At 39.8% G+C, this 233,750-nt stretch overlaps 20 protein-coding genes and 1 long non-coding RNA gene across 43 annotated transcripts; 11 read left to right on the plus strand and 10 right to left on the minus strand.

Moving 5' to 3' along the window:
* The first annotated feature begins 10,659 nt into the window (after nt 1-10,659).
* Nucleotides 10,660-41,885, plus strand: nphs1 (NPHS1 adhesion molecule, nephrin). Its single transcript, XM_068323644.1, is given in 30 exon segments — nt 10,660-10,729; nt 10,893-11,091; nt 14,740-14,858; nt 20,662-20,778; nt 21,421-21,508; nt 23,920-24,017; nt 25,900-25,986; nt 25,989-26,020; nt 26,214-26,337; nt 26,340-26,377; nt 27,513-27,668; nt 29,911-30,055; nt 30,722-30,846; nt 30,918-31,067; nt 31,568-31,638; nt 31,762-31,853; nt 32,930-33,097; nt 33,742-33,794; nt 33,796-33,865; nt 35,681-35,802; nt 36,365-36,501; nt 36,976-37,082; nt 37,085-37,139; nt 37,634-37,719; nt 39,955-39,985; nt 39,987-40,077; nt 40,147-40,338; nt 40,476-40,526; nt 41,276-41,292; nt 41,774-41,885. Coding segments are annotated over 30 exon segments (3,003 nt in total).
* Nucleotides 41,886-47,731: 5,846 nt separating this feature from the next.
* Nucleotides 47,732-57,343, plus strand: fxyd5 (FXYD domain containing ion transport regulator 5). Of its 2 annotated transcripts, none has more exons than XM_068324246.1 (9): nt 47,732-47,894; nt 49,236-49,281; nt 50,965-51,063; nt 51,442-51,492; nt 52,050-52,112; nt 52,436-52,465; nt 52,547-52,621; nt 54,318-54,363; nt 54,804-57,343. In XM_068324246.1, the coding sequence occupies exons 1-9, from the start codon at nt 47,838-47,840 to the stop codon at nt 54,826-54,828; spliced, it is 492 nt and encodes a 163-aa protein (XP_068180347.1). In that variant the 5' UTR covers nt 47,732-47,837; the 3' UTR covers nt 54,829-57,343. The 2 variants fall into 2 exon arrangements, with proteins under 2 accessions (XP_068180347.1, XP_068180346.1); XM_068324245.1 differs by lacking the exon at nt 47,732-47,894 and adding an exon at nt 47,901-48,331.
* A 36-nt stretch (nt 57,344-57,379) lies between these two features.
* si:dkey-262k9.2 (uncharacterized) lies at nt 57,380-68,927 on the minus strand. 5 transcript variants are annotated; one of them, XM_068324561.1, is made up of 8 exons: nt 68,801-68,927; nt 62,116-62,180; nt 61,634-61,669; nt 61,195-61,227; nt 59,879-59,935; nt 59,686-59,754; nt 59,439-59,481; nt 57,380-58,226 (listed from the first exon to the last, which is right to left on the minus strand). In XM_068324561.1, exons 2-8 carry the CDS (start codon nt 62,162-62,164, stop codon nt 58,184-58,186), a joined length of 330 nt encoding a protein of 109 aa, XP_068180662.1. In that variant the 5' UTR covers nt 62,165-62,180; nt 68,801-68,927; the 3' UTR covers nt 57,380-58,183. The 5 variants fall into 5 exon arrangements, with proteins under 5 accessions (XP_068180662.1, XP_068180666.1, XP_068180665.1 ...); XM_068324565.1 differs by lacking the exon at nt 68,801-68,927 and adding an exon at nt 67,559-68,392; XM_068324564.1 differs by lacking the exon at nt 68,801-68,927 and adding an exon at nt 67,642-68,391.
* A 16,396-nt stretch (nt 68,928-85,323) lies between these two features.
* Nucleotides 85,324-102,606, plus strand: LOC137601760 (IgGFc-binding protein). Its single transcript, XM_068324136.1, has 22 exons — nt 85,324-85,391; nt 85,496-85,543; nt 88,643-89,890; nt 90,015-90,367; nt 90,517-91,096; nt 91,215-91,813; nt 91,912-92,476; nt 92,618-92,883; nt 92,968-93,309; nt 93,468-94,038; nt 94,152-94,351; nt 94,603-94,744; nt 94,869-95,197; nt 95,282-95,861; nt 95,952-96,550; nt 96,927-97,494; nt 98,953-99,545; nt 99,641-100,208; nt 100,295-100,494; nt 100,653-101,033; nt 101,157-101,443; nt 102,199-102,606. Exons 2-22 carry the CDS (start codon nt 85,498-85,500, stop codon nt 102,206-102,208), a joined length of 9,027 nt encoding a protein of 3,008 aa, XP_068180237.1. The 5' UTR covers nt 85,324-85,391; nt 85,496-85,497; the 3' UTR covers nt 102,209-102,606.
* A 776-nt stretch (nt 102,607-103,382) lies between these two features.
* LOC137601304 (FXYD domain-containing ion transport regulator 6-like) lies at nt 103,383-112,963 on the plus strand. 4 transcript variants are annotated; one of them, XM_068323447.1, is made up of 10 exons: nt 103,384-103,672; nt 106,569-106,625; nt 106,768-106,794; nt 108,820-108,843; nt 109,056-109,079; nt 110,180-110,254; nt 111,849-111,885; nt 112,448-112,485; nt 112,592-112,624; nt 112,713-112,963. In XM_068323447.1, the coding sequence occupies exons 2-9, from the start codon at nt 106,574-106,576 to the stop codon at nt 112,597-112,599; spliced, it is 285 nt and encodes a 94-aa protein (XP_068179548.1). In that variant the 5' UTR covers nt 103,384-103,672; nt 106,569-106,573; the 3' UTR covers nt 112,600-112,624; nt 112,713-112,963. The 4 variants fall into 4 exon arrangements, with proteins under 4 accessions (XP_068179549.1, XP_068179548.1, XP_068179547.1 ...); XM_068323445.1 differs by lacking the exon at nt 103,384-103,672 and adding an exon at nt 105,649-106,485; XM_068323448.1 differs by lacking the exon at nt 106,768-106,794 and having other exon boundaries at nt 103,383-103,672.
* Nucleotides 112,964-117,063: 4,100 nt separating this feature from the next.
* Nucleotides 117,064-123,268, minus strand: LOC137601303 (NF-kappa-B inhibitor delta). Of its 3 annotated transcripts, none has more exons than XM_068323443.1 (12): nt 123,164-123,268; nt 120,864-121,000; nt 120,741-120,768; nt 120,338-120,528; nt 120,074-120,255; nt 119,268-119,373; nt 119,025-119,171; nt 118,877-118,928; nt 118,610-118,767; nt 118,157-118,273; nt 117,871-118,035; nt 117,064-117,768 (listed from the first exon to the last, which is right to left on the minus strand). In XM_068323443.1, the coding sequence occupies exons 1-12, from the start codon at nt 123,177-123,179 to the stop codon at nt 117,697-117,699; spliced, it is 1,371 nt and encodes a 456-aa protein (XP_068179544.1). In that variant the 5' UTR covers nt 123,180-123,268; the 3' UTR covers nt 117,064-117,696. The 3 variants fall into 3 exon arrangements, with proteins under 3 accessions (XP_068179544.1, XP_068179543.1, XP_068179545.1); XM_068323442.1 differs by having other exon boundaries at nt 120,741-120,771; XM_068323444.1 differs by lacking the exon at nt 123,164-123,268 and adding an exon at nt 121,566-121,908 and having other exon boundaries at nt 120,741-120,771.
* Nucleotides 123,269-126,851: 3,583 nt separating this feature from the next.
* On the plus strand, nt 126,852-128,466 carry hcst (hematopoietic cell signal transducer). 2 transcript variants are annotated; one of them, XM_068324383.1, is made up of 6 exons: nt 126,869-126,893; nt 126,984-127,017; nt 127,313-127,394; nt 127,606-127,626; nt 127,808-127,942; nt 128,205-128,466. In XM_068324383.1, the coding sequence occupies exons 3-6, from the start codon at nt 127,337-127,339 to the stop codon at nt 128,252-128,254; spliced, it is 264 nt and encodes an 87-aa protein (XP_068180484.1). In that variant the 5' UTR covers nt 126,869-126,893; nt 126,984-127,017; nt 127,313-127,336; the 3' UTR covers nt 128,255-128,466. The 2 variants fall into 2 exon arrangements, with proteins under 2 accessions (XP_068180483.1, XP_068180484.1); XM_068324382.1 differs by lacking the exon at nt 126,984-127,017 and having other exon boundaries at nt 126,852-126,893.
* Nucleotides 128,467-131,089: 2,623 nt separating this feature from the next.
* Nucleotides 131,090-132,377, plus strand: tyrobp (transmembrane immune signaling adaptor TYROBP). 2 transcript variants are annotated; one of them, XM_068324455.1, is made up of 5 exons: nt 131,090-131,219; nt 131,314-131,339; nt 131,433-131,576; nt 131,662-131,729; nt 131,830-132,377. In XM_068324455.1, the coding sequence occupies exons 1-5, from the start codon at nt 131,197-131,199 to the stop codon at nt 131,884-131,886; spliced, it is 318 nt and encodes a 105-aa protein (XP_068180556.1). In that variant the 5' UTR covers nt 131,090-131,196; the 3' UTR covers nt 131,887-132,377. The 2 variants fall into 2 exon arrangements, with proteins under 2 accessions (XP_068180556.1, XP_068180555.1); XM_068324454.1 differs by having other exon boundaries at nt 131,314-131,334.
* A 452-nt stretch (nt 132,378-132,829) lies between these two features.
* Nucleotides 132,830-134,741, minus strand: LOC137602100 (uncharacterized). The gene is made up of 8 exons (XM_068324686.1): nt 134,716-134,741; nt 134,448-134,489; nt 134,272-134,319; nt 134,116-134,166; nt 133,436-133,882; nt 133,316-133,354; nt 133,139-133,210; nt 132,830-132,919 (listed from the first exon to the last, which is right to left on the minus strand). Exons 1-7 carry the CDS (start codon nt 134,738-134,740, stop codon nt 133,152-133,154), a joined length of 711 nt encoding a protein of 236 aa, XP_068180787.1. The 5' UTR covers nt 134,741; the 3' UTR covers nt 132,830-132,919; nt 133,139-133,151.
* A 1,137-nt stretch (nt 134,742-135,878) lies between these two features.
* On the plus strand, nt 135,879-143,863 carry LOC137601240 (casein kinase II subunit alpha-like). Its single transcript, XM_068323328.1, has 15 exons — nt 135,879-135,934; nt 136,661-136,751; nt 137,010-137,086; nt 137,261-137,389; nt 137,471-137,582; nt 137,703-137,804; nt 137,903-137,953; nt 138,039-138,098; nt 138,232-138,315; nt 138,406-138,516; nt 140,702-140,803; nt 142,188-142,288; nt 142,381-142,529; nt 142,687-142,776; nt 143,039-143,863. The coding sequence occupies exons 4-15, from the start codon at nt 137,289-137,291 to the stop codon at nt 143,152-143,154; spliced, it is 1,179 nt and encodes a 392-aa protein (XP_068179429.1). The 5' UTR covers nt 135,879-135,934; nt 136,661-136,751; nt 137,010-137,086; nt 137,261-137,288; the 3' UTR covers nt 143,155-143,863.
* A 1,548-nt stretch (nt 143,864-145,411) lies between these two features.
* LOC137602119 (serum paraoxonase/arylesterase 2-like) lies at nt 145,412-154,503 on the plus strand. The gene is made up of 9 exons (XM_068324728.1): nt 145,412-145,616; nt 145,749-145,819; nt 145,900-145,955; nt 146,273-146,435; nt 146,544-146,670; nt 146,797-147,000; nt 147,103-147,184; nt 152,128-152,256; nt 152,395-154,503. The coding sequence occupies exons 1-9, from the start codon at nt 145,540-145,542 to the stop codon at nt 152,554-152,556; spliced, it is 1,071 nt and encodes a 356-aa protein (XP_068180829.1). The 5' UTR covers nt 145,412-145,539; the 3' UTR covers nt 152,557-154,503.
* A 2,762-nt stretch (nt 154,504-157,265) lies between these two features.
* On the plus strand, nt 157,266-162,597 carry LOC137601231 (serum paraoxonase/arylesterase 2-like). The gene is made up of 9 exons (XM_068323319.1): nt 157,266-157,399; nt 157,537-157,607; nt 157,688-157,743; nt 158,219-158,381; nt 158,952-159,078; nt 159,235-159,438; nt 159,522-159,603; nt 161,363-161,491; nt 161,677-162,597. The coding sequence occupies exons 1-9, from the start codon at nt 157,323-157,325 to the stop codon at nt 161,836-161,838; spliced, it is 1,071 nt and encodes a 356-aa protein (XP_068179420.1). The 5' UTR covers nt 157,266-157,322; the 3' UTR covers nt 161,839-162,597.
* A 383-nt stretch (nt 162,598-162,980) lies between these two features.
* Nucleotides 162,981-168,928, minus strand: LOC137601520 (potassium channel subfamily K member 5-like). Its single transcript, XM_068323724.1, has 5 exons — nt 168,674-168,928; nt 167,991-168,102; nt 165,011-165,177; nt 164,733-164,901; nt 162,981-164,537 (listed from the first exon to the last, which is right to left on the minus strand). The coding sequence occupies exons 1-5, from the start codon at nt 168,857-168,859 to the stop codon at nt 163,822-163,824; spliced, it is 1,350 nt and encodes a 449-aa protein (XP_068179825.1). The 5' UTR covers nt 168,860-168,928; the 3' UTR covers nt 162,981-163,821.
* Nucleotides 168,929-171,097: 2,169 nt separating this feature from the next.
* On the minus strand, nt 171,098-172,343 carry LOC137601743 (uncharacterized). Of its 2 annotated transcripts, none has more exons than XR_011037093.1 (3): nt 172,310-172,343; nt 171,743-171,835; nt 171,098-171,635 (listed from the first exon to the last, which is right to left on the minus strand). It is a non-coding gene; the product is annotated as an uncharacterized lncRNA (long non-coding RNA). The 2 variants fall into 2 exon arrangements; XR_011037094.1 differs by lacking the exon at nt 172,310-172,343 and adding an exon at nt 171,949-172,064.
* On the plus strand, nt 172,220-206,976 carry LOC137601741 (uncharacterized). 8 transcript variants are annotated; one of them, XM_068324109.1, is made up of 36 exons: nt 172,220-172,358; nt 184,973-186,270; nt 187,083-187,352; nt 187,462-187,566; nt 187,714-187,832; nt 187,962-188,180; nt 188,357-188,444; nt 188,833-188,985; nt 189,659-189,756; nt 190,076-190,248; nt 190,339-190,455; nt 191,072-191,326; nt 191,608-191,739; nt 191,854-192,681; nt 192,918-193,136; nt 193,290-193,505; nt 193,632-193,862; nt 193,977-194,207; nt 194,295-194,501; nt 194,588-194,821; nt 194,912-195,118; nt 195,255-195,443; nt 195,594-195,827; nt 195,955-196,125; nt 196,264-196,446; nt 196,621-196,794; nt 197,315-197,520; nt 197,813-197,881; nt 197,989-198,033; nt 198,667-198,729; nt 199,802-199,981; nt 202,587-202,973; nt 203,492-203,614; nt 203,829-203,933; nt 204,016-204,096; nt 205,309-206,976. In XM_068324109.1, exons 2-36 carry the CDS (start codon nt 184,981-184,983, stop codon nt 205,336-205,338), a joined length of 7,632 nt encoding a protein of 2,543 aa, XP_068180210.1. In that variant the 5' UTR covers nt 172,220-172,358; nt 184,973-184,980; the 3' UTR covers nt 205,339-206,976. The 8 variants fall into 8 exon arrangements, 7 of the variants coding, with proteins under 7 accessions (XP_068180210.1, XP_068180209.1, XP_068180212.1 ...); XM_068324108.1 differs by lacking the exon at nt 172,220-172,358 and adding an exon at nt 177,384-177,517; XM_068324111.1 differs by lacking the exons at nt 172,220-172,358; nt 202,587-202,973 and adding an exon at nt 177,392-177,513.
* A 216-nt stretch (nt 206,977-207,192) lies between these two features.
* On the minus strand, nt 207,193-210,552 carry LOC137601451 (casein kinase II subunit beta). The gene is made up of 7 exons (XM_068323640.1): nt 210,462-210,552; nt 210,040-210,115; nt 208,934-209,036; nt 208,736-208,851; nt 208,579-208,654; nt 208,260-208,449; nt 207,193-207,873 (listed from the first exon to the last, which is right to left on the minus strand). Exons 2-7 carry the CDS (start codon nt 210,109-210,111, stop codon nt 207,783-207,785), a joined length of 648 nt encoding a protein of 215 aa, XP_068179741.1. The 5' UTR covers nt 210,112-210,115; nt 210,462-210,552; the 3' UTR covers nt 207,193-207,782.
* A 769-nt stretch (nt 210,553-211,321) lies between these two features.
* Nucleotides 211,322-213,055, minus strand: LOC137601450 (allograft inflammatory factor 1-like). The gene is made up of 6 exons (XM_068323639.1): nt 212,746-213,055; nt 212,601-212,662; nt 212,445-212,511; nt 212,263-212,304; nt 211,949-212,114; nt 211,322-211,580 (listed from the first exon to the last, which is right to left on the minus strand). The coding sequence occupies exons 1-6, from the start codon at nt 213,053-213,055 to the stop codon at nt 211,493-211,495; spliced, it is 735 nt and encodes a 244-aa protein (XP_068179740.1). The 3' UTR covers nt 211,322-211,492.
* Nucleotides 213,056-213,603: 548 nt separating this feature from the next.
* On the plus strand, nt 213,604-215,295 carry wu:fb59e12 (uncharacterized). Its single transcript, XM_068323638.1, has 6 exons — nt 213,604-213,730; nt 214,214-214,483; nt 214,625-214,804; nt 214,879-214,929; nt 215,019-215,081; nt 215,177-215,295. Exons 1-6 carry the CDS (start codon nt 213,664-213,666, stop codon nt 215,185-215,187), a joined length of 642 nt encoding a protein of 213 aa, XP_068179739.1. The 5' UTR covers nt 213,604-213,663; the 3' UTR covers nt 215,188-215,295.
* LOC137601448 (uncharacterized) lies at nt 213,769-218,722 on the minus strand. Of its 3 annotated transcripts, none has more exons than XM_068323635.1 (8): nt 218,614-218,722; nt 217,607-217,882; nt 217,222-217,506; nt 216,869-217,144; nt 216,523-216,783; nt 216,316-216,429; nt 216,209-216,234; nt 213,769-216,118 (listed from the first exon to the last, which is right to left on the minus strand). In XM_068323635.1, the coding sequence occupies exons 1-8, from the start codon at nt 218,705-218,707 to the stop codon at nt 216,002-216,004; spliced, it is 1,449 nt and encodes a 482-aa protein (XP_068179736.1). In that variant the 5' UTR covers nt 218,708-218,722; the 3' UTR covers nt 213,769-216,001. The 3 variants fall into 3 exon arrangements, with proteins under 3 accessions (XP_068179736.1, XP_068179737.1, XP_068179738.1); XM_068323636.1 differs by having other exon boundaries at nt 213,771-216,118; nt 218,565-218,722; XM_068323637.1 differs by having other exon boundaries at nt 213,771-216,118; nt 217,607-217,878; nt 218,565-218,696.
* A 944-nt stretch (nt 218,723-219,666) lies between these two features.
* cyp21a2 (cytochrome P450, family 21, subfamily A, polypeptide 2) lies at nt 219,667-223,338 on the minus strand. The gene is made up of 12 exons (XM_068324140.1): nt 223,170-223,338; nt 222,784-222,975; nt 222,590-222,679; nt 222,357-222,511; nt 222,113-222,208; nt 221,844-221,954; nt 221,662-221,748; nt 221,389-221,472; nt 220,999-221,112; nt 220,744-220,910; nt 220,202-220,305; nt 219,667-220,112 (listed from the first exon to the last, which is right to left on the minus strand). The coding sequence occupies exons 1-12, from the start codon at nt 223,291-223,293 to the stop codon at nt 219,865-219,867; spliced, it is 1,572 nt and encodes a 523-aa protein (XP_068180241.1). The 5' UTR covers nt 223,294-223,338; the 3' UTR covers nt 219,667-219,864.
* Nucleotides 223,339-223,691: 353 nt separating this feature from the next.
* On the minus strand, nt 223,692-233,423 carry tnxba (tenascin XBa). The gene is made up of 15 exons (XM_068323758.1): nt 233,301-233,423; nt 231,054-232,225; nt 230,800-230,931; nt 229,458-230,711; nt 229,211-229,333; nt 228,977-229,120; nt 228,761-228,880; nt 228,524-228,679; nt 228,332-228,444; nt 228,101-228,233; nt 227,194-227,345; nt 227,010-227,106; nt 226,755-226,916; nt 226,106-226,269; nt 223,692-224,166 (listed from the first exon to the last, which is right to left on the minus strand). The coding sequence occupies exons 2-15, from the start codon at nt 232,102-232,104 to the stop codon at nt 224,068-224,070; spliced, it is 3,900 nt and encodes a 1,299-aa protein (XP_068179859.1). The 5' UTR covers nt 232,105-232,225; nt 233,301-233,423; the 3' UTR covers nt 223,692-224,067.
* Nucleotides 233,424-233,750: the final 327 nt, after the last annotated feature.

The raw sequence follows: 233,750 nt of genomic DNA on the forward strand, positions 1-233,750 counted from the left end.
TCAACACATCAACACACTCTCATTTGAATGATTCACAGTGTTTGCTTGCTATTAATACCAGAATCAAAGTCACAATCTCAGCGAATTAACATGGTTATGTGGAAGCTTGTTAGGCAGCTGAGGTAAATTTTGGAGATTTGTGAAATAATCCCTCCCCAATCTGGACACCACAGCTGGTTGCCTCAAGCCTCCCTATCCATCCTGAAACTAATACACACACACTCACACACAGTTGAGTCTGAACTGGATGTTGATGCCAAAATGCAATGAGTGTGTCAGTGTGTTTAATTGAGTTTTTCCAAATCTGTTCTAATCCCAATGCGTGGCCTTCTACATACTTTGCACATGCTAGACTTGGCAATTTGAGGATCCCTTCTTACAAAATTTTCAGCACTGGGACAAGGCTCATGTCCCTATTCAGAAACTATCATTATAGCAGATTAAGGAGGAATGAGACATTTAAGCATGTTTGGAGAGTGTTAAATGTTAAAGTTCCTCTTATCTCATGTTGCTAATATTAATTTAGTGATCCTTATAGCTGTGACTTTAGTTTTTTGGTGACGCTTGCTCCCTATAATGTGGATGCCTATTAAATCTGTGTCACATGTGGTCGACTGAGATCCAGATTGGCTGGGGATAAAAAAACATGTTGACCTTGTCTACAGATTTAGACCACAGAAACAGCACTGATATGGCAGCTGTAGCGTGGCCTGCTACAAAAACCAGGGCTCTAGTCAGATCATCAGGTCAGATGGCTGTAGTTAATGCTGTGGCATGGAGTGTGGATATAATATTCTTCAGCTCAATGCACAAAGGCAATTTTACTGGCCTTTGTTGGAGTCCTCAGAAGGGTTCAAGATCCCCTCTTCTCCATTAAATTAACTGCCTCTTTAGAACTGTGGGTGCTGGACTAGTTCAATCCTTTACCCCATGCGGATATCAGTCATTGAAAGTCTCTGGCTTTCTAGACTATTATCGTCTGACTCCCTTCTGTGATTGAGAATATTTCCTTTATTTTAGAAGTAATACCAAATGAGCTGTTACACTCCTCATGGCCGTCTAAACAATTTAATGCTGTCCCTGACACTGTGCACCTTCTGTGCACACACCCAAAGACATGAAAAGGAACTCAAGCAAACAAAAATATCCCATCCAGTCTCCTGCATCACCTTTCTGAATCATCTCCTGGATGTGTCTCTCCCTCTTCCACATATTGTGTTGCTTTCCATTATTAGTGCTCTACTTTCTTTGATTAATCTTCCTTCTCACATTCCTTGCTGCAGTGGTCAGTCAGTGGACTTCCTGTTGGTTTTCAAAACAGCTCCCCATGTCGGCCTTCCTTCCCCCGATCTCCCCCTCCCGTGATCCTCCCTCGTCTTCTATTCATCACTCCACAGCCCATTTTACAGTACCTCTCTGTCTCCTTCCACCATCTGTTTCTCTCGCACCATTACCTTTCTCGTTCATGTCCCCTTCATCTCAGCCTCTACCTTTCCAACCTCCTGACATGAATTCTTTTTACCCTCTTACTGTATTTCCCTCCTCTCCCCCACATTTCACCCTTTACCATTCATCTTCAGGCTCTCTGTCCATCTCCCCCCTTCCCTCCCTCTATCCCTCCCTCCCTCATCACCTCTCTGTCAGACCCGACTCTCTCCCTCCTCTTCCTTCGTCTGGCAGTGGCGCGGCTCCACTCTTGCTGACAGTGCTGTTTGTGTGAACTGAGTGCTGAGCTTCACAGCCCCCTCGCCTACCATTGCTCCCCCCCACCATCTCCCACTGCCGCCTTTCTCCCTCATCCTCCACCCTCCCTTCCTCCTTTCCTCCTAACCCCCACCTACTACATACCCCTTCAGGCAGGGGAATTAACCTTCCAGCCTTGGGCTGCTGGGCTTAATGACTGTCTGTGGGGTCGGCCCTGACTGCACAACCTGGCTGCTAACATCTGGACCACACACACCCACTCACAATACCTACTGTACACAGATTGGCAAAGGACATCCACCCACCACACACACAACTGTGCTCATGCACAACAGAAGCTTATAGTCCTTGACTTTGTGTCACCATAATGGTGAATGTCTTTATTATTCTTTGTTTATTGCCTGATGTAGAAAGGTAGGAGTTTGTTAGCCCTGTTCCCACAGACACTGACTCGTCTATCATTAGCACATGGCTGATCCATGGCAGAACAACAGATATAGCAGTATAACTGCTTTTTTATTATTCTGAGAAAATTGCCTGTGTGTAGCATATTGTGTGGAAAGTGTGAAGTATCAGCGCATCAAATGAAAAATACATACACGTGGAAAATAAACATGACCTTTGAGTTGTCTTGCTAGAGAGGTTACAGTATGTTTCAGTGAGCAAATGGTAGTATTCTCCAGCCGCCATTCAGCTGGAAGTATATAATTGACAAAAGGGAGGGGGTGGTGGTAAAGTCATATTCAGAAAAAAAATAAAAAAAAAACGTTTTGGAGCTGAAAGGGAATACTTTGCTAGTCTGTGAGTCCATCTCTGCAGCAGAGCGGATCACCCCTGGAGTATTCAGTATTGGATATACATTTATGTGGATACTCGCTACTCTATTCATTATGTATGAGCGTAAACGTTACAAACTAGGAGCTCAGAAGACATCCATGTTGAATCTCTATCTTTTAGGGCTGTGCTGTTCCTTCCACCTCAGTACTGTAAAATGCTAAATAACAGGATCCATGAGTGCTCCCCAGGAAGGAGGAATTGAAACAAACTACAGCTACTGTATGTGTCTCCAGTTTTCTTCCGCTCACTGAAAATTTATTAAGCTTTTGTAGTTAATTAATTCTGTTGAAACTGAAAGAAGAGGTCCAGTGACTTGCTAGGTGATTACTGTGAAACTGCCTGGCATTACAAATATTAAAAATTCCTTCTTGGGAAGCCATGACATTGTTATTGTTTTTGAAATGTATTTCTTTATTCTGTTGACCCCTTTGTAACCACCACCAGCACCGCTTTTCATGTGCGCACCTTCCTTCATTCTCCAGTCTCTGCTGCTGCCTCTCTCTCCATCTTTATCTGTTTTCTTCTGTCTTAGTCTAAGGAGTGAGAGAAAAGGGGGTCCCATTGGCATTCTTTGACATCTCCATTGCTCACTTGTGTTCAGAGAGCCATCTGTAGATCAGGAAGACAAAAAGACGCTCCTGAGCCTCAGTGTCACTCAACAGGTAAGCAGAGCTCTTTTTCTCTCATTCAAATCCACACTCCTATTCAAAGAGTCCTCACTTTTTTCAAGAGAGGTACCCCTTCTCTGTCTGCCTCGCCTTACTTTTATTTCTCTCTGTGCACCGTTGGCAGGCAGATGCACTTTAGTTGTTGGAGGGTGATAGAAGGTTTTGCCTTCTACAGTTGCTAACTTTTTCCTGATGAAAATAGTTGTTTGTGAAGTCAGAGTAATCAAGTAAACTTTGAGTGGAAGGGTTCAGTGTACAAGCAACCAAACAGAGATGGTGGGTCACCTGAGTGCCCCCTGGGATTTGCACTGGGCAATATCAAGATGCTGAACCAATGGAAGAAACCGTTTGGGATCTGTGCTGTCAATGTGTAGCGATCACAGTGGGGTCTTAATCAAATGGCTTATAGATTGGTGATGCTTTAATGAACAATTATTGATTCGGATGCGATTAGGTTATTGCTGATAAACTAATCTGCATGTTTTAGAAACCTGCTTTCAGCATTCTATCTTGCAGTGTTAAAGAAGTAATGGCTCACTCAGCTTCTATAAGCTACAATAATTGGCAGATGGTGAGATTGGTGAATTCAGTTGGTATTAAGATGAACAACCACATCTGAAATTAATGCCCGGACTAACGTTGAAACTTAATTTTCTGCAGATTAAATGATTCCTAGTGGTTTTACATTAAATTGGTTTAGGATTGAGTGCATTGAGTCGTTTGACAATGTTATGAAAGGTGCCATTTAAAAAAAAAATCTACCTGTCAGGGTCACACTAAATTGTTCAGCAACCTCTAATGCCCTTGAGGAGAATAGAAAACCTGGCTCTGAAAGAGAATCAAGTTTCAAATCAGACATTCTAATTTGCATTTGTAAGAAACTCATGAAGAACAAGGTCTGAAAACCATTGAAAGCTGATGTGGTACAATCTGGATCTTTCTTGTATGTGAAGACAAATTAAACTGCCTGTAGGCTTGCTATTAATTTTCAGTTTGAGAAAGTGTTTAATGACACATCATAGTTATTCTAGATATGCATCTTCAGTTTTTCATGCAAGGACAATAAGCACTTCCAAATCAACATTCTTTTGGCTGGCTGTGTTTTTCTTTAAACTAATGAAGGTTGTTGTTTTGCTATGTAACGAATGTGTGGGAAGGTCGGCTAGGTTTTTGTCTGAGTCTCAATGGTGGCTCATGAGACCAACAGCCACCTCTCTGTGTTGGTTCGACCTATTTCTGGCAGAAAACAACCCCTGTTTGAAAGACTAAACTCAATAAATCCCAGAACCTATGAGAAAAAAGTGTCAACATTACGCAGGATACAATTATTGTGTTTACCTACATGAGGCACAATTGAGATAGATCGAGAAAGCACTTTTAACCTCAGAAAAATTTCCTGGAAATAATTACCATTGTGTGTTCAAAAAGTATACAGGGGCTCTGAAATACACAAATGTTTTAGGAGTGAAAAAATAATTGAGTGTGAACTAATTCTTATCAAAGCCTGTTGGAGTGCAACTAATCGACTGAGGGAAGATGCACCAAAGGGCCGTTTCCTTCAGTTCATTTTGTCTATTCAGATGAGAAAATATTTCATTTTCAATTAAGAAAATCACTATTATTTGTTCCACTCCTGCAGCAGATAAATTGAAGTGATTACAAGCTGACTTAAAATCCACAGAGGTTCCCTCCATGGTAAAAAGACCGGTATTGGCTGCAATGATACAGACTAGCTGACAAACGTAATTTAAAATGGTCTCTAGGATCCATTTGCAATAATAGCACAGCAGGATCCTCAGATTGGGTCACCCTGATATTCTCTGGTGGCAAATTAGGATCCAAATTCAAATACACCTCTGTTAAATGGCGATGGCACTAATGTGGAAAGTTTACCATTTATCAAACAAAACATCATGAGTAAACAGCAATTTATGAGCTTGCTAAGCTGCCATTTGCAATGTGAAGCTATCCTGTATATTAGTAAGACTGTGATGATATTACAGTTCCAGGCAAATACAAGATTTGACAAATGTTAGAAAGTAGTTTTAGTTATAAAAAACTCCCAGTAACCACTGGTTCGACCATCAAGCCACCATAAAAATACAACCAGCATTAAAAGTGTAGATGAACCTTAAGGGAATAAGGCCAAATTTTGCTTTCTTGAGTGGAACCTACACATTTCATGTAAGAGATTACAGTATTATCATTTTTTTCATACCAGGTAGTTTCAACATCGTTCTGCACTTTTTAAGGCATAGGTTTGAATGTTTTTATGTGTCGTTGGTTGTCATTCATTTAATAACTATTTGAAAATCAACTTTCAGTGATTTTTTTGTTTTTTTCTTTTTAAAACCTTTTTGTTGAAGGCATTGTTTATTTGCCCTTTTCAAGGCTTCTAAGAAGTCGTGTCTGCTCTGGTCCTTGCTTTATCAGCTATCAACACAATTTTTGTGTTAAGAAAAGCTGCAGGGAATGCTGAAAGCATCCTCAGAGCCTTCATACCAAACTAATCACAAATTTCTAATTACTATTCCCTTTTGAGTAAGCATGAAAAAGATACATTTCAATTTGTTTGCTCTTTAATCTGAACTGCTGCACACGTTATAAATGCATCTCAAAGCAGCAATTGTTCACTACATATTCACCTTTCATGGGACATGGAGTTCATGCGACTGTATAGTTCATTTCGTTTCTTTTCATGGTTGTTGCAGGACTATTGAAGGTCAGGTATCAATGTTGAATTGGACTTCTTGCCAGCATGGATTGTGTTTCCTTCAGCTTTACCCTTTGTCTTTTTCACCGGGGTTAATAGAATCAAATGTCACCATGGAGCTCTCATACTGGTAACGTCAACATTGTAACTGTGGCCTTTTCAAGTCCCATCTGTGTTCAGGCCATTCTGCTGAGTAGCATGAACCTTGACTTGACTAAACCCTTGCCTCAATGAAGCCATACCTGTTCATAGTGATGTATGTACTGTAAATATAAAGCAAGTCAATATCATGCTTACCACTTAATCCTATTTTTGGAGACTGTCAGTTAGGATAACAGGATACCAGGGTTTTCTGAGTTTATGAACAAATAAAATGTTAGTCCAGATTATGGAAAAGATCAGCTAGTAATATGACCATTGACACCTTCATCAAATTTTTCTAGGGGATTAATTTTCATACCAACATGGCCACATGTAGACAGGAACGTAATTAACTGATTTAATAATGGAATTTAACTATTGCTTTTTCATGGTGATCAGTAAAGCTGAATAGTCTCCACAATGACAGAAAAAGTTATTTAATATTGAAACTATTGTAACTTTTTGAGTGGAGTTGTAGTTTAACCTGCTTTAGCTCAAAGGCATCGCTCTTATATTCATATGTGGCACTGAGTATTCCATGATAAAAAATATATAAAATATGGTATCACCATAGGTCCACTTCTGCTGCTTGATATTATGTGAACCTACGGTATCACCATAAGTCCACTTCTGCTTCTTGGTCTTGTGTGAGCAGTGTTTCCTTACCAGTTTCCATGGTGATTACCACAATGACTTCCAGTTCACCTACCTTTAAACGTAATCCAAAGTCCTCTGACAACTCTCTCTCTATTATATATATATATATATATATATATATATATATATATACATATTTGATATATGTACACACACACACACACACACACACATTTATATATATATATATATCTTCCTTATATATATATATATATATATATATATATATATATATATATATATATATATATATATATATATATATCTTCCTTATATATATAAAAACGTATTCCAAAGTCCTCTGACAACTCTCTCCCATATATATATATATATATATATATATATATATATATATATATATATAAGGAAGATATATATATATATATAAATGTGTGTGTGTGTGTGTGTGTGTGTGTACATATATCAAATATGTATATGTGTGTATCAGATATGACCTAAACATAATCACTGGCTAATATATATATATATATATATATATATATATATATATATATATATATATATATATATATATATATATATATATATATATATATATATATAAATTATATATATATATATATATATATATAAATTATATATATATATAAATGTGTGTGTGTGTGTACATATATCAAATATGTATATGTGTATATCAGATATGACCTAAACATAATCACTGGCTATACCTCAACGTTACAAAAGCACATGCCCAACCACCCTCCCTTCACTCTACATGTTTACTGTATTTTCATCATTTCCAAATGATCATTTTTCATACTGCCAGTGTGTGTGTGTGTGTATACTGCCTACGTCTGCAAGCATTTGCAGTTAAACAAAAGTAATTTCTCTACAGAAATAATGAATAGATTTGATTTTACACACACACACACACACACACACACACACACACACACACACACACACACACACACACACACACACACACACACACACACACACACACACACTCACACACACAGTTTACTGCCATCTCTAAAATATACATGTCTTGCATTCTTCCTTATTTTGCTGACATGTTCATTCACAGGCTGTCTGCAAAATGCCACACACTTCAATCTCATGCCAACTAATATTTTATCATCCAGTAGATGTCGTAGTAGAGCAAATGAAGCCTCATGAAGCTTTTGGGATGAAAAGCTTCAATGCTTCGTCTGCCCATCACGAACTATACATGGACTTCCCAGTTAACAATTCTACAGTGTCATAACTGTTCCAACAATTTTCATGTTTTTGAGCAGCAAGTCCAAACAGCAGGAACGATACAAAAACGGCAACAATTTCTGAGTGAAACTAGCTGGCTAACAGGAATAGTTCATCCAGCTACGGTTTCTGTTTGGAATGGAACAATCAATGTAGTATCCAAAATGCTCCTCGGGCATCTGACAAATCTTTTAGTAACTACATACAGTTCTGTTCATGTGGTCAGCTAACAGAACTATCACTTCTCTAAATTTCTTTTCTACTTGCTCTTTTGACAGGTGCCTTTTCCTTTAGCGTTAGCTCCTTTCCCAATCTCATGATTAATTAGCTCTCTTTCTCCAGTTAGCCTGCTAACATTCATCTACAACTTTGCAATGCTCGCCCAGCGCAATCAATGATTTACCAACACAAAGTCATTATGTCACCACGTTAATTTTTGACTACGTACCAGTACATTTGTTTTCATGTTTGGAATTAAGTCTGATATTGCTTCATCGGGGAATTTCCAGGGGTTCTCGGTATATATATATACGTACTGAGCATTTCCATGCAGTTGGCTTCTTACACCCACCTACTGGTTTACTGTAAGACCCAAACGCGAAGCATGGTAGGGGGGGAAAAAAAGAAAATTATTTAACAAGGAATACTGCAAGATGGTAGACCAGGTTACCAGGCTGAGCAGGTGAGTCAACAGGAAGTAGGTAGTAGAGGCAGACAGGTGGGCTGGAAAGTGATCAGGCAACAGGCAGCAGACCGGAACTGGTAACATGAAGAAAACAGTTAGCAAAAGTCAAGGGTTTAGTAATGACAGCCATGGTGCTGATACTGACTAGCAGTACAAATGAACTGCTGATAAATATTGGGAAGTTGGTCCTCATGAAGGTCTGCAGATTGGAAATGGAAGACAGGTGTGCTGCTTTGCTGCCAGGAGTGGCCACGCCGAGGTAGTTGCGCCCCGGGTGTAACACAGAAGAGGAGAGAGAGAAGGAGCAACTGCAAATCCTGACACCTACTGTGCTGGGTCATCTCAGGGATTTTGCTACACAGCCTGTACCCTGATTCCTGACTGGTCCTTTCTTGCCCTTGTGCTCAAAGCTTGATATTGTACTGTGTAAGTTTGTCCGTTCTTTTATGTGTGCATACGTGCAAGAATATACGTTTGTGTTTGTGTGTGTGTGTGTGTGTGTGTGTGTGTGTGTGTGTGTGTGTGTGTGTGTGTGTGTGTGTGTGTGTGTGTGTGTGTGTGTGTGTGTGTGTGTGTGTGTGTGTGTGTGTGTGTGTGTCCTGGCATATTCATCATGATTAAGGAATGGGAATCTTTTGAAACCACAGGTGTTATACACAACAAATAATGATGGATGCCAGTAACATTTTTACGTAAAGCTGGTCCAGGACCCAGGATTTGAGCATTCATTTACATTATTTGTTTACGCATATGCGATGGCAAGTCAAATCTGAATCAATTTTAAGCACCTTTGCATGGATACTTAACACTTAACGGGAACAACCAATGATACAACAGCTGGAATTAGCTTGACGACTGATATACTGTATACTGTATATTAACATATTCAAAAAGCCAGGTTTGGATTTAGAAATACAGCCAGCAGTATTTGGAGGTTGACTATATTGTGGGTTTTTTCTTTTTACAATACGACACTATAACCTATTGTCAAGAAAAGTCACAGTCTCAGTAGCTTCATGACTATCTGAGCAATATTGCTATATGTATTAGCTACATCAAGAGTCTAGTAAATAGTAGGTCACACTGGGAATAAGAAATCACCTATATTTTGAAACTTTAGGCATATTTTAGAGCAAGCTGGACACAAGAAATGTGTCTGGGTGATAAATGAAATTTAGAAATGCAAGCTATTGGTTGTACATAAAGATGAGTCAGCTGAATAAACATAAGGAAAATTGTGTAATCAAAAGCTATCACTAAGTCTAATTAGTACATTTTGACATAGTATTAGGATTTCTGATGTAATATAACTTTCTCTGCAGTTGTTGCAGATCACTTTCACGTATTCATTTATGTAAACTGTATGCTAATGTGCTGTTGGCTGTTTGTATGCATCCTCTGTAATGGCCAATTTGCCCTTCATATTTGACGTGAGGTGACTCGTTCAGCCTTGATCTGTGAGCTCTTCTTCTCACTCATGTTGTCAGATGTAACAGAGCATGCACTTCACAAACAACTTGGTCATTACTTCAATGAAGGTCAAGATTCAAACACCCGGGCAGAATCAGGATGACTTCTGCATGAGGCATTGTTTGGCAATATTTGGAGTATGCTGTCACAATCAGCTACAACCTGAACTATAATTATTCATAAAACTTAATGTGTAATAATTATAGAATCCTAGTCCAACTGTCGACAACTTGTGGATAGTCTGTAATAAGGTTACCTTCCCCACCTCGGTGCACTGCACCACAGAAAGTCAGAGCCTGGTTGAAGGATGGACAATCCCACCTATGGCAAACAAGGGGATTAAGCTGATAATCATTACTCTTCCCAGTAGGAATTAATTGGTGGGACAGTGACATTGACAAAAAACCATGGGTGAACAAAATCTCTGAGAGCCGTGCTATTTTCCTCCTCCCAATACCATATCTACATGATCAAGAGAGTATTTAATTCACTGTAATTACTTTATTGACTCATTTTCAGGACCGTATCTCTGCAGGTTCCCGTCAATAAAAAATGCCAGGATGAATAATGTAGCCAGACATAGTGGGGGGCCTACTAAGACAAAAGACCACAAGACCGCATCCCTGTGGCGTATGTTTGTGTCATGCTCCCTGTCCCCCTTTTATTTCCTCCATAACAGCCGTCAGACATACTCAGCCTTTGTTCTTCTCCACCCCTTTACATTAAACCCCATCCATTGCCTACTCTACCATACTGCTCCAACTCCTTTCCTCCTCTTCCTTTCATGTACCAGACACACATGCCCAGCAGGCCTTCAGGTCTGAGCCCAGAAACCTCACTGTGAGGGTGGGAGCCACAGCTGTTTCGAGGTGTGAGGTGCTTCGGGCCTCAGGGACTGTGTAGTGGGTAAAAAATGGCCTCCTCCTGGGACCTCAGAGAAGCCTGCCCAGCTTTCCACATTATAGCATGATTGGAAACCCCAAGAGAGGTAAACAGGGATACGCAAAAAGGGCTAAGGCCTATTGGGCTTTGAGGGACCCATCCAAAAACAGAAACAACTTGTTTGATAAAAGCTTCCCTAAAGACACCAGAATGTGACATAAAATTCATATAAATGAAGCTCATGTGTTTTTGATGAATGAAAAAAAATCTGTTGAAAATTTAAAACAGAATGAGTAAAACCGGTGCTGCACAGGAAATGATGTGTAACATTATGTAGGCTAGGAAAAGATGTGAAAGAAAAATAAAAATATGATGTATCATAAAAAATAAACACTTTCAGCGCATTTATCCAACATACATACCGAATTTCTTGTAACATACATGTCAAATGGCTTTAAAACTGGAGCTTCTGTCAGGTCAGGAAACATGAACAGTCCAGCTTTATGATGGCTACTCTTAAAGTTAATAAGATTATGTTGTTGCTATGCCTTCAAAGCGTTGTAATAAAGTAACACAGGAACCTTATGGGACACCAGCTCTCTCTCCAGAGAGCATCTGGGGCTGCAGAGGTGATGTGATTGTTAACATCCTCTCACAAATCCCCCTCACTGTCACTTACTTGTAAAGTCCAAAAAAATAGATAAATAAATAAATAAACCAACAGCGTGTCAGCAAATCAGTAAAATGTGGCAGGGAATAAAGTGTGTTGCAGAATATGCAACACAGTCTATAAAAAGTAATAGCCAATTATAAGGCAATCCCTAGCAAGAGACGAGCATCTGTTCCTGATCAGCCAGCAACTCAACAAGCCACACTTCACTGTTGCTCCGTGTGGGAGATAGCCACTGACACATAAACACTGAGAGATGCATAGATGCCGAACCACACAGTTTCCACGATTGTTAATGCTTAAAGATTGCATTACACCAAAAACATTCTCAGATAAGTGACCAAATACCAAATTGCAGATGCTACATGGAGGTACAGTGTTACAAAAAATAGTTTTTAAATTTATGTAATAAAGAAAGTGGGCTGCACATGAACATATGGAAACTGAATTAACATCCACAAGCTGCAAAACACTCATGAATAAAATACTCAGTGAGGGTACACTTTAACAAGAAAAGAAACTGCAGAGTGATGTAGGCAATCAGTTTACACTGCTGAGATAGAGCAAAATCATTCCTAATGACACTTGACTGCAGTTGATACTCCACATGTTTTCACTGATTGTCACAATCAGTGATGATTATTTATGCTAAAAACAAGGACTGAAATCACACACTCTTACTAGCAAAGAAAGCTGGCTATGACTTTAATACACACTTACTGGAGCAGTAGCACACTTGGTGTCATCAAGCTGAGGCTGACCTAAAAATGTGTGAAAATTTATCAATAATTTGGAGGATTCCACATATATTGATTTAGTAAATCCTAGTGTGAAGAAAGGCAGACAGAAAAAAAAGCTAAAACAGCTTGTATGATGCACAAAATCAGTAAGTGAGAATTTATTTGAATGACTGGCCCACATGCTGCATTCTAATTTTTGTATTTGGCATGCAGCCAGTCAGTCAGGCAAAGCACAGTACTCTCATGGTCAAATGACACCACATATGCTTCATTTATTGCATCATTTTCATAAATGCATGTGATAAGCACTTTGAATGTTTACCTTTTAATCCTTTTTCTTTCTTTCAAAAACTCAGTATCTGCAAACGTAGTTGTCCATCCATCCATCCATCCATCCAACGTCTAAACCGCTTTGTCCGCTGTCGCAGGTCACGGGGAACTGGAGCCTATCCCAGCTGGTTTAGGGCATGAAGCGGGAGAAACTCCACAACGCCAGATCACCGCGGAGCCACACAGAGACGCAGACAAACACGCACCCACACACTCATATCTACGGTAAATTTGGGATGGGCCAATTAACCTGAAGCGCATGTTTTTGGAGGTGGGAGGAAGCCGGAGAACCCGCAGACACGGGGAGAACATGCAAACTCCACACAGAGAGGGACTCGAACCCGGAACCGCCTCGCTGTGCTGTGACAGCGCTACCCACTGCACCACGGTGCTGCCCCAAATATAGTTGTTGTCAATCTAAATGAATCTTTGTAGACCTAGGAAGCATAAAAAATACTGACCAGAGCCACAGAGATTTGCAATGAAGATGCTTTCTTGTTATATTCCTTTTGATAAAAAAAGGTTTACACTGAAAATGGAGAACTTTTTTTGTTTTTAAACATTTTCAATAGATCAAACTTTGCCCTCTAAAATATTCTTGTGTAAGTGAATGGCCAAAAGGAACTAAAGTTTAAAGTGAATATAGCTGTAAATAGCCCTTTTGACTCAATGTGGAAATAATGAAGCATTTGTGCTAAAGCACATACTTGAAATTGAAACGTTCTGTACCAGATACAAAGCAGAAGCCTCACACACATTACGATGCCTTGAAACGTTTCTGAAATAGGTCTGTGAATCGTCACAAAATGAGAAATGTATTCTCTTAGATACTGCCTAATACTTTTCTAAAACAAAAACCTAATAAGCAGGACCACACTTTTCGCCAGGCTGATTAAATGATTCAAAAAGTTTTTCTGACTCATACAGACATAAACTATTACACAACAATATTTGTATCCAACTCCAGTATCTACATACAAATGAAGATTTACAGAGGGGAGAATATGCTACAATATATTATGCACTGCATGCATAATGACTATGAAGATATTCTGTATCTCAAAATTGTAAAAGCCCTTTCTAAATAAGTGCAGTGTAATGGAAAATTAGCAAATCTAGTTCCAGCCATCTGCCATCCTCCTATCATAAATACACACCCTCTGCAACTTGATTGCAGTATTTGTGAGTAATTTCAGGAAAGAGGAATATGATTAATAACTTCAATATGTCTTTCTGTCTGCATTCAATGATAACTTAGATGTGAAAATTGCTTCTGGTTGGTGTTAATTATCTTGCCAGCTTACTTGACACATGCATTTTTAGGCCTGGGTGGTTGTCAGACCAAGATACTATTTTGCACTTCTTAGTAGGCTGTGAGCCAGATATCAGGAGTTGGACAACCTACACTGAACACCATATAATCCCCACAGGTTATGGCAAAGCATCAAACAAATCAAGGCCTGTTGGCACACCAGAGTATCACAAGAGAGACAAACAGAAAAAAACACTGGCATCGATTAATAGTTTATTCAGGCAGTGTTGTGAATATGTTAAGTTTATTCTGAAACAACATGCTTTTGACTATATACAATAAATTGCATTGTCAAAGTAAATGCCTACAGCAGGAGGTTCTCAATGATGTTCAATGCTTCCCTTTTACAAAAATAAGAAAATAGTCTATTCATAATCAAATCTCTGTAGAGTATATTACTGTGTTGAATGCCAAACTGTCATAGTCCAAATTGCTTTTATTGTTAATTTCCCATTTCCCGAGTTGAAATTGCACATAATTCAGACAGTTTGAAATCAACACAGAAGAAAGAGGGCCTGCAGGAGGTACTTATCGATATACAAGCAACAGCTCTGAACAGCAAGTATTATATTCAATGGGGTGTGAACAAGGAAATTAAATGAAACTCTCTTCTTTGTAATTATTTACATGTATTTAGAGAAAACATTCTTATCAAAATATGATGTACCACAGACAGAAAGAATCTCTTTCCCTATTTTTTGGGGTTGTACCATCTTCAGATTAAAAAAATCTTAATGGAGGACAAAGCCCCCAATGAATGTCAGGCAGGTCAGCCCGAGAGCAGTCGAGCAATCATTTCCAGCGCAACATGGGTCAACATGCTAAGTGAGTAAACCCATGGTGAGTGTCAACCAGGGAGATTGGGGGCTCCAAACCATTTATTTTTTGTCAGAGTAACAAATTGATGCATGCAATAGACAGAGTGAACATCCCTATTATTCCAGTATCACAAAAAGCCTCTTCACCAGTAATCAGCATACAAGGAGCTCTTAAATATTCATTTCTATTGATAAAAAGAGCTTTAATTTGCTTAACAAATGACAGTAGCATTTGAAGATGTGCATACTTGAATTTAGGGGCTAAAATTTTCAGTAAGTGTCCTCATTATAGCAGAACCAATGAAATCCCTCAAGCTCAAATTACATTTGAAGCCTTGCACAAGCAGTTTATTATGATGCATTTTCTCTACATCTCAGACATTAATTATTCCTTCAACAAGCACGCTGTCGTCTGCAAGTTCCACATGTTCCAGTAGGTGTATGTCTTCAGTGGCACAATATAAAGCATTGGTGGAACTTGGATTTTCTGGCAGCCTCAGGGCGATCCATGTCTCTGCCTTGCACAGGAATAAATTATAACAGAAGTGATTGAAAAGTTCCTATTCAGACATGGGCTGGAATAGATGTAATTGTGTGACTATATTAGACCACCTGTTGTTGCTTTATAACAACTGATATATTTCTTCCGTTCCCTATTGCTTATGTGAACAAGCCCTTATATGGGACGGAAAAGACTCTAAAAAGACCTTTCTCCTCCAGACGGAGTTCATTTACTTGCATCCCCCCTCCCAATTCTCCCCGTTGCACATTTTCTCCTTCTCTCCTTCACTTTCAGGCTTTCTATTTGGTGACCATAAAGGGGTGGGGTGGTGGGGGGGTGGGGTTGCTAGGGTAATGTTAGCGGCCTCACTCTCCTCTGGGAAGAAAGCAGGTTTTTCTGACATCAGTGAGGCAGTGGGATAGATTACTGTTAGTATGGAATAGAAGGAGGTGCAGACGGCAGACATCTCCTTTCATTGGTTATATGCTGTTCTACACAGCAGCAGTCTCATGTCCTACAGCAGACCTGCACCTGCAGCCACAGAAGGCTTGACTCCCACATTTATTACATCTGAGAAGGCTGTTGCTCGTGCACCCACATACGCAAAGTCAACACAAGTGCCTTTCGGCTTTATAGGAAAGGTCAAAATGTGTGGGAATAATGTTGGTGTTGCATCAGGGGCTGCTGGTAGTTTTTATGTACTGTGACTGAAACCTACTGCTGACCTGTGTATCTGACGTTTGGAGATCTGAATCTTCTCCACACTTCTCAGCTGGTGCTTTCGTTCAGCATCTCGGGAACATTGTTGAGCATTCGAGGTGGACATTTACAGCTGTTGCAAAGGGCGTAGAGTGAAGGGACTGACTTGAAAAAAATTCTGCAGCCCCGATCCTAATAGGGTCATTTGTTCCACACCACCAACTGGACTGATTCAAAATTCGTGACTAATCTGGGGCTGTATAAGGACTGGATGAATTCAATCTGCTGTTAGTGCTGAACTGGGACTGGAAACTGTGCAGCCTTTTGAAGAGCGTGAGTTCCCCACAGACTTCTCCATCACTGAACTACAGCGCCCCAAGGCCCCACACCCCTGGCCAGTCAACCGTAGCCATATCCCATCCAGCCCTTGCATCAAATCAAAATGCTATAAACTCTTTACGATGAGATACAGTGGGGAAAAGAGGGGATTGTGAAAACAAAACAGAGATTGTCGGTCAAATAATTGGATTCTTGGGTCAGAGGGAGTGCTATTATGACTGGCTAATTCAAGATGGATCACCACAGGCATTGAATGGTGGCAAAAGAGGGAAAAATGTCAATAAGCCCTATCCATCGGCTTTCAAATATGTTTTTTAAGACATTTCCATCGGAGCAACATAACTCCTGCGTGTTTTTGCATTCCTGCAGAGCTTAGATATGGGATTACTGCAATAGGCAGATCAAGTGGCAGTGAGTAATCCATGACAATAACAACCTCTACCCCCTCCACTGAAACCCTGTCCTCGGCTAAATCATCCCCCTGCTCTGTGCCCGTCACATACCTGACACATCCTGTGTCTCGGTTTATACCATTAGCGTTAGTATTTAATCCTATTAATGAACAACTCTCTCCCTTGCTGTGTTGCATGCCTGTACAGATGCCTCCTGCAAATGTTCAAAACGCTTATTTGATGTGTTCCAGTTTTAGAGCGTGTTAGTCATTCATTTGCTATAGTTGGGTCTCGCTGAGATGTGTGTGTGTGTGTGTGTGTGTGTGTGTGTGTGTGTGTGTGCGTGTGTGTGCGTGTGTGTGCGTGTGTGTGTGTGTGTGTGTGTGTGTGTGTGTGTCTGTGTGTGTGTGTGTGTGTGTGTATGTGTGAAGAGCATATGTATGTTTGTCAGTGTGTGTGTAAGCTTATTATCAGTGTTGGAGGTGAGAGGACATTTTAGGAACCAGGGCTGTGGTAAGGTTTTCAGGTAGCTAATGAGGTTAGTACCTGGAGAGCATATAATGAGCCTTCATTGTATGATTCCCTGTTATGAATTATGGAAAAGCTTATTAATGGTGACACAAGCAACGTAGAACGTAAAACCTTTTTCACCTCTTTCACAAAAAGTTTATACAGTCATTCAAGATCTATCCCCTTCAGAGGACGGTATGACGGTATCACAGCACCGAACTGATGTTTGAATGTCAGGGTCTTTGCAGCAAACAAATAAGGTTCTGCCAAATCATAAAATTCCTTTTCCTACGCTAACACAGATAAAACCTGAATGATTGGAAAGTAGTTTCCAGGTTATGTCAGAACAATTTCCTGCAGCGATTTTTTTATTTTTATCAGAGGGCCTCTGGGAGAAGAACTGTGTGTGCTCATGATTGTGCACCATACGTGGAGTCCTTTTTGCACCATTCTGAGGAGACCATCAGTTGTTTTATCATTGCACTCAGAGTAGAAAACTCTGACAATGATGTCACCATAATGATGACGATGCTTCTGAATCAAATTAATTTAAAAAAACAAACATGAAAAGCCACTTTTAGCATTTAAGACCATGTGTCGATCATGAGTAGATTGAGAATCATCAACACAACTATAACCGTTTTTTTTTTTGTTTCAGTATAACTTTCTGTTTCACACAGATACATAAATTCTATTTTAATGACTAGTGCTATACATTACTGCTCACTATTAGCTCTCCATGCCGATTCATGTAGATTATATCAGCACTTTAACCTGCTAGATCTGGATTGCGAGTCAAATCTGGATCCAATGTCATCTAGTGATGCAATATCACAAATTTGTCATGTCTGCATATTTTGATTTTGAGTGGCCTATTTTTCATTGTTTATGATAAAAAATTTGACCTACTGTAGATCAAAAAAGGATCTAGACAATAATGTTGAAAAGTGAAAATAGATCCAGAATCTGCTTTCAGATCCATATCCACAACAGTTGGTTTGCACAACACTTCAGACACAACCTGTCAGAAAATGTCTCAGTTAGCCCATCTTCATTCTCTTCATCATCACCAGGGGCTTGGTCTGACTGCCAAAATCAATAATCTGATCAACTCTATTTGAGGGAAATACATTGCACTCTGTGAAGCAAACGGTGGTCAACCTGATAATTGTATCAGGTCCATTGTTTAATGCTGCGTAAATGTCTTTCTCAAGATAAAGCTGCACATTTAAAGCTGCTTTTTAGTGCATGCTCAGTAGTCATACTGCTGAATCAGCTTCTTTACATGCTCCCCCTGTCATGTGGATGGATTACCTTGGCAAAGTTACCATTCTCACTGGCAAAGGTTTTAACAAATTTGTGCTTAAAATCTGAAAGAAATATTGAGATAAAATTGGCACGCTTCATAGGTACACAACAAAATACTTTGCTTACTTGCAAACTTGTTACAAATAGGAAAAAGGAGTGGCATTGAACAAGTTGTGTATGTACAGAACATGCATGAAGTTAAATGTCAGAATCTTTCCTAAACATACCCCCACCTGTTTTTCTTGTGAAAGCAAAGAGGGGAAAAGAAAGTGTGCATCTATATGTGTATAAAGGAGAACGGTATGGGAAGAGCTGCTTGTGCATATTGATGTCTGTCTGTTAATCTGCTTCTTATCTGCCGTATCCATCCAGCTGTCTGTATTTGTCTAATGAATTGAATTTCGCAACTCACTGTTCCCCGTCTGAATGGCTGTGGTGAACCTTTGCATACCTGTCTATTTGTGTGCTCATGCACATATCTAAACAAGAGAGGTTCAGCTAGAGAGTGGAGAGATAGAGTTAGATGGGAAAAATAAAGAAAACCTCCCATGAAAATGGAAAATGAAGAGGCACAAGGAATTAATTTGTGTATTCGGTTCTGATTCCCTGCATAGTATATTGAATAGAATGTATGCTTTGTTGTCACACTTGCACTAATGCATATGTGCCTGTAAGTTCATCTTGACTTTATTTTTTTAAAAAGATGTGATAGATGGCAGACTGTAATCCCCAGTCCAAGCCGAAACACACTTTCACTTGCATTTTCGCAGTTCGACTGCAGTGGTCGGGGGGGGGGGGGGGGGTGCAAGAGAAGGATGATTAATTGAATGAGAGATAAGTGAGGCTGGCCAGCATGAGAGAGCAAGGGAAAAAAATAGATACCTTTCTGCCTGCTTCATTTGTGTATAAATAATTATTTTTATTTTAGGATTTACACCCCTGAAGCACAACAAGTGGTGCACCTACATGAATCGTGTTTGCCTGGGTAGATTGAGGGTGCATGTCCTGTCAATAGATGCATGGCCCAGTCATCTTCTCTGGGAAGGGGGGGAGGGGGCACACAAACAAATGCATCTCATTATTGCAGCAGGGGCTTCTGCAGTGCTCTAGGTAACCCATCACAGTCCGCAAAGATTCAATTGCTGCCTTTAAATCAGTTTGAAGCTGGAGCCACATCTCATCTGTCTCAATAGCCGACTAGAGCCAAGGGGTGACTCTGCATACAACAACAGCTCCTCCTAGTGGTCACAGATCGATCACAAGGTGTCATAGGGAAGGAAGAGAGCTGCATGATAGTCTGGTTCAGCTGCTTGTGGTCCAGGTCCTTTTACCCACACATTAACAGCAGATTTATCTCAGATATTCAGCAGCAGCCGTTTCCTCTGCTGCCTCACTTTTATCTACTAACAAACGTGTCTGTGTTCCTGCCAGCACTTCATGTCTCCCTCACATGCATGTATCCATCCTGTAAAACCTTTGCAAATGATTGTCTCCATCTGTCTTTGAACTCATGTCGCTTTTACACTTGATCTTTGAAAGAAAAACAACCAAGAAAGGCGACATGATTCTATGGAGTCACTCACTTGCTGAAACCTGGCACCGTAAGCATTCATGTTTTGTTGGTGTGTGCATGATTGAGTCTTGGTTGAAAATTGCAGAAATATCTTTGATGATTATTTGCAGACAGAATACTCATTTTACTGGCAAACAATTTTGATCCACTGTGCTCAATTCTATGCTTTTTTTTTTGCTCTGGAATTTCCTATTTATGGTCAGATGAAAGGATTGTGAAGTAGAACAGTGGAGAAGTGAAAGCTCCTTTGATCAGTCCAGAAAGCGCTTATTTAGCTTGGGGGGTGATCTGAGAGGAAAAATGTTTGGCGTTTGCCACTATAGATTATCACTGGATTGGTTTCATCTCTATTCTATCTCTTTCATTCACTCCTTGTCCACAAATTGTGCTCTAACTCAACAGAACAACAAAACCTTGCTGTTGGAAATTACAGACATTGAGAATGTCATATATTATCATGAAACCTAGTGTTGCTTATCTCATTCAGTTCCTCTTTCCAAGCCGTACTTCCAGATGAACATTGCGACACTTTGGGTGGCAGGGAAGAAATACACTGTCACTCGTGTCGCTGCTGATGCGACGCCTGTCGTCGAAATCCTACTTTTTTAAAGGTCAGTCTTCTTTTCAGCAGCATTTCATGTGAGAGACATGGTCAGCTTGACAGGTTAGAACAAACAACAACAGCCTTTTTAATATTCCACATTTGTGGATGCCCATAGATCGCAAGTTGAATACATAAACATCAAAAACATTGCAGGAGAGAACATACAAGTTCAATAAAGATTTCTGGTTAGAGAGCGTTCAAAATACAGAGTTTAAAGTACAAGCAGTCCAAGCATTTAAATTTCTAATTTGCACTGACTTTAAAATTGGAGATAGTGAGTGTAAGTTCATAGTTCATTAACTGAATTGTATCTATGTTTGGTTTTTGACTTTTGTTGCCTCTTCCTATCATATTGGCGAATGCTCAGAGAAGGAGTAGAAATGTTTTTTTTTCCTGAGTTTACCCAGAATATTTTTTCTGTTTGAATTTGACAAGTTTTTTGTGTTTATAATAACATGTCAACACAGATTTGATTATATTGAAAGACGTTTTGGGATATTTGGTTTGTTTGTGCACCACACACGGGTTTATAATATTCTACTATTTACCATTATGGAGCAAAATCACATTTATATGTTTGCCTCACAAGAACAAGTTCACACACAGTTCCGTCCCTTTGTGTGCGCCATCCCTCATTGTGTCTTTCAGATGGAGTTGAGCTGACAGGTGTGGAGTCTTTCACCGTGTCTGGCTAAAAGGATAAGCTTCTGAACACGCATGCTCAAGTAACGTATGTGTTCGCCCGCCTGCCAGAGTCATTCTCCTCAACAACCTGCTCTATCTCTCCAAGTCTGCCTTAGTTTCTTTTTTTCCCTTGTTTTCACACTGTTATTTTCCCCATCTGTCTAAGTGAGGACAATGACTTTCCGTGTACTGCGCCGCACTGCACGGTTACTTGGCACTGTGCAATTGAATTAGTTTCTGTCAAATGTAAGAAATTACATTCCAGCAACGTGGCAGATCCAATCCTCACCAGTTTGCCAGGTGCCTATACATTAATTCTGGGCCATGGATTGTTTTAATCCTGCTTGTCTCCTCTGTGTCAAAGATAATAACCTCATGTCATATCCTAAAATAACATTGGTGCTGAGGAGCAGCAGGCCTTAAGCACTATTCACACAGGGTGTAGTCAGCAGTGTTCCATGCATGACTGTTACAGTTGACATTGTAATGTATTGTAATTTGATATAGAGGACATAAAGTGAGATTATAGAATAGGCTTAGAATAAATGCACTGCATTGCAAGAAGTCATCCTTTCATGCACATCACAAAGCACATGTTTTAACTTTTTATCACATGGCTTTAACAAGTGACCAGATAATTATGGAGAGTCATTAATTATACAGTATTTAATCAAGTATTCCAGTTGAGTATAAATTTGAGGCTCTTGTGCTATAATTGAGTATTTTCATTTTATGCCACCCATCTCCATTCAAGAGGCAAATATTACACATTTAACTCCACTGCAGTCTTCATGCATCTTTTTTACAATGTGATCTTCAAGTTTGTAGAAAATAAAACAAATATAATAACCTGAGGGTGTGCAAAATATTGTTGAAGGCAAAAACAATGCTTCCCAACATTTTTGTTTTGTTACTAGCTATAAAGTATCTGGTTGTGACTCCTTGTCACATTTTAGGTATCGCATCGGCTTGCTCTTACAAACTGGTGGGATAATCTAGATATAACTTCATCTCATCTCATCGCCTCCTACAGTACATTAGATTGTAAGCGTCACTTCCGGACGGGTAACTACAGAGAGACAGAAACTCTCAACTATCAAATTAGCAGCTCCATCTCAGAGACTTGAACTTCTTAGGTTGAAATTTCTGTAGTCAATTGTTTACATAGGATTTAAAGAAAATTCTAGAGGACTACAATTAATTATTACTGGTCTAACTCAAGTCTCTGCAGGCTATAGACTTTGAAGGAATTCAGTAAAACAAATAAATAATAGTTTTGATGATTCCACTGAATCTTTTACAGTGAGAATATGCTGCCTTACATCAGGCAGGCTTTGCAGAAGAGTACAGAGGAATAATGGCACGATGACAATCACAGGAAGCGTAATATCATCAAAGTCATGTAATGTCTGGTAGACTGATCTTTTTCTTTTGTCTATCAGCACTTCATTCAACTAAAGAAACAAAAAGGACAGAAAAGGTTTGTATTGGTTTACAAGCTTGGCTGCTGACACTGATTCTATACATTTTAATTTATGCTCATATCCCCAACCTGGAAGCTGAAGTAACTATACAGCAATTACAGATAAGGTGGGCACCTAAGGGTAGTGTCGCTCAAAGTCAGTATGAAAAGTAAGAAAACTGTTTTAGCAGAACACGTGAGAGAAAAGCTGGCCTTCAACCTTTTCATTCAAAGTGAACTGCATCTCTTCATCCTGTTTCATATTTGTCCACTGTAATAATCAGAAGTCGAGTGGGCCAAAAACATTTTTTAACGCACAAAGACCTCGACCGTTGTCTTTTCACAACTAAACTCTGATTGTTTCATCCTTGAGTTCAAGTGGATATGTGCGCTGGATGTAATGAAATTCCTTCAAGGTCAATCACTTCTACTAAAATGAAACAGATGAACCAGCGTTCAGAGAGGCGACCCGAAGACATAATGCCTCCAGCTGCCGCAATCACAGAAGGCTAAAAAAGTCAAGCAAATCTCCACAAGCGTGTAAAACGGATGATCAGTTTTTCTTCTTTCACCACATTTATCATTACGCATCACCCTGATTCATCTTGTGACCCATTCAGGGAACCTTGGGATTAAACCATACTTATTTTTGAAAAATAAGGTCTAATAATGTAATAATGTAATACTGTATAAAATTATTGAAAAGCCAGATATTAAAATTTACTAGAAATAATAAGTGTTGCTACTTTACTAATTAGGATAATTTACTGATAATGCTTTTCTTTCTCTGTTTCACTTAAGTGTTTTATTTTCATTCTAATTAGTTTTTGTTACTATTAGTGAATTATCTGAGCATTTCTTCCATCACTGTCTGTAAACATACTAGATTTGTGTGAAGTGTTGCTTCAAGCTTCAACACTTTTAGTGCCCCAGAATAAACCTGCATATTTCAATCTGTCATTCATCTTTCTCCTTTTGTCTGTCGTCTCTCAAAGGTTCATCGCTCTGAGCTCTGACAACAGGAGGCAGCTGGGATGGAACGCCAACAGCCCCACCCTTTTCCACCCCATTGACACCACAATGAACGTATACTGTGAGTATCTCAACTCGTGTGTGACCTGACAATCTGTTTAACAAAAACACCTTTGTGTACAAAACTCGCCAACACCGGAACCCGACCCCAGGAAGGCCCAGGAGCATCCATCCTCCTGTGTTCCTCCTGTCTTAGTGTGATCCAAAGAGAAACATTCAACTTGAAGGCAGAATCACACCTAAACTTCTTCAAGACAGCATGAGTGTGACTGCCTCCAGTTCTTCATTTGTGTGGTGAACTGAGATTGATACGACCAAAGCATGAGGTCTAGACTGTTTTCTTGTTGTGAATACCACAACAATTCAGACCTGCAGCATAAAATCACACACCAGCACTAATAAAAAAGATTTTATGCAACCAAAATGTATTGTATTAGTGGGGCTTCAAGTACAAAACTTTTTGAAATGAATAACAACTAAAATTGAAATCCACCACGGTAAATAATGATCTTCTTCTCCTTTTGGCTTTTCCTTTAAGGGGTCGCCACAGCAAATCAGCTGCCTCCATCTAACCCTGTCTTCTACATCCTCTTCTCTCACACCAGCTACTGTCATGTCCTCTTTCACTACATCCATAAACCTCCTCTTTGGTCTTCCTCTAGGCCTCCTGCCTGGCAGTTCAAAACTTAGCATCCTTCTACCAATATATTCACTATTTCTCCTCTGGACATGTCAAAACCATCTCAGTCTGGCCTCTTTTATTTTATCAAACATGTGCTTGTCTCAGTAAATAACGATGAATCCTGCAAAAATGACCCAGCAATTTTTGTGCTCATCAGCTTAAATTAAATTGAGAATCCACTGAGCCACGGCGGGAGGCACATTTTGTTGCCTTTCTTTTCATGTTTTCACAAACCATGAGACATTATACGACAAACTATTACTGTGGCACACAAAGATGGCTTGGCATGCTTGCCTTGTCTATGTTTTACAAGGATACAATGAAAACCATTGTCGCAGGAAGAACAAAAGAAGTGATGTCACAGCAATTGTTTACTCTGCTAAACCGGTATTTTAAAATACATTGTTAATGAGCGAGAGTGTATCCAGCTGCTTCTTTCAGGCCTAAATCTAGGTGTTGATTAAAGGGGAGTGCAGCGCTAAGACCTTTCAGGTTTCCTGAATGGCTGACTAGACACTTTTATGTTGACTCTCACACTCTTCCACATCAGGAGCAACTGCTGCTATTTTAAAGGCTGTAAACACTCCTCTCTTCCTCTTCACCCTCATCTTATTATTAAACAATATAGACTCTGTTTTAAGTGCTAATATTGCACTGAACTTGGGACCAATGCCACAACTTTCTCAGCATGCCAGCCCATCAAAGCCAGCACGATGGCCATTTTCAGGCAGCCAGATTGTTTGCAAGGTGCTATTGTGTCATACTAGCCCAGGGTATGCAGCCTGCTCCCTGAAAGTGATTGCAGCAATTACAAAGGGCCATCCTCCTCCTATATTTTTTATATGCATATGCATATATTTTACTCAAGGAGTCTCCATAATATATTCATATTTCTCATTCCCTATTACTGCTTGAACATCTGTTGTTTTGCTTTATGTACTGGATCGGCTCACTGCTCTCTTAATACTTGATGCTTTCATCAGATGCAGACCTCTTATCATACAGTCATGTTGAATGTGACCATTTTGTTTGCCCTGTCTCAACAAAGAGGAATGCTCCCCACTTGATTGCTGAGCGTGTTCTCATCAGAGAGCAGTTTCTCTTTGTATATAATCTATTGATGGCCATTCTATCCAGCTGTTCCCTTGTGTTACAATATCGCTTCCCGTGTCTTTTCCTTTTCTCTTCGGTTTTCTCTCTCCCTCAATGCCATTCCCTTTTGTCAAGTCAATTTTTAATTTTGTCTCCTGTTTCCTGGCAGTCCCACCCCAGCCTCCAGTTATCATAGATCTGGAGAGAGAGGAAGTATAAACAGGGAAAAGGCTCGTCTTAGTATGTGTCTCTCATGGTGGAACCCCCTGGCCACTCTCCACTGGACCAAGGTAAATCTTCTGCACCATCTGTTAAGGCAGCTTCCTAACACAATTTCACAGTAAGTAAACGAGCTATTTCCACACAAAGTTGCAGTGTAAGTATCCTATTGTTTGAAGCTTGTGTACTTCATTCATGGCACCATATGTGGCTGTGTAATTCAAAGACATTCTTGATTTTACCTTTGTTTAATTTTATGGCTTTGTTGGAGAAGTTCTGTCCATGACGTGGGACGAGGACATTGTGGCGCAGAAGTCCAGCAGCGTCCTCCAGATGAAGATCACAACGATGGACAAAAAGGCTGTGCTGTCCTGTGAGAGCACCAATCTGGTTCCCCATCACCTCTGTCTGTCAGATGCAAAATTAATGTATTCTCTGAGTGGAAATAATATGTGATGTGATGCTCAAGTCTGGAACACACACATACTTGCACAAAGCTTGCCTTTACAGATTCAAAGTCTTGATAGGTCTCACGGATATGGAGGCATAAGGTTACGGACATGATGAACAAGAGAAAAATAATGAACTTCAGTCTGTCCCAGCATAACGTTGTTCTTCTAATATCATTAATGAAACAATTTACAAGTGGGGCCCATATTTCCATATGTATATTCTTTCCCCGTAGCTGCAAGAGTAACTCAGCTGTGGTGCTTCAATGAACAATCCTGGGGCTAGGAACCGTATGGTAATGCCCATGGTTATGGATTCTACCTCTGCTTATGAATATAAAATGTTTGCTTCAGCAACAGTAAAACAAATAAAGAATTTTCAAGAATGTTGGTATATTGACCTTAACCACAGCATTACTTCCACTATGGAGCTGCATGATGTAAGTCAGACCTGTAAATGGTGCAGGATTGACACACCTACTTTGTATAAATATGAATTTGGACCCATCCTTGCAGAAGTCTCTAGCTAGTACTAAGAAAAAATGGCTGAAGATAGCACTCTTCAAGCCTCACCTGGGTCTGGTGCCATACCACCCAGTCATTCATTCACAAATGCCTGAAATGAGCTGCTGACTGCCTGACTGAGCTCTAGGCACCGGTAGTGGCTGGAGGGCAAAGAATATGTCTCACTGGTGTGATGTGAATATTAGTCTTTGTGTCATGCACAAATGCATCCCATTCTGTGTCATGCTGCATAGACACAAATAGGCTGAAGATTTACATATATGATCCCTCCTTCACCGTGTCTGCCACCTGAGTCCCCAGCCTGTATTCCCCCGAAGGCTCTGTGTCGCTGCATCTCTTTGCCTGCAGCTATTCTACCTTGTCTCCACCTGTGGTTAAAACAAAGCAGACTTTAAAAACCTCTATGAAAACCTCCAGAGAAAACAAGTTGCCACTCAAAGTGAATTTCATTCTCGTCCTTGATGCGGCACTATGTTTCACATCCAAAAATAGTCATGCTGTCACTGTGATCAGAATAGGAAGCTGTTGAATGTTCTGTTCACAGGATGATATTTTTACTGAATTGTCTGTATGTGTTCTTGTACATCAGTTGCTTGCTGAGGTGACAGTCTAGGGTTCGCTCACAGCCCCTGAGGGACAAGACTTGATTCTGTGCTGCTATGCCATCTCTAGTAATCCTCCTGTCCAGATTCTCTGGTGGCTGGGCCATAAGGAGCTCAATGTGTCTACTGTAACAATGGAAATGGTGAAACAGCACAACAAGCCTGAATGTATCTATCAAAGCAAGGAGGCAAGAACAATGCTGGCAAGAGACAGAGTACACAATAAGTAATGATAGGCGATCATACTCTTCAACGTGAAGATAATAGTGAAAAGGGCATGTTTTTGTTTCTTTTTGTGAGCATAAGGTCAAACCCATAAAAATAAGCTTGCCTTCACACACCAACAAAAAACCTTTAAATTACCCTTAGTTGAATTACATAGAGTAATGAAATGTGAGTAACTGCTGCTCTATGAATATTTGCTGCTGAAATTTCACCCTATCCCCCAGTATCCCCCAAAAGATGCTGAGTACTACAAAGAGTACTACAGATGCAGAAAGAGTACTATGGATGCAGTAAGAGTACGACAGATGTAGTAAAAGTACTACGGATGCAGTAAGAGTACTACATGTGCAGTAAGAGTACTACAGATGCAGTTTTTGCTTTGAGGGTGTTGATATAGACGTACAAAGAAGGCCAGAGGAAGCTGCATTGTGTTTTTGTAGATCTGGAGAAAGCTTATGACAGGGTGCCCGGAGAGGAACTGTGGTATTGTATGAAGAAGTCTGGAGTGGCAGAGAAGTATGTTAGAGCGGTGCAGGACATGTATGAGGACTGTAAGACAGTGGTGAGGTGTGCTGTAGGTGTGACAGAGGAGTTCAAGGTGGAGGTGGGACTGCATCAGGGATCAGCTCTGAGCCCCTTCTTGTTCGCTATGGTGATGGACAGGCTGACAGACGAGGTTAGACAGGAATCTCCATGGACTATGATGTTTGCAGATGACATTTTGATCTGCAGTGAGAGCAGGGAACAGGTGGAGGAGAAGCTAGAGAGGTGGAGGTTTGTCCTGGAAAGGAGAGGAATGAAGGTTAGCCGCAGTAAGACAGAGTAAATGTGTGAATGAGAGGGACCCAAGTGGAAGAGTGAGGTTACAGGGAGGAGAGATCAAGAAGGTGGAGGATTTTAAGTACTTAGGGTCAACAGTCCCTAAGTACTTAATGGAGAGTGTGGGAAAAAGGTGAAGAAGTGTGTACAAGCAGGATGGAACGGGTGGAGAAAAGTGTCAGGTGTGATGTGTGATAGAAGAGTTTCAGCTAAAATGAAAGGAAAGGTAAACAAAACTGTGGTGAGACCAGCGATGTTGTCTGGTCTAGTGACAGTGTCACTGGGGAAAAGACAGGAGGCAGAGCTGGAGGTAGCAGAGATGAAGATGCTGAGGTTCTCTTTGGGAGTGACCAAGATGGATAGGAATGAGGGACAGAGACAGACAGAAGGACAGCACATGTTAGAGGTTTTGGAGATAAAGTCAGAGAGGCCAGACTGAGATGGTTTGGACATGTCCAGAGGAGAGATAGTGAATATATTGGTAGAAGGATGCTGAGTTTTGAACTGCCATGCAGGAGCCCTACAGGAAGACCAAAGAGGAGGTTTGTGGATGTAGTGAAAGAGGACATGAAGGTAGTTGGTCTGAGAGAAGAGGATGCTTAAGACAGGGTTAGATGGAAGTAACTGATTCGTTGTGGCGACCCCTGAAGGGAAAAGCTGAAAGAAGAATGAAATGTGACCTCATGAGAACCATCACGGATGAAAGAAAACAATATGACCATGAGCAGTCTCTGAACAGTCCTGCTGCAATGCTGCAAATGAACCAGCAGCTTATTCTAAAGAGTATTCAGCTGCTTTTCTCTTCCTTTGTGTATGTTAATAAGTTCAAAGTGAATAAAAGCTGACACAGAAGATGAGTATTATTAAACAAGCTCTTTATTCATCTGGAAAAACCGTTTCCATTTGATCTCACAAACCAGCACTCAATGCGCAGTGTGTGAGGTTTAATGCCCCTGAAACTTAGTTTAATGAAGACAGATGCTCCTGTCCAGTGCCTTTGTTAGTCTTTCTAACTGTGGCTTTTACAGTGATCACCACAATAATAGCTTTAATATCCAGATGTACTACATAGACATATCCAAGATCAAGCAGGTGCAAAATGACTCTTTGCTCAATTTACAACAGTGTGTAAAGCAGAGACAGCCCGATTAATATGCTTATTTACTGCAATCCATGCAAAACATCAGTCATTATGGCAGATAATTTGCCATCTGTATTTGACAAACTATCAAACAAACCATCTTGGGGTATTTTTCTCTGTGAGATTTTTTTCTGTCAAAAGACTGACAATTCCAGGGCTCAAATCTGTCCCCATATCTGACAACACAACTCTGTTTGAAGACAGAAAATGGGAGGATGACAACCATGTCCAACATGAGCCACAAGGTCTCCCAGAAGGAGTACGGACCTAAAATCACTTGTGAGGTTTTCAACAAGGACACACACTCCTCCAAAACCCAGATCACCCATCCAGTGCCTATTGTATGTACAGTAATCTGAGTTCAGTTCAGTCAGACAATATAAGACTGAAGTTATCATTATCCCAGAGTTTGCTCGCTAGACCCTGACTACATCACTGCCACTACTCAGATATCTCATATAAAGATGTTGGGGAATGATGAACCTTCTTATCTAGAGTCTACTGGGGGATGCTGGGGGATGGGGTGAAATTTCAGCAGTAAATATGCAGAGCAGCAGTGGCATTGACAGGCAGAAGGAGAGATGGAAATTGAAGCTTAAATAAACTGACAAATTAGGAGGGTGTGTTGATGACAATTGAGGAGAATGAGGCATGTCGTGTGTTTATATGTGTTTACAGCAGTGCAGCTAGAGTTGTCTGCCTGAACTAGCTCACAAGCTTTGCTCCATTTATTTTAAACTGTTGTATTGATGGTAAACAAAATAAAAACATCAGTTAATCAAAGACTATACACTTCTGGGTACCATCCTCTATTTCCCATCAAAAACACATCAAAGACAAGCAAAAAGTCCACATATTATGCACAAGTTTTCTGTTTTGCTTTCGGATCTATGTGCTAATGAAAATTTTCAGAAGAGATTCATTACAAAGAAAATATTTTTATTGCCTATATAAAGATGTATGGTAAAAATAATCAAGTGAAACTGTAAAATCCTGATCCTTTCAAAACAGACACCCTGAAAATGATTTGGTCTAATAAGCCTCCTGAAGATGTCCCCCTTCTGTCGGTTACTTCAGTCCACCTCATCTCACCTGCTCCTCCGCTGGATACAACCCCATAGGACCTCTGGTTTAAGGTTAGCCTGTATGTATGAATGTGCTGAAAGTACATACACTTCTCTGTGTGATACCCTTACTTTGCTCTTAGAATGGATAGCTCATGACTGATGCACTGAAGCAGACATCCTCTGATCGAGGTGTAGCTCAAGAGCTGTTTCTAGTCCTGACAGCGAGGAACAACATGGATATTTACCGCTGTGATACCAAAAACAAGGCAAAGAAGAGCATTTCTGCTCACGTTTAGCTCACAGTTCGCTGTAAGACTGAAGCTTTACTGCACAAACAGTCTGAGCCTCACGCCAGTACAGCTCAGCTGAGAGAAAAGCACATCATTAAATTAGTGGATTTGATATGATCACATTGTCAGTTAAATCATTTTATATACTTCAACTTGATATTCTCAGCAAAATATCAATCAATACCAATTTCACTTAACACATTTAGTCGTTGTTCCACGGTTCTCCAATTCCAGCTTTAAATGTGAAGATCACTACTGAGCAGGAGGAGCTGCTGCAAGTTTGTGCAGCTTGGGTGGAGCCAAGTTTGGCAATGATAATCATTGATAGTCATGGTGCACTGTGAACAAGCTCATGGCACACAATGACTTTTAAAACAAATGATGTGGTTAAATTCTTTTTGGAGTAACAAACGGATTTTTATCTGGTTTAAGTGACATTGCTTTATTGCATGTTGACATTCCTGTTGACACAAGATGCCGGGTGGGATATGTTTCCCTAGGGTGTGGATCAGCCACCAAAGAGGATTCAGTTTGGTGAATCAGTGTTCAGCAAACTATCTCTGAATCTGAAGCTGAACCAGCCAACACTAGAACTGAAGAAGCCTCTTGGATGAAGGGTGAAACGTCTTTAGTCCAGAAACTTTCTTAAAGTCCTGTGGATTGATTGAAAAAGCTTTGGCTCTCTGAATCCAAGTTCATAGTATCACAACCAGAGGGTCATTTGTCACATGTATAATCCTGTGCTTGAAGAGGGAGCCAATATGTTCATTAAAGTCAGTGTCCTTTGTAAGTAGAGGGTGAATTGTTTGCTGCTTGTTTAGTTATGTTGTCTTTTTTGGCAGCTATCCAAGAGATGTGGTTTTGCATTCCACTTAAATGATGAATAATTGTGATCTATGATGGTGTGCCAGTAAGCTGCTTCATTGTTGTGCTGTGGAAATCCACAGCATATTGTGCGTGCATATGTGTATTTTTTTTGTTTACTGGAAAACTTTGTTGTGATTTGTGAGTCTGTTGAGCTCTGTGGCAGTGTGTCCTAATTGTGCATTTGCTTTGCTGCATGGCAATGTTTGTCTTTGATGCTATTTCACAGGCAGCAGCCAGCCACTGCTTCAAAGCCTGGTACCGTGTATGAGCATGAAGGGATGTCACTGTGTGTTTGTGCAGAGCTGCAGTTGGACAACAGTACTGTCACTCGCCGTTTTAATGCTTGTCCCTCTCCTTCCTGCGTAGTTTCACTCCCCCGTTGTCTAAGATTGTGAAGTTTGTTAGATCTGGAATTATTGGTGGGCTGTCGACTTTCTACTGGTTTGACTCTCATTAGTGTCTCTTGCTGCTTTCATGCTCAACATGTTTTGTATATATTCACTTTTTTTTCATATTGGCTGTTGTCATTTTGTTGGCATGAGTTTGTATTTGTTCCTTTGCTTGTGTATTTTTTTGTATCTAACCCTGACTGTAGCTGAATTTCTGTGCTGTTTCTGCATCAGTATGAACGGCGGTGGACGGCGGTAGCTCAGCAGTAGAGCGGGTCGTCCAATGATCCAAGATCGCCAGTTTGATTCCCACTCCTGCCCAACCAACCGGAGTGTGAGCTGACAGTAGGAGGTGTCAGCTCACCTCAGGAGCACTGCCAAGGCGCCCTTTAGCAAAGTGCCTCCCCCTTTTACAAGTTGCTCACTGGGGCGCACCACGATGGAACTGCCCACCACTCTACCCGCCCACCCATTGCTTGCTTACAGGCCCCTTGTGTGTTACAGGGCCTGTACACACTATATATATGTGCATGTGAGTGACTAGAGTGTGCTTCTAATTTCCCTTCGGGGATCACAAGATTATAAATATAAAATAAATAAAATCAGACCCACCAGCGTTCACTCCCGAGCAGCCGGTGCTCATTCAGGTGATGGAAGATAACATCTTCCATCACCTGAATGAGCCCAGATCTCCTCTGGGCTCATCTCACCCAGAGGAGATCTCCTGCATTTGGTTGCACCACAGGGAGAACTGGTCAAAGGTGATCTGGGGCTGTTTGATGGCTCTATAAACCAGGCCCACTTGAGCTGAGCCAGCAAGTAAGCACTCAGCTCTGCTATTCAGGGTCTGAATAAAACATGGTGGGTTAGCCAGCATGGAACCCAGCCAAATGTGCTTCTCATTATGGCTCTAATGTATGCAGTCTAAATGAGGATTGCTGTCTCACTGAATGCAACACATTTCTAAACCTGGTTTCTCCTCCAGGCCAGTGTCATCAGGGGCCAGCATACCCAATCTCTTCTCCGTTCTTAACTCTGTTAGCTCCATCAAATGCAGCCCTCACCATAAGATTACTAGGTGGAATGTAGAAACACCTTTACTACATTTTGATTGCTCAGGTAAAGAAAGTGTTCCTCACATAGGTCATTGTTGGCTTGATATGCGAAAGCAGCCAGGCCAATCAATAATGCACAATTAGATGTCACTTAAAGACTGGTGGCCAGAAGACATGCGGTTGATGAGCGCATAATGAATGCTTAATTTTCCACCGGTTGCATTTGTGTGTAAATGTGTGTTCATGTGCTTGCATATGAGTGTGCTCATGTCTGTGTGCCTGAATGTCAGTGCATGTATGTGTGTGTATGTGTGTGTACTTCCATATTTTTGTAAAGACGGTGATCCAGCCTACCATGTCCAGATGGCTTCACACTGGAAATTGAAAATGTGAAGAGGAAAGATGCTGGAATTTTCACAATCAGTCATAGTCAGGTGTACGAATGATGAGGGTGTAAACCAAACCTCCATCAGGCTGGATGGTCAGTGTAAGAACCAGCACACAGAGAACAAATGAGCACACACATACATTAACAAACACACTCTCATTTGTCAGCTACATTCTGGTCAAGAGGTTTTGTTTTATATTGATGACAATGTTTTGTCACAGTAACATTTTTTACACTATATCCTTAGAACACATTGCAAAGATGTGGCATGACATATAACAGATACACTAGGTACAACTGTAACACCCCCCACCCCCATCTGCTTGGATCATTTTTAGAAAGGTCTTGTTTAAGTTATGTCAGGAATAAATTTATACCAGCAAAACAAGGCACAACACATAATATCAAATGGAATCATTTATCATATAATAACATTAAAAAATATGAAAATGCCCAAAAATGCTGGAACAAGATGACAAAGGACTAATGCTCATAAACAACAGATTAATCCATTCCACAGGTAAAGAGGTCAACTTTAACAGATGACTGTATTTTGATTGGCTACGAAAAAGTTCTTCTCCGAACATTTGGTGATTAAGGATTAATTTGGTGATTAATGAGCAAGGATGGATTGACGTTAACCACCGTTACACATATTGCATATCCACATGGGCTCGGCAGCAAACAAACTTTTGTCAGTAAATGTAATTGGATTTCAAATGACAGCATTCTGTTTTTAATCCACATTTCAGCCAAACCTTTTGAATTTTGGTCATAGAACACTGGTAATATGTTTCATGCTGTTATTAGATAAGAACTCAGACTTTTACAACATTCTGAAGTATATTCAAAATTAAAAGTCTCATTTTCAGGCTCTAACTCACTAGATTTGTTGTTAACCCTATGGATTACAAGTCAAACACAATTTATCACTGCTGGATTGACTTCTTCTTTTAGACATTGACTATGACCAATGTTTGTTACTTATGATTGTGTGCTTATAATCTGAATTGCTTTACTAAAGCAACAAAGTATCAGAACCACCAGTGCTTGTTGACGCACCCAGACAACATATATTTCTGATCCTGCACAGAAAACATGCTTCATTAATTAGGCCTCAATGCAAGGCCATGCACTTCCACCGCTGCCCCAGGCCCAGCCTTGAGCTCCAGGCCCACTGCCCCGATACTGATGATTTAATAATGGAACTGTTGAAAATGTAGGCCTGCCTGTTTCACCAAAGCCCATGGCACTCGCTTAATGGATTCTGTCGTTCTGATCTGACTGGGTTTGACAGTTGCAGATATTTATTATGTATGGAGGATTGTAGTAGCTTTTATGGGTGGCAGCGTAGCCCACTTAACAATGTCGGTCTTGGTTAGCAGGCTAACATGGGTGGATCCCAAAAACACCCAGAGGTCTGTGTCTCTATAGTGTTTCCCACCATTGTTCTTCAAGTGTGAGCATAGGTTTAGACAAGTAGGCACTAATGGTTCTATTGTGTGAGTACATGGCACTCACGGGGAGTATAAAAAGCTTCTAAAGTAGAGGCAAATAAAGAGAAGTGCTGTGGTCAGAAAGGAGAGATGATTTTATGAAGGAGGAATTGGTCAGTCTGTTTTGGTCCCTGTGGTGATGTGCTCACGCTGGAGGGCGGCGTTGGTCACATGTTCATTTTTTCACTCTTGTTGCCGATGCATATGTAATCCACCAACATATATGGGGGTATAATATTTTATCTATAAAAAGAGGCCAATTAAGACAGGGTTATGCACAAGTTCAAAGGCAAGCGAGTGGGAGTGTAATCATAGCAATACAGCGTTCTTGTTTAATGGTTTGAGAAATGGGTCATCCCTGGTTGGCCAGTTAACCTTTGGCTCCGCTTCAACCTCGTCATTCAATTTTCTTTCTCAGATGCTCCCAGTGTCAGAGCAGAGAAAGACCACATGTTTGTGGACCTGAGGGAAACAGCAGACCTGATATGTGTGGCAGATGCCAACCCTGTTATACTGTGCATTTTCTCTTGGAAATCTTTGGTGAGAGCAAAAAAAAAAAAAAAGAAGAAGAACGGCCATACCCTGAATCGTATTACTGTCATCTGGCTTCCTTCCTTTTTTTTTTCATCCATTTTTACCGTATATCACTGGCCTTTCCAAATCTGCAGAAGCACCATATTTCAGTGGCTGTAACTATCCTTCCACCTCACCTCTTCCTGCTCCAGCCTCAGTCCAAATCCAGAAAAATAGCTTTCATTACTGCTGCGTGACTAAAGGGCACATTTGTCAATGTGGCATGGTCTCTGTATCTACTGATGCCTTCTCTGGTCCAACCCACCCCCTGGCGATACTGTGTGTCCCGCTTTCAACCTGCACAGCCCCTCCTTTTCACTCTCCCTCTGGTTCTCCAACCCTTGGCATGATCTCAAGCCTCATCTCCATCTCAAGCCCGGATCGTTTGCTGCTCAATCTCGTCTACATGTCTTCCCACTGCACCCCCTCACCCCACCCCCAACTTCAGCCCTCACCCAGGGGGAAGAGAAAGTGTATTGAAGGATAGCTGCTGTCTGCCGTTTATTCCCAATTACTCTGTCATCCACAGGGAGAAGAGGGGGCGGAGACTGTTGGAGACACTCAGGAAGAAAAATCTGGCCTTCTAACCGTCAATGGTGTTACCCGGGCTCGTGCTAGTCAGCCAATAATGGCAACCTCTGCCATGGCAGATCTACAGCTGGAAGTGTAGTGTGAGTTTGTAGTTTCACAATGTCAGAGAGGAAAAAAACATTCATGCAAGCTCTGTCTCGATTGAAGGACCTTTGAAGGACCGGGTCTTCGAAAGATGTCCAGGTCCAGTAGTGCTGTTAAATGACATGGTGTGGTCGGCACGGAAAATTATATTCTATAATAATAACTGAAGTAATTTTAAGTAAAAATTGTCAGTACCAGTATGTAGTTCTACACTGTAGTAGTAATGGAAGGAGTGTAAAGGATGACACAATGAGGCTATATACTGTATTTTCATTAAGTTTATATTCTGTGTGCGTGTGTGTGTGTATCCAATAATTATTGTTAAATTGAGATGCTTCACTTTCACTCCTAAGCTGCTGAGGGGAATCCGTTTCCCAGCAAAGGCTGATTTAAAAAAAAGTTTACATTTATTCCACTCATGTATCTTGAATTTGAATGGATAACCTCCCCTGTTTCCTTGTTCAGTCATGACAAAGATAAAAAAGAAAAAGCTCACTGGATTCAATGGACAAAGGTGGCAACTAGAGGGGATGACACCACAACAGCTGAACTAGTGGGTCAGGCAGAGGGTATTATATTGTTCTTTCTGAGGAAAAACATGGAGCACACATGGATGTTGCAAACCCAAGGTCAGAGTTGGCATGATGATATTTAATTTTTTTTTTATTTCCCACCATTCTATTTGCACTAACTTTAGTGCTACTGACAGTCCTGGGTTACATATTGATGAATCCACAATTACATGACGTCTTACCCTACTTTAATATATTTTTTTACTATTTCCTTCTATGTCACCACTAAATCCAGATTTCATTCTTGGCTTTTCACTAAGCATATACCTGTTTAATGTGTCTGTGATGTGTGAAATTGGGTGGCGTAGTGCTATCTGCAGGACATTACAGTCAATGCTGTCGGCCTGCTCAGGATTTATCTGTGTGTGTGTGTGTGTGTGTGTGTGTGTGTGTGTGTGTGTGTGTGTGTGTGTGTGTGTGTGTGTGTGTGTGTGTGTGTGTGTGTGTGTGTGTGTGTGTGTGTGTGTGTGTGTGTGTGTGTGTGTGTGTGTGTATGTTGCAGGTATGAGTAGCAGACAGTGAGGGAGCACAGTTTGAGTAGTAAATGTGAGCACTGTTCTGCACTGTGCTGTTTTCAGCTGCCCTGCTCACAGCTCTCTAGGAGAAGGGAGGCTAGACATCCAGCTTGTCAGCACAAGTACGGTTTCTATATGCATTTGTGTCTTCTGTCTGTATGAGTTTGAATATTTGGCTAACTGAGCTTCTCTCCACAACATTCATTTTTGTTGAATGGCAAATATTTATACTGTGTTTCTGTATATCTTCCCTCCTTCTTGATTTATTTGAAACTGTTGAACTTTGATTATATGGTAACAACATTATCATCATCATTTTAAAAATCCACAGAGAATTAACACCCAATGCTGCCATTTTTAGCTCATTAGTTTGTCCTTAGGGCAAATTCTCATGGTTCTCGTCAACACACTCACTCCATCATAAAAGAAAAAACACAAATAATTACAGTACATAACTTTCACACAACTTTCCAAACATGAAATGTTAGAGTACTATGAAGAAAGTAATGTATAAAAAGTGCGAAGGGTAAACAGAGCAACAAGTCCACTGTATATGTAGTGTTCTCTGACCTTAACATCTGTATCGATGTCTTAGTTATTTCTTAAGAAAGCATAATGAATGCTCAGTATATGTCAGGTATCAGGTTGCAATTATTATTTTTAGTCTGTCTTCCCGCTAGTGGTCAAAAATCCCTCGAAGCAGCTATAATGGTAAATGCTGAAAGTCAGAGGTTAGGTACATAACATGATGGGATTATATATACACACTTGGCTGTGGAACATTTATCCCCTTGGTTTTAATTAAGCAGTATCTTTCAATAGTTGTCTGCAGTGCTTTGTCCAAGGTTTATCTCCCTTTCCAACAGCATTACAACAGTGTGGGAGGGCCATTGAACATGCAGAATCCTGTAAACTGTAGAGAGTTGTTACTCCTGAGTGTCAGCCCTGTGAGGAACTTATTCCATTGCTTTATCTCAACCTTATCATTTTGCCCACAGCTCTGCTTCACTTCTCCCTCAGATAATGCTGCAGTGATATTTTTGCTCTCCTGGCATGCTTAGAATTTCAGGCTTCAAGCTACTACTCTATCCCTGCACCAGCATCATTATCACCACAGTCCTGGTCTCGGCTAGGGCCCACAGCCATCATTGGACACATTTAATGTTTACTGTAAAGCCCATAAAATAATCCAATATTGGCTGTGTTTTTCACCAGCTGTTTTTTTTTACGTGTGCTGTGAATTTTCATAATTAATCTGGCTCAGTGATAATACATTTTATATGCTTCCTTATCATTTTAGAGCCTGAGAGGAAAAGAATGTTTTTTTTTAGTTTTTTATTTTTTATTTTGTTCTTTTAGAATTGGGCTTTTTGGATTTGAAAGAGACGAGATCGAAATAAGGCTGACCCTTGTGCCCTGACATCTTATGAGTGGAGCTGATAATGGAAATTATTTACTCTCCGAACTGCAGCCTAAAGCTAAGCACAAGAAAGAGCAGCCCCATATGTTTCTGCTCTATCTCTCTTCCGTCATTCTATAACTACAGTATTTGCCCCAAAAATCACCCTTGCTTTTTTCCATGCTTCAAATGTAAAATAATCCCATTTCCTCCACTACCCTAACTGAAGCAGTGGCTCATGTCAGACTGGAGGTCTTCTTAGCACCCTTTGATCTGTCCACAATATCATAATGATCTACAGGTTTTGTTTTCCATTGAATGACTTACTTTGGACAAATCAGCAGTTTAGTTTAGAGAGGGATCAGATATACCCCTGCCCATTTTTCCTGATCATGAAACAAAGCACCACTACAACAATGTTTAGAAATGCAAACTTTCTCAGAGAGAACAAAACCTGAAATACTCTGTAAAAAATCTTTTGAGTCTGACTAAGAAGTTTGGATCATTTTGACCATTTTAACCATTTTGATTGCGTTCCCTTCATTCATTACATTCCAGCGGATATGGCAATAATTATTATTGTATTTAAATAAATCTACCTAAGATTTGTAGTTATTGCACCCACAGACATTGTGTGATCAATATTGCTCAAAAATATGTCAAACATTATATAATCTCAATAGAAATTCTTCCCTTTCTATTTCTATGCTAATGGACATTAGCTCTGAACTCTATTTTACATATTATTGACTTTGTTAACCACTCCAAATCAGAGAGGAAAGCTAGAACGGAGGAATGAACTTAGCGGCCAGCAGACCCTCGTGTGTTATCTCTGCATATGCATCACTCGACTGTCTCCATTTCTTAACACTTGAAGCCCTTTATGAATAGACACTTAAGTAGTGAAGTTGACTCTTGCCCAATGGAGAGCATATTTCTCTTCTTCATTCACCCTCAGATCATCCAGATCCTCCTTCATCATTTCACTTTTGACAAGGACTTGGTCACTTTGGATTAGGTTCCCGGCTTCACATGTAGGTTTCCAGCAGAGGTTTTGTGTAAGATGAGGTTTCAATGGAGGGTGTTGGTTGAAGAATGACACCCTTTCATCGAGAAGTGTACAGTATTTGACAGTGCCCTTGGTTGTCAGATTATGCTGGAATCAGTCATTAGTTTCCTCTACATGGACATCTTTCCTCCAAGAGCAACATGCTTCACAGTCCCTGGTATGCAGCCTGCAACCTTCTACAACTTCTCTGTCAATGCCCACAATGCAATAGGAGAAGGTGACGATACAGACAACAATGCAGTACTGACCATCACCACCAAGGGTCAGTTTGGAGTAAACACAGCTTGATGCTAATCTCACAGGCCTGTACAACTGATTTGATGATCTCTAATTACTTAATAGAAACACATCATACATTCAATTATGGCATGTGAGTTCTGGTATTGTAATTCTCCTTTCTTTCTCTATAGAGAGACCAGAAATACAAGAAATCCCAACAGATGTTGACTCAGTCTTACAGAGTGAGTCTTTTATCACAACTGCATGCAAAAGCTCTAAAAGACTTGTGGGAAATTGCTGTTTGCAGAGTGGCTAGCTTCATTTAGTTAAATCATGTTCATGTTATGCACCTCCAAGGCTGTTAATGTTTGCTCTATGAAAACAGCAGTTGTCATAGCACCCACCCACACTTCGCCCTGTTATTCTCTGCTCATTCAATGAGAGAAAGTGATTGGGTCAGTTTTTATCTTAGCAAATTTCCATATTAAGCTCTCTTTAACATCCATTGTAATGCTATGAGATAATGCATCTAATGTTTTATGAACTAGGGTCAAGCGGACTACCAGCATATTTGACAGTAATGTTCCCTGTGGGTTTTTAAGTCATGCTGGTGTTTAATTCACTGGGATGCTTCTTTGGAGAGAAGTGGAAAAAGAGCCAAGGCCAGGAATATATCACTGTGATGATATATTTTCAACCACAGACATGTTTCATCCATCACTGTCTGTCATTATATTTCTGACTTCTCAACATAATCCAAAGGACATAATTCTAAAACATGATGCAATTGTCAACTCAGTCTCCTCTCTTCTCATCTCTCCATGTCCCTCATTCTATCCATCTATGCTCGTGTCTCATCTTCTTGTTCTAATTCTCTAAGCTTCCACCTCTTGTCATATTCATCCTTCAAAGCTGTCAGTATTTCATCCATATCTTTTCATCCCATCTGCTACCTTTTTTGTCCTTCCCCTATCTCAATGTCTCTTTTTAGTTGTCCTTCACTGTCAGGTTCTCCATTCTCTATCTTTTATTTTTCATTCCTCACCTTCCTCTGTCCTCTATTTTGCATGTATTTTCAGTTTACTTGTCTTTAATTCACTTATCCTCTCAGCATTTTTTTTGTTGTTGTGGTGGAGAGGGGGCAATCAATTTCAGTGTTTGTGAAATGATCTTCTTTTTCTGAAGTTCTAACACCACACAGTTATTTTCCTCATTCTGCTTGCCCTGTAGGTGGTACAGGGAGCACTGTATTGGATGGGAAGGAAAATGAAAACGAGGGGTAATAACAGTTAGTGAGAATATTTGTTTCATTAAAGCCATTGACACCACAATCCCACAAAAGACAGACACCATATCATACTTTTTTTTTTACTAAAACATAGTAAGAAAATAATATTTTGCATCTTTGATAGCACATACTGAGGATTAAGAGATAGGAAATTAATTTCAAAACTTAAATCTAAAGAAAGAATCACATTTGTCCATGTAGGTCCAATCAGTCAACTGTAAGAAACTCCAATAGGTATGAGAGCAGAGAAAACATAAACAACACAGCACAGCACACTTTTCACAATGTCTATGAGAGCCATGCTATGGAATGACAAAAAAGTCTTCTCTGTCTAAAAAGTTGTGAAGTCACAGCTTTTGCCCAAAATAGATACATTAATTAGCCCTTTAGCTGTGCATAGACATGGACCTCACAATTATCATTTGTTTCAGCCAAATCAGTTAAACTAATCTACTATTTTATTTTTCTGTGGTCACATCCTCTTCAAGGCAGATAGGTTCAGTTTGATTTTCATATATATATATATATATATATATATATATATATATATATATATATATATATATATATATATATATATATATATATATATATATATATATAGTATAGATGGATGGATGGATGGATGGATGGATGGATGGATGGATGGATGGATGGATAGATAGATAGACAGACAGACAGACAGACAGACAGACAGACAGACAGACAGACAGACAGACAGACAGACAGACAGACAGACAGACAGACAGACAGACAGACAGACAGACAGACAGACAGACAGACAGACAGACAGATAGATAGATAGATAGGTAGATAGATAGAGATAATATATAGAATTTCCTGCACCTAAATGCAGTGTTGGTAATAGTCACAGCATAGTAAACGGCAACAATTTGTTCTTTAAACAAAACCATAGTTACTGAGCATGCTCCTCAAGACTTTGTTCCCATCCATTTCATATTTAATCATCTCTTCTTTTTTGTTATGATTAAACCATTAAGTCTATTACCATGTATTTTATTAAACAGGAGGTAAAAATGTCTGAAACCTCAGAGGTAGATCAATGAAGGCAAACTTAACCACACCAATCTGAGTGGTTCAATTCTTCTCAAGGCCTGTAGGAAGATAAATGGGGATAGCTACCTGAATTTACTGCATCATCTTCTGCCTGAATGTAGCACATGTGGAAAAGTCATTTATCTGAAGTTACTCAGGGTCAAAGCTGATCTGATGCCATCTCTTCTGTCTCATTCATTTCAGGAAAGGTCCCATTATTATTACCCATCCTGCCTCTCAGCCTACACCCTGAGGAAATACGCAGGCTCTGTGAAAAAATATGGGTCAAATTAAAAAACAACAACAACAGTTTACACCTCACGCCCACAGACATTAGGCTGTCGAGTCAATTAAGAGTTACTGTACATTTGTCTTTATTCAAACTACTGGCAAACAACTGCAATGTGCATGTGTTATTCCTTACCTATGTTTTGTGTGTGCGTTTCTGTGTGCCCTTAAAGACGTCACCTACTGCCCCTGTGGACGCCCACAGCTATCTGAATGAAGAGACGAGGGTTCGTACCAAGACAGTCTCACTTCCTGTCCCTGTTCCCCTCTGCCCTTGCTTAACCCTGGACTGACTCATCACGGGAAGGAGTGGAAACCACCTACACTCCATCAGGTCTGTGAGGAGAACCCCAATTGATGAGACGATCAGAGCTCCTATTTGATTCATTTTTCACAAAAGTGTCAAAATACATCATTGCTTAAGGTGGATGATTTATGGAGTGAAATGTGCAAGCTGGTTCAGGCAGACAACTCGATCTTCACTGCTGTAACACACATATGCGCGACATGCCTCATCACCAAAAGACCCTCCACATTTGGCAGTTTATTGAAGGTCCACCAATTTCCAGCTACTCCTTCTGCTTGTCAATGCAGCTATTCCCTCACCATCACCCCAACATCCACCTGTAGGCTCTGTCCAGGGGGCTCAGGAAATGTTCTCATCACTCCCTAATATACCGTATTCATATGAACACGTCAGCAGGGAGTGATGCAGTTGGAGCCTAGACGCCCTGGAGCCTGAACCCAGACATATTCTGCTGCTGTTGTAATAAACCCATGAGTTCTTTTGACTGAAATTCTACATAATGCAACTGAGCTGAAATCTGACCCTCAGCAGGTCAACAAACAAGTGAGGGATTTCATGGGTGTTCCACAACCAGGGAGAGACTCTGATCTTCATTTGAATTGAGAGAATTAGTTTAGAATGAGAAGAACAGACGAAAAAGTATGTGACTCAAGAGTCACATGCTATCATTACCAGATAGTAAATACATGACTTGAGGATTTAAAGCGATATCTAAGCAATATCTTGTTTCCTCTTGAAGTTCAGCTCAAAGCATCAGTGGGTGAGAAAAACTATGCAGTGGTTTTGACTCACTGAGGGTGGGGAGTTAACAAGAAATAGGTTCAGGAAGAGAGGGTAACGCTGAGTAGCAATCCTTCTGTGGCTACTGCGAAAGAAAAAAAGTATTTTCTTTACTTTGTGACATTCAAAAAATAGTGTGAGGTGAAGACAGTGACTGCGTTTCATTTCACCAACCACATAACAGTTATAATTTTTATTTATAGAATATTCTCTAACTCAGAGTCACACAAAACTGGAAATGAAAGAAAAAATTGAGTCAAAGTTAGAACAAAGGTTATTGTAATATGAGATAAAATCAAACCAGTTAAAAACAATAAGGAGTCTTCAGACAAATTAACAGGTCTGTGAAGCTCTACTAGCGCAGGAGCAATTTGAGCTTAACATTAGTATGCCAATATGCCTGCACTGACAATACTAGCACGTTGATACTTAGCAGATGTGTTATTTATTGAGCTTGTTGTCTTAGTTTATTTAACATATTAAAAGGCCTCTTTGAAACATTTGATAATTACCGTTAAAACAAAGCACAGCTGAGACTGATGGAATGTTAACAGCTTTACAGATATGTCATGAACCAGTCAGGAGATACATCCTGAGGGGACGTGAAGGTTTTCACAAATTCACGTAGCAATCCATTAAGTTATGTCTTCACCCTGTTCCTGCTTCAAGCGTCTGCTTTTCCCTCCAGCACAATTTGTCACATCAGTCTCATGAGTGTACACGTAACCTACATCACAAATCACTGACAGCACACACAGTCCAATGAGTCAAAGAAAAACAGGTATAATCTTCAGTCGCCTCAGTAAAAATGCCCTCCTTCACTTTATTTTATTTTTCAGAAATCCTTCATAATGAATCATTTTCAAAGCATTATTAGCTGTGGAATTATTGAGTTCCATTATGTAAGAGGTGATCACTTAATCCTGATTTGGTTGTTTTTGACACATTTGTCCACAGAACAGCATTCTATTTCCTAAACAGAGCTTGCCTGACTGCCAGGAGATAAATCTCAATGTTTCACTGAGCTGCGTTTCCTCAATTAGGCTCGCTATTCTCCATCATGAGCCGTCAAGGTGTGTTTGTCTCATTACTGAACAATTGTTTAAGTTCCTGTCAAGCTGACTTGCTGTGTTTAAACCAAAGCCTGTACACGATGTATCTTTCCAGCTCAGGCAGGAATGGTAATCTGCTAAACTGAAGGCTTGACAGCTCTACTCTGTGTGTCAACTTGCATTTTTCCTCACTCGCCTCACGAACATTTTGATATACCTGTATTGTGCTCAGATGAATCTCAAGGGAGTTGCGGCATACATGCTGCATGGGTGCCTATTAAAGTCAAAAGAGGAATTAATAAGGGAATGCAATTACCTCAACTCGAGGAGTGTTTTCACATCTTTTTTTTTTTAATCTCACCTGAATGTCTTAATTTCTTTGAAAAACGCATATGAGACTAAATAAAGCTATTGTCACCTAAACAGATTGTGCTCAGTCGGTGGCAAATTTAACACAAATATCTGCAAATCATGCCATGCTGTCATTATCCCAAGTTCCCAACATGATCTAAATAATAATACCATCAAAAGAAATAACTCCTTTTACAAATTCAACAAGGCAGTCAGAGACTGCAAAATCCCGCGACTTACCCTGGCCTCCTTTCAGGGTAGATCAGGGTACCCTGAAAGTAGTACCTGACTAGTGCAAAGAATAGTGCATATGGAGAAGGCCAGTGTGAGTGAGACCATAGAACAAAGCTAGTGCATAGATCAAAACAATAGCTTTGATCTAGGGTCTTACTCACACTGGTCTTCTCCCTCGTCTTTCCGTCTTTATCCGGTTCCTGAGCGTGCAAAAGTTGAAATTTGACCCTGACCTACTTTTCTCAAGGTCAATGTCATCGTCTCAATTTAATCTTCTTTGCTGACCGAGTAATGTGTTTTTTTGTTTCATCTTTCTATCTGCAACGGTTGCGAAGATATTTGGTGGACAAACGAACGAACGAACACATAAACTCTGACAATTAGAATACATCACTGCTTTGAAGCGGGATATAATAGCAATTTACTGCCAGTTATTACATCCCGCTTCAAAGCAGTGATGTATTCTAATTATTAGAGTTTGTGTGTTCGTTCGTCCCTCCGTTCGAATGTTTGAATTGCATTAGGGAGTTTGTGATAGTTTTGTTTTTTATGACAGATCATTTGATGGCAAACATACAGCCTCAGTCATACCACAGAAAATGTCAAGACTTAAAATAATGTTGTATTTCACCACAGAGTAGACATGTATATATAGCTTGGACTGCAAGTTAAACAAGCAGATATTTAGCCTTATTTAGTCTAAAAATGCCACACATTAATGAGCCACACATTTCCCTACCTTAGATTGTAGGCTGAATCCAACACTGCTTTCCTATTTTACCCAAAGGTATACAATACATTTAAAGCAGCTTTCTCTTTTGAATTCCAGTGAAACCCACACTTTTTTCTTTTTTGTATGTAAGCACATTTGAATTCATACATCTACTTTAGCGTCTCATGCATTTAAATGCACACTTCCTCCCACTAAAAGATAGGACGAACATTTTTGCATTCATAAATCATATACAGTGATTCTTAATGAGACGGGTCACTGCTTTTTAAAGACTATATATGGGCTGTGCCTCCATGTATATACTGCATAACTGCTTACATTCATGCAAAAAAAAAAAAGCCTTATGTGGGAAGAAAAAAACATATTAAAGTCTAAAATAAAGGAATGCAAAAATAGGAAAGTAAATGTAATATAATATTGTATGATAACAGACTGTTCCTCCACCAATAAAAGAAATGTTCCTCTGCTAGTGTGCATGAATTTCAGGCTTTTGTCTACTCTAAAATTAAATAATGCTCTGGGTCACAGTGGCACACAGCAATCCTATATAACACTAATAAAAACCAAGAATTTAATAGTATGGGAATGTCCCCGTGGCTCTCGTTACTCAGTCCTTGACTTTTGATAACTCTGTTCTCTCCATGTAACCAGTTCCGGTCTGCTGCCTGGTCACCTACCAGCCCACCTGCCTGCCTCGATGACTTCCCTCCTGCCGACTCACCTACTCAGCCTGGTCATCTGGTCCACCATCTAACCATATCTTTTTGTTAAAGAAATATTTTTTCCCGTACCTAGCGTGCTTCGCATTTGGGTCCTACAGTAAACCGTGACAACAGAGAGATTATCAATCCCATGATAAACAAGCAGAATTGCATCTTTTGGATTCTTGTTGAAAAGGTTGGTCTTTAAAATAAGAATGTGTATTTTTTCATAAGCATGCCTATGTTGGAATATCTTTAATTCAGCTTGATTAAAAGAAATAATGAACCTCATCACTAATAACTGGGAAAAATACATAATTACAGCTTTCCTAAGAAATGAAGTTTAACTTCCTGCAAATACAGCAACAATTTCTTCCGCCGTGGGCATGCAATTCCTTTTTGTACACAAAGGACAGATGGCTCTATGGACAGAAAAGACAGTGAAATCAAGCTGCACAGAATGACAGACAGGCAAAAAAATACAATGGAAAGGAGTATACTGTCAGCAATAAGAAAAATAAAGGAGGAATACAAGCCACAGTGCACAGAGACAGGAAAACTGCAAACGGGGTGAGTGAGACTGAAAAGCTGGAAGCAAAAGAACAAGAAGGAGGAGGCCATGTCACGAGAACGAGTGGGTGAGCGAGAGACTCCAAGTTCAGACAGTTAGATGAGGAAGTGCAGCTCGTAGCACATGGGTGTGGTCGGTTAGCAGTTACTACATCAGTCTATCGGAAGTGACACACAGAGGAAGGCACTGCAGATGATGAGACAGTGGATAAATCCCAGGACTGCAGCACCTCACAGGATGGATAATAAGGTAAGCATAACAGCCTGGATGGATGACCACATATCAAGAGGCTGAGGGGCATTTCGGTGAAGCAGACCGAAAGGAGATTGATGAAGGATGGCAGACAAACGGATGAACAGACAGAGGAGAGTGAGTGAGAGTGCTAGATGTGACAACAGTCAGGCAGGTCAGGCTAGGGGAAGGGGGGGAGACGCCTTCGGTGCCCAGGGGAAACTGGCTCCATCTTGACATATGCTCTGGAGTGAAATGAAGATTGGCATGACCTGCTAATCTGAGCTATCACAGCTCATGATGTCCATGGACACTCACCTGTCACAATGTTCCAAGCCCGGAGGACGATCTGCCACCAGGATAGGTCAAAGATCGAGATTCATTATCTGCTGGGGGGTGGATTCAAAGCGAGCCACAGGCCTAGACGTCCATCTGTCACTCCACCTGCTTCAGCTGTACGTGCTTGATACTTGTTTTTGTTTTTTGTTTTTTTTACAGCTTTGAAAATCATGCATGTTGGACTTGTTTTTTCCTACTTCTGTTTTTCTGAGGTGTTTGGTTCCAAGCTAGGGGCAATATGTTGTGAGGGGGAGGAAAGAGCATGTTTTTCCACTGATTCAGAGAACACAACTCACCAATGCTGGATTTCCATTATGTTAAAAATGTCATTTTGACACATCCTGCAATGCCATTTTTTAATTGGTGACAGTAGCCAACTTAAAAGATTCAAAGAAGTTTGATCAACGGTGCCATGAAGTCAAGCAAAACTTGTGTGGGAAGAATACGTACACAATGCACGTCCTCTATAACTCATGTTTGACAAATGGGAACAGAACTTGTGGTTATGATGTGTGTATCCTGTAAAAATTGACATCCAAAGTAATGGTCTGTTTTCTATCATGCTGTGAGGAGTGTGGGTGCTCCTGTTTGTGTGCATTAGGAGGAAGAAGAAATGCCCATGTGGTACAAAACCTCAGCATGTACTCAGCTTCCTGTCTGGTAGAAATGCACTTGTACAAAATGTTCTCTGGCTTCAGTAATCTGAGCAGATCATTCTGTTACTATTGAGCATTTGGTTAACTTGCACTCATGAGTTGATTAAATATTTGTAACTATAAATAAAGACCATTGTATATTTGTAAGCTTAATATTTGCGCTTTGTGCTCCATTTCATATGGATGTTTTCTTTGATATATGAGGGGCTGTGAGGGTTTTTTTTTCTGATCTTAAATGAAGAAGTTGGGCTTATTTCCTTTTTTTTTGACTAGGTGTGATGAATTGTTACTTGTAAAAACGGTCGTTGGTTGTCATTGTGTGTATCATTGTTTCAACTCCTCATACCCCATTTTTCTCTTTCAGATCTCTTTGGTTTCCGTGATCTCTTTGCTGTTTTTCATATTCCAAGGTGAGGGCAAAATATTTCAGCCAACTTAAAAATGTTCAACTGTGAGTCTCTACAACCCTTGCTGAACAGCGACCTCTCAGCTAACGGTGCTCTCAGTGTTCACTCCAATCAAAAACAGCAGAATGCCATCACATATTTAAATGGACCAAACAGAACCCTGTATTTCACAAAGTGCTGAATTTTGTAAATAATATAGTGTTTTCAGGATGCTCCTTCTACACCAGTTCTTGGTGCTATCACTTGTCAGTTGACCTGTGCGCCTCTATTTACTTTGGGTTACTCTGGATATCAACCATTATGACTGTGACATCAATAAGACTGAGTGGATTGTACCCAGTCAGGGTGTGTTTTATTGTTTAATAGTTCATCATGTTTGGAGGAGGAAGAATGTTTTAGTCACCTTTACTTCCGCAACAGAGGTACTGTTTTAGCCTGAGTTCATTTGCCTTACTGTGTGCAGGCATGAATGAGAGGTATGAATGGAGATTTTATGGAGAAAACAATTCATTACAATTTAGCAATGGTCAAAATCATAATCTGGATTTATAATGTTGTTTTTATTTGATATTCATTACCATGCAAGTCAGAGGCAATGAGTGTAATAATGTATGCCATACCTTCATAATGTCTACGCAATGTTCTACTACACATCAAAGTCTTTTCAAATGAGTATGAAATCCAATGATAATGCTACAGAGACAAACAGCTCTCCATAACTTAGTTTGGTGTTGATTTGATCATAAGTAATGAAATATAGTTTTTGTTGAATAACTGTCAAACTAATAATAGTTTCTTTAACCGCTTATTCTGGAAGGTGGCAGGGAGCCTATCTTAGCTGACTTTGTGTGGGAGGCAGAATTCACCCTGAATAAGTTCATCAAGGTTCACATGGAAAGACAACCAACCATTGACAGTCATGCCTACAGCCAATTTCGAGCCACCAATTCACCTCTGCTGTAGGTTTTGGTGGGAAGAAGATGGAGAAAACAGAGGGAACTCACATAGACACAGAAATCACATATAAATCCAACACAGAAAAGTCCAAGGTCCTCAAGTGGATTTGAACTATCTAGCCCCTCTTGCTGTGATGATATGCTATACAAAATATCACCATAAATTTTAGACAAAATCTTTTTTGCAGGTGTGACCCATACACCTACAGAGACACCTATAGAGGCATGAAAAGGAAGATAAACAGTTCTATGTAAGCTTCCAGTTAAAACCCACAGATAATACATCCAACACGCTAAAACTATGACGGTTTGTTGTAGAAATAAGGACAGCAAGGGAAGCAAGGAAAGTACTGTAGTGGTTTTGTACAGCTGCAGCCCTAATTTGACGGTACTGAGCGAATAAACAGACAACAGCCTCAATGTTCCTCACACAACAGTCCGGCTCTGTTGTAGCCAGAGGTTTTGTGAGAGCTACTTCTTTGCAACTGTGTCACACTGCCCCATTCATAGAACTAATACTGAGACATGTTCTCACTGTTTATGCAGACCTCTCTCCCCTGCAAGGCTGGACGCATTCTCAAAATATGACCTCTGTCACAGCTTTGTTTTAGAGCGACAGGAATGAACAGTGTTCTTTGTTTCATGTAATCTGTATTGCATTGTGGACTCTCCATGAGTTTTCCGCTGAGTTTTGTTGTCATAAATTAAAAAATGTGTTTCCCCACTGCAGTGTCAGGAGCGCAGAGAAACACAACCACAGATCAAACAGAGTCAGAGAGCACCACTGTGGCAAACACTACCAATATGTCCACGGCCCAGAGTCACGTTGGTACCTATCTACCTACCTACGTACCTGTCTGTCTGTCTGCCTGCCTGCCTGCCTGCCTGCCTGCCTGCCTGCCTGCCTGCCTATCTATCTATCTATCTATCTATCTATCTATCTATCTATCTATCTATCTATCTATCTATCTATCTATCTATCTATCTATCTATCTATCTATCTATCTATCCATCCATCCATCCATCCATCCATCCATCCATCCATCCATCCATCCATCCATCCATCCATCCATCCATCCATCCATCCATCCATCCATCCATCCATCCATCCATCCATCCATCCATCCATATTCTTATTGTTGCCTACACTGAACGGCACTATGACTTTATTTGACTATAATAAATTGTTACCTTTCTGTTCCTGCAGCTCACAGTGTCACAACAACAAAGCCACAAACAAACCCCATGTCCTCTGCAGGTAACAATCTCCACACCTGGCCCTCACATACAGTATATGAACAGTTGGTGGAGCCGGTGAATTTGGCTGGTAGATAAAACATGAACACCCACTAGATTATGACATCCCTTCTCACAAACGGGGCTTACAGCATAAGTTCTCATCTCATATGCAGTGTGCTTTAGAATTATGTATGAGGTAATTAAGAAATGTTAAACTCCGTGTCCTCGTTGAGATATAGGAAGAGATATTTCTGCGGCACAGCAAGAGAGGGGGGATGAGAGAGGACAGGAGTGAGAGTGACAGAGACAGCTTTAAAAAAAAGTGTCAGCCTAAATTTCCTCTGAGAGTCATTCCACTGAAATACTCAGAAATTCAATTAAAAATTGAGTTAAACATAGGAATGCACCTGCAATTTTATGAAGGATAATTAAATATGGACTCATATAGCAAAGATGAAGAGTCAATATGTTCCCCTGTATAAAATTATGCCTTTGACTTCTAAAAATGCAGGAAACAGTAACTAGAAATTGAAAAATATTACAGAAACTAATGTGTCTAATGTCTCTTTTTTCCAGCATATACCATGACATCTACAACTGAGAAAACCAAACGTGGGACTTATCGAATAGTTGTGTGGGGTAACTAAAAATTCCATACTCCATAGCTTTAAATACTTTAAATGCCACAGACGTTGCAATTTTATGATTATCTCATTGCAGACAGAACGTATCTCAATTCCCTGTCTTCCGTACAAAATCCGTGGCAGAACAGAGCCCCTCTCCTCTTTTTCTAGTAGATTTCTTGCTTGTAGCGCAAGAAGAAATAAGACATTTGATTCCTCATGCTGTGTTGTCTTACCCTAGGTGTGGTTTTGATACACTGTCAGTAGCATAACAATGGGGCAGTAAATCTATCGTGCTATCTGTGACTCCTGCTCCCTCTCTTTTTTCTTCCTTTTAAGAACCTAAGTGGGATGAAGGTTTCACCTATGGTAAGAGACTGTTTTGTTTGTGTTTCTTATTATCAGCTTCTTTGTCGATAGCTGAGTTTGATTTGTATTATATGCATTCAGATTATGAGCGTCTCCGTCTAATTGGATTGCCCATTGCATCAGGCCTTTTCCTCATCGGCATCATGATCATTGGTTGTAAGTGTGATTCTGACATCCGCCTTTGTGTGATCTTCTCTGCTATTCGTCTGTAACCTTCATTTTTTAAGTGTGCATCACAACACGAAAACTTGCGTCATATTTTCCAGAAAAAAGTTCAAAAACACCTTCTCATTTAATTTTTTTTCGATGACTACATTGTACATTCTCACTGAAAGCATCAAACTGTTAAAAACACCCATGGAATCATGTAGCGAAGAAGAAAATGTGAAATACGTTATTTAAAGCATGTTTTACATTTTAAGGTTTAGCCAGTCTTTGATTTAATTATGGCCTTGCACACTCCTGGCATTCTTTCAATGAGTGTCATGCAGTAGTTACCTTGTTTTCCAAGTTTTATTCCCAGAAGTGTTGAACAGTTGTTGGCACTTATTCCTTCACCCTGAAATCCATCTCGACCCCAACCACCTTGATTGGCTTCAGGTCCGGTGACTGTGGAGGTCAGGTCATGTGATGCAGCACTCCATCACTTTCCTTCTTGGTCAAATAGCCCTTAAACAGCCTGGAGGTGTGTTTGGGGTCATTGATCTGTTGAAAAATAAATGATGGTCCAACTATGTCCAACTGGATGGGATGCCATGTTGTTGCAGGGTGCTGTGGTAGCCATGCTTTTTCCCCCAAAGCATCCCCACATCATCACACCTCCATACATGCAGAGACCATCAGTCACCTTTTCTGTGTCTCACCAAGACACTAGAGGTGAAACTAAAGAGCTCAACTTTGGACTCATCAGACCAAAGCATGGATTTCCGCTGGTCTAATGTCCATTTGTTGTGTTTCTTGGCCCAAATAAATCTGTTGTTTCTTTTCCTTAGTCGTGGTTTGTCAGCAGATATTTGACCATAAAAGCCTGAGGGCTGGTCACTCAGATGAACTTATCCTCAGCAGTAGAGGTGACCCTTGGTCTTTTGTTCCTGGGGCAGTCCTCATTTGAGCCAGTTTTGTCATAGGACTTGATTTTTCTGACTGCACTTACGTTTTTATGTAAAGTTTATACTTTTAAAGTCTTTGGACTTTTCTGGACTGACTGACCTTCAGATCTTAAAATAAAGATGCACAGTTGTTTCCCTTTTCTTTTAGGACTGGTTCTTACTATTTATGGATTCAAATAGGGCTGTCCACTGTGTAAACAACCTTATGCTCCGTAAAACTGAAGGGCCCAGCCCTGTTAAGAAGGCAAGAAAATCTACAAACTAAACTCGACAAGGCTCATCTGTTAAATAGAAATCATTTCAGGTGATGACCTCATGAAACTCACTGTCAGAAGGCCAAAGTAATAATCAGAGCAAAGGGTAGGTAAAATAAATTAAAAAAAACCTATTTAGAGTTATTTCACATTTTTTTTGTTTGCTACATAATTCCATATGTATTCAATCATAGTTTTGATGCCTTCAGTGAGAATCTGCAATGTAGAAAGTAATAAAAATAAAGAAAACCCATTGAATGAGAAGGTGTGTCCAAATATTTGAAAGGTAGTACATTCAATTTTGGTGACTTTCTGGATTTTAGGATTTTAACATTTGTTAAAAAAAAACAAAAACCTTATTCACCTTTTATTTTGACTAGGAAGTGTTGGTCTGGAGTGTGACTTTAAAACTAATTGTCTTCACAACCTTCCAGTGGCTCTTTTATTCCTAGCTGCCCTTCTCACAGCTTTACTTATCTCTGACTGTAGGTGGCAGGTTTTGCCGTCTGTGCAGGTGCTGTAAAAGGTCCTCTAAGTAAGTACTATTTGAATTTTTATTAATTAAAACTATTGAATATTTATATTGTCTTATTGTACAGTATTCCTTAGGTGCATTATTAGCACAATGATGAATGATAAAGACAATGAAAGCTGTAGTTAGGTATTACAGTCTGTGTACATGAAGGGTGGTGGTGCTCACATTGTGCTGTTGGGGAATTTCAGTTGAGTGAGAAAAGTAATTTATATCACAGGCAACTGGATGATAAACAGCAAACAGTGAATTTAGACGTACAGCTCAGCAGAATGCTGACTACAGCCACAGTGATTAATAGAAGATCAATTATGGTGAAGCCATTTGTTAGCTGCAACCACAACCGACCGACTGTAAACCACATTTTTCCTTGTGTGGTTTATTTGTATTTCAGAAATATAAATGACGGTTCAGTCTTTGAATGTCCTGTGTTTATTTTTCAGATCATATCATGTGGTCCGAGGATAAGGACAGAGAGCATGTGTGTGTTTTCAAAGAGAAAAACACTCAACCCACACTTGGCATCGCACGCGCGTGTGCATGTGTGTGTGTGTGTGTGTGTGTGTGTGTATGTGTGTGTGTGTGTGTGTGTGTGTGTGTGTGTGTGTGGACCGACTGTTTGTATGCTGCTTAGTAACAGTGTCCAAACATGTATTACAGTGACAACTGAAAAATCTGGAACCATGACCTGCTTAGTCTCTGTCAAATATTATTTCGACACTTCACTAAAAGTGTTTATTTATGTTGACACATAACGAAGCAGTGATTCATGTTTTAATTACACCTACAGCCATGAAGCAGCCTTGCTTCTAATTATCTTTGCATCTGATAATGCAGCCACCATCTCACAACCAGGATTATTATTAAAGGTTATTAAGAATAGCATCTCATATTTTATAGTCTGGCACAACACTCGTGGTCTGTCAGGAATCTAAACATGAAGCTGGGTAGCTTTTCTCTTCCTGATAAATGTGGCACACTCTTCACTCTTTCAGTCTTGACAAAATGTGATGTTTAGTAAAGGGTGTCTAAGCCTCTTAGTGGCTCTGTGCTTGTAAATGAGTAAAGCTCTAGATTAAACTAGATCCACTGACACATCATCTCTGCATCCATATAGCAGTGAAAAGATGCAGGAACAATCAACAAACTTGTAGGAACCATGCACATTTTATAACAGATTTAATATTCAGAATCAACAAAATCCAGAGTTCAGCATACCTACATAATATACAATGGTATACTGTGTTCGAGCTGCTTTCACAACAATGTGGAGGTCACAGCGCTTGTGCAGATGCCATCAATTCATGATATGCAATTCCTCACTGTAACTCTGAAATATATTATAATATAATACAATACATACAGCATGGGTTAATCTGGATACACAAGTGCAGATGAATATAAGCACTCAATATTAAAGTCCAATTGTTTTTTCTGCAATACAACACTTAAAAATATTTTTCTACAAAATGTGTTTTGACAAATAACTGACTCCCTCATTCCAAAATTGTATACAAATAATTTCCAGTTAAGCAGTGAAGAGAAAGCATCATCTCTTAAACCTCATAAAGTATATTTAAAAAAATCTAAAATTCATAACTCAGTAAATTTGTAAGTAAATACAATATAGTTTATATTAAAAAATTTAAATTCAGACAAAACCTTTAGTATGGTGGCCCCGATAGCAATACAATAAGGGACATTAAGTGAGAAAAGATGACCAAATGCAGAAAACTCTGTTCTGTTCTGTTGTTTTCTGTATTTGATTTCTTGCTTCAAACCTTTATAGTGTTCCCAAGTGGTGTCAGATGGACAATGATGTTTTCTTAACTTGCTCTGCGCTTTCTTCAGGACAAAAAAAGTTTGGCTTCAAAATGACACAACATTTAATTTTCTTTTTTTTTTACACATATAACATTTGAGGAAGAAACAAAGCTATAAGCAGCTGCATTTTATGTCATTGAGATCTTTGGTGTCACAGTAGCAATCTTTTACAGGTGGAAATAACAGGGTTCCTCACTGTTGTGGAACATTCCATGTGTACATTTTGAACAGCATTGGTGTTGTTGGGTTGTTGTTTGTCCACCCATGGTGAACATGGATATGTAGGTTATTACGATATAACAAAAAACTGAAATGTTTTGTACTGGAAGTTTGTCTAATTGTCCTCCATTTGAAATGCTGATACATATTGAACCTAATTGGGTAATGCTACATGTTTTTTTCAGAAGTAATACATAGCTTACACAAAGGTGAATGATAGAACAAATGCACAAAACAACTAAAATAGCTCAACAGAGCTCACCCATCCCTTCATAAAGTTCTCTGCAAATCAGTTCGGCTGATTTGCTTAATTAGGGAATATGTCCAAAAACAAGCCCATTAGCAATGCTGGAAAATGTAATAACTGTATCTGTCCATTAATTTGAATCTGCCCCCAAATTTAATAGGATATTTCTGGCAATATCCCAATCCTTCTATTAAGTTTAATGGAAATCTATAATAATCACATTTGCCAATTTTTTTCAGTTAAATAAATCATCATTTCAACAGACTACAGTCACTTTGCAGGCCAAACAAGATGTGACTACACATTTGTTTGTGCTGTGAAATCTGGCTACACTGGAGCAAAGGCCTTCCCCAGCATCAAGAATAACTGCAAGGGACAGTGACCCAAGTAAGATTCTGCTGTAACAAATCCAGTGTTTAACCTCTTGCAGCACTTTTGTGTTTTTTACTCTGACATATTGTCTTGTCAAACACGAACATATTCCCTCGTCCGTCAACCTCTGCTGCAGAAAGTTCTCTTCGCCATAATGGAGCAAATCAGAGCTCCAGTCCTTCTGGTTCTCTGACAGAAAGCTTTTTTGTATGAAATGAGTGATTTCCATTTAAATTAAAATGGGGAACCCATCATGGATGAAACAAAGGTGTTGTAGGCATTTCACAATCATCTCACGATTGTTTTGAAATATGAGAATGCCCCCCCCACCCACCCACACACACACACACACACACACACACACACACACAGCTTCCCCCTGCTGGTGAGTTATTAATCCAAATCTCTACTGCATTCAGAGGGTGATATACACTTGCCAGACTGAGGCATAAGACTTTAAAAATAAAAAATAAAAAAGACGGGGAAAAGTAAACACCATCACACATGGTGGTGGTTGATTAATTTGTTGCCTTCCAAAATGTTCTCACTGGCTATTTCCACTGGCTTCATTCTTACAGAGGTGAATTGGGTACAGGTTTTTATGCACCACTTTCTGTCATTCCTAATGGGCCAGAAAGAGAGGATGTCAGACAAGTGAAGAGGAGACTGGAGTGAGAACTTGGTTGGCTTAGTGTGGATTAGCTCGGTTTGTCTCGCTCATCAACAATTTCAAACTGACAGGTCTATTCCACATCACAGCAAATCAAACACAAATACAGATTTCACGGCAGAACTGCTGAGAATAATTTCTTTCAGGTAAAAAAAAAAAAGGGGGGGGGGGCTGTGGCTGTCCTAAATTACTGCTTTTAACAAAAGAAGCTTGGATCCACATTCACTGCGTTCAAATGGAATTCCTCAAATAGAATCCAATTAGATTGTCTGAAGACATTCCAACTGTCCCAGGCTAAATTACATGTATAGTAAAAAAAAACAAAAAAATAACACAAACAAAAAAATAAACTATGTGTGAACTGAATTTCGAGAAGAAAACTCTTGTGGAAACAAATGCTAAATGTCCTGAGATAAGAAGGAGATCACATAGTTCCCTGCATTGCTCCTCCTTTGTCTGCATGTTAAGAAGACTGCTTCTCCCACCAGGAACTAAACACCTTTGTGGTTCTGCTCTGTAGGAACTGAGTAGATCCTGAAGAGAGACAGGAAGGAAATAAAGGAGAGAGGAGGGTTAGGAGAGCGCAAAACTAAAAAGTATGTCATCTTTCAGATATTTTCTGGTTCTTTTCCATTTTGTTACCAGAAAGACAGAAGTAAAGCACCTCGTGTGACGGAATTGAGGAAATGGCATATCTGCCACAACGCTGCAGGGCTCTGACAGGTGCAACGGCGACTGCATCACCCCAAAACACAGCTCATCCCCAGGTGGGGCTTATAAACCTGGCAAAGCACTGTTGATTCAACAAGCCAGAGGTTGCTCTGTGATTAAGCTTCTTCAGCAGAGCGATCAATCAGCACCAAACACTGCCAGAGCTGACTACAACTTCAGGAGGCAGAAAATAATCCTGCACAGGAATTTAACCCTTGCAGATAATCCTGGGCATCTGCTCAACAATGTCAGTCCTGCTGCTTACAGATCTCCAGGGACTAATTTTAGTCACACTAACAGCCGACCCATAAATTCTGACCCGACCAGCAGGTCACATACTGTATATTACTGCAGCGCAGAACAAAAGAAACCTGATTACTCTGCAGAATGTTGTCCTACAGCCGACTGCCTTTAAATAAGTATGGAAATGAGGCAAAAAAACTAAAGTGAGAGCAGTTCTCTGTGTAACTGGTTCAGGCTGTTCTGCTGTCCGATTGCTTTTGGCAGATAGTTGTCATGGCGCCATGACTATGTTTACGATGGTTTTTTTTTTTTATTATTTCGGAGCAGTTGACTCAGGCCTCAGTTCATGAGGTAAGCTTTGCAACAGGTTAGGTCTTGTCCACACTGATCAGTCATAGGCCCAGTGGCAACGTCTTAGAGCTATTGTTTGATGGAGAAGATGGAAAAGCTGAGCAGTAGGGAGCGTTTGGCAGCAGCCTCAGACTGTGATACTAATTACTGTTCAAGTCCAGACAGGCTCAGGTGGGTGGATGCTTGTGTTGTTGTGATTCTGATGGTTGGAATGAATTGAGGGAAATTGGCAAAGCAGCAAAAAGGCTGTTATCCACCAGACTGGTTTTTTCACCTGCAGGCTGACTTAGCGAAAAATAGAACAAGTTTTTCTTAGTACAACACTAAGACAGTATAAACAGAAGCCATAGGGCCATATTGTTGAGTGTGAGAATGAAGAACACAGAATATAAGACAGCCTACTTCAAATCTGACATCAGAAGTACGAAAATTTGACCTTACCCTTGCTGCCGATTGTTCATGTGACGTCTAACCAACATTATAGCTGCGAGAAAAAGAAATGTAACAAAGATCACTACTGCACAATAGAGAAGTTCGTATTTGCTTTAGAATTAACAGCTTTACACGGTACATCGAGACTGCAGTGATTCCTGTCAAGCACTGTAAGGCTTAGAGTATTTGTTAACCATACGAATGAAAAAAATTCCGTTTTTCAACATTTTGTCTAAATTGAACACATCATACTTACTGACTATTGCTGCAACTGATAGAGTCAGAGCAGTCACAGCTACAATGATGACAATTAGAGTAAACTGATCTGTAAGAAAAAAATCGGATTTTACTTTATAATTTATTCATTTATAAAAGTTTACTGAGTTATCATTGAGAATTTTAATACATTTGTTGTATATCACTAATTCTAGCAAAAATGTTCATCCCACCTGTCTTGTCTTCTTCCCCTATTTCTGGCAGCGTGTCAGGGCCCCGTTTGCTCAGAACTACATTCAATATGAAAAAGTTGACACAAGTTATGTTGATTTCAAATGCACTTTACATTTCACCTCCCACACAACTGCTGTACATCTACAACGTACAGAAAACAAACTTACAGTCTAAAGATTCCAAAAGAATTTGCTCAGAGTTTTGTGGGCTTAATAGACGATTGGAGTCATCACCTAAAAGCATTCTATTATCAAGGAAATATGATCCTCTGCTGTTTTGCAGAGAAGATAATGAGGAGATCAAAATTACTATCTGCATAGTGCTAATAACACCACAAACAGCAGCCCACTCTGTCTTATTATAAAACCCACCAAACACCACCCCAGCTCATTAAATGCTTATTTCATTTGAGCACAAAATTAAGTTTTTTCCAAGACAAGCTAATTTTATGTATAAAACTAACAAGATGTTAGACTAAGCTAAGTGGCTTAGCAGTTTCATATTTACCATATGGGCATGAGAGTTTTATCTTGGCAATCTCCTCATCAAGCTCTCAGGAGGACATGAATAGTAATAGTTCTACTTGTGTGGTGGCAATCTTTTTGTTTATGTTTGTTATATTGTCAGAATAGTAAAAAAGGCAACCAGAGGAACTGTTGAACGATGACAATGAAAAACACTGATTATATTACTGTATAATATGTAATCACTAACATGACATTACTATTTTTTAAATATCATGGGATGTGACTGTATATAACAATGTCCACACTTAAACAACTAACAATAAATTAATAAATTCGTTTATTTAATTAATAAATAAGCGTGTGTGTGAGCATCTAGAGGGAAGGAGTGAGACTTCTGAGGAGAAATGCTGCTCTTCTGATCATTGACTGGTCACGGCCCTGCTCTATAAATCTATCAAATATCCATCAAAGTGAAGATGAGGAGTGACAGAGAGAGAATGAGAATGCCAATGCTGATTAGTTGACCGGCAGGATGGCAGAGATGTTGACATAGTCGTTGGCCTTTTGGCAGAATCCACAGGGCCTTTTCCAGGGAGCTAATTGATTTCATTTAAGGCTTAATGGTTGGGAGGAGGGAGAGCCAAGAGGAGACACAGGCCTTTACACTTCCACTCGAGCACACTACACAGAATGCTGAATTACTGGTAAATTATTATAAAAGCCATAATCATCCCATTCTCTCTGCTAAACAGATACCAATGATGCGTTTGTGTGTTAGCATTTAGAAGCTATAAAATCTTACTACTCCCTCTCAAATCTACATGTGGGAATGGATTTCATAAAGTCACCTTCAGCTTCAGTTAAATCTTCATCATCCATATCTGAGGGGAAAAAAAGGGAGAAATATATCCTTTAAAAAATAACACAGAATAAACTATTTGTGGATAACCCCTACATAGTGAGAGTAAACCCACAAATGAATACAGAATTGTTTAGCATTTGTTTAACATCAGTACAAATATAGAGACAGTTAAGAACCAAAAGTATTAACTATTGCCTTGTTCTTTATTCTACTAAACATGATATTTGCTACTTCGGGTCAACACATGTTGGGCATGATCCTTGATATTTGATTATTGATTATATCAGGAAGATCAACTAAACTTTAAATTTGCAACAAGGACAAGTATTGGCGCTGATAACAAACCAAGACTCATTGATGACTGGATCAAGTGCCAATGAGTCTTATCCAGCAGTATTTTTAACCTGTTAATTTTTCCTGCTTACCTCCATCTGCTGATCCTTCAATATCCTTTGAAACAGCTTTAAAAAAAAGAAGAAGCAAAAAACAGGATTCGAGTTAGTGCACATTCACACAGTAAAAACAATAATTGTGAAAACATCCCTAGTGAAGACCACTATAGTATTCATTGATTGTTAACTGACTGTAAAGCACAAACTTTTGAGCCATAGTAAGTGTATCACAGTTATGCATGTACTATTATACTATTATACATGTACTATTGTACAATTATTTGGTGACGTCTATAATCTTTTCCGATCCTAGATCACATAAAAGAAAAGCAGTGGATTCCTGTGAATTGGAGTACGTATTCCTTCCGTATTGACACGTGTTAACTGAAGAGGAAACTGCAAGAGAGTGCTCAAGCATAGGTCTGTGCAGAAAAAAAAAAACATGCTGGCTCTGTGATGCATAGAACATGATTAGATCCTTATCACCTGAAAGCATCACAGAGATGAGAACGTACCAGTGATGGCTGGTAGCAGCAGCAGGCACAGGAACAGCAATCGGATCATTGTAAAATGCTGTGGGCTGAAAGAAAAGTTAAAAATATCTACTATTATTAAAAAGTTAAAAATATCTGCCTGATATTCAGTGACTGGTGTTTGAGGAAAACTTGGTGTTGTGGTTAAAAATAATGCATGATCCAATTTGTCTATAATTGGGGCTGCAGTCTAATTAGAGCTTCAGGATCACATACTGCTAGTCAGTGGAAAAATTCCAAGCAAGCATGTCTTTGTGCTGTTTTGACTGGTTTAAAAGCATGCATGCAGATAGAGATTGTAATCTGTGGTAGGTGGTAGCAAAAAGGTCAGGGAATGACAACCTCTTTTCCCATAGTGCTCAGCAGAAAAGCTATACCAAGGATTCTGTCCGTGTCAGCTGGCAAACAATTATTCAGTATTTTCCCTTCCTGATGCAAAGTCTGTGTGCCATGCCAGGTGTTCAGAAAAAAAAAAGAGTGATCAGTGAACTTCCACTGGCCTAACAGAATGAAATCAAATATTTTCACACTTATTGCATCCTGCTAGAGCAGGGGTATCATAGTCAAATACATGGAGGGCCAAAAACACAAATTTTCTACAAGCCAAGGGACGGACTGGTTCAATGTTTATTAAAACATATTGAAATGAACATAGCCTATTGAACCAACACAATGTATATTATTTAATGATTAAATTAATACAGCAATATCTTGTTGTTGCTCTGTCCGTAGCTTTAAGGGGAAACCTTTTCAACAGGCAAACAGCAAAAAAGTAAATGAACTTCAAAAACAAAATGTGTTTCTTAATATCAAGAGAAATACATAAATAAAATTGCATGCATTATAAACTGAAATTACATTATTGTGCAATCATTATTGCATGAACATTAATAATATTGTGCATACACAATAATAATGCATCCTTGTGCAAAAAATATTTTTAAAAAAAAAAGATTATTGTGCTGCTCTACAATCCTATCAATCACTGCTTTCAAATCATTAAAAAAAAATCAATTAAGTTGTGTACTTCATCATGGCTATCTGCAATTTTCCCTGATTCCATTCAACTCAAATAAATATGCATAAATAAAATAAAATACAAAAATCAATGGCACACAGACAAAGCAATACTTCCTTCAGAGACATCATGTCTTGTAGAAACAAATGTAAAAATTTAACTGAATTTAAAACTGAAAATACGTTACTCCTGTGTGATGCTCACTTTTCTGAGGCTGACCCTGGTATTTGATGATGTCTCATCTTCCGTACAAGTTCATGAATGTTCAGGGTCAGGCTCTGAGCTGAGGAAACCCTCAGGATTGAGTGAAGGTGTTTATCAGTCGGACGGCTCCTCTGTGATGTTTTGTTCAGCTTCATCAGAGAACAATTGTTCACACAGGTCTGTGCTATGAAACATAGAGAGCGTTCGAGCAACTTGGATGCACAGCTGGGGCATCGTGTCAGGGATGAAACGTGCAAACTCAGCAGAAGACACACAGGTTTACCTTTTACCTCTCTGAACATAAACTCTGACTCCCACCTGGCTTGAAACCCTCTGCTCTCAGCGTCCACCTTCCCTTTAGCCATTTTTGAGAAGGGGAGTAGCTAAATTCAACCTCTGCTCTGACTGCTGATAAACATCCATCCATCCATTGTCATGATAGCTTCATCCGCTATCGTAGGTCACGGGAAGCTGGAGCCTATCCCAGCTGGCTTAGGGCGTCAGGCAGGGGAAACTCTGGGCCAGTGCACCGCAGAGCTACACAGAGACAGACAACCAAGCACACACTCATCCCTACGGTCAATTTGGGATCGGTCAATTAACCTGAATCACATGTTTTTGGAGGTGGGAGGAAGCTGGAGAACCCGGAGAGAACCCAAGCAGACACGGGGAGAACATGCAAACTCCACATGGACACGGGGAGAACATGCAAACTCCACATGGAGCGTGATGTGAGCCTGGAACCACCTTGCTGAGCGGCGATAGAGCTACCCACTGCACCACGGTGCTGACCTGCTGATAAACATTGAAACCCAAAGCCTGCTTGCTGCGCTGTACTGACTTCCGCTACTGTTGCATTGTGGGGAATGTGGTTTTAGTGGGTGCAAAACACCAACGGGCCAATGTGGCCTGCGGGCCGGTTCTAATAGTAATTAAAAATCATTCGGTGGGCCATAAATAATTCGCCACGGGTCAGATCTCACCCGTGGGCCTTGACTTTGCCATATGTGTGCTCGAATAATGAGTATAGTAAAATTTCAGTCTAGCATGGACTTTATCTTATTCCGTGTGATAGATTTAAATTGGCTGTGATTCCTTTTTGTAAGTGTGCATTGTTGATGTGAAGGAAATATCTCACAACTTCCTCAAAGCACAGAGTTCTAAACAAACCCTACCTCCGTTCCCCATTACCACAACTATGTAGATGTGAAATGCAGATGTTCTCAGTCTTCAAAACAAAGCCCCAGCTGTAGCCAACACAATATGAATGGGGATATTTTTAAGTGGGAACACATAGTGGGCTCTTTTCCAGTTTAGCTCCCAGATGAAGCCACAGATTAAGCCACTCAGATCTGTTCAAATCCGAAATAGGAAGTCATTTACGCAAGGAGTGATACTGTACACAGAGGGAACTCTCCCACTGACCTTTGTGCCAAACGTTATATTATAGAGGGCTCGTCATTGTTAGCCATGCCTATTGTGTGCATGTTTCCTATTTGGTCAGTGACTACGTGGAAAGAACTGAAATGACCTGTATTGTTAGGAATAGATTATAAAACAGGACTAAGGAATAGAAGAAAACCTTTTAGATGTGTACTCTCCATCCCCTCCTCCATACAGGAGTTACAACTCACTGTATTCTACTCATGGCTACAATATGAGGAAGTGGATCATGTCCACCATATGGCGAGTGGATTAAAATGACCATGTATAGTAAACAGAAGTGAAAAGGAGTGTATCCTGGGTATCAATAGACCAGCAAACACCAGATTATCATTTCAATTTTTTTACAGCTTTATGAAAAACCTCAGCATAGTGTCCAAATATTCTCATTGTAGTAATTAACGTCCAGAAATCATGTGAGACAAATATCTAACCAGTAGGCCTGCGAGGAACAAGTACAGCTCAGTTCACAATAACGTTATCTTCATGCATTAGCAGAACTGCATTAACAACCGCTTCAGTTGACTGTATTGGAAAAAGATATTAATCACACAACTGAGGCTGACTGGAGAAGGAGTGCAGTGTGGGCTGTTCTGGCCAGTTGAATGGCTGCAGTAAATCTCTGAGCACAAACAACCCAAGAAGCTGCAAATAAAATCTCCCTCTGTATCCAATTTACTTTTCAGAGTCACTTTGGGTGAAATAATAAGATTATCCAATTTGGAAATATTTATCAACCCAGTCCAGTGCCTTTGTGTCAAAATGGCTCCAGAAGCTTGTATTTTATTTCAAATTGGGTAATATATTCTTATACATTTGAATGCCGCTCAAATTTGCTCTTTAATACCAAATGCCATTTGTAACTTAGAATGACCAGCAGCTTGCTTAGATAGAAACACTTCTGTTTTTCGAGCTTGACATGCAAGGATCATTGAAAGTGAGTGCACTATTGTACAGACATGGAAGCTAGAATGCAGCTCTAATAGCAGGTATACTGGCCCATTGCTGAAGGGTGAATGTGTTCACTACATTCTTCCACTGACAGCATTAATGTTGACTCCCACACCTGTCTAGCCAGAGCAGTCTAAAGTATACCCAACTTTGGTTTACCAGGAGCCCTTTCCTTCCAAACATCCCACTAATATCAGCAAAACACACACATAAACACACACCTGTCTGCATGTACACAACAGACGAGGAAGAAACTACTTATCTACTTTCACTCTTTATGCATCACTAACACAACAGATAATAATCACTAATGTGCAAAGGTATTACAGACACTGTGGCTGAGAGACTTCATGGAGAGAGAAATACAAGTAAGAAAAATTAAGGGAGAAAAAGAGAGAAGGCAGTGAAGAATCGCAGATAAAATAATCCATAAAAAGAGAATGAGCACGGAAACAAAGAAAGATTAAGGCAGGGAGAAAGGCAACAAGATCATTAGTTATTCATTGCCATTCAATTTTAGAAAAGTAGTCACTTACTCTAATTCATTGGAGAAGATTTATTGAAATGTTTACTGATCTCTACATCAGCAGTTATCTTTGTAGAAGATGTTTAAGTGTGGTTGAACACACTCCCTCTCTTTTGCCGCCCTGAACTGCTGAGCTAAGAACCAATTAAGAAAAAACTTGACAGCACTCAGAGTTAAAATTCCAGGTAGCTCAGGTGATCAATTGCGTCATTATAAATACAAGTAATAGTCCCATTATAGTTTGGCCCACATAGCAGGAGTTCTTGATCATGAAGAAACTATTGGATTATCACTTACAGGTAGATCCAGATCAAAACTGGATAACTTCTAGATCTAATGTGGATGACAGTGTGCAATTTGTACCCATGCGTTACTCATGAGTTTAGAAGAAATCATTTTCAGGAATTGATTCTGGATCCAGATGATGACACAGGTCACAATCAGAATGACTTTCTTCTTGGGAAAAGACTAAATCAAATCTATTAACAACTTATTGAATGAACCAAAAGACAAAAATGTTGAGGCTGGTAAAAGCATTACCCCATTGGAAGAAGTAATATAAATAAATTAAGGCAAAATGCACAATACCTCAGTTGATGTCTGGCTAACCAGTGTGTGATGCACCATCAAATTACAGTGAGTCTAAAAAGCACACAGTTATTTCCAATAGACTTGGTGAATGAGCTCTGGGTCAACAAGGCCAACAGCAGAACAACTGAGAGGATATGAGAGTGTGTCAAACTATGACAAAATGCAGACGCATATCCTGTATTCACCTTCCTCTCTGTGTATTGGGGTGTGTGTGTGTGTGTGTGTGTGTGTGTGTGTGTGTGTGTGTGTGTGTGTGTGTGTGTGTGTGTGTGTGTGTGTGTGTGTGTGCGCGCGCGGACACATACAGATGTTACTAAGATATGATTCTACAAATAGTAGAAGTTTTAACGTCTGCAAACGAATAAGCCGACTTAGGGCCAAAAAAAATGACTCATCTCAGACTCATCTTTTATCAGATAGTGATCAAGTGTGTATCCTCAACATCACTTAGACTTACAGACCTGTGCCAGGCAGGCACAAGAGAATATACTATGTTTCATTAAAACATAGCATGTTTATTTTAAAAAACAACAACATTTTATTTGGCGCCCCTGCTTCACTTTCCAAAACTCTAGTCGATTGGCTCATCAAGAGAAGAGCAGGGAAGGCGAAATAAACGCAGAACAAACAGAGCAGGACAGAAACAGGTAGTGCAGACCGAGGACCGTCATTTTGAATAACAAATAACCTACCTATCGATGAAGCACAGTTATATTTGCAAAATATACAATAGAGTCCGTTTGAGGAAATGAAGGCTTTAAAATCATATCTTTACATTTAACGAGGCACAGCCGAGCGGCGCGTCGACAGGAGGGCGGTTTGCAGCTGTGCGGCCGCGGTCACGACGCGCTTCCCACGTGTGAGCAGGGGATCCACAGCTGTGTCATTTCTCGCCGATACTGTTCCCGTGTTCGTCATTTCATTTCGCTACTGTGGAAATGTACATGTCGTGTCAGACCTGCTCTACGGTTTCAGGATAACTAGTTTAAAATCCCACGATGTGTTTTTGAGCGTTGTTTCCAATAGAAGTAGTAAAAAGTCTATCGCTATTTAATTCCACTGTTAAAACGGGATTATTAGTGGAACTACTGTAATTGGTGGAACTATTAGTTCCAACAAATGACAGGCTCATAAAAGCATTCCATGCTAAGGTGTGCTAACAGCCCATCTTTTTATCATTTCATATTTTGTTGGTACTTCATCCATTTTTGCTTTTTCTGAAATAGCCTAGGATATTTGTTTTCAGAATCCTGATACTTCAGTTTTTCTTCTCAGTTTTCTTGTTTCACAGCTGTAATTTTCTTCTCTGCCCCTTCAACCCTGTTGACCCGTTAAATGAATTGTGTTATATTTGTAGGAAATTAAAACAATATTACAAGGTCATGTGCATAAAACTCACTGTACAACCAGAGTAGTAACGGACTTAAAATTCTAATTACTTTGTCCCATTTTGCCTTCACCCTTCCCCACCTCATTTGCAGCACAGCTTCATCAGGTCATTCCTCTTTTGCCTGCAACACTCAAGTCTCAACAGTTCTGTTGTGTACCTTGAAGGATTCTATTTGTTCAGTTTTGAGTGATGCTTTGGGTGGGGTGACCTGCCTGCCAAAGGAACCTCAGAAATCTGTCCACTGTTAGAGGGAATTATGGTCAGTAATTAGTTGGTTGGGAAATACGCTGCTGTCTTTGCTCTGAAATGTGATCAGATATTTACATTGTGTGTAGAAATAAATAACACTCATCACATGTTTGCCTTGATTCTTTGAAGAACTTTAGCTCATGATGAAAAATATCCTATTTTGTTTCATATGAACTCTTGTCATAGTGTTCATACAACTACTTCTTCTAGAAGGTAATCAATGCATTGCACATACAACAGTATTATGCAAGTAAGCTCTCATTAATTTAAGACAATGTTGAAAAGGTGAACTTACCGGTACTTTTAGATGGGCTGCTGCTCAGGGTTGCTTCGATACACTGCTGTTATACTGTTGCTTCCTCGTCAAGAACTTTGTTATCATGGAAACTAGACAGAGTGGTGAAGGTGCACGTTCATACAGGTGTACTCAGTCAGGAACTGGCAGCTATGTTCTTCATTGGCTGCTGAACTAACTGAAACCTGACACCAACAGCCATATCTCTGTTGCACAAGTGGACTTTCTGTGCACTCTGGGAACATTGCTCATTGCTCACAATAGATCTTATCATTGCAGTATAAGTGAGTTATTTGCTGTCATAAATTTATCGACTGTTGTCTGAGGAATCTATTTTACTATGGAAATTGTGCATTTGTTTAAGGTGGATGTGCATTTCCTGAAGTTGTGGTGTGGGGGGATAATGAAATATTTGAATTGAGTTAAATGTGTAACTCTATTTTATTTTCTACTCTGGAAGGCCTAGAAGGAAGCGTCTGTTGATGTTTCCCCCTCATAGTGACCCAATAGCATATGTTCACTGAAATTTGGACCTCAGTCATTGTAGAGGTTCTGGGAAGTGTCTGTATACAGCCGACCCTCTCTGCAAGCCAGTCAAAGTCTATTCACCTGGGGCAAGTGATCACTCCTCCTCCCTCCTGAGTGTGAAGTCAACAAAGGCCTATTACTGTCCTCATCTCTTTGTGTACACACACTGTTTGCAACCACAAGCTTCTCCATGATGTGTCCTCCTTCGGGTCCTGATACTATCCCTTTACTCCTTACTTCCTGAACCACCATGTCATCAGCGAGGTGATGATCAAAAGATCAAACCACATGAAATGTACTTTAAAGGCTATACCAACCCCAGGAGTAGGTAGTGCTTTTAAACTGGAGCAACTCCAGCTTGAGCTAAACACAAATGAAGCTGTTGGTGTTGAGGTCGGTTTTATGTGCTCCAAACACACCATTTGGGGATTCCTTGTTAGATTCTATATTGAAACTAGTGTCTCACAAGTTTTTGTTACATTATCCCTCCCTAGGTAAACACAGAACTGAGTTCCAGTTTCCTGTTTGCAATGGCTAAAAGCAAAACTGAGGAGATTTCCATCGGAACAAGACAAATGTGTGACAGCCTACAGCTTGTTTACTTCAAATATTACATAAGCAGCAGCCTTCAACTATAACAGTCCTGCTATCTGTGTATATCTGTTGGACTGAGCCTGTGTGGATTGGAGCGAGCAAGTTGCTCAGTGTCCTGATGAAGCAATGCCTACCTCTCCTAAACAAGACACTATCTGAGTCCCTTAAACAACTCTATCCAGCAACATATGAAATTTAATCACATCCGTCCATTTTCTGCCGCTGTATCCGCCGCAGCGGAGCTGGAGCCTATCCCGGCTGGCATAGGGTGTGAGGCGGGGGACGACTCCAGTGTGCCTTTTATTTCATGTAGGGTATTGTGATCGCCTATAGGATGTATAAATGAAGGACTAATAACAATTACCATTTCTTTCTATTTCAGTTGCTGCTTTCATCAAGGGTTGCATTGTAGTCTCAAACCAACCTGGTCTCTGACAACTTAAATACATTCTGTATAGGGGTCTTCTATTACTGGACCTTTGAAGGAAGATATTTTATTCTGTAAGGAAATTATAACTACATTTACAATACGCCAAACTGGATTAAATGCTTAATTTCTACCACATTTCATTAGAGCCAACACATATTCGAATAGTGCCACACATATTCATGGTGCAGATTTGCAGCTAGTGTTTTTATATCTTCATAATTGTAGAAGAAAAGACATGTTTGGATAAGCGTACTGAACTTATGTAAATGAAACCTGCAATATTTGTAACTGTCAAGTGATCATGCAGATTATCTGTCCTTTCATTCAAATTCATAGAACAGTAGAAGAACTGGTCCTTTACCATGTGAGGAAAGGCATAGTGCAAGAAGAAATGTCTCTACCAACCAAACACAAAGATGGTTATCAGGGCTCCTGTCTCAATTCTAGCATTATAAAGTTTTCAAGCTTCTGAATGGAGTCCTGAGGCATCACAATGAAGGGCTGGGAGTGTGCATATCTTAAAGAGATCTCATTATACCTTTGATGGGTGTAACATTGTTACATTGCATTGTTCCTGTGCCCAAGCAGAGACGCCCGATAGAGTGCAACGACTATCGACCAGTCGCACGTGACGAAGACCCTGGAGTGACTGGTCATGAAGCGCATGTCCCCAGGTGTAGGATGCGATGCACCCTCTCCAGTTTGCCTAAAGGCCTCAGGTTAGGGCTGACAACACCTTCCTGTGCCTCCTTCACCGGGCACTCTCCTACTTGGATGTGGGGGGTTGTGCAGTCAGGATGCCCTTCTTTGACTTCTCAAGTGGCCTTAACGCCATCCAGCCCCAGCTCCTGTAGGTCGAAACTGTCATCCATGGCTGTGGACCCCTAACCCATTAGCTGTATCATGGATTATCTGATGGACAGACCCCAGTACATTCGTATGGGGGACTGTTTGTCATCAATAGTGACCAGCAGCACAAGGGCTCCACAGGGAACCGTACTTTCCCCCGTTCTCTTCACCCTCTACACGATGGACTTCCAGCACAACTTGGATGCATGCTACATGCAGAAGTTCTTTGATGACACTGCGATTGTGGCATGTATTAAGGAGGGTGACGAGGGGGAGTACAGGAGAGTGGTGACGGACTTTGTGGGATGGTGTCAGCGGAAAGAGGTGACACCATCCCACAAAGGAGATGGTGCTGGATCTCTGCCCCCCCATCCCCACAGCCAGTGGTCATTGGGGGGAAAGAAGGTGGATGTTGTGAGGACTTATAAGTACCTGGTGCTGCAGCTGGACAACAAACTGGACTCGTCATACAACTTGGACTGTGTGTATAAGGGGGTCCTTGGTGTCAATCCATAGTTCTGTTCATCCACTTTTTCTGTATTTCTGCCTCTTTAATGTTCTTATGCTTATTTCTATGTTTATTTATGTAATTATGTAACGTCTTTTTGTCTGTGTCATGCTGCTGTTATGTGTATTTATCTATTTATTGTGAGCAGATGATATACTGAATCTCCTTCAGGATTAATGAAGTATATATCTATCTATCATTGATGTCTGTTGTAACCCTACTGCCCTTGTTACTTGTCATTGTCCCACCTGAGGGAGCCTGGAAGACAGAACCATGTCAGAATGATGGTTTCTGGTTATTCTATTGAAAAGCCAAATGAACAGAGTAACAGGGTTATAGTAGGGTCATTTTTTTCTATTGTATATCTACTATACTATTTTATGTCTACAATACCATGTTTTCTCCTTTTGTGGTGTTGACAAGATTCAGTCTGTTAAGCTAATGCATCTAAGCGCATCTTCATTCTGTGCTGAGCCAAGACAAAGTGAAACCTTACAAGGTTGAACTCTCCAGTGCGTGAAGACTTACTTCAGCCCTCTCTCGGTGCTCTGATGTTCAAATGCCCAGTATCTACTCTGCTAATCTCTGTATATTGTGTGGGAACTTAATGCAATGCAGAAGACGATCTGTCAAGAAACGGGAGCTATAATAAATAAATGGATGCTTTGCAAGAAGCAGTTTAAAAATAACAGGATTTATGTGTCATTACAATTGTTTTGATTGTGTTATCCGTTATACCTTTACCCTGACCACTGACAGATACATCAGGTTTGTTTCAGGCACAGCACAGTGCAGCATACTACTCACATTTGTTCAAATGAAACAAAACATCACATCCACAATATGTATTTGGCACACCATGCACTCCGACCTGTTTCATGTAACTCCATGGGTGTTTGGTACTGAAGACAATGAAAGTTATCAGAAGTTGCTTTTGTGCTTCAGAGAGATTGGTGATGAAAAAAAATGTGACCCTCAAAATTATTAATCAGTAATGTCAGCTTTATGTCATTGGTGATGAACGGAAATGAAAAATGACGGAAATTTTATTCAGATTTCCAGACACAAAATATTTGCCTTGATTGTAAGTTGGATGATCTTAACTTTCCATATGACATTGCATTGAAGGCTATTTCTATCCAGCTAGACCTCATAACAATACGTCATTCTGACTTACTTACTCACGGTATTGGAAACACGGGGATCATTATTGCTTATGGGGGTCCTAATCACTTTTGATTGCACAAACACAAACGACAGCCTCGGAAGTGTCATATTTCCATTTTCCCACTCATTGACCTTCTAGAATGAACTGTTACTGAGAATAACCATTCATTGTGTGACTATTTAATGGTAACTGAATTGACATCCCATAATAATATGCTCCTGCAGAATCATTTAATGGGTACTACAGTACTATTCTCTGAACCCATCACCCCTCTGCCTGGGGTCATTCTGTCCAAATGATGTGTGTTTTGAAAATGAAAATTTATATCTAAAGGGAGTAGAAAATTTCATGTTTGAGATGGTATTCACTGACATCAGGAGCTGGGTAAGGACAAACCACATGGGTTTATTATCTGAGTAACTTTGTTGTTCACATTTTTGGGTTTCATTAGTATTATACAGGTGTGTTGTACTGGTGCATTTATATCACACAAGTTTACACACGCATACACACACACACTTGCTAGGATTTTCTAGAGGTAGTTGGATTCTTTGCAGTTTAGGATTTTTTTTCCCTCTCCTCAGCACTCTTATGCCCTGAACACGTTCAGTACAATATATGGATCAGTGCACACCCTGAATTTTGTGGTATTTTATCAGCTATCCCTTGCCCGTGGGTCTGTTCTGAAGGAAGTGAATGGGACTCTGGATATATGCAGAGTGAAATAGCTGTGTCGAAGCTGAGAAAGGTGGGATATTTATATCAAATGTGTTGCCTCGAGTTGCGAATGAATGTGAAGTAGGATGTATATTCTCCTTTAATCATGGCAATAAATGTATGCTTTTTCTCTGTTTAGTGAGATTCAAGCATATGAATTGACATTACAATCACAGCTCAGTAGGTTTCTGATTGGTCTACAGGGTTACTCACTGTCACTCATGGCATGTGTTTCAATTACAAATTTACATCTGACCCCACTGGAGCATCAAGTCTTAAACTGTGCTGCCAAAAGTCAAGCTCAACTATTGACCTACTTTCATTACTCCATTTGCATGACTCATTAACGTCTTTCCAAACAAACATATGCCTCACCTTTGCGTACAAGGTGAGTAATCATAAAATCCTAACCCTTCAGTTTTTAATTATTGTTTGATCCTTGGGTAACAGTTGGGAAATATGCACAAATAGTGACTCAGTGTTCTCTCATACATTACGAGTTATAATGGACTGAAGAATTCTCTAAGCAGTGTCAATGCAGCTGCCACCATGTGCTGTGAGCTGGGGTCTTGCCCTGAAGGAGTGAGCTGCACCCAATAATACCTGGGGCTGTGCAAGGAAGGTAGGCCCATCTGGTTTTGCTGGTTTGGAGAACATTTTGCTTATACTGTTTTTTTCATTCAACTGCTCCATGCAACACTAAATGGTCTTGCATTGTTGAATTGAATTTTATTTGACTTTGTGGTGTACATGAATTCACAAACAACACAGAAGAGGAAGGTATCATTTTGTGAGGGTTATCTTTTGAACTCACCCGAGGTTAAACCTTGCCCCCTTTGAAAAAACTTAAATACATAACTCTCCTGTTTGCCTGGGGCTCTGACCATAATTGCACTGCCTGTCAGTTATTAACAATACAGCATTTATACTTACAATTTTCCTGATGGAGGCATGAATTATAATTAAATTGTTTCTGCTTCTGTGATCATAACATAATTATATTTGAACATAGTTTCTTTTTTCATATTTTTTTCATATTCTACCTTAACTACCTGGTAGTTAAGGTAGAATAATAACTTTACCTTTTAGTTTTTCAGCTGATAATTATTAAAAAATTAAGAGAATAGAGAGGCTTGCAGTGTCCAGAGTCAACGAGATTGTGGAGGATTTGGAGGTGCCTACTTCTACATGAGCTGTTTGAATACCAAGGAAACCACCCAGATTAAACACATAGAATGAGAATCTATATTTATAGAATGTCCTCCAACAAAACTCCCACTCTTAAAGATGTTTGGGGCAGTGATGGTTCAGATGGTCCAATATATCTTGAGAAAGTCACTTCACCTCAACTTGCTTTCTGGTCTGCCCACTGCTCCCCAGGGATTTGTTAAATGTAGAGAATACATTTCATGACATTGAATTATGTATAACTGTACTGTATGTCACAGTAAAGTCCTGTCCTTATTTTCACGGTGTGATTTAACTGTAAGCAAAATCTCTTCACAAGTGATGAGAAGGAGTTCAAATGTGTAACTCTACAGTTTGGATTTATCACAGTAGCTTGTTTATGGTTGTGGACACTCGTCTTGGTATCCAAATTAAATAGCGCTTAGTCTCATATTATCGCTAGTCTATTCCCTAATTATTAGGGCCTAATACAACAGAAGGCAATGATATGTACGGGAATAATCACAGCTTTCAAGAAGATGACCTCAGGACTCTACAGAGTGAAGCTGTTGATACCACCTCCTTCTACTGGAGAATACCTCATTAGGGAGACGCAGTGTGCAGCACATGGTTGAGATGCTTGCCCACGCTGCTCTGCTGAGCCACAGAAGAAAAGTGCAGCCAGTCAGTGGATCCCCCTGTCTAAGTGCAATATAGTCACCACAACATTATTTATGTTTATATCCACACCTTCCATTAGTTCTGCTTTTTTACATTTTTTCCGGATTTCCTCTGCCAAATTTTTAAAGGCAGGTGCCCAAATGCCGAGATCTAGATAATCTGTTACTGAAATTTTACTAACTCAATACTTTTCATTTTGAATGAAAAAAGAATTGATTGTTTGGTTGCAAACTTTGTTTTCAACGTTATGCAAAGATGTTCTTGCTCACATGACTATATCTCAAAGCATTTTAATTAGCCTATTGCTATTGTGCAGTGTATAATCTTGATCACTTTGCTTTTCAGCCATGGCCTACCCTCTAAACAGCCATTACAAGTGCTGTGGAACAGCTTGCCCCGCCACGTGTCAGGACCTATTCACATCATGATCGTGCTCACTGCCTCTATGGAAACCTGCCAGTATGACCAAGGGTTTCTCCTGTTTGTGGCACCTGTGTCCCTCTGTTCCAGTGTGGCCACACTCATAATGGCTACCGTTACCATAGAAACCACACCTTCTGTCCTGATGAGAGATTCCCTGAGCAGCATGATTGTGAACCTCACAGCCCCAGACCAGGTGTGATTTGGATTTGTATAACCCAAACTTGATGCTCATCTTCTCATTAAACAAATGAAACCAGACTTCTTTAAAAGTACTTTTAAATGTAACCTCCCATGTTCACTTTCAGATATAATTATGGCACCACCTACAGGTCGATGATGTCAGGAAGTATGCTTAAAACATACTGTACACTTACATGTGCACCCACTGGTGCATGTACTTCTTGCCACAAGAGGTAAAATTAACTTTTGACTCTCCAGTAAATATGCTAATGCTACTTATGTCTCTATGTGTTAACTTCAACTCTGATCCTGCCTATGGCCTTATTGCAAATGATAGGCAAGAGTATCTCAAACCTGAGCATTTTGGAAAGGTCTGCTGGAGGGGGTATACACTTTGGTGTATGGAGGGCTGTCTAGGACGAAAGTTGTCCAAATTGTTCATCTGAGCATCCTATTCTGTGACCCAGAGGCATGCGTGAAGATTCTGAAAGTTAATGGACCATTCAGACACTGTCATGGCAAAGTGGACCCTTCCAACTTTTACAAGTATTGCATCAGTGACCTGTGTCTTCACAGAGGTCTGCAGTCCTCACCGTGTCACTTCCTGACATAGTATACTGCAGTCTGTCTTTCCCACAAGACTGTGCTTTATGCCTGGTAGAGTCTTCTGCTCTGAGTGTTGATGTGCTCTCAGCTCTGTTGTGTGAATGAATTAAATTATCTTCCACAATCATTATTGTTCTGTTTTCAAGTTAAGCATCATTGCACAACAAATGAAATATGGAGTGTTTGCAGATGCCACTTCATGTTCAAATTGTTATTGATTGTGTAATGTGAGTAAAAGAGATTATTTGCCTAGAAATCAGATATCTGCCTGTAGGTTTGTTTTCTTGTGTATTTATTGGAAGAAAATTCAAAATTCTAACAAGTTGCATATTGCAATTCCTAACTCATGCAATAGCTACTAAAGCATCAACCTTTCAAGTGCTCTTGGACCACTAGATGGTACTAATGCATCACTAGTCAACCTTAACCTCTACAGCATTTTCCTGTCTTTATGTTCTATGAGCATGATGTCTCTCTATATCTCTGCAGACCTGTCCTGCCCCTCTTGTAACACTTGTAATATGAGCTCTAGCTGTACTCAGCTCTGCCTTGGCTGCCAGAATAACATAGTACATGTGACTCAAAAAACTGGGAGCCGCCCTTGTTCAGCAGTTTTAGTTGACAGAGGACACTTCAGTGTCTCATCGTTTAACCTAGGATCACAACAACAGACGTCAAAATGCAAACATGCAAACCCGGATCTCAAAGTGCCACACTGCTCCATTGCACATTTGATGATCATTGATGATCCCATTAACTCTTTTCATGAGATCCTACTGTTTTCACAGAAGAATGTTGATGTGTGTCAGAAAAATAAATTTCACTTTATAGATTGAAACCACAGTTGGTTGATCTTATATCAGAGCTACAAAACTACATTAAGTTCACAAACCCTGACACAAAGCTAACAACCTGTTAACTTTGTAGAGACTGTAATGATAAGTTGTCAGGTGATCTGCAACATATCACGGTGGCTTTGAACTCAACCAGTATCCTCTGACATGCACTGCAACCTCCTCACCCCTCCCATGGGATCATTTTCATGATGTCATCGTTTAATGTTCCTACCATATTTGAAGGGGCAAGAGGGGTCGTTGACCTCCGCATGATCAACATGGTCTCTCGTAAATCTGACAATTTTTTAACATCATTTAAAGTTTATGTCAGCTGAACTTCAAATGATTAAATGCTGTAAGATGTAGAGTTTAAGACAATGTCTGGTGTTATTTTAAGTGTCCTCAATTCAGCCTTAACAGTGTGCCAATGCTTGCTCCTCTTGCTGTCCTGAGATAAGCCAGATGGTGCAGTGCCCAGACTGTGAGGAAGGTTGCCAGTGTAATACTGGAAATGATTATTATGGCCATGTCTCTACCAGCAGAGCAGTGTCTATGTGTACAGCGCAGCAGGAGATTTAAGGTCAGAAATAGGCCGTTTTTTATCCAATCTGATCGGTTTCTTTTTTTTTTCAGTTGCTCTTATGTTTTTACAAACGTTGGACTATTTCTTTTTTTAAACCTTAATGGAAATTCTTAAATGTCAGAATTGTCTTCTGAAATTAATATCAATATCTAAGTAAACACAGTCGAGGATTTATACTGACTGGTTGTAATTTTCTATTTTAGATCTGTTAGAGCACAGTGCTAGAAAATTAGTGTTAAATGTACCTGCAGGCCTCTTGTCTTCTGTGAACACACATGCCCTCCACTGCACAGCAATATACAGTAGTTTCGGATGGAATAATGGGTTGCTGCAAGGACATTGAGCTTTAGAAATGATGTTTAATTCACCGATTTTCTCTCAAGAACATGCATTTAATTTTATCTTGAAAAATTTAAAATAAAATTACTCTGCATCACTTAAACCAAAGCAAAACCCACATCCGTGTGGGATAAATATGATCAAATGTAACTTGAGCTGCAGATGATGAGTGGGGGTCCTACTTGCTCAGCCAAGGCCACAGAGGAAAGAGTTGCACATACACACTAAGCATGAATGGGGATACAGTTTGTATAATCTGGAATCACAACCATTGTCAATTGTTTTTTGATTTATTTGCTGTAGATGTGTTGATTTTTCATGTGTCAAATATTTACTTTTGATTTGACATCAATACTAATTTTCTACTGGGAAAAGGGGATAAACAAATTACCCAACCACTTAATAGCTTCATGATCTTAAACACATCCAGTGGTTTATTGAGCTTAAGTAAGACTTGTTTACCCTTTCTCCTCCTAAGAATTTAATATGCTAAGAATAACCACTGTGACTAGTGTAAACCTCATTGGCCTGCTGCGTGTCAGTATTGTCTTACTTGTATCTCTGCAGTGTCAGTATTGTCTAAAGTAACAGTATTGTCTAAAGTGCACTGCTGTACTCTGCTAATTACTTATAAATAAATGGAAATGCATCTTCACAATTGGCAGTATTTTTTTTACTTCCAAAAAGTGTTTATATTTGATAAAACGTTTTTGCAGCATTAACACTTGGTTAAAGGAGCTATGTGCTTTAAGTAGAGAATACAATGCGCTTTCTGACAATAGAAAACATAGAACAAAGGTTGGCCATACATCATTTCTTGTCACATTACCCATTCTAGAGGAGTTTGATCTGTCTTCTACCTAAAAATCTCAATGAAACTGTCTGCAGCCTATATGATTGTGCAAGCTCAGGTGTGATTGAAATGATAGGATAGAGGGGACCACTACTGCCCCATAGCAAGAACGTACTCGGTTCAAATCCACCTGGACCTTTGTATTTTTTGTGTGTTCTGAGTCAGCATAGACGCTCCCCAGGTCCTCTAGCCCAAAACCATGCAATGCAATTGGAACAGTGACTCTAAATTGACTCAGAACTCATATTTACTGACTTATATCAAGATAAATACACAAACTGAGAAAACAGACATACTTTTTTTCAATGGAAGAGTAGAGCAATTATGTAAGTAAATTTGTCAGGATGTGGTCTTAAACAAAATCCGACCAATCCCGTCCTCACAATTATTCAAAATAAATAATTAAAAAATAAATGAAAGGAAATGTCTTTAACCATCACAGTCTAGAGCTGAGACCATATTTTATTATGAATATGTAGAAAAATAAATGTGATTAGTTTCATGGACCGGACAAAGGGCGCCCCTCCTTGAGTCGTCACCTTATCGTGGTGGAGGGGTCTGTGTGTCCCAATGATCCTAGGAGCTATGTCGTCTGGGGCTTTCTGCCCCTGGTAGGGTCACCCATGGCAAACAGGTCCTAGTTGAGGGACCGGACAAAGGACAGCTCATAGACCCCCTAATGATGAACAAAAACAATGGACCACATTTTCCCTTGCCTGGACGCGGGTCCCCCCTCTGGAGCCAGACCTGGAGGTGGGGCTCGAAGGTGAGCACCTGGTGGCCGGGCCTGCACCCATGGCGCAGCCCGAAAGGACAATGTGGGTCCCCCTTCCCATGGGCTCACCACCTGTGGGAGGGGCCATAGGGGTCGGGTGCACTGTGAGCTGGGCGGCGGCCGAAGGCGGGGTACCGAACCCCTTGATAAGGGCTGCTCAGTCCCTGTACAACCGATGTCAGAGTTTGGTCCGCATTGCCGCCAGTTAATTGAATTTGTTTCAAGTGAGGGTTGGACTCCGCCAAGGCTGCCCTTTGTCACCGATTCTGTTCATAACTTTTATGGACAGAATTTCTAGGCGCAGCTAAGGCGTTGAGGGTGTCCGGTTTGGTGGCCTCAGTATTGCGTCTCTGCTTTTTGCAGATGACGTGGTACTGTTGGCTTCACCAAGCCGTGATCTCCAACTCTCACTGGAGCGATTTGCAGCCGAGTGTGAAGCGGTTGGGATGAGAATCAGCACCTCCAAATCTGAGACCATGGTCCTCAGTCGAAAAAGGGTGGAGTGCCCTCTCCAGGTTGGGGATGAGATCCTACCCCAAGTGGAGGAGTTCAAGTATCTCGGGGTCTCGTTCACGAGTGAGGGTACGATGGAGCGAGAGATCGACAGGCGGATCGGTGCAGCATCTGCAGTGATGCGGACTCTGTATCGGTCCGTCGTGGTGAAGGAGGAGCTGAGCCAAAAGGCAAAGCTCTTGATTTACCGGTCAATCTACGTTCCTACTCTCACCTATGGTCACGAGCTGTGGGTCATGACCAAAAGAACGAGATCCCAGATACAAGCAGCCAAAATGAGTTTCCTTCGCAGGGTGTCTGGGCTCTCCCTTAGAGATAGGGTGGGAAGTTCGGTCAGCCGGGAGGGACTCAGAGTCGAGCCGCTGCTCCTCCGCATCAAGAGGAGCCAGATGAGGTGGCTCGGGCATCTGGTCAGGATGCCTCCTGGACGCCTCTCTGGTGAGGTGTTCCGGGCATGTCCTACCGGGAGGAGGCCCCGGGGATGACCCAGGACACGCTGGAGAGACTATGTCTCCCGGCTGGCCTAGGAACGCCTTGGGATTCTCCCTGGAGGAGCTGGACGAAGTGGCTAGGGAGAGGGAAGTCTGGGCTTCCCTGCTTGAGCTGCTGCCCCCGCGACCTGACCCCAGATAAGCGGAAGGAAAATGAAGGAAAAAAAAAAGTTTCATGTCAAGTACAAATTGATTATCAGCTTATTTTTTCAGCTATGCTTGTCAGTATATAGTTTGGCGGTGTTATAACAATTTAAAATATGAATGAAAATTCTTCACCGCTGTAAAGTACTGTATGGACATTTATTGATAGTGTACGGAAATTAATTATATAAGGTAGTGTAGTGGAGTCTCCAGTCCTTCCTGTTGAAAGGTTTTGGACATCTGATTAGAATGTCTCCCGGATGTCTCCCTTTGGAGGTTTCCTTGTTCAACTGGTAGACCCAGACCTTGCTGGAGTTCATACTTCGTCTGTTCTGGACAAAGAAATGTTGCTGGCAAGAAGACGTTTACAATACCTGTCTTCATCTGAACAAGCTGAAAATTTCCAACTAAAAACATGGACACACCTTTCATCTAAATCCATGGTATGAATAGAATAACTTCACCAGGCTTACTGTCGCCCTGCCCAGAGGCCTGTGGCCTTTGTGAAATTTACACTGATTAAATATTTGAGTATTTTTTTATTAGAAACCTGGGCCCAGTTGTATTTACTTTCTGTCACAAGTGATTTTTGCAATGCTACACTTCATGCAGTTATTCCTGGGTGTCACCCAAAGCAGCAGCAACCACCCTTTTAACCAAACAACTGCCAGTCAATATTGTTCGAATTTTATTTTATTTAGGACCTGATCAATCAGTAACATTGTCAGTATCCGCCCATTATGCAAACTTTACAAGTTTGTATATCTTTGACGCATCAATTTTACAATAATTTTACAACTTTGAAGATCAGAATTTATACACAGTAATGATTCGATATGTGCACCGAATGCAGGTCTGGGCAGGATAACTTTAAAATAAAATTTCTGATATAGTTAGTAATTACCTGTTAAACCTGAATTAATTTAATTCAGTATTGCTGTTGCCTCACAGCAAGATGGTTCCGGGTTTGAATCTTGCTCTGTGTGGAGATTGTATATTTGGGTTTTCTCCAGGCTCTCCAGTTTCCTAACACCTCTAAGAATATGCATTTTAGGTGGATTGGTCGGTTCCAAATTGGTTTGAGGGTGTGCATGAATGGTCGTTCGCCTTTAGTGTGGTGGTGCAATGCGCTGGAAATGTATCCAGACCATCACCCCGCCTCATGGCCGCAGTCTGCTGGGAGCTGGGATAGGCTCCAGCAACCCCATTATTATATTAAAGGGTCAACATATTATATTATATTGAAGTAGTGAAATGTTTACTGCTTTCTGTCATTTTTTAAAATAAGCTCAATACCAAATAAGCAAATAATTACAAGAAAAGAAATTTCCATGGCATGGCATTAGCATAAATACATCCTGCAAGACTCTTCTTCTCCTTTCTGCTTTTCCCTTCAGGGGTCACCACAGAGAATCGGTTGCGTCCATCTAACCCTGTCTTCTGCATCCTCTTCTCTCACACCAACTACCTTCATGTCCTCTTTCACTACATCCATAAACCTCCTCTTTGGTCTTCCTCTAGGCCTCCTGCCTGGCAGTTCGAAACTCAGCATCCTTCTACCAATATATTCACTATCTCTCCTCTGGACATGTCCAAACCATCTCAGTCTGGCCTCTCTGACTTTATCTCCAAACCTCTAACATGTGCTGTCCCTCTGATGTACTCATTCCTGATCTTATCCATCCTGGTCACTCCCAAAGAGAACCTCAGCATCTTCATCTCTGCTACCTCCAGCTCTGTCTCCTGTCTTTTCCTCAGTGACACTCTCGAGACCAAACAACATCACTGGTCTCACCACAGTTTTGTATACCTTTCCTTTCAGTTTAGCTGAAACTCTTCTATCACACATCACACCTGACACTTTTCTCCACCTGTACCATCCTGCCTGTACACGCTTCTTCACCTCTTTTCTACACTCTCCATTGCCCTGGACTGTTGACCCTAAGTACTTAAAATCCTCCACCTTCTTGATCTGTTCTCCCCGTAACCTCACTGTTCCACTCGGGTCCCTCTTATTTCACACACATGTAGTATGTCTTACTGCGGCTAACCTTCATTCCTCCCCTTTGCAGGACAAACCTCCACCTCTCTAGCTTCTCCTCCACCTGTTCCCTGCTCTAGCTACAGATCACAATGTCATCTGCAAACATCATAGTCCATGGAGATTCCTGTCTAACCTCGTCTGTCAGCCTGTCCATCACCATAGCAAACAAGAAGGGGCTCAGAGCTGATCCCTGATGCAGTCCCACCTCCACCTTGAACTCCTCTTTCACACCTACAGCACACCTCACCACTGTCTTACAGTCCTCATACATGTCGTGCACCGCTCTAACATACTTCTCTGCCACTCCAGACTTCCTCATACAATACCATAGTTTCTCTCTGGGCACCCTGTCATAAGCTTTTGCCAGATCTACAGGTTTTCTCTAGGCTACTGGTGTGGTGCCACTAGGTTTCTGACCGGACTGTCCAGGACGTGATGCCTTGATACTGGGAGAAAATCTCCCCAGGACACCATCCATTGACTCATCGGGAGCGTGTTCAGATAATGTTGGATCAGGATATGATTTCAAAGTATGGCCTTGATTTTGATTAATGGATTAGGGATTTTGTTTTCCACTAACTGTTGTTACCTCATTTTGTTTTCAACAAATTATGAGATGTGCAGTACATAAATAAAGATTTTCAACTTAAAAAAATTATGCACAATTGCCCGGAAGTTCTGATAAGTACTTTTGTATATCATAAAACACCAAGTGGCTGTGTGTGTGTGTGTGTGTGTGTGTGTGTGTGTGTGTGTGTGTGTGTGTGTGTGTGTGTGTGTGTGTGTGTGTGTGTGTGTGTGTGTGTCTGGGTGTGTGTGTGGCTGTGTGTGTGTGTGTGTGTGTGTGTGTGTGTGTGTGTGTGTGTGTGTGTGTGTGTGTGTGTGTGTGTGTGTGTGTGTGTGTGTGTGTGTGTGTGTGTGTGTGTGTGTGTGTGTGTGTGTGTGTGTGTGTGTGTGTGTGTGTGTGTGTGTGTGTGTGTGTGTGTGTGTGTGTGTGTGTGTGTGTTTGTATGTGTAAAGCAAAAACAATTTTCCCACCTGAGGAATTAAAATTAATAACAAACTTCCTCTTTGTATGTCAACATAAATATTATTACAATACAGTGTAGCTAATTATTTTCTTCATAGGGTAGCACAGTGGCAAAGTTGGTAGCACTGTCGACTCTCAACAAGAAGTTTCCGGGTGGCTTCCTTTCTGTGTGGAGTCAGTATGTTCTCCTCATGTCTGTGTGCATTGTCCAGCTTCCTCCCACCAGCAGAAACATGCAGGTGAACTGATCACTGGCCATAGGTGTGTGTGTGTGTGTGTGTGTGAATGGTTGTTCGTCTTTCATGTAGCCCCACAATGCCCCATGAAAGATTTTTGTCTTCAAGAAAATTGATGAACAGATTTTCCTCCTAAAAATATAAATATGTATTCTTGTCTTTTGATAGAATTTACTGTGATAATGATGATGCTGACGATGATCATGATGATGATGACGATAATGATTATGATGATAATGATGATGATAGCAATATTAATACATTTTATATACAGTATATTTTTACATTCCTCAAAATGCAGTATTATCGAATTAGACTTTCTTCTTAGCGACTCTTGGGTAACTTTCGAGATAAGTTGTGTTTGTGGTCTTATCACTTTTTTTTCCTTGCCCAATCTGAAAAAGATAATATTATTTGGTTACACCAAAATACACACGTTTCTGTTCAATGATCAAAATTAACCTAGAACTGCCCTGTACAACACATATGTATTTTGGGTTTCATTTTCCCACTAAAAGCTATTTTTTTAAACAAAACTGTCTTTAATAACTATTTTAATAAAACTCTTACCTACAAATATTTACCTTTAACACAGTTCCAAGTTATTTAGCAGTTCATGTTGGGATCCTAGGTGTGGCACCTCTAAAACTACATCAATGATTCATCATATACAGTATGTTGTTGGCATTGGTCATAGCACTACTGTCAACATACAGCAGAGAATACTATTCATTGCCAAGTTCTGCCTTAATTTGTTTTAGAGGAAGGGAATTGTTTTTTCAAAGCCATACCACATTGTGTTTAAGGTTGTGATTGGTCAGTGCTGCAGTACATCAGAGTATATTAAAGGATGGAAGTGTAAAAATAAAAGTCTTCATACTAAAGCACCATAGCAGGTAAGCATGATTCAGATATATTGTGTGTTAGGCCAAATTTATTGTTCAAATGATGTAAATTGCCAATATGTCTGTAAATAAAAAGACGGATTTGTGTCTTTCAGTCATGAGGACCCTGTTGTTGCTTTGTGCATTGGGGGCCTCATTCATCTGTAAGCATATTTTTTCATTTTATTCTGTTGTTTGTTTGTTTTGTTTTTTTCTTTAAATTGTGGCAGATCTCACCTGAATGTTTTTAATTTCTGCATGACATATATGCTCATCATCTGACTCAATTTGTCATGAAGTTTATTTAACCTGGCTAAAACATAGCAGTAGCAAAGAAACTTCATTCTTTACTAACTAAAAAGTCCTGCAAACAATTAACAGCTATTAATTGTTTGCCGCCAAGGTGGCACGGTGGCGCAGTGGTTAGCGCTGCCGCCTCACAACACGGCGGACCCGGGTTCGAGTCCCGCAGAGTTCACATGCTCTCCCCGTGTCTGTGTGGGTTCTCTCCAGTTTCTCCGGCTTCCTCCCATCTCCAAAAGCTTGATTGATTGGTTGATTGGCCATTCCAAATTGCCCGTAGGAGTGAATGTGTGTGTGAGTGGTTGTATGTCTTTGTGTGTGCCTCGCAGTGCACTGGCGTCGTGCCCGGAGTGTCCCCCGCCTCACGCCCTATGTCACTGGGATAGGCTCCAGCTCCCCCTGACCTGCTGCGGCGGATACAGCGGTGGTGATATGAAAATGACTGACTGACTAGCTTACCCCAATTAGTCTCAGCAGCATTCCTTGAAATGTTACTCAGAATTTCTCAGTGGGACATGCAGCCAAGTGACTACCAAATTTCAAACTGTCAGCATCATCACTTTAGAGAATTATGGTTCAGCCACACCACAGGTTTTTTTTTGTGTGAAGCAGAGTCTTAAACAGATGAATAATGTGAGTGTACCATGCATAAAGAAAGCCGTTTAATTTTAAATGTCTTTTCTTGGGGATAGTATTTGCTGCTTTCAACAAGGGGCAGCGTAATCTAACTTCCCCAGGTCTAGAGTGAGCCAAGACAATATTTTTTTCACAGCAGAGGCACATATTGATAGTATTAACAGATATTTATATTTTTTCAATTAAATAATTATATTGTCTGTACAAGGAACTTGCTGTCAAGAAAAGCCCAAGTGACTATAATTTTAACCTCTGATGCTAATGCTAGTTATCAAGTTTGAAAGCAATCCAACATTTGTTCCTGCTTTCTGAACATTGAAACACTCGTATATGTTTTTCTTTGGTGTCGTATTGATTCTTTGTATCATACATGAGGAAGTCTCAATGCCAAGTTCTGTGTTAGCAGTCTGAGAAGCCTTTATCTGTCTTGAACGTGTTACAGTGAATTTGGAGCGACAATAGCAGAGACTGGGTTAACGACTGCCATTAGTGTTCACCTACAGGGTGCCAGTGGAAATTGGACTACTATTGGTCGAAGAAGGAGAGGAGGAAAGTGTGTTCATAGGAAGAGAGACAAGAGGAACGCCAAAAGTATAGGGCTTAGAGTAGGGACGTTGAATTTGGAGCTATGACAGGAAAAGGTAGAGAGTTAGTTGATATGATGCAGAGGAGGAAGGTAGACATACTGTGTGTCCAGGAGACCAGGTGGAAAGGTAGCAAAGTCAGAAGTTTAGGAGCAGGGTTCAAGTTGTTCTATCATGGTGTAGATAGGAAGAGAAATGGAGTAGGAGTTATCTTGAAGGAGGAGTTTGTGAGGAATGTCCTGGAGGTAAAAAAGAGTGTCAGATAGAGTGATGAATCTGAAGCTAGAAATCTAAGGTGTGATGTCCAACATTGTTAGTGGGTATGCTCCACAGGTAAGATGTGAGCTGGAGGAGAAGGAGAAATTCTGGATGGACTTTGATGAAGTGATGCAGAGCATACCTAGAAGTTGTCATTGGTGCAGACTTCAATGGACATGTTGGTGCAGGAAACAGAGGTGATAAGGAGGTGTTGGGCAGGTTTGGTATCCAGGAGAGGAATGCAGAAGGACAGATGGTGGTTGACTTTGCAAAAAGGATGGAAATGGCTATAGTGAATACTTTCTTCCAGAAGAGACAGGAATATAGGGTGACCTATAAGGGTGTATGTAGTAGCACCCAAGTAGACTATATCTTGTGTAGACGGTGTAATCTGAAGGAGTTCAGTGACTGCAAAGTAGTGGTAGGCGAGAGTGTGGCCAAACAGCATAGGATGGTGATGTGTAGGATGAATCTGGTGGTGAAGAAGAGGAAGAGGGCAAAGGCAGAGCAGAGGATGAAATGGTGGAAGCTGAAAAAGGAAGAGTATTGCATTACTTTTAGGAAGGAGTTATGACATGCTCTGTGTGGTCAGGTGGTGCAGGATAGAACAGGTAGAGAAAAGTGTCAGGTGTGATAGAAGAGTTTCAGCTAAAATGAAAGGAAAGTTGTACAAAACTGTGGTGAGACCAGCGATGTTGTTTGGTCTCGAGACAGTGTCACTGAGGAGAAGACAGGAGACAGAGCTGGAGGTAGCAGAGATGAAGATGCTGAGGTTCCCTTCGGGAGTGACCAGGAAGGATAGGATCAGGAATGAGTACATCAGAGGGACAGCACATGTTAGAGGTTTTGGAGATGAAGTCAGAGAGGCCAGACTGAGATGGTTTGGACATGTCCAGAGGAGAGATAGTGAATATATTGGTAGAAGTAGCTGAGTTTTGAACTGTCAGTTAGGAGGCCTAGAGGAAGTCCAAAGAGGAGGTTTATGGATGGAAGTTTTCATGTTCTGCCCTTGTCTGCATAGATTTTCTGATTTTCTCCCACCAAAAACATGTGATTTATGTAATACCAAATTGTCTGTACATGTGTATGTTTGTCCTTTGTGTGGCCCAGTGATGGATAGATGGATGGATGGATGGATGGATGGATGGATGGATGGATGGATGGATGGATGGATGAATAGTCGTCATAGCAAAAACTAAGTTTGCCAAGAATACATTTTTGGAAGTTTCCAAAACACCAAAAACTCAGCAGGATAAACTATTCTTGAGGAGGCATTAAGAAAGGGCAGTTGCAAAGAATGGAACAAGGCACACGCTAGAAAAAAGTTACAATTAATGTAATACATTCACAAATTCATTTTCCTCTACATTTTTGGAGTTCCTCTGAAATATGGTTTCATAACTCACTACTTCATTTTAAGCACCATGAAGTCATCTTCATTTGACTCTTTGTTTTTCTGTTTCTCCTTTTCCCCTTCTTCAGGTCCAGCTAGTGCTGGAGTGCTAGGGAGGGAGTTTGTTGTGACATTCATGGAGAATTTTAAGTGGCACTGGCCCTATAGTGGTTCTCATCTTCAGATATACATCACTGCTGTTCAGGCTAATACAAAAGTGACTGTCCAAGTTCCTCCTTTAAAGTTTAGGAAAGAAAAAACTCTAAATGTTGGAGAAAGGGTAATCATTGACCTCCCCAAAGAAGTGGAGTTGTCTGGCAGCAAAAAGTCCCCCAACACAGTACACATTGAAGCCTCAGCAGATGTGTCTGTAAGTTCCTTGAACTTCAAAAAATTCACAGCGGACAACTCATTGGTGTATCCCACATCTGAATGGGGCACAGAATATTTCATCCTTACACCAACTTCCGGTCCTTTTTCAACTTGTGGAGAGTTTGCTGTGACAAATGGAAAAGAGCGCAATAACGTGGAGATTTTCCCTAAAGGCATAATCAAATTCCAGGGCAGTATCTATGGGAATCACAAAAAACTGGTAATAGCCCTGGAGCCATATGAGAGTGTCCAGATTCAGAGCCACTATGATCTATCTGGCACTAGAATTACCTCCCAGCTCCCTGTTGCTGTTCTAACAGGTCACAGTTGCACCTGGCGCTTCTCAAAATGTAATCACGTCTATGAACAGCTACTGCCAGTAGGCAAGTGGGGCTCCAAATTCATGGTGCCTCCCCTGAGTTTCCAGACAAAATATGACCTTGTCTTCATTATAGCCTCTCAACCCACTCAAGTGAATGTCAGAAATGGTCCCAGGAAAGAAGTTATTCATTTGTCCAGGGGAGATGTGAAGGAGTTAAGATACATCAAGCCTCATACATTATACATTGAGTCGAATCATGGCATTCAGGTTATCATGCTATTCAATGGACGTACTTATAACATATTCAGATACATTGACCCTTTCATGATGACCATTCTTCCCACGGACCGCTTCTGCACCTCCTATTCACTAGAGGCTCTGAACGACTTTGAAAACAAAGCCCTTATTGTAGCAAAGACCAACGCAATTGAAAGGTTGCTTATCGATGGTAGGGAGCTGCCCCGTGACATCCGGTGGAATGCGGTTCCTGAAACAGATTTCTCTTGGGTGGAGATATCCTACACTAAAACATCTGGCAGTAGTAGACATACAATGTCCACATCTGGTCCTCCCTTTGCTCTCTACGGTGTAGGAGTCAGCCAGATGAATGGCTATGGTTCCCCAGCACAGTGTTTACGGCCAGGTAAGTCCATAAATTCTAGATGTTTAAGAATTTGAATTATCTTATTCTTGGTGGAGTGTTCTGTTAGAGAGAGGGGAACTGTAATGATTTGTGAATAAGCTGTGTATTTTTCACTTTTTATCAGGAGCTGGTTCCCCGAACTGCAGCAGCATCACCTGTAGTCCTAATGAGGTGTGTGAGATGAAAGGTGAATACCCCTCCTGTGTCCCCAAACCAGTGGGGGAGAAGCCTGGCACTTGCTGGGCCATAGGAGATCCACATTATAGTACTTTTGATGGGCGCCGCTATAACTTTATGGGCACCTGCACATATATCATTGCTAAAAACTGCGGAAAGGATGATCATCTTCAAGATTTTGAGGTCCTTGCCCAAAATGAGAACAGAGGAAATCCCAGGGTGTCATATGTTGGCCTGGTCACCCTAAGGGTGTATGGCCTCACAATCACAATAGTTCGGTCAGAAACAGGTCGTGTGAGGGTAAGGTTTTATTTTTCTCTTTGTCAATTTTTTTTTCAAATATCCCAATTTAAAAAGTAATGTTAAGTTCAGTTGATCAGAAATATCTTTGTATCAATTCAAAAAATTATGACTGATGCACTGTAATATTTCTTTTATCTTTTGTTCAGATTGACAACAGCCTGTCAAGTTTGCCTGTGCGCTTGAACAACGAAAAACTGTTTATGTTTCATAGTGGCCGCTCTGTGGTCATTGAGACTGAATTTGGTCTGACCGTTCGTTATGACTGGGAACATTCTCTTGTGGTGACTCTGTCTGGCAGTTATGCCGGTAAGACTTGTGGGCTCTGTGGTAACTTCAATGGCAACCCCAATGATGATTTCACCACACCCTCTGGCACACTGGCCAGTGGGGTTGTAGCCTTTGGGCAGAGCTGGAAGGTACAAGGGATTGTGAAAGATGCTCTGTGCAAAGATGACTGTGTGGGTGGTTGTGATAGATGTGAACACAGCCTAATGAAGAAGTGGGAGGGTGAATTGTTTTGCGGGCTCATTACACGTATATTAGATGGACCATTCAGAAAATGTCATGCCATCATTGACCCACAAATATATCTGGAGAACTGTAAATATGATGTATGCATGGGAGGAGGTCTTACACTTTTCCTGTGCAGAGCACTGGAAGCTTACACTGACGCCTGCCAGATTGCAGGGATTGAGGTCTATGATTGGAGGAAGATTGCTCGATGCCGTAAGTAGTTATTTTATTTGTGTGCTTTAAATTTATGTTTTTTGTAAAAAACTCTATTTCTTGACAATTTGTGCTTCCAAGCATTTACAAGACATAATTCTTTCTCTTCTCTCTAAAGCTGTTAAATGTCCAGCCAACAGCCATTATGAGCATTGTGGCAGTGCCTGTCCTGCTACTTGTTCTGACCCTGATGCTCCATCCAAGTGCAAACATTCATGTGTCCAGACTTGCACTTGTGACAATGGCTTTGTTATGAGTGGAAATGAGTGTGTACCTGCCGCTCGGTGTGGTTGTACCCATGACGGTCGATACATCCCTGCTGGAGAATCATTCTGGTCTGACAAAAACTGTCAGAAATGGTGTACATGCAAAGGAGGAAACAGGGCTATAGAGTGCCAAAATAAAGGCTGTGGCAAAGGAATGAAATGCCAGGTGGTTCAGGGAATAAGAAAGTGCCAAGCAATCTCTGAAAGCACCTGCCATGCCACAGGTGACCCCCATTATAAGACCTTTGACAAAAAAAGATTTGACTTCCAAGGCACATGTGTATACCAACTGGTTGGACTGTGTTCCAAGAGAACAGATTTGGTGCCCTTTCAAGTACTGGTACAAAATGATCACCGGGGCACAAAGGCAGTTTCCTTCACCAAGTTAGTGCAGATCAAAATTCACTCCATCAATATTATCATTACAACTACTCACAAGGGCATGATCCTGGTAAGAGAAATGCATTTATTTATTTTCTTTTGGTCAATTTCATATTCATATATTGTTATATTTGGAATTTGAATATGCTGTTGTTTGCTCTTCTAAAGGTAAATGATGAGCTGGTCAACCTGCCTTCAGACCTGGATGGACAGATATTTGTACGTAATAGTGGAACATTTGCTGTTGTCACAACAACCTTTGGTCTTAAAGTAGCATTCAACTGGATCAGTGCTGTGTTTGTAACATTGCCAAGCAATTACATGGAAGCTGTTTGTGGGCTCTGTGGAAACTACAATGGCAATCCCAAGGATGATATGATTCCAAAGAATGGTGGTACACCTGTATCCGCTGCAAAATTTGGTTCCAGCTGGCAAGTGGCCAAGATCCCAGGCTGTGTTGAAGGCTGTAAAGGAAAGTGTCCAGACTGCGACATTAATCAGAAGATTCAGTATGAAAAAGGAGATTTCTGTGGGATCTTAAGTGACTCCAAAGGACCTTTCCGTGACTGCCATGCTAAGTTGGACCCAGAGGGTTACTTTCAAGACTGTGTCTTTGATGTGTGCCTGTATAAAGGCAGAAGGGATGTGCTGTGTCAGGCTATTACGTCATACACATCTGCATGCCAGGCTGTGGGGGCCAAAATATACAGCTGGAGAACCCGTGACTTCTGTGGTGAGAAATTCAATCATTCTTATGAAAATATTTACATGAATTGTAAATTGAACATAAATTATGTGATGTAGAACTGTGCTGAAGATGTATAATTTTAATCATATACAGAATAAAAAATTGACATTGTCCTCTTGTTTACAGCTCTCAAGTGTCCAGTCAACAGCCACTATGAAATTTGTCCAGCGTCCTGTCCTGCATCTTGTTCTAGTCTGATCTCTGCTCAAGACTGTCAAGATTATTGTACGGAGAGCTGCTCTTGTGACGAGGGCTACATCCTCAGTGGAACAGTCTGTGTTTCACTCTCAGAGTGTGGCTGTCTGTATGAAGGCCGTTACTACAACAGTGGCCAAGTGTTTTATCCCAATCAACAGTGTCAAGAGGAATGCCAGTGTGTCCAAAATGGAGAGGTGAACAGTAATGTTGATAATCACAAAAAACCTTAGTAGAAAAAATGTTTAAGGATTTTAAAACACTTTCCTTTTGTTTCTCAGGTTGTCTGCAAGCCATTCACATGCGGCCCCAATGAGAAATGTGAAATTCAGAATGGTTTTCAAAAATGCCAACCTGTTGGTAAGGCTGTGTGCAGGGCCTCTGGGGACCCCCATTACACCTCTTTTGATGGGAGAAAATTTGATTTCCAAGGCACCTGCACCTATACATTAACTAAGAGCTGTGGCCTGGACGGCACCCACCTCACGCCCTTTTCGGTACGGGTGGAAAATGTGAAGTGGGACAGGATGCGGGGAAAAAAAGTGGTTTCTGTCACCAAGCTGGTTGCTGTCCTGGTTTACGACTACACTCTCATCCTGACTAAAAATACGTTTGGAGTTGTGGTAAGCAATGACACTTCTTTCGAATAAAGTTTGATATTTGAAACACTTAATTCATTTAATATGTGGAGCTGAATTGTAAAACTAGCTTATGAATCATATTTTTGATGCTCTTATCATTATTTATAATTCTTAAAATAATACTTCTGACTCTTTTTCAGGTAAATGGAATATTTAACAATCTTCCTCTGAATCTTAATGATGGTGCAGTGATGGCCTTCCAAGAAGGCAGGCGTTATGTTATTTCAACAAATTTTGGACTGGTGGTTACATATGACCTGGTTTATGATGTTACAGTCACAGTTCCCGGAAATTATCGTGGTAAAGTCTGTGGCCTGTGTGGCAATTATAATGGAAACAAAAATGATGACTTCCAAATGCCCGACAAAAAACTCGCCAAAAATGTCAATACCTTTGGAAATAAATGGAAGGTCAATATTCCTGGAAGATGTGGAAATGGCTGTGCAGGGCAAAGCTGTCCCAAATGTAAACCAGCTCACACGGCTGTGTTTTCAAATTCGGATTACTGTGGCGCTGTTACAGCACCTAAAGGTCCTTTTGCAGACTGCCATAGTAAAGTGAACCCACAGCCATACTTTAATGACTGTGTGTTTGATTTGTGTGCTTCCAACGGTGATGAAAAGGTGCTATGTGATAGCTTAGCAGCCTATGCCTTCAGTTGTCACTTGGCAGGAGTAGATGTCAAAAATTGGAGGACAGCTTCATTCTGTCGTAAGTGAAATTCCACCAAATTCCACTCTCATTCTCATATTCCATACTGTTTTTATTGTACTGTATTTATTAGTGGCAATAAGACCTGTTCCTTGTCTTATAATTTATTTCAGCAATTAAATGCCCAGCCAACAGTCACTATGAGGTGTGTGCAGACATATGTTCCTCATCCTGTGAGGGCCTCATAGACATTGTCCAATGTTCCACCAGCTGTACAGAGGGCTGTGAATGTAATGAGGGCTTTGTATTCAATGGACAGTCATGTGTACAAGTGCATGAGTGTGGCTGCTATGATGGTGGAAGAACTTTTAAGGTACGGTTCAGTATCTCAGTTGATGCACAAATTCCAGCTTGTCAGAATCTCAGTAGTTCATGCAATATCCTTAACAACATTCATGCTTACATAAGATTAAGTTGCCAATGAAGGCATGAAATGTGGATATAAGCAGCTTGCTTACATTTATGTTTGTTTTTTTAATAAACTGAGATAATAGGCAGTAATTTAACTGCAATGTGCCTTGTTTATTTTTTTTCCTTATCTAATGAGCCTGATCTATGTCACAGCCTAATGAAGTGGTGTATGAGAAAGACTGTAACACCAAATGTACCTGCACTCCAGCAAAAGGTCTTGTCTGTGAAGAGCATTCCTGCCCTGGAGGCACCAAATGCTTGATCAAGAAAGGAATTAGGGCATGTTACAGCACAGGCAAGACACAAATACTGTCGATATGTATAAGCTTTAACAATAACATATAATGAATTCTCAAAAATCAAATAAATTCACAATTTATTTTTCCTACTGATGTTCCTTTTGTGTTCATTTCATCTAGATCCTTGCAAGGATGCCAATTGCAGAGTGAAAGAGAAGTGCCGTGTTGAGAAGGGTGAAGCTCTCTGTGTGCCTGAGTACACAGGGATCTGTTGGGCGTGGGGTGACCCCCACTACCACACATTTGATGGTTACAACTTTAACTTCCAAGGCACCTGCAAGTATGTCATCTCCAAGACATGTGGAAATCTGGCTGGTCTAGTGCCATTCTCAGTCACTGAAAGGAATGATAACCGGGGAAACACAGTCGTTTCGTATGTCAGAGAGGTGGATGTGGATGTTTATGGGTACACCATCACAGTCCAAAAGAGCCAAATTGGTCGAGTCATGGTAAGATGTTACTCTATTGACCAGTCTGTTTGACCTGTATTTCAATTTGCATACTGTAAACATTGTTTGATTACATTCCTTCAGGTGAATGGGGATCTGTTAAATCTTCCTGTGGAACTAGGAGAGGGTGAAGTGTCAGTGTTTCAGCATGGTCACACTGCAATGATAAAGACAGACTTTGGCCTCATTGTTTCCTATGATTGGAACTGGGAACTGGTCATTAAACTGCCGAGCAGCTACTATGGTGCTGTATGTGGTCTGTGTGGGAACTTCAATGGTAACTCTCGTGATGAGCTCCAAAATCCTGAGGGCAAAGCTGTCTCTTCAGTGATAGAGTGGGGCAAAAGCTGGCAAACACCTGAACAGAATAATGACCATCCTTGCTGGGATACTTGTGAGAAAAATTGTCCTACTTGTGATGGCATCCAGAGTAAGATCTATGAGACTGAGGCTTTTTGTGGGGCCCTCACAGCTAAGTCTGGAAACATTTTCAAGAAATGCCATGTAAAATTAGACCCCCAGGCTTTCATGAACAGTTGTGTATATGATATGTGTATGAATGGGGGAGACAAAAAGATGCTGTGCCAAGCACTGGCATCCTATGATAAGCAATGTCGTGAGCATGGAATTATCATTCGGGGCTGGAGGAAAAAGTTCAACTGCCGTGAGTGCAAGAAGCATATTTGAATAAAACAATTTTGTCAGATAGGAAAGTATTTGTTTGTTAATCCTTTTAAATCTAATTTCTATCCAGCAATGAACTGTCAGCGTAACAGCCACTATGAAGACTGTGCCAGCCCATGCCAGCCATCCTGCCCCTTCCCTCAGAAAAAGGAGATATGCATTGGTGCCTGCGTAGAGACATGTGTTTGTGATAGGGGCTATGTCCTCAGTGCAGGTGTCTGTGTGCCGGCCAAAACATGCGGTTGTTCCTATCAGGGACACTACTATAAGCCAGGCCAGCACTTCTGGGCCGATGAGGCTTGCAGTCGCCTATGTGTATGTGATACCACTTTGAAGTTGGTGACGTGCCGCATGGCCTCTTGCGCAGCTAATGAGCAGTGCACCATACTGAATGGTGAGCGAGCCTGCCGAGCAATCAGTCACGCTACATGCTCAGCCTCAGGTGACCCACACTATCGGACTTTTGATGGCCTCAGGTTTAACTTCCAGGGTACATGTGAATATCAGCTGGTGGGACTATGCTCTCAGCAACCTGGGCTAGTCCCCTTTAAGGTGACTGTGCAGAATGACAACCGGGGAAGCAAGGCCGTGTCCTACACAAAGACAGTCATCTTTTCCATATATGGCGTTACCCTCACCATCAGTAGAGAACATCCTAACAAAGTACTAGTAAGTATGCATGTGGAGGTATGGATAATGTGATTTGATTAGAGATTCAATAGGTAATATAACACCGTTTTCACATGTCATTTTGCAGAGAAAAGTAATAGGGCACTGTATGTAGCTACAGCATTAAAAATAAATACATGAAAGAAGAGCCACATTCAAATGAGTGCATGATAACACCTTCTTTCATTATGCTTAATTTGAAATTCCCCTTTCTCTTCTACATATATATTTAATTGCATATTAAAATTTTGATCCGGGAAGACATAATTAAACTAAGCTTTTACTGCACATTGGAGTGGATTAGCAAGGGCAGCAGATTTATTAAATCTATAATCTCCTAAAAATATTCTTTACTCCCTCATTTTCTGTTCATCAGGTCAACGGACAGCTTGCCTGGTTACCAATGGTTTACAGTGCAGATCTAGTAGTTTTACTCAGTGGTAGGACAGCTGTAGTGGACACTGCCGCTGGTATTAAAGTGACCTATGACTGGCGGAGTACTGTGACTGTTACTCTGCCCAGCAACTACCAGGGTGTCGTCTGCGGTCTGTGTGGCAACTACAACAGCAAAGCTCAGGATGACCTGGCCATGCCAAACGGACAGCTCGCTAAAAATGGAGACAAGCTGGGGGACAGCTGGCAGGTGGCTGTGACACCAGGCTGTTCATCAGTCTGCCAGGGGCCATGGTGCCAGATCTGTTCAGAGTCTCAGAGGAAAGAGTTTGAAGCCCAGAGGCACTGTGGTATTATTGTTAACAAGCTGGGGCCTTTCAGAGATTGTCACAAGCATGTGGACCCTGCTCCTTACATGGAAGACTGCGTGTATGACGCATGTCAGTACCTAGGCCACCAAGGTACAGTCTGTGATGCAGTGGGAGTCTATGCCCAAGCCTGTCAGAGCCGGGGTATCAAAATTTACTCGTGGAGGCGAGAAGACTTCTGTCGTGAGTTTGTTTTCTTTGAGTCACTTGTTTTGTTTTCTTCATTTTATTTTATTTATTTATTCAATTTATTTTTCTTCTTTCCAGACATTTTATTACAACATATTTCACTTTCATCAGTATTGAAACATCATCAACAACATCCGAAAAGAAAAAAAAACGGGGTTAACGGGTAGAAGCCATTGGCTTGTAAGATTCCCGTCCCCTAAATTATCAACAAAACATCTCTCTCATTAGAATATGTAATCAACAAACTCAGACATTAAAAGTCTTCAACCAGCTCATATATTGAATTTTGACAGATGTTCATACCCTTATCCACTTCCAAATATTAGCCTTTTACCCTAGAGTATAACCATGTTTACATTCTTCATAGGAACACAAGGTTTGTGAACATCATGGATAGTCAAAACAAGAAGTTGACCTTGCCAGTGTTCTCCATAAGAATATAATGATCATATTGACCTCTTTCAGCAGACATTGTTTATACAAGAATTAACCAGTTTGTTGCAGACACTTTAACAGTTTCACATGGTATTATATTGTCAAAAGACATCAACATGCTCTTTAAAGTCTCAAAGTTAATGTTATCCCATGTTATCACAAATACATGTTTTTGTTTTTGTTTTTTTTGTTCATTAGTCCATGTTTCTGACATCAATGATGTTGATTTTTTTGGACTGTTCCATGAAATGCTTGACGTGTTTAAAATTGTAGAGGTCCAAATATTGAAGTGACTCTGTTGTACAGATCTTTGCTGTAGTAACAATTCTTGTCCGTCTTTATTGCTCATATTTCACCAACTCCCCTGCACTCCTGATCATCATTGTTTTCATCTGATGGCATGACTGAATTTTATCAGCATTGCAGGTGGTCTCCTACCTCTAGATGGTAATGGGTAACATGTCTCAATCTGGTCCGGATCTAGTTATCTCCACATCCCTCAGTTGAGAACTCACTTGTTGCTCCATAGATTCGATGTCAGCGCTAGCCACAGCATTTCTGTAATTCCTCGGCTTGATTTTGATTCCAGTGATGATCACATAATTTATGGGAATGCTTTGTTCCAAATAATCCATTCTTTGTTGTCCCTGTTCCAAGACAACAATTTTTCGGTCTTTTTCATCCATGTCTTTCTGCATTTTCTTCATTTTGTCCTTCATTTCTTCCAAGGCGTCTAGCAGCGGTTTTAGCTTTTCTGACCAACTTTTTATCAAAGTCACTCCCTAACTTATCAAAGTTGCTCTTTAACTCACTCTTTAATTCTTTCATAGAGACCATCTGGTCTTTAGTATCCTCCGATTTTCCTTTTGGTTTCGTCATTTTACAGAGAATAAGTGAGAGTCAGTCTGGGTATGAATTAGAGAGATAGCGACAACAGGAGACAGAAGAAAGACGTCTGCTCCCATTGACTTAACCATTCTCTTGTTTTTGTGTCCATCTTCCCATGCTATCCTACAGCAATGGCTTGTCCAGCTAACAGTCATTACACCCTGTGTGCCATTGGTTGTCTTCCCACCTGTGCCACTTTAACTGACCTGACCAAATGCAACAGGCCCTGTGCAGAAGGTTGTGAATGTGACCAAGGATATCTGCTGAGTGGGGGTACCTGTGTGCCCGTGAGAGACTGTGGTTGCTCTTATGAAGGTCACTACTACAGGAAAGGAGAGGTCTTCTACCCTGAAAACAAGTGTGTTGAAAAATGCACCTGTGGGGTCAATGGTGCAGTGTCTTGCAAAAAAACCAGGTGTCGTCCAGGAGAGACCTGTAAGATTATAAAAGGAGTGCAAGGCTGCCACCCTGAGGGATATGGCAAGTGTGTGGCCTCTGGTGATCCTCACTATATTTCCTTTGATGGAAGGAGGTTTGATTTTCAGGGTACCTGTGTCTATGTATTGGCCAAGACCTGTAATGAAGGTGATCTGATTCCATTCACTATAACTCAGGGCAATGAGAAGTATGGGAATGGAAAAGTTGCTGTTACAAGGTCAATAGCAGTGACAGTTTATGGCTACATCATTTATATCCAACAGAGAATGCCGTGGAAAGTCATTGTGAGTTTAACTTCTAAAAACTTTCAACAGTTTAGTTTGAATATGTATAATGATTTTTCTTAAAATGGTTCTGGTCTCATTCTACAACTGCCCAGGTGAATGATGAGCTTGTCACCCTGCCTCTTTCCCTGGATGATGGGCGTCTTAAAGTCACCCAGGAAGGTCGCAACATAATTGTCCGAACAGATTTTGGACTGACAGTCCTGTATGACACCGTCTATTATGTTGAGGTGATTGTGCCATCATCATACCAGGATAAAATGTGTGGTCTTTGTGGTAACTACAACAAGAAAACGATTGATGACTTCAGACTGCCCAGTGGCAGAGCAGAGAAAGTTGTTGAAAATTTTGGGAAGGCTTGGGTGGTGGACCTTCCTGGGAATGTGTGTGGGGGCTGTGGAGGACAGTGTCCCTTATGTGAGGAGGCCAAGGCCACCTTGTATGGAAAACCAGAACACTGTGGCATCATCAGTGAACCTAATGGGCCTTTTAAAGATTGTCACAGTAAAGTTGACCCAGCAGCATATGTGTCTCATTGTGTGTTTGATGTCTGCGCTATGGATGGCAACAAAGACACTCTGTGTGACAGTGTCCAGGCCTATGCTCTCGCCTGCCAAAGCGCAGGAGTGCGGATACAGCCATGGAGGAGTAATTCCTTCTGTCGTACGTTACACACACTAGCACTGTCCACGTGTTTTATACATTATAGTGCATGTGCACTGTCTTATGAATGTTCTCTTCTCCCGCAGCGGCTTCTTGCCCTCCACACAGTCATTATGAAGTGTGCGCAGACACCTGTGGTGGGTCATGTGCTAGCTTTATTTACCCAAATACTTGTTCTAGAAGCTGTTTTGAAGGATGCCAATGTGACGTAGGCTTTATTTTTGACGGATTCCAATGTGTTCCCATGGACAAATGTGGGTGTGTGCACGCTGGCAGATATCTGACGGTAAGATTTTACCAAAATTTGTCTTAGCTATCATGTATGTAACTCACAAGATAACACGCACATTCTCATAGCATTTTCACATTCATGAAGATGTAGGAGATCCAATTTGCACTAATTAGAAGAAATAATTTTATGCTTCAACTCATCTATGTTTCCAGGTTGGCGAAACAGTCGTGAGCAATGACTGTAAGTCCAAGTGTGTGTGTCAAGCCTCTGGTCTGGTGAAATGTGAAAAGTTTTCCTGTGTCGGTGGAGAAGTTTGTGGTATAAGAGATGGGCTCAGAGATTGCCATGTCAAGCAGGGCCACTGCAGTGTAAATGAAGTCGGTCATCTCACTACCTTTGATGGCATGACTGGAGCTATAGGCATTAAAGGTGCATTTGAGGTGGCCTCTCTGTGTGATGAGGCCGCAAAGCTGTGGTTCCGTGTGGTTGTGGATGTCAGAGTCTGCAGGAGAGGTGCACGTCCCGCTGTTGCTACGGTATATGTGTTCTTCAAGGAAACCACCATCGCTGTGAACAGCCAACACGTGGCATGGGTGAGAACAATGGGGAGAATAGAGAGCAACTTAAATGCTTAATCTTGTTAATGCCTTCATGTCGTTTTTTCTAAAAATTCTAATCGTTTTTTGTTCTTCTCTTCCATTATTCACATCATCCAGGTTAATGGCAGGAAAGTGTCTCTTCCCAGCAAAGTGATGAGTGATCTGACTGTCCATATCTCAGAGAGGTCTGTGATCATTGAGAGGGCTTCCGCTGTGAGGGTCACTTACTCCATTTCACAAGAAGTTATCATCACCATTGACAGTAGTCTATCTAGTAAAATGTGTGGCGCCTGTGGAAACTACAACAACAACTCCAAGGATGATATGAAGACTGCAGATGGAACAGTTACCACTGACGTGTCTGTGATTGTTGGCTCTTGGACTGCTGGGGACTTTTCTAAGTGGTGAGGATTTGTAGCAGTGTTGAATTTCCTCTGTATAAATTTAACAGGCAAAGATATAAAACTACATTTCAAACATTTATTATTTCAATAATAAGTTAAAAAAAAAAAACTCAAATATTTTAATCCTCTATTCTAGATGTAGTGGAAGCTTTAAACTTGAACCCTTTATTATGCAATTTGCAAACTTAATATAACCACTGAAATAATCAAGTACAGATCAGCATTAGATGGGACGGTGTTGTGACCATTCAACCGCTTATTCTCTTAACAGCAAGAACTAAACAAGGACTCCACTGAGTCCTTTTAAAGGAAAGAGAGTGTGGTTTTTAATTGCATTTGGTCCAATTTAATTAAGAAATGCCAGAGAATCCCCTATGGTAATTACTGATTAAAAAGCAGGTGAGGCTGACAGACATGGCCATCAAAAGCTACCAAGCTTGCAATCCAATCACCGCTTGTCATCCAAGGACACTTAAGACTCATTGGGGTGCAATATTAATTTGAGCCCTCATCTTTAGTTTTTTTTTCATCCTTAAGTTGATCCCCAAGAGAACCCAGTTTGTGCATCCTTATTGCTCTCTTCATTCAACATACGTAGAAACACAAGAAATGTACCTAAAGAATACTGGCTATTCCTGTGTGTTTGCAAGTGAATAACATGGCTTTCAGCAGTATTGTTTGTAATCTCTGAGATGTCTGTGTTAATGTAACTTTATTGCTCTATGACGATATTTTTTTTGTTTTTTTCATTTCAGTGGTCTGTAGTGATGGTTGCCCTGCAGCGATAGGAATCCTCTGGCTGTAGCTGATAAAATAGCTGCACAATGCAGCTTACATTCCTGCATTTTATCCCCATTAAACAGTATGAAGAGTAATTTGAAGTCATTTGGCTAAAATTGCCTGATTACAGTCGGTTTTACTCATCACAGTTCTTCCACTTAATTGTTGTAGGGTTTGGGTTGTTTCCTGGCATTACATTCCTCCTTTGTTCAGCAGAAAAATGTCTCATTCTTGACCAACGTCTCCATCTAGAGGACAACGACATTATCGCATCACTTTTACACGGAAACCTATCATGTCTACAGTTTAAAATGTATACATATTGATACGAGTTACTCGGTATATTATCCTTACTGAGCTCACTAATAAACATACTTGCATGACACTTGTGATATTTATTTGTTCTTCTGCAAACCAAAGAGAGCTGCATTCCAGTCCTGATTAAAAAAAGATGATACATGACACCTGGAACCAATACAGCTGTTGACAGAAGACAGAAGAATAACTCATTTGTTACAGTCATGTTTTAATAAGAAGATCCTGTGTGTGTGTGGGGGGGGGGGGCAAGAAATTCCACAAATAACTAAAGTTAATTAACCACAAGAGGGACAAAAGAGATATCCTGATCCGAATCAGCCATCAGAGAGCAGTCCACCCAGTTCTGTCCAAGCACACGGGTTAAATCTGGCAGTGTGGTGTGGGAGAGACCTTGAGGTGACAGTTTTCACATTGCTGCAAGAAAAACTTCTCAGCGACAGAGACAGACTGCAGCGGCCGTGAAAGTTCAGCAATGGGGGTGTCTTCACTCCACTGCGTTGAGCAGCGCTCCAGAGCCCAATCAGCTCACTGTGTGATGCTGTCTGTCTCTGTTATATTTGGCTGTGTGTGTGTTTGAGAGATGGACGTGGAGATTGAGATGGAGATGGGGTGGTGGGGGTGGAGGTTGGGGGGGGGCTTCAGTTACAGCACATTAGGAAATCATGTTTATTTTAAAGGCTGGGAGCAGACCAGATCAGACAATTTGCGCTCGCCTCAAATGCCCCCGCCCCACACACACACGCACATACGCACACACACAGACACACACACACACACACACACGCACGCACGCACGCACACACACACACACACACACACAAACACACCGTGTTCCTGAGACGAGACCAAGGAGGCTCAGACACACACGGGATACCCGAGTGCTGAAGACTTCCACAGAACACAACACTCACCACTTATTTCATTTAATCTATTAATTTTATTTTATTGCTGCAGCGTTTAGAAGACAGTTTTGCATTTCACATCTGTTACCTTAACTGAAGTAAACAAGTTTGTTTTGGGTTTTGTTTTGTTTTTTTTGCTTTATTTTTTTAAGTAGTACTTTCCAAAAGTTCTCCTCATTGGGCGGAGACACTTAAAGTCACTGTAGAGTTCTCAGGAGGCAGACAGGAGGTAAGTTCATTTCTTTAAAAAGGCAGAAGTGTGTGTGTGTGGAATGAATGCATTTGTACAAATAAGTTTTCCATATGATTATGATTGGGGATTGTGGTTTAGAAGTCCGCAAGCTGAACTCATCTCGTCGTGCACAGTTTTTTTTTGTCTGCAGATTTGTTTGTGCCCGTTTCCCAAACACCGCCTCCAACCCCCAACTTAATAATACTCATGAGCCTGCGTTCAGAGTCTTCTGACTATGTTGCTCCTACAAATTACGATCCATAAACCCAGCGTGATTTCTTTCTTTTTTTTCTTTTTTTTTTTACATTAAAAGTCAACATTCTGTTTATAGAATGTAGCTTCGGAAGTTTTTTTATTGCTTTGCGCGGTGCGAGGCTGGCTGGAAAATTCCACGCCATATGAAGCGGTATGGAGTTTAATGGTGCTCGGATTTCTGTGTAAATCACAGACTAAAGCATTTGCTATTTAAAGTTATTTTACCTGTGTTGTGGTAAACAACAATATAGCAGGACCACTGTATAAAACTGGTGGTCCACCTTCAATGAACCTTCAAGCCAGATATCAATGGCTCTTTTGTCTTATATTAAACAGGGGACTTCGCTTGACGTCACACCTCGCTAAGGGTCAATGTAAACATTCTCTTTAAAAATAAATAAAAATTACAAATTGCCCATGCAACTGTTGTCAGAATGACTCAGCATGTTTCATTAAACCTGACCTAAACATAACCCTAACCCAGTCAGCCTCCACTGCATGCCTGAGTCTACAGCAGTGCTTTTGGCCAGGGAGGGATACCATGCCTCTGCTAACATAGCAAAGCAAAATACTTTTTCCATGATTCAGATCTTCACAGTAGAAGTGTGTGTACCTGCAGTACATTTTGGTTGTCACGAGTCTGGATTTTAATGAAATAAAGCGGTTTAGAAGAGAGCAACTCGACCGCTACCATGCTGTTTGATCATGGCTTGACATTCTGGACATTCTTCAAGTCTTGAGCCAGATCATGAGCCTGATTGTGGAGTGTTAGTCTGTAAAAGAATCTAAGAGAATGTCCTAGATAATATGTAAACAGAAAAATAGTCCTAAGAGATTTGTCCTCTAAACTAGACCCAGTAAAATAGATCCAAACCCACAGACTGAAGATTACATGCAACTCAATACCCTCCTGGCCTCGAACTGCTCCACTGCTAAGCCTCATGCCCTGAGCCTGAAATAGACCCCCTCAGAGTCACAACACCATATCATTTTGACCCGTATATGTGATCCTGTTATGTGTCACGCCAAAATGGAATTTTTGTCCCTACTAGGCATGGTCTCAGTGGAGCAGCACTCCGGTGAATTTCAGTTTACCTTTTACAAAGACTCATCACATGAAAGCATCCTTTGCCAATGAGATGTGGAAAACAACCAGTCTCTCTGACTAAGCCTTACTGGTCGCTCAAAGAGGTTTTAGATGTCAGTTGCACTGTATAAGGAATGCATCTCTGTGTTAGGAAAGCAGTTTGAAATGTTTCCTGAGTTATTACTGCCACCACGTGCAAAGTGTGAAGGGGGTTATACGAAAGAGTTCTATCCTTCTGTTTGTGTTTTGGGTTTTTATGTTTTATCAACAAAATTTCTCCAAAAAGTATTGAAGTGATGCTTTTTGCTCTGCAGGACCTTTCATTATTTGTAAATGTGTCATCTCCATTGTTACAAATTTAACTTGACTTTGGCTTGACTCAGATCAAGATTTCTGAGGCATAATTTGAAAAAGGTTCCATAAAATGGACCATTGTGTCGGGCTGCCACTGTTGACCAGGGGCTGGCGGTTGGTGGCCGATGGTCCGGGTTTTTTTGCTGTGTGCTGGGGTTTGGGCTGGTCCCTGTGGCTGGCTCCATGGGCTGCGGGGTGCCTTCTTGTCTCCTGGGGGTGGGGGGTTGGGCAGGATGTAGACATGGCAGATGAGGGTGGGGTGGGGTGGGGGGCCTCCTTACCCCATGACCCTGGGAGCCCTGGCGGTGGCGGCCACTGCCTCCTCTGGTCTCTGGGTCTACATGGTTCTCGGCGCCCCTAGTGGCTCTTCAGGTGATGGCTTCTGGATACTCCTGGCTGCCCGTGGGTTGGGTGTACTCTGCTAGCCTGGCCCTGCTGGGTTGGGTTCTGGTAGCCTCTCTGGGCGTAGGTTTCCATCACACATGCATGTTGGTTTAGGACTTACCAGCTTCTGTCAAGTCCAATTGTTGAGAACCTTTGGGTCCCGTCAGAAGGGGATGAGTCTCCCTTCAGACATCACAATCTCATATCTTCTATCTTCCTTCTGTACTGTTTTCCTCTGGTGGCCTATTCTATACTCTCAGGACCTCCACTAATCTGGTGTTTTCTAACATTGTTATTAAGGTATCAGTTGTGAGAAATAATGAAACAGCTCAAACCTCTTCCACTCTAACAGCACTGCCTGCCTATCCGCTACCCTGTTTGTTTTCCCACTCTGTCTTGTTTCCATATTAACACACAAAGGTGCAGCACTTCCTCCTCTGGCTCACAATAAGAAATTCTAATGAAGACTGACAACATAGTTCCCAGAGAGGACCGGTGATGGTCACATGCACGCATTAAAATATATAAAAGATTTTGCTGTAAGACTAAAACTAGAATTGATCTCACAAAAAGTTGACCCCCTTTTATGGGGTTAAACTATGAGAATACATGCAGACAAAAAAAAGAAGAAAAAAAATGGAACCATGACAGGAAAGCCATGAAACCAAGTATTTCATGCCGGGTTTAATAGAAATGGAAGCATTAACTATTGCATCAGTCATACCAAAATGTGAGTGCATGGCCTCATGATTGGATTAGGACATGTATTACTGTGTATGTACCCTAAATTAACATTATTTTGTTTATCTGAAGGTACAATGGATCTCGTGGTGTTGGTGGCGTTCAGCTCCTGGCTGACTCCTGCACTCGGTGAGCTGTTTTTTCTTACTGAACTTATTTTCCTCTTTCCAACCGAGCTACAGTATGTTAGTATTCAGTTGCTACTTTCACATAGCTTTAGTTTTGTTAAAAGTTTCTCAGTGTTAAACAAGCTGATGTGTCTGTATAACAGGATCAGCATTTGGCAGGGAAGTGTTTGGTAAGTTTCGTGTCCGCAAGTGTTCGCTGGCAATGCATGCCCAACTTTTTTCTTTTCCCTACTGCTTGCCATGCGCTATTTTTACTCAAATATGTATAAAATGCCTTGGCTTACTATTAGCATTAGTGTATAATATTGATATCACTATATCACTTCCAATACAATTTACATCAGATATTTTCCACTTTAAATAATTTCATGTCAATGTTTTACTTTTACAAAAGGCCATATCAGAATTGTGTAAATATTTATTCGTCCTGCGGATATAAAAGTCATAAATTCAGACTCTTGCCAAGGTTTCCAATGTTAATGGAGCTCCTGGGCTGTGGTTCGTTTTTCTCTGCGTGCTGCATGCCTTCAGCTGAGCTTGATGTTAAGCCGATGTGCCTACGTTAAAGGTTTTGTTATCTTCTCTGACACTTGGTTCTGTGAAGAGTCAGATGTTATTTTCAAGGCCTGTCAGCGTCATTATGGGCAAATATATTTTGTCTGATTGGGGAAGAGTCTAACATCAGTATTTACTGCTTCATAATGAGGTCAAAGTTAATGCTTACTCTGGAGAGAGATGAGGAGTGTATTGAGCTCAGGGTTCTTGTATCTTACTCACTTGTTTTAGTTCATGTCAGACTTTATTGAACATCATCTTTCAAGTACTGGATTCCTTTATGGGTGCCAGAAAAATTTCTAAACTTTCAGTTTACAAACTTCCATTGGTGCTACAGGAGTCATATTTGGGTTGGTAGTAAGAAGTCATGATATAAAATATTCTAGAATTTGAAAAGTCAATATTATGAGCGTTTTGAACTATTCAGAGTAGCCATACTACTTCTTTGATAGTGAACCAGTTGGTCTTAATAAGTAGAATTTCCAGTAAAATCCCATTCTGTGCCAACAAATTTGCAACGGAAGTTGCCAGTCTTCATGATTCCCCTCAGCGTACCTTTGTTGATCTACTGTCTCAGTTTCTGTGTTATTCTGTGAACTGTTAGGGCTGTGGAAAACACACACCCCTCTGCTCTGTAACCTCTCTTCTCCCAAGAGGAAAAACATGTTAGACTGCATTCATTTTGTGCACAAATCTTTTAATTCAAAGTGAACTGTATTCAATAACAAGGTTAATCACCATTTTTTGTGTTCAGCGACCTAAAAATGACAAGAATAATTAAAAACGCCAACATCAGTTCGTATAATAAACTGACAGTGTTTGTGAGGAGCACATTGGAGGTTACATAAATATTTTACTACTCTGCAGCAATGAAGAATTTTTCAAATGTGTCATATAAAAATATTCACACTGTAAGCAGCATTTTAAATGCAAAATAGTCCTGCTAGTTTTGCTCATGTACTGAACGCAGTCAAATAACTATCTGTTGAAGCATTGAACTGCTATTGATTCCAGTAGTATGAGGATCATATGATTCTTTCTGATGTCAAAACATTTCTAATAAATCCAATGCAATGGGAAGTCCTAAAAATCTACACTGACTGTTAAAAAAAGGTCAATGATCAATTTAATAATTAGTAACATGATTTCCAAATGTACCAGTTGTATTCGTTAAAGAAAGGTAATTTACTCATATCCACATCCATCATTATTAGGCAAGCTGAAGTATGTTTGATGGCCTCATTATGACGACAAACTGTTGGAGGGGTTGATACTTTAAAGCCAGTCCCACTTTCATTTTTATATAAGGATTATTACTGTCACATTATTTAAATCTGAAACACTTTAGTTAAAGAAATACATGTTGAGTTTTGATACTTTCTAACCTTTGGAGTGTGATGTCACTCCATCACCATTAATGCTGCTTTTTGCTGCCATGTACTTAGACCATTGTGTGAATTCATTCATTCATTCATTCATCTTCATGTACCGCCACTGTATCCACCGTAGCGGGTCACGGGGAGCTGGAGCCTATCCCAGCTGGCAAAGGGCGTGAGGGGGGGGACACTTCGGGCACGACGCCAGTGCACCGCAGCATTGTGTGAATATCTTATGAATATGTTTTATTATTCTTTTCACAGCATCTACGGCAGATACTGACAAAGGTAGGTATTATTTTTACAGAGACCTGAAAAAAGTCGTAGAAAAATAAGATGTTCTTTTTTGGCTGACATATAAATTGGAGCTGTCATCAAAGTAGCTAATGACAAGATAAATGCCCCTAAAACTACTTATTAGCTGTCATGTGATGAGCACTCTATGAAGTCTGTCAGTGGGTAAATCTCATTTGTTTCTCCTCTCTGTTCTCTCCTGCTAGACTATGACAGCGCCTTTAATTACGGTGAGTGTTTAGCAATTGAATGCTACACAGGAAACATCTGGGAGGCCAAGTTGGCATTTGCCTCTTGGGTATCTAGAAGCAACAGAAAACTGTCATCCTCAAAGGACGACCGTCTGTCGTTCTGTAGATACGTTTAATCCTGACCAACGTGTTGAGAGAATGACTCAAAACTGATATAGAATGAAGATGTCAGTTCTTTAATGAATACTTAATTGAGACCTGAATCCCATCTGCCACCTTTACTTTATTGGGGGGCGATTGCTGGAGCAGATATTGTCAGCCTGGGGTTTGGACAAAACACCAATAAGATGGAGTGCAATAAGATTTTATGATTTTTTCTAGTTGTGAAATTCTGTTTGCTTTTACTTTCTCAAGGTCTTGCTTCCCTAACTAAAATACCTGAGGAAAAAAATACTTTTTTAAATTTACTTCAATTAAACAAAAGTTGAATAAGCAAAGAAAGCCCTGCACAAAAACAGAAAGAGAAACTATGATGCACTATCTTCCATTTTCTACACTAGAAATCATCTTTGTTTTCATGAAAGGACATCTATTATTATTTAATCTCTTTGTTCCTTGCTGCCATACCTCTGCCTGCAGTGTATTTTTTAAAAACCATTGTAAGTGGATGAGCAAATGCTTAATGTATGTAAACAAAGCTGTTGTAGTATTTATGTAAGTAACAACAAGGAAACAGAAGGCAATGTTAGCGTTATAGTTGATGCTGTAGGGTTAAGTCACCATTATATACTGTCCCTCACAGTCTGTCTGGTTTGATACTTGTTCTTCTTCCAGACGTTGTGTTATTAGTCACTCTCATGGGAGTGTTGCTTTTAGGTACACATGTCTTTTCCATTCTTAGTGGGACCAGAACTGCTAAACAAGACAACACTTAACTGTTTTTGTAACTGCAGCATCAGGAAAAAGCTAAGCCCCAGTATCAACAGTGGTGGGTGCAGAATAATTCTGTCATGTTGATCTTCGTTTAAAATGTGGATAAATGCCATCAAAGCCTTCTGAACTGGTGGTATGTTGTATCTCTAAATGTTTCCGTTTAACCATTCAGTTCTGAGGGTTAAAATGTGTGTTTTTCTTTGCAGACTATGAGACACTCCGAATTGGAGGTCTGGTATTTGCCGTGGCTTTGTTCATCATGGGTATCGCCCTCATTGTTAGTAAGTGTTTGTCTACCTTTAGTACTCAACTGAAGTACCATGCTTATATTATCATTATGCTGTGTTACTTGTATATGTGGGCTGACCTCACAGTCCTTCAGATTTGTGCTGCCTTAAAGAGAGGCGTGCTGAAACTCCCTGCACTCCACACCCGTGATTCAAGTATCACAGCAATTTGCCCTTTAGACAGTATCCCTTTTCTCCTGCAGTGTCCTTCCAAGGTTTCTGTCTACTAGTCATGCCCGTATTGCTAGTGGTAGTCCTAAAACTAGAACCAACCAGCAACTAATTCGTTGGAACCCATGCACTCGATCACACTTTCTCTCTGCTTTGATTCACCAAAACCACCATGGATTCCCAATGGCAGTCTCAAGGATAGGTGTTGTGTTTTGGAAGGAGACAGCGAATGCTGTACTCTCGTTTCGGTCTTAAATGGTTCAGTTTATTTGGTTTGTGTATTAGGCACTTTGTTCTGAAAGTAAAGTTAATTAAATATCAAAACATTTGATAACAGAAACAAACTGACATTACCAAAACAACATATTAATACTCTAATATTAATTACTGTAATATTTTGTCCAACTTTTTATTTTAAAAGCATAAAAATAAATCTATACTCCAGTTTTCAACCTTGTTTGAGAAACACCAAAAACCTATTCTTCGTATTGCGTGCAGAATGACATACAGTATGTCACTGTACTCCAGCTTGATATGCTTGTAAGGCCTTTGTAAGTTCTAAGCAAATGAGAAAAATGAGAATCCGTGTGGTTAACCAAGATTTGAGAAGTACTTGTGTCACTGAATGTGTGGGGTAGACGCTGGAAAAGAATTAATAAACAAAGCATAAAGAGCAAACTCTGGACATGAGTTGCTTGTAATGACATCGGTTAAAATACAAAGATGGATTTTGTGCCCCCTGGTGGCAATTTGATGAATTAATGATCATCTGTCAACCTCTATTCTTAGCACTCGGTGAACAGAATGCATTTCATATGCTGGTTTGGGTATTCCAGATATTTTGCTGACCACATTAACTCTACCGGCATGTCTAAAATATCATTAACCTACATATCACTGTGTGTCTGTTTGTTTATAACACATATCACTCTCTCTATATACAGTATACTGTATATGTGTGTGTGTGTGTGTGTGTGTGTGTGCATGCGTGGGTGCGTGCGTGCGTGAGTGCGTGCGTGTGTGTAATATAAATACAAGAGACTTCTCTGTGGGCCTAGTAGACTTCTGTATGTTTGATTACATCTTTAAGACTGTTTTGTAGATTAGCGCAACATAAATGCCACTAGCTGGAAGTTATTCAACACACTGGCTTGTGTATACTGGGTAAAGCAGGGCAGCAGAGTTTGTGCTGTGATTAGGATTATATAAGAACATTTCTGATCTCCTTCCAATAAGGCATATTTTCAAGACTGTTTGTGTACATATTAAGTCTGCAACCTCTTACTATTTTCATACTCGGGTTATGGTGACTTCTATAATTGCATACATTCTTTTTAGAATTTTGGATGAATCTTTTTTGTGGTTTCAAACTTGTGTGATCTTTAATTTTGTCCTCCCCTCCCCCTCAACATACCAGGTCGGAAATGCACCTGTTCAAACAATGACAAGTCCAAGTAAGTGATGCTTTTTTTAACTTATGTTTCCAGCTTTAAAATATTTCACTGCAAAAGTCCCTTTGATAACCTTCACCAAGTAGATTTTATTTCCCCCGGTTTGTTTGCCTGGTTTCAGGTTACTGAAAAAAAAAATATCTAAAACTAGGTTTTCTTTCAGTGGTTTGGATGTCCTGAGAACTAGTCTTACATTTTGGTAGTGATCTGGTTCATTGTTTACACCCAGATGTTCTTTAGTGGATTTTGTATCATTAAGACAATGGAACAGTTACAAGAGTTTTTAATCAAACTTTAGACAATAATATCCTACAACTCATGCCAGTATTATCTGGATCCAAGGAATATTATGGACCTGATGATCCAGAATGATGTAAATGTGATTCCAAATCCACTGGTAGGATTTTATGATCAATGACAGAATGATGCTTGTGTTACTTTGTCACGAGTCACACATGCTGGAAGATTGTGTTATTTTGTGATTTTCACTCTCTACATGTTGTCTGGTTTTGCATGCAGTTGGACAGTTGCAGGAACTTATTAAATACCTGTTTGTTTTGCTCAGGTCCAGGGGTGCTGATATGGAATCAGGTGTTCCAAGGGGTAAATATGTTTCTACTTTCACTGGTAATAATTTCAGGCTTGATTGCCTATTACATAGATTCTTTTTTTTGTTCATTTACGAAGTCCTATTCTACTGTTCTTACAGATAAGTAGACAGGCAAGGAGCACTGGACACTGGGTGAGTTTTTAACTAATATGTGTAAATCTGTTGACTGGAAATTAGCGGAAACAGACTAAAATCTTCCTTTCTCTCTTTATCCTTGCAGTGTTACTGACACTTGCCATTGGATGGCAGCAAATACCATGATCGCAACTGAGCATTATGTTTCTGTGAACCCTTGATGCTTCCTTCAAAGTCATTATCACTTTTCCTCTCTTTTTTTAAACATTTTTACCTCAATAAATGTTAAAGATAATGTACCCATTTATATCATGGCAATATAGTGTGATTGTTTGTATGCTGTTTTATTGACTTTCAAACTGTTGCAAATAATAAATGTTTGAACAAAATATTTTATTTCTGTGTCAGCATTTTGTTATTTTATTCATTTATTTCCCAACTACTAGAGACAGACCAGTGGGCAACCCTCTATTATAGTGCACACATGCTCCTGCTGATGCTGCAGTCACTTCAGTTACACATCCATAGTAAGTATAGGCAGCAGTGTCAATGATTTATGTGCTGTATTGTGCAACACTCGAAGAAAGCTATCTCTGTGTATAGTGCCACCCGGCTGCGGATTTTGCACCAAAGTGAGTCTGGCAACCTCTGTGAATATCAGAATAGCACATGTGGGCTATATTTTCTCTGTGGAGCTGCACAAGTGGGCTTACTGCAAAGCATGATGATGATACATGAGACAGAAAATGGTGCATTCTTAGTAGGTAAGCTCATACATATATCATGTAAAAATAGACAAAAGCAAAGACAAATGAGAAAGTGCCAGGATTTTAAAGCCCAGGCACCAATCCTAAAATGTGTAGAATACATTTTCTTCACTGCTTAACCGGTTTAGGGTCACAGTGGGGCTAGAGCGTGCCCAAGTGGGACAAGTTACCAGCCTATCACAGGGCCACATGACAGTCAAACAACCAATCACACATACCTATAAGTAATTTAGAGTCACCAGTTCACTAGGAAGTCGTAGAACCCAGAGACAGGTAAGGTTTAGGGTTACACAGAAAGGTCCCAAAAATTGAACTTCATGCTGTGAGGCAACAGTGCTCCCCAGTGCACCAGGCTGCCATATTCACACACACAAATTGTGTATATACTTCACATAACTGTATGGTGCTCTTATCTTACCTATTTCGTATTGAATATAAATTTGTTGTTCACTCTCTATTGTAACATTTGTAGTCTGTAGTGACCCACTATCCCCAGTACACCACCATCCATGTACTTACCATTACCATTGTGACGGCAGTGTTCAGTGTGACCAGCAGGTGGCGCCTGTCCGGGTTAGACGCCTGAAGCAGTTCTGGATGTTCTCCCTTTTATATTCAACCGCTGCAACCCAGGAGGAATATACAGACAGAGCTCTTCTGCATCTCTACAGTGTAGACATGGCGACCACAGGTTTGACCAATTTGCTTCTTTTATATTTTGATGTGCATTAAAATATTGTTATTTTTGGATTATTTGTTATATCTCCATAAATGTGATGGTTAATTGTGTGCTGCATTGTCACTGCAGTGCTATGTTGTAACTAAGGAAGTTCACCCATACTTAATTCTTATAATCTCTGGCATTAACAAACATCTCTGGACATGCACGTTTTGAACAGTGAGAAGGGGAGAAAGCACTGCTAAGAAATGTATAATGAAAGTGTAAAGTAAAGTGCTTTTTGAGAGTTCCGCAAAAAGCAAGTCACATTACTGATGCCCTGTATCATCAAAACCCTGCACAGCTGGAACCAGTGACTTATTTTGCAAACTGAATCACTACATTTAAAAAAAATCAGAACGTTCATAATTTACAGCCTTATGCATTGCTCTCAAACAGTAGTCTCTGTGCTCCAAAGTAATGTTACATTGGTTATCATACTATACCGGCTTTTTTCTTTGCCACTTCTGTCACACTCATCTATTCTACAACTGGGTTGTAACCCACTTCTTCATGCTGCATTTTTTTTCTGCTGAGCAAAGGTACTGCATTGATCGCCCCTCACTGTTAAAAAAAAAAAATAGAAAAGAGCCAAGCCTGCAGATCTGAAGGGCTGCCAACCCTGCTGATCTCAGTGCAGGCTGAGGACACCTAAGCTTCTTTAGGTTTTGAATGCTGCATCAATTTATCAATTTTTATCAATTTAAATTTTTTCTCCCTTTCCCCCCACCAGAAGTTATGTTCCCAGACAGAAGTGACTTTGATTATGGTAAGATTTACACCATACTATTTGATTTTCAAAACCAAAGTGTGATGTTTTACAAACCATTTCTTTCATTATGGTTTATTTGTCATCAGAAACTCAATTAGGCTTGTTAATTTAAGTCTGGTTTTGTCTTTACTAGATTATGAGACACTGCGGACCACAGGGGTTATCCTTGCTGTCGTCATGTTTGTCTCTGGCATTTTAATAGCCCTGAGTAAGTCTAGAACTTCTCATGCAGATCATTTGAATACAGCAGTTTTATCACATTTACATAGGCACCTTTACTTTGTAACTAATATATCATCCCTTAAACAGGTAAAAAATTCACAAAATGTGTAAAATCCACACCCAAGTAAGAGTTGTATAAGGTTTAGTGGATGATCTGCCTGTGCATGCTGTTTGATTTTGACTTGAAGGAAACGCTCAACCATGGTGGAAAAAACTTTTCCAGTGTCTTTGATTAAACCTGAGTTTCCTGCATTTGTCTGGTCCATGGCCTGGATGCCTCTACCCTTTCCCTGTTCTGCACAAATTAGCCAAAGCACACTTTCAACACATTGAAGAGTTTACAGAGCACTTTGGGTAGTGTTTCTGTCCTCTTTGTCTCAGTGCTTGCTCTTAATTTTACAATGTATGTACTCTCCTGTGTTGGTAGTGAGTGTTCAGTGTAAAGACTCAGTGCATGCAGCTTGTATGGCAAGACAGGAAAAAAGGCTAGAGCTGCAGGTTGAACATCACTAAAAGCTGTACTTTGGTTTACTTCTACCTCAGAACTCTGTGGCTTCAACAGTAACAGTGAATCAATGGATCACTTGATCAAATCCGACACCTGGCTCAAGTTGTGGCCACAGTTTTCAAACTTTATTTCACAGTCAGTGAATAAAACTTGATGAATTTTAAAAGATAAATGAGCTAATTTCTGTGTTTCTGTTGGCAGTTCAGACTCATCTGGCACCCAAATACCAAAGAAAGATTGTAAGTTCACTCGCTGTCCACAGTCACTGTGTTTAAATTGAATAATATTTGTTTTCTGTCTATAGATTTTTTTACTTTTTCTTCTGCAGTAACGCTGGAATCTGTGTAGAAAACACTTGAAGACAGACTTGAAGGATAGAACATCGTCACAAAAGTCATACCAGCACACACACACCCAGATCATTCCCACTATGGTTAATATACCATAATATACCATATGGATTATCAAGAAACATGTTTCTCTATCCCTGTTTTACTGAATCTCTCAGTGAATTCTGTGAAAATTAGATAAAGAAAATACCTAAACCCTAACCCTAACCCTAACCCTAACCCTACCCTAACCCTAACCCTAACCCTAACCCTACCCTAACCCTAACCCTAACCCTACCCTAACCCTAACCCTAACCCTAACCCTAACCCTAACCCTCTAGATTGCTAAATATTAAGCAAAGAAATGTAGAAAATATTCCCAACCATGACTGCTGTCTGTCTTGAAGTTTAACTCTTGTGACACATGACATTAAAAGCATGATTGATTCTTAATCTGAAAAAATATCTCCAAGTCTTTTCATTCAAAATTACGTACAGGTTTATCTTTGAAAGGAATGAAATAAAGTATTGTTATATTTATGCACACATACTCACAATACATATACTGTAGATATGTTTGTCTGTCTTTCTTTCTTCAGAGATCTATTGGTAGACATTTCATTTTTATTCATTATTATCAATATAACATTTAAGAATTTTATTGCTTGAAAAAATCCAAAGTACATTTCATGTAAAAATGAGGAGCGAATGACATTTTGATGATTTGAATGTTGACTATGAGCTTCATGGGAAATTAATGTGACTGAAAGCAGAGATGACACATAAGTGGGGAATAGCCCAAACCATATTCATCACTCCAATTACAATCAGAACCTGACCTCCTTTCACTTTTTACTCTTTGCCATGGAGGTAAATGTGGGTAGAGCGTGATAAATAACTCTGAAGTCTACGGTATTTAGATGCAGCTTTCTAGTAGGATATTGTTTTTTATGCTCATAATGAAATATAGGCTAAGTGGGGCTGTTTTCTGAACATAAAAACAATTCAATGCAAATTTCTTGATACAGTGTCCTTGTATTTTATTCATGAATAAAATGAACAATGAGTCATCGCAGTTGGTAATGTCTCTGTGATAAGAACATTCTTTGTCATAATCAGCTTCAAATAAACAATAGTTTTACACAGTAAAGTTTGTTTTTCCCTAAAGAAAATAATTCAAACCTGAGGCTAGTGCGATGTATACAGAAAGTTAAATTCTCACTGCACACACGCTTTCTTAACATAACACATGATGACTGGGATCAAAACCATCACTTGATGTATTAATATACCATGAGGGGGCCTTTGACAGGAGAGTCAGAGAGCTTGCAGGGACATTGTCCTGGAGGTTATTTAAACGATTTCATAGAAATCAACGATAACTTGGGAGTGCAGCCCATGAGGAGAATGTTCCCTGGAGAGATTTTCATTTTAAAATATTAAAGATTTTTGACAAAAACCTTGAATTGTCTCTAATTAAAAAATTAAATATCCATTTGTTAGCAGTGACAGGAACATTGTGTGAAGAGGCTTCATGTATATATCACATTTTGTAATGACATCATTCACCTAAACACAAGTGCAAACAGGTACATTGCATTATTACATTACATTAAATAAAGTTTAATGCATTAAAGCATCATTTGTTTACTTCAATGTAAATTACATCTGGAGATTAATAAACCAAACTGGTTTGTTATTAATAACATATTGGTTGGAGACTCCCAAAACCACATAACAATAAATCCCCTTATCAACAGAGGAGACATGAGACTCATCATTCCCTTCAAGTGAAGATTACAAATGGTTCATTTTATTCCTGGTCCTGTGAGGACATTATACGTCGGCGAGAGGAAGCACTCCGTTTCTTCAGGATGAGCTTGAGCTGCAAATGAAAGACAAATTAATGAGGACACTATATTTTCCTTGATGAAAGCTTAAACCACTGGACTAAATTGTGTAACTTTTCGGATGATGGTGAAGTCACCTGCTCTCCCTGGTGGCCACTCTGCAGCAGGTGAGCCGGCTGATTGTTTTCCAGGTTGCGGATGCTGGGATCGGCACCTATGCTCAGCAGCAGACGCAAGATCTCCTCCTGATGGGGGTTACCATGAAGACCGGCTGCCATGTGTAACGCCGTGTGACCGTGAGCCTACAGCAAAAAAAGGAAAATGCAACATGACTCAGATGATTTAAAATCACATGTCTGAACATCATATACTTGAAATCCAGTGCCACGTGTGTGTGTGTGTGTGCGTCAGCGTGAGACTCACTTTCAGGTTGACAAAGTCTTTCATATTCTGCAGGGGAATGCTCAGCAGATAGCGCACCAAATCAACATTCCCCTCCTTGACAGCCAAGTGCAGCACAGTCTTGCTACTTTTGATTTCCTGTAATTAGAGAATTGGAGGTGATGGGAAAAAAAATTAAACCACAAACAAGAAAAAAGTCAGACCCGAAACTTTTAAGTGTCAAACAATGAGGGAAACTCAGGGGATAGGAGAGTGTTGGCTGCTGAACTATGGCATCATCATAGTTAGTTAGACCAGGTCCCTCCCACTATAGTCTTTGAAGGTCAACAATTTCAACATGTTGAAATGTGATGCTTTTCAACATGATGACCAAACCCATCAGACACTAATCCTGTGATTCTTTCCTTAATTTGCTTCGCTTGTCAGTCCTCATATTCCTCATAGCAGCCAATGAGAAATCTAGAAAGTAAGTACCTGGCTCAGAAGAGACGCCCCAGTATTGAGTAGCATCTGTACACAGGAGAGCTTCTCTGTAGCCCTGTTCTGGAGACAAACGTCCAACATCCCACTGCCGGACAACGCCTTCATGGTGGCACTGTGAGAAATGGCTGCAGAGTGCAGAGGAGTCATACCTGAGGCGAAGAAGAGGAAGACACTTTTAGATCATGGCACTAATGTTTTGTCAAATGACAAATTGTCAAATTTATGACTCATATCTTTATCTAAAACTTGTACAATTACCCTCAAAATTGCGAGCCTCCAGGTCAACATCTGGCCTGCTAGAGAGAATAGCCTGCCGGAAAGAAAAGAATGACTTTTGAGGTCTGCTCTGTGTTAGCTTTTTAGATTTGTTGCAATCAGTGATCATCACACTGGATTAATTATTTACTTGCAGAACTGCAGGTAAGCCATAGTGGGCTGCCAAATGAAGGGCGGTTTGTCCTTTAACGTCACAGGCGTTGATGTCGGCTCCCAGTGAAAGCAGGTCTCGCACGATCTCTGGCTGGTTTGCCGTCACACCCACCAGCAAAGCAGTCTGCACAGGCACACACAGTTTATTCTGAGATTTAACAATCCCGTGCCTACGGCTGTGATGACAAAAAATTTCAAAGATGTGTATTTTTTTAAATACCTTTCCTTTGTGTTCTTTGACATCAAGCTTTCCGACATCTCTCAGCCTCTCTGCAGCAGCAAAGGAATACTCCCTCAGCCCTTTGGCAGCGTAGATGTGCAGAATGCTAACAGAATAAGAGTTTTGGTTTGTTTCTTGAAAAGTTTTGGTAACTCCCACATTCATTATTTGTATCGATTACTGTCACAGTCGAATCTCCTTCTGCATATATCTGAGTTTCTAATCAGTAAGCATGACCGGCTGACTCACTGACATCTTTATTTACTTAATGCTTCTAGGATTGCTCAACTGCACATGTGACTCTCACTTTTGAGTTTAGACTGTGAATGAAAGTCAGATGGAATTTCATATATTTCATGCTCTCTTGCACTTTCACTCAACTTCCTCGTGTGACATTATAAAGAAAGTATAGAAAATGTGTGCTTTTCGGACCAAATTCTCACACAGTAGTGTGTGTGTGTGTGTGTGTGTGTGTGTGTGTGTGTGTGTGTGTGTGTGTGTGTGTGTGTGTGTGTGTGTGTGTGTGTGTGTGTGTGTGTGTGTGTGTGTGTGTGTGTGTGTGTGTGTAAATTGTCAATAAAAACCATATTGGTTGTTATGCAGGTGAACTGGAGCCATGAGTTCAAACTTAAAACCTGGCTAAAACACCATGCTCCATGGCTAAGACAAGGAAGAGCACCTGACATACATACATAGATCTTTGTAATCTTGAAATATTCCCCTAAAATATGAGAACTTGCGTTTGCCTGGAATATGTTTACTTATATAAATCACACGCTGAACACATAGCACACGCTTTCACTTACGTGTCTCCATCTTCATCCTGCCTGGTGGCTCTGCTCTGGTCCATTCCTCTAACCAGCATCCTCGCCTCTTCCAGCTTAGAGACATCCATTGGCGAACCAAAACCCTGCTGTGCAGTCTGAATGGGAGCCAGAAGGGACCAAGATGAAGCCATGCAGAGATCTGTCACCGCCAGTGGGTTGTCCTACTCAAGAAAACACAGGATGTGAATTAACACCAGCAAGATTGTGCAGTAAGATTGACGAGGCGTCAGGGATTTGCTTTACATGTGTCTGAGGTATTGCATCTCGAAATCCTTGGACATGCTGCAGTGCGCTGTATTCAGATGTTATAGGGAGGCTGCAGCCTGCAGCATCACTGGATGCTGGGTGAGTGTTGTAGTAACTGGGGGAGGGCTCCACAACCGGAGTCCACTGCTCATAGCTCATGGCCATATTGGAATAGCTGCTAGATGTACCTAGAAAGAATAGGGCGGACAATGACTAAATTAAAAAAAGCCGAATTATGTTCTATTTTTAAACACAATCCCACTAAAACATTTCAGTAAAATATGTAATTATTTTATGTTTTAAGATACAATAAATTATTTTCTGTACTACCTGGGTGGTGCATTTTTATCTCCAATAAGTATTATATAGAATACCATAAATAGATTTTTTGCACTTTTACCTTCACAGGTAAATGGTTCAGTTGAAGACTGCTGGAAGAAAGAAGAAAGATAAATCATGAACAAGTCTTTATGTTAATGATATCATGTTTAGTGAGATGCTAATCCGCTCCATGCCATCTTACAGTAGCAGCAGTTGCAGGAACAGAACTTGTGCTGGCCGTACAGCAGGGGGGCAGCACAAAGGACGTCTCACGCTTTCTCTTCTGCTCCAAGAGTTTCTTCACTGTGGGCAGAGTGCAATACGGCTTCTCTTTCGATGCTGAAATCAAACGTTAACAAGTGGGAAAATATTTTCATAATTTTTTGATAGAGATATGAAATATGAATATGAAACAGAGATTTTTTCACTGACCAGTTTTTCAGTTAATGATTAATTCTTTGGTCTGATATCAAACACAGAAACTTATGAAACCAGACAAATCACAAGGTGACACCTGAGGTGACGCCCTCAAATATCATGTCTTATGTAACGAAAAGTCAAAAACACAAACCACACAAAGTACAGATGCAAATGTGAGGACCCTGGAGAGGATTGAGGAAAAGATTGTTTCGCGTTTAAGATTTAGATTCACAAATCAATGCAATTCAAGTGATAAATGCACCAATCAATACATTGATTGCTTTCGATGCCCTTTTGACAGAAAGACAAAATTAATTTCTTCGTAGTCTTTCTATGTGAATCACAATATGGTAGACAGACAATAAATAGTTAATACATAATAGAGCAGATGCCAATGGTGTGTATAGAAATCTGCTCTATGTCTGCAGCTCATATTCTTTCCATCATATCAAGAACTTGGTTGAACAGAAAATAAGATACACACCATCAATTCTGAGAAATGCTCTTCTGAAAACATTATAAAAGTGTTGGATGCTGCTGCTGATTGCTCAGTTTCTTCACGGCTTCCATTAAAGATAATGAATAAAAACGTTTCCAGCCGATATGATTTGACCACACAGGTTGTTTCCTCAAAAGCTCCACCCCATACGTTAAAGAGAGTGATCTTTCCACCCTGCGTGTGGAACCAGAAGAGATAAAGCTCTGAGAAATATCCTCCATGAGGAAAGCATGATGGTGTGGCCATAAACACCCAATTCACAAGAAAATCTAACATGGGATTGCCACTGCTTATTTTCTATGACATCTTCCTGTCTCGCTCCATTACGCTAACAGAAACGCAAACCACATCTTCCTGTCTCTGCGTCACTTCCACACGTGTTGTTGCCTTGTGCTTTCTATTGCACCTAAATGTCTCTTTTTCTCATCTTTTAAACCTGTGGGTTTTAACCAATGAAACATTTTTCCCCTTAGAAATAAAGAAAACGGGCAAATTAAGGAAGAAATGTGGCTTTTCAGACTTTTATTGGGAAATTTTTTTTTCAGTCTGAAGAGAAACAAATGTCACTTCTTGGTGAATACCTTTCCTGAATAATAAACCTTTGTGTTGCAGACATTATCTCACTTTAAAAGTATCACCACAATGAAAGGTTATGGGAATAAAGCAATCAGTCTGTCAGCGACATAAAGTTTCATTGTCAAGTTAAGTAGGTGTTACTATAATATAGTCAATCCTGACTCATCTGATCTTATGAACAAAAGGTCACCTTTAGTTTCTTTAACATTGATGTAATGCCACAACATCTAACCAGCCTATTTTAATTTGGCACCAACAAAGCTGCATTTCCAGGTGGTAGCTCAATGCATCAGCTGAAAGAAACTAGAAGTGAACAAGGTTCATAATAACCATCCCACACTGCTTTGGACTACTCTGTGCTACATTCAATTTGGAGTTGTGGAAAGTCCTGGACAATGAGTCATGTGCGTGGGAGATTGGGGATTCCAACAACCTTTCTGTTCTGGTTCCCTCTGCAGAGAGAGAAAGAAGCCCATTTCCTCTTTATGTGGTTGAACAACCCGACACTACAAAATATGTAATCATTCAGGCTTGAGTCACATAAACTTTAGCTATCAAGTGACAGGGTTTGAGTGTCTTAGCTTTAATTGAAAAGAGGAACTGAATACATGCGGACAGGAGCAGAGGTGAATAAGGGTATCCCCAAATGTCTTGGGTCTTGGATTTGCCCAAATTATGTTCTCATTCAATGAAAATTGAGAAAGAGGTAAATACATGAAGGTGCCAGCAAAGTTGACCCTAGAAGAAGGGGATTTGGTCCACAACACATGTTGGTATTTAGAAAATGCAGTCCAATGTTAAAAAACTCATCAAAAGCAGGCGTTGAAAAAGAAAATCTAGTGTTATTAAAGTATTGTATTTAAAAATAATAATTAAGTTGTCGTCATTAATGTCAATTCATTAAAGTATAAAGCTGCACTCACTTAGAATACACTGGAAGACACACAAGACACTAACTCACACATTAATTGTGCATTAATAAAATAATGAAAAGCACATATACTCACATTTATCAACGTGCATGTCAGAAACGGTTTTCCTTTGAAATCTTTAACCAGTCGTCCTCTTGACCACCTGTCTGTCTGAAGGCTGTCTTGCATGTTGTTTTATAGCTGTGTCTTGTACACACAGAGCACGTTGTTCCCCATCACCGCCCCACAGCTGTGGTCCACGCCCTCTAGCAGAGGGGAAGCCACACATCACTGTGATGTCAAAACCACGGATTCGATAAATTCGACTGAACAGAATATGAGAAAGTGTGATAAACGGGAACAGCTAATACAAGTATAAAAGGAAAAAGTTCTCTCACATAAGTGAAAGCGCAAATTCAATAGCTCTTGTTTGTATATTATTATTATTATTATTTTTATTATTATTATTATTAGTAGTAGTAGTAGTAGTAGTAGTAGTAGTAGTAGTAGTAGTAGTAGTAGTAGTAGTAGTAGTAGTAGTAGTAGTATTGCTTCAAACATTTTCTTCACAGGTGTAATGAAATACAACTTTAAGGTGTTTGAAGCTTTGCTGGCGTTGATATGAGGTCACCATTTACTTACATTTTAATAAATAAATATGCAAAATGATAAAGGTCAGCTGGAAAGGGAATGTTGTGTCTCTAACATGACATATAGTATGTGTGTTTATGCAAAATGGAACTAATAATTAGGATTTGTAAGAACTGTACTTTATAGAATTGTGCTTCTGTGAATAAAAACACTGTTGGTCAGAAAACTAATCCATCTAATCAGTCCAACGTGTTTTGCGAGGATATGAAATGACATAAAAGTGAAGCTCTGTAACCTGTATTATTCTCAATAAAAGATATAGTAATAATAAAAATAATTCTAAAATAAAGCAAAACACATTACATAAGTACTAATACTTTTATTTGAGCGACTTCCTGTCTAGTGACACAACAGCATTCTTACATCATTGTGTAACAAAGTGATGATTATTATTAAACATTTAATGTCCATTAATAATCAGCAAATAACAGAAAAAATAGTAGGAAATACTATTTATTTATTTGTTTGTTTGTTTGTTTGTTTGTTTGTTTGTTTGTTTGTTTATTTTTAATTTATTTCCGGACAAGTTTATTACAGCAGACTTCACCTTCATCACTTTTCCAACATCAACAACATCCAAAAAAGAAAAAAAAAGGATTTACAGGTAGAGGCCATTTGGCTTCTAAAATTCCCGTCTGCAGAATCAACAACAATTCTCCCATTACAACACGATACAAACCAAATTCCTACATTAAATGTCACATTTCACAGTGATACAGATGACATACCAAGTACTCTCCTACCTGTCCCCCTGATCACATTAGCTGTAGTTGTCCAGTCATCTGACCACCCAGAGCCTGTCTTAACTCCTTCCTAAAAGTCCTGCAACACTCTTCCTTTTTCAGCTTCCACCATTTCGTCTTCTGCTGTCTTTGTCCTCTTCATCTTCCTCACCACCAGAGTCATCCTACACACCACTAGATGGATGGATGGATGGATGGATGGATGGATGGATGGATGGATGGATGGATGGATGGATGGATAGATGGATAGATAGATAGATAGATAGATAGATAGATAGATAGATAGATCTTATAGGTCACCCTCTGTTCCTGCGTTTTCTGGAAGAAAGTATTCACTATAGCCGTTTCCATCCTCTTTGCAAAGTCAACCACCATCTGTTCCATCTGCATTCCTCTCCTGGATACCAAACCTGCCCATCACCTCCTCATCACCTCTGTTTCCTGCACCAACATGTCCATTGAAGTCTGCTCCAATGACAACTCTCTCACTTCTAGGTATGCTCTGCATCACTTCATCAAAGTCCAACCACAATTTTTTCTTCTCCTCCAGCTCACATCCTACCTGTGGAGCATACCCACTAACAATGAACATCACTCCTTCAATTTCTAGCTTCAGACTCGTCACTCTATCTGACTCTCTTTTTAACTCCAGGACATTCCTATCAAACTCCTCCTTCAAGATAACTCCTACTCCATTTCTCTTCCCATCTACACCATGATAGAACAACTTGAACCCTCCTTCTAAACTTCTAGTCTTGCTACCTTTCCACCTGGTCTCCTGGACACACAGTATGTCTACCTTCCTCCTCTGCATCATGTCAACCAACTCTCTACCTTTTCCTGTCATATTTCCAACATTCATCGTCCCTACTCTCAGTTCTATACTCTTGGCGTTCCTCTTGTCTCTCATCCTACGAACACACTTTCCTCCTCTCCTTCTTTGACCAACAGTAGTCCAATTTCCACCGACACCCTGTAGGTGAACAGCACCGATGGTGGCCGTTGTTAACTCAGGCCTCGACTGATTTGGTATGGAAGTATTGGATTTGATTCACATGTTTGATTTGGCAAAGGTTTTATGTCGGATACATTCCTTTGAAGATAGATAATAGTTACGCGAACATAATATCCCCCAACAAGCATCAGGACAACTTAACAACAGTTTAGACATGTGTCTTAACATGAGACATGTCTAAACATGAGCTCTTGGCATGAGCTTCTGATCTACGCTTTAGAACAAATAAAACATCCCATTTGGAATCACAGGGCAAAAAAAAAATCTCATAATTAATATTTTCTGAGACTGTGGAAAAAATGTTTGTATGTCAGGTGCTCTCCCCTGTCTTAGCCATGGAGCATGGTGTTTTAGCCAGGTTTTAAGTTTGAACTCATGGCTCCAGTTCACCTGCATAACAACCAATATGGTTTTTATTGACAATTTATCAATAAACACACACACACACACACACACACACACACACACACACACACACACGAACACACACTCAAAGATGTGCACAACCTGCATTCAGACTCAGACGCGACAGTCCGAATTGATGCAGGCTAGCAACAGAAACTACACAGCGCCCTCTGCTGTTGTAAAGAGTCTAAATCAATTAATAATTACGGAATCAAAGTTGATTATCTAAGTGAAGATAAGTCAAAGTTCATTTGTTAAAATACGTATTTTCCTGCATTGACAAATGGCTTAAAATAATTAAGAGTTCAAGCACTCTGATGTGTTTGAGTTCTGAACTGATCTCTCCCTGAACAGGCAGGTGATCCAGTCATTTGTCCCCTGACTCAGAGCTTTTATCCACTTAGGGAATAAAGACAGCACCCTAACTTGGAAAAAAATGTGTACCAAGATTTTATTAATTTATTTATTTAGTCCTTAAAAAGACAGTAAGGCAAAGGTTCACCTGTCCTGAGGTTCAGGTTGTGTCTAATTGTCACGTAAGTGTATTGTTCATTTAACTCTTGCAATTAATTCAGGTCCTTCTAAAAATAACTGTTTTCAGTCAAATAAAAATCTATCAGTTCTAGTACTGACAGAGACAGCAGGCAGAGTTTCCGCTCAGCAGGGGAAGAAGCAAAACGTGACGTCAGCTCCTGAAAGTGAAGTCGAAAAATTGGTTTCATCTCTCTCTCTCTCTCTCTCTCTCTCTCTCTCTCTCTCTCTCTCTCTCTCTCTCTCTCTCTCTCTCTCTCTCTCTCTCTCTCTCTCTCTCTCTCTCTCTCTCTCTCTCTCTCTCTCTCTCTCTCTCTCTCTCTCTCTCTCTCTCTCTCTCTCTCTCTCTGTCTCTCTGTCTCTCTCTCTCTCTCTCTCTCTCTCTCTCTCTCTCTCTCTCTCTCTCTCTGTCTCTCTCTCTCTCTCTCTCTCTCTGTCTCTTTTTCTGAATCCAGAGGGCAGCTCAGCATGGTGACACCAGGTATGATGATGCTCCCTCTCACTAATTTTCTTTTCCACATTTCATCTTTTTCATGGATTTCATGTCTGTCCCATCAAATACCTTTCATAGATCGAAGATAAACCTCACTGAAACCCATGGAAAGGTTTGTTTCGTAAAACTACAAATGCAGACTCGTGTCATGACTGCAATTTGCCGATCTTAATTAAATATACATATTTTCCATTTTGCTTTACCATTTCAAACGCCTACGTAGAAATTTAGGATTCTATGTGAGACAAAGTGATTCATGTTTGTATGCATGAGGTCAAGCCTGTCTCAAAAATAAGTTAAACTTTCACACTGATGAAATTTAAAATGTTGGGTTGTTTCCGGGATGTATTTCAACAGCTATAACACATGTAGCTCCAGATAAACTGTGTTCTCTTTTTGTCTTTTAGGAAGCACGTCACTGACCTGCTGAGATGATCAATTTAACGATGGCATGCAACTATTTTTTTGTCATCTTATTTTTTCTCTGCAGTGAGTATGTTTTACATCGTTCTTCCTTGTTGCAGACACACACACACACACACACACACACACACACACACACATATTGGGGTGGTCTTGAACAGGAAGATGAAACCACAAACATTTCACATGATGGAAACTTCACCGACAAAAGTGTTACAGCTTGCATTCATAGCATAAAGAGCTGATGTTCTCAACTTTGTCTTTTTCTTTGTCTAAGACCTGGCTGGAGTTCATGCAGGTATGTACGATTTGCAATTTTCACAATACAGTTTTGTACATGTTACAAATCAGAATAGCAAGCAACACAACTACACTGCAAGGCTAGACATGTGACGAATCACATTTTCCAGTCATTCTAAGCTCACATCCTCCATCCCACTCTTCCTCTTTGCCTGTTGACTGTCTTCCTGTGTTTGCAGTTGCCTCTGTGTCATGCTACAGGATTGAACCAGGGACAATGGCTGGCATCATCTGTGCAGATCTGTTGCTGACCCTTGTTATCATCATCGTCACCTATCACTATGCCAGCCTTCGACGTCAGAAGTTAGAAAAAGGTGACAGGAGCTGATTTGATTATGGTTTATGTGGATTTTATATCCATAATGTGTTGCACTCAATGCAGCATAGATGAGGAGGTTTGACGAAGATTATTTGTTCCTGAAGAGGCTATTCTGAACTTTCACAGCTTTTGTAAACCTTTTTTTTTAAAACTTTTTTTCCGGGGTTTAGGTTCTTTGTTCATTGATATCAGTCATGATTTAGTTTTCAAATTAAAGTTAAAATTTATTTTTTGCCTTTTCTCTCATCTCTTCACAGCTGAGAAAGTGTACATGAATGTCCGGGCTGATTGCAAGAGCAAAAGCTAAAGATGGAGTGATACATAATGAAATTATTTGAACTTTGGGTCCTGATTTTTCAATACTACTGTATTTCAACAAACTGTAAGAAATTATTAAACATCCACCCATTTTATAGCACATATTATTAAAATATAAATTTGCCTCTTGCAATGTTCAAAAGATTCTTTGACATCTATTTAGATTTCATCTAGCCTATACAGAAAAATTAATAAAGAGTATTTTGCATTTAAAAAGTGGACTTTTTGTTCTTGCTGCTTTTTCTGGGTTATTTTTGTCACACCTGATAAATAAGAACAAGTCACTTCCACAACGTTTCTTGTAGCTACACCAAACTACGCCCTCTGTCGTCCAGTTGTTGTAAATACTTTCCTATCAGCCATCAACAGTTTGAAAGCACAATAGGATTTATTTATTCATTCATTCATATTTATATATATATATATATATATATATATATATATATATATATATATATATATATATATATATATATATATATATATATGAATGGATTTTGTGCTGAATATATATATAATCTATATATATATATCGGAATATATATATATATTTTTTTTTATTTATTTATTTACTTACTTACTTACTTACTTACTTACTTACTTACTTACATACTTACTTACTTACTTACTTACTTACTTACTTACTTACTTACTTACTTACTTACTTACTTACTTACTTACTTACTTACTTACTTACTTACTTATTTTTTTCCCACAACACACTTCAACACATTCATCTCATTTGCAGCATCAACAACATATTAAAAAAAGGGCTGACTGGTCGGAGCAGTCTGGCTTGTGTAGTCCCCGTCCCCAGAATTAAAATTAAACAATTTTCTCAACATGTTTTCCACCAATTCATACACTGAATTTTGACATTAATTGTTCATGTGGCATATTGCTGTTCCAACGGTCCACTTCCTTATCAACGTAGTCATAGCATCTTACATCCAATTTTCTGCAACTCCAGATATGTGCCTTCATTCCAGATATAACCTAGAGCATAATCATCTGAGGAATAATGTTTACAGTCTTTCCAGGAATGGCAATGTCCATCAATGTTATAGATGGTCAAAACAAGAGGTTGCCTTTGCCAGTGCTCTGAAAGTGCCTAAACAAGAATGTAATGATATTTTCTCATATGTTTTGCAATACATAGATCTATAATTAAAAAAAGAAAACCCACAAAAATTTTAAACAAAGTGAAAAACTAAATGAAAAACAGATCCAGTGTAATTATACAGGTCTTCTGTGGTGTTGACAACATTAATTTTTAAGTGTTCTTAATATAAAAATTATTTGTTGCTGTGCATTTCAAATGTTACACCTTATCTATGTTATCGTCTGGACTTTCTGTGACATTAGAGAAATGTGACTAAGAGGCCTTAAGTGCATTCAGAGCAGCTGATAAAAATCTCTGTGTCTGCTTAACTAAACCACCAACTGACATGTCAGTCAAGCTCACAGCATGTTGAACGTGTCACTATATCTGTAACATCTCTTTGATACTCATAATTTCATGGCAGGCCTCTTTTCTTTAGTGCACCTGCTAAAGTTTGCCGACTACTTAATCTGCAACAATTAACCATCATCCACCCTGCCTGCCAATGCGCCTCCTGCTGTGCCGTGCTTGGACCCCACCTCACATAGGAGCAGTGCAGCACAGGAGTCCAGCTAATTCATTAAATAACTGTGAGATATCGGGAAGAATGGTGATTTGGAAACATCCAGATGGTCTGTGTCTGAGTGATTATCAAAATCTTACAAGAGTATATAATATAAATCAGTGGCAGACAGTGCATTTCACATGTAGGCCTTCAGTGATATTCTTAGTTAGTCAAACTTGCATAAATACATCTCATAATAGTGTAAGCAGCACCCACCGCTGCCACCATTATAGTGTTTGAGGACTGAGGCGGTTATAACTTCTCTCAAATGGGACGAAAACCTGCGTCAGCCCTACTCCTTTTATTTTCACTCCCACAGAAGCACCCCACTCCCACACCTTTTTTGACATCACACAACTACGTCACAGAACAAAAATATTTGTCTTCTTTTAAATGTCATCCGATAATCGCTTAAAAAAGAATTTGCGCCTTTGATTTTGTTTAAACAAATACAAATATATATATATATATATATATATATATATATATATATATATATATATATATATATATATAGTATGCTCAGCTCACATTATACACATTTACATTATACTTTTTTTTATCCATCATTTGACATATTTTGTTGATTGTATGTTAATTTGAAACATAGATGTCTCTTTGACACAAACACAAAATATAGGTTTTCATTTCCGTCACACAGTGTAGCATTATTACAGAGAAACCTGTGGTTTACTGTATCACTCCTTCATGGACTATAGGAAGCAGTGACTGTGGTTGACTGCCTGCACTAAAGCCACAGATCATGAAGAAATGCTTAGATTATGCACCAAGATACAATCACATGCATTTCGGCAGAAAGTGCAGGTGTAATGAAACATCCCCTTATTTTGATTTGAATTAACAAGGTAATTTGAAGGATCAGGACAATTAAAAAACAACAACAACAACAGATCACTAAGAAGGACTAAGTCATTCTAATAAATTGTGATAGAACTTGTTTTTACATGTTTGACTCTGCTCACATGAATGTGACACTACAGATGTGAAACAGAAATAGTAGCTTCCTCTTCTAACAGTGGTCATCGTCCTGCTCTTTCCAATGCAGTAGCATGCTGCAGCCCTCAAACCACCTCTAGTTCCGTCAGGAGACTCTTCTTAATCTGAGAGCCCTCCCACCTCTGACATCCAACGTTTTATTTGTACAACTGGCCATTTGAGAGAAAACAAGAGGACGGGTATCCTTCAACCTCTTCTTCTTACACACTTCACCAGTAACCAACATCAAGACGATGTCTGATGCACTATGCATTGTGGGCTCGTTCTTTGGTGGGTAATATGCTTTATAGGTTTTGATAATAAATGGTCATGATGATATTAATTGTGGTTTTTATTTGACATTTACCAAATGTTTGTTTTGCAGGATCTGCAGAAGGACAGCAAGGTACAGTATGTTGATTTCCTACACCTACAGCTCCTTCTGGATGCTGGAATAAGATGGGTGCTTTAGTTTTGTGTTACATCCTCTTCTCTCTTTTACAGAATGTAGCTCCTGCTATATAATAAATATGGCGTCCGTGATTGGTATTATTGCCTCTGATATTATCCTGACCCTCCTCATTGCAATTTCTGTGTACTGCTTTGCAAGTCATCACAAAAGACAGAAAGAATGGAATTGTCACAATGGTGAACCCTAACTTTTTGTGTATTCCTTTTGATTTGTCATGTAGTTGGTTATTTGGGACAAAGATTTTTACTGTACACTTTACAGATAAAACAAATGTGCCATCCTCACTACCGAAGAGAATAGATGCAGAGGTCACGGAATCTCCCTATCAGGTAAAACACCGTACAAGCCTAAAATAGACACACAAATATATTATTTGCAGGGATATTAACATGTTATTTTTTGTTTCTTGGTACCTTGATGTTTGTGTAGGAATTACATGGAGTCCAGTCAGATGTGTACAGCGAGCTTCGGCACTTTAGGAAATGAAAAAAAAAAGGGACTTAAAAAAACTCCAACAATGTCTGTAATTACATTCAATGTTTTTCTTTTTTTTAAATGCTGTATTTTGGGGGATATTTAATCATATTGCGTAAAAGTAACAACCTGTGGGAATCATACTGTGATCTCTGTTAGAGCTGCTGCCTAGTTTGCGGAGGATGTTTGCAGCATTGCACTCGTTCACTCAACCCAGTACAACACTTTTTAATGGTACTTAGATCGGAGCTCACCACTGTTCATTCCAGAGCTCCCAAACCACCTGCATCAACCCACTATTGTAATCTGTGTTCTCTGTTCTCAGCCTTTTAGGTGGAACTTTTTTGTGTATATTTAACTAGAAGGTCCAACATGATCTTTTACATATGTTCTGTTTTGCCACCATAACTTTAAAGCATTACAAGATCTATTGTATACAGTATATCTACTATGCACATGGATGATTTTAATTGTATGAATTTAGCATATTGTGCTGAATCCAGTGTTAGCTGTATCATGTTTTGTGTTTGTTAATCTTAACTTTCTTAAAATGTGTTTGTATTCGAATAAATAATGAAATAAACTACATTTCATTATCATTGAAATGGAAAAGTATGCATTATTAACACTTTTTTATGTAAACCTTTTCACAAAACATTCAAATGTAAGGAAAACATTTGGCTTTTGAAATTCAGATTGATTCTGCTTTACATGATAAAAAATATAAAGAAAATTATCATTCATTCATTTTCTACCGCTTATAATAAAAACAATTCTACTTTTTGGCATTTTTAACTCTTCATCCAAATATCCCAATGCAGCATTCTGTTTTTATACAGTTTCAATTAGTCAACAATACACAGACTTGTCAGAACCAATTTATTCAATGTGTTCACTAAATCATGCAACAAAGAAAAGAAATCCAAGACAAGATCTAAATATGGACAAAAAAGTCCCTGAAGATGATACATTTGGAAGGAGCCAGTCCGCATCATGTGACTCAACAGATGGCAGCCCCTGACTCATTTTGAGGAAGAAATAGAACCTGAAAAAGAGAGGTTGTTATTCAACATTACATTCATACCAGACGATCAACAGAGCTAGAACAAGAAAACTAATTAGATCTATGAATTGCATGAGGATGGAAATTACTGAAATGTACTTTAAAGCAAGCATAATTATGTGCTGTGTCATTTCTTCAGCCATTGTTATGGATATATAATCATAAAAACATTTGTCTGATTCAAATGCAGTGAAAGCAAACCTTTGTGTAATCATCAGGAGACCCTGCTCTTGGCTGTAACAGAAAAAATGCCTGGCTTGAGCTCCAGAGGCGCTGACGTGCAAAAAAGAAAGAGTATCACATATTTAGTGACACATATTATGTGTTGATTAATAGAGCTAGTCAGTCCATTTTCACTAGCAGAGAGTCATTTCTTACCAATTGGATAAGTTTCAGAGCTCATAAGTTCTCTGGTTTCTGAGGGAATGTTAAAATCTGTTATTAATTGTTCAAAAAATAATTCCAGGAACAATATTGTTCGATGTAACGATCTTTTACCATCAAAGTCTGCATCTCCTCTGTTGTCAGGTTTGCCATTGTCGTCCTCAAAACTATCCCAGGCTGGCAACGCCCTGCCTAGGCCGGGGGTCAACACACCATTTAACCCATGATCTCCTCTTGGTGATGCCTTTCTTTGAAGACTGTTTCCTAGATTGTTGTTGTGAGTCACTTGATGTCCACTTGAAAGAATGATGTGTTTTCCAGACAAATGTTCAGCTTCATCAGCAACCATAATTCCTTCCTCACTGTTAGAATCAACCAGCTCTCTGCTTGTTTGCTGTTCCGCATTTGACCTTCCAAGTTCCCTCCCCACAAGGTCCTGGTCCGAACTACTGCTCACATCCATCGACCCCATGTCGTTTTTATCGACCCCTGTTTCCCCTGCTGACGGTACCTTATCTTTCTCCACAACTCTAGAAACTGTGCTCTCCTGGCTGTCAGAGTCTTCAAATGCACGAGGGAAGAGGAAAAAATTATTACAGTAACATGTGCATCAATATGTTAACGCCATCACTACATACTTTGGAATGTTAGTTCCAAGTTGAATTCACAGTAGTTGTTGCTTTTATTTTTCCTCAGATATTTCAGGCTTTATAGAACTGAGAATTGAAACAAATTAGCTCGTGTTTTTTTGTTTTTTTTTTTTTTACATTTTACATGAAACAGAGCTCCCATACCTGTGAATCCAGGGGTGTCAAGACTCTCTGTAGACTGAGCCTCTGACAGATCTGTGAATGGATTTTCTGCTGTTTAAATGAACCATCCATCTGAAAATTATTACCTGTCTATTATCAAAACAACACCCCCCCGTACACACACACAAGCACAAGTACCTTCAGAATTTTCTTCTTCAACAGGTTTGTTTTGTGGTTTCCTGTATGCTGCAGATGTGAGAAAAAGTTGGTGGTGTTACACGTTAATGATCTCAAAGGCATATATTACTGTCTAATACAGTAGTCCACTTTCATGTTTTAAAATTGAATATAGAGTTACACTTTTCATAACAGACCTGTTTCAGCTGCAGTCTCTTCAATAATCATGTCCAGTGCATCTATTTTATTGCAACAACAGTGAAGAGATTATACAGAAACTGTTCATTACATGATTTAAACTCACTTAGGTTGATTTCAAAATGCATGATTAGGAATATTGTCCTGTAAGAAATTATAAAAGTTACATATTCTAAAAACACATCAATGTTACCATTTAGGAAACTTAGAAAAAAGCAAGATAAAAGCAAGAAAAAAGAAAGAAAGCATTAAGACATCAGGTTTTACCTCTGACTGGAGCTGAGACCACCATTCCAAACATAAGGAGTGCAAAGAACATAAAGCTGAAACAGATCACATCATGCTATAACAATCAAAATTAATTTGAGATTTAACTGCACATTTATATTTTTCCTCATGAATTGCCATTTCCATTTTGCATATAAAAGCAATTCATTCACATATCCTTGATATGTTAATATTAATAATCAAAACATAAAAATAAAACTTACAACTTCATTGCTAACTTGTGGGCCCCAGCTATATCCACTGTTTATGCATAAGACAGCCTTCAGGCTTTTATATAGACTATTGCCTCTTGATTTTTTTTTTTTTTACCTTCAGTGGGTCTTGTCCTTGTTAATTATAGATTCTGACCAAATATACGGGATTAAGTTGCAGTCAGAGACATCTCTGCGTTTACCAGTGCATGACCTGCACAAATAGGACTGACAGTTAGGGTACAGATTAAGTTTACAATGACCCATTCATCAATTCATGCTGACAGCAGATGTTCCAATTCCCGTAAAAACTTTGTCTGTCTCTCTATTTGTCTATTTCGCATTGATTGCAGGGTGTTGGTTACCTCAGGAAAAAGATCCACAGCTTGTCAATTGTTATTCCCTGATGCAACAGATCATGTATTGTTTCCTGAAACTATTTGGCCATTGTCCATTTACTAGTTAACCTTATAATTTGCCAAAAGAAAGATCTTTTTAAAACAGATCCCACTGAGTCTGTTCGATAAAGGAGTGTGAATTTAAGATCACAGTCAGAAGCAATGCAATAATCAGTAGTTGAAATACAATGAGACAACTTTTGAATTGCTATTTAATTTGTGTCCAATGTGATGCATAATATAAAAAGCAATATTTACATCATATTCTAAAAGATATCTAGGCCCAAGTAAATACAATATATGCTCTTATTAATTATTGGGGTCTGTTGGGGTCAAAATTGATTTTGGAATTGTAAAGTGAAACTTTTTGGAAGATAAAACCTCCAATCAACGGCAAATGTGTTAGAATAACTAACCAAATATGAGAATGCATAGACGATGTCAAACGATGACTGAAGTTTGCGTTTCTATCAAACCTGATGGTGACCGTGGGAGCTACGATCTCTCCCACGGAAAACAAAAGGGAGAGCGCCCCCTGGGGGAATGGCTGTACGCACTAAGCTCTTGATCCCAGGCATCGCCATATTGACGTCCCAGCAACGCTGAGAGGTAATCGTGTTATTTAACCACGAATCGTCTTAAGTTGGGAACTGATACCGAATGTTTGATATGCGAGGGGAAACGTGGACCATGTAACACAATCGCATTACCATGCTACTGATCGATTAGAGTGTTTCGGGGGCTTTTTTCAAGGCGTTGTCAGTCAGTATACCTCGACAGCCAGCAGGCTATTCACTCCCCTAGCTTGTTAGCTTAGCACTTTTTAGCTTTATGAATTTTTTTTCCCGGAGCTTTGTGTTCAGTCCTACATACTGAACGATCACTATATTATCACTTTTTCACGTTAGTCGCTGGATGTCAATGTATTACAATTAAAATCTTAAAATACGACCGAAAGCTAGTAATTACTTTACAACCGGCTTTTCCCTCTGCTGTTGACGACCTAACGCTAACTCCGTAGCACTCCACTAGCTTCCCGGTTTGTCTGCTAGCTAACAGTTAGCACCACCTCACTTGTACAGGCCTTGGGCCACCAAGGGTTTGTGCGTAGGCTCTTATTTTTATTAATGTACCAGGCGTGCGAACTGGACTAAACTATGCTATGTTGTAAATAGAACATTTGTTGATCAAATATTTCTCGTGAACCCATTCATCTAATGAAGCCTTGTGACTGTATTTAGCTAGCATGCGCTATGTCACATAGTTCGCTCTTGCTTGCTTGTTAATTGACAGCGTTGATTCTTTTAATCAGACTACTTTTGTTTCTTTCGACAGGAGATATTTCCTTGGTGTGCCGCCAGTGATGACTGCATTGAACCCTGTTCCTCCTGATTAGACAGATTGGATGCTTTCATTTAGCAAACAGGTTTCTATATTTCACATGCCTCCATATTTAGACACACGAGTCACACATACTTTAGAGCTGATATTTATTTATGTCTTTCTATGGAAGTCATGTTATTTTTATATGTTCCAAGTGTTCCTGAATTCTATAAAGAATTCAGTGAAGCAACATGGAACACAAAGAAATGAATATTTCTCAGCTTAACATATGGTGTTGAGGTGGTAGGAATGTCCTGATTGTACTTAACTGTACTGACTTAACTATTCTGATCTCTTTTAGCTGTCTTTCTCCAAAAGCATCTCAACTGCTTCTGTTACAAATTATCAGTCACCATCATCCTGGAGTGAAACTCCGAGGTATTGTTTGGTCTTATTATTGGATCACCATATGACACCTGTTTTTAATTTTATGATATTCTCAATCACAAACTTGGATGCACCAATTTCTTTTGTCTTTTATTCGTTGTAGTTTTGTTTGCAGTCACGAAGTAATGTTCAACTTTAAATGTTTGGATATTCTTTTTGCTTTAGGGGATTTAAAGAATATCCTGTTTAGAATATGTCTGGTCCTGTTCCAAGCCGTTCTCGAGTTTACCCTGATGTAAACACACAAAGACCTCGAGAATATTGGGATTATGAGTCCCACGTTGTTGAATGGGGGTATGTATCTGTTCTGCTTGTATCTCCGTTTTCTCTGTTGGGAAGCTCATAGTTGTGCAATAATGTGTTTTCATTTTCAAGGAACCAAGATGATTATCAGCTAGTCCGAAAACTAGGGAGAGGCAAATATAGTGAAGTGTTTGAAGCCATTAACATCACAAACAATGAAAAAGTGGTTGTCAAAATACTGAAGGTATGGAAATGATCAGTATCTTAATATTATATAAGTTTTGCTAATTTTTTCAGTAAAACTTCACCAAGTTCTGCACAATGGAGTGTATAAATTAAATAAGTACTCTATATTTGTCCACAGCCGGTCAAGAAAAAGAAAATCAAGAGAGAAATCAAGATCCTGGAAAATCTAAGGGGTGGTCCAAATATCATCTCACTGTTAGATATTGTGAAAGATCCTGTGGTAACTTTACTGTCTTTTCTTTCACTGACATTAACAACAATTTCAGTTCATGTGACGTTTCCTATGTAACTATATGGTCATTGCGCTTTTTTTTCCAGTCGCGAACCCCAGCTCTTGTGTTTGAACATGTGAACAACACAGATTTCAAGGTAAAAAGTGGTTCTTTTATAGTTATTTGGAATATTCAAGTAGTAAATATATCTTAAAGGACTAAAATTGTTTTATGTCTTACAGCAATTGTATCAAACCCTATCTGATTTTGACATACGGTTCTACATGTACGAAATCTTAAAGGTAAGAAAAAACTTTTCGTTCGCTGTTTAAGTAGTTTATGGTCTGAATTGTTGTTGTTGTTGTTTTATATTTGCCAGACACATTTTTATCAAACTCGGACAAATTCTTTGTCCTTTTTTCCTTTTTAATTTAGGCCCTGGATTATTGCCATAGTATGGGAATTATGCACAGAGATGTCAAGCCACACAATGTAATGATTGATCATGAACACAGAAAGGTATTGCTTTACGCGTTGACCATTTTATGGATATGAGGCCAATTCATTGCATACAACAAAAACATTAAATTTGTTCTCGGTTTTTTGTAGCTCCGCCTAATTGATTGGGGTTTGGCAGAATTCTACCATCCTAACCAGGAATACAATGTGAGAGTGGCATCCAGGTACTTCAAAGGACCTGAATTACTGGTAGACTACCAGGTAGGTCTCTTATTCTCCTGTTTTCTGGTCATTTAATGTGATGTACTTAAGCATTGTGAAACTTAGGTTCATCACAAAACTGAGACTTGACATTTTTAAAGTAAAATTTTTGTGCTTGAATGATTATACTGTACTCGCATAAACATGTAGAACTCTGACTGAAATAGTTAATTTTTTTGAAAATTGTCTCCAGAACCCAACATTGCCATCATAACCTGCATGTTGATCATTGGTCTCGTTACCATTGAGAAGCTTAATGTTGTTAAAATATTATAAGCATGTTGACTTAATAATGATCAGTGGCTTCTACGTTTGTCCTGCCACATTTGCGCTCATCAAGGTGATCAAGTTCTTTTTATTCCTGCTAGAATCCCCAGGTGTTATTTTGCTAACCTTTTTCATTCAGTCCTAGACCACAGCTTTGGTGAAGATGGCTTTCTTTTCCACCAGTGCTTACACTGGTGGAAAGCACTGATAGTACTGTCAGTGAAGCCATAGGAAGATTGGCAGTCAGTTAACAGTGGTACTCAGTTTCGAGGCACAATTCTGTAACCGCATCTCAAGTTAAGGCGTTTTGTCAGAATAAGTCACAGCACTTACTTGATTTTCTTGTATACTGTATGTGTTTTAATGTTGTAAATTCTACTTTTCTCTGTTAACTTCATGGAAACCTCAATTTTTTCTGTTTTTATACATTGTTTACCATTTAAGACTGAAAATTTCTTGGTTGTTAAAGCCAGTGATAGGCTCATCTCAGTCACATTGGACAGCTCAGTGTCTTCAGAAAGCTTGAGTTATGTTAATGGGAAATAGAAAATAATAAATTAATAAAAAAGACTGTGAAAAATGGTGGTAATCGTAGGGGTCATCCTGTAAAGGTGGTCACTAGACTCAGTTTGACTGAATATAATTCCCATGACATGGTATGAAATGGAACAGATGATTGACTAGAGGACTGTTGTGAGCTAGGCCTGTCATCCTGCAACACCTCCCGTATTATTTAATGCTCTCATATATCAGGGCCCCACTTTGAGACTTACTGCCAAAAAAATCCCACAAATATCCCATGTCAAACATGAAAGCCACAAATGCTGGAGTCAGTCAAATGTTAATTTTCTCAAATTAAAATTAAACTCAATTAGTTTTTATTTTTGGTGCACAGTATGTACTTGGTAAGAAAATAGTAAAATAGTGTAAGATGAGAAATGTGTCAAGAACAAATTTTAAATGCAATACAATAGAAAATGAAGAGAAAATTAGTGTGAAACTGAAAAAGAACTGACAAAAGACTGCTGACAATTTGAAATTAAAAAGACAGGTTACCAACAATATGTGTATTATTAACTGCAAGAGGTAGAATGGCTTTGACAGTACATGTGAGGAGATTATTAAATAAATCACTTGGATTATCAAACACTTCATCTAGATAACTGAACAATGTTACTCAATTAGTCACTCTATGACAGCCCCCCAAAAGACAGATGAACTAGAGGTTGTTTCTTTCTCCCTTGACGATGATTTAAAAAAATATATTAAAAAAAAAAAAGATAATATTGAACGCTGAAGGATATAGTAATAAGCATTAATTCCTATGAATTGTAAGTCATTATACTGGCATGGTAGCATTGAGTTATCCACATAAAGGAAGCACATTTGGTAATGTACCATTTCTAAATTGAGTTTATGTTCTTCAGAAATGCTAATGAAGGCTGTGTGCTTTTTGTGATGTGAGCCAAATAAAAAACATATATACAGTTACCAATTGATTTTTAGATGTGCTAGCCTTTATTTCTTCTTTTTTTAAGTTATTGAGTACGGTAGTTAGTTGTTGACAGATTATTAAGACCTAGTACAAAGGAGCATTAGATTTTTGTAGTGATTTCTGTTCAGTAAAACACATGTCAGAATTCAAATTTAAATACTAAATCTATGGAAGTTGATATATTTTTTAATGGAAAATAATAATTCTAAAAACCAGACTTGGTATAAATTACATTTCTTGAACTCGTCTTACAATATTGTATGATGAAATAATTTTTCCCTACAAGAAAAAAACAAGTTTTCAACTGGAAGTCTTTTCTTCTGTCACCATGCCTGACTGAGGAGGAGAAAATTTTTTAATTTGTACTGTTTGATTCGAGTCATGAAGCCAATTAAAGTGTTTTTGTCTTTCTATCATATGTAGATGTATGACTACAGCTTGGACATGTGGAGTTTGGGTTGCATGCTTGCCAGTATGATCTTCAGAAAGGAACCTTTCTTTCATGGTCATGACAACTACGATCAGGTATAGAAGTCATGTCTTCTTGGTGACCTCTTTTTGTGGTCAAAGCAGTGTGTGGGATTATACCTTTATTCTTGGATGTAATATGACTTCTTTTGTATACTGTAATATGACTTACTTTGTACACTGTAATATGAATTGTATACTAATCGTAGTATGTGATTTTGAATGTATGTGCATTGTATATTAATTCATCAGTTTGGGATCATTCAAGTATATCTATGTATTATGACTGATAAATCGAGATACCATGAATAAGAATTTAGATGAATTATAATCCACCAGGATAATTGTTATTGATGAAGTCTTTATGTCTCAAATCTGCTCAGCAGCTCTTTTGACTAATGAGTGAAAAAGACCAACCCAGTGCTACTGGAGCAGACATGTCAGAAACTAGGTTTCAAATGTATAAGGGAAGGTTTCAAGTCAGTTTTCCATAACATGATCCTACACGTTTTCATTCAAGCGTTCATGAAATTTTATGACACAGATGCACGAAGTATTAAAGTTGTATCAACAGCACACTGTGGTAAATTGAAGACAAACGGTTAGGGTTAGACAAAGTTTTCCCAAATTATTGGTTTGTTAGACTAACGTGCATATGTTATTATGCATTATACTGATGAGGATCCCTTATTTTTTCAGTAGTGCTGCTGTACCAGGTCAAGTTAAGTCCATCAGAACAGAGCAGACTGGACTAAGTTTACATACTGAACCATACTGACAAAACCATAATCCTACTCACCTGTAAAACAAAAGTGTTCATTTTGCATTAAACTGCATTCTTCAGTGTTAAATAATTGGCCTGTGGTAGCTTTGTTGGGGGCTATTTCTTCTGGAAACTTGGGTTCTTTTCCCAACATTCACTGTAACAAGGATCCCTGTGCCCCTGGCTTCCTTATCAGCTTTTATTCCTTGGCCTGATTATGTATATCGCTGTAGTCCTGGACTTCGCGCTTGATATTCTTTCACTACCTTTCATTTTCTACTCTTTGGGCCTGCAAAATTAATGCCGCTATCTTTTTATCTATTTTATGCAGTATTGTCGTTTTTCTAATTTTCTTGTATCTCATAATTGCTGTAATTTAATGAGATCTCCAAACAAACAGGTATAACATAATCTAAAGACAACCTGTGTTGGAAAAAGAAAATCTTTCAAGGGATAATTGTGTTAGTCATTTTCCCCTTTTGAAACAAAATCCAAAAAACAACCATATTGAATTCATATTTTGGCAAATGGCCAGACGGGGTGGAAACCCCTGGGCCTGATTACTACTAGCTCTGTTTGATCAAATCCTCACATAGACCCCCTCCACGAGTCCCTCAGCTTTATAGATTTTGACAGTCATAAGATTGTTGTTAAATTTTGTTATTCTCATCCTTGCAGCTTGTGCGAATTGCTAAAGTGCTTGGAACAGAGGACCTGTACGACTACATTGACAAGTACAACATTGAATTGGACCCACGGTTCAATGACATTCTGGGAAGGTAAAAATAGTTGCAATCGTTTCAGTGTTTCATTCAAGATTATATCTCATGATTACGGCACATTAAAAGTTAATTTCCTTTGTGTTCCCAAGACACTCTCGCAAAAGGTGGGAGAGGTTTGTGCACAGTGAGAACCAGCACCTGGTCAGCACAGAGGCTCTAGATTTCCTGGACAAATTGCTGCGCTATGACCATCAAGCCCGCCTCACAGCCAGAGAGGCCATGGATCATCCCTATTTCTGTAAGTGTGTTCATGCCTACTTTGTTCACCATCATACCTCTATTCTTCTTACTTACTGCTCAAGTGGATGGAAATCAATTTATTCATCCTAATTACAGAATCTCATTTGTGTCATTTTGTTTTGGATTATTCGTTGCATGTCTGCTTGTGCTGTCAGATCCCATTGTTAAAGATCAGGGACGAGGGGCCACTCCTGGAGGAATGACTGCCAGCTCCACGCCAGTTAGCTCCTCGAGTATGATGGCTGGTAAGTATTGAACTGTAATGAGCAGCCTCAGCTAAAGCAGTAATGTATATGTTTAGGTGTTAGTGACAATAGAGCCAAGAAGATAATGTCTTAAGATCTTATTTTCAAGTTGCAAGTAAGATTGTGAAAAGCTGCAGATTAAATGAAATTGAACAAAGAGCTATCACCTGATTGTAATTGCAAAAGTCATATCACAATCTGACGTCATCAATGTTTCTTTGAGATTGGTATTATGTGTGAATATGATTAATTTCTCTCTTAGGCATCACCTCAATGTCCTCCTCACAGCCACTGGCTAACATTGCTGGATCACCTGTCATCTCTGCTCCCAACACTCTGGCCACACAAGTCCCTGCTGCCACTGGGGCTCAACCCTGAAGCCACTTCCTTACCCATATTTGTGTGCTCATGGCCATGTCACGCCTAGCTCTTGCTGCAGCTCAGGCACATGGCTCCCCTTTTTATGTTGAAAATAACAAAGATTTAAAAATTGCTTTTCACATTCAGTTGTATTTTGACACCTGGACTTGACAGAAATGTAATGTTGCACCTGTCAGGTTTATTAGATTTGATTTGGGTGTGTTAAAAATGCCATCGTCTAGAAAATCTAATAAGATGTAGACATGAAGAGAATGGATAATAAAATTTATTTTGTATGTTTCAAATATACCGTCTTGCTTGAAACTGTTTGATGGGGATCCTGCTGTATTACATACACTGTGAACATTTACACAACACAAAACAATCAGGAATCTGGTGTGCCCCAACTGCAGTCTTTGTTGATTGCACACAATGTCATATGCTGAAGTTGTTGGTGTTTTAAATTTGTTATTCTTTAATTGGAAATTTGTAGATATTCTACAGTTACTGTCAGGTTGCATGCACCCAATGCTGACTATCACAGGGTCATCGTTTGCCAATCTTATGTTACTTTCACCTCTACATGTGTATCTGTGTTCATGTTTGTTTTTTATGAAGTCTCTTTACAAATGATTTTCATGACATAGACAATTTTGTATCTTTGTTTTATGTTGGGAGGAGTCATCACTTACAAAAACAACTTCCACAATAAACAATTTAAACAGGGTTTTTCAGGCGCTACACGTTATTGACTATACCGGCTGATGACTGCTTGTATTGAAAAGTGTGACTGACTTTAAAACACAGTATGTAGCATATTCTGGAAGACATTTCTTCCACAAGATTAGGAACAAATTCAAGTAGATATATTTCTTGGTTTTATATGTGTGCCCAGAGTCACTTGTTTTTATTTTGTCTGCTCAAACATGGCTTTAATTGTTCTCTGCTCAATGTGGAGTAATGGTGCCATCAAATACTATACATGTCTTGAATTCTTGAGATTTAGAATAATGAAATAATGTGAAGAAGTGACCCACATATCTGAAAGTACTCTAGACATAGGGATGCACACCCTGGCTTGACACCAGACTTACTATAGTATGATATTGTACATAATGGCTGAAAAAGAATTAAAATATGCTGCAAAACGATTCTGGCCACAGTTAATCTTACTGACACAGTGGGTTTAATAAAGTTGAGCGTTCTATATGTAGATGACTCCTTCCCTTACATATGCAAAGGTTTATTCACTTAACAGACATACACAAAAACAAAGATTTTCATAAAACTGGCATGGGTCTGGTTAGAATACAAATTGTGTGTTTAAAAGGAGGGATACACTATTTGTAGTTTAAATTATTTTCTGTTTGGCTTCAGTCATATTATTGGTAACTGCATGAGTTAGACAGTATATGATGAGAGGGTATCTTAAAGCAGTGCAGGAAAATATTTTTTAAATATTTTTACTTTCAGACCACAAACATCTATTGCCGCTTTCTAATTGTGCACTGAAGTGTCCAACTAAATACAATTAACGTAATTTTTTAGGTTAAGTAGAAAATGTAAAAAAACAAACATTTGCGTAAATTTGTTGACGTCACGTGACTCCGGACTCGCTTTGTGAATGAACTGATTTTGGTAAAAAGGTAACTCGAAAGGTCAGATAGTGATGTCCAGTATTAATGAAGACCGCAGCTCAAAGTAAAAACGTAGGACGCCATCAGGTGCGTCATTTCAGAAAAAAGAAGAGAAACGGGCAAAAGGTGTGCAAATTTATTTGAGTGACGTGCGTGACAGTAGGCTATATGCTATTTATGAGCCACAAAAGACTGTTTTAATCATAAATTCAGGGGCAATTCTGAAATAGTTTGGGGCAGGAACACCCACTGGCCACATGAGAACACTTCCACAGCAGCCACGGCCGTGGGCCTGGGGTCTGATGAGGGGCCATGGTCCTCCTCAGTTCGTTGTTGGACTCCTCAGGTGTGTGTGCGTGTGTACGCGTGGGTGGGTTTTGTGCGTGTGCGTTTTTGCATTTTTTTTGTGTACTTTTGTAAACACTAAATGTTGTGGATAAAATGTTTATTAATGACAAGACCACCGATGATAAGTCAAATTTCAGATCGCGCTTCACACCTGTTGTTATTGTTGATGTCAGTTCTAAACAGGGTGAAAAACCTTAGAAAAACTATGGGATGGTTCGTTTGGGCGTAAATCTAGCCAGGACCGCCTCTGAATATTAAAGTCAAATTATAAACAATTTATGGCATTGAGAGTGGACTATGTCCAGCCATATTTGGCTCTGATTTCAGCTCTCACCTTGAAACAGTAGGCTTGCACCTGGGTGGGGTTTGCGCTTCGGGAATTTAAAGCGACTCCAGTTTGTCTGTGGTATGATTTAAAATGGGAACGTTAGTGTTCATCACTATTGCAATAGCTGTCTTATCGGGACTGATCGGAGAGAGGATCGTTAACTTCAGGTAAAGTAGAAAACAGCTGTATTTATTTTGAAACGTTGAGGATTTGTTTCATTGTTAGTTGTAAAGTTTTCGGTGGAAAGAAAGACCGTCGCATGGGAATCTAACGGAATTTCTGTGATTAAAACGATCTAGGAAAATGTTTCTTGCATCAAGAGAACTGGTCCAGAATCACCTTCCAAACTGCGTACTGCTCAAAAATCTGGGTGAGAACTTTACTGTCAAATGTAAACGCTGAACAACAGACGAGATGAGCTTTATAATGTGTGGTGTGTCATACTTGCAGAAATTGGTTCGGAGGACATAACCATCCTTGGAAATGGACTTGCCTTCATCAGCAGTGTGAGGACAACAATCAGGCTGAGATACACACCTCACATTAATAGCAACCAATTCAGAGAGAACTTGAATGTCTACCATCTCTGTAACTTGCAAAAAACAGTATTTCTGTCATGGCATTGGTCAAACATGAATGTAAAAAAATTATTTTTAAAAATTGGCTATTGCTTTAGGGCTGTAATTTGTAATTGTTTTATCAAGAACATTTACACCAGAAATAATCCCTCTCTATTTGTCATAGTAAAATGAAAGTCACTTGATGATTATCATTACTTTGAAAGGTGCTCAGTAAATGAGTGCTTATTGTTTTGATTTTTAAGGGTCTGAAGTATCCTGGATTCGTAAACTCAGGTTTGCCAGGAAAGATCTTCTCCCTTGATATGCAAGATCCTCGGATGAAACCAGTGGAGCTGCGCATGCCAAGAACCTTTGATGTGGAATCATTCAACCCTCATGGCATCAGTGTATATACCGATCCAAATGGTGAAAAAAAAACTTGTCTGTGTATTTTAGGATTTTTTTGTACCATGTATGTCATACACACATGGTTCAGTTTGATCATGCTTACTTTTCTTCCTTGTTCCTAACCAGATGACACGATATACCTGTTCGTTGTCAATCATCCTCACCACAACAGCCAAATAGAACAGTTCAGATTTGTAGAGGAAGACTTCTCCCTGGTGCATCTGAAAACCATCACACATGATCTCCTTGGAAGGTAGTGTGGTGACAAATTAAAGCTCTGCTTTGTGAGGTTTATTAATATAATTAAACAGAACTATACGCATGTTTGTTATTTTGTGTATGGTAAAAATGTGTTTTCAGCTCTGTTTTATCTCTGCAGTGTAAATGATTTAGTTGCAACAGGAGTGGACACCTTCTATGCAACCAATGATCATTACTATACCCATGAAATCATGAAAGGTGTTGTGGAACCTCTTCTGGCTCAGCCTTGGTCAAATGTTGTATACTACACCCCCCAGGATGTAAAAGTGGTCTCTGATGGATATTACATGGCAAACGGCATCAATATCTCACCAGACAAAAGGTGAGAATGATGTGTGGGGTGATGCATGATTTGTGTGTACTCATTCATACTTGAAATGTCTGACATTTGCGTGTTGACATTCTCACTTATTTAATTTCTCAGTTACATCTACGTGGCAGATGTTATGGATCATAATGTGCATGTGCTGGAACGGAAGGAGGACAATACTCTGGTTCCTGTGAAGGTAAATGATTGAAAATATCAACCAGATAAACATGAACTGGTAAGAATCAGTCCTAATACAACAAATACAACAAACACCAGTGCATGTAGTATGAGACGGACAATCCTCATCTCAAAACAGTGGTTAACATACTATTCAGAATAACAGGCGTGGCGTCACCTGACTCCTTTGCAGGAATGCAATTGCTAATAGATACAGAGTGGTGGTCTTGGAGACAGATACTGAATGCATGTTGACCTCAAGTTCCATGAATTACATCTTTAAAGCTGAGAAGCTTAGCTTGTTTAGCGTGTGTTTATGTATCTTTGTGCAGGAGTGTGTGAGCAGTTCATCTACAGCTCAACTAAAGGACAAGGTGTGTGTGTGTGTGTGTGTGTGTGTGTGTGTGTGTGCGTGCGTGCGTGCGTGCGTGCGTGCGTGCGTGCGTGCGTGCGTGCGTGCGTGCGTGTGTGTGCGTGGGAGTGTGTGTCTGTATAGGATCAATGCTGTGCAAGAAATTCAACTAGAGTTCATCCAAAACTGAAGGCCAAAAGGTTTAGATTGCATTTACTTGTAGAAACATAGACAATAAACCTAAAGGTCAGCTAATGGTCAAAGGGTTTAAATACTATTAACTCATAGAGACTTGGACGATGAAACTGATATTCCTACAATGCGTAAAAAATCTTTAATGTTTGTCCTTCTTTCTTCTTTGGCCGATACTGCTACACCAGGCCCTTATTCCTGTCAGTTTTTTTACTACATGCCTGCATCAACATGCATCAACGTTGTGACAGGTCTTTCCAGTTATCCAGTCTTTGTTCAGATTTGAACTAATAGAATTACTCCTCCTTTGTCTGGAAAAAGTTTGGTCACCTTACCCATCAGCCATGAACTACGTGAAGCAGATGGGCCCAGGATAAACATAATGTTAGTAACAGAAAATATATTTTCAGTCCTTGTCCATTTTTGTCTATTAGGACTACCAATAGGGCAGTTGTAAGTTTCTTTTTGGGTATTGTGGTTTGCTTCACTGGAGCAGCTCTGGATTTACCGATCATGAAGGCAATGTTTACTTCTTTCTCCATCTCAGAAACCGTGCCATATCCTTGTTTACTAGTATCTGAAAAATTATGCAATTGCGCATCATGTACTTGTTCAAAGGTTTTTGGCTTGATACATCTTTCAACCTTCTGCAGTGACAGCTTATGCAAGTTTGTCAGCCACTGTGTCCATTCATGTGAAAGGTTTGGAGTTCATTTTGTCATCCAAAGCAAACTTTCTTTTGCACATTTCTTGTAGCGTCTTCTAAGAAATTTGCGAGGTAGTGTGAATGGTGACAAGAATCCAAGAGGGTCATAGATGTAGTTAACCACTGACAAGATTCCATGACGTGTGTATGGACGATTTTACCAAACACCAGTGCAAGCCATGAGCTCTCTCTACTGGTAAATTGTACTTATGCAAATTGAGCTCTTTAGATGTTTTGGAACAATTGTTTTCAGGGACACTAACTAGAACTGCACGGTTAATGCTCATCCATATTGAGAGATGAAATACTCCCTTTGCACATGCTGCAGTGACTGTTTAAAATATATCTGACAGGAGACAGATTTTAAACAGTCATTTGCACCGACAGCGCTACCCACTGCGCTACCATGCCGTCCTAAGATTTCTGTTTCTGTGCACAAATTTTGTGAGAATTTTTCTTTAGTGGAAGCAGTTTGCGCATCTTGGATGTTTCCAAAGATGGGATCACAGAGAACTTTGACCCATTGCTCCAAAAAGCTCACAGAATTAGGAAACAATGATTTATTTCCAAATCTGTCTAGTAAGTCACAAGCAGCTGCTCTCCATCTTTCCCTTAACTTATATGGAAGTTTCATCACAAAAAGTTTCAAGTTTGAAGGTACATTCATCTCCTCCATATGCTGCAACCTTTCCTTGTATTACAATACCCTGTCAAGAACAGTGAAAAGGTTTTAAGTGAGCGACCATCCTGTCATTTTTATTGTTGACCAACTTAAGGCTTTTTCCATGTATGCTGCCACAATTTTCATTTAATTACCAAAGTGTCCCTTTATTAAATGTTTTTCTCTGATGTTGCCCTGATTACCTGGCATGTGTAACAGCTTCTACCCCCAGCTTCTACCCCCAGCTGGCATGTGTAACAGCTTCTGCCCCCAGCTGCATTGCTCCAGATAGTACAAGCAATCTTGATCATTGTTGGCTTTATTTTCAATTCTCTGTTCAAGTGCCATAATAAATGATCCATACTTCAGTCTATAGGGTCACCATCAAATATGGGTGTAACTCTTAGTGGAACAGATGTTGCACACTGTTGTTGAATTAAATGAGTAGTAATGTCTGTTGATGAATTATACTTCCTATATTCTGAACTCCAATTGCTTTGGTGGACTGAGTTGCAAAAACTTTGTTCGTTCTTTGGTCCTGTTGTGTGTTAATGAAGGTTATATTGTCTTTCATTGCTGTTTGAGAATCTTGTGTTGGAATGGAGTGAAGACTGTTGGCATTTCTGCATGTTTCCTTGGGAAGTGCAACAAGTGGGAGTAATATTGAGACTGTGTTGGTGGCTTTGACTCAAAAAGTTTACTTTAGGGATAGTCACAGGTATTTTTACAGCCTGTCTTCTTCTTTTCCTTTCGGCTTTTCCCCTCAGGGGTCGCCACAGCAAATCAATTGCCTCCATCTAACCCTGTCTTCTGCATCCTCTTCTCTCACACCAACTACCTTCATGTCCTCTTTCACTACATCCATAAACCTCCTCTTTGGTCTTCCTCTAGGCCTCCTGCCTGGCAGTTCAAAACCTTCCTTCTACCAATATATTCACGATCTCTTCTCTGGCCTCTCTGATTTTATCTCCAAAACCTCTAACATGTGCTGTCCCTCTGATGTACTCATTCCTGATCCTATCCAACCTGGTCACTCCCAAAGAGAACCTCAGCATCTTCATCTCTGCTACCTCCAGCTCTGTCTCCTGTCTTTTCCTCAGTGACACTGTCTCGAGACCAAACAACATCGCTGGTCTCACCACAGTTTTGTACACCTTTCCTTTCATTTTAGCTGAAACTCTTCTATTACACATCATGCCTGACACTTTTCTCCATCCTGCCTGTACACGCTTCTTCACCTCTTTTCCACAACCCAACAACCCAGTCAGAAACTCTACTACCACTTCGCCTAGACACTTCCATACCTCCACAGGTATATCATCAGGACCAAGTGCCTTTCCACTCTTCATCCTCTTCAATGCCCTACTCACTTCATCCTGACTAATCTTTGCTACTTCCTGGTCCACAACAGCAACCTCTTCTAGTCCTTCTTCTCTCTCATTTTCCTTGTTCATCAACTCTTCAAAGTACTCTTTCCATCTTCCCATCACACTACTGGAACACTTTCATCCCTATCTTTAATCACCCAGCCTGCTGCACGTCCTTCCCATCTCTGTCTTACCATCCTGTATAGATCAGTCTCTCCCTCCTTACTGTCCAACCTAGCATACAAGTCATCATAAGCCCCTTGTTTGGCCTTTGCTACTTCTACTTTCACCTTACGCTGCATCTCCCTGTACTCCTGTCTACTCTCCTCAGTCCTCTCAGTTTCCCACTGCTTAGCTAGCCTCTTTCTCTGTATACACTCCTGTACCTCCTCGTTCCACCACCAAATCTCCTTATCTACTTTCCTTCCAGATGACACACCAAATACCCTCCTACCTGTCTCCCTGATCACATTAGCTGTAGTTGTCCAGTCATCTGGAAGCACCTCCTGACCACCCAGAGCCTGTCTTTTTCAGCTTCCACCATTTTCACCCTCTGCTTTGCCTTTGCCTACTTCCTCTTCCTCACCACCAGAGTCATCCTACACACCACCATCCTATGCTGCTTGGCTACACTCTCGCCTACCACTACTTTGCAGTCACTGATCTCCTTCAGATTACACCGTCTACACATGATGTAGTCTACCTGTGTGCTCCTACCTTCACTCTCGTAGGTCACCCTATGTTCCTGCCTCTTCATGGAGATAGTATTCACTACAGCCATTTCCATCCTTTTTGCAAAGTCAACCACCATCTGTCCTTCTGCATTCCCCTCCTGGATACCAAACCTGCCCATCACCTCCTCATCACCTCTGTTTCCTGCACCAGCATGTCCATTGAAGTCTCCACCAATGACAACTCTCTCACTTCTAGTTATGCTCTGCATCACTTCATCAAAGTCCAGGCAGAATTTCTCCTGCACCTCCAGCTCACATCCTACCTGTGGAGCATACCCACTAACATTGAGCATCACAGCTTCGGTTTCTAGCTTCGGCCTCATCCTTCTGACGCTCTTTTTACCTCCAGGACATTCCTAACAAACTTCTCCTTCAAGGAAACTCCTACTCCATATCTCTTCCTATCTACACCATGATAGAACAACTTGAACCTCACTCCGAATGTAACAATGCTGTCTTTCCACCTGGTCTCCTGGACACACAGTATGTCTGCATTCCTCCTCTGCATCATGTCAACCAACTGTCTACCTTTTCCTGTCATATTTCCAACATCCAACGTCTCTACTCTCAGTCCTATACTCTTGGCATTCCTCTTCTCTCTCTTCCTACGAACACACTTTCCTTCTCACCTTCTTTGACCAACAGTAGTCCAATTTCCACTGGCACCCTGTAGGTGAACAGCACCGATGGCGGTCGTCGTTAACCCGGGCCTCGACCGATCCGGCATGGAAGTTATAGATTTACCCTTGTTGACACAACCCACTGTATTTATACGGGCTTTGGACCGGCACAATAAGACACTGGTTTGTGACCTCTTGTAGCTACACTTCTCGTGTATAAATGTGTAGGAAAATTTGTACTGCAGGACATTACACTTAGATTTCTCATTTTGGTCATTCAGACACTTAGTTGAATGTAGACATGTAACCTTGTATATGACTCCTCCCCAGGCTTTAGCTTTGGGTTCAATGTGTGACAACATTGAGGTTGACCCTGAAAGTGGTGACCTGTGGTTAGGCTGTCACCCCAATGGATGGAAACTCCTCATGTTTGACCCCAAGTCCCCAGCTGGATCAGAGGTTTGTCCACTTTTAACAAATAGTATGAAACCGACAACTTTACAGAAACACTGTGCATTGTTCTTTGTCTGTTTATTTCTTTATCATTTGCATATCTTTTATATTTTCTCATCTATTTTCATGATCATGTTTTCTCAGGTCATTCGCATCCAAAACATTCATACTGATAAGCCAGGGGTGACTCAGGAGTATGCTGACAATGGCGAAGTGATCATTGGTTCCACTGTAGCAGCTCCCTATAGGGGAAAGGTGGTCATTGGAACCTTATTCCACAAAGCAATGTGCTGTGATATGAAGTAGGCAGGAACTTTGACATGTGATTTGAAGCTGAGGAATTCAACATTTTAAAGAAAAGAAAATCAAGATTTATCTCAGCAACGTTCTCAGTCATATCATGCTATAATGGTTTGATGGATGATGGATAATAAAGGTGTCAAAGAAAACTAAAACTTTCACAATGAGTACTGAATGGGAAGAGATGGTCATCATATGGTGTATATTTTGCAGCATTTTTTACATTTAAGATATGCTACAGTTAATTATAATCATCTCATTTGTTTCTTTTATTAAAGTAGTAATAAATTTAACCCTAGAGAGTTTTATTGTTATAGGTTTTATTATTATTATTTTATTATTATTTTGGAGCGATCACTTTCTGTCACAGACACATGACTGTCACGTGGTCATGATACCAGGATGTTGAGTATATGTCGCTTAGGGACTTAACGAGTTAAAATCAGACATAAAGCTTTTTAACGAAGAGACGGACATTCAAAGCGCGTGGCACTGGTGTCAAAGCGGGTCCTCTCGGGTTAAAATGTTTCTCAAAAGATTCATATGTGAATCACATTTGGTGCATTTCTTGATGTGCATTTGTGGCATGAAAATGCCAATTCATTAAAGCAGATAGGGAGTATAACAGTATATAAAAATATTGAAAAGACCAAACCTTTGGTTTCCTGAAAATGTTCCAATCATGTATGGATAAACTCAAAATCTTTACAATCCAAAGTGGGAAACCTACCTCCTGAATTTTTGGGCCATCATTAAAATGGGATCCTATGAAGCTGTTGGTGTAAACCGATGACATGAAAACAAAATGTTACAGCTATAAAGTCTAGTCTCTAGAATAACCCAGTCTGATGGGTTAACCAATTTTATTTGACCAAAATCTTATTCTGTTAGACTAAGAAGAAACTGGATTCTGCAATTCAAAGAATGGGGTCATGTTGAGGGAGGGATGTTTTTCCCAAGAACCTTCTCCACAAACAGAACTCGCCTTTCCAGTTTTGACTACTGTAGCCTAAATTATAACCCTCAAGCTCTGTCAAGCTGGATATATTTCATGGTGATGAATTTTGTGCAAAAAGATGAGTAAGTACAAGGGTTTTCTTCCCCTGTTTTAATATGGGGGTCATAATCAACTCAAAATTAGCACAACCCGGCCACCTAAGTGCACCAACTAAGGCAATGGTTATTAACACCAACAAGAGCTGTTGAATCAGAGTAATTGATTTTTGCTTTTCGATCTAAAGACATTTCACATCTCATCAAAGAAGCTTCTTCAGTTCTGACTGATGGGGATATATAGACACTGTATTTCAACTCTTCTGAGGCTTTAAATATCTGTACTCATCATAATTTTATCTTACTGTCTGTCCATGTTGCCTTTGTTGTATATCTCATGTATGTATTTAATTGTCAATGTTATTCTACACTTTGTTATTTCCCTAGAATTTTATTAGTATTGTCACTCTGCGTGTACCCCGCCTCTGGCCCATAAGTCCAGTGGGATAGGCTCCAGCAACTCTGTGACCTGCAAAAGTGGAAACAACGGTTAAGTAGATGAATTAATTGCTGTCACTACCTCTATTATCACTACTGTTTTATTTAAAAAAAATAGTGCATCTGGTTTGTCCAGTGTAATCGTGATACCCACTTCATTTTTTTGCTGATATCTTGTATACTGTAACAATCCCCTAGGGAAAATTAGAGGTACACTCTAATGTTTGTAATTCACACATGCATATACAGTATATTAGTGTGTACAGGCCCTGGATAATTTTCAAGTAATTGTTTTTCTTACATGCAATTTGCAGATTAGAAAGCATACCTTCAGTGGAGATAAGAGTATTAAATGTGTACAGATAGTCCTCAACCTACAAACGTCATTATTTCTGAAAGGCTGTTCATAAGCTGAATTGTTCGTATGTTGTTTTTTTCAATTAAATTTCACTCTATAATCACCATTTGAGGTCATTTAAATGTGATTACTCATTACTACTCCTACGAAATTACTACTGCATTCCCTAATAATTACCAGAAACAATTACGGGACATAAAAACATCACATTAATTAAATAAAATACTGTAGTAGTGTAACATAACTTACATCTCTACCTCTGATGAATGAATTTTATCCTCGGGGTGTAGAGGTTAAGCCAAGCTGCAAGCCACTGAGGAATTTCACCACGCTTGTGTGAATGATGAGCTGATGCGCTTCCTGGTCATCAAAAGTCCGGCTGGCACTTTATGTTTGATTACTCTGTTTTATTCTCATTACAGTAAGTTTCTCAGTTACAGTAATTCGACACATTCAGTGTTAGCTTCAGTTATTGCTTCTGGGCAGAAAACTACATTGAAATTGGTTCCTACATCATTAGGCTCCGACAGAAGGATAATCTGACAGCACAAAAACAACACAATAAAATAAAAAACAAGTACAGGTCATTTTGAGTTGTTGCTCAAGTTGTTCCCAAGTTGTTCTATAGGTCAATTATATAATTATCAATTTTACATCATTTCAGCATTTGTCTTCCGCAAATACTGGACTCTTAAAATCACTAGAAAAACTGTAAAAGCACATAATATCATGTTACTGTACAATAAATAGGAATAAAAACAGAAATATATTAAAATACTAGGTATAGTTCCAATATCTACCTTTAAACATCACTCGTGATTCACGCGATCACATTGAATAAAAATTAGTTTATGGTAAACTTCTGCTTCTGATGATTTACTCCTTGAAGATAAGAAGATGAAACACTTCATGGAACTCTCCACCACCTTTTAAGCGCTTCCAACAACTGTCAAGTTGTCAAGTCAAGTCAACTTTATTTATAAAGCACTGAATCACACAAGTGTGCAGTGACGTTGGGGTGGTGAATGACAGCAGGGCTAAATAAATAGGGTGCTTATTTTTATCACTGTGACACAGATACGTGGATCCCCACTGTTTACCTCTTTAGAGTACAGCCACTCTACAGTCCTGTAGCGTGTAGCATGCAGCTTACCTTTAAAGTGAAGGAAGAAGAGGGAGGACATATTGTTGGTCAGAGACAGAGTTGTCATCAGAAGAAGGTCACCACTACCACTATCTTCACTAGCTTTCACTTTGTCATCACTGATAAACAGTAAAATATCAAAACTACAAAGCCTGAAGCTGTGAGCTACTCACAGTGACAACAAACGAGAACAAGAGGGGAGACAAGTGTCGGAGATGAGTGAACACAGCAGTGTCATCGTCGGATATTACGGCATGTGTTTGTTCATATCTCCGAATGTTCGTAAGTCAATTATTTATAAGTTGAGAACTATCTGTATTTTATATTGACACACTGGGAAGAAAACAGTTGTTTTGAAAAACTGAATCAAGGATTGCATTGATTAATGCCATTAAACACTAGCTTTTTAGCACATTTTCTGAGGGTCCCATGCATGGGATCTGTTGTGGAATTTATTTTTTCTCTAAATAAGGAGGCAATCACTGATACTAAATTGAGAATAAAGATTGAGAACTAAGATTTGGTTTTATAATTTTAGTCAAAGCTTTAGACACACAAAAGCAGCAGGCTGGTTGAGAGAAGTGAGTGAAGAGTGTTATGTCTGTGTATCCTAGCATTGCGACACCTATGCAAAATTGATGTGTTTGGACCTGATTGGAACCCAGCTCTGGACAAATGATTTGCTGTCTTAGAGAAAAAATTTAATCATCTGGTAGATTAGACATAATTCAATAATAAATCATTAGTGACGAGTATATGTGGGTGTCTAACTAAGTGAAAGTAAAGAATTTAGAGTGCATCATAAATTGTCTCAACCAGCCCTGAGGATTAACAAAGGGTAACACAATGCTTAATATATGATTATACAAGGAACAACAAACTTTCGCAAAAAACATTTTGCCTACACAGAATAAATGACTGAAGTCAATTAAACACAAAAATGGTTTAGGATCCAAAAAACAGTGTTTCGAGTTTGTGAGTGAATTAAATACCATATAAGGCAATTAGTAGAAGTTTAGCATTTAGTATTGTTACCTCATTAGAATAATACAAGTAGACATTGTTGGCTTTAGTTTTAATGTCAAAGTCTTATGTTTAGACATGACATTGTCAAAATATTCAGTGGCATAACTGCATTTGTCAACTTTTATCATTTCTAGGCAAAATGTGATAGTTCTTGCAGAGTTAAAGTCTGATTTAATAGCAGTATGAGTGTTTGGAATAATATGATGAGAGAATTGTCGAAGTAAATAAAATTCGTATGTTTTATGGGTTTTTTTTTCCTATTTCTGACACAATATGGATTACGTGATTCCAATATACATCCAATTTTTGGCCAATATGGTACAATATTGAACAGAAAGAGAAGTAAAAGGTTAAAAAAAAAAAAGTACATTCAAAAGATCAAAATGAAATTAGAGTTCAACATGTCTGTTAGCTTTAGTGCCTATCAAATAAAATTGAATTTCAGTGAACATTCAGGCCGCTGCCGTTCAGTATCTATTGTGCAAGCCGGTTGAACAATCAAACAACCAAACAACAAACGGACATTTCTGGGAAGTTATGAAAATATAAATCGGCTTTGATTGCAGACCCACAAAACCTAGATGAGTGGACTTTCATCTCTGGCGAGGGTTTGATCACCACGTATTTACAGCTGACGTCTCTGATTTCCGATTTTTGTCAACGCAGCGTTTGTCGGCCCTCCGTAGCCACGCCCCTGGTGCCGCGGTCGGACTGCACTCTGTCTGAACCTGCCGTGTCCCACCGTGATTTAAAATGGGGAAGTTAATGTTTATCACTATTGCAATAGCTGTCTTATCGGGACTGATCGGAGAGAGGATTGTTAACTTAAGGTAAAGTAGAAAGCAGCCGCATTTATTTTGAAACGTTGCGGATTACGTTTCAATGTTGGAAAGTTATTTTTTTTGTGTGTGGACAAAATATCGTCGCATGGGAATCTTACGGAAGTTCTGTGACTAAAACGATTTAGGAAAAGATGTCTTGCGTCAAGAGAACTGGTCCAGAATCATCTTCCGAACTGTGTACTGCTCAAAAATCTGGGTGAGAACATTACTGTCAAATGTAAACGCTGAACAACAGAGGAGATTAGCTTTGTTAAGTGTGGTGTGTCATACTTGCAGAAAACGGATCGGAGGACATAACCATCCTTGGAAATGGACTTGGCTTCATCAGCAGTGTGAGGACAACACTCAGGCTGAGATACACACCTCACACTAATAGCAACCAATTCAGAGAGAACTTGTTCCCCAGTGTGACCAGAATCTCTTTCTGTAACTTGTAAAAACCAATATTACTGTCCAGGCATTGGTTAAACGTGAATGTAAAAAAAGAAAAAAATCATCTAGGATATTTTTGTTGATTGCTGCTGTTTGTGGTTTTTCTGCTCAAGTAAATATAGAACATCTATAAACCTCTTGTGTTTCTTATGAATGACAGTCACAGATAGGTATGCCCAACATGCCGGTTTAAATTCACTTTTGTTTAATCCATCCTGTAATCTCCAAAGATTGTTGACTGATTTTTATCAGACAATACTTTGTACATTTGTCCATCTTGAGAAAGATATGAAGTCTGGTCTTTTGTCCCTTGATAAGATTGTCATTACACTGAAAAGTGCTCAGTAAATGAGTGCTTATTGTTTTGATTTTAAGGGTCTGAAGTATCCTGGATTAGCAAACTCAGGTTTGCCGGGAAAGATCTTCTCCCTTGATATGCAAGATCCCCGGATGAAACCAGTGGAGCTGCGCATGCCGAGAAACTTTGATCTGGAATCATTCAACCCTCATGGCATCAGTGTATACACCGATCCAAGTGGTGAATATATACTGGTTTTACAAAATATATATGACAACATAACAGCTAAAGCACAAACCCCTTTCTCTGATAGTTTCAAATTGAATGTGTGTTTTGTGATAAACACACAAGGCCATAAAGCTAATTTTCAGTTTCATATATATTTTAGGCATTTATTAGGAAATTACCATTCCATCCCTGAGCTTTGACAAAGTGATCAAACAGAGCAACTTTGAAATGCAGTTTCTCAGCTATTTTTGTGACATTACCTTCACATTTTCATAAAAATAAAGCTCATCCACTTTTTTTTTAATCTTTATGGGTAGAGAAAATAAATGAAGAGTTTTCTAATGGTTCAATCAGCAGAGAAACTGGCAGCCTTGCTTCTACCTATTACATCATTTTATAACAATGTCTGAGAGGCACCCTTTATTTCTAGAGGTGTGTATCTCAATAATTAGTGCAGGATATGACGTGTGTAGTTCAAAGGAACAGTGTTAAACTTGTCTGTGTGTTTTAGTTTTTGTTTTGTATCATGTCTGTACATTGTTCAGTTTGATCATGCTTACTTTCTTCCTTGTTCCTAACCAGATGACACGATATACCTGTTCGTTGTCAATCATCCTCACCACAACAGCCAAATAGAACTGTTCAGATTTGTAGAGGAAGACTTCTCCCTGGTGCATCTGAAAACCATCACACATGATCTCCTCGGAAGGTAGTGTGGTGACAAATTAAAGCTCTGCCCATGCTTTATAAGGTTTATTAATATATATATTAATATATATTATATATTAATTAAACAGAACTATACGCATGTTTGTTATTTTGTGTATGGTAAAAATGTGTTTTCAGCTCTGTTTTATCTCTGCAGTGTAAACGATATAGTTGCAACAGGAGTGGACACCTTCTATGCAACCAATGATCATTACTATACCCATGAAATCCTGAAAGGTGTTGTGGAACCTCTTCTGGCTCAGCCTTGGTCAAATGTTGTATACTACAGCCCCCAGGATGTAAAAGTGGTCTCTGATGGATATTACATGGCAAACGGCATCAATATCTCACCAGACAAAAGGTGAGAATGATGTGTGGGGTGATGCATGATTTGTGTGCACTCATTCATACTTGAAATGTGAATTTTTTTTAAATGTGTATCAGTTATATCTACGTGGCAGATGTTATGGATCATAATGTGCATGTGCTGGAACGGAAGGAGGACAATACTCTGGTTCCTGTGAAGGTAAATGATTGAAAATATCAACCAGATAAACATGAACTGATTTCACCGAGTGAACTCTGCCGAGGTGACCTTGAACAACGATAGATAGATAGATAGATAGATAGATAGATAGATATTTTTAGTAATCAATTGTACATATCCACTGCGCAGGCATTACATCACGAATAAATACTGGATTAAACACTGAGAAAAACAAACACTTACATCACAGGACATACCACAAGACATACACTACACTAACAGACACACGCAACACTATCAGGACTTATATACTAAACTATAACTAAAATATAAACAGTATAAAATGAACCAACCTCGGCAAGTTGCTCATTGGACGCTATGTGGCTGCTCAGCCCTCTACCATCTTCTTCTCCTTTCAGCTTTTCCCTTCAGGGGTCGCCACAGCAAATCAGTTGCCTCCATCACACCAACTACCTTCATGTCCTCTTTCACTACATCCATAAACCTCCTCTTTGGTCTTCCTCTAGGCCTCCTGCCTGGCAGTTCAAAACTCAGCATCCTTCTACCAATATATTCACTATCTCTCCTCTGGACATGTCCAAACCATCTCAGTCTGGCCTCTCTGACTTTATCTCCAAAACCTCTAACATGTGCTGTCCCTCTGATGTACTCATTCCTGATCCTATCCATCCTGGTCACTCCCAAAGAGAACCTCAGCATCTTCATCTCTGCTACCTCCAGCTCTGTCTCCTGTCTTTTCCTCAGTGACACTGTCTCTAGACCAAACAACATCGCTGGTCTCTCCAGTTTTGTACACCTTTCCTTTCAGTTTAGCTGAAACTCTTCTATCACACATCACACCTGACACTTTTCTCCACCCATTCCATCCTGTCTATACACGCTTCTTCACCTCTTTTCCACACTCTCCATTGTTCTGGACTGTTGACCCTAAGTGCTTAAAATCCTCCACCTTCTTGATCTCTTCTCCCTGTAACCTCACTCTTCCACTTGGGTCCCTCTCATTCACACACATGTACTCTGTCTTACTGCGGCTAACCTTCATTCCTCTCCCCTTCCAGGACAATCCTCCACCTCTCTAGCTTCTCCTCCACCTGTTCCCTGCTCTCACTACAGATCACAATGTCATCTGCAAACATCATAGTCCATGGAGATCCTGTCTAACCTCGTCTGTCAGCCTGTCCATCACCATAGCGAACAAGAAGGGGCTCAGAGCTGATCCCTGATGCAGTCCCACCTCCACCTTGAACTCCTCTTTCACACCTACAGCACACCTCACCACTGTCTTACAGTCCTCATACATGTCCTGCACTGCTCTAACATACTGCTCTGCCACTCCAGACTTCTTCATACAATACCACATTTCCTCTCTGGGCACCCTGTCATAAGCTTTCTCCAGACCTACAAAAACACAATGCAGCTTCCTCTGGCCTTCTCTGTACTTCTCTATCAACACCCTCAAAGCAAATACTGCATCTGTAGTACTCACTGTCTCCAAATTTGCATACTTATAGGCATCCATGTGTGGATATACAGTATGAGTGGAAAAAATTATTTCCCTACGGGTATCAATATAGTATAAAAAAAGAATGCTAATGCTGAATTATTAACCACTGAGTTATTTTTTATAGCCTGTACTGTGAGCATAGATCACAAAATTTTCTTACGTATAAATGTTTACCAGGTGTGCACTTTAGGAGATTGCAGTTAGACATTGTATTTAGGTTATACAGACAATGTTGAATGTAGAGTTGTAACCTTGTATATGACTCCTCCCCAGGCTGTAGCTTTGGGTTCACTGTGTGACAACATTGAGGTTGACCCTGAAAGTGGTGACCTGTGGTTAGGCTGTCACCCTAATGGATGGAAACTCCTCATGTTTGACCCCAAGTCCCCAGCTGGATCAGAGGTTTGTTCACTTTTAACAGATCATATGTAACTGGCAACTTTACGGAAACACTGTCCATTGTTGTTAAAGTGTTCATAAAGTGTTCAGTCATTTACAATTAGTGTGTATCTTGTTAAAGCATCCAGACTAGTAGCACTTATCTATCTTTCTATAATTCTTTCTTTTCCATAATTATGTTTTCTCAGGTCATTCGTGTCCAGAACATTCATACTGATAAACCAGTGGTGACTCAGGAGTATGCTGACAATGGCGAAGTGATCATTGGTTCCACTGTAGCAGCTCCCTATAGGGGAAAGGTGGTCATTGGAACAATATTCCACAAAGCCTTGTGTTGTGATATGAAGTAGGCAGTGACTTCGACATCTGATTTGAAGCTGAGGAATTCAACATTTTAAAGAAAATATTTACATCCAAAATGCTAGGGTTGTAACATGTACTGTGTATAAAATAAAATTGAATTGCAGTTAGCCTCTGGTGTGTGCTCACAATTGGCAAAGTGAATAATTCAACCATATTCTCTGAAATTGAAAATAGACTCTGAAGTCTGAAACCAGCTTTGCAATCACAGATTGCATTTGAGAAACTAGAGAAATAAGAATTTAACTGAAGAAACAATAAATCTATATTTTAAAACAGCTGTGCTCACTTTGTATGTATCATGACATTGAAAGTCCAAATACTGTATATGGTCGTGACCTGTGCTTACAGTCTGAGTTTTAGTTCATTGAGAAAAGTACAAACTTTTCAACACGCCATGGTAACCATTTCAATTTGGGACTGATGAAAGGTATGTGTGCATAAATGAATGTGCTTTAAAGGCTCAGGTTTATGGAATTCTCCTTAGATTTTTAAAGTGCTAAAACTTGCTATGTTAACTGACTACTAATTTTATAAGAGAGTGGAATTCATTTTCTGATTTCAGAAAGCCGAAAAAACATCAAAATGTTGCAATAAAAGATGTGGATAGAAATGCATATAATTAATAAATGCAAGTAATTAATACATTTTATTTGCAAAATTAATTTAATACCTGTAATATTTTATACCTGTTCTGCACACTGGCTCATGTTTTTATGTCCTAAAAATAAAAGTACATTTCAACTTTCTCTCATGCTTTGTATAGAGTTATTGGGCATTGTTGTTTTTTTTAATAGTTTTTGCATAAGAAGCATATTGAATCCCTACACACAGGCTGTATGATTACACATACAGTACAATGTCCTCCGGGATTATTAAACTTATCTATCTATCTATCTACACCATCGGGTATTGAAATCCTATAGTTCATACACAAAAAAGCACCAGAAGTTCAAAATGTAAAATTTCTTATTTTTAGAAAATTCAATTTTTTGTTTGAATATTGAAAAGATTCAAAGGGTAAGAATCTATGTATATGACAAGGCTGAAAACCAATTTTCAATGGCCATGATCTTCAAGAACTACATTAAATCAGACAGGATTCTGTAGACATCATCACTGTATTAAAAACAAGATTTAATAGAGCGGTAAATTAATTTCTATGGGCTGACAGCAGACCTCTTTCATAGAATTAAACAGTGGGCAGCTAATAAGGATGAGGGTCTGTTTACTGATTGGTATTATTCTGCGTCTTCGTTGAATCGGATGCCCAAATTGTATATGGCAAAAGACCAAGCTCAGGCTGGGTTTTAATTGAAAAGGAACTTACAAAACACATTCCTTTACAGCTTTTATATCACAAGCAAGACATAAATACCATCTGGGAACCAATTGCTTGTGTTTGCAAGACACGCTCTGAAAATATTGCACCAAATTATTGGTGAAAAACCTTCTTTTAGTTCCATTATGTCCATGAAAAGAAAACTGTCTTTAATTCATCAAAATAGCATACAAGCTAGGTTAACCCTTACAACTGAGGTTAATTTGGGACTGGCCAATTAACCTTATGTGGGAGGAAGCCAGAGAGAACCAATGCAGACGGGGAGAACGTGCAAACTCCCTACAGAGTGGGACTTGAATCCGCAACCGCTTTTCTGTGCACAGAAAGCACTACCCACTGCACCACTATGCCGCCCTATGCAGTACCACCAAAATTAGAGCAAATGGTCTCCTCATTTCCCAAGTGCTTGCAGAGTGTTAAAAGAAGGAAGTGGTGCAATACAGTGATAAACATGACCCTGTCCAACAATTTTGAGGAATATGTTGTTGACATCAAATTCAAAATGAAATTTCAGTGAATTTTTCTGTTTCACCATTCAAAATGTTGTTTTTGTGTTATTTCTAAAACACATCACTGTGTCATTACAGATCACACATCAGTAATACCTTACTATTTATTTTTTACATCATTATTACAGTGTCACAACTTTTGGAAATGGGGTAGTATCTTCTTTTAATAAATCTTCCTCTACCTTAGATATTGTAAATCTAGTATCCCCTCCATTGGGGTGCTGTACATTTTCCTCGTTATTATCATCTTTGGTCGGCACAGTGAAGACAATTCCATGGACTTCTGAGTCAGATGCACAACTGTCCTTATTCTCCTCATTTTCTGTCCTGACACACTCAAGGTCTCTGTTGCTCTCTTGTATAGGAGAACAATCCCTTTTTTGTTCACTTTTGTCTATGTCATCCTTTCTATTTACAAACACTTCACTGATACTGATCAAGCGTCTGCGCCGAGGTGAGTGGTCCAGCGTCCTGATGTTGGTGCCCAAGATGTCACTGCAGCTCTTAGATCGATTTATATTATCTGCAGGCTTTACTTTATGTGCTGTGGCTCCAATCTCCTTGATAACGGTGCTGTAATCTTCCTCTTTTGGGAAATCAAAAATGTCAATAACGGTCGGATGTTCGTCTGGGCTGTGCTTATCCTTTAAAGGAAGGGGGTCTTCCTCATAGAAATGTCTGTGTCTTTGTCTTCTTTTTTTCTTCAGTACCTTGTGAGCTTCTACCACCATGTTGACATTCCAACTGAAGAACAGAGACAGCCAGGCAAGGCCCATGTAGATCCACAACTCAGCAAATACTTTGTACAGTCGGGGATAGTCTATATTTGGATTTACACCTGAAATGGGAATTGACAACAAGTTAAGATCTACCTATCATCTCAGAAATATACAAATGAAATGAGATTAATATATTCATCCCAAACTGGGAATAAGGTAACTGGAAAAGTAGATACTCATAATTAACAGCATGAAATACAAACATCAAGAAAAACAAAGAATTAAGTATCACAAAGAACATAAATACTTCATACCTGCCACATAATCCCCAAAACCAACTGTTGTGAGTGTGATGAAAGAGTAGTAGAGGCCTTCCAGGTAGCTCCATCCTTCCAGATACATGAAAACAATCGGAGGGATCAGCAGATGCACCAACAGTCCCCACATCAGGAATAAGACTGTGCAGGTTAACTGGACCTTTTTCTGGCAGAAAAGAGAGCAGTAATATACTGTATATATTTAAACATATTTAACTTGATTGAGTTGCATTTTAACAATGAAAATGACAAAAACTAACTTAGTATGAACTTACCACAGACACACCTTTACGGATCAGAACCTGGGACAAACGTTTGGCTCGGTCTCCAAAAAATGAGCCTAACTCGCTTATCCATACCAGACATAGGGGGATTCCACAGAGACCATACAGGATACAGAACACGCGACCGCCTTTAGTCTTAGGAGCAACATTACCAAAACCTGATGAACACAGGAGGAAGCATTAATGCACAACACAGAGATATTTAATAGTTAATAGATAATTAATAGTTTTCACACGTAAAAACAGGTGTTATCATTTTCATCTTTATCCTTCATTAAAAAAGTAAGAATATAATTTGGGGTTTCCAAGTTGAAAAACAACTGATTGCTGATGATCATCGTTGGGAATAAAGAGTTTTATTTCTTTAACTTGCAGCTATTCATTTCAAGATCTCAAAATTGGCTACTTGAAAATAACTCAGTCACAGACATGTCAGTCTTGAGATGCATTGACTGCCTTGAATATTTTACTTTTGATCTTGTAAGGTATCAAATGTGTAGTTATTGATGTTAGTCTTTTAGTAATCAGGATTGTGGTTTTGGCATTTTTTTACCAGACTTTAATAAGGTATTAAGAACTGCAAGTTGTTTTTATCGTTGCATTAATGAAGTAGTATTTCAACACTCTAAAAGTCTTTTTTCTGTTAGTCTTTAACATGTGATATAGTAGACATAGTTAGATGGTGATTGTGGTGATTAATGCAAAACTCTTTTTGCAGTAATGGCCATCAGGAAAATATTTTGTCAAATATTGTTAAAGGTAGAAGGTAATAGAACGACACAGATTTAAAATGTGAGTTTAACTGTATTTTTCTGTAGATTTAAGATATTGATAAAGGAACTGAATAGACTTTTAGCTGTCTTAAATCATTTAAGACAGTAATGTACATTCTTCTTTAAATTGTGTGTCCCTAGTCCTTTTGATAAAATCAAGAAGCAGTTAAAAAAAGGTACTGAAAATTAATTAATTCAACTTCCTATCCCCTTCTTCAGTTTTTATGGGTCACAAGGGTTGCTGGAGCCTATCCCAGCAGACTTACTGGCATGAGGTGGGGGACACTCCGGACACAACCCCGGTGCACTGGGGAGCCACAAGAAAAACAGACAATCACTCACATACACCTACGGGCAATTTGGAATGATCAATTCACCTGAAGCGCATGTTTTTGGAGGTGGGAGGAAGCTGGAGAACCCAGAGAGAACCCACACAGTCATGGGGAGAACATACAAACTCCGTTAGTCACTAAAAGTGACTAAATGTGAACACAGGACTAAAACAGGAATTACTGCCTTTAAAGGAGACCAATTATGGTTGTAACATTTATTGCTTCAGCACCCATAATTTGCTGAATTTATGAGCTAGTTCATGTTTATATGCGTCAATCTCCACAATAATTTTGTATGCTGAGTCTGACATAATGAAATTGTTTTCACATTTATGAATAGTTTCCTCTGTGGTAATTTCAAATCTGATTTGAAAGAAGATAAATCCACTATCATGATAATCTCCAAATGGACTGATCCTGGTCCACTATTCAGCAGATACATGTTACTATACAAATGTCTCTCCCTTTTCATGCTTCACCCTTCCCTACTTGTGTTTTTGTCTGCTGCCTGTGGATGAACACACTGGGTGTGTTGCACTCTCCACTTGATGACCTGGAGCTGTGGCATTCCTCTCACCTTGTCCCAGTGCCTCTGGAGTTACCAGCTAGATCATTGATTCTTTGTGTCAACCTGCTCAAACTTGCTCTGCTCCCTGCCTGCACCCCTCTGCCTCCAGTCATCTGTTGGGTCCACAGTGATTTTTTATTTTCAAAGTAAAGTGTTCCATGTGCATAGGGGGATGGTTGTAACATTGTCAAAGATGTGTTACATCCCACCCCCACCTCTGTCAGCCATTGTTCAGCTAACTGTATTAGCATAAGCACCCATTCAGCTGCTCCTTTTATTTAAAGAAAAGGGGTATCCACAGCAAGCCACACTCTTGTCTTGACTAGTTTTTATGCCAGATGTCCTTCCTGTCACACATCAGATTAGAACCCAGGTCCCTCACACTTAAGGCCAAAACTTAGTCCAATGCACCACAAGGGGTGATTTGCTAAATTGTGCTACATAATGGTAAATAAGAATGGATAAAGGGAAACTTCTGCAATTTTTTCATAGTAACCACCCATGAAACTTGTCATGTGAGGGGATGTGGACAGGTTGAGCTAATATATAAAAACAAAAGGCAGCATAATTACCCCATGGAGATCAACATTTAAGAGCATTATATCATAATGTATTATTATTTATATGGTGTATTAATTTGAATTCAATGTGTTTCCCATTCATTTGACATTATTTGAGGTGAATGTAGTTTCACCTCAATATACAGTAATAGATGTCACAACCTAACCCCTTGTCAATCAATGTCTCCTCTTCCTAGGCCCCCATTACCCTTAATTACCCTTGAGTAAGTGGTAACAGCATTACCCACTCGTTGGCAGTTCTGGCCCGTACAGTCTATATGCCAGTATATCCCTAAGCAAGACACTAAACATTGTTGTCATGTCCCCACTTTTAAAACATCTAAACTAATCTGCCTCCAGGTAGGTTATTTTGGGATTTAAAAAAACACTTTCATACCTGTAAATTTGGTTCTTTCTCTACAGATTACAGCGATCATATATCAGTATAGGGAGGAAGTAGGTAAATTATGAATTGATGACACAATTTCCATATTTTCCTTGAATCAATGGTGCTATAACTCACTGTGTTACAACCACACCTGGTTTCCTCTATATTATTGCACTGTTATACAGTTTTGGTCAAAGCAATAATGGACAGTGTACCATGATGGGTGTTTGTTTGTTCTGTCTGACAGACAGGGGGAGGAGATACAAAACCTTAGAAGTATTTTAAAAAAAAATCAGTATCATGATATAAAATCTCGTTAGTTTTGCAACGACTGTGAATGTTACTCAAACCAATAGTGGTGACAATGGTCGAGGTGAAGATGACCGAGTTGGCCCAGTCCCACGTGTTGCGGTGAACGTCCCCGGTGATGGCGACACCCTGGCCCGCAGCTGCAGACACAATCTGGGCGAGAACAACAGATCCGTCTGAACACGACCCACTCACCAAGCTCTCACTTCACCCTGGCGCTCTACGTCAGCTACCTAGGTGGTACACACCTTTGGACAACATTCATATACCTGTGGCTGAAGGTGAACCTTCATGTTTTGTTCACCAGCATGTTTTGTTTAAACCACAGCTGCTTAACTTGTCCTGTTTAAAGGCGCAACAAACACGTATGGTCACTTTGAAGGATGTATTTACATGAGACGCGATCCGCGTCGGGTTTATTTATCCTGCCTTTCCTAAGCAGGAAAAACAGGTTTGGAGAAGTTCTGACTTGAAAACATAACAAACTTCTTTTTCTTTTTCTTTCTTTTTCTTACATCGAGAACAAACCTAAACCAGATAAAGCATACACATGGCGACGTCTATGTAGCTCACTTAATTCTGTCTATCCTAGAAACATCGTGGAGTTCTCTAGATGGTCAACTAGTCTCCTCAAAGTTTCTCTTAGTAATTTTTTTTTTAAAAACACGAGTAATCTCCAACAGTATAAAATGTATCTGTCGTATTCAAACAGATAGATTCATACCTCCAAAATGTCCTCGAGATTGTCTTTGGTTAAACAGGGATAGTTCTTCAATATAGTTTCCTTTTGAAGCTGATATTTGTCTCTGGCTGATTTCCAGTTAGGTTCTTCCAGAATTTGGAATATTGCAGCCCCGATTGATAGATAAAATATGATACAAGATGTTAAAAACGGACCCTTATCTGCCATATTTAATTCATAACTCCAGTCTCACGCCGAATGGCTCTTACGCCCGTATGGTTCATCCTACCTGCGCTGCTTTCTTCCTGGTCAACTATAATAGCTTCTATTACGACTGAGTAGCGACCTCATCTTCACTGTACTCTACAGGTAGATCATTTGTTTGAGTGCTTATAATAATAATAATAATAATAATAATAATAATAATAATAATAATAATAATAATAATAATTATTATTATTATTATTATTATTATTATTATTATTATTATTATTATTATAACATTATAATATTATTCTTGGATTATTATCATTATCCTTCTCTTTAGATAGCTATATAGACAGACAGATGGATGGATGGATGGATAGATAGATTGGTAAAATAATGGTAAATAAAAAAGGTATTATTTTTATGGAGGCAAAAATAAACATTCTAGCATTATTTTCCACTTAAAATATTTTTGCAATGTTATCTTTTGTTTCATGACGTTCAAATATCAGCTTGACGTAATTATGGAAGCATCTAAGGCAAAGTACCACGTTGTCAGTGAGGTTTTACATACTTTTGTGAAGGTTTGTAAACATTTGCTCTATGTGCAAGTGTACAGTCCGCAAAGACTAGTGAGTTGTACAGAAAAGGGGTCCCCCAAATAGCCAAAGCCAAAGTCATATATTAAAATCACATAATATGCAATTACATTTATCACTCTCATGGAGATACCAAGTGCACTATCAGCATCCCAAAACCCACCCAAAGACTTTTATGCTTGATTTATGTATATACTGTAAACCTATACGTCCATTCCGGATAGCATTTGAAAGATCTCTGAAAACATGTACCCATACATACAAAATAAATACAGATAACTTTGTGTCATACTTTATAAAACTGTTACAATGTCCAAACCATAGCCCAGTCTCTCTCATGCACACACCTGGGACAGCCCCCCTCATTCTATGCTTGGTCTCGTCCAATCAAGCACACCAGCTTCCTCTGGGGGGCGGGGTTTTGGAGTCAACCTTTCAGGAAGTAGGAGGGGCTTAGTATCTGCACTTGTTCAAGTGTTCTTGTGTTGTTCTCTAAGGCTCATTCCAGCTACTGTAGGACAGTAAGATATGCACAGGCTGCACTTCCTTTGCTTTATATTCACATATGCTTTTATGTGTGGCGTTATAATTTTTTAGCTTGACAAATTTGATGAAATTCAATGGCCACAAAAGCATTTTCTGACTGATTGCATGTCTTTACAGGGAAAGGGGGCAATGTGTGGAAGCTGTGGGGAGGGGTTATTTTTAGCCTGGGGTCACAAAGAATCTGGGATCACCACTGTGAGTGTGAATGAATTGACGTGCACTCGAGATGGCTGTGACGGTTGCTCTTATCTTGGCGTGTGACTATCCAGAAGGCTATAGTTAAGTGTGTCAAAATTAATCGCACTGGGTGGATCCTGGCTGCGCAGCATGATAGTGAACTGGTGTCTTCAGTATGAAAATATGTTGATGAAAATTTCATAAAACTGTATTATCTATTATCATAGTCTATGCAACAAATTTCTCTGTGCTTTTGAAAATATCCCTCGAGTCTTCTAACTTCACAAAAGCATAGCTAAATGGCAAGAACACATCCTAAAAGGCAGATGTATTTGTCTGCTGGGACAGTGGATTGGTCGCTGGGCTTTAGGTAACACTGAGACAGATGCTCCTGACTGAGGAACGCTGCAGGTTAGAGGTTTTCACACAACTCTTCTGCAGTTGTCCAAAATCATCAGATGGATACTTACTGCTGAATTCCAATGTAAGGAAGCAAAGTAAGGTCAGTGTTAGAGGAACCATCATATATCACCAGAGGTTCATGATTGTTTTCCTCCATAAGCTTCATTCTTCCTCCTCCGAACACATTGTTGATCCATAGAGTCAAAACACTGATGTTTTATTTCATCTCCACCAGATAAAAGCATCCCAACATGTCTGTGGCTTAGACATTAGGCTGCTGAGTAGGCAATGCTGTACAACTTTGAATTTAAGCACACCACCTGATATCCGTTTAGGTTAGATTTAATGTAGATAAACCTTTCGTCTAAGAGGGTCGACACATTATTGTAACAACATCTGTTGTAAAAACTCCAACACGTAGTATCAGTAACAACTTTATTAAAGGACTGGTGCATATCCGCTTGAGGCCTGTTGAATGAAAGTTAAAAAAAAAAAAAAGCTGTTGCATTAACAAAACTTATACTTTTGTGTTTGTTTGATTTTTACAAACAGTATGTATATATGGCATATACCCAGGGTGCGATTTGTTTGGGGGGGGGTCATCCCCCCTGTGTTTTTTTTTTTTTTGAGAAATTGAACACTGCATATACCTATATGTACAGGTACTTATATGCAATGCATATACATTCACAGTTGCATATATGTACAGTAAGTTTTAATGGGAGCACACATTCCTCAGTGCCAGCCAGGCCCTGATAGTGAAAGCACACAAGCACAATATGAGCACACAACTGGAGAGCTGCACCTGATGACATTTTGATAAGGAGCACTAACCAGCGTGAGGACTGTTATGCTGACCAGGAGTGACCTGGATATGTTCACAGAAGCAGGTGACACAAAATATGTGGCCAGTCTTGAATCCTGACTCTATAAGAGCTTTGAGCGATGCAGTGAGGAGTAGTGCGTGAGGTTTTCGGTCACGCTCCCACCTCTGATCTCCACCCAGCGCTACTTATCCCCGTCACTGCTGCGACAGCGCCTCTCGCCTCCCCCCTCCGGACACCCGATAGACCCTGGAGGGAAACACCGGAGTTAGGGCGTCAAAAAGAGAGGTGGAAAAATAGGAATCGGATACAACTCAGGTAGGACTTGTCCATGCAGGAAATGTTGGTTATTTTACGTGTCCATTTCCCTGACGCGTCAGTTCGTCAGGAGTTGATGGCTCCGCGTTCAGAGGGGTCTGACCAGACAGGACGAGGTCGGATTGTTTGCGCTGTTGGTAGAAGAGAAAAGCAGAGACTGTAAAATTTGACCGTATGAGAACGTAGTTTGTCAGTCGGGTGAAGCTGCTTTTCTTTTTGCGCAAAGTCAGCTCATGTTAATTACCAGAAGCAGAACACAAGGCATGTTAATCCTAAATGTATGTTGGATTGTTCCATTAGGAGAGCAGAAGTAGAAGAACACCTGCTGTGAATGTTTGTTTGACGTGACCGATCGTGACCGTGGGGCTCGGATCAGTCTGCTGTTGTTTCCCCGTTGTCAAGGTGTGCTAACACTGTGCGCGCTATGCGTCCGCGTCTGCACGGTTCCATGAAGCAGTTTAGTAAAATATGAAACAATTTAGAGCCCCATTGGATCCCAATGACCCCGTGTGCTGTCAGACTTTGAATGAAATGTGTATAATCACATATATGAAATAAATATTTTACTGAATTGTGTCCATTTCATTCCCCTCTCCCTGTCTGACCTGTCCTGGATCGGGCCGTGGGATCCGCACTGACCTACATGGATGTGACGTAAGTGTCAATTACTGTTCATTGTATGACAAGAACAAAATCACAATGATGTCATTGAACCATTGCACACATGCTTGTGTTTAGGAGAGGACTATAATTTGTTGCATGCAGGACAAACGGAGTGATATTTATTTTACTTATAAGCATGCACGTACAAACAGACCATCTTAATAAAAGGGTACACATTAATTATAGTTTCATGTTGCTACCCACTGACAAGGTAGCAACATGAAAATGGTAACATAAAAGGGTAATATAATAAAAAGTTTTAAAAAAAGTGTAGATATTTTACTTTATAAATGCTTATCTAACCTATTTTAAATAAAATCCATCTGTACTAAGTGTTTAGTGAAGTGCAAAGTGTATATTACATGTGAAATCTGCAGGTTGTAAACTATAGACACCATATATTCACTCACGTTGTTTGAATATACTGTGCAATGTGCTGTTTATATATGCACCACAATATGCTTTACAGGTTATGAAGAGTGCAATTGATCAACCGCGCTTTCAGCTGCAAAGAATCTTTTAATTTATAGTCATGCAAGATTCTATTAAGTCATATCCCATCAACCTTTTTAGAGACATAAAATATTAATGGTCGATTGGACAGTCAAGTGTCTCTGACATATGATTGCAGACTGCAAATATTCTGCATACATATTTCCCATGTAGGTGATTATTTGTTTTTCTTCATGTCTGTACAAAAAATAAGCTACTTCTCTCTGTTAAAAAACGGTGTTATGTGTCTTATTTTATGATTGGGGTATGTTATTATTGATTGATAAATATTGTACAATATCTCTTTAATCAATCAGCATCAGACCAATCTAGAAACAAGATATTCCAAAGGAATTTTGTAACATGTTGTCTTCCTTGTGTCTGTATGAAACTAGTTTTGGGAGTGGTAGTATGACTGTGTCAGCCTGAGACGTCCCGGAGCAAAAACATCTTTATCTGTCTGGAACACACGCTCCCAGCCTGCCTTATATCTCCATGTGTCGGTAGATTAGTGGTGGGGATTCCCTCTCACCAACAGCAAATAATTCATTTAATTTTTAATATTTTTTTTTAATTTTATATACTGGTTTGATCCCCGAAGGGAAATTAAGAAAGCACACTCTAGCTACTGATTACAAACGCATGCATACATATTTGTGAGTACAGGCCCCTGTATCACACACACACACAAAGGGGCCCGTAGGCATGCAGGGGAGGTAGAGTGGCAGGCAGCTCCTTCTTGGTGCGCCTCAAATGAGCAATTTGTAAAGGGGACGGCACCTTGCTCAAGGGTGCCTCGGCAGTGCTCCGGAGATGAGCTGACACCTCCCACTGTTAGCTCACCTCTGGGTATTTTTGGGGGGGCGGGAGCGGGAATCGAACCGCCGATCTTAAATCATAGGACGACCCGCTCTACCGCCCGCTTTACCACTGAGCCACTGCCGCATCCTTAGTGTTGAAGGATGCCCTGTTTTCAAGATAAAATTTAAAGTGCACATACAGTATTTACATTTGGATGAAGCCGTATCTTTGGCTTAAAGATGATTACTTCAATGCTTAGTATATGTAGAGAATTTACATTTACCGGTAAATATTTTTGAATCTTGACTGACATAACCAGAATGAGTCATTGAACATGTGTCCAGCAGAGGGCGATGTGAACTAAGAAGCGTGGTCACTCACGGTGGCATCAGATCAGGAACAATGTTCCATTACTGTATCCACGTGGTACAAGATGTCCACCTCAATTTGTTCAAAGCACTGTGAGCTCCAGGGCTTTTTCTGCTGTGAGACCTCAGATGACATCGAAATGCAGGCATATTAATAGAAGCATTTCACTTGTAATCTGCTTTGGATTCGCCCTGGTAACATGCATTTCTGAGAAATTTTCCAGCTGCATACAGAGACAACAATGCATTTGGGAAAGTTTGTCTTCAATTCTCCATATTGCATTATCGCACAGAGTGCATTTAATGTACAGCATTTCCTGCCGTCTTCCGAATATGTATTTTAAATTGTCAGAAGAGTTTGGTTGAGAATTTGTTGTTGGCCTAAAAGGGGGGAAAAAAAGGATGGCAACATGTCTGCCGGTTGAAGGGGCAGAAACATGGAACAGTCCTGGTTCATTAATTCTTCATAGCTTAATGGTACGCTATGAATATTGATGTGTTGCTACCATCTATCCCGTTAGTGCTTTTGAGAGCTCAGATACTGAGCACAAATAACTGCAAACTATGCGTCCATCAAAGGCACGAAAAATTCATATTTAACACATTTCTACCTCGGTACAAATAATTTTACATAAGATCTGGGCGGGACATCAGCACATTGTGTGATGTGTACCCAGATGTTGTATTGAAACTCAAAGAGATGAATTGGGTGCAAGTGGTATGGCATGTTATATAATCAGTGAATGATGGAGCCAGAGAGGGATAAAGATGTTCCAAACAAACATAAACCCCTTGCACTCAGCTGGAGTAATGCACTGCACTATAGTATGTGTGTGTGTGTGTGTGTGTGTGTGTGTGTGTGTGTGTGTGTGTGTGTGTGTGTGTGTGTGTGTGTGTGTGTGTGTGTGTGTGTGTGTGTGTGTGTGTGTGTGTGTGTTGCATGTGCTTTTGATAAAATGAGGAAGAGTGTCAGGGGAAGTACTGTAAGTGAGGGGCATTGTTCTGGGTGTGTTTCCTGTGTGAACGGCTCATCCCAGAGTCGGTGGTCCCTGCCTGTCAGGGTCTCCAGGGACTGTGAGTCTATTAGGGCTGCTCCTCTTCTCCTCCCATCTCTTCTGTCTCCTTCCTCTCCTGGGTCCAGATCAACACCTGCTCCTTGCTGTAAATACAGGGCAGGGCAACTGTTCCTAAGCAACTGACAGCTAAGCGTGTACTCCATATAATTTTTGTTTTTCTTCCTCTTTCTTTTTGTTATCAACCCAACTCACTTATACAATCAGAAACGAGACAGAAATGAGCTATATTCAAACTTGTTGTATTCTTGTGGGATTCATCAGATTCTTTCTGTTTATGCAATACGTTTCAGTAAAAGTCAAACACCACCAGTGTGTGCTGATGTGCTGCTAATGTGTCATCGTAGTGTACACTGTTCAAAGTCCACTGAGGAAAACACGATTACTGTATTGACTGTGACTGTAGTAGACAGACATTTTCTGTTCCTGGTGGGTGGCTGCTTCGTGATATGTCATTGGCATTTAATGACAAGATCTGCTGAGCTGCTTTTGCACTGGTAAGAATTTAAATTAAATTCATAGCACATTAATTGGGAAGAAATGACATGTGACCCAGATGTGTGACAAAGACAAAGGTGATGGTTCTTTTACCCCATGTGGCTTTAAGGATAATGAGCCCCTCTACTCCCCTCTTTTGCCTGTGAGCCATATGACCTTAATGGGGTCAGGCAGATGGGTGGGGACCATAATGGAGTGCGTGAAAACATTAGACAGATATATGTGAGCTAGTTTGAGCTATTAGAATTTTTAAATAAGATGTGGGAGTGGGTCCAGTGTCGGACTGTTTTATCCTCCACCAGGAGGAGGGCTAGTGGGATACTAAACTCAAATTCTGGCAGCATTCAATAGGGTTCATTCGCAAGCGTTCATTCACAAGCGTTCTCAGAAACTGTAACACTTTGAAATTTTGCTTGTAAGTCGCTTTGACATATCTAATGAGGTTACAAAGAAGCCTGTTGGTGCCTTGACCTAAACCAAACAATGTTTTTTCTTCACAGTTAACAGGTGATGTATTTTCTCACCAACTTAAGGATGAAAAATTGCATAAGACTTTATCTTAACTTGAATGGTGTGACCAATGGCAGTGTTGTAAACTGCAGTGTTTTGCCACAAAAAAGGAAGCTTCCAATCATCTGTCGTCCAAGCTTTGAGTTTATTTCCAATGCTGGCCAGATGTCATGCAGTTACAATGATTCAATTAAATTTAAAAAAAAAAGCTTTATGTGTGAGATATTTTGTATTAGAATTTTTAAACGAGATGTGGGAGTGGGTCTGGTGTTGGGCTGTTTTATCCTCCACCAGGAGGAGGGCTGGTGAGATAGTAAAATCAAATTCTGGCAGTCTTCAATAGGGATAACTGGATGAAGACAAAATGATCACAATCATTTTGTCTTCAAGATGAATGAATGAATGAATGAATGAATGAATGAATGAATGAATGAATGAATGAATGAATGAATGAATGAATGAGTGATAGCGCCACCCTCTGGCACTAAGTCTACTCTGTGCGACAAACATCATTTGATTCATATAAAATTATCCTGGCCCTGGGATGAGCTGGAGAATTGGGCATGGTGTACCCCTCTTTTTGCTCATAGTCAGCTGGGATAGACTCCAGTATAACCTGCAACCTTTATTTAAGTGGATGAAGGCAAGATAATCACGATCATTTTATCTTCGAGAAGATGAATGGATTGAATGAATGAATGAAAAATTTCACTGTTTTAGCAGCATATAGCTAATGGACAATCTGTGATGCTGCACTGTGAACACAGTATGTGATTCATGCTTTCAGATGAGTAAGTTTTCAGGAAAAAAAAAAAAACGTTCCTCAGACTGACACGAGATTGTGTTCTTGACACTCAGATAGGCTGCAAATGATTTCAGGTGGAGGCCTCCTCTATAGACAGGGTATTTCCTCAGCGCTCTCTGGACATTGTACTGTGTTAATGATTGCTCTGCTTGGCCCGCCTTATTTCAGTCCTCCAACATAGTGACGAGTTGTGGAATGAATGAAGCAGTCCTCTACACAACTATAGGTACTGTTACTAGTCCGATATCTGCTACTTTTAACACTTGTAGTTTTGTTTTCTTTAATTTGATTGTCGCTGCACATAGTAACTGTGTAAACGCTCACATAATGTAACCCAGCCGTGTATGTGGAGCAGCACTAAGAACAGACAGCCGATGTGGAAACTGTCCACCTTGCATTCTGCTGTCAGGCGCGCGGGCCGGTCGGCCAACTGCGGCTCGAGCCTCGGAGTGAGGCTCCACCCCTTTACGAGCATCAGACACCTTCGGCACAACAAAGCATGTGCCGCTCCGCAACATTGTTTCTCCTCTGAACGAGCGGAATATAGGATTTTGTCGGATTTTGCGCCATTTTCTTTCCCCGTTGATGCTTTTCATAGAGTAGGTAAGCTCCATTTAAGATTCACGCTTCCTGAGGGGGCGAACGAGTTCATGTTTATTTGTTTTGTTGTGCATTCGGCGCCATTTTCATACACAGATTGTTTAAATGCCCTGGCACGTTGACCGGCGCAGCTTCTATATGGTTTACAGTTTAGTTGATAAAAAGTAAATTAAAATCGACAGAGACCGTGTGTCCGTACAGTATTTCAACGGCGATGTGTTTCAACAGATTGAACCTGAACATCCTCCGAGTTGCCCGAGTATAACAGACGCGTAACAACAGTCTTACTACATCCCATAAATCAAAAGCGCTCCATAACAACGGAGGCAGCGATGCGCGTCGTTTTTTGAAAAGAAAAAAAAAGAAAAAGAAAAGAGGGCTTGTAAATTACCACTCTTTTGGCGCCTACAGTTTAAACAGATTAGGAAAGGTACATTTTCAAAAATCCTCCTTGTTTTTATATTAAGTGATTTTATGTTTGTGAAATGTAAATAATAAATGTAGGAAATATGGAAGAAAAACTTGATACCTTTCGTTTATACAGAGAATGGCTCACCTTTAGATTACAGTTTCGTTGATAAAATAGATGAAATAAGTTAGGATATTAACATTTGATCAGGTTTATATAAAATTGACCCATCTGTCACAGTTACCTAAACCTTCCGCATTTTAAATACTACTTGTTCCAGATGATGCTCCTCCTCATTGTTTCATTGTTAGTGGTCCTAAATGCTTCTTTTAGGTGTGCTACAGGTGTTTCCACGAATGCCTCTGCTCAGATGTTCAGTTACTGTGTCTTCAGCTGCTGTTTCAGACATGGCGTTCCTTTTGGATTGGATTTTTATGCTTCAGAGAACTTTCCTTTTTTGCCCAATAGGGACACAGGCTAAAAATATCCATCTTTGCTGGAGGGTGACATATGTGAATCTGTGTCTGTTCCTATGAGTGTATACAAGCATGAGCTACAAATGAGTCAGATAATCGTTTTATGAAGTGCGGCAGATTTGACGTAGGGAGGATGAGGGAAAGACAGGGGCAGTATTAAGGCGATAGTGCAGGCGGGCACACATTTGAGGTGATGATGTAACCGTAGAGGTAAAAAAAATGACAGATAAAACCCAGGTGATTGGAGGGTGGAGGGGTCTGATTGACTGACGAATCAGCAGTGTTTTGAACACACACCTGCTGAAGTTATGCTGAAGGATGTTTTTGGCTCTACTCTGAAAGAGTGAGGTCAAAGAGGTCCCAGAAGAGCTTGCTGGTGTTAATCCTCTTTTGGGAGTTATGATGCATTTGTGCAGTTAGACTACTACTCTGGACTGTCAGCATCACTAAACAGGAAGGACTCTGTACACTGTTGTTTGTGCTTATTTATTTATTTATTTTTGAGGGAGTCTGCAGATTTGACTAGGTTAAAAACCATGAGAGCAAAAATAAACAAAGTTGACGTATTATCTAAATAACAAGGAATTTACTATTTGAATTCTGATTAAAGAACACGTCTTTGGTAATGGACACTACTGCATCATATTCTGTCAACTGAGGTAATGTTGAAAATGGATCCTGAATTGCTTTCAGGCTAACCACACTAAATCAATCAAGCTACTTCACTCTTTTCCCATGCCAGTTCATGTTACAGCATCAGGCGCTCGGACCATCTGTGTGTATCGATCAGTTGGGAAGTGGGTTTAGGATGGTTTACACAAAGGACTAGACTATTGTAGGCCAGAGCCCAATATACACTTCATGTTGTCACATAATTCACAATTTCCCACAATTTTTTGCAAGAAAAATATGAAAATAACTTTGAAAGTACGCAGTGTTATATTACATCATAGAATCATTTAATATTTTGCATCTGAGCGTGCATATTTTTTTCATTTATTCATGATGTTGCTAGGCAGGGTTTGTGAATCCAGTGAACGTGCAAGCAGTTAAGCCGACCGTGTGTTAGTTAGCATGCATGTTGGCTTCCGTGTCTGTGCTTTTCCAAGAGGTTAGCTGGAACCACCATGTGGCCGGAGGACAGATATGTTACCGTTGAGTTCATTTTCATTTCTGCTGATTTTCAGCCAGGTAGGCGGGTCTCCACATAAAGCCATGAATCAGCACAGCTGATTACAACTTACGCCAGCTTTTCTTTCACTCACACACACACACACACACACACACACACACACACACACACACACACACACACACACACACACACACACACACACACACACACACACACACACACACACACACACACACACACACACACACACACAAATACACCCAGAGATGTGCACCGAGAGACGTAGAGAGAGACCGAGAATCCTATTGGAGGAAGATAGTGAGGTAGATACTGTAGGCAGGTAGATGGATGGAGATAATCTCTCTTGGTCCCTTGGGGGCTGATTAACTCTAAACTCCTTCTAATTCCTTAAGCCCGCTCTCAGTACCCAGGAAACATGCTTTCTTTTTGTCTCAGTATTCCTATTGGCCAGAGTTATATTGGCATCTCATGTTGTTGAGGACGGTTGTGAATTTACTCTAAAATAATTTTCTCTCCTCTGTAAATGTACTTGCATCGAGTAGCATATGTATTTTTATCTCTGCACAAACGTCTGATGTGCGTGATGCGTGCAGTACTTTGGACACAGAAATAGATAAGAGCTCATCTGTAAAGGCTACATAAGGAGTCCTTCCATTCTCAGCAAACATACGTACCTATTTAAATGATGTAACTCTTCCCCATCCAACCCCCTTATCTGATTTCATCACAAAGAACAACATGATCTCTGACAAATAGTACGAAAGCATTGCTATCTGGACAAATTCATAAAAGTGTCTTTGAAAGTAAAGATTGTGATTGATACTGAATTTGAGTGAGTTGTGTTGCCTTAATTTCTAAGTTTAGTATCAAATCAAACTCAACCCCTAAGAACCGTCATCCATTTATCCTTAAAAGAAATTGTGGATCATGTGGGTTATAACAAAAGCCAAGTGGACCACATAGAAAAAGGACATTCAATGTACGTTTCACACTGGCGTCACCGTGGGTTCTCTAAGGTTAATATTGAAGTCATACTTTTAACTTTACGTTGATAGAACGATTGTCCCTTAAAATAACTGCTTCAAAATAATTTTGATCATACACGGAGAGAATTTTTTGTCTTAAAGGGGCGGGGCAGGACAATATTGAAATCATCATGCCATCATGACGTTAAGGTAAACTTTAGCTAGCCATTTTGTGTCTGAACGGTCTCTGACTGCGAGCTGCATGGTCATCAGAGCTGATATGTGAATGGACACTGCATTTAGCAGCAATTAAGTGTTTAGAGAATTATTTATTTATTTATTTTTCATTTATTTCATTGCTGGTCACTCGATCTCCTGAAGTCAGTACGATGTAATATTTCCTTTAAATTTCAAATTGTGTTCTTGTTGGAATATTAAATTAAAAGTAAGAGTTGCAGAAACTCTAAATTCTTATTTAATTCCTTCCACGGTGTTTGCACCATGGCCAGTAGCTCTTATAGTGAGCCAGCCCTGGCTCGAGGGTGGCCTACTTCATCCATAATTTATCTCATTACAGACACTAATTAGGTAGAATAGAGGATAGTTGATTTTTTTTATGTATAGCAGTATTTCATCCTATTACTTGTACTTCTCTAAAATAAATAGCCTTTACATCAGAGGAGATGGATGCTGTGTTCAATGACACTGTGGTGCCGCTATCTCCATCACTCAGGACTCAGGTTGGCTCTGCTCAGCTGGCGAACGGCAAAGATTTTAGATCAGTGGTGCAAAATGGAGGCGGCAGCAGACACAAGCTCAGCTGGTCCATTAGATGCTTGTCTGTTCCCTGACAACCACGATTGAGATGACAGAGCATTAAAAGACCCAAAGGAGCTGATGGGCACCAATGTGTGTGTGTGTGTGTGTGTGTGTGTGTGTGTGTGTGTGTGGTGACCCAGGGAATAGGCCTATGGGGGTCTTGTGGGGGGGAGGGTAGCGAGGATTAGTCATAGCACATAGCAGCATAGTTATTGGTCACTAGACACAAACAATGGGAGGGCTGACGAGGATTTGGTCTCTGAGCGTACCCCCCTCCCCGTCCTGCTGTCCTGCAGTGCCAGTGGGATGTCCACAATATAGAGGACCAGGCCGCACCCTTTGGGGGCCGTTCCGTACATCTGGAAGACTGGCCTGTGTCCCTGTCTGCATGTCGAGCATCTCCCCTCCCCCACACCAAACAGGGCATGGTGGGACTTGAACTACATATGGAAGAGACAAGCAGGGACTCATTAGTCACCAATTTAGACAGGGCTTCCTCCAGACATGATGCAAATATGTCTCAAAATTAAAAGCAATGTGAGCAACTCCAATTGTGGTTGTGTAATACCTGTGTGTGTTTTAGTCAGTGGTGTGTTGCAGTCAGCTGGTTAGAGGTTTCTAAATATAACAAATCTGTCCTCTTGCTGCCACACCAGCAGATCAAAAGATCTGTCTTTTTTTTTCGTTATTCTGGATCCCAAATAAGCAATTGAAGCACATTTGGACTATATAGAGAGAAAAGCAGAGGGAATACACAAGAGTGGAAGAGTTCTTTGCTGCTGAATTTAAATGGGGATCACTGATTAATGTGTAATATAATTTGAGTGGACTTAGTATGATTAACATTATGAAGTCAGTTTTATCTCCTCACTCTTCCTCGACTTGTGAGCTGATTTCAGAGGGAGTAATGTGCGTTTAACTTCCATTGAAAGCGGACAGCTGGGGTGAACGAGAAGTTGCGTTTGTGAACTGAGATGAGGAAATTTAATGCAGACTTGTGAACCCGCCTTGGGAAAGTAGATAACATTAATAACATTTGAATGTTGTGTAACATGTAGACTAGCTTGCTTGTGGCCAAACTTGCAACTGCAAATGCTGATGTGGGCGGGATGAAAAATGCAAGTGCATTTGTCACAAAAATAACAATACTGTGTGTGTGTGTGTGTGTGTGTGTGTGTGTGTGTGTGTGTGTGTGTGTGTGTGTGTGTGTGTGTGTCTGCGCGTTCCAAGTCAGTAATTTTGCATTGTTCGAACACCAAAGAGCGTATGGTAATGATGTAACTAAATCACAAAAGTTAACATTTTGACTGAGATAATTTATAACTGGAGGACATGAACAACATGCAGCAGAACCTCTTTGCCAGCAACTAGCGGATGATATTTTGCATACCTGCCTGTGGTATTACCTATACATAGACTTAGTTTACTCTTTACAATTTTAATTCATACATTTGTAACTTGTGCTAAAATATTTCTGAATGAGACAACAGTGCAATTTTTTGTTTTTGTTCATCTGAGTACAGCAAAAACAATTATTTATCATATTTAGAAATGCTAATTTCTAAAAGAAGTCCTGGTTATTAGTTTGGGTTAGATTTATTCACACTGACCAAATACATATCAAAAGTCGATATACACACACACAGACACACACACACAGACACACACACACACACACACACACACACACACACACACACACACACACACACACACACACACACACACACACACACACACACACACACACACACATACAGTACTGTATGTGCATATACTGTATATATATGTGCATATATGCTGTATATTGTTTAGTGATCTGTAGGTGATTGGCTTGCGTGAGATTGGCTTGCGTGAAGAGCTGGGCATGTTTGGCAAAGATGGTGCAGCTGGGGCTAATACGCAGCTCTGGAACAGAATGCCTCCTTTGTGACAGTGAGATTTAATGACTGATCGGCCATATTGTGTGCTCACCCACAAAACTCAGACACACTCTTCAACAAGGAAGGCTATTGTCAAATGAAGTGGTGTTTGTATATTGTGTATTCCAATTGAATATAATCTCTGGGTGGTGGTCGAAAATAATTCCTAATGTCCGTCAGGGTGGGCAACTAAAAATAACTGAAAGTGGTACTTCAGATGACATTTTTTTCGGTAAATTTATTTAAAGTAAATTGCTCTTAATTAATGCATCTATTTGAATGATCAAATAGTAAATGAGAGTCATGCAGCATGCATTTAAATTACCTAATTTGCATGATAAAATGTTTTTCATTCAGTCTCAGGTGTGTATTAATGAAAATGATGAAAGGGTGTTAACTCATTATGTTGTTAGAATTTAAAATGTAACTTCAGAGCTCAAGATCTTCCATTTGTTTGGGGTTTTTTCTCTTCAAAATTCAGAATAATGAAAGATATTCACAAAGTCATTAACATAAAACGGAGAGGAAAAGAAGGGAAGTGAAATTAAGTTCTTTGCTTGGAAATTGTCATTTTCTGAGTTACAACTACTTTACTTTCTTATTTCTTTATTTTTCAATTACTATAACTAACCAAGATAACTATTGACTAACAACACAACTACCACCCAACATTAGTATGCTTTTCCTATTTTGACAGTATGTCCATATTAACGGGAAACTTGTTCACTTAAAAATTGTGGCTTTTCTCCTTTTCATTTTTCTCCATGTTCTTCAAACTATTACTTTCTTATTATTAATGTTTATACAAACTCTTAAGGATTGTTTAGTCTTTTAACCAGATGTCAGCTCATATTGTGAATTAACCATCAATCAACCTTTATTTGTATAGCGCTTTATCACATCAGCAGGTATTTCAAAGCCCTTTAACAGACAGAGAAACCTACAGATTCCAAATTCTAAGACTCCAGTACACTAACTTGGGATTTATCAGCTCTGGCAACTTCACAAAAGTTTGATTGTAATAGACTATCTTTTATATTAAAGTCTTTCACTCCATCTTCAACACAAGATGAAGTGGGCTCATATTTACAGGCATATGTGCAAATAATACTGCCACTAATAGCTGCTGATCCACTGTAAGGCTTAAACACTCCATGCTAGTGAGCTGCAACAATTCTCTAGGGTAAAATTAAAAATTGAAATGTCACTGCTGTTTTTTAAAATGCACTATCTTGCAGCTTGAAGTTGTTATATGTCTAGCGATGCATTTTTTATGTTTCAATTGTTCTTTCAGTACATGGTACTGTGTTGTGTAGTCAGTATTCGTCTCCCTTAGATTATTACATAGTTTTACACTGTTTCATATATACTTGGTATAGAAATTGCTTGCTCAATTTGCTCAACTTCAAGTAGAATGGGTGGTAAGCTAACAGTGCATATTTGTGCTGTGTAAAGTTTTTAATCATAAAATGTGTTTTAAATTAATTTGAAGTAGCAATGATGCGGCTGTCAACTAAAAATTGATTCTTTTTTTGTAAATGTGACTTATGATGCATTGTCATTGCCAGTGTTAAAACAACATTTAGAAGTAAATCAAATTGTAGTGTTGAATCACCATAGTTGTGTTCTCACAACAGCAGGTAATCTCAATACATGTCGAGCGTATTGTGACCTTTGTCTATCTCTGACTCTCTTCTGTTGTCCTTTCTAGTGGCTACCATGACAACAGAAGCCAGTGCAGTGAGTGAGGCGGACACTAAAGGCAAGCAGAAGGCCATCAGTACTCAGACTGAACCTGAAGAGAACCTGCAAAAGCCAGAAGCAGCAGCATCTAAATCTGAACAGGAGCAGTTGAGCAAAAAGGTCCAGGAGCAGGCCTCTGATCCTGGGCCTGCTGATGCAGCTACCTCCCCCGGGGAGGACCAGCTGAAGCCCCGTACACGGACGTCAGCTGGCAAAGGCCTGTCTCGCCTCTTCTCCTCTTTCCTCAAGCGCCGCTCGCAGTGCTCTGAAGGAGAGGGGTTTGAGGCAGAGAAAGCCAGAGAGGAAAAGGCTGACAAAGAAGCAAAGGCTGACAGAGAAGAGGAGAAGGAGAAAGAAGTGAAGAGTCAAGAGAAGGAGACTAAAGTGGAGGAAGAAACTTCTGAGGTAAAAGAAGTCAGAAAAAAGGAAGAGAAAGAGGTAAAAGAAGTTGAAAATAAAGAAGAAAAGGTACAACCGAAAGAAGCAGAGAAAGTCGAAAAGAAAGGAAGTAAAAAGAAAAAGAAAGAAACCAAGAAGAAAGTTGAGAAAAAGGATGAGGAAAAAGTGAAACAGGACGAGGATAAAAAGAAAGACAAAGAAGTACAAAAGAAAGAGGAGCAAAAGGAAGATGAAAAAACGCAGTATGTAGAAAAGGGTGAGGAACAACTGGAAACAAAAGAAGAAGCAAAGAAGGAGACTGCTGAGGTTAAAGACAAGGGAGCAGCAGCTGAAAAGAAAGAAACTAAAGAGGAGGCAAACATTGACAAGAAGGTTGCGAAGAGAAAAGAAAAGGAGGACAAGGTAAAGAAGAAGGAAGAAGAAAAAGCAAAGAGAAAGGCAGAGGAAGAAGGAAAAATAAAGAAGAAAGAAGAAGAGAAAGCAAAGAAGAGAGAGGAGGAAAAAGCAAAGGAAGCAGAAAAATCAAAGAAGAAACAAGAGAAGGCCAAAAAGAAGGAAGAGGAAAAAGCAAAAGAAGAGAAGACAAATAAGAGAGATGAGGAGAAATTAGAGTCAAAAAAGAAGGAAGAAAGGGCAAATGAAGAGGTAAAGAAGGAAAAGGAGAAGGAAAAGGCAGAGGAAGAGGACAAGGAAAAGAAAGAAGACGAAAGAGGAAAGAAGAAGGGGAAAGCAAAGGAGAAGGTGGTTAAAGGGCAGAGTGAGGAGCAGGTGAAAGCACCGATAGCTGCTCCAGAACCAGAGCTGAAAACCGAGCCGGACGTCGAACAGGCTCCCGACCAGCACTCAATCAGCAGCGGCGAGACGCAGGTCAGTGAGACACTGATGATAACTTCTGACAATTGTGACCATCACAATAAAGGAGACTTGCTAATCTTGATATAATGCAAAGTGTTAGAATTGTATCAGCTAGTTAGCTTAGCATAGCATAGAGACCATAAACCGGCTGAAGAGCTTTGCAACTCCACTTACCTACCTATATGTATATTTAATATGTATATTTCATGTGTTACATACATGTATGTATTTATTTATCTGCGTATGTATGACCCCCCCCCCCTTGCTGCCGCCGTCGTACAAATTTCCCATCTGTGGTACTATTAAAGGCTTATCTTATCTTAAAATTCTTTGAACCATCTGACAGAGGCAGGATGACTATTTCCTCCCACTACATATTTCAGGGATGGATAAGACAGACATATACCTCAAGGAGAGAAATTGACGAAACATATCACAATGTAAAATGCTTCAGTAATTGTCAGTGTGTGAGAGGGTCAAAATTTAATTGCCATTGCACAAGCGTAAAGTACAGGAGAAAGTCTCCTGTGAATATTTTTATGCTGCAGATTGACGGAGTAGAGGAACACATGTTTTTCTCTGTCTAATTAATTTTTTATGAGTTGGACAGCTTGGTCAGCAAAAGTAACTCCTGCTTTCAGCTGAAAGCCTGATCTGAAACCAAAATGATCCGTGCTAGTGTGAACTACAGCTGGCATCAAAAGCTGCACATTTATTCTTAACTAAATTGTATTAATTGTGGTTCATTGGAAAAACAAAATTGTTTAATTCGTTCTGTTTTGATCTCTGTTTGACATGCCTTCTAATTTTCTTGACTATACCAGCCACCTCAAGAAGAACACAAAGAAGCAGCTAAAATAAAGGAGCCTGAAATAGTAGAAGTGAGTGAGGATACAGAGAAAAAAGAGGAAGAACCTGCAGAACAGGAGACAGAAAGCAAAGGAGAGAAGAAAGCAAATGAGGAAGGGAAGAAGGGAAAACCTGTAAAGAAGACAGAGAAGAAGACAGAAGAGGCTAAAGGCTCCAAACATCAGAAAACCATGCAGTGTAAAGTCACCTTACTGGACAACACTCTGTTTGAGTGTGAGCTGGATGTAAGTTATATCCCACATTGTGAAATTTAATTTTAGCTTATAGTAATTATATGACTAAGGACTGATTAAATCTCTTTCCCATTTTTCTGGCTTCATCTCTGTTGTGTAGAAACATGCTAAAGGCCAAGAACTTTTGACAAAGGTGTGTGATCATGTCAACCTGCTGGAGAAAGATTACTTTGGCCTCACTCATTCAGAAACTCCAACAAACAAGGTACTCTGACTTCATTTCCTCCACTTTTTCTGTCCCAGTGATTTTAGGTTCTTTATGCAAGAAAAACAAGATATACAGCCCTGACACACTGAACGCTCTGTGGTGGTTTGAGAGCAGCTGGTTATATATTTGCACCTTTTTCCTCAGTCATGGTTGGAAGCCACCAAGGAGATCCGGAAACAAGTTTCTGGTGCTGTGTATGAGTTTACATTTTGCATCAAGTTTTACCCTCCTGATCCAGCACAGCTTACTGAAGACCTCACCAGGTGACTGAAAATGTCTATTTCTTAGAAATATGACATGTTCATTCATGATCCCAAAGCCATCCCTGGCCTTTTCTTCAGCTGTCAGTGTTGATTATTGGCTGTGTGGCTTTGCTGTTATGTCTTCTGTAGGTACTTCTTGTGTCTGCAGTTGAGGAGAGACATCATGCGTGGTGTTCTTCCTTGCTCGTTTGTCACACTGTCCCTGCTGGGATCCTACACTGCCCAGTCTGAACTAGGAGAGTATGATCCAGAGCTCCATGGAACAGACTATGTTAAAGATCTGAGTCTGGCCCCTGGGCAGAGCAGAGAGCTAGAGGAAAAGGTGATGGAGCTACACCGTACATACAGGTAATCAATGGAGATGGGTATATTACAGCGACGTGGTGATAGCAACTTTTAGTTAATGCAAGACTTTCATCAAGTGTGAGTCATCAGTTAGTCAATGTAATAAAGTGATAGATGATTTGAGAAATTTTTACAGTGAAACAAAACTCTGAAACGACCTGTTTTATCTGTTTGTTGAGGTCAATGAGTCCGGCCCAAGCAGACATGTTGTTTCTGGAGAACGCCAAAAAGCTCGCCATGTATGGAGTCGACCTGCACAAAGCCAAGGTTGGTTTCAGATTACGTTTGAGATCACTGTTGCGTGGTTTAACAGAGGTGTAAGTTTTTCTTGGAAATTCTAGAATTCCAAAATTCATAGTCCAAATATGTACTAATATCCTTTCAATTTGAAATTGTTTATCACTGTTTGTCAATGTCATGCTTGTATAACAACAATAGAATTCAAAATGTAATTATGAAATTGATGTCAGCTCCCCTTTAAAAAAAAAGTAGAGATTAATAGCATTTCATACTCCGTGACCTAAAAATCCACATCTTCATAGTATTAAAAAATCTGCCACCCAGTGGCAGCGAGTTGTAAGTACAGGGGTAGGTTGCACTGATTCAGTTTTAAAATTGTTATAAAATAATAAAATAATACTGTTTGTGCATGCAGGATCTTGATGGTATCGACATCACCCTAGGGGTTTGTTCCAGTGGTCTAATGGTTTACAAGGACAAGCTGAGGATCAATCGTTTCCCCTGGCCCAAAGTGCTGAAGATCTCCTACAAACGTAGCAGCTTCTTCATCAAAATTAGGGCATCAGAGGTAAATGTGCATTTTCATTATCCACATTTTGTTTATATAATTGAATTCAATTTGTTTATGTGTATTATATCCTATCTCACAGCACCTGTCTGTTGCTTTAGTTTTAAATACTAACTTTTTACTCAGACTTAGACAAGTGTTTGGCATTTTGAGATTTGAGATTATTTTTATTTTTCAAAACGGTCTGTTTTCTGTTTTATATTATACACGACGACAGTGTACATTGTTTTTAGGTATTTGTCCCAAGGCGTAGGTTTTTGATGAGGAATTTGCTAGACATAACCCCACTAGCCCGTCTGCATTTTAACAATATGGCTGTGACACACTCAGAAAATACTTTTATTTATCTACTTCACTGTAATGTTCACATGATGCAGCTTCCTCTCTTGTTCATTCTCCTGCTGTTTGTCTCTTTGTGTCTGTTGTGTTAAGATAGAGAATAATTTTTTAATAACTTTTTCACAAACAGTAAACCAAAAAATCAGAAGTGAAATGGCATCATTAGTTTTCAGTAATGACGATTATTTTAACAACATAGAAATATATGATGGAATCCCCTGTAATTTAGTGTCTTCTAGTACTGACAGGATGCTAATTCATTCTATCTGGAATGTATATTTAATGTCATGTCTCCATAAAATCACCAACTCTTTATTTCTCTCTTCATCTACAGCAAGAGCAGTATGAGAGCACGATTGGCTTCAAACTGCCCCATTACAAAGCCTCCAAGAAGCTGTGGAAAGTTTGTGTTGAACACCACACGTTTTTCAGGTACGACCAGTCACTGTCACGTCTTTTCCTTAAGGACTTTTCCCGACAGGTCAGCACAGGTCACTCTCAGAAAATCTACAAACCTGTGGTTGTGACATTAGAATTAAACCCCAAAGCTTTTATCCGCATCAAAATATAATCTTCAATGTTGTTGCTGATCTCGTTGCAAAACACTGATAATTTTATGGAATTTTAAGTCTTTGTAATGACCTGTGATCTGTCTTGTGTTTGTACACCTGGTATGGGTTAGGTCCCCTTGACGATTTAAATGGCATGGAGTTGGATAGATGAAAATGAAATTATTGTGTCTGTCCTTCAGAGTGCCGTCTGTGGAACCTCCATCATCACGTCGCTTCCTGGTGTTGGGCTCAAAGTTCCGGTACAGCGGACGCACACAGGCCCAGACCCGCCAGGCCAGCTCCATGATTGACCGCCCAGCTCCTCGCTTTACCCGCTCTGCTAGCAAGAGACTGTCTCGTAACCTAGACGGAGGTATGCGCAATTGTGTGAACCCATGTGGGAAACTTTGCAGCACGCATTCACGTTCGATTCCCTATTATCTTCCTTATTTCGCTCGTTTAGCTGGAGATGACACTCTCCAGTACCTGCAACGACTCGCAGCATCAACCAGATCTGGGGTTGATGATTGGTCTCTAATGCTGATGTCTGACAAACACCAGCCTCCTCCTGAATTCCCAGGTACTGGGAGTTGTGTGGAACTGCAATAGTGCTCTTTGCCTTGTATTTGCAACGTGTGTTTTACTCTCGCTTGCAGGCAGCATTATCAAACCATTTAACTTCCTCTTCTGCTCTGGATCATTTGCCTTTAAGCCATTGAAAGGATTGCTTGTCAACTATGCCTCAGATGGTTGACTTGCTTGACATGTTCTTTCCCTGGCACAATCCCAGGGTACCATTTGTCGCTGCCTATGAGGAGGAAGTTGTATCCTCTCATGCTTAACTGTCTAGGGCTGCTTTTGAGCATTTCTTAAAAGATTATGAGTCACTCTTTGGTTTCTGTTGCACCCCGGCTCTCATTTGCTTTTCGCTTCAGCATCTTGACTGACTTGCATCACTGCTATAGTGACTTATTCAAACTGGATAAATCTGGAACACTGAAAAGGTAAGTATTTTACCCTTTTCGTCTGTTCTTCTTGTCGATGCATCGTTGAGCTTCATACTAACTTCAGCTTACTGGACTTAAATAGTCTGGTGCAAATGCTTGACCTTAAATGTTTTTAAAATCTTGCTTGGAGCACTATGAAGTATTCAAAGTGGCCGTCATCTCTGCAGCAGAACTATTATCTCTCAACAGTCAGAGAGGAGTCTGAGCAGACTTTTGTTCATTCATGGGAGGAGGGGCAGTCTGTTCAAATGGTAAGAAAAACCTGGCAGGATACTGTGACTGGGCAAACTGCCCCTCAACCCATCACCCAGACAGCCAACCAGACGTGGAAGAAACTGGCATCAGATGAGCAGCAGGAGAGGAAAGAAGATGAGTGGTCGTCTTTGCTCCACCGTCACCACCCTTTTCCTTTTGTCTCTCCGTTTGATTTTGTGAAACAGCCAGGTATTTGCAGTCATAACGCTCCTCATTGGTTATCTGTCAGTTGTTAGACAAAATGGTAACCCAGAGTCTTAAAATCTTTTTTTGGCTTTGATTTAAAAGAAACTCCATCTAATCCTTAATTGAATAAAGCATGCTTTTCATGAATGATATCTTTACATGCACATACACATATATTTTTCTATAAAACCAGCTGGTTGTTTTCAAGGATTTGCAATTCGACATTTGTTTTTCTGCTGGTCTGGCATAAAAATTGATGACTGTTGTTTCTCTGATATTGCCAGCTATAGTGAGCTTGGCAAAAGTGACTTCTTTGGACAGACTATTGCAACAAGCACTGACACAGCAAGATGATTGGTACCTTTACTTCAATCGAGAATTCAGCAGAACTCTGTTACAGCATGCTGACAAACCACGTGAGTTATTTTATGTTTGGAAATAAACCTGCCAAATGAAAAACGTTGCAAAAAGGCATTGACAGGCTGATTAGTGAATCAGTCTCATTGTTTTGCTTTCCACTTTACTCCCAGCTTCTCCCATAGCTCAGCTCCAGGAGGATGAAGTGAACATGTATATGACAGAGCAGGTACCAACCAGACAAGAAACCATTGAAAGGCTGCAGGAAATGGTGACCTTGATAGACAAGATGACAGAGATGGAACTTTTGGAACAACAGCTGAAAGAAGTTAATGATTTAGAACAAATGCTCCTAGAAGTGAATGATATGGCAGAGGAAGTAGTAGATGCAGTAGAAGATGAATTGGGCAAGGAGGAGGTGGATAGAATGAAAAAGGAAGAGCTAGCTAAAGATGTGGTTAAAACAGTGTTGGAGAGGTCAGTCAGAATAGTCGAGACAAACGAGGAGGAAGCAGATGAACTGGAAAATGAGATAAGACGAGTGTTTTTAAAAGGCTTGCTGCCTGAAGAAGGGGATGAGGCAAAGCAAGAGAGTGGAAAAGTTGTCACAAATGAGAGTCTTTCTAATGAAGGCTTGCAAGAGAGGGTATGGGAGGTCGACAGAAAATGGCAGAATGAGATTGAAGAGAAGTCCAAGTCTTCAGAAATCACCAGCACCGTGTCTGTAGCAGCTTTTGAAAAGGTGGAGCGCAGGACTAAGAAAAGGGTGACCATAGTAGAAGAGATAGGGAAGAAGCAAGAAGAAACAGAAGATGTCCAGGTACAGGCTGTGATGTCAGAGGAGGGAACAGAAGACAGGGCATGGTGTCAGACAGAAGCACAGAGGGAAGCTGTCAAAATCACGGCAACACATCAGTCCGAGGACCCCTCTCAGGTGACGGGTAAGGATGCCTGGTTCAGACTTTTTGACCGTTCACCATACAAAGAAGTTTTCATACCAGGTAGAGTATGCCATCACGCAAAGAGCTGAATCTCAAATACAGCAATATCACTACTATTTCTACTTCCTCACTTTGTTTCTAGACAATTGAGCAGTTACATTGACTTAATGTTAAATAGAAATTAAATGAGAAGTAAAGACTTGCTCTCAGCAAATGTTTTTTTTTTTGTTAACAACATCTGTGCATTGAAGTAGGTTTTTGTTAATATGTGTATGATTCCAATTTACTGTCAATAGCTACCATTATGGAGTATGCTCAAATGGATGAAGGTGAGATTTTCACCCCAGTAGCTGAAGTTGAAGAGAAAGTGGAGGTCATAGAAGAAGAAAGACAATTTAGAGAAGAAGCATGGCGTGTTCCACACATCTCACCACGGCGAATCATTGCAGAAAGAGATGATGTCTGGTTTGTGCTGCTAGATGTGGCTTCCAGGCAAACAATTTATGTACCAGCAGGTACGAAAACAACTTTTTAAAACTGGTTAGGCTTTGAGAATTTGTTTTGTTTTTGTTTGTTGGGTTTTTTTTGTTTCTTATTTTGCTTTATTGTAATGTAGGACACATGTGTTACTCCTTTTGTTAAAATACTTTCTCCTGACTTCACATTAGTTAAGATGAAGGAGAGTGACCCAGGGGACACAGAAAGTTTTATCTCTGAGGAAACAACTGGTGCAGGTGTGGAGATTAGAGAGGTAATAGCTCAAGAGTCAAAAGCATTAGAAGACGCGCAGAGAGAACCTCCAGAAATCCCACCGACAGACACAGCTGATGACTGGTTTGTGCTGCTGGATGTTGCTCCCAAAAAAGCCTCATTCATACCACCAGGTATTACTAATGTGTCAGGCACTGCTCTCACAAGCGAGCCAGTGTCCCAAACCATTTAGATCCTGTCATTCTTCAGTCCCCTGTGCTGTCTACAGCGTCTGAGGATTCATTATCTCTTTGTTTCAGTTGTTGCACAGCCTGTTGACGTGTCCCCAGATGAACGGGTCCTTTCAGTTGAAGTGACAACCACTGCAAGGAAAGAAAAAAGAGTGGATGTTGTGGTAGAAGACACAGATATAAAACAAGTGTCGGGTGAAAAGGAAGTAGTTATTCCCTCACTCTCTGTGAGGGAGATTGAAGATGAATGGTTTGTGCTGCTGGATGTTGTTCCCAGAGAGACTTCATACGTATCACAAGGTATTACTCATGTCTCCTGCACTGCTTCACAGAGCGAGCTTTTGCAGATGCTGTTATCCAGCGATGCCCTGTGTTGTCCACAGTGTCTGAGGATAAGTTTTCTCTTTGTCTCAGTTGTTGCACAGCCTGTTGAGGTGTCCCAAGAACAACATGTCCCTACGGTCGAAATGACAACAGCTGCATGGCCACAAAAAAGAGGAGTTATTGAGGTAGAAGACACAGAAATTAAACAAGTGCAACATGAAAAGGAAGCTCTTTTTATGCAGCCTGTTGTGAGAGAGATAGATGATGACTGGTTTGTGCTGCTGGATATTTTGCCCAGAGAAACCTCATACATGCCGCCAGGTATTTTTGCTTTCAGTTCTAATAAGCTTACGTTGGGGTTTTTGTCTCTAGTGTCTAACAACACTTGTTAACTATGTTTGACATCAGTTACCACGATCGAGTCCATTCTGGTTGATCCTGAGGAAAGTGTTTCTACAAGCATCGAGTACAAAAAGGAAGTTGTGGTGGTGGACAAGCTCCTCCATGAACAGATTTTCAAAATGCAGAAAATATCCCAGCCTGTCAGAGAAAGAGATGATGACTGGTTTCTTTTGCTGGATGTTGTTCTAAAAGAAATGCCATATATCCCACCAGGTATTATTGGACTCAGTCGTGTTGAGGTTATTTAGTATTTTTTCTGTCCCTATTATCTTACAACACTCATTGACTCTGTTACACAGTAGTTACCAAGGCAGAGTCTACTCAGGTAGACCTTGAAGAAACCGTTTCTTCGATCATGGAGTCCAGGAAGGAGGTTGTACTTGACAGGATTGTGTTGTGGAAAGAGGACAAGAAGCTCCTCCATGAGCATCTTTTTCAAGAGCAGAAAATTTCCCAGCCAATCAGAGAAAGAGATGATGACTGGTTTCTTCTGCTGGATGTTGTTCCGAGGGAAATACCATATATACCACCAGGTAATGTTAGATTCCATCCCATTGAGGTTATTTTGTAAAAAAGTTTGGCTCCATTATCTTACAACACTTGTTGACTCTGTTTCACGTTAGTAACCAAGGCTGAGTCTACTCAGGCTGAAAGCATTTCTTCGGTCATAGTGTCAAAGAAGGAGGTAATTCTTGACAGGATTGTGGTGTGGAAAGAGGACAAGCATCTTTTTCAAGAGCAGAAAATATCCCAGCCAATCAGAGAAAGAGACGATGACTGGTTTCTTCTGCTGGATGTTGTTCCTAGGGAAACAGCTTCTGCCCCTCAAGGTACTCACTGCCTTCAATTTTTTTTAATTTATTATTTTAACCCACTTTATCACATCAAGGAAAACTTTTCAAAGATTTTTTGTTTAAGTCAGATTCTTCACTTTTAGCTGAAGCTACAAATTCTGTTTGATTTCAGTTTCTCTGACAGGTCCAAGTGAAATTTATTCAAGTGTTCAACCTGAACTCAAAGTGGTTCTGTTAGAGCAGTTTAAGGTAGATTCTGACCAAATGAGGTTGCAACCTCCCCAGCCAATGCCAGAGAGAGAGGATGACTGGTTTGTGCTGTTTGATCGTCTCCGTGAAAAATGTGTCATAACACCACCAGGTATTCAGTTAATATTTCTTTGCACCTTATAAGAATGAACTCTTTTTCCAGTTGTTATATCCATGTACTTTTTGATTTACTTTGTGGGAAAGACATATTTCTTGATGTTCTGGTGGCCTGCAGCATTTTTATTGTGTCTGTTTGTGCCAGTAGCTCCTGTTAAGATTGTTCCGGATATGAGGGAATCATTTGAGGTTGAGGTGAAAACCACAGAGACTACAAAGTGGAGAGAGATGATAATTGATTCGGACAGCAAGCGAGACGAGACACGCCTGTCTGAAATTAGACTGACTCAAATTGCATCACCGTCAGAGAGAGAAGGAGGAGATGATTGGTTCGTCCTTTTTGACGCTATCCATGAAAAGTCCGATTACATACAACCAGGTACTATTTAATTTCAGTTAAGTGGAGACAATAAGCCAGAATTCAAAGATGTTTCACACTGTGATTGCCTCTAACATAGATAAAATATTGAATGTGTGGCATTGATAGCACTTTATTTCTCTATTAGTTTCTGTGGTTGAGCATATTGTGGATAAGGTGGCCGTCTCTGAATCCAAACCGAGATTCACAAAGGAAGATGTGACGCCACCTGTGAAACCTGTGGAGATTGAACCCCCCATTCCAAAAGAGGTGGATGATAACTGGTTTGTTTTGCTGAGTGTTGCAGCAAAAGCACCAGGTATTATGTTATGTGTGTGACCTTTACCTTGACATGGGAGAATAGCGTTCTATCTGTTAAAGAGTTAATAGTTGAGAATATGCGGATTTTCAATTCAATAATAGTGCTGTGGCTGAAAAGGTTATGTTTATCATGCAGCAATGGCTGTGGACAAACCTATCCAGGCGCTTCCAGCAAAAGACTTTACAGCCGTAGAGCAGAGAGTAAAGAAGAGAATCATTGTAGCTGAGGAGATGTGGCAGCAGGAGAAACCACGGCCAGCAGTGAGAGAGATGGAGGATGATTGGTTCATTCTTCTAGATGTGGCCGCTAAGAAATCAGGTATTATCAGAATCATACAAACATATATATGCAAACATTTCTATTTAAATGTATGTGAATATGATCTACCCTCTTATTATGTGTATTGACCTGTAAATACAAGTATTCTAATATATTTTTCTGATAATAAAATACTCTTTATTTCCTCAACAATGCCTGGCGTTGCGTCATTAGTGGCCGCTCCCAAACGTAAGCAGGTTAGAGTTCCAGCAGCTGTGGCCAGACCTCGGGTTGGCATTTCTGACACAAGACTACAGTTTGGGAAACAGATCCTGAAAGAAAGACATCCACCTTTACATGTCAATCATGACTGGTTTGTTCTACTAGATGTTGTACCCAAAGAGTCAGGTATTCTTCTTAACTATTTGGTTGGTTATCGTGCTTGTGTTTTTTTCTACTCATGCTTATTAACATTTGCTGCTTGTTTGCAGGACTCAACAAATTCTCATTAAGAGAGACAGTGTACACTGATGGCTTTTCTCCTCTTCTGCTATTCAACAAACTCACGCCGTGCTAAAAGTCATCTTGTGAAGAAAAAAACACTTTCTTAATTTCAACATGTCACCCGTTCAACCATGTTGAGCTTAGGCCTGCAGCCTCATCCAACTTTGCATCTGTCATCTTTTGCTCTCTTTCTAACGTGTGGATCTTTGCTTCTGACACTTGTAAGGCTTTTATCCTCGTAGAGATTAAACAAAGAGTCAGGTACAGTATGCCCCTGCAAAGTGTGCGCTCATCTTATCACAATGACGCTTGAGACTCCCAAGTTTTGAGGATGTGACTTTGACCCTCCATAACGCATTGAGCTAAAATATATTTCCTTTTTTTACTAATATTTCCATTTTGCCTTTCTATTTTATTTGTATAGTGGTGAGCACACAGAGAGGCATTCGACCTGTCAGCGCACCAGTCTTCTCCCAGGCTGCCCTGGCAGAGGCAGGGATCCCCATGGCGCCGCTCGATCAGCCCCAGACCTCGACTCCAATCAAGACCATCCGCAAGGAGGAGAGAAGGCTGGAGGTCACAGTGGAAGCTGTGGAGCCCTCAAAAATTGAAGTTGTAGCCGAGGACAAGGTATTCTGTGTTTCTACTCCCAAGTTTACACACGCCTTAATTTCAGTATGTACCTGAATGCATTCAGGCAGGAATAATTTATATTTAGGTGAACTATAGAGGGCTTACAGGACGTCTGCTGACAGTGACAGAAAAACAAGTTTTTTAATGTGTCCTGGTGTTTGCCTGGATATTAAATGTAAATGTTAACCATTAAAACATAAAGAGCTTTAATAGCCTTAAACAAGCATATGCTATAGCAGTAGGCACAGGTTGTTCTGAAATGTGAACTGTGCTTCTGTTACTGCTGTAGTCAGCAGTGTGGAGGGACCAGAGAGATGTAAGCTCTTCACTAGTACCCACCATCAATGGGGATATTCAGGTTAGTGTCAGACACTGACCGCTCGCTCGTCACCCCTCAGAAGTGTGAGTTTTAAATTAAACAAGCAGAGGATGATAATGTGTGTCCCTCTCTCCTCCCTGGGTTAGCACGCCACTGAGCCTGTGAGCATGGAGGTGGTGCGAATGCGAAAGGTCAGATTCTGAGCTCTGTATTTGTTCCTTCAGTCATCTCTCCACCTCCATCCTGCTGCTGTCAGACTGTCTCGTCCAAAATTCTAATCTCACCTTCTCCCCAGGTTGAGCCTCCACGTAGACAGGTCTTAAATTAAATCAGATCTAATACAGGTACTGTAGAATTTAAAAGGTATAAGATGTAGGAATGGATAAAAATTTTAAGTTTATTGGTATTATACATCAGAGACTAGGCTTGCCTCTGTATAATTTTAATTATATAAGTTTCCACAGCCATTCATTAATTTTCATTGCTTGCTGTTGTCAAAAACCCTGGAATGTATGTATGCATGGTTGTAGATAAAATGCACTTAATTCAAAATAGCATGGTAACTCTTGTTTCATCACACTCCTGTTGCTTCTCCATTCTTTATATTCATTTTGTCGTTATAAAAATAGAAATCTTTAGTCCTGACATTCTCTCCTTTGTTAAGAACTACTGTGTTATCGTCACTGCTCTCTGTGTCTATGGTATTAACACTGTAATGAACTGTGTAGTGTGCATGCCAAAGATTTGGCAGATAAAAGCCTGCACGCAGAAAAAAAAAGAAAGAAACAAACCCACACTCTTTTTTTTCTTTTCATTTTTCACAGAAAAGAGCTAAGAAAATTGAGGGTGACTCAATTTATATCAGACATAGCATTTTAATGTTGGAGGTTTGTATCCCTTCTGGAGACGCCAGTCTCTGTTTGTATTTTCTCGCTCTTTGGCACAACATCTGCTGCTTTTAACGTCACGCTTGCATGCAGCATGATTCACGCTCTTTTCATCAACGTGATTGATTGGTTATGGATTATGTGGTAAGTGTTGGTGTGTGTTGCAGTGCAACTTTAATCCAAATGTTTCAGGAGAGTGCTGTCGAAGCATTGGGTTTAGTCAGGAGTCTTACACCGGTATAGAAAATGCTGTACTACACAGCGTCCTTATCCGTCCCTTGTGAGGGGGCTGATCATTTAGCTTTCACTTAATTGGGGAAAGCAATGAATCTATTCTTTGCACCAGTTTTCACAAGCAGCTGTTGTTTTTATGTGATATCTTATTTTCTTCTTGATCATCAGTATTCTCCTGTTCCTGCTTTTGCTCTTTCCACTTCCATCTCACTTTTTAACTTGCCCATAATTATACTGTACTTGTAATAATTATACATATATGCTGCTGTAAATGAACGGTGCTGCTACTGTTGCTTTTAGTCATTTGTGTTAAATGAACAGATTCATTCTTACGGAGGCTTCATTTTTGATCACCTCTACTGCTCTTTGATTTGCAGCCTGTTTTCACGTCTGTCATTCCAAGCCTCATGCTGTGATATTGACCCTTAATGCTGTGTTGTAAAGCTCAGATTCTCTAGTCATTCAAAGTCATAAATCTCTGATAAATGTTGCCATTTGTTGTTATATATGTAATCTGTCAAGAGCCTGTACCATCTGATTATCTAAATTAATGGCTTCCTCTAATTGCCCCAAAGAATCCCCACTTTATTGTGCTGCTTATCTCCTCTGAAAGAAATTAACACAATTTATACATAAACAACAGAATGAAACATGTTTTGATTATTTTCTTTATTCTCTCTTTCTTTATCTCACCTGCCCTTCCTTTTCCATTTTCCCCATCCAAAAATTTTCCCACTTCTTACTTCTCCACCACTTTTTATTTTCCTGAATCACCTGCCTTTATCAAATTTCCTTGCTCTTTCCTCCCCTGTACCCCATCACACTTGCCCTTGACTAGGAGTTTGATAAGCCTCAGGAGGACTTGCTGAAGCATCATGCCAGTATCAGTGAACTGAAGAGGAACTTCATGCAATCTTTACCAGAGCAGAGGCCTAGTGAGTGGGACAAGCGCTTGTCAACCCACTCTCCTTTCCGCACTCTGGGCGTCAATGGCCAGCCTCTGGCCAGTGCAGATGGGGTAAGACTTCAACAGGCACCACTCATTATGAATTCTGTTTTAGTTGAGCTGGAGCTGTTAACTAAAAAGTATTTCAGTTGAATTAGATGTCCTGATCCCTGAGGATACACATGCTCCATCATGTGTGTTTTCCATGCCTCTGGACTAAGATTACTGCAATGGAAACATTGAGTGTATGCATGGCTTTGTGATGGAACAGAAGGGCTTGAGTTTCTCCTTTTACTGTTTGTTTGTTTGTTTGTTTTTTAGTATTTTTGACATTTGTGTAACTTTGGACATTGAAATGCAACATGCTGCTTTTACATGATTTTAAGAAAGTGAATGAAACTTATAGAAAGGAGATCAGGCTCTGCTCGGGTTCTTATACAGGTTAAATGTGATGCATTGTGTGCATGGACGGACTGATTCAAAGTGATGGCATGTACTCTGCAGCACATGCATGTGTATGAAGAATGCAGCTGGGCTTGATGAAGGGTCTGTACTTCTAGTCTCTCACTCACTGATGAGGGTTGAGGCATCTTTGGGACAGATTGTCTGTTCTTTGAGAACCTCTTTGGTTCCACTCATCTGCACTGAATGCCTCTGACCCCTGACATCCTGACGTGTTGCATGACTGACAGACCTGACATTGACCTTAAACTGCATGACATAAGAGATTCATTTTTGCACGCATTTTTGTGATGCTGAGCCGAATTGATCTTTGCCTCATTCTCTTCTACCCCTTTTTCACGAGCTTCCCTTTTTTAAACCTTCTTTTCACACCACCTTTCACCTTTTTCGTGTGCTTGTTAACGTGAAGAGACCTCATGTGTATCTGCAGCCCTACTCCCGCTATTGTAGATGATAATATAACTATATAACTAATATACAGTACTTGTAATCAATACTGGTTTTATTCAAGACAAGTATATGAAAACTCAAATGCACTGGTGACAAAATCCACTTTATTGGAGCTGCTGTCATACGTAATAAGTCTCATTGCTCCTGCCAGTGCAGATAGACTTATATGGCGAGGTTCATAATTAAAGTAAGCTGCAGTTTCTTTTCCTGCTATGGGCTTTAAAATACTGACATTGTGAAGCACCGTCACCGCTTCAACTTACTTCAGACTGGAGTTCATTTTGTCGTTGACATCCAGCAGCTTCAGGCACAATAGCATCTATTTCTTGTTGAAAGAAAAAACACTGCGCATTTAATGAGAAAATTCAACCCCACAGATATATAAATGGTATTATAATGTAATACAATGCTACAAGTGTGAATGGCCTTCTGTTCAAATGCATGAGCCAATAACATTTCCAACAAAATTGCTATCCAAGTCATACTTTAAAAAATAAAATAAAAAAAAATTCATACATGCTGATGCAGCTGGCATTTTTTATTTATTACTTATTTTATTATTTTTTATTATTTGGGTAATCAGCTGTGCACAACTTTTTCAGTTCATTTTTCGTCATGGCAAACATTTCAAATTCCTCCCTCTCATCTCTTGTCCCCCCCCCCCCCCCAGTTTGTCATCCGCCTGCCACGCGGCCCCCTGCTAGACTTCTACTCCAAACGCAGCTGAGGGGCCGTGTCCACCTTGCGGGAACCCCACACAGGTGTGAGTGTGACCTGTGGAGACTGCACCATCTACTGTAGCCATCAACCTGTCTCTAGCTTTCTCTTCTTCTCTCCTTCCTCGGGCTCCTCTTCAGCATCACTGTTACATCCCTCATCTCTCATCCACTGCAGAAGCTACCCTTTCTTTCAGTCCTCCATGGAAACAAGACTTTCTTTTTCCCACCATAACACAACTTATAAAGACTGATTTGGACAGGAAATGACAATCAAGTCGCTTCTATTTTGGATTTTCTCTTCCGTGTATTGGACTTTAAATGAATCAGTTTTAACAAGCAACTGACTTTTATCTGGACTTTTTTTACCGAGTCACTTTGAGCCTGATTTTATACACAGTTTTAGGTATATTTATATTATTGGTTGTCTAAGGGTATTGTATTTGAATGAACTGATCACTGTGATGTGATTTTTTTAATATAAAGTAGAAACTATGATTTAAGCTCTAGAAAAAAGCACTTTTGTTACTGGGAAATTTATCAGTACTTCGTCACAACAGAAGTTCCTGTGTTGGGAGACCCTGAGGCAGCCTATATTTAATTCTTCTTAACCTCTCTGTCTTCACCATTATTTTGCAAGGCGGTATGCAGGAACTGCAAGACATTCCTTGTTGCATGGCTTTTTGATCATCAGTTTTGACCAAAGAATTAAAAGGCATTCCAAATACCCTTCATATGATTGCCTGTTACTTTCAGGGACCCTGGATTTTAACCTGGTTTCAGATTCATTTTTTAATGATCAGTCTGAACGGTCTGTTAAAACAGATATGGCTTGTAGTTCTTCCATACTGAGCAGTACACATATTTAGCATATTTGGAAACCTAAAGGAAGTGTCTCTTCCTGTGGAGATTCAGCATCTTAAAAAATGGTACTTTTTAGCATGCATACATTTTAATGTACAGGATGTAACTGACCTCCACTACACACCACGTCAGTAAGAAACATTTCTCCTGCTGATCACACAGTGACTATGTTGTGTCTTTTTTAGAGCATGTGTATTAGCCCTGTGTGCAATGGTTCAGAGACAAAGACTGCACACAAGGAGTACTGCAACACATCGGGAATTTCATGCATGCCAAGTTCCACCATGAGCCACATGAATGAACCTGGTTGTGACGGAGTCCATGGCGCAGATGCTCTGCTTGAGGAAGAGTCATGTGATCAGGAAGAGATTGTAGGTTTTGAGACTTCCTTGGTGCCCATCATAGAGGTGGAGATGGCTCCGTCTCTTGACTCCTGCGGTAGAGCTTTAAATGAGACCCCAGAAGAAGATGAATCCTATTTCAAAGCTTCAGAGCTCTCCAGTAGGATAGCTGAACCTTCCTCAGCTTCCTATTTAACGATTGGTGGTCCACTGGTCATACGCTGCTTCCAGGTAGCCTCCCGTCCCCCTCGGGGTGATGCTGATTCTGTCTCTGCTTTGCCTCCATATGATTTTCAAACATGCCAAATTGCTTACTCCTTTGCAGCACAGTTGAACGTCACATTTGGGAATCTCTAAGGAAATTCACTGAGTCCTTGCTGGTGTGAATTATGTTCATCATATTTATAGATAACTAGTTGCTGCAGAGGTGTTGCATGGTGGTGTGCTGACTTGGTGATTGGGTCACTGCAACACTAGCTCAATCTTCTCTGCCACACATTGACACAACTCTCCATTCCATTTATGGCTTGATGTTCCCCATTCCATCTTGCATTTATAATGGTCGGTGGTGGGATGGGAAATGAGGTGATTCTGGTGATTCCAACAGTCATAACAGAAACAAATCAAGTGGGAACAGCTGCTGTGGTGAGGCAGTGGTTTAAGAAGAAGTGCTTGGTGTGAAACAAGGTTGCTGTGAGGTGTGGTGTTGGGTTAAACAGCTGCTCATGGGGCTGTGCTCCCATCCACAGCCCCCTCTGGTGCAGACTCAGACAGTCACCATCACAGCTGCCTCCAACACCTTACCCAGTTGCATCTCTACCACAGAGGTCCCCATCGTTCCAACCAAGACCTTCATCTATAAGTCTCCAAAGGTAGGGGCTCCAGCACCTGGCTAGCCCAGATCTGTGTCAGGTTTAGGTAATCAGTTAGCACGGTGGGAGAAGTCATCATTGTAGTTCCACCAGGTCTGAGAGGATCTAAGGGCAGCAGCTCAATATAAGGCAGATCAGTGTCTGAGGAAGTGCTCAGGGTCGCAGTTTTCAGAAATAATTATTCACACCACCATTGCTGGTCTTTATATCACAGGAAACAGATGACAAAGATAGCACGACTGTGTCCAGCTCCAAGAGTGTTACCTCAGAGATCACCAGTGGCACCACCGTCACCACCACCACCACTCACATCTCAAAGGTCAGCAATACAATCATGCTGTGGGTGTAGTCACTTTATTTCGTCTGATTGTCTGTTTCATACATTTACTTTCCTCTACCAGGTAGTGAAAAGTGGATCATCGGAAACTCGTGTGGAAAAGAGAATTGTGATCACTGCAGACTCTGACCTCGACCTCGATACGGTACAAATTGTTTGCCCATGACACAAAACAGTCATGGACACAATTTTAAAAGATTGGTTTGATGTTGTTTGTTCTTGCTAAGATCTAGTTGAGGTTATACATATGATTTGAAGGAACAACTGGTTGTTCTGGTAGTAGCCATTCTACTTACGGTTTTTGGTATTTTCTTAATGAAGTAAAATAACAGTGAAGAGAAAATGTTGTTCTATATCAAATTGTTACTCTGTCGTTATACTTAGTATGTTAAGTAACCTACTTAATATATACAGTATTTTCCGCACTATAAGGCGCACCGGACTATAAGGCGCACCATAAATAAGTTGTTTGTTTTATAATTTATTTCATATAGAAGGCGCACCGGATTATAAGGCACACACAATAAAAAATAAAATTTATTTGACAAACTGCAGCGGCTGTAGTTGCGCAATCCGTCCACTAGATAGAGCCGCGCTGCTCAGGCAGTAATGATTGCATTCATGGCCCCTGTTATGTCAATAAGCCATTCTGAGCCTCATCAAGGAAACCTGATCACTTGATCACTTTGCCATCTTAAAAATAAGTCAACACACATATTAAAAAACCTGACATTAAAAACTGGTTAAATTCATTACGAGTGCAGTCAGTGTGAACAGAGCGCATTATTTCCTGATCTGAAGTTCGAAGCAGATATTTAAGCTCCGACATTCGTCTTCGTTTATTTATTGTTTCGATGGGTAGTCCAGTCGGAGGTGAGGTGCAGCTATTTGCTGCTGTGTGTCCTAAACAATTTTTTAACTAGTTTTTAATGTCAGGCTGCTAATTTACTGGAAAATGCGACGCTGTTTTACTCCTAGAACTGATTTTAACGTCGGTGTCTCACCGCCGTGAATCTCACAGCACGTCACTGCAGACAGAGTGTCCCCTGCCTCACGCCCCCGGTTGGCTGGGATAGGCTCCAGCACCCCACCACCCGCGACAGCGGATGAAGCGGCTAGAAAATTTATCAATATTATTATATTAAATATATGACAATATATAATATAACATCTAATAATATATTATTATATACCTAATATGTTAAGTGTTATGAAGACTCCATAGTTAAAGAACAAACATGAGACACTGTGTGATTTGAACTGCATGCTCTCACATTTTTCCCTTTATAACAATCTAATGAAGGATTGAGTCAGTTCACGCAAGGCTAATACAATTCCACGTATTCTTTGTCTGCAGGGGAAGGATGGAGGAGCATCAGCATTGTAACAGAGTCACCACCTGCTTTTAGTCCTTGAATCTTCACTGTTCAACCTTTCATGAGCGCAGCACTCAACACACTGAACAGCATTATCTCTGCACACATATCCAAAAAGAAATGTGATGAATTAGCACCTACAATTATGCATAACTAAGTATGCATCGTAGTCAGTTCTTTGTTTTATTTAGTCGAGTCTTTTTCTTTAGGTAGAGGATGACTGCATCACTCTAGTTTGATCAAGTGCTTCTCATCCACATTTGAAAGCTTAGAGTATATTTTTATTGGTTAAACTAAAAGAATTTCAGTTTAGTCGTACTTTTTTTTTTGCTTTGAAGTACTTTATCTTCCTGTTGGTTATTACAACTTTTATTTTGTACAAATGCACTGTTTCCTGTCTAGTTTAGACACCATTATAAGCGTTCATTCCTTTGGTGCTGCTAGGGGAACGTTAAGACTACATTCAAGGGAACTCTTTTTTATTGTTGTTTGTCTATTTAATTGAGCAATTTTTTTAATGCAATGACATACCTCTTGTCACTATGTGAACATTAATATTCTGTGCTCAAATTTGGACAGCTGTTTGGCTTTGTTCACTGCTCAGGTACAAAAAGAAAACAAAAAATCTTCACCGTCGTAATCAACCAAGAACCAGAAGTCTACATATTATTGTAAAGTTTGAATTACAAAGGAACCTATTTTGAAATATTTCTCTATTTTATAGAATGCTTTTATAGTATTTGTACAAAATTTGAGGTTTAAGTTATTCATATCCATCTGCGTATTTAATTATAGGTTGTCGTGCCGATTACTGAATTGTGCGGTCTCCATTGAAGACCTACCTACCCATCTTGCCTGACACCCTGAATCATTCTTATTCGTTTCCTCTTGTAGTCCACCAAGCTTAGCAAAACTTACACAATTCACACATCAATGGAGTGCTTCCCTCAGTCCTGTATTTATTCACTAGCATAGAAGCCATGTTTTCTTTAAGTACACTTGGCTGTTAGTTTTACAAGCTTTGGTCTACTCATCTCAGGTTTTGATATTCTAAGACTCCAGACCTCTGTATGATTGTATGAGGAGTGTCCATATATGTCCACCCTTCTTAATGTATATTATGTTATGTGATCAATAAATACAGTTTGTCACAACAACTGCACGAGGAAGAGGTAAAGGCAGCTGTCCCAGTATATGTGACTTTTCTCTTTTAGCAGCACAAGGTCTTTTTTACATGTTCTACTATACAGTAATTTATTTGTAAAGTAGGAACCGTTTTGTGTGATTTGATGTACTGTGATGTTTCAACACAAGCTGGTTCCCAAGCTTCCATTAGAGATGTCACATTGTTAAATATTACATTCATTATCAACCGAGTTTGTAAAGCCTTTTTACCATAGTTGAGTAGATTGTTCTGTCCTTTTCAATAGAGGAGAAAATTCCTTTTAGATAGCATGTCTGTTAGCTAATGTTTTTAAATGAAAAAGAAGCCATTTGCATTGTAGCCACATGGAAAACAACAGAAACCTCTCCTGGAAAAAAATGTAGAATTTCACATGAAGAAATAGTTTTTAGAAAATGGAAAATATTGTTGCTTTGTGACCTATCCCTGTCTTTTTATGGAGAAAATAAAACCGCATTATTTTAAATTTTGCTGAACTGTCTTTGTGTGAACATATAACCTAAAGTGAGGAATGAGTTCTGGATAATATGTATTTAATGCCATTCACTTCCACAGTATATGTTGCTACTTCATTTAACACCAAACTTTTAAGAATGTCAGTCCAGAGGCCAACACAAGAATGCAACTGCTAATATGAAGACTATTAGTAAAATAGTAACAGAAAAAAAATGAAACATAGGTCAATTTTTAACAAAACATTGTTCTTTATATCACTAATTTGTAGTCATTATTTACTAGCAATAGCACCATAACACAGTTACACATATTGCTATTTTCAAATAAAATCCTACTTTTCAAACCAAATCAAATATTTTTTTTAAAGCAGCTCTGCAACACCAGTAAATGATTTGAAGTATCTGAATGTTAAATCTGAAATACTGACAACTATCACAGATAGACAAATCTGTCTGGGGGCTGGTGGCAAGATTTCCTGTTAACATTCAATCCCTTGCAACTGATCCATGAAACACATGCAACCCGCCTTGAAAGTGCTTTAAAGCCACTGTTCAGAGTATGAAAAGATGGTTTGACATAAATTTAGGTTGAAGACTACATCAGAAGGACCAGACGATACACATATTGAATGCGGGGAAAAACTAACCTGAACTGTGAGCATCTCACTAAAGGAGTGGATTTGTTTGAATCTGGAACTGTCTTAACAACACAGAAGTGAGTTTTGGGTAACTGCACAGGCACTCACTGGGATTGTAAAATCCACTGCTTCATACAAGTCCTAAACACCTAAAAGACTGAGTTCCTCAGAGCAGATTTCTAGCGAATTGTCTTGACTGGACTCTTGAAGGTTGACGCAGCCTGAAGTTGAAGTTGATACGCCATCGGGTGAATTTTAAAACCATATAGCCTGAAATTAAAAAGAAAAACAAAATTACTCTTGACACCAATAGGACCAATATTCATTCAATGACCTTCTCAATTGGACTCTAACCTACAGTGGTATGAATTTTTTTTCAAAATTTTCTTCTATAAATCATTGGTTGTTCGGACCAGCAATTTCAGTTGATTACATCATATAGCAGACAAACACGGTGATGTTTGAGAAGTGAAATGAAGTTTATAGGATTAACAGAAAGTGTGCAACCAATGATTCATAAAGGAAAATCTTGAAAATGATCAAGGGTGCCCAAACTTTTTCATACCACTGTATGTTTTTGGTGACATACAACATACAATTAGAGGTCTATGGTATTTCTAGTTAATGAATGAGCGACATTGTGAGATGAAACACACCTTGGCACAAACTGGTTGGCAGGACGCTTTGGACGATACTCTGGGTGTACCATGAACAGCATGTGAGGGAACCCTGTTCCAAAATAAGCCCCATCTGTGTGGTGATGCCTGGACGATTTAGGGGTGTAAACGTCCATGCACTTAGGGCAATAAAGCTTCACCATTGCTTCTCCAGGGATGTCTGACAAACCTACATCAAATGATGGAGATGGATGAAAGTCTAGTATTGCTTCATATCCACTGACAAAGGGCAAAAGTGCATTGTGAGGTTTAAGTAAAAGAGAACTTGTTCATTGCAAATGGAAAGTAAAAGATTTACCAATAGGAAGCATTTGTTGATTCTCACAATAAACTCTGGGGCAATAGCCAAAATCCCCTTGCTGATACTTTTCCAACTATGGAGAGGAAAAAATTGAAAATGACTGCTACTGTGATGAAAAATATAAGAATTTTAAGTTATGAAGAAGCATTCTTACCATCTGTGCAATTCCTCTGTTTGTGAGGATGTAACGTGCATGTATGAGACCATAAAGCATCTCAGCTGCTTGTTCTATCAAGTCACTCTGATTGGGGTTGTCTTCAAGTTCCTCATCTGTCAAATTCAAGTGTTTCAGTCAGTTAAAGCATTGACTCCACATTACTACTAGTCAAAACGGCTATTTCAATATTCTCACCTGGCTCCAAGTCAAGAATCATGTCCAGAGCCTGGCGATAGTGAGGCACCTGCTCATTCAAACCAGTGAGATTAAACTTGTCCTGTATGTAGTCTTCATCAACCTGTAATACACAATTAAAAACGCAATGAACAGCTATTACCAAGATTAATTACAGTAATGGTGCATTGCTGCAGAACACCAATCATGCATTACATGAGAGCTTAACAGGATTAGTCAGACGCTTCCACTGATGGAAGCAGGGGTAAAATTAGAAATGGACTGCATGTGTGCAGAAAAACCAAAGTGACACACAATGATGCTTACGATTTGTAGGATTTTTATAATGTATTTTTCATTTCACATTTTTTCCCATGGCCAACGGAACAGTTTAGCAGCAAACAACAGGTGGCTTTAAAGGCAATTGTTATGAGTCTGAATGTGAAACCATTGAATTCTGCATGTTATCTAGTATCAGTGAAGTAACTTGCATGAAACTGAGTCATCTCCAGGAATGTTAAATTAAGTGTGTAAAATCACATGATTTGCAATTTCAGCCATAAAAATTTAGCTGAGATTCCACAAAGATTCTGTGGAACCACAACATACAAAATTAGAATAAAAAAAGTTAAATCCATGTGTACATCAATGAACTGATACTTAAAATATATGTTAATCTGATCTCATAAATTGCTTTTAATGTATTTCAAGACACATAACTCATTTTTTGGCAAAAAAAATATTGTCTACATCCGAGTCTGACAACCTTGCTGTGCTGATGGGACGCCATCGTTAGATTTCTCTTTATTCAATTTCTAATGGAAAATGACGTCACACTTTTATACTGTACTGGATGTTAATGGGCCGTGATCTAAACACCAGTGAAAAGCTCATAATTCTTTACACAATTGGTGTAAACACCTATAAACTGGCTTGTGATCATTATCGAGACGTCAGTTTATACCTAAGGATGAGGTGAACGACCTAAAAACTAAGGTGTACCTGTACTCATTTGTCCTCAGGGTATAAGTAGCTGAAAATTTGTGTAATTTAATGGGTTTTTTTTAAAAAGTTAAAATGAAATCACGTTGAAATTCTTAGGTTGAAATCAGGTTGACTGAACTAACCTCACAGAAGAATTCATTTCCCCTCAGTCCACAAAACCAGGATATCCAGGACACCTCCTCGGAGCTGCTCATTCTCCTGTGAAACCAAAACGGAGCCGCAATGTGTGAACGTCTTGAAACGGTCATTACCGAAGGACACAAAAACGTAGAACCAACATTCTACTCCATAAAGGTTCATCAAACTATACCTTTTATGTAAGACATTTTGATAAGAGTGCGTCTTAACTGTATTTAATAGTTCATTATTATTTAGCTACAGCCTATGCAGCTACGTTAGCGTTTCATTGCATGCTAGCTCGCTTAACTTAGCATGATTGCGTAGCATTGTAGTATGTAATTCATTTAACGGAACAGCAAATCAACGTTACAGGTATTTTCTCCCCTATATATATATATAAACTATAAAAGTCATGTTTACTCACGTTTCTTTATAATAGTTACCACATCAACTTAAAAGCTGAACTGATTTACATTTGCTTCCGGGATAGCGAATATTATCCGGTCAAATCCAAACATGTTCCGGTTAACAACTGATTTCAAAATAAAGCTCCTCATGAAAAGAGCGCGCGAACGACCAAGCAAATGTGTACAAATAAATAAGTAAAATGAGATAAAATCAAATTTTACACACTTTTCCATCCATCCGCGTTTTAATTACATAAAGTTTCAGGATACATCAAGTTTCAGGATACATAAAGTTTCTACATATCCAAACCTACCCTAACCCTAAACCCTACCCTAACCCCAAAACCTAATCTCTGAACCTAACCCTAATCCCTAATTTAACCGAACCTTAACTAACCTAACCTGACCTAACCTAATCTAATCCTTTAACGCTAACCCCAATTCTAACACAAAACCTAATCGTAACTCTACCCTGGCCCTATCCTTAACCCAACCTTAACCCCCAAACCTAACCCAACCCCTTATCCCTGACGCTAAACCTAACCCCCAACCTTTAACCTAACCCTAACCCTGACCCTAAACCAAACCCCAGTCCTCTTACCCGAACAATAACCACAACCCCTAATGCTAAACTAACTCTAACCCTGACCTCTTACCTCTACAGTATTACCCCTAATCCTTAACTCTACCCTACCCTAACCCTCTCCTAAACCTAATCTTAACTTTACCCCTACCCCTGGTCCTTAAACTCAACCTTATAAAACATGTCAGTAAGCCTAACAAATTCCCTTAATGATATCTGGTTGTACACTGTGTTTATGTGTAATGTTTGTTCAAGTGTTTACATATTAATGTTTTTAAAAATGAACAATTGTGGTCATATAAATTCTAGTACTTTATTTAAAATTTGCATAGGTTGTTTTTTTTTTCTGATTACCAAAAATGTGAGAGGATATGATGTTTACTATACATTTACAATAAAATGAAATATACAAGGAAACAAACAAACAGAGATCTAGATAGCCAATCAAGAGGGATTAGAGATCCTTCAGGGCAAGTCTGAAAAGGTTTTGCGACAAGGTGGAGCCATGTCTTTTGGGTCCTGTTCCTTTCCCATGCCTTCAAACATCAAGATTCTGAAATGATGAAAATCCATTGTTAGCAGCTAGAAAACTTTTATGTGAAGGCACAGAATACGTACATGGAGAGGACATCATTTGTGATTTTTTTTGTATCAGAAGGCTTCTATTGTACCGTACATCCTAAAAATTGAGACATTAAAAACATTTCTATTTGCTTTTAGGTCACATTATTTTTGGCATCTGAATATTTGATTGATCAGAAAGTTATAGACTAATGAACAAAATTATTGCAAGTAGTTTCAAGGAAATTTCTACCATCACTTGCTTATCCTTTGATAATTACAGTAATAATGTTCCTTCAACCTTAATTATACCCAGCCCCAATATTGTATAATTCACTGAAGTACCCAGTATTTACTCACATTTTTAGAATTGCATTTCTTTTTCCTAGCATCATATTTACGAAGTCATGGTAGCCAATAGTGTCCTGCGATGCCCCTCCAACCACCTCTGACATCATCTTTTTTAGCTCCAAGTGAGTCTTGGCCATTCCCAGTTTTTCCAGCATCCGTTTTAACCCCATTATATCTGTAATAAAAATAGTTCAACAAAAACAAGTAAGTAAAAAATGTTAATGTTCTTAACTTAGGAAGATAATTTTGTTGTACATCACTAGAAGCAACATTATTGATTGTAGCTGAAAATACTTGAGTAATTTAGACAGGTGTAATTTTACCTAGTTCTCCTTTGTCATTGAGGTCAAACTCCATATATTTACCTGTAACATAAGCATAATCGCAGTTAAGTGTTTAAATGTAATTTACTATATACTGTACACACACACACATACGCACGCACGCACGCACGCACACACACACACACTGTATATAAAGTACTTACTGTATATGAAGCACTTACTTTTAAACATTTCAAGTTTTGAGCTAAGCTCTTCCTCTTCTTCATACTGGGGATCTGAGAGAAAAGCCTTAAAAAGAGATAATTAAATAACACAGATAATTTTAAAAGGCCATCTAAAATGTAATGTCTGTCCTAAGCCCAAATATATCATCTTACCTCATTGATAGAGTTCAGTTTTTCTTCCTGATGACTCTTGAGAAGACCATACGCTTTTCCTCCTGAGATAAACAAATAAGAAATACATAGAAGTATCCATCAGATGAGCAAAAAAATAATATGTTAAAATAAAATCCAAACCGACCTTGAAATTTTTGGTCCATTTCTATGCGCAGAACTGAGAGGCTGTGAAAACAACACTGAGAGTGTTCAAATCTTAGTTCCTGTAAACTGACGAACAAGAGGAAGTGAAGTATCAAAGTTTTGTCCAGCATCAGTGAGGTTCGTCTGTAGTATTTAATAGCAAAGGTTAGCTGAAGATGCACGTCACACCATTCACTCAGTTTTAGAATTTCACCAAAAATGAGGAAATTAAGTAAAAACACAACTTTATTGCTCAGTAAGAGAAATTTGTATACTGTATAGCTGCTGTGAAATGGCCAGAATGACCTCATTCAGATGTCAACTCTGATATAGTGAACTGAGAAAGCAACGTATTTCCCCTGTTTTTGAAGTAAGTTGAGATTTCATTTTGAGGAAGGAAATGTGATGCCACAAGGAGAACTGCAATTTGGGAAATGTCATAAAAGTTCGGAGTACGTGTGTTTGGAAATTTATTGTTCAGAAAACTTTTATTGAGAGTGATGTCCTCCTTTTCATGTAAGTTGCAGACATCTTCATACCCATCCAGCTTCCAGTGCAGCCACAGTCAGGTCCACAGACCACACTGCTGAGCAGTTATGGTGTGCCTCATGCCACTTCCGTGGCAGTAGTGAGTGTGAGTCAAAGACTGATCTGTCACTTGCCCGTTTCACATTGAAGTGTGAGCCCATTAAATAACCCTTTATTATGATCTGCCAGCAATCCTGATGTAAGACCTTTAGGTCTTGCCACACGGTGGCAGAATTAACCACAAAATAACTTTGAAAAATTGAATCGACTGCAGCAGTTAGTTTCATGTTGACACCTCTATACTATTTACAGAACTGAGAATTGGTGTATACATAACAATATCCAAGTCAATGATCTTTTGTCACTTCGCTATTCTACGTTACACCAAAAAATGGCACATTTTTATCTGCAGGTTCTCCTGTTATTAGTTGTGTTAACAGTCATATCAGAATGCAGAGGTGAGTAGGTATATTTCTTCTACAGGTTAAATCAAAAGATATCATAAATGTGTTTTAATTTTTATAAAAAGCAAATGAGTAAATTGTGACTGAGCACAACAGAGTGCCAAACCAAATATCTTCCAGTTATTGAAGAATTTTTAATTATTTGCCCTGCAGCTCTGAAACTGAATGATTTATCGGATTTGATCCCAATATGCCAGAATAGAATATGTATTTTGGGTCTTCTTTCCAAAAATTGTAAAAGCATCTAACTAGAAAATAAGATATGGATAGTTAAATGGATAAAGTGTGCTACAGACAAACAAAAGACTATCTTTGGCTTAAAACACCTCAGATTCTGGAACAGTAATGTGTGTTGAAAGTGATGGAAATAGATAAATGTCTCTTTTTCTGACAATTACAGAAATGTCCAGCTGTCAAATTTAATGGGGTTGGTTGTGATTGTGACACGTGTGATCACATAAATCTCTTCTCTTTCAGAGTGCAAATCCCCTCAGGTAGTGCAGGCGGCGTCTGGCACAGTCATTACCCTGAGCTGCCCTGTGAACATAACATCAGAAAAAGAAACATCCCAAAATATCTCCTGGGTAATGCTGAAAGGAAACGGCTCAAGACATATCAAGTCTACAAGCATGAAAATTAATGGGACGACATTAGTAATCGACTCTGTTCAGGACTGGGACAGCGGTTGGTACAGATGTAAGGACATGAATACACTGCTCTGTTTTGATATTTTTCTACAAATTCAAGGTAAGATTTTAACTCTTTGAGGTCATTATAAACTCAAAATGAGAATATACACATCTCTAATATACCTTCTCCATCTTTCTATTTCTTTAATAAATTACAATGTTAAATGCAATGTTATCTTTTTTTTTTACTGTGCCTCAGTGCTGACAACTAGTGAAATGGATTGGAACACCAAGAAGGAAGGGAGCAGAGTGATACTTCCTGTAGTTGTCATTTCAGTCAGTGTTATGGTTGTTATAACTGCTGCTCTGATAGGACAAGCAATCATTTGTAGACTTAACACGGGGAGAGCTGCTCACGAAACCCAGAACCACTCAGCAGGTTTGATATACCTAGGGACAATTTTCACATTTTGATAGTGAAGCATTATCACAGCCCTATGTTCTTCTCATTAGATATTCATATGGAGACTATTGAGGATATTCTGATTACCACGCAGTCACAGGGTGAGCACTGTCTTTCTTTCATCTACATTACAAACATTCTGGCTTTCTTTCTTTCCATGACAAATGTCAAATATTTCCCTTCGTCTCAGATCTTACAAACCACCAAGTCGACAGTTTGTACCAACAATTCCAGGAGGAAAGCCTGCATACATGTAAGTAGCAGATTATTCTTTCTGCTATTATAAAATCTAATTTTATCTCTGGCTTATTAAAATAGCCAAATGACTATTTCTTTTTATCATTGCAGTCCATTATTAGTTACTGTGACCCTACTCAGGTAAAAGAAGATTGATTGCTATCATTTCTGGATCACCTGATTCCATCTACACTTCCAATAACATGCAATATCTACACAACTGTAATATGCATTTATCTTGTCTTGAACAAAGAAGCAACTATAGTTTACACTGAGCATCATTTAACAGTTCACACAAATATAACATGAAAAGTCATACACTTTGTGAACTGCTGAAATGAAAAAAACAAAATATTTTATCTGATTTGAACAAATAGTTGTATGATGAAGAAGTCATGATGAAGAAATTGTAAATTCTATATTCCTAAATATGAATGCTTGAATCTCTCTTCTACTACTCTATCCTATTGCTGTCTATCCTTTTCTTCCACCCTCTCTGAATGCTGCTGCTGTGATCGCGTAAATTTTCCTACCGTGTGAAAAATAAAAAGAATGATCTTATTTTATCTCACTTTAAGTCATAACCCTGCCTTCCTTTCTGCTTATCCCATTAGAGGTCGCCACGGCATGTCATCCTTTTTCCATTTTTAGGGAAAGCTCATATTTGTTTGACCAAGTTTTTTACACTGGATGCCCTTCCTGCCGCGACCCTCTGCATTTATCCTTGCTTGGGACCAGCCTGCAGCTGACACTGGTTTGTGCCCCTGTAGAGCTGCAAATGCCAGGGATTGAACCCGGGGCAGCATACGCTCTACCACTGTGCTACATCCCCAATTAATAAAAAAAATCATGAACAAAAGTCTGTTTTACTATCCCTTGCACTTAACGTTTAAGACATAATTCAGAGTAATGATTGACATTACAAACAACTGTGAATTAATTCTTGTTAACAGCTTGTAATAAATCATAGAAACTGGTAGCTTCTTGTTTGGTTTCTCTTTGATGATGTGGTTCCTCATAATATGCATCTTCGTAGGAATCATTAATGTGAATCTGTGAACAAGAATTCCAAAGTTACAAAAAGGAGCAAAATCTAATGTGACCCTTTAAACTGAAGTTTGCTTCCTAGGTGTGTCCTCTTACCATTCCTATACTTGACAGGTCAGTTCCTGCAAATAGAAAAGCAGTGAAACATCAGCCATTTGGGTGTCATTTTATTTTGTTACGCTGTATGCTAGATGTTGCCTTACCAGATTCAGCACCTGCATCCTTGTGCCTCCTCTTTATGTACATGTAGAGTCCGAGCGCAACGACACATATGAGCAACCCCAGAATAAGGGCTGTCCATGCAGCCGTTTGTAGAGCTGCAGATATGAAGTTATTAACATTTAACTCAGAAACCACAAATAAGAGTGCTATTTCAAGGAAAAGGCAACAATACCATCAAGAATACGTACAGTTAACCATGCGCCACTTCTTAGATACCACCAAATCACCCTCTCTGTGCACCGAACAAGTGAATTCTTCTGATGTCTCTGATAAAACCGAGAGACACAGATTATTTCGGAGAGTGCCATTATCATTAGATTCACCACACCGCCAGCTCGATTGGTTATTTCCAGACCAAATTAGATTGAAATATCTTTCACATATCTTAGCACAGGTGAGCACACAAGTCAAGGTGAGGTTGTCTTTCCCTGGCTCGTATTCTGAAATAACTACAAAAATAAACACAGGTTGAAATTTATAATCAGCATTGATATAAAAATTAAACATAACAGAATTCAGCCTGTGTTTTCTTACCATCTAGAATATGCAGCCTAATTGTCTTCACCACTTTTTGCTGGCCAATTGACTCTGAACACTGGTACTCCCCAGCATGCACAGCGCTCACCTTGCTGATAAACAGTGATGAATCTTTATTCATATGAAATGTTTCTGTTTGGTCTTTAAATGGTAGGATATCATCTGTCCTTCCACGTAAAGTCCACTCCACACTTCTACCACCAACAAGAGAAGTGTTACCACAAGTGAGTGACACTGACTCACCCACCGCAGTGAATACTTCCTCTACACCATCTGGGGAAAAGGCACCGCTAATTACACTGTGTGCATGTTGAACCACAATTTCATTTGGAGGAAGTGCAGTGTCATACCTTCGACTGTTGTTGCATAGCTGATGGTGGCTTTAATGGTGTTATTTAGAAACAGCTGGCATTTCCATTTTCTGTGGTGATCAGTCAGTTTTTTATTGATAATTAGTTTAGAGAAACATTCCGAGGGACTTTCAAAGTGGAATCTGTCTCCTTGTAATGGTGTATTATCTTCAGTACTCCACTCGATGTGAATCCCTCTGTTGTGACAAGGAACATATCCCATGTATGTATTGAGGAAACACTGGAGCTCTATCGTGCCATCCATGGGAATCAAGCTCTCTGTAACTAGTGAATGAAAGAAGTCTTTCATCAGATCATGTGACAACAGATATTGTCCTCAACTTATTGGAAAAAAAAAGAGGTGTGAGGCACCCGAACTACTTACGTTCAAGAATCTGGAGAGAAATACTCGCACTAAATGCTCCACTGTCACAAGTGTAAAGCCGTGCATCATTTAGCTCCAGGTGATTAACCACCAGGGAGCAGTCCTTTTGGAGACTGATGGTGTTTGGAGCCTCCACCCTTCCAGCCTTCACCACCTCAATAATTGACCCAAACTCTCCAGCCATGATCCAGTTGACAGAGGAGCAGGATGTAATTGACGGTATTTCACATGGCAAAGAAACATCATCTCCTGCTACAGCAAACATCATCAGACTGTCTGATGGGAAGGATATCAAACGATCAGGTTGTCCTGTTCCATAACAATATTCACTAACAATAAATAACAATCACAGATGTTTGTGACCAGCATGATAAATCATCGTAGAAATCATCACTTTCATCTCATAATATACCTTGTCTAACATTGTAGTCTTGTCTAACATCTCTTTTTTTTACCACATGATCAGGACATGGAAAGGCTCACAACTTTCATGAAAAGGAACTCCTGCACACTTGCACAATAATTTTTATTGCAATATTTCTATGCTCAACCATAGAGTACCATACTACAACACATTAAATACAATACTATTAGTCTTGTGTCATTAAAAATTTTTCTAAATAAGGTGAGGGAGCTTATCCCTTTAAAGCCAAGTGTATCATATTTGATACATTTGGTCTTTCCAACCCCCCACCACCACCACCAAAAACAAAAAAACCTGATGTACCCAAAAACACACATGAATCTTTATTTGTCATGCCAGAAAATCTGGAGTTTGCAAAAATTATACAAATTACAGCTCATATTACTAGGTTATGTATTTTTGACACATTTTCCAGAAGGTTCCATTAATAATTTTTCTGCAATTACAGTATTTCAGGTTTTAGGCTTTAAATAATTATTGTTATTATGTCATATTCCAAGAAAAGATATAAACCAAACTATTTTTCATAATTACCCAGTGACTGGAGTCTAGCCGTTGTCAGAGAAAGAAGACAGAGTCTAACCATTAAAAAGGAAGCCATTCTCCTCTTCGATGTCTTGCAGATTTTTTTGTTTATTGCTAAATCTTCTGATAGCAGAAGCACATTCAAAACACATTTTCAGGAAATGGGATTGAGCAAATCCTTTTTAGTTTAAGGCCAACCAATGAGTGTGACCCATTCTCATCTTCCCTTTTAGATCCTGTAATTTTGCATAAACATGTGACCACTGCACAAAGCATTGCATCATGCTAACTGTCTATTGTATGTGCTTACATGTGATGGTATTCCTGTCCATCACATGCACAATCTAGAAGTGCAGTAACACAAACCTTTGCCAAGGCTTATAGTTCACTCCTCTATGATATGCAAATCTGCAAATGCAAAAACTGCATGTCTGGATTTGTTGTGCAAAGGGATTTACATTACAGTAGTTGAGGTTTTGAATGTAGCCGCATTGCAACAAACAGAAAACAGCTCTATTTCCCCAGCCATCATCTCTCCCTCTAATCATTCATTGTTTTGCTCACTCGACCACAGTTGTTCTCTTGAGCTGAGAGCAGGGTGCCAACTTGAAACTTTGTTAATGTGTGTATTTGCAGTGTGATGTGGTTCCACTATGAAACATAACAGTTTGTTTCTTAAACCGAGCTACACCAATCCATCAAGTCTCATGAAAGCAGGGCATTAGTTGTTTTTTTTCACAATCCTGTTGACAAATCAACAAACTGAATTGAAAACATGCTCTCCATAGCACTGTGGTCTATCATCAGATTCTGGCTGATGATATCAATGCAAACACTTTTTCAAAATGCCCTTTTAATGAAGAGTAGGCATAAAGAATATTTTCCGAGGGATCGTTTTTTTTTCACCTTCATCCATATGTCTAGCATTTCTCCTCTGGATGCTGCTGCCAAACTCTCTGACTCATATTACTCTTCTTGAAAACTTGCAGGTATTTGATCAGTTAAAGGTTACAGTTAGTTTTACAGGTTTTGATTGATGATTCAGATGTTTCTCTGGAACAGAGTTTATAATGCATCACTATATAGTGGTTATGTAAAGCCATGGCTTGGAAGTAGACAGTTTATGAAGTGTTAAACAGATATTAGACAAACAAAATAAATGATTATTTTGAAGCATTTATATCATATTAAAGACAAATTGAGTATTTGTGAGAAACATTCATGTGAAGGATCTGTTATTATTCTGTATTTACAGTAAAATTTTATGTCATTTATTCACGGGACATTATAACAGCTGGCACTCTGCAGCTCAGGGATCGGCATCAGGTCTTGGATGAGCAAGAACTGTGTAGGACTTGACCTTGAGCACAACACTGGCTACTCCTCTCAGGTCAGGAAGGGAGGTCTCAGGAGGAACAAACTGGAAATCTCTCAGCAAGTAGGCAGTGAATAGAAACAGCTCCATTTTGGCAACAGACTCCCCCAAACAAAGACGGGCCCCACCTCCGAAAGGGATCAGGGCACGGGTGGAGCCTCCTCCGCCTTCCAGAAATCGCTCTGAAAGTAAGGAAAAGTAGTTGTTTTATTTGATATGTGCTGATTCAAGTCAAAGGAATGTGCACCATATCACAGTTGGAGAGCAGGACCTGGTTTAAACCTGTGTGGATCAGCCCAAACGGTTGGATCATGGTGAGCTCCAAACAGATTAGGGATGATGACTGTGTTCTTAGGGATGAAGTAGCCTGCAATACTAAACATATGAGGGAATTATTATTTTGCCACAATGTAATTAAAATAGCAGGTAGCATAGTTTTAAAAACCAGACATCATATCGAACATGATTCCGTATTCATTTGCATACCTACTTACTGACATGAAGAATACTGCTTAAGTATTTTAAGGAATTTTTTTACCGATATGAAGTCACATGCAAATGACAAATCCACACATTTTCTAACTGCACAGAATAAATTGAGATGTAGTTGGTCCTTAAGTTCATAGTAACAGTGTTCATTGTACATTATAAGTCAGTTTAGCCCAGTTATAGCTCTACTATTAACTTTTACAGTATTTGAATCAAAGCATTTTCGCCCACATTACAGCTAAGCTTTGATACAGAGAAATACGGTTTAGCAATTCCTGTGACTTGTGTTCTTTCATTATAGCTCCATGTTGTCATTCAGCTGACCTGCTGTCTCTAATGGCTCTGTGTGGCACCGCCAGTGGGGCAACTGGCCTGAGTCTGAGGACCTCATGAATGAGAGCACACAGGACAGGAAGTCTGTGCCTGTCGCTGTACTTGGGGTATCGTCCTTCCGGCACAGTGCACAGCTCCTCATACACCTTGGTCTGCACCTAGGGATTAAACTATGGGATGTGAGACCATGAGATGGACCTCAGAGCATGTAAGTATGATGCTTGCTGCAAAGTGGTGAATCCCTGCCTCTGGTCTGTGCAGAAGAAAGGCCACAGTCCAGTTCAGCCAGGCTGCAGTTGTCTCTGTTCCCCCAATGATAAGGTCAACAGTGGCCATGTGAACATGAACATCTGTCAGAACCTAGAGCCATGAACAAGTGCAGTTAATTCCTAACACAGTACTGTATAAGGAAAGTAGATAAATCAGTTATCCAAAATTATTTATCACTTCACAGTTGAGACAGACAGACAGACAGACAGACAGACAGACAGACAGACAGACAGACAGACAGACAGACAGACAGACAGACAGACAGACAGACAGACAGACAGACAGACAGACAGACAGACAGACAGACAGACAGACAGTTAGTTTATGCCGTTTAACACTGATCCCCAATGGTTTTTTTGTACTCACCACTCCATGTTCTGTGTCATCATATTGGTCAAGACCATGTAGGAGGGATCCTGTGATCTCATCTTTACTTCCCTTATCTTGTGACTGTAAAAATTACAAAGAAACATCTGATAATGTATCTGTTTTTCTGAGTGTGACCACTTGATTAGCCTTATTCACATTTTTACATAAGCGTTATTTAATAACTGAGCCAGGCTGAGGGATTTAGCCCGACTGAACCTATTCAGATATGTTTTCAACGTGCAATTGTTTCTAGTTTTTAGGCTCACAAACCTTGTAGTTGTTGAGATGTTTTCTTATAATTTCATCTCTCCTGGCTACCTCTTTCAGGAGATGGGAAAACACAGGATTGGGGAATTTCTTGGAGAAGACAAGGAAGAGAGTGTGTAAGATCCCATTTACAGGATGCTTGTCAGTCTTTCCTATGATATACAGTTAAATGAATGAATATTTACTCTGAGCAGTGGGAAGGAGTCCAGGGTGGAAATCCAAGGGGAGCCCCAAAGACCAACAATCTCATTCAGACAGTCATGCATCTGACGCAGCTCTGAGGAACTTTTTTCATACTATGAATCATGCACATATCGAAAAATGTAAATATATCTTATGAATGGATGTAAAGCAAGCTTCAAAGACAAAAAGGCAAGCAATCCTTGGTTTGCCACAACCTGTGGATTTTAATACTTACATGTATTAAATGAGGTGTTGGGAGACCAATACTTACTTCTTTTCCAAAGGCCAAAGTAGTGATGACATTGCTGGCTGCCACTGTGAAATCCTCAGAGAGGTCCACAGGTCTGCCTCTATAGTTCATTAATACCTAAAGAGAGAACAATGTGGTCAGATAACAAAAAATGTTATCTGACTACAACAGAAGAGTCAGACAACATTTGTTGCCTGATACCTGGTATCAGGCAACATATAAGTGTGTTTTCATATTGTTTTTGTATTTTTTCTGTTTTCCGTACCTCTCTCAATTGTAGTGCCTGTTTCTCAATCACAGCATGCAATGACTGCTGGCAGCATCGCTGCAGAGCACCATGGACGAGGCGACGGAGTGCTCTCCACTCCTCATTGTAGTCTCCCAGAGAAATGTTGCGTCCTCCCCCAGACACAATATCAGCTGATACAAGCCAGGAAAGATGTACAGTCATAAAATATTATGAATCTTATCATTGAAAAACAAGTTTGAGATGTTCACCTGTGTATGAAATCGGTCTCCCAGCAAAGTCTGACCATTTTTTCACCAGTGCTTCCCTTATGACATCAACACTGCTAAGTACCACCATTGCTGGACAAAAATAAAACAGGGTTGTTGGTGTGGTGGCCTGCCCAAAAGCTGATCTTCTCCTTTCTCATGTTAGCATATTATGTAATAAAACTATCTTTCATTACTTGTGTTTCCACATTTAAGGCGGTAGATATTCCCATACTGCTGTGCCAGTTCAGTCAAGTGAATTGGAAGGTGATCATGTGTCAGCTCCAACATGTTTCCTATGAGGAAATGGCCAGAAGGACCTGGGAGGGAAATGGATGAGGAGCACGGAAGGAACTGAGAGAGACACTGCATCAGCTTACAGTCGACCACTGGAAGGTAAAGTTGAGAAAGACATTGTAATAGAGAAAAAAATGTGTAAGATCAAATTTATCAAAAATAAAAAAAAGTTATCAAAAATGCATGAAATCAACAAAACCTAAAAGCCCTGATGTACAGTATGTTTACCTATAAATGTACAAACAGCAACATGAAATACACACAATGATTACAAATAGATACCTACCTTTACTCTGTGTGTGATCTTTCTGTCCCGATTTCTTTACCCGACCCAAATAGCAGAACAGGACCAACAAAAACACAAGTAGTACTACAGCTCCCACACTGATCATTGATATTTCTATTGCCATGACGTGGCTTCTTGCTGGTGTCCCACTTCAGAAAGCTGTTCAACACTCTGCTGTCCACATTTATAGTGCTCACATCAGTCCCAAAGCCTTTCAATATGATGTAATGTTTATTTTTTCAAATCAAGGAAGGTCTAAATATCTTTTTAGGTCAGCATAGCTGAGATAAGGTGAACACAACAAACCTAACAAGAGACAGCTAGATAAACTTGGCTGGAACTTGGTGAAGGGCAGGATAACACATGAAAGTTTTCCAGTGCTGACTGTGAATTGACTTCATTTGCCACTGCAATCACTCATTCCGACATTTGTTTATCTCACAGACAAGGAAAGAAACTATTATCCATTAAATGATATGGGTGTTTGATTTAGTTTCAGAAAAAAAACTCCACAACACAGACCCACATTACCCACATTTATTTCAATTGAGTGAGACAGTGCATATTTAGTTACAGTAGTAGTGGGGTGGCATACCATGTTGGTGCACAAGAGAAGGTATCAGAGACATAGGAAAAATGTGGTGAAAAAGAATGGACAGCAGAACAGTATGAAAAATGCTCCATTAACACACTTCTCTATTCTTTGTGTATATTTCCAGAAAAATTGTGCACTTTGAATCAAATGTACCGATAGCGTTCATCATAGCCATCAAAAACACTACACATGTAATTCCCGTTAGAAAGAGTAATGCAGCAGCTCTGATATCCACTGTCTTCTTTATTTCTGGAGCTGTAACTCTGTCAGATGTAAGGAGGGAGAACCCCTGATAACTGACATTTAGCCATGAGTTGCAGGAGAGAACCTTGATGGCCTGAATTTCATCTCAGTGAAGGGAATGGAGGCGTCTTTACCTTTCCAGTCTATCCAGACTATTCCCTGTATTGGAACAAAAAGGTAATTGTTTTTGTTATTGCACTTCATCAGAAAAGATAAAAAGAGAATTAATCTATGGCCGTATTTATTCAACTTTTTTTTTCTTCTCTTCTTCCTCCTCCTCTCGGCTTTTCCCTTCAGGGGTCGCCACAGCGAATCAGTTGCCTCCATCTAATCCTGTCTTCTGCATCCTCTTCTCTTACACCAACTACCTTCATGTCCTCTTTCACTACATCCATAAACCTCCTCTTTGGTCTTCCTCTAGGCCTCTTGCCTGGCAGTTCAAAACTCAGCATCCTTCTACCAATATATTCACTATCTCTCCTCTAGACATGTCCAAACCATTTCAGTCTGGCCTCTCTGACTTTATCTCCAAAACCTCTAACATGTGCTGTCCCTCTGATGTACTCATTCCTGATCCTATCCTTCCTGGTCACTGTCAAAGAGAACCTCAGCATCTTCATCTCTGCTACCTCCAGCTCTGTCTCCTGTCTTTTCCTCAGTGACACTCTCTCGAGACCAAACAACATCACTGGTCTCACTAGTTTTGTCCACTTTTCCTTTCATTTTAGCTGAAACTCTTCTATCACACATCACACCTGACACTTTTCCCCACCCGTTCCATCCTGCCTACAGTCGTTTCTTCACCTCTTCCACACTTTTCATTGCTCTGGACTGTTGACCCTAGTACTCAAAATCCTCCACCTTCTTGATCTCTTCTCCCTGTAACCTCACTCTTCCACTTGGGTTTCTCTCATTCACACACATGTACTCTGTCTTACTGCAGCTAACCTGCATTCCTCACATTTGTAGGACAAACCTTCGCCTCTCTATCTTCTCCTCCACCTGTTCCCTGCTCTCACTGCAGATCACGATGTCATCTGCAAATATCATAGCCCATGGACATTCTTGTCTAACCTCGTCTGTCAGCCTGTACATCACCATAGCAAACAAGAAGGGGCTCAGAGCTGATCCCTGATGCAGTCCCACCTCCACCTTGAACTCCTCTGTCACACCTACATCACACCTCACCACTGTCTTACAGTCCTCATACATGTCCTGCACTGCTCTAACATACTTCTCTGCCACTCCAGACTTCCTCATACAATACCACAGTTCCTCTCTGGGCACCCTGTCATACGCTTTCTCCAGATCTACAAAAAGACAATGCAGCTCCTTCTGGCCTTCTCTGTACTTCTCTATCAACATCCTCAAAGCAAATACCGCATCTGTAGTACTCTTTTTTGGCATGAAACTATACTGCTGCTCACAAATGCTCACATCTGCCCTTAGTCTAGCTTCAACTATTCTTTTTCATAACTTCATTGTATGGCTCATCATCTTTATTCCTCTCCTACTCCATTACTCTTCCTATCTACACCATGGTAGAACAACTTGAGCCCTGCTCCTAAAGTTCTAACCTTGCTACCTTTCCACCTCATCTCCTTGACACACAGTATTTCCACCTTCCTCCTCTGCATCATGTCAACCAACTCTCTACCTTTTCCTGTCATAGTTACAACATTCAACATCCCTACTCTCAGTCCTATACTCTTGGCATTCGTTTTCTCTCTTCCTACGAGCACACTTTCCTCCTCTCCTTCTTCAACAAACAGTAGTTCCACCGTCACCCGGTAGGTGAACAGCACTGATGGCGGTCGTTGTTAATCGGGATCTCGTCCGATCTGGTATGGATGTCATACCTTTGATTTGCATGTTTGATTTGGCAAAGTTTTTACGTTGGATGCCCTTCCTGACACAGCCCTCTATATTTATCCGGACTTGGGACCGGCAGAGTAAGACACTGGCTTGTGCCGTCTTGCAGCTACATTTTATTCACCACAAATGAAGTTCTAAATTAAACAGATGGTCAAAATGCAACAAAAAGTTTCTTCTTTTTTTTTAACACTTGTGTTAAAACTTGTGTGTATGTGTATTGTACCTGATTATTACTGTTGATTCCATGAAGACCATTCAGGTTGGTCTTGTAGCAATTCTTGTACCACCAGCCTCCCATGTATGCCCTAGAACAGTGGATTCCTAAAGGATCGGGGTCCTTGTCCCGGGTTGAGAATGGACGGCCATTGTGATACCTCATAGAATCACCTGAAAGAGATGCACTGTGTAGTCAGGCATTTACTGTGTAGTTTGTTGGTGTTTTGTTAGATTGCAAGATGAGATAACCTACTGATAAGGTCAGAGTTGGGACTTATGTGTATCTTTAGGAGTAGGAGACACTACAGACTTGTCATAGAAATATAAGAGTATTATGAGAATGCTAAAGGTAACACTGTGACTCAATGATACTCTCACTGCTTTGTGATATGTTGCTCCTTTATCATGAGCATGACACCGCTGTATAAAGTACTCCAGTCTAGAAATGATCATATTTAGAGAATAGTATTACACGTCCATCAGCTTCTTCAGCAGTATGGATACACATCACAGTTTGTCTCGACAAGTATTTTAAAGTAATGGACAGGCGTTCCTGATGATAGATTAATGGAGTAGGTAAAATCCCATTCACCATACTGTAGTTCATTCAGCACATGGTCAGAGATGTTAAAGTTTTGCAGTTGTTGTTTTTTTACCTGCAGTTCCAGTGTAGCCAGAAACTGTAAGAGTATAGTGCCTTTCCACTGAATCAACGGAGAAGTTGGCATAGTAAGCGTAAGCAGTATCATTTCCAGACTGCATATCCACTCTCAGACTCACAGGACCAATGCTGGTCAGGTTGTGAAGAAGCTCATTTCCTAATAATAGCAATAGTGACAAGTGAATAGTTCAACATCATTTTTGAAAATTGCAAAACAAAATTGAAAATGACAATTTGTTGCAAACTGTACCAAGCCAGAACTCTTCACTGAGGTTTCCAAAACCATTACTGTATTCATTCCACGTTCTGTAAAAATCTGTCTTCCCATTCATTCTTCTCTGGAACACCTAAAAACACATATAAAATTCTGTTGCTTAAATCCATTCAGACATTTGTCTAATTCAAAGTTTGGTTGAGATCATATCCTTTCTCACCGTCCAACCGCCTCCATCAGTCTCCATGTCACAGTAGACGTTGACTGCTCGTCCCTGTTTTCCTTTTGGATAGATAGTTACCTCTCCTGAATGCAGAGCTCCATTCAGCAGCTCCTGAGAGCACTCAGTAGGGAAAGGGAAACGTAGTTTGCCTGAGGAATGACAAGGAAGACAATTTTAAGTGATTAAGCCTAAGAATGTGATTAAGAAGAAGTGATTAAGCTTGAGACCTAAGTCGAAGAGAGAGGTTACAAGGAGAAGAGATCAAGAAGGTGGAGGATTTTAAGTACTTAGGGTCAACAGTAGAGAGCAATGGATAGTGTGGAAAAGAGGTGGAGAATCGTGTACAGACAGGATGGAACATGAGGAGGAAAGTGTCCGGTGTGATTTGTGATAAAATCTTTTCAGCTAAAATGAAAGGAAAGGTGTACAAAACTGTGGTGAGACCAGCAATGTTGTTTGGTCTAGAGACAGTGTCGCTGAGGAAAAGACAGGAGACAGAGCTGGAGGTAGCAGAGATGAAGATGCTGAGGTTCTCTTTGACAGTGACCAGGATGGGTAGGTTCAGGAATGAGTACATCAGAGGGACAGCACATGTTAGAGGTTTTGGAGGTAAAGTTAGAGAGACCAGGGTGAGGTGGTTTGGACATGTCCAGAGGAGAGATAGTGAATATATTGGTAGAAGAATGCTGAGTTTTGAGCTGCCAGGCAGGAGGCCTAGAGGAAGACCAAAGAGGAGATTTATGTAGTGAAAGAGGACATGAAGGTAGTTGGTGTGAGAGAAGAGGATGCAGAAGACAGGGTTAGATGGACGCAAGTGATTCACCGTGGCGACCCATGAAGAGAAAAGCCGAAAAGAGAAGAAGATTAAGCTTAAGAATGAACAAACACTGCAAAACTGAAATACTTGTGATGAATTCTGTGGTGACAATGGATGTGTAGTGTCCATCTCTTTCTCCTTGCACTAGGACAATATAACGTGACATTGGCAACAAGCCTGCCAGTTTATACTCTGTCACATATCCGTCCAGGATGATCTCCTATTGAATACACAGAAAAGCAAAGATGTTAATCCCTTGGGCAATTCTCTGAATACAGAGACTCTCTTGATATGCTGACATTCAATACTATTTCTCACCTGTGTCTCCTCTCCAGCTACTTGGTAGAGCAATCTGTAGCTGTGATAAACAACAGTGGAAGTTCTCCAGACTATTACTGCAGAGCGAGCACTCACTTCACTGGCTTTAACCACTGAGGAACAAACATAAACTTTGTAGACCTTATTTAGTAGACATGCATGATATTCCATAATTAATTCCTCTCTGCTCACCATTAGCGGTAGTAAATGTAGTTGAGATGGCCATACTCTGGAGACTGTCTTTATGGCTCAGGACTTTGACTGTGTACAAGGTGCCTCTCTGAAGGCCTCTTAACTGGTGTTCCACTGAGTTTCCAGACAGCATCACTGTGACTGTCACATTAGGAGCTGTTGGGAAAGAGGAGAATTAATAACGCTTACTCACTTGCTCTTTACCTGTAATTGCTAAGGTAATTATTCCATACTCACTCTTTGCGGACTCATAGCTTAGGATGAAGCGATCTACTTTCCCAAGACTGGGTGTCCATTGCAGCAAAGCTCTGGTATCTGTCACATTGACAACTTGTAGATGTGTTGGAGGGGCAGGAACTGCAGTCAAGAAACAGACCAAGTGTGTTTATTGGCGTTACCACAAGAAGACAAAACAGTATCTGCATATAAGAGTAAGCTTATCTTGCTGTGTACCTGTGGTGATAATGGAAGTGAGGCCATCACTCTGAGCTCTACCATGTGTAGCAGTTATAGTGATAATGTAGGAGGATCCAGCAGACAAGGTAGACAGAACCACATAAGACTGCTGAGACCCAACAGTCACAAAACGGCTCTCACCTAACAGAAGTACACATCACAAATATCAGGTTGAAACTTTTTAGGACTTCTTAGTAAACTGTTCATGATGACCAAAGTAACCCCCCAGACCTGTGACAATGTTGATGTATGTGACCCGGAAGCCTCCAAATGCTGTTTTTGGTTTGGCCCAGGAAACAGTGAGTGAAGACTCTGTAACATTGCTGAAAACCATTTCTGTGGCTGGCTCAGGACCTGGTGAAAGAGAACATGGGAAATGCTCAATGTATTCACTGTTCGTGGGACTGAACCATTCCTTGCTTGTATATTGGAGGAATTATGCATTCATTACAATGTAAAGTAGTCTAATATTACTTACCTGTCATTACAGTTACTCTATGAATCTTTGATCTTCTCTCAGCTGTAGAACCATAAATGTACAGGCCATATCCTGTGTTTGGACGAAGATTACTGAATTCAACAGAGCGTATACTGCCCGGGACTGACATTACGATTCTCTTAGTCTCAGCTTTGGCCCTAGATCCAACAGCCTTGTCAGAGACAGCAGTTGTGTTGGTGCTCTCACTGTGTACTTGTACATTAGTTGTGTTCTTGGTTGTGGAGGTTTTTCCTCCTTCAATAGCATCCTCCTCAAATTCCTCATGGGTGTCTTCGTTACCCTCTGTCTGAAGTTCTCTTCTGATTACAGTGAAGTTCTTGAACATCCCTTGCGATGCTGACCAAGTAACAGTGAAACTGTAGGAAGAGATGTTCACAACTTTTACAGACCCCAATCCAGAACCTCCCGTCCTCCTTGTACTGCCAGAGCCATGGGTAGTTGTTTTGTTCTGCAAAAGTCGAGCCTCGCCTGAAGTTGCTGCAATGGTTGCATTCACAAGATACTGACTCCTCTGTGTTACTTTTTCTTTTCCAATCTTGCCAGCTTCATTGTTTCTGATGTCAACAGACTGCACAGGTGGAGAGTCGACTTTGATTTTCTTTGTGTATTTTTGTCCTACTGACTCAGTAAAATTCTTTGCAGCTAGTGTAGATTGCTCTATAGTCTCTTTTCCAGCTTTGGTCTTGTTTGTCCCCTTGCCCTTAGACAGAATGGTCACAATTTTAGCTGTGTCATTTAATTTCTTCATGCCACGCTGGGTCACATTGATTTGTGGTTCATCCTTGAGTTGGTCAGGTTTAGGTTGTGTTTTACTGAAAGTTCCTTCCTTAACAACCTTCAGGTCAGGTTTTTGCTGGACCTTTTTAGACATCAGGACTGTTGTTTTGCCTTTGCGAACCTCTTCTTGCTTTCTTCCGTCGTGTTTCAACAGGACCTGAGCAACAGTTGGGCGACTGGTTCTTGTGACACTGGAGGGACTTTTAATGATTTGCTTTATTGGTTGTTTCTTAACAGAGGCTTCTAGCTTTGATTGTGTTTTAACAAGGTCTGCTTTAGCATCAGCCACTTTAGTTTTATTGTCAGTCTCTTTGGCCTGGGACCCCGTCTTCTGCTCCTTCTTCTGGATGAGTAAATGGTCCACTTTGGCAGTTTTCTCCTGTATGTTACCTTTGTCTTTGCTCGCCTGAAGGGACACTGTATCAACTGTTGCTCTGACCTTTCCTTTGGCAGCTTCTGAAATTTAAGAGTAAAGGTTTCAAACCATGAACAAGATGTTAGTTTAAATACAATACTTACTTTTTTTCAAAGTGTAAACTCTCACTTTTATTACACTCAGCTCCTTGTGAACATTTGCTGCAGTCTGGACCTATGAATCCATGTTCGCAGATACATTTCCCCTTCTCACATTCTCCATGGCCACTACAGTCTTTTGGACAATTTGCAGAACATGGACCTGGGCACCATCCCCACAAAAAAACAAACAAAACAAAGACAACCAAACAAGAGAAACAAATTAATAACTAATCCACAGCTCAATTGACCTTTGTAGAACAGAATAATGTATCAGAATCATACATTTGTCTTTGAGGGAGGACATCTCTCTTTCCAGTCGGGCCACACGTTCTTTTAGTGCAGTCATCTCAGAGTCACATTCCCCAGAACAACCACCAGGCAACAAGCTGATCTTGTGTGTCATCACTAAAGGTGTGCCCGGCTTCAGCTTCACCTCCTGCTCCTTGGTGTTGCTGGAGTCACATCCATCTCTGATGACCACATTGATTGGTTGTGCTGGAGCAGGTTTTTCTTTGGTGGTGGGAGCTTTGTTTACAGTGGTCTGATTGGCAGAGGATGTGACTTTATCTTTGACAGCTGTGGAACCTGCAGGTATAGCGGTTTGAGCCAATGTGGGGGCTGGCTTGTCTTTGGAGCCCTTCACATCACTAGTGGGGGGTGGTTTAGCTACAACAGTCTGATTGATGGAGGCTGTTGGCTTATTTTTGGTGGTTTTAGCACCACTGGCAGGAGCAGACTTTGGGGATGTTGACTGAACATTTTGAATTACAGTGGGGGCTGGTTTGTCTTTGGCAACACTCCCATTACCCGTTGAATGAGATTTCTTTGAAACAGTCTGATTCACCTCAGGTTGGAGTTTTTCTTTGGTGGTTTTAACACCGCTGGCTGGATCCAAATTTGTGGATGCTGATTGAAGATTTGGAGCAGCAGTTGGAGCAGGTTTATCTTTGTTAGATTTTCCTTCACTTGCTGAAAGGGATTTAGATGAAGCAGTTTGACTGACTGACACTGTATGCTTTTCTTTGTTTTGATTGGTGGCAGTGGGTGGGGTAGACTTTACTGTTGCTGACGGAGTGGTTTGAATTAGTGCTGGGCTGGCTTTGGTTTTGGTGTGAGAAAGAGTGGGTGAAACTGTCTGATTGACTGTGTTTGGCTTTAGGCTTGGACGAATGGTCTGTTTGGCAAAAGCAGCAGTGGTTTTTGGTTTCGAAAGGGTGAAAACAGCATTTGGATTGTTTGCATTGCTTCCTGTTGAGTTTCTTCTCTCATTGATTGTCAGCTGAAATGAGGGAAATGGGGTAATAAGGAGGAAAAGTCCTACAGTAAAGAGCATTTTGAGGCTGGGGCAGTGGCCAGAGAGGTTTCGCCTTTCGTGGATCTGTATGTTTAGTAGAGAAAATAATGAACTTTCTCAATATTTCTGCAACCACTTGGACAAGGGTTATAACTCTCCCCTAAAAAGAAAAAAAGAGAGAATTTAGTCTAATCTGATACACAAAAAAACCCAAACCCTAACCGGAAAATAGTTTTCCAACCCCTTTTCTAACCCTATGGAGACTTTTTTGTGTTGTGATCAAAAGTTTTGTGCATTGAAATCATTCAACATTTTAAGATATGTATTGGTTGTGGTTCTTGCTACATGTGTTTGTTTAATGTGACTTTTTTCCTAACATTTATTATACATATTCTTTGACATTCACCAATGCAAAAATATTAGAAACAAAGCAAGTATCATGAACACTGAAGTAGCAAAGTGCTTGATTTACTTAAACTGATTGTCCATGCAGACATTTGTGAAGCAGTGCATACTGTTACACTTTTAAAAGTGAAGAAGAAAATTTGTGTTTAAGAATAACAGCACTGTTCCAGGCAGTCATAACACTTAATTTAGTGGCATGCCAAATCAAGTCAAATAAAAGTTGGTTGATTTGAGGAAGGAAGAAAGTGACTTGAGCAGGAAATATAGTCTGCTGAGGAGACCAGAGGTAACAGAGCGTCACTGTATAGAACTCCGGGACACTGTACGTCTTTCACTACATTACATAATGTGCTGCACCCACTACTCATAAAAGAAAAATTCTTGGTTTTACATCAGTAGGAAATTAAATAAATTATGCAGAATGTCATTATCATAACACGCATTGCAACCCAACCAAGAAATCTTTAAGTGTTGCACTGTTTAACTATTTGTGAATAGTATTTATTAAATCATTGCTGCTTTTTACCTATAGTATATGCATTGTCACACTAATCCCTCATTTTTATAAGTAAGATAATGAAATTTAAGACATATTAAGGTGATTTTCAGAAGGTCTGAGAGCACACTACTAGATATTGTATGCACAAAAAAATGAAAATTTTTGCCACTCACACTAACTGTACCTGTTTCAGGTCATTCAATAACAAAAGCACATGAGTATGCCCTTCAAGTGTATTCAAGCTCCCACTTACCTCTGCTCCAAAATGGTATTTTAATATGATGTGATATCAACAGGCAGTTTAGACAAGTCAAGCTGGAAATGAACTTACCAAAGCAGTGATTCAGTTCTTGACTTTATTTCTGTCTTTGCGTCAATCCCTCCATTGGAAAAGCTTGCACAGACTTGCTGGATATGATCTGAGAGGAAAGAGGTGAGAGAAAGGACCACCACTAGAAAGGAGCAGAGTGATAAAGTCTGCTCCTACTTAAGGACCCCCCTCCTTCTCCACGCCTAGTGGTCCCACTCTCTCAACCACCATGGAAATGTTTCTATTGGACTTACAAAATGAGTGGCATTTTTACACTGATTTCTGCATCAGATATCCTCTTCATATACTTCTTTCTTTCTTATTTAGTGCTTTGCAATTTTTCTCGAAATTTTCGAGTTGATTTTACAAATTTGCTCATCCAGTTCATAAATCAGTGCTTTTTTGTTCATATATAGATGACACATTGCCTTTAGCTTCTTGTGTCTAATCTAATATTTAATGTGATTAGGC

The sequence above is a fragment of the Antennarius striatus genome, chromosome 9, assembly GCF_040054535.1.
Source record: "Antennarius striatus isolate MH-2024 chromosome 9, ASM4005453v1, whole genome shotgun sequence".
Taxonomy (NCBI): domain Eukaryota; kingdom Metazoa; phylum Chordata; class Actinopteri; order Lophiiformes; family Antennariidae; genus Antennarius; species Antennarius striatus.

Bases quoted from the DNA above. Each gene is read 5' to 3' on its own strand.
- fxyd5 (XM_068324245.1), top strand. From the start codon at position 48,203: ATGTTCCAAGCCCGGAGGACGATCTGCCACCAGGATAGGTCAAAGATC. The intron at 51,493-52,049 runs GTAACAATCTCC...TCTTTTTTCCAG, and splicing joins AAACCCCATGTCCTCTGCAG to CATATACCATGACATCTACA. The intron at 52,113-52,435 runs GTAACTAAAAAT...CTTCCTTTTAAG, and splicing joins TTATCGAATAGTTGTGTGGG to AACCTAAGTGGGATGAAGGT.
- si:dkey-262k9.2 (XM_068324560.1), bottom strand. From the start codon at position 63,720: ATGGCTAAAGGGAAGGTGGACGCTGAGAGCAGAGGGTTTCAAGCCAGG. The intron at 62,181-63,355 runs GTGAGCATCACA...CTTTTCTTTCAG, and splicing joins CCAGGGTCAGCCTCAGAAAA to CCCACAGCATTTTACAATGA. The intron at 58,227-59,438 runs GTAAGGTCAAAT...GTCTCTCTTCAG, and splicing joins ATGAACAATCGGCAGCAAGG to GATCTACTCAGTTCCTACAG.
- LOC137601760 (XM_068324136.1), top strand. From the start codon at position 85,498: ATGAGGACCCTGTTGTTGCTTTGTGCATTGGGGGCCTCATTCATCT. The intron at 92,884-92,967 runs GTGAACAGTAAT...TTTGTTTCTCAG, and splicing joins AGTGTGTCCAAAATGGAGAG to GTTGTCTGCAAGCCATTCAC. The intron at 100,495-100,652 runs GTAAGATTTTAC...CTATGTTTCCAG, and splicing joins ACGCTGGCAGATATCTGACG to GTTGGCGAAACAGTCGTGAG.
- LOC137601304 (XM_068323445.1), top strand. From the start codon at position 106,431: ATGCCGGGTTTAATAGAAATGGAAGCATTAACTATTGCATCAGTCATA. The intron at 106,795-108,819 runs GTAAGTTTCGTG...TTCTTTTCACAG, and splicing joins ATTTGGCAGGGAAGTGTTTG to CATCTACGGCAGATACTGAC. The intron at 111,886-112,447 runs GTAAGTGATGCT...TGTTTTGCTCAG, and splicing joins TCAAACAATGACAAGTCCAA to GTCCAGGGGTGCTGATATGG.
- LOC137601303 (XM_068323442.1), bottom strand. The intron at 120,772-120,863 runs GTAAGATGGCAT...TCTTTCTTCCAG, and splicing joins TTCCTGCAACTGCTGCTACT to CAGTCTTCAACTGAACCATT. The intron at 120,529-120,740 runs GTAAAAGTGCAA...TATTCTTTCTAG, and splicing joins TGAACCATTTACCTGTGAAG to GTACATCTAGCAGCTATTCC.
- hcst (XM_068324382.1), top strand. From the start codon at position 127,337: ATGATCAATTTAACGATGGCATGCAACTATTTTTTTGTCATCTTATTT. The intron at 127,627-127,807 runs GTATGTACGATT...CTGTGTTTGCAG, and splicing joins CCTGGCTGGAGTTCATGCAG to TTGCCTCTGTGTCATGCTAC. The intron at 127,943-128,204 runs GTGACAGGAGCT...ATCTCTTCACAG, and splicing joins ACGTCAGAAGTTAGAAAAAG to CTGAGAAAGTGTACATGAAT.
- tyrobp (XM_068324454.1), top strand. From the start codon at position 131,183: ATGTCTGATGCACTATGCATTGTGGGCTCGTTCTTTG. The intron at 131,220-131,313 runs GTGGGTAATATG...TTTGTTTTGCAG, and splicing joins CATTGTGGGCTCGTTCTTTG to GATCTGCAGAAGGACAGCAA. The intron at 131,577-131,661 runs GTGAACCCTAAC...TACACTTTACAG, and splicing joins AGAATGGAATTGTCACAATG to ATAAAACAAATGTGCCATCC.
- LOC137602100 (XM_068324686.1), bottom strand. From the start codon at position 134,740: ATGGTGGTCTCAGCTCCAGTCAGAG. The intron at 134,490-134,715 runs GTAAAACCTGAT...GCAATAAAATAG, and splicing joins GGTCTCAGCTCCAGTCAGAG to ATGCACTGGACATGATTATT. The intron at 133,355-133,435 runs GTAAAAGATCGT...ACATTCCCTCAG, and splicing joins AGGAGATGCAGACTTTGATG to AAACCAGAGAACTTATGAGC.
- LOC137601240 (XM_068323328.1), top strand. From the start codon at position 137,289: ATGTCTGGTCCTGTTCCAAGCCGTTCTCGAGTTTACCCTGATGTAAAC. The intron at 137,583-137,702 runs GTATGGAAATGA...ATTTGTCCACAG, and splicing joins TGGTTGTCAAAATACTGAAG to CCGGTCAAGAAAAAGAAAAT. The intron at 140,804-142,187 runs GTATAGAAGTCA...TCATCCTTGCAG, and splicing joins GTCATGACAACTACGATCAG to CTTGTGCGAATTGCTAAAGT.
- LOC137602119 (XM_068324728.1), top strand. From the start codon at position 145,540: ATGGGAACGTTAGTGTTCATCACTATTGCAATAGCTGTCTTATCGGGA. The intron at 145,820-145,899 runs GTGAGAACTTTA...TCATACTTGCAG, and splicing joins CGTACTGCTCAAAAATCTGG to AAATTGGTTCGGAGGACATA. The intron at 146,436-146,543 runs GTGAAAAAAAAA...GTTCCTAACCAG, and splicing joins TGTATATACCGATCCAAATG to ATGACACGATATACCTGTTC.
- LOC137601231 (XM_068323319.1), top strand. From the start codon at position 157,323: ATGGGGAAGTTAATGTTTATCACTATTGCAATAGCTGTCTTATCGGGA. The intron at 158,382-158,951 runs GTGAATATATAC...GTTCCTAACCAG, and splicing joins TGTATACACCGATCCAAGTG to ATGACACGATATACCTGTTC. The intron at 159,604-161,362 runs GTAAATGATTGA...ACTCCTCCCCAG, and splicing joins ATACTCTGGTTCCTGTGAAG to GCTGTAGCTTTGGGTTCACT.
- LOC137601520 (XM_068323724.1), bottom strand. From the start codon at position 168,859: ATGGCAGATAAGGGTCCGTTTTTAACATCTTGTATCATATTTTATCTA. The intron at 168,103-168,673 runs GTATGAATCTAT...GTTCTCGCCCAG, and splicing joins ATCTCGAGGACATTTTGGAG to ATTGTGTCTGCAGCTGCGGG. The intron at 165,178-167,990 runs GTTTGAGTAACA...TGTGTTCATCAG, and splicing joins GACCATTGTCACCACTATTG to GTTTTGGTAATGTTGCTCCT.
- LOC137601741 (XM_068324109.1), top strand. From the start codon at position 184,981: ATGACAACAGAAGCCAGTGCAGTGAGTGAGGCGGACACTAAAGGCAAG. The intron at 193,506-193,631 runs GTATTACTAATG...TCTTTGTTTCAG, and splicing joins AGCCTCATTCATACCACCAG to TTGTTGCACAGCCTGTTGAC. The intron at 193,863-193,976 runs GTATTACTCATG...TCTTTGTCTCAG, and splicing joins GACTTCATACGTATCACAAG to TTGTTGCACAGCCTGTTGAG.
- LOC137601451 (XM_068323640.1), bottom strand. From the start codon at position 210,111: ATGAGCAGCTCCGAGGAGGTGTCCTGGATATCCTGGTTTTGTGGACTG. The intron at 209,037-210,039 runs GTTAGTTCAGTC...TGTGTATTACAG, and splicing joins GAAATGAATTCTTCTGTGAG to GTTGATGAAGACTACATACA. The intron at 208,852-208,933 runs GTGAGAATATTG...TGAATTTGACAG, and splicing joins GATTCTTGACTTGGAGCCAG to ATGAGGAACTTGAAGACAAC.
- LOC137601450 (XM_068323639.1), bottom strand. From the start codon at position 213,055: ATGAGGTCATTCTGGCCATTTCACAGCAGCTATACAGTATACAAATTT. The intron at 212,115-212,262 runs GTAAAATTACAC...TTTTTATTACAG, and splicing joins CAATGACAAAGGAGAACTAG to ATATAATGGGGTTAAAACGG. The intron at 211,581-211,948 runs GTGAGTAAATAC...TCATCATTTCAG, and splicing joins AGAAATGCAATTCTAAAAAT to AATCTTGATGTTTGAAGGCA.
- wu:fb59e12 (XM_068323638.1), top strand. From the start codon at position 213,664: ATGGCACATTTTTATCTGCAGGTTCTCCTGTTATTAGTTGTGTTAACA. The intron at 214,484-214,624 runs GTAAGATTTTAA...ACTGTGCCTCAG, and splicing joins TATTTTTCTACAAATTCAAG to TGCTGACAACTAGTGAAATG. The intron at 214,805-214,878 runs GTTTGATATACC...TCTTCTCATTAG, and splicing joins AACCCAGAACCACTCAGCAG to ATATTCATATGGAGACTATT.
- LOC137601448 (XM_068323635.1), bottom strand. From the start codon at position 218,707: ATGTGTTTTGAATGTGCTTCTGCTATCAGAAGATTTAGCAATAAACAA. The intron at 217,145-217,221 runs GTATGACACTGC...CCTTTTCCCCAG, and splicing joins CTATGCAACAACAGTCGAAG to ATGGTGTAGAGGAAGTATTC. The intron at 216,784-216,868 runs GTAAGAAAACAC...TTATTTTTGTAG, and splicing joins TAGGCTGCATATTCTAGATG to TTATTTCAGAATACGAGCCA.
- cyp21a2 (XM_068324140.1), bottom strand. From the start codon at position 223,293: ATGGCAATAGAAATATCAATGATCAGTGTGGGAGCTGTAGTACTACTT. The intron at 222,209-222,356 runs GTACGGAAAACA...TTCTCTCTTTAG, and splicing joins AGGCACTACAATTGAGAGAG to GTATTAATGAACTATAGAGG. The intron at 220,113-220,201 runs GTCCTGCTCTCC...CCTTACTTTCAG, and splicing joins TCCACACAGGTTTAAACCAG to AGCGATTTCTGGAAGGCGGA.
- tnxba (XM_068323758.1), bottom strand. From the start codon at position 232,104: ATGCTCTTTACTGTAGGACTTTTCCTCCTTATTACCCCATTTCCCTCA. The intron at 230,712-230,799 runs GTGAGAGTTTAC...CTTAAATTTCAG, and splicing joins AGGAGCTGAGTGTAATAAAA to AAGCTGCCAAAGGAAAGGTC. The intron at 226,270-226,754 runs GTAAAAAAACAA...CATCTCTTTCAG, and splicing joins TGGCTACACTGGAACTGCAG to GTGATTCTATGAGGTATCAC.